Source organism: Chroicocephalus ridibundus, chromosome 1 (genome assembly GCF_963924245.1).
Source record: "Chroicocephalus ridibundus chromosome 1, bChrRid1.1, whole genome shotgun sequence".
Taxonomy (NCBI): domain Eukaryota; kingdom Metazoa; phylum Chordata; class Aves; order Charadriiformes; family Laridae; genus Chroicocephalus; species Chroicocephalus ridibundus.
This window is the reverse complement of record NC_086284.1, coordinates 180,525,934-180,782,299: the sequence shown is the minus strand read 5'-3', so window position 1 is coordinate 180,782,299 and position 256,366 is coordinate 180,525,934. Positions and strand designations below refer to the sequence as shown.

Here is a 256,366-nt window from a genome sequence, read left to right as displayed (position 1 = left end):
AACGTTGACCAACAATCAATGACCTCATCACGGTTTCATAAACTGACCAGGAACAGGACTGTTGTCCCTCAAATTAAACGACTCCTTTTTTTCTCAAGCCTTCAGTCTTGGTGTGATGAAGAAATACAGCCTAGTTAAACTAATACCACCTCAGATGAGCCTGCCGTGACTCTGGACCAGCAGTATATCAAGACTCTGTACTTCTCAGACATGAGAATACCAAACTTGTGGGGAATTCCCTTCACTGGCACACACATTTTAAGCAACCAGACATTCACTTTCTTGCCTGGTGTAAGGTATTGGGAAGGAGCCACTTTGGTTGTAGGTGGCACTGCAAGTCTGGTATTAACAACTGATCAAAGATTTCCCTGTCACTTATCAAGTTGGTCTCAAACTAGGGATCAGACTTCAACATTTAGTGCAAAAAAAAATGGAATTCTACGATTTTGCATGATATGGAGGAGCACAAGCTGACAGAATGAGGGCAGCAGGTGAGACTAGATATCCTGCAAACTCCGAAGAAGAGAAGGAGGAAAAATCTGAACTTTCAGGTTTAATGCAAAAAACTGACTTAAGGATTAATTTAAGGACTATTACGAGCTCCATATAGGCACCCAGCTCCAAAGCACAGATCTTCAAAAGCCCATGCTCATCTTTTTTTTTCACCAAACTGCGAGGATACAAAACTCTGTGGACATGCCAGGGTCCAGCACAGGGATGCAGATTCCCCGGGGGCATGTGTCACACAAGAGATGAGGCAAAGGGCAGCAAAGCCAGAGCCACTTTGCAGAGCTAGCTTAGGCTGTTCCAGGGCTTACACACTGGGCTGTAAGAGCTGCTTAGAAAGAGGCACCACAAGGCTTTAAAGGCCATTCCCGAGTCCCCTAAGAAGGGACATTCCCAGAAAGATTGCAAAGGGCTTAAAATGAATGGACGCCAGGTAAATATGCAGTGGTTGCTGTTGTCTAGTTAAGGTTAAAGTCACCTTCATTTCCCACTATCAGTTTAATTTTCCATTTGCTAACTGCGTTGTGAACCAGGGAGAACAGCTATGGGAGCAGTGTCTATAAAGACACCACTGTTCCCTGTACTTTACTACAGCAATTTAATGTTTTCCAGGAATTAGAGATAGGAAAGTGGATAAAAAAAATCAGCTTCATTGTACTCTGTCGGCACATATTCCTGCTGGCACCACTTCTGTTCTTCCCTGTCTTGGTAGCGCTAAATCCCTTCCTTTCAAATAAGTAACTGTAGCTGCATTCCTGTCCTCCTCTGTCCCGCCCAGGCAGTCACATGCACAGCAAATGCTCTGAGTGTAGGGTATGGATTTTCCTACCTTTGGCATACAGGCAGGTTAGGGAAGTTTGTTCCACGCCTGGCCCCCCAGGTCGCATCCTGTGTTCTCTCCTAGGAAACCCATGCTGTCACTGGAGGCTTAGGCATGGGCATTATTCACATGTTCACTCCAGAAGTAGTTTGGAGCTTTTCTAATGCTAGTCTGAGACATTTGCCTATGTTGTTTTTTTTTTAGCTTACAGTAAATACGGATGAATGAGAACAGGAAAAACTTCCTGAGGGGGCAGGAATTTCAAGTCAGAAACTTATGGACCCTTTTAAGTACAACTGCAGAAAAAACTACAACACAGATGTCAAATATCTTCAATCTGCCCTGATGAAGGTGGAGGAAGAAGAGGGGGGAGGCAGTCCAAACCATCACTGCCCTGTTAGGAATTTCTTTGTGAGGTCCAAAGCGATCAAAGAGTTTTGCTAATTCTTCTCATTTTGGCAAGCCACAAATTTTCCAAGGCTACTGTTTGTGGTCCCTTTTGAATGGTATCACCTTTTCACTCAAAAAAAAATATCCCTTGAGGCAAAGTCCATAATGTGGCTAGTAGTTCCGCTTCTGGTTTCAGTGAACCTCTGGTGAACCTGACAAATCTCTGTGTGGGAAAGCTGACAGTGAGGTTGAACCACGAGAGAAAAGTTCTTTAACTCAAACCTTTCCTGAGTTTCCAGGACCTGAAATTCTTGCAAACCAGCTTGACATGTGATAAATAGCCAAATACAGTTCAAACAACACCCAAAAACCTGCCTGCTGCCCTGTGCCATATCTGCCTTGATACAGCTCTTGGCGGCACTGCCAGCCCATGCTATTTTACAAACGTTTACTGTCCACCATCAGAAACTAATTATGACACTGAACGTAAAGCAAAAAACCACAAAGAAGGATATGAAAACTATTTATCAATTAGAAGGCCAAAAATAAAAGTGAATTTTCCATATCTTTTGTTGCAACTGCGTTTTCGGGATTATGGCAGCAGACAATAAAAGCAAGAGAATGATGCATTGTAAGTGGAGAGTCTGTTCTGAAATGACTGATGTTCCCTGACATGAGGGGCACGGTATGGGCAGGGAGACAGACTGCTGGCGGGTCTACTTTTGAATGCAGAGGGAAAGCTATTTTGAAGGAAAAAGACAAAGGGAAGGGCAAAAGCTAAACATATTCTCCCCTCCCTGATTTAGATTCACATTCTGTTTCCACTTATGCTCTATTTTCTTTACAATTTCTTCAGCTACAGCATTCAGATAATGTCGAACACATTTTATGCAACATTAATAACAATTTAAACACCAACTTACCCAAAATAAGAAGTTGAAGATGAACATGGAGTACTTCATGCAGCTGCTTACACCCGCCATTTTCAACAAGCTGAGGCAAAAATGAGCACTGCAAAAGAAGCTTTGCTAGGAGTTTGACCTTGATATAAAAGTTGTTCCTCTGTCTTCAGAAAACCTCTCAGACCACATCAAATACACTGTGCTCTGCTACGAAAAGCAAAAAACGTGGTCAGGGCATCAACAGTTATTTAAATAGTTCCTATACCACAGGTAAATATTAACCAGAGCACTGGGGAAGCACTACCAAGTGTTATCATTGAGTCTCCAGACTCATATTGTGCCTTTGCGATTTATACGTTTCTGTAGTCCTGTTAGTCTTGTCCTACGCCTCGAAAGTAAATACATAATGCAGCAACAGTCATAGTTTCAGGAGAAAGGGAGGTGAGAATAAAAACATTTTACAGACCTGCTTTAAAAGATGGAAAGGACTGCATTTCTTAGTGCTTTTGAGTTACAGGGTTTACTCTTTCATTGCCCACTATTGCCAACATTCATTCGGTCGTGTTCACCCCCCTGCTGCAACCGTTCAACTGGAATAACGGAATGGGTCTGCGTTATCCTTGCAGAGGAGGGGTAAGGAATCTGCCGCCATTTTCTCCCTCTTGGTGCCTGCTTCAGATCCTTTTCCTCTTCCTCACCAAATCTGGACCCCGGGAACCTGAGCATTGTGCTGCACAAATTGTCCTGCTGTGCAGGTTTCCAGAAGCCTCGTGAGCCCCACAGCACAGCAGTCACGGTCCTGGCGTCAGATTCAGGATACCTCTCCACAACAGGAGCCAGATTCATCCCGGAAGACAAGGCAATAAACCTGTTTCATTAGTTTTGTTTTATGTCTTGTTTGTTTTCTTTTGTGCTCCACAAATGAGGAATCCTGAGGGGGAAATAAAGGTATAATTCCTCTGTTTTTTCTATCAGCCCATTTTGTGGAGAAGCCCCGTATACCAGTCCTTGGAGGGATGAGGGTCAGACACAGGTTCTCCTGGGTTAGTCATAAAAAAGGAAGCTTTATTTTGCAGGTGAGCACAAAGGATTTAAATAAGAGAGCTTAAGGACATGCCAGACTGAACTGATTTATGAAGCCTCCTTGTCCCAAGCCTGTTTTTCAGACGTCACTGTCAGTTCACATTCTTCAATTCGGCTGTCTGTATTTGAAAAAAAAATGGAAAGTGTTAGTATATAACACACCTGTAGATGGTGACAAAAAGATGTAACTTAAAGCGTGGCTTTTATAGGATCCACCAAAAAAAAAAAATCTACATTGAAACCAGCTTCCTCTGGGTGCTCTCTAAACCAGCTTTTAATGAAGGTGTGATGTTGTAATCTCTCCATTCACTTCCACTAATTGTATTTAAACAGACACAACCACTCCCGCTTTTATGAGTGTTTCTATACCTGCCTTTGACTTTCTGGGCTCTTTTCTGGAGTAATCTTCTGTTTTCTAACTCTAGGAGATGGGCTGTCTGACTAGCTTATTTCGCAATATCCACCCTGAATCTGAGAATGTTCCTAAAAATAATTGCGCTCATGAAATACAGATTTTGTAAGGATTGGGAGAAACAACTGTGTGGTATGGTTTAGATCTAAAGCACTCAACAAATAAGTAAGTTGAGAAATGTGGGTGTCGTTATGGAGGGATGCCATAGCCACAGATGAATCATGAGAAAAGTTTAAAGGGCCATATAAAATTGTATGAAAAGGGCCATGAAGGGTAATAAGAGGATCACAGATGACACAGAATTAGAGAGATAAGTCTGCAATCAGACCATGCAATTGCAGTAAAATAAGTCTATTATAAGCAGAGTTCAGAAACAGCATTTTGTACCAAAAACTACACAGCTATATATCTTCACGGGCAGTAGATACTTATTAAAGAAGGCTTGAGCTGTAGCACTGTTGTCTGTGGGATGCTTAGCCCAGGCATTCAGTCAGTCAGAGATGTCCAAGGGAAACGGTTCTTGGGAAGGGATAGTGTAAGAAGTGAGTGAGAGCATTCACACGCTGGCCCTTCATAAAAGGCCAGTGTGCGAGGACCTTGCATACTCAAGGCTCCCTCTTCGCCTCCTTTCTTTCCTTCACAGCACTCTTGGATTTGGGGCAGGTGAGGGTCTGTGCCCGCAATGCCCTGGAATGACTCCCGGAGTGGCACACAGTCCCGGGGTGTTGGAGGACCCAAGGCCTGTCTGGGGACAGAGAGATCCACAGCATCTCTGGACCCTTCCCAGCCTCCAGCCTCAGGAGGTATAAGCACAGCTGAGTTTCTCGTTCAGTCTAGGAAATTTAAACAGCTGAAGATAGATATGATTTAGATCCGAAACCTGTTTTCATTACAATTTTATACTTACGGCTATGGATGCTGAAGAAATTTGCCAGAACTTCTGGGATTTTTTTTTTTCCTTTTTTAAAAAAATATGCCTATTGAACATTAGCCACAAGCAAGTTCTGTTAAGATCCCAGTTCTTCCTAAACCTTGAAGAATCTACCTGCATTTTATATGTTTACTGATCTCTTTGGAAAAAGCAAAAGTAGACTTTCCTAGAACCTGATAGAAGCTCCTTTTCTAAGATGATAAATAGAAAATAATATTAAAGTTAAATACATTTGCTAGTGGGTTTCCAACATGTTAAATATGGCTGCGGAATAGAAACTCCTTATCTGAATCTACTGTAATTCCTACGTGTTTCATATCTATATTTAATGGTATCCAAAGTAAAACTATGTCATCTAAGATTAAAAGCAAACAAGCAGTTTCCATTAAGTGACAGATTCTCAGGTTAAATCTTCTATATGAGCTGATGAATTCTTATTTCCTGGCTACGCAGTGCTTTTTCATATGTTTTGGAGCAGAGGAAAGCCACAATTATGGCACAGATTACGTTTGCAGTTGTACCTACAAGTATGAAGGTCATGCAGATAATTGCAGAGGCTTATGAATCACAGTAATGGCATGAGAAATTTTGCTGCTATTTGTCTGCATATGAAATTGCTCCCATTACCCCTCCAATAACTGTTTAGACAGTCAGCTATGCCCTACCAATAACAGCCTGTGCTACGAACTGCTCAAAAGCTTCACCCGGTAAAGAAGCTGCAAAACTCCATTCACTTACTGTGCCTCCTTACAGATTAGGAGGTTTATCAGGGCACGGCGTGGGTGCAGCGTGGGGTGGGAGCCTCTGATGCAGCACAGACAGCTCCCCACCACAACAGGGGACCTATGACATCATGCTGACTTTGCCCACTGTGTCACACAAGAAACCAGTGAGGGAGAGGCACATTTTGGCAGAAGAAAATGCCAGTCCACCTGTAATGAACCTGGAGTAAAGCATCTCCCCTTTGACCCCTCCCAAACAGCTGCAGTTGGTTTTATAATACTTTTCTCTTCCTTCTCCTCTGAGCATTTTCTCACTGGGAGTGTTTTTCTTCTTTTTTTACAACCTCCATTTCCCCTTGTGAGGTGCCTCCCCGTGGTCAGGCGGTGACCAAAGCCCCATATCAGATGATTCACTGTATACCCAGTCACAAGTTCCTGTCTGGACTTGAAAAACTGGTTTGTCCTGGGTAGCAGTGAGTTCTTTGAACAGTGGGATGTGGATAGTGGATAATAAAAGTTAATTTGCCATTGAATTTCTGCTAAGGGCGGTGATAAACGCACAACAGAGAAGACGAAGACGGGTAAGAGCTACATTCAGCATGGAGCTTGCAACCTCAAAGAGATCGGCGGATCACTGGATCTGCTGAATCAGTAGGCACAGCCTATATAAGCTGTGCAGAGACAGATCTTGCACTGTCACAGTATTCATCCTTCAGCCAAAGGGATACTTCACCTCTTGCAACCTCACGTGTTACCTTGAGGTCTCTACTCAATACAAGTTTCTGTATTTCATGATTAAACTGTCTAAACAGAAGTGCGAAGTATAAGACCTTTTTCATGCTTTCACGAGTTGCTCACCCTTCATGCCAGGGGAAAAAAATGCTATGCACCATCAGCCTTGAGAGCATTTTGGCACTCACCTAAATGGGGAATGCTGCCTAAAGAAGACATGTTTGCAGTCCAAACACCTTCAAACCAGTAGGAAATGGGAACTACTGTTTTTGTCCTTGAAGGTATTTGCAGCGCTGGGTGTGACTGAGATCGCAGTCAGTCTGATACACTTCATGTCTTGGGTTCAGCCTTAGCAAATATATCTTACTGCAGTACCTTAATAGCTAGAAACACTTCACTTGTAAAACTGAAGTATACTCCCTTTTCTGACTCTTATCAAAATGCTACAGTGTCCTAACAGATCTTATTTATGGAGAATTAATTTGTGTTGGAATGTACGTGGCACTGCCATGGCTGCTGAGTTTATACTCAGCTCCCAGAGCCAAAGCCTTCTTTCATGATGACTATGTTCCTCTGCACTCCAGCCAATAAAAATGTAAACTTTTATACAAAAGATACAGCCCAACACATGAGCTGATGAGCAACCCAGCTTGGAAGAGGCAGTGGCCTGACCATCAAAACAAACCTTGATATCCCAGCCATGTCTATACACTCAGGAGCAGGCAAATCCTGCTGTGTCCCATGCCAGCCCCAGCTCTGGGCTGGGAAATGCACAGCTGGACTAACCAGGTGCTCTCCCCTCTTCACGAGGCCTGGAGAAAGGCAGCGCGGATCTATAATACCCCTCATCCCAGAATAAGCGCTTGGAGGTGGACCCCTGTGGCCACGGCGAGTGTGTCGGCCATTGGGGTGTTGGTCAGGGGTGCATCACGTCCTCCTTCTGACCATACTTTTCACATTAGCACTGGAAATCTAGTCCCCGAGGAAGGAGTTTAAATGGGGATATGTCTCCACAAAAGGATCCTGTTCTGACAAAAGAGTTTCATCAGAAAATCCCCAGACAGCTCTGTGCTGAACTCCTGTCCAGGCACTCCATGGACTGGCGCCAACATCACTCATATGTTCCTGCTTTAGCAAGGTCTAGTGTCTCGAACACTCTCACTTCCCCTAAAGCAACAACTCTTCCACCAGAAAGCAAACCTCGTGCAGCAGGTCTGCCTGTGATCTGCTCTCCCTCCCAAAGGATGCAGCCTCCTCTTCCCGTACACCACCAGTTTTCTTCTAAGCCTTTCATCTGAAAACTCTCTGAAATATATATTTGATATTTGGCTCATATTAAAACAAAAGACGATCTTAAGTACAAATAAACTCACGTACCTAATCCACGTATTTCTCTTTTCACCTTCCCTGCCTCCCCAGACCTTTTCATTTACTGCTAGCCTTCTTGGCTGTTTTACATCCTTTTTGCTCATTTCTGTACTTCATGAACTAAGCTGTTCTTTTATGTCAGGGCTTATGTCAGGGATTTCCTATTTCCCAGCGCCTGGTCAGGATTCATTTAAACTACGTGTCTCTGAGTTTAAAATATTTTGTTGGTTTCAAAATGAATTCGTCGTGGATTAACATGGTAATCGGTGTCAGTAAGGGTTTCACTATCTAGCCTGTAAGTATAATACTAAGCTTAACTTCATTTAAAAAATGCTTGCTAAAGAGCCCATACTGAATATGATTCTTGTAGGTTTGTATTATGTAGGCAGCACTCAATGTATGGGAGCTGTTACTAACATTAGAGGTGGTATTTTTGACCCCTGCCATTTTCAGCATATCTGCAAACTGTCTGTGCCACAAAGTACAGATTGCTGTGAAGAAAGATGCCTTAAAAATACAGAGAACAGCCTTCGCCTATGACAAATCAAAAAGCTTCAGATGCATCTTTAGAATATCGCCTTCTTTTTCAAGCAAGGGGGAGCTGATGGGGGAGTTTTTCTCCTGGAAAAGAACATGCATATTTCATATTCAGGTCTAAACACCAGGAACTTGATTCTGATTTTGTTTATGTCCATGTAAATCAGAAGAAGCTTATAAGGCAAGTCACTGTCAGTACAGATTAGAAATGATACATCTAACCTTCCTCCCTGCCCTAATTTTTCCAAGGGAAAAAGAATAAACCTGCCAGAAAAATGTGACACTTTCTGAATCTTCCCTGCTGCCCTCCAGCCGTGGGTGGGAAGTGTCCCAAATGATATGAGACCCAGACAGGTATATAGTTATTTTGAGATGCAAAAATCAGATACTTATATGTTAGAAAATGGGAACTAGGTTATTCTGTTGTTGTTTTATAGACATCAGTTATGTAACTATAATTATACTATTGCCTATAAAGATGCTTTCTTAATGCCTTATATAAAAACTCCACATAATATGGGCAGGCAGGCAGGCAATGTGGTCACCAGTGATGTTTAGAATTAGTACATGGGAAGTACATAACATCTGTCATGAAATTTAGCTCCAAAAATGCAGATTTTATATTTATTTTGACAAGTGTATTTCTTCTATTTCAGGATAACATGACACTCAATCCCCACTTTCACTGAGGCATACCTCTGTTTGGCAAAGTAAGTAAACACATACAAAAATTAAGAAACAAATGTAAGTAAGCAAGCTTTAGCTTTCAACATTATTAATTCCTTAAGTCTCATTCAGGGTAAAACATCCATGCTCTGAAAGTTGAATGGGAGCTTCTTTATTTTTCTGTGGTTGCCGTAGACAAACCGATACTACCAAAATAAGGCTACACAGCAAGTGAGCTACAGGCTTCACAACCCGCTGAAACTCAGAGATCCTCTGGGACTACTCTACCACATATGTATAGTCTTTTCACAGTCTAGAGAGGAGTTTCCATCAGTCCTCATCTGCTCACTGACCTTCACAATCCCACTGCCATTAAACTTTGCTGCTCTGCAGCGCTCTGTGGACACTGGGGTCTTTTCTGATTCAGATAGTTGTATTGCTTTTTCAGTTTAATCCTCTCACACAAAAACCTTTCATTTCTGCCCCTGAGTGCAGTTTTTTAAATAGCTTGAATATGAAAATTCTATCATTTGCAGACTATAAACATTTGCTGAAAAAACTCGTATTTTCATTCCCACTCATCTTTGTCCCACAAGTGCTATTCATTTATCCCCTCTATATATAAAAAGACTCTTTTCTTTCCAAATGTTTTTTCTGTAGCTGAAAGGACAGGAAGAGAACTGAAGAGTATTACTGAAAACTTTATAGTAACTACCAAATATCAGAGTTAGCGGCTTTACCTACTGGCAATGATCCAGATTTATAACTTGCACATGTGCAATTCACATTTGTACTAAAAACTAATTTCCTACTGAAGCCGTTGAAGAAAGATGCCGTAAAGAGCCCGGTTCTCAGAAAAACTAAGAAGCCCATGCTGAGGGACTGTCGGCCTCCCAAGACTGTAATCAGAGCTGAGAGTGCTGAACTGCTTTCAGAGGAATCTCAGTACCATCCAGCGCTAAGCTCCAAATGTTAACCACTACTGTAAAAATAGTTCCCCTTTTTTCAGCTTTCACAAGTTTTCTGGGATTACCTCTCTCTGAACAGACAAGCACATGGAGCTAGGATACTCTTGGCTGTTGCATAAAGGTGATTCGCTTCAACACTACGAGAAGTGTCCAAACCCTTCCTTTACTGATGTAGAAAGAAAGAAGACGCACACCAGAACAAAGCCGGGGCTTTTTTATCTACAGAAGTTCTTCTAAGAACTAAGACCAGCTCAGCCTTTTGGAGGCCATGATGTGCTTCCTCACTTGCTCTCTAATCCCCTTGACTCATTCTGTGTCAAACAGTACGATATCATAAGGGATGAGCTTCCGAAGACAAACCTATGATTCCCACCATCCATGAAGGATTTCAAAGCTCTGCACACAGTTTATCTTGCAGACGACTCCGAAACTTTAAAAACCTCCTCTGCAGAGCCAAGGAAGACAATCTTTATAGAACTACTCTGCCTCAGAATATCTGCCCTGGGTGGATAGCTGGAATGGCAGAGGCTTCTGTTAACCTTACAGTTAAAGAACTAATGCAACATCTCAAGCCAAAATTAAGTTAGTAAACTTCCGATTTTATGTTATCAGGGTTGCTATGGGAAATACTTGCCCCTGCAAAAGCATTTGGCCACGCCAAAGCCAAATCTTGAGCAACTGTGTTTACATCCATAGCATGAGCCAGAGGCACTTTCAGAAAGTGTAAACTGAAATCAATGCAAATGATGAAATTCTAGTTTTAATTTAAAATAGAATCTACACAATAAATAACTTTTAAAACAGAGGTGGGAATGCCAAAAGAGGAAGAGTGAAAACTTCATGGCTAAAAGTGAAACAGGATCGTTTTAATGTCATGCCTCCTTGGAGAACAATCGCTGTAGTTCTTAACTGTTAAGATAATAAAAGACACTTTTCCATTAAGCTGTAAGCTCCCCATCAGCATATGGTTAGGCTTTGTGTCTTCTCTTTGCTAAACCATTTACTATCTCAAAGTGAAGAATTTCTTCCTTTGTCATGTCCGTAGATGAGATTAACAAGCACACACACTTTATACACTTCATTAATCCTTGTGATGATTCATGCGCATGGGGGTCATACTCTAATCCAAGTCAGACCTCTCAAAATACTTGACCTCCAGATGGTTGTGCTGACTGCTGTAGCTAAGAGCAGAGTTTGGACTCATCATCTTTCTTTCCATAGCACCATAGTACAGATTAAATGTATTCAAACTGTCCTTATAAAAGACATGCTTAACAGTGTGTTGACTATACATAAAAAAGGTCGTTTGGGCAAGGATTTTGATGAGTCTGAGATTTAGTTCAAAGTCTGGCACCATTGCACTTCGTTCTTGAAAGAGTCTTTGGGTCCTAAAAATAAGGCATAACCACAGTGCTGCAAACAATAAGCTTATTGTCAAAAGGTGTCGTATGAAGTGGGAGCATCCTCCGGGATGCATGCTGCTGGTCGCACAGGACTGCGCTCCAGGGTGCCTGAGACCTCTGGAAGGGGTACCAATGAAATACTACAACCAAACAGAAATGTTGCAAAAGAAGAATAACCGTGAATCTAATCACTATTTATCTATGTTTGGGTTCAGCTCCATACTTGGTTTTTAAGGCTTGTAGCTCTTTCCAAGGAGTCGAATTTATTCCCAGATCTGAATGGCTTCCTCTCCTGTCCTTTCTCCCCATCACACAGAAATCAGATCTCTGTTTGCATCCGAGTACTGCTATTTTGATTTATTTAGTCTTACCACTGCACTAGTCCAAATTTATTCTATGACAGCCACCCAGAATTCCCTGACATGAAGATATTTCTTTCCCAGAATTTATAAATAGGATTCCTTTCACTTAATTGCAGTCACTTTAAAGGTAAGTCTGTAATTTAAGTTAGTTTTCTAACCTGAAGGAGATCCTTCCCAAGTATATAAAACAGGTGAGATGGCTTATTGTTGGTGAGTATTTATCTCTCTTTTCCGACTATAGAGAGAATTTAAAGGATTAGCTCAGATTATGTGCCAGATTTAGGAAGCTAATATTAAAGGAAATAGATATTACTCGAAGATCTTTCTATCCGTGTAAGAAATTAAATGTTGCGCACTGCACACAGCATACGATAAAACAAAGTCTACTGGTTTTACCCAGAGGTAAGATGTATAGCTATTTTCCAGCCTGTTGGATTACTCAGAAAATGTTTATTCATCCCATTAGGTCTGTGAATCATATGCATAAAGGAGCAGATTCTTACCTGGTGTAAATGGGAATAACTTCACTGAGTTCAAAATTGGGCTCAATAGCAGAAAGAACATACCACAGGCCATTAACTCCTCCTGAGACTATTGAAAAGGAATTCATCAGATCAGAATAGATGTAGGAAGTTTAATATCTTCCACAATGATCTGTCTGATTTATTTCTTCATAAAGCCTGTCAACGATGGCAAAAAAGAAAAAAAATTCACAAAGGTCAAAAGCTGTTCTTTCAAACCCCATCTGCATTGCAGTTTCAATAGATGTTGCTGTTAAATGTGGTGGATTCTACTTCACTTGAAGCATTTAAATTAAATCTGAATACCTTTCTGAAAAGATATGCTATAGATCAAAGAAATGCATTGAGCCTGGAGCAAAAATGAATGAGTGGGTTTCTATGGGCTGTATTACATTAGAGTTCAGAATAGACGATCTTAATGCTCTCTCCTCACCTGAACATATGAATCCAGTCTCATTTAGCTAGACAGTACTTCACTGCCATAGGTATGCTGATTTCATGAACGATAAAAATACATCTAATTTAAGAAACTGGCCTTTGAGCTCAGTGAGCACTCCTGAGTCACATAACCTAGCCTCTTGTTATTGCAGACATCATATTATAGCCTTTTTTTCAACTTCCATTTTAGCAGTTTGTTTTCTTCACTTCCTCTACTCCTGTTGCTATACTGGTGAGGAAAGTTCTTCTAATTTCCATTCTGAATTTGTACGTGAACAGTTTACATTTATACAGTTTATTTCTGTCCTTTCTGACAATCTCATTTTCTAGTTTAAATAGTGATTTTCTTTCCATAACACCTTTATGAACTGAAAGACTGCTTTGCTGCAAAGATGCCACATTCTTCTGCTTTCTCCTCGCAAGATGCTTGCCATTCCCCTGCTGAACCTAACCACATCTCTCTGCGCCTGTTTCATTTGAGTTCATCATTCCTGAGTAATGGAGCCTCACGTAAGACATGAAGTTCCAGATGAGGTTTGAAAAATAGCCATCCCTCTTTCTACAGGTAATTTCTCTCCTGCCCATATTTGTCTTCTTGGCTGTATCACACCGTTAGTGCATACTTATCCTGGTAAATAATATGCCCAAGTTCCAATCCTCAGTTGATTTTACCTGATTAATTTCTGGTTTACAACAAAAGGTTTTTTCTTACCCCTGCCCAAGCTAAATAGTTGACCTTACGTTTTGTAGAAACCTAGCCCACTCTAATCCCCCAGTCCTCAGGCCATTCACTTTTTCTGTATATCTTGAGCGTTCATATCTTGAACGTCTCTGAAACCTCATGAGTGCTCCCCTATTCTTCATGCTGCAGTGAAACGGTTAAAAAAAAAACGGTCCCAACTCTGCTCCTTTACTGCTCCTGTTCTGCTCCTTTATAAACTAACTTCCTTTAACGCCAGCATCTTCCCTTTCAATGCTACCTGATGAGATCTCTATTTTAAGCATCTCCTTACCCACCATAGAGTGCTTCCATTGATCTACATCTTCACTGGTTTAACAGATAACCCCAACGAGGCATCCCACGAAATGTTTTACAGAGATGGGATAGAGAAGGGCTCCTGCATTTCTGCTTTTCCATTGTCTGTAGAAGTGATTGTCTTATCAACAAGTGGTTGTCTTTTCACGTCTTTCAGGACAAGGCCAGTGATGGTGATTTTCTGAATATTAGGTGAAGAGAAGCAGAAGACTTAGGGTCAAAGTAAATCTCAGCCTTGAATGAGGGGGAGGAATCCCCACTATCAGGGGATGGTGCATTGTGAAGAGGTACGAAACTAGGGTGTGCAAACATCATCTACTTCTCCTAGGCCCCTGTGGAGATAAGAAAGCAGAATCCATGTGACTAGTAAGAAAATAAGGTTAGTTCTGTATTAGTTGACTGGCTAGGACAATAAACTAACCGTGGATCAGTTTTGGGATTCAACTACCATGGGTGTTTATGCATATTGATTTGAACTGGTTCTTCAATATGTGTCAGAAACAGAAGATCGCTGAGCTTCCACCTTTAAGTATTCACTTCTGTCCACCACACTGTCTTTCAGTTTGTTCCAGCAAGAATCTTGCTTTTCAGAGAGGTGGGTGAATCTTCCTTTACATCCAACAAGACTGTTTGCCTTCCACCCCCCTACACTGCATCCTCCTCTCACATCCCTTTTTCAGAGACACAGCTTTTCTGTGTATTTTTCCTCTTCTTCTCCAGATTGTAGCTGCCAGATGTCTCCATTCTTCCTCCTGTCTTTTGTGAAGCTGGCTATTCTCTCCAAATTCCTTCTTTCCCACCTTCTCTCCCTTCCTGTTCTTCATTTCACAGCACAGAAAACTCATCCCTTAGTTACCCCTGTGCCTTTCAGTTGATTCTCTGTTCCTTTACATTCTTCTTATAGACATACTTCCCCGGGTCAACTTATCTGAAAAAACATCCTTGAGATTGCCTTGTGCAGTAGGTATCTGCAAAATCTGAGTTTTCTGTGAAGGCTTTTCTTTACCATATCTTCTATATCCATTTGTACTCTTGCACCAGTTGATTCTACTTTCTATTGATCTCTCCTTGGAGCTCTGATATACTTAATGCATGTACAGCTCTAATCAGATATACATACTAAGTTAGTGCATAATATGAAGTGTCTTCTCTAACTAGCTCTACTACAATTCTTTGGGTTTCTTCTCCTAGTAGTCTCCTAGTCATCATTGTCTTCTCCAAGTAGTTCCTGCTTTTAAGGATAAAAATAAATTAAGTTTTGAAGAAAAGGAGCTATATAAAGTTAGTGTTTCACTACTTTCTATTTGCTCTTGCAATAACTTAATTTTGATTCCTGGAATGTAACATCTGGCTGAGATCTCTCAGCATCAAACTAGACTTTCATAACCAACTATTGTGTTTCCAGGCAATGTGTCTCCCAAATTATGACAACATACCAGTACAAACATAAAATGTGTTTATGAGTCTTCAACCGCTGTGGAGGATGTGAGATCATTGTGCTGAACACTTAACCACATTAGGCTTGCTTGGGTGAGATTGCAGATTTCATGAGAAAAATTAAAGGTAGTTCAATAGCAAACCGAGTGTCCTCTGTGCACAAAGGAATCCCCTACATTCACCAAATTGGCATAACTACGCTGGCACCAGCTCTGGTTATAGAAAGTCTTTTGGGGCACAGCCAAGCAATAGCGACCCTGACTGCTGGAATACTGCAGCACTCAAAGCAGGCTTCTGCAACCCTGACACTTCTCCAAGCCAATCGCTCTGCTCCAGCATCAGGAGTTGGGGAGAGAACAGCAAAACAGAAACAGGGCAGAGAATTGATGACAGAAAATACCAGGGAAGGTGGTGGGCAATCAAGAAAGATGGGGGCTATACATGGACTGCGCTACACAGTAAGTTATTAACAACAGAGATCAGAGACAAATTAAAATGCTCCTGAGCTTCTTCATAGTTGGGGCAATAAAGCACAGCTTTAGATACACATTCACACCCCTCAGTTTGTGAGTCAAGGTTAAGCAAAAGAAAGCGTAGTTTGAAACTGCACCCAGCCGTTCTCCTCCCTTATTCTGTTAATAAATAATTTTCGTAGATAACAATAATGGGTATGTGGAACTCATGTAACGATGGAGACTTCACTCACATTTACATTACACATTAGCTACAAACACACCTTGAGAGATGATAAGAACGTGTGTGTGATGATGTGTAACTGTTGGTGCCTGGTACATTACTGATTAAGGTAAAATACGGTGTGTGCAGTTAACGCACAAATTTGCTGAAGAAAGAGGAAGGAAAAGGAACACTGCAGCAAACAAAACGTTCTTCTACTAAACCCTGCCTCTTTCAGCATGTGCCCAGCTTCTTTACTAGGGTGCAACTGATACAGCGTATTTTAGCAAGTTTTAGTAAGATAATACTGTCCCGGAAATTATAAACTAAACATAGGTTTATCGTAATGCTTTACACCTTCCCCACCTTTTAATTCATTTCTTGGAGGCTTTTTGTCCGTTGATTATTTCTTACTCCTCTGTGTGTAAATAACGTCTCCCTGCTGCTGGCAGCAGTCTTTACGTTACTTCAGACTTTGGCCCCGAAAGTCTCCCGCACCTGTGCTATTTCAGAGCCCTGCTGAACCCCCAGCGACCAGCTCCGTGCCCAGAACTTTGCCTGGAAAAGTTCATTGCTCCCCGGGCTGCTTGGGCAGCCAGGCACAATAAACCCCGCTCCTTGCTCAGATCCCCCTCCCCCCCGCCCAGCCACATAAAAATAGCGAATAATTGATGTAGTAAATATTTGTATTTCATAAGCAAGGAAATAACCCTTACAGGTTAAGAATGCCCAGAAAGATTTGGTGGAGTAAATTGTTTTCTGTTAAAATAAATTACAGTACAACTGCAAAAAAACCCCCCAACATTCTCTGTATTTTGAGATCTTAGGCAAGGATTACTTAGCTTGTATTTTCTCCACTTTTATGACAAAACTATTGTGCCAATGTTAATTAGATTTGCCTAACAACACATAAAAGTAACCCCAAGCAGAACTGGAAAAAAAATTCAATTTTTTACTTAACTTCACTTCTGTGGTAAGAGGAATTTTATTGAAAACTTTAGCACTGCAAAATCGCACACACAAATAGACTGTACTTTGTAAAAGTCACAATCATTCATAAAATGTAGTACACAAGATTGTTGGAAGGAGCTAAGAGAAAGACCTTTCTATTCCAAAACAAATTTACGAAGTCAGAAATGAAACAAAGATGAGTGGAAGGTAAGAGAAAGCAGAACAGAAAGCATTAATTATTTTGTGTAGGGACAAAAAATGTAACAAAAGAAGGGAAATGAGAAGAAGCATTTTGTCAGGAAAGCCATCATATGAGCTTTTAGATGCAGTTTTTCAGAGGAATTGGCCGGAAAGGGACTTCTGTGTCCATAACTCCCAAGTCAGAGGTGAATGTGGCAACCACTGTTTTAACCTTATTCTTCTGGGACAACATTTGTAAATAGAGACAAGAGAGAGACACATCCAGGGCCAAAGCAAGATGAGGAAAAACATATGAGAAACTATAAATCAGCTTCTTCGGAAAAAGCAGAAAATAGCTAAACTCCTTCCACCTTCTCAGGTAGTACTGTAGTTCAGACTCAAATAGCAGGAACATAAATTGCTAGCTGTCACTGTCACAGTTGTTTAAATGACAGTAGCAAATGCCTCACAGAATATATGTGTATATATACACACACATATATACACATATATCTATACACATAAAACCTAGCTGAGGTTTTCTCAAAAGCTGCAAATGTTACGTACTGATATGAAAAGAAAAATGCAGCAGAATGCCAATGAAAACCCCAGATGCTGTGAGATTATCTCGCAGCATGGTGGATGGATACAGCTGGAAGGAAATAATGCCACATTTACATATGCAAAATATTTTCAAACATTCATCCCCAACCCAGCAATGGCAGGGATTAATGTGTACTGTGGTGGAGGCAGGGATATCCGGAAAGCTGCCTGGCTAAGACTGGATGCGTCAGTGACAAAAGCAGAGTGAGATCCCCTTTAGAAGGGACAAAGATCTCACACGCAGACACACAACCCTGTCCTCTTTGGGACGTGTCCATTTAGTAGCCTTCCACCTTACTGAATGAGTGTTATCTTTCAGTCTGGAATTTAAAATAAAGAGGCGCAAAGGAAGGTCCCTCACAGTCTTTACTCCATCACAATTGATGGGGGATGATAACCACTACTGTGTGTGATTCTGCTACGGTAGCCCAAGGAGACAACCCCTGCCTAGGCACAAGGCAGTATGCAGTATCACTGTTACCTGGTCGCAGCAAATTAAAGAGACGACTGTAAACCAGGCTCCCAGACAATCGACAGTCTCCTGAGACAGACATGGTAAAGTTACATGGTCACTGGATGATTTTTGTTAGGAGGACGCAAAACACCTGAGCGCCCACGGGAGTGCGCAGCCACCTACTAACACTGAGAAGCAGGTGGTTTCTTGCTTCCTTCTTTGTCTGCCCTCTTGGTTGTCTCAAAGGATGCAACCTGTAGGCTTCCTTGCAGAGATACTGGGCACCTCACCTTGTTGGGGTGGACAAAGCTTCTCCCTCAACAGGAGGGGGTCAGCTAACAGCACAGGGTCAAGGTCAAAAACCCTCAGGGGGAAACACGGACTCTTACCTTTGTCAGTTATTCTCTATCTTCACACATACGCTCAAGACACCAGATGCTCAGTCAGGGATGCCTATGAGCACTTTAGAGCATCATTTCAATAAAGCATAATTACTATTGTAAACAATTTATTTTCAATTATTTCCCGATGCACGACTATCAGCAGATCTTCTGCCCTTGGGCAAGAGCCCAGGTCCTGCTACCACCGACCAAAGACCTGTGCCGGAGCCTGCAGCCTTTGTTCCCCGGCTCGCAATACTGCAAGGTGGCAGAAGATGGCAGAAGGAAGCCCTGAAATGGCTTCCCACCAGCCCAAGTAGGAAAGCCCTGCACGGAGCCGCTCGGTGCAGAGGAAGAAGTAGCCATATCTGACCTCCACGTGAGGGTGGCTTTTCATGTTGGCGTTTTGGAGTGTTTTCTTTGCCTTGGTGTGTTAGGTTTCTTTGACATCAGAAGTACTGGAGAATAGCTGAACACTCTGTGGGAACATAAAACATTTAATCCCGTAACTGGGTGTAAATTTCTCTTTTCGCCCTGTTATTTCGTACTGCTTTTGTAGCCACGGCTATTGCTGAGATCCGATTCTGCTCTTTTGTGGCAACCTTTGGAGAGTCACGTTCCATAGGACAGCAATCCTGTGAATTCTCAAAAAGGGATGAAACACGAGATTTGGAGCTCTTGTTCAGCTTATTTTGTATGTTTTAGCCTGATGCTTTGCTTAATAAGATCTTCCTGCACTTTCTCCTTGGAAGGGTTAATTTGCAAGCTGGTCCCACCGTGCCATCAGGAAGAAGAAGCAACAGCACAGTGCCCGTGCCAGTCCCGCTCGCCTTCATTCAGCATTAAGCTAGCTGTCAAAGGCAATGCTCCTTCTTTTTGAGTGAAACTTTGGTGAAATCACAAAATCCTTTCATCCACATGGAACGTTAAAGAGAGGTTATTAGATTTTGACAAAGCCTGCAAGGCTGAAGACAGAAACATTATTTGATCCTTGAACGTCTGTTGCTATCTCTCTAGCTTCCTCACTTGATCAAATATCTAAAAATCAGAGTCAGCAGCTAACCTAACCTGTTCTGGAACAGATTCTAAAGGCAACAGCTGAGTGAGCTGTGACCACAGCTACATCTCCCAAGGTACCTGGAGGTCCCACAGCGGAGCTATTGCACAGTGGATTGAATAGGAAACTCCCATTCTCCCACTTTTTCCACTCCTTCCTACCTCCCCACTTCAATCTACCTGGAAAGCCCAATACTCAGAATGGCTCCCTCCATCACTGCTTTTCTAGCGAGCTCCTCTTAGCACCTTTCATCCTCCATATACAGCAGGGCAAGGAGCCAGGGGCTTTCACTGGGTGTCTCCCACCAGGCTGCTACTCCTGGCGTGTCCGCCGCCTGCAGCTCCCCAGCTGATGGCAAGGACAGGCAGCCCCTGCCCCCAGGGCTCTTTGTGGAGCTCTGCATCATGCCAAACGGACACACACTCATAACAGATGTAAGAATTGAAAACAGTGGTCAGTAAGAATTGAAAATAGAGGTTCTCGCACTTAGCTACACTAAGGCCAGGTCTTTTTGCAGCGTCAGAGAGGTGTTAACCTGACTGCACAGACCAAGACAAAGCCCACTGTGGTTTTTTAATTCATCTATTTTGTTGAAGATGGGGCAGCAAGTGGCTACTCGCATTTTTACAGGAACTGAACCTCTTTAATGTGCCTGTCCTCTCTCCCAGGCCCAGGCAACCAAAACAGGAACTGTGTTGCCTTGGTGTCCCATCAAAGGCTGGTCTAAGGACAGCACCACGAAGCGGCTCTCCCACGGCGAGCCCACTCCGCTCACTGTCCACTGACGCTCTCGCCCTTGCTTGCACTGGCCTGACAAAGTGTGGTACAAATTGAAGTTGTTTGGGCTGTTAAATAAGACCAGCTGTGTTAATTTTATCTCCACTCAAAACAAAGCAAAACAAACACACACAGAAAGGGTTTGACAAGGGGAAAGAGAAGAAGGAAATCAAGAGGGAAATAAATAAGGTTTTCTAAGCTTCTAAGAGGGTATTAAAATAATGCAGATTAAAGAGCAAACAAAAGCTCTGAAGCAAGCTGACGGTGTCCTTTTAAGTGAACATGTGTGGGTTTATACATTCACATATGCCCTACAGGTGCACTTGCCAGTTATCCAACCAGACTGTATAAAAAGTATGCGTGATTTTCCCTCCTTTCCCTCCACCCCACCAGACGTGTTTACTATAAAAGAAGCTGAACAAATTAGGTCTCTTCCTAATAAAAACTGTTAATAATTATTTCAAGTATACAAAGACGTGCTGCTTTTCTTTTTCTCTTAAGCCAAAACAATCGGTAAGATGTTCTGTTTATTACTCTCAGCACTTCAGCCATCACCCTGGTTTTTAGACATTGGCTAGAAATTTAGTAGGAAAAAGGAATCGCCTCCATCTCTTCAAATAATTTCCTTGGGTTTTGGCCTTGGTTTCTCAGCAGAAATCGGTGAGAGTGTTGTTGATACTCTTTGATGGAGTATGAGATGGGTCCTGGAGCAAGTCTGAAAGCCAGCTCATCCCAGTGTCCCACATCAGAGACCAAGTCTGACACTCTGGGATTAAAGGAGTGAGCAAAAAAGTGCACAGAAGCCCTTACTGCCCCTCCCCTCTTGAGGCTGGCATGTCCATCAAGAATGATGGTGGGGTGGGGGGGGGAAGAGGGAAGTACAGAAAAACTGAACCATGGCATGCTGGTGGGACTTCATCCATCCTGGCTGCAAAGCTGGTGGTTTTGATAAGAATGACATGTCCCTCAAGTGTTTCCTGGTCTATCAGTCTGGTAACTCCCATCAAGACTCTCATTTCTCACCAGGTAGAAAAGCACAGGATTATCTCATTGCGAAAATTAAAGAAGCCACATAAAGCTGCTTTAAGAATACCCAAGGCCTTGTCATATATCCACACTATTTTATATTGAATCCATAGAAGACTGGGCCCATTGTGCATCCAGCAGATTATCACATTTTGGGATGGGTCTTGTCACTGCACTGAAAGTATTGTCCTTTTTCATAAAACTCACAAGTTCTACTGTGTCCAGTATTGCCAGTAACCCCTATCAGTACCTGGGATATCTGGAGCTGAGTCAATTGGCTGTGCACCCAGTGCACAACCTATTGTAGAAGTGAGAAAAACATAACAAAATTAAGTAAACTATGCTTTTATTAAGCAAAGAAAGGAAGAATTGGTTTTGGTGATGCCCATGACTTTTCCAGCTGCCTAGACAGCAGGAGGAGAGATCCAAACAGGTAGGGAGATTTCTTTAAAGATCTTAGATCTATCCCATTTTTAGGTGCCCTTCTCCTAAAAATTTATCTCTGCAAATGATTCCCACATCTCTCACTATCTCTTTTTTCTGTATGAAATTCTCGTTCTAACACTTCACTTCCACGTCTCTGACAATTAGTAATGGCAAAACCTATATTTTCTGTCCATCTTCCCCTATTTTTCCACTGCTCTCAACCTCACACTTTCTCCAGCCCATGATAAAGGAACATTTTCAATTCTGCTTCCTCATTCAGTCATTGTACGATCCAAGCCCATTTGCCTCCTCCTACATAATAGCTCACAGATTCATCCTTTCTCTCAGCAGCCAACTAAGGCTCATAGCAGGATCCCATCATTTTGCACTTCGTCTGTAATAATCTGGTCTCCAGCCATGTTCCAGCACTAATGCTGCCTTCACTTCCATTCAAAACACCAAGATTAGAACCACGTTCCTGGCTCATTGCTTTGGCTGCATCACTACTCTCCTTGTGTCCTTCCAGTGGCTTTGCATTTTTGAACAAAGGCATCTTATCTTTGCCTTTAAGATCCTTCATGTTTAGCCTCACCCTATCTCTCAAACATATTGTCCCATCAAACTGTCAGCCCCTGCCCGTGATCTGACAAAGATGACAGCCTTGATCACTATGTCTGCTTCATCCACCACTATGCTTTCATCTGTCTGTCCCCTATGCTTAAGGAAAACTACTATGGAGAATTCTTAATTTAACCTCCCCTATAGTCTTCTCCATCTGGGGACAGAGAAATAAATTCCATACCTCCCATCCTGCACTGGCCAAGCAAATACAAAGCTGTGATTTCAACATACCTGCTAAGCCCTGATCACTTTATCCTTGTCTTATCCTTTCATCTGACTCCCAGAGTTCATCCACCATGACTGACGTGGAGAGGAGTTGCATCCTTTGCTATCTGCCTCTGACCTGCACACCACACGGGAACCCTTGCTGCTTATAGAATTCGTAGTAGTAACCATGAGGAATCTCTCTTTGGAATTCTTACTAAGGAACCAAATCACCTTGTTTTTGTAAGGATAGAGGGCCAGGTCCATGCAAGGTATTAGGTGCCTAACTTAATGTTTAGGTGCCTAACTTAATATTTAGGTGCCTAACTCCCCATGGAAAGCGGTAGCAAGATAGGTACCTTATAGAAACTAGACACCCTCCTCCCCCCAGCTCTGCAGGTATCTTGCTGAGGCCTCAAGCCTACTAATGGCTGCAGCAGAGGCCATGGGTGGTTAGCACTGCCGATGCCCAACTACAGAGCAAGGGTTTCTGTATAACTGCATCTCTTCCCAGCAAGGGAAGCTCAGTTTCTGGGACTATGCTGTGTTAGTCTCAGACTGTCCTGCTTCTTCATCTGCTTTCTCTGCCTTACACAGAGTTATCCTTTCTCTTCTCATTTCTTTTTCTGCCAGTCAGTGAATGTCACCTCTAGAGGTGGGCCTGTGCAAACCTCATGAAGTTCAACAAGGCCAAGTGCAAGGTCCTGCACCTGGGTCATGGCAATCCCAGGCACAAAGGCAGGCTGGGCGGAGAATGGCTTGAGAGCAGCCCTGAGGAGAAGGACTTGGGGGTGCTGGTGGACGAGAAGCTCAACATGAGCAGGCAATGCGCACTTGCAGCCCGGAAAGCCAACTGCATCCTGGGCTGCATCAAAAGAAGCGTGGCCAGTAGGTCGAGGGAGGTGATTCTGCCGCTCTACTCCACTCTGGTGAGACCCCACCTGGAGTACTGTGTCCAGCTCTGGAGCCCTCAGCACAAGAAGGACATGGACCTGTTGGAACGGGTCCAGTGGAGGGCCACAAAGATGATCAGAGGGCTGGAACACCTATGCTATGAGGACAGGCTGAGAGAGTCGGGGTTGTTCAGCCTGGAGAAGAGAAGGCTCCGAGGAGACCTTATAGCAGCTTCAAGTACCTAAAGGGGGCCTACAGGAAGGACGGGGGGGACTCTTTATCAGGGAATGTTACAATAGGACATGGGGCAATGACCTCAAATTGAAAGAGGGTAGATTTAGACTGGATATCGTGAAAAAATTCTTTATTGTTAAGGGTAGTGAGGCACTGGAACAGGTTGCCCAGGGAAGCTGTCAATGCTCCATCCCTGGAGGTGTTCAAGGCCAGGCTGGATGGGGCTTTGAGCAGCCTGGTCTAGTGGGAGGTGTCCCTGTCCACGGCAGGGGGGTTGGAACTAGATGATCTTTAAAGTCCCTTCCAACCCGAACCATTCTGTGATTCTGTGATAATGGCAGTATTCTATAGCCAGAGTAGGATTCCTGCTTTGCACTAGCGACATGGTGGCCAGCTCCAGCTCAGCTTGTCACTCGTAAGGTCTTGCTCCCTTGACCTAGTTACATGTTATGAAAGAACTGCTTCATGCCCTCTGCGTATGAGCTTTTCCATTAGGTTGCTCAGCTGCCACAATCAGGACCTGCCTTTAAGGTAATGACCTGGTCACAGACTCTAGCATTGCAATGATTAATTTTACTGAACAAAGGTGTTTATACCCAGCTATCATTATCATTCTGCTTGCTTAGGTCTTGGGAACCTCTTTAGGCTGTTGGCCTGATGCACTCCAGGAGGGGTTATAGCACTGGTTTGCTCAGGACTTTGAGACAGCTAATGGATATTAATGGCTAGCCTCATTGTTGTATAATTGCAGAATATGGCGAGGCTGTTATACTCAAGTAGTTTTGGCCACTTCTCCTTCTTTCACAGCAGCCAAAATCTTGTACCTGAACTGTTTTGCCTAACAAAACTGTGGTCTTTCTGGCCATTTTTCATTTGCTGCTTCCACTACTATGAATTCTTGGCAATGAACCGTAGTGTAACAAGAGTTATGATATGGAGTTTAATGACAGAGTATGGAAGAGGTTTTAACTTTATTAACTCTTAGCCACCAAAGTGGAATGGTGTTATATTTGGATTTTTTATTCTTTTGATGTTTCTAGAAGTCCCACTGAAACACTGCTGACTAAAGTTCAGTCACTCATAAAACTTTATAGATCACTAAAATTTCTATTTATCCAGCTCTGAGGGAGATGTAGGTTACACTATTTTAGATGTTACTAACTTTTATTCCTTAAGGACCAATAAAAATCAGGCCCGAATTAAATCCCAGAGATTTAGTTTAGAGGTTAATTTTTCCAGTGGACAGCCTGGAAAATTAAATTTTGTCCCAAAGAAATCACATTCATTTATGTTTAATTTCATGTCCCTGCATGCAGAACATGGATCAAAAGTCAAGTAGACAGGAACCCTTGCGGCTTTGGTAAGTTCGTTCCCCATCCCTTACAGGAGGTGATACTTTTTAGTCTAAAATGCTAAGTTTAGTTCACTTCCCATTTCACTGGGCCTTGTGCCCTGACTGCTCACAGTGAGCACACACAAGCTTACTCTGCTCCCATTCTGGATGAACCAAGTCCCTGAAAATCAAAACCTTTGAAATTTCTGGGTTATGAGTATTGTTTGACTATACGTGCAAACTGTGTTGTGCTGTTATGGCAAAAAGACCTGTCATGTGTCTTGAGGGTTCTTTGGACAACCCAACCAAGGTTTTTCAGCAGCACGTCCTGAGGATGAAAATCTGCCTCACAGGGATCCGTCATAAGACAGTGAATTGAAGAACTGAATCATTGCGACGTCTCTTCCACTATGTTGTGGCTATTTGCCTTTTTTGCTCCTTATCCATAATTATACATCTGTTCGCTTGCTGCTGTTTCCCAGTACTGCTCCAGTATACTGGCTTCCATATCTATGCAGACCTGCCCCAGGGTAGCACTTAAGCACATGCGTGACCTTCAGCATGTGAACTGCCTCAGGAGACTTTAGCTTGTGCTTAACTGTAATGAGTTTTTCTGATCAGGGTATTTAAATATTGAAGTGCTGGCAAATATTCAGATAGGAGCATCAGGTAATTTTCTTCAGGCTCCCTTCGACCCAGTAGAAGTTTTGCAGGGTAGTTATTTTTAGGTGCCGTTTGTACGTAAAGCTGAAAAGCAACAATGCTTTTCCCATGCTAAATCGTCTTCCTGGTCAGTGTGCTCCTTTGCTGTTTCAGGCTTCAGTGATGACTAAAATCATAGAGAAATCTTCAGCTACTCTGAGGTCAAAAAGATCTCCACTGGCATCTCTAACATTTTAACATGCCCTGTTGCTGCTGCTCTTCTCTGTAGAAAGTTTTTAAAAGCTTTGCATAGTAAATGCGTGATTCACATGCAGTCCATAACTCACCAGTTTCAAAGGATCTGCTTTTCTGTCCAAGAGCTGCATAAATACATCATGTTTTTCCTATTTTATAGGATTACTTTAGAACAAACACATTGTGTTATGATCGGTAATTAAATCAATAAATCTCTGAAACAATTCACAGCTTTCTGATTTATTTGAATGGTCAGTGCAACATCTCATGTTCACATTGTGCTCTTTGAAAATTATAAATGGCTATGTTGACAAGTTAATTTTTTCCATGCCATCTCTTTCTCACTTCCTAATGAGACTGAAGACTGCATATAGCTCAACTATTTTTCATAATGTACTTTCTGGAGCACTTAGCACTTATGTTTTATATCAACTTTTATTTCCAGTAATGAATTAGCACTTCAGCCCAGAAACCCCTCTGACAAGAGCCTAAATGTACATGTATTTTCCCAGGTTTCACAAAGAACACATGCAAATACACACACAATGTACACGTGTGTTCGTCAAGGAGAGGAAGGAGGGCGTATCAAAACATTTGGATCTTCAGTTCAGACAAGCATGCAGAAGTTTGGATGTTTGTTCAAAGTCTATCCAAATGTATCTGAATCTTTTGGCTCCAGAAACCAATCGGAAATCTTGCAAGGTCAAACTTTCTCATGAGATTACCTCTAATACCTCTTCAGTTTCAGTCTGGCCAGTAAAAATACCACAAAATACTCTCTTGTCCACTTCTTCTCCCCGCTGCAAATGGAAAAGATGAGGAATGTGAAAATTAAGCAATTAATCAAATTTTTTCCAACCCTCAGGAAAAGGCTTGGTTCAGTTCAAGTTTTTTTCGCAAGGTTTCAGGTTTGCTCTTGTTTTATGCAAACTTGTTCACGGAGCCCAAGTCCGTATGAGAATTGCACTCGTTCTCGTGGTCAGAACTGCTCCTGTAAACTTTAATGGACTTAATAACAGGTCCATAGTCTCTCAGTCTCAGAGTACAGTGTTTACTAGGGTTTCTATCCTTACTTGAAACCACATTCCCACTTTATTCCCACTTCCTGCTATTATGGGGTACTTTTTTCAACAACTCTCCTCATAAGTAAAGAAAGCACTGCTCTATAAATCTATTTTAACTGTGCAGAGGCCTACCCAAACCTATACATCGCACAAATTATACTGGGCTAATGTGGGATTTAATGCGATGCAGAGGTATTATTGTGCAGGAATTTTGCATCTCAATGTACCATGCGTGGTTTTTCCCCAGTGATGATTCCCTGAAACATTATCCTCTGCTGAGAAGACATTCCAAGAACACTTTTGCCCTCATCCTGATCCTGCAAAGATCTTCTTCAGAATAGGTGACTTCCTGAAATTCTTTTCATTTCCTAAAGCCTAGGTCTCATGCAGATAATGAAAAGTTTTAGATTATTTATCAAACAACATTTCATAAAATCACTGAACTGTTACCTCAAACTTGCCTGTAAACAAACCACACTGTTTGTAATAAACAGAATAAAATAAAATATATATTATCATGCAAATACCATTCACTGCTTGTATCTGAGGAAGGTTTTGAATAGCTTCTGATTATCACAGAGTAAGTGGTAGCCCCAAATGGAAAGATTCCAGATGGAAATTCCGCTTTCTCCTTCTTCATTATCCTTTACACTGGTAAGTCAAATGTCAAGGAAATTATTGCAAAATTAAGTTTTTGCCAAAATGCTCTGTAACCAAAATAGAATAAACACACTCTTTTTGACCACTTCACAAGAAAGGAAATTAGAGGCATGAAATTGCACAACTTATATTACTGGATTATTTGTTTTTTCTCTGTAAAGGAGTTCATGATATGATAGATGAAAGGTCTGAAATAGCTAAAGAAAAAATAATACAGTTGCAAGTACAGATTTATATTTTTTCTTTGCTTCAACAAATGTGAGAATGCCAAGTTTTCATTTCTGAAGGTGTCCATGTAGCAGTATGTAAAACATAACTAGTTTTTCTTTTAAATTTTAATGCCATCTCTGTTTAATTTCCCACTTGGACGAAAAGGGAATTATAAAGGGTTGTACGTTTGCCAGTCATCTTGCTTTGTTCTGAACACCATTGTTAACTTTGGAGTTTGATGATTCAGTTCTTTATAGTCCTCTATACATCTCATAGACAAACATACACACGCTGTAACAAAGAAAGAAATAAAAAGGACTTATCCCAACAAGAAGCCTTCACTTTTCCAAGAGGTCAATGAAACAGAAGGTGTTTTGGACACTCATGATGCAATTAAAATGACTCATTGTATTGAAGTCATTGGCTGGCATGAGGCAAATAACTTTACTGTGATTAGTCCCACTTGCATTTCATTTCAGCTCCCGAATTTCAGCTGCACTGAATTATTCCTCGTTAGACAAGGGAATAAAGTTATGGAAAAAAAAAAGGAAGGATAATGTTATTTCAGCAGTCTAGAGACATGTCCATCATTTGTTTTAAAAGTTACATAGATACGTTTATTCGACATTTTCAAAGGCTTGAGTTTATTTCTTAATGCCGTGCTTACTTGTCTTCAGCATTTTTCCTCTGTTCCCAAATTACCACTAAATGGCAATATTCAGTGAGACTTAAATTGAAGTCAGAAAGACCAATGAGACCACTAAAATGTGTGCTCCACATACAAAACAATTCAAGCTTACTCCTTCATGTTCCACATTTAATGGGGTGGATTTTAGATATTTTGGACTATGTTTATGCTAGTGAAAAGGTTACAGTCAGGACATTGTGTGAATGATTTCCCAGGAATCTCTGTTAAAATATAATTGTTAAAACACTTTCCAGTTTTGACAAGAGACAATTAATACTCTCCTAGATAAGGTACAATACAGGGGTTAGCAAAGGGCAGAGACTTTTCCCAGGAGCAGCATGGACAAGGTTGTCCTCTTCTGAGAAGGAAACGCATTTAGAAATCACAAGGTCTGCCATGGCACTTGTCCCTGAGATTGAGATCTGTCCCATTTTCTCTACTATAGGGATCAACTGTCCATATGCAGGGCCAGGAGCCAATGTGTCTGCTGGGGATGCAATGGTCAATGCAGCTGAAGATGGAACTTGGGTGAGTTGCCATGAAGAAAGGCAGATCTTGAACAACTGCATTCTTCACCAAGATATATCTGAATTGGACGTGTTTGGAAGAGTAATCGCAGGTCCTTTACATGTCATTTGTTTGACAGATGAGCTACATATCTTTCCTCATGCACAAGAAAACAAATTCAGTCATATCAGATGACTCTTGAACTGATGGAAATAGGATTTCTCGCATATGAAAAATAAATTTGATAGTAGCTTTATACTTAGAACTAAATGTCATCTGCACAGATGAGAATGCAATTACATAAGACAGCAAGTAAGAAGCTGAATTCCTCATGAGATTTTTTTTTTTATCCTGAAGACTGGCATAACCTCTCTGTTATGTTGTGTTAAGCAGTTATAAAATTCTTCTTCCAGTAGTTTGCACATTCCTTGGCCACAACAAAATAATTCTTTTTCTCTCTTTCTTATTTTTCTTTAGGAGAATTTAATCATTATGAGTGCTGCCAGATTTGTAGCACTGGAAAAGGAAGACCTCAGATTTACAGAAGGTAAGCCAGTGAGTGTCAAGAATGGAAATATATTCATGATGTACTTCCACTTTTCAGCTTTACAAGGAAAAATGGTCTCTGTGACATTCTGTTTTTCACACTTTCTTTGTTAAGAGCTCCTACTATGCTCTAAATGCACCTTTCTATGTGTATGAGTGTGTGACAGAGTAGATGATGTAACCTTTATGTACCCTTTTCATAGGGTTTCCTTTTCTTTCTTCAGTCAGAATGAGGAAAGAGTAGAGGAGGTGTCTCCCAAAACCAATGGCTCTCCCTGTACCTGGTGTTCAGGAGGTTGCACCAAAATCAAAAGCTTGCAGGTAGAGAAATCATGGGAATTCAACATTGGTTCCTGGGTCAGCTTGCAGGCAGGCCTTCTGCCACCAGAAGACATCCTGTCTTTTCTTCCCTGGAACTTCCCTTCCTAGGAACCTGTACCACAAAGGTGGGAGGCAACTCTATGACCCGTGACAATCTCAGCATCCATCGGCTACTAAGGGTTTAAACGATGGCCAAGATGGATCAACTACCAGTCCTTATTTCACGCTCATCTATCCTTAAACCAGGTGCATAGAAGTACAGGCATGAGAGGGTTGGAGCTGGACAGAAAGGACAAGACAGCAGAGAAGACACACTTGTCTCTGTACCTGCAGTACAGCATGCATGGCAACCTGGATATTACACTGGGAACCATACCGGATTGCATCAGGAATGCTGAAATTTCCATGATGGGAACAAAATACGCAAATTTAGGAACTGGACTAAAGCCAGTTACATATTTCATGGGGTAATGTCAATGATAAATTACTAAATTTGGTAACTAGATTTTACAGAAGTATGAATCTTGTATGTGTCCAGAAGAGAAGATTTAAAGTGAAATGAGATACACTGTGGTAGGAAAGAATTCCAAATGGCTGCCACTAGTAAAAACACAGTTCGAATCTGTTGTCTAAGCAGAAACATGCCGTTTGCCAGGGTATAAATAGAGTTGGTGAAGTTCTGTGTCAACAAAAGGGCAAAAATGGTTTAAGGTAAGTTAATAGAAAGGCCATAGTTCAGTGCCAATCATTTCAAATCAGCCTCTTCTGACTGCATATCAAATATATGCAGACTGCTCTGGTTTCAAGCTTACTGGTTTGGGATTTTCCAGTGCTCTGTGCTGCTTGATCAGGAACACATGAGACCATAGAAGTGTCAAAGGATATCATTGGCAATATCCCAGTAGCAAATCTTTCCTCTTTTCTTGCACGGTCCATTTAATTGAACACTCATATCAGTGGCAGATTCATTGCAAAACACATTTTTCATTTTTATGCCCTTTTTATGAAAGCTGTAAAGTTATATGCTTAAAAGACTTTGGCTAAAAAGATTATGTGAAAACGGATAACATTTACTTTTCCTAAGCTTGGGGTGGAGTAAGCGGTTCACATTGTGAATATCCCTGAATATGATGCATTTTTATTAACATTTCTATTTACAAGCTATTACCAGATGTTTGATTTAAAAAGCATTTTTGAAACATTAAATTCAAAATACCTGCTATCCTTATGCATCTGAGGGGGTCCAACTATTCATAGAAGATACGTCTGGGAATACTGTAAAAAGGCTGGCCGATGAGCTGTTTTTCCTTGTTTTTACCTTTCTATGCCAACCTAAGAATATCTTAAGTATGTTACAGAAGCTTTCTGCCCACCAATGGGTGTTCAGAATTCTGGCACTATCTGAAATGGCCCAAGCTGACAAAAAAATCAGGGCCAGACCTGAGTCCCCATTTTTTATGGAAGAAAAATTCCCATTGACGTCAATGGGAGTTTTGCCTGACTACAAAATAAAGAAATTGGCCCCAAATGATATCTCCAAAGGGGGCTTTGCTCACGGCACACAGCTGTATCTCATGAGCCAGATCTCCAGGATTCCATTATTCTTCTCCTGTCCGTTAGTAAACTTACTAAGCGAGCCAAAGTAAGAATAATACCTCTGCTCTGGGAAGTGAGGTTAAAATGTGCGCCGCACGTTCTGCATGTACACGGACAGCTTACAGTCATGTCATTGTTCTCAGAAGGAAAGCTATAGTAACAGGCCACCATGCTTGCTACAGTAAAACAAAGGGAATTCACAACAGGGTCATCAAAGAGATATAGCACCATAAAAGTTAGCAATGAAAGGACCTCTGGTTACGTCCAAAAAGACTTACGCCCCTGAAAAGGGTTTGTTTTGGGTTTTTTTCAAATCAGTTCATTTTATCGAGTGACTTCTTGATATAATATACAGGAAGAGTTCTCTGAAAGTAAAGATCAAGAGCCCAGGACTCCCATCCTTCAGGAAATTGTCCAGATCTCCCTCTTTTTCTCTGGCCCAATGAATCTTGGCTCCTTTTTTTTGCATTTACTTTGACAAAATGGACTAAGATCACTTCCGTATGGTCCTCCACAGCCAAGGATTAAGGCATTCTAGTGGGAGATCTGAATTTGTATGTCCTTAATATGAAGAAGGCCTGAATCCAGATTTCCTACACCTCCAGGCTGAAGGCTCACACCATTAGTTTATTATATAGAGGAGGATGGGGAGGGTGCCTTTATGCTCTAGCTTTATAATGAATGTGGCACCCACAGTCAAATTTTGTGAGGAATGCCTTTGTCAGTACATTTTTGAGTAGGCCCTGCTCTACAGATGAAGCCTCTCGATGTGCTTTGGTGAGGAGGTGTCTAAGTTCTGAACCCCAGCTGAGCTTATGCACAACATCTGTCCAAGGCTACCTAGTTTACTGGGGCAGCCTTCTCCCATATGCTCCATTTTTGTCCCTCCCATTCCTGACCTATGCACCAATGCGGAGTACCAAATGGTTCTCAGCAGCAGCCCAACAACAAAATTCACAGAGGGGTCCTTTGTCACCAGTAAAGCCATGAAATCTTGGTCTTTCTGTTGCCACTACACATTGGCAGATAGGATGGGAAGAAAACCAAGTGATTGAGCCCATGTATATATATATACTGTCTGTTTAACAAATTTTGCTCCACAAATGGGAAGTGCTACACCACCATGCAGTGCGGTGACTGTCACATGAGGTTGTCTTTTCCAATACCCCCCTGACACAGATCCTATAATGCAACACAGGTTCTGGACTATGCAATCTGCACACTGGTGTTTCAGTGAGCAAAGCACTGATTGCAGGTTATGGAGAATGCAGCCTGGCTGAGCAATGAGACTGCTGAGTAATAGCCTACATTTTTCTTTCTGATCTTCACTTCTTCTGGCATCACCAGTTAGAATACTATTAAAATAAAATTATGTGTGAAAAGTATGAAAGGAATGGAAAGGCAAGAATTCTTTTCAAAGGTCATTGAAAATTCACCTTGAAAATGCGGGGGCTTAAATATGTGCGCATCCGAAATAGCTGATCACTGTGAGTCAGAAATCCTGTAAGGAGCAGAACCTTAGCAATCCCTATTTATGTCCCTTTACTGTCTGAAGTGGTCAGTGTTGATATTTGCTGGACTGTTCTCAAGTTGTATGTGATAAAGGTGCAACATGCTCGCTGCACGGTCCATCCACATGCCAGTCAGCTATCTGGGAGCTAGCACTTTGAAGGCCTTTGACTCTCCTTTTTTGTGATCCAGGTATGTCATTATGGATTAATGCCAGGTACTTCATTCATTTCAGCAGCTGAATGGGCACTGCCACAGTAATGCTAGCATCTTCCAGGTCAGGAAATGGGCCATATTGGCCCAGTCCAAAGAGGAAACACACACCTCCCACATAAATATGTTCATCATTACTGTCAGGCCATCCTTGTAGAGAAGCCCAATAAGACTCTCTGGTGTATCAGCCATTGCTCCCAGTTTTATGCCATCAGCAAACACAGTGAGGGTACACTCTCACCCATCATCCACATCTTTAATGAAGATGTTAAACTCTTTTCCTCATAGAGTGAAAACACCTTGCAGTTTTTCAAACTGTGACCTGCTTTTCATGATACTGATGAGTTCTCAACAAGGGCACAGATTTCAAATTAGTTGCTAGTTACAGCTAGGTATCTGCCAAAGAGAAAAAGCAATTAGTACATAGAGTTATGTTTTGAAAATTGATGCAGAAATTTCCCTGACATTGAAATGAACATCAGAAGTGCTGCCAGGTAACGTGATCAAATTGGTCTCCTAAAGCTGAAGTAACAACACGTGTTTCACCTTCACCAGGCTTCTTTCACAACATGCTTCTATCGGGAAAAAAACTCTTGTCAGCCTTCTGGAGTCAGTGAGCCTATACTGCAGCAGGCCTGGGTGACAGCCAGAAAACGATTGTCTTCAGAGGACTGTGGGTAATGCCTTGCTAATTAACTATAATGGTAACCTGGTAATGGTTAATAGTGGGTTAGGCATTGCTTTCCTGTGTGTCAGATGCTATCCGTTCAAGGAGAAAAATATTTGTAAGGTGATTTCACTTATGGTTTCAACATATTCTAAATGAACAATCTTTGTTCTCCCACAAATGGTATTGTGTTGCATAACACAGTTGACAAGGTTTCATAAATCCTTTTCCAAGTTCAGTTTAATTGCAGTTCAATATTCTTTTGTTTCTATTAACCCAGGTAAATAAATAGAGTGAGCTGGCAATTTTGAACTGTGATCTATGGCATGGTCCCCAATGTACTGGCACACACGGAATTCTTGCAGATCACAAATCTGCAAGAAACATGTTTCTGTCTTCCAACAAAATGTCATCAAACCTCCGAAGGAATCCATATTTATACTTTGCATGGTGTGCTACAGCTTCACATTAGAAGCAGGCAGACTCTATAGTAGCAGGCTTGAAACAGAGGGCGAGGGAAGATGCCTCCTTTGAATCTTGCTCTTTCCAAGTACTAGAATTGCAACCTATTAAGCTAATTTATTGTATGATGAAAGCAATTATCTCTTTTTTCTCATTCTTCTCCTTTTCCACAGAATTCCTTTGTTATTTGTTATAAAATGATTTTCTATGCTTTTCCTCCACTACCTAATACCCTAGTTCTCTGCTAATACGACAATTTCACAATTCACTTTCTCTCTCTGTGGTGAAAATCTCTATACTGGCAAAGATGCACCATAAAATTTAACAGATTTTGGTGAGATCCTCTATCAAAGAAACTTTAAAAAAGCTAAGCTGTTACAGCATAAACAACTTCTTAAAATATACAAAGCAAAGACTGAGGCTAAGAGGTCACTTTTTATACTAGTTGTCCTATGTTAATCTATTCTGGAATCTGTTCTGTTTAACACATTTACACAGGAACTGGATGAACAAGAAGGCAGCAATACTTGCATATCATATAAAATAAACCAGAGTAGCCATAATCAAGATAAACGCAAAGAATTGCAGAAGAATTTCAGAACATTCTAGGGCTAAGAGAGAAAATGGAATTTGAAGTTTACTATTGACAAGCGTAAAGCAATGCACACAGGAAAAAGTACCTTATGGTTCATTCATTTATTAATTCTCACTGTTAAGGAAACCAGTTCTGGAGTGATGACGAATAATTACCTACAGAAATATTGTAATGCTCAGTAGTGATCCAAGAGACAGCTAGAATGTTAGAAAATATCAGGAAGGTAACTGAGAACAAAATACATCAATATGATCCATGCAGTACATATGTGTTGAACACAACATGCAGTTCTGGTTCCCAGAGGGTATAATAGAAATAGAGAAAATATAAAGAAAAGTATCAGAGTGATCAGATTGAAACAGTTCCCATACGTGGGCAGATTAGGAATAGCAGGATGGTCTTAACCTTGGACAAGAATCCGGAAGCCTCAGAGGAGAGTATGATGGGCAGGGTTAAAGGGGTACATTAATTCACTGGCCTAGAAAAATGCATAGAAGACATCACTAACAGCTACAAAAAGTAATGATCAGGGGTAACCCTCTGGCACATGGAGACTGTAATCTGCTGACTACCGGAAGCTGGGAGAGTATAACGAGGAAAGATAATACTTGCCTTGGTCTTGCATTATTCTTTAAGTATGTTGTCTCAGGCATCATTCATTGATGGTACTAAGCTAGATGGTCTGGCCTTATGGGGTAGTTTATCTGTTCTGAGGATCTCCTTAGGTGAGATTCACTTCACCTCCCTTTGGATAAGGGTTTCTAAAGTGAAGAAACCTACACCTGAAGTTGTCACCAACAGCTCTCATTATGTAGAGAATCGGGCATTTTTAGGACATGATTCATCCAAACTAGTTTAGACATCTACCTCGGAATGAGATGAATCATACTCTACAAATGTTTGTTTCTCTCCATTGACTACAAAGGGAGCCAAAAGTGATTATTGTAGGTGTTGTAGATGAATTTCGCCCACTTTATCTATTCTTTTTCTCCGCTACTATCACAATAAAACTGGTGAGGGGTGCAGCAGAGCAGAAACAAGGCCAATTAAGCACTGTAGGTGCACATTCATGACAGGCACCCGAACCACATTCTGAACTATGATTTCCAGGGATTCATCAGAGAGGCAAATGGGTCGTGTGGCCGTTCAGATCTTCTTGTGGTTTAACCCTGGTAGGCAGCTAAGCACCACGCAGCTGCTCACTGACACCCCCACAGTGGGATGGGTGGGAGAAACAGAAGGGTAAGAGTGAGAAAACCTGTGGGTTGAGATAGAGACAGTTTAATTATTTGAAAAAATGGAGGGGGAAAAATTGACAACCAAGGAAAACAAGTGACGCAAAAGAAAACAATTGCTCACCACCAACCGACTGATACAACAAGTAACACAACCTGCACAAACATTGTCAACACGCAGGCAAAGAGCTGTCACTACATTTTACCATGCACCTTGAAATGTAAACAACCAAACATCCCAAGTGCTAGGCTGACCTCTGTTTTAACCAGAACACTCCACTAAAACCATTGTGGTTCTGCTTAAAAAAACAACAATAAGATCAGGTACACAGAATTTCCACCTTCAGCGGTGGTTCAAATTTCTCTCGCGCCTGAGTTAAAGGCAAAAAGGATGTGCTGTTTCTTCTGGATTGGCTTAAAAAATGAAAAATAAATATTTTTCATGGAGTCTTACAGGGGTTTTGGCCTTCCCAAATCACACTGCATCTGGAATTCTCCACCCTTTTGTTTGGGTGGGAGACCCAAATGGAACTAGCTAGCACAACCTTTGGCATCCCCAAAGCTTTGGCAATCTGTTTAGGCTAAATAGGTCAACAGGGTGGAGATAGCCCCTAAAGCTTCAAACTCTTCTTGAAAGTTAAAACATCACATAGGTTAAGCTCAGGTCTCATGAAGCATAAGAAAAACCTGGTTTGCCAATGTCCAAAGAGGTCAGCGACCCTGAATTGGAGAGAGATGGGGGAAAGACCTTGCCTGTTGCAGCCCCAAAACAAACTTTAAACGGAGGAATTAGGAACGATAAGGAGAGTGTTCTGGACTGTTGTGTTGGCTGCACCACTAGAGGCAGGGATTCTGAGGCAAAGGCAGAAGAGGTGTGGCTGAGCCCTGTAGACATGTATGATGTGACTCCAATGTTTATGGAAAGAGAACCACAGCCAAATATTTGGAACTTGGTGAGCATTCTCAGCTGCAAATAGCAGTTATTTCAACAAGCAAATGGGTTTCATACTAGACTTTCTGGACCTTAGCTTTCTCCCTAGGCGCCTCTGTGCCCTGTCTTACTTCCTCATTCAGACTCTTCTTCCACCACCTACACTTTGTAAAAAACATGCCACAAATGCTTTCAATATATGAAAACTGAGAAATTTCCAGATGCAAGGGAGTAGGAGCACACCAGATAACCTACTCCTTCCTCCATCTTTAATATTATTCTTATGTTAATCCTATGAGAAAAAAATAATTTTAATGCAAACTACAATTTCGGTATTTACATGCTACAAGGTAATGATAATCCAATCACCATCTTATGCCATTAAAATGGTACCTGAGGATAAATGACATCTGAGTAAACTTGCATCTGTAGTGTCATTCATGTCAAACACCTGAGTTTCTCTTGAAGTCCAATGAATAGGATGAGGACTATAAGGCCACTCCCCAGATTTGCTCACACCAAGGCATGTCATATCAGTGACATCACAAAAATTCTTTGTACATACACGAAATCTTTGTTCATCAGACATCAAGTGTGGCTACATGATATTTTAGTTTTGCAGAGTTTCTTAAAAACTGCAACATCCAGATAGTCAAGTAGAAAGCTATTTTAACAAAGGAGACACACAGTCAAATTTAAATATTTCTGTTTTAAATCATTAGCACAAGGGAAAGCATAGATCACAGGCATCTGTCTACATATAAATGCAAGTGTGTGTTTGTTTGAGAATACATATGGATTGTAAAAAGGAATAATTATGGGAGGGTCAGTTTGTTTTAAAATGCGACAGGGCTGGATATTCGTAGGGAATTCGAGATGTCCACAGTGACTATAGAATGGAGAAACTGACATTGCTGGTATTGTTATATACTTTCTAATCATCCAACATAAACACTTTCTTTTTTTATTTTAAAGTCTCTGGAGCTTTTTGTCTAGAATCCTGCTAAGTTTATACACTATCAGACTTAACTTTCTTCATCGCGGTTCATTCATGGTTTCAGTGCTGTCACATGTACAGAATTCCAAATTGTCTGCATATATTTATATAAATGGATTTACATTTTTAAACTAGCAGTATGAGCTTGCATACCCCTAAATTATGTGAAAAATCCCAGCACATAAATAGCTGTCTGAGTACATATGTCTAGAAGTCCCAGTAGAGCATGCGAAGTGGTTAACCTACCAATATATAGGAACATACCAATTTTGTGTACTGAATACATTTGCACTAAGAGTTAGATGTTCCACTCCAGCTGGTCTATATTTGGAGATGGTGGAGAAAAGGGCTGCAAAAAAGCTGATTGTAAGTCCTTAATCTCAGGAGATCTGTATTTAGAAGAAGGTCTTTTAATTTTTCCACCGAATGAAGAGCCTTAGCAAACATACCTCAGTGTCAGACTGCTCCACTGTCCACATATGGCTTTCATTGGCTTTCACTTATTTCAAAGGTGAAAACGTGACCAATGCACAAGATACTTCCATACTGCTATGATCTTTCTGCAGGCAGAGGATTCCCTTGCAGTAGGAAAACCTATGCTGGTTGCTGCGGTTATTTTAAATTCACTTTACACCACATAAGCAGATGAAGGATTTAGCCAAGCCTGTTCTAAGTAAAGCATTCCATACATCTGAAAAAGTTGCCCTGGATGCCATACTTCAGTACAAAGACCTTGATTTTCTTTTTACAGGATTTGACTTTCATCGGGATAAAAGCTACAATTTTATTCAATCTTCTCGTATACATGCTAACATATTTAGTCTAACACCTCTATTACAATTCTGTATTTAAAGGCTTTGTCAACACTTCTATTATAAATGTTGGTTTTCAGAGGTATGAAGCTCAGCCAGAAAAATTCGGTAAGTATAGCATTTGTCTTGCATAACTGTATGTTAGGAGCCTATTCACCTTATAATAACTTCCAAGATAATCCATTTGGAGCATTTTGAATACCAGAGTGAACTGAGGTTAGATGTTATTAGGAGAGACAGAGATGGATTCTCATCTGGCATAAGCCATTCCAAAAGCTACACTCATTTAAATTACCAAAGGAGATGATATTTAGTCTATTAAAAAAAATAGAAAATTTAATCGAGTCTTTGTACAATATATTGTGATGAGATTTAAAAAAAAAATGCAATTCAGGGGATGTACTCCCCAACACTGAATCATACTGCAAGGGAAGAATCTCTGGCATCAGCAAGCATATTAATGGATGTAGCTCTTACTTTTAACTACATGCAAGACATAGATGGTGTGTTGTGTGGCTTGACAGGAGAGATGCCTGTTTCCAGTCACCGGGTCTGGTGCAGGATTTCACAGTCTTCCATTACAGAACTGGAAAAGAATTAATTCCCTGAGTGGAATAGACAGGAAAACCTGCTGCCTTCATGAAAATGCAAGAGAACTGAGCATTCAAAAGATTTCAACGAAATACAAGGATTAGCTTCTTTTGCTGGGAACATCCAGGCCAATTTGGTCATTAGAGCAATGACTGATTTTTCTAAACTTTTTCAAAGATATTTTCAATACTATAACCAACACAACTGTTATTGTTCTTCCATTCTAGGCACTGCCATCAGAAATGGGCATCTTTAAAACGTAAATCTGAAGTCACTGAAGGGTTACTTAGCATTTTAGGTACTGGGCAAAGCATTAGCGCAGTCCATAGGCCTGGTTTTTACTCCATGTAAAACAGGCCACCGTAAGAAATGCAGTTTTTCTGAGGTCTCTCTAAGCAGATGTTGGACAGACCCCAAGCAGATTTGGGAAGAGCCCAGTTCTGCTCCAGTCTCTGCCCCTACATTGCTGGGTGTCCTTTGAAGTTCCTGCTTGCCACTTCTCCAACCAGAAAATCTGATATTGATCTCAGAAAGGCCATGAAGCCAATGAAGTTATAACCAGTGCATAACAGGCCACCATGCACAATCAGCGCGTGATTACTTAGTAATTATCATGTTTATTAGGATATCAAGACCTGGATCAGTACTACCACAGGCTCTTTAACAGTCCTTGGATTACGTGATCATCACATATTTACCTTGTTCTAGCAAGGTACCCCTAAGGATGAAAGGGAATTGCGGGGGAGTAGCCGGCGTGGGGCTGCCCACTTCAGGACAACCCAGGAGCTGCAGGCAACCCATGCACAGGCCAGGCGGTGGCCATCTGGTGGGTGCAGGCCCGGAGACCCCAAGGCAGTGACGACGACAGCACTGCCAACCCCTGTCAATCACTGGAGACAGCGAGGGATGGCGGCAGGGCTGGAGTCCATCCAGACAGCCCCACTTGGCTCTGCGGGGCCTGGACTGGGCACAGGGCTGCTGGCAACACGGCTGTGGTCAGACCTGGGGTCCCAGTCTGTGCCTGCTCTGAGCTCCTGGACCCACAGGTGGAGCTGGGGGTCCTGGCTGACTGCTGGGGGACAGGAACACCTGTGTTACTGAATCCCCTTCATGCCAGACAGCTCCCGTTCATTAATCCCCATCTTAAAAGCTGCTGGCTTCTTGCCTGCACTATCGGACTAGGAGGGTTGTTCCACAATCTTGCACTTCTGGTGGCTAAAATATTTCTTCTCATTCCCATTTCGATTTCAATACACGGTGCACTTACCATGACATTCCCTTTCAGTCTTCTTCTTGAGAATTTATTTTAAATTCTCTCACAGAGTCTCTTGACTCCCCATCAATGAAGCATCCCTCCTCCACTTCAGAGCAGCTGGCTTCCCTGAACACAGGTGAGTGCAGTTGCTCAGCCGGCGCCAAGGATTGCCTCCCTCCTCCTCTCTCAGAAATATCTCACCTCACACGTCCTACAGTCACTTGTGCCTCTTTAAACTTCTGCATTATGGGGCGGTCCTGTGATCAGCTAGCCTTCCTGATTCTTCTCAGCCTTACGTTGGCACATACACATCTTTTGACGTGTCTTTGGCTAATGAATCCCTGGCTTATTTCAAAAACATTTGCGCATCTTCCTTGTAACATTTGCCCATTTCTATCTAGCATTACAATTCTCAAAATAATCCAATGCTTCTCTTATGATAGTCTTATCCTGCTGGGTATTGGCAATATCTCTTCACTTTATGGCATTGTGAAACCTCATGATCATCCTCCAGATTTTTGTACCACTTTCAATAGTGAAAATACTAAATAAAATCCATCCCCAAATGTGCTGCATTGTTCTCTTCTCAGCGCAATGCACTACTGGTGGTCTTACAATTACCAAAAGCATTTGGTAATGGGAAAGTAATGTCCCCAACACAATGCGTAGTAAAATTATTTCTACATTAATGTTAAAGGGAACACTCTCAACATGTAAAACTGATCTTCAAGATCTGTTCGCAGTATAATTTTCTTAATTTCTTCCCCAGATTGAATATCTGCTGTCTTCTATGCATGCTCCTTTTCTCATTGTTTACAGCATTCTGCATCTAAACATGTACAATGCCTGCCCAGTGCATTGAACTTACTTTCTTCTCTGAATACTGCATACCCTTCAACAGGTATTTCTCAGTTCATTATGCCTCTTTTTTTCTCTATAATACTTAAATTCATGTAGTGCATCAGTTGTTCAGATTCCTCCACTTTCTATTTGAGGTTCTTTACCTTACTTCTTTCAGTCTTTACCTGCTTCAATTGTTTCTTTCTGACTTCATTCAATTGTCAGCTAGGTTGCATGATTTTAGCTGCAGGACGTACTTGACTGTGACTCTATTAATTATCAATACTTTCTTTTTATTCCTCTCAGTGTCCTTTTGGTTTACAATAACTTCCTACCCCTTGACTGCATTTTTGCTACCCTTTACCTAATTTCACTGTTGCTGTGAAATAAAACAAGATTTGGAGATTACCCGAATGTCTCAACCTTCTCTAACAACATTACACTAGTGATACATGGTTACGATGCTAAAAGCAGTGATATTTTCAGGAGAAGATTGCATGAATGCTCTACAGAATGGAACTGGGAAGGAACCTGTGCCAAGCACCTCATAAACACCATGATACAACTGTGAGATGTCTACGTTGGATAGAGAATACATCCTACTAGGAAAAGAGGGTGAGCTTTGCCACATAGGTATACAGATACTGTACTTTTAACATGGCTGGAATTCCCAAGAAAATCAGTGGAAATTTCCAGCCAATAAGAAAGGCTCCTAGCTCCTTTTCCTGAAGAAAACTTAAGAATGATTTGGTAATGGGTAAATGTTATTAAAATATTCATTCTTAGTATTATTTTCTTTCCCCTAGTAAAGTAAAAGTTATAATTACTTGGTGAGAAAACATAGCCGTGAATTGCTAGTTGTTGTTGGCATGACACCCAAGCAGCACAACATTTTTTCCCACCTACTGTGTAGGATAGCTGGAGAGTCCCTGAAAATTAACGACCTACTCAAAACCAGATATTTGGACAATATTTTGTGAAGGCTGGAACAGTCTTTACTGCTAATATTGAGGGATGAGCAGCTATGCAGAACCAAGAGAACTCCAGGAAAGACTATGTAAGTGTAAGAATCAATCCTCTCCATCTTTCCTCATCCCCGACACAGAGGAGTCAGTCATTGACTCCTGACTTCTAATGTGAGCTACTAAACTCCAGTCTAAAGCTAATATTTTAGTAAAATGAAACATACTTATAAACAAATTTCTGGTAAAAGGTGGTGAAAAAGAAGTTTAAAGTGTGTTTTTTATTTTACTTGCCTGCCTTTGTGCATTTTTCTCTTAACGTATGCAGAATCTTTTTTTTTCCTCCCCCTCCCCCCCCAGTTCCAAGAGTAAGAAATGATACTTAACAAGGCATCAAGAATTTTTTCTTCTGGCAGAAGCACGTTCAGGGACTTGTGCTGATTAAAGCACAACATACGAATATTGCACAACAGTATTAGCCTGTCCATCATTCTGTTGTATGAATAGAATAACTGGACTCTCTCAGTTACAATACTCTTCACAGGAACTGAGCAGACAGCTTTCTCTAAAAAGAGAGTGACACAAAGGAGCTGCCTTTTTTCTAGAGAAATTGTTGCATCATTACATCACTGCATTAAACATTTACTGAAAAACTGCTTTAGACAGTATTGATCATGGAAAAGGACTTCATTGGAAATTGAAGTACGCAGGTCTCATATTCTGTTAAAAATACTTCAGATTCGGTGTAATGGAGGGGTCTTCGTTTACTTGTTACACCCTTTTAGACCCGCAAAGCTGTAAATTACTATATTGGTTACTAGGAAGAGGGGACTCAGGCCCAAAATTTAAATACAGGGGCATGTGTGCGAGTATGCGCAATCTGCAATGTTTTCATATTTTCTGAAATCTAATGAGTTCAGATAGTTATGGAATCGGGAAACAAATTATCAGTCTGTTTTGTATCAAGAAGACAATTGTATCAAGAAGACACGTTTGGAGCCCAATGCTGAGTAATAAACCACCCATGCAGTTTCCATTTTTGACTTCTTGCTTTTGGGACATGTGTGAAATAAGCTGCAGATGACAGTCAAATGCACAGACTTTGGTAGCTTCTTTCCAATGAATATATTTTCCTGGACACTGGCTGTTCTGAATTTTTACAGTGTGAAAGTAAAAAGAAACAGTTGTGCAGTTTAACTGAGGTTTCATTTGAAGGAATTGCATGATGGATTCATTACTGAGATGGCAAGTACAGCTCAATCTAGTCAATATGGAATTTCCTTTTTCCATTCTCTAGATATAACAGGATACAACAGGCAGCGAAATAGGCACTTAGTCACTGGTTTTTTACAAATCTTTTTAATTCCCTTATTGCCCAATCTTGCAGTTGTTGTGAACTTGCCAACATTTCTCTTGCCATAATTCCTGCAAAAGCAGGCCCTTAAATGTGAAATATAATTAAAATGACCTTTAGCTGCCTTCCATGGATTGCCATCCATAAAACTAGGAATCAAAAAAAAAGTATTAATAAAAATAATGTGAAATTTGTTTAAAGACACCAACTAATAGGCTAACTACATGTGCTAACTGTGGGCCTGATTCATGACACCATTACATCATTTTATTCCCCACAAGAGTTACGACAGCAAGAAATTGCCATTAACAGAATGGGCTTTCCTATATCCAACACATGCCTTAAGTACTGCAGGAATTAAGTTTTGACTACATTCTGAATGGTTTTCAGAATTCAGGTCTAAGTTCCCAAGAAAAAGTAGAGGCAATGAAATCTGCAGTAAGAGGCTTAACTCTGGCTGCATAGAGATAATTATACCAAACTAATTAAGAGCCTTGGAGTTATCTTTTTAGTGGCTGAAAATCTACTGTACGTAGTCAGGTCCACACACCTGTGCCCTAAGAATGGATATCTGTCTCACCTTTTCACCACTCTGAAGAAATCCCACATTTTTTACTTGGCCGCCTTCTGTGTGTTGCTTTATGAGAGTTTCATGGCTGACCAGAACGTCCTCTAACTTTATACCTTCTCCAAAGAGAGTTTCCATGCCTTTATATTTCAGAGACATGCTTCTTCATTCACACCCTCTCTTCCAAGCTAAGACTACTAAGATTTTTGTCTTATAAAAGCCTACCTTATGTACACCTACCTTATAAATATATATTTGGATGAACTCCAAGTACTCTTATGCAATAATACACACTGATGATGAATAATAGGATGAAAGGGAATTATAAACAGGAAAAGGCTGCAAAATGACTATGGAGCAATTTTCTATTGATCATTTTGCATCCTTTTCTAATACTGTGGCAACAGATTACATCAAAGCCAACCATGACAAAAAGGCAGTTATTTTTTCCAAGTAAAACCAGCAGAATTTGACTGGTAACATTCAAAGGCTGAGAAATATCAATGGTATTGTACAAAATTAATCCATTTTTTATCATGAAAAAAACAGTCATCCCTTGAAGTTATTGGGAAATTGGTACTTGATCCACAATGAAATATAATTATAAAAACATTAGGTAATATAGACTTTCATTAGTGATGTCAGCAACATCTAGATACTGACTTCCTAATTAAGCCTCCAGATCAGTTTCTTTGGTAGTGTATCAAGGCTTTCCTCCTTGATCATTTGACTATCTTTTAAAACACCGTGTCTGCTCTGATGATGAAACAAATAGGGAAAAGAAGCCTCACACACAAAAAACAAGCCCTCATCTCTGGTTCTCACGGATTGCTCCCCCTTTCATACCTCTTTGTGCTGTACTGTAGCTCCTCAGGAACTGTCTTTGTGTTAGTCCACTTCGTGGTCAACTAAAATCTATTCATTCAAATCTGTACAAACACATTGCTTTTATCATTTATTCCTTTCACATCAATGATAATGATTAGTAAGGTTTTCATTGGGCTTGCAAAAGTATCAATACATTCTGTAAATCAAAGGCAGTATTCAATTGTTTATGTACTTTTTAGGACATTCTTCTTGCTAATGGCAAGTTTTTATATGTTTGATTCTAAAGACAGATAACATATGTGAGGGTTCAGGTGTGTTTTGCACACTCCAAATATGTTCTGAAAAACAGCAGTATGGAATTTTTTCCCCTTTCACTTGCCTGCAGCCTCCTTTTCTCAATCTCTTGCCTTCACACATTTTTTCTTAGTGCTGTAATTTAAATATAAAATGAGTTTACCATTCACCTAGGCTAATCAGATCTGACTACATATGAATGATATTTGGGATTATGCCCTGCATGAGGACATTCACTGCCTCCCTGAGGACATAATTTTACTGTTGAGGTTTACGATCAGGAAGACTAATCAGTCTTGTGATGCACACTTCAGGATTTCATTATTATGAGATTATTTTTTTTTCTCCGAGTGTTGAAAGAAACTGGAAATACAACTCACTGTTTTATATCCATGTGATGGATAATTTCATATTTGCTTTTCCTTACTCTACTTTAGGGACCAGAACTGTGTTCTAAGCAAAGAAAGAAGAAAATTTTTAAAGATTATATGCAGTGTATAAAGCGCTCTAGCCTTTGTAATTGCTTGTGTAACTCGTACAATTGCTTGTATGAGTTAAGAGCATAGGCCCACAAAGCTTCACAATGGTAGCTTAGAAAAATCTTCAGTTGTATGTGAAATGTGACAATCTCTTGCCTGGATACTCTCTCAGGTGAACTACACTGAGAAATACTTGAAGAACCAAATTCTTTTCAAGATCCCGAAGTCTGCAGATTTCATCCACGCAGCAGTCAGATACAGTTTTGGAAAAAGGAAGCAAACAGCTTGTATTTTCTTCCCATGTCTTGTAGACTCTGAAAACGGGCATGGGAGTTAAATGGTGGTTGGTCTTGTTTTATTTGCCGAACACATTTATTTTCCTTTGTTATCATGACTCCAAGCATCAGTGTCCTCTTCCTCCATCTTGCCCAATGAAAAATATAACTATTGCAAAAGGTCTTGTGGGTAAATGGTCTGAAATGACAGTACAATCTCATATCCTAGGATTTTAATGGCTTTTAAGCATAGAAAGACCCCAGGGCAGCAAAGCCCTGAAGTTCATGCTGTATTTTAACCAAACGTCTGTTATCACTGCTTAGCACAGTACATAACTATGCACTGAAACCTCATATTGGACTGGTTCCTAGCAGTGATATGGTGTACATGCTTCAAGTGCAGTCTGCTTACATGCTTTGCTGAACCTTGTTTACTTATCTTTGGGGGAAATAAAATAAAATTTCAGTATACCACCTGAAGCATCACTGGCAAATAAAAATAAGATATTTAGCATTTATGAGAACGGCGGTATCTACTCAGGGAACAGAATGTACAGAAAGGCTGAAAGATTATTATTAATTCACTTGCATTAGCTTAGCAGGTAGATGCCTTAGCCATGGACCATGACTGTAGAACATGGAGCAGAAAGACAGTCTCTCCTCCAAAATCCTTACTCCAAAAGAATGAGAAAAGCGATAGGAAGGCAACGGGCTAGGAAATATTTCAGATGTAGATAAGAAGTTAAACAAATCTCTGTCTGCTAGGCAGTTACGGTTGCACCCCAGCAGTCTACCCACTGATATGTGGCTTCCTTTCTTGATTAACTATTAAAATATTGATAGTCAGCACTATACAAGACTTAAATAAATTCATTACAATCATAAGGGAAATCATCAGAGAGGAAGAAACCATAGTGAATATCGACTTACTGGGTAATTTTTGCTTTTTTCATGAATATTTCAGGAACTTCCATAACATTTTCAGCATTTGATCATTTTCATTTAAGCTTCCTTTGCTCTGTAGTCTCAAGTGGAAAAATCTGAAGTTGCACTTTACTTCTAATCAGGTAAGTAATCTAGAACTACTTTTGTTTTCAGTATTTTTAAGGGTGAGTCAACATCAGGTTTCTTGTATGAAAAGTTACAGAAGTTGCCTATAGAACTTGTACTCTTTACTATAAAAATAACTGAGTGGAAAAAAAATTGTTTGCTACTGGGCCTGTTAATACAAGTTGAGTTCAGTGGCAGAAAGCAAACGGCTAAAATTGACTTGTTCAAGATTTTAAATGAAGTATTTACAATAGAAAAATAGCACTCTTTGTTAGTTCCAGGAATAATAACAAAAGTTTTCTTCATACACATGTTTAATTACAAACTGGAATCTTATTTTTAAAAAATATTAAAAACTGGAGACATCCCTTTTTGAATTATCTCCGTGTTTATGTTATTAAACACAGCTTGACAGGTTTTTCTTTGATACATATCATTTACAAACACTGCACAGCAGCTCCACACTCCTTGTTTTAAAATGTTTTATAGTTTTATAGCTCATACTCACAAAGTTATGCCAGTAGAAGTGGCTTTCACAAAAAAATCCTCCCTGGACTTAGCATAAAAGTCAGTTAAAGGCAGAAGAGCTCAATGGTTCTTTAACCCTCCTCCCTCACATTTATGTATTTAAAGACATTGAATAAGCAAATGTTCCTCACTTGAAGAATGTTGTTGCATAAAAATGATGTGCAACAGGTCTCCTATTTTGGCCCTTGCTGAGATCTGCAGTTTGTGGTGTCACGTCCAACTGCTCTGTTTGATACAGAGTGTGATTCATGTGCATGTAAACATGAAGTTTGAAAATACCAGGGCTTATTCTGAAATGTTCAATTGGATTTTGCTTCAGTAAGAAAGACGGAGAAAAAAAATAAAGACTATAGAGAGCTGGCACAAGAAGAACTGCATATACAAAACTACAAGTATAATTGAAAGGACAGATTCAAGCTCTTTCGAGCAGCAAAGCAGTTTAATCTGGTAGAGTCTTCATCACATAATGGCAACTAGCTCAAAATACTCATTCGGTCCTAAGGATTATGGTAGAGGAAATGATTCAGGGCCAAGGGATCTTAGAGTGAGCGAGATCTTATCACCATTAGTGCATATTATCCTCAATAAGAACAACAGGATTTAGCCAAATACAAAGAATTTCTCACAATGTTTTCTTAGCAAAATGTGGTATTTTTGAAAGAGAAAAAAAAAAAGAGAGAGAAAGCTTTGTATACACAGACAGTTCTGGAGATAGCAATCCCCATCCCAACCTCAACTTTTAAAGTACATGGAAAGATGGAACAGAGAGGCTGACAGAAAAAATTTATGAGCTCAAACAGGAAGGTGAACAAAGCAGCGCAAGAAAAGCAAGGCAATTTCCACTGACTGATCACCATAGTCTAATTAGAGCAGCAGCATTGTATCCAGTTCCCTCACCTAACAGCCACTGAGCCATAACGACATAAAAGAAATCACCGAGAGGGAAGGAAAGCAATGTGCAGTGGAAAGTTCCATGAAGTGTTCCTGCTGCAGATGGCTTACAGGGATGCTCAGAAATGAATGCTTCGTGTGTATTTTGCCATAAATACATCCCTTGTGAGATTTGCATTAGAGTCAAGGATATCTGCGTTGAATGACTTTGACAGTAATAAACTGTTTAGTAATTTTATATTTAACATGGAAAATTATTTCCAAAGTACTTTTTGGACACCAACTCAAAAGTATAGCCAGTTTTTGAACTGTGTGAACGACACATAACTCTCACAGTGCGTAACGCCAGTAAAACTGCTATTCTGAAGTTAAGTCTTTGTTGTGACTGTTCTCCATTTTAATTGCACAGGAAGGTTGGGTTGTTTTTCCAGAATCTATTGCTTGGAACAAGAGATAATGAGTCTCCCAATCATGCATTACATTTCAGTAAGTGAAGGGCCTAACCCATGTCATGTGTTATAGCTCCAGTTTGGTGTCCAAAAGGACACTGCATTTTATTTGTCTAACCTTGTCACTGTCATTCATGGTGACAGGAAGCGACACATTTAGGGAGAAGCATACAGATGCTGAACCATGGACACCGACACTACAGTGTCATTTGGCTGACAGTAAGCTGGTTCGTTAGCTGTGCCTCCTTGTCCAGTGTGAAACACAAGCCCTTCATTGCTGACTTCTGTGTGAACAGTCTTTTTTCTCCAGATGCCCTTTTAATGGTTATTTCCCCCTTTTTTTGTGTAACCCATGGTGTCTTTTGTTTGAGTTGGCGCTGCTCACCTAGGAAAAACGTTGGGTTTAGGCACAGATCATGCAAGTTGCTGTATATGGCATCAGTTGTAGGGAGCAGTAGGACATCCCCTGCCTTACTGTTTACCGTCTCTGTACCCTTGGGAGTAGTTGGGGCAGTGGGAAACATCTGGGCAGAGAAACATCACCTTGTTTCCTCTGCCAGCAAGGAGACCTGCAAACTCTCAATGGCTCTACCACTGCTATCTGGCTCAGCTCACGTCCACTTCCCTTTGGAGCAACAAACAGCAAAGGTGTCTACAATTCTGGGGCACTCTGGGCAACATGGCAAAAGGTATTCCAAGCCAACACTTGTCTTGTTATGCTCTTAATTACATTTTGGCTTCCTCTCGTTTTCCATTTCATCTGTCTTCATAGCCTTTCATTTGTGATTATTTTTGGACACTGGTTTAAGTGTGCCTCCCTATACAGAGCTAGCCTATAGCTACAGTTCATGAAGGAAGAAGTGGAGTTCAGATAGCAGCAGCTTGATACGTCTTCAAGTTGCAGAGTTATACAGTACAAGAGCTTTTACAATGGTGTTAAATATATAGGATTTAATTATGAAGGCAAGATTTCTCTTTCTATGTGCCATATGTTTCTTGCTATTCTGGCCTTAACATTAGTTCTTAGTAACTTACTATGTTTTTTTCAATTCACATTAATTTATTTAATTTAATTAATTTACTGTACTGAATTAATTTACTGTACCTATTTGTTAAGAACCTACTAATTTCATTATTGAGGTTTATTATTCACAGTACTAGAAATTTACCAATAAACAAGATCTTAATCTTGGCGCTTTGTAATGGGGGTAACTGTATGGAGACTTACACACATCGATACTGATTTTTTAATTATGTATGCAGAGATACATAAAAACATAGCCGTGTATGTCCTCCATATATATATACACACAAAAGACATTGATAAATATATATATATTGTTAATTGGTACATAAAGACAGCAACAATTTCTTACTTAATTGATAGGTTAAAAAAAAAAGAAAGAGAAGCTCTGTCCACAGGGATCCTCACTTTGTCACTGGTAGGGTCAATTTCTAACAAAGCCAAGAAAAATCCCTCTGTATCTAAGGTGGTATTTTATTTATCACACCTACTTGCAGTTAACCTTCCACTTATTATGGGAATAACATGTAAAAGCAGGGTCAAACCATCTATACAGGCTGATCTTTATCGCTTGGTAAATAAACGAGTTGTTTAATATGACTAAATACAAGGACAGAGATACCTAGGAATGAAGACAGAAAGTCAAACTCAGAAGAATGGGGATACTACGCTAAACCACAGCATCACTGGAAAACTTGTCAAAATTTTTATTATTAACTAATGTCTGTTTCCTATATGGTATAGACAGAGAATATAACTCTTGAATGGAGGGATGTGTAACAGTGACAGGAGTGGCAATTTCTTAGTAACATGGTATTAATGAGATCATTGCTGAAACACACTGCTGTACGCACTTCTAAAGGGATCCTGATGGCAGAGACTCGTAAAGGAGCTACAAGAATAGGTAGTGGTTTGGGAATAACTCTTTTGCAGCAAAAGAGGTGACAGAAGCTCTATTCATTTCATTAATTAAGAAAGTGATTGGACCATGTTCTACAACTAGCCATGTGGGGAAGAGATTTTTGATAACAAAATGATTTTTAGCACAGCAGAGGAAAGCATAAAAGACCCAAAGGTTGTTTTTAAAACAGTGAATGGTGTTCTCTAGCCATCTAGTATACTGATAGACAGAAATCAGGTCTCTGATAACCCCTATTTCCAGGTGATGAGTTCTCACCTCATAACAAGATTTTATATTTTCTCTATTGCATCTTTTTGCAATGCTTTGCAGTTCTTACTGTGGAATCTCACGTCTAGTTCCCCAGTCCTCAAGGTGATGCAGCTCTTTTCATTGGCTATACTGAACCTTTTCTCAGTTATCTGTTTCCCAATACAGTACTATCAGTAAGTTTCAATCCCACTTCTTTTAAGACTGTCAATGAAAAGATTTCTCCTAATACAGCTTCTTAAGGATCAGTCCTAACTACCTACCTACCCCCCAGCCTCATGGCTCCTCTTTCTATATTGCCCTAAATCATCTAACATGGTCATCTCCCAGTTGCACTCTTAAATTCCACTTTCTCCAAGCAAGTAAGTAGTTTTCTTTTCAGCAGCATAATGAATGCATTGTAGAAGGACAGGCAGAATATACCCCCTTCATTTCCTTTCTCTAGAAAATGAAGTCATCCTATTTAAATGAAAAGAAAAAAAAAGGGAAAAAAAAAAAAAGAACAGATCAAGTTAGTTTGGCATATCCTGCTTTGGTAAACCAATATTCCACTTCCCTTTTACCTGTAGTTCTAATGTTCTTTCCCTTGAAAATGTGTTTTTAAACTGCAAGTATTACTGAGCCAGACTCACAAGTCTGCAGTTGCATACGGCATTTTCCTCTCCTTATACAAACACATGCAAAACGCTTGTCTTCACATCTAGTACTGTCACTAAGTCAGTAAGCTTGATTTAAAATAGCTGCTATTAGACCTGTATTTTGGTGCAAATTCTGAAAGAGGACGGTCACTATTGAGTCTGTTACCCTTTTGGTAAAATCACCTGTAATTTTGTTTTTAATTCTGTTACAGTTCTTTCCATTATTTCATTCCCATTTATACCTCGTTTTTCTCCCGTAGCTAGTATTAGTCAACTTACTGAAAAGCAGAGCAGATTATTCTTTCTTTTTGTGTCAATGGCTCTGGTTTCTTTAACCTCTTTACCATTCAGCTACTTACTTTAGGTCTTTAGCTTCTGTCTTCATCCCTAGGTATCTCGGTCCTTGTGTTTAGTGCATCAACACAGTGATGAATTGCTGCAGAGTAATCAACCTATAGTTTGCCAGCTACCTCTCTGTGGCCATCTATGCACATGCGGTGGTAAATGCAAGGCAGCTGATTACTTTCAGAGAGGTTTGAGCTGATGTGTTTTTGCATGATTGAGGTGTGTTTACAGATAATTTCTGTGCGTCAGCTGACAGGTGGTCACTTGTAAAGCTGTTGCTATTCATCAAAGGCGTGTACCTGTACCTGTAACTTGGCAAACTCTGGCCTTTTGAAATCCTAAATCCACTTACAGGTCTGAAACTCTGCATCCTTCTAATTGAACTTTGAATTGCCCAGTCTAAGGTTATTTTATATAATGTCTTCCTTAAATGCAGACTGCTCCAACTACTTAAAAGCTTATAAGCCTTTACAGTGCCCTCCAGTTGTGTCAGAAATTGTTGGTGAAGAAACGTATATGCTGTAACAGCATGGAGATTTAACTCTATCTTCAGAATGGTATTTCCTAAAATATTTATGCCAAATAAGTCTGTTATAATGATATATTCCCAGCAATAGTTCTTTGTCTAGTATTAGCAACGAACCAGATTACTTGAGTAAGCAATTATATTTTTCCGCAAGTAAGAGTGGGAAAAAACATGATTCCCTGCACTTTTATTTAAAACTGTGGGAAATATGAAAAAAACCCACCTCAGGCTGTTGGGGAGATGGTTGACTTACATTCAGTTTTCTAAACATTTTGACCCCAGCAGCGTTCAGGAGGTATCACATTGCACTGAATAAAGCAGTATGTGCACAACCCATACTCCAGCCTAGAAGCTGCCTCCTTTCAGCAATTATTCTCTTTTGTCACCTTTGCATGCTCATGTGTGAAGTCTGTGGAAATCAAAACACGTAAGTTTTGGACTAAAATTCCTGTCTCTTAATGTGGTCCCTTAATGCGATCTCTCTCCACCTTTCATTTAAGTGAAGTGGTTTCAGCCCAGAAGCTGACCCAACTTTCTCTGCTTTTTGACTGTGGAAGGTAAAGCACATATTTTAGGCTGTAACTTTTAAGCATAACCTTGATACTGACTCCTGTTTTTTTCCAGAACTAAAAGGGCTTTCAAGAAAATTAACTATAAAATTTTATTACTTGCCTCCCAGTTATTGACTAATACTCTCCCCAGGCATATGTTTTTTTGTACTTTGACAGAACTACCTACCTGAGTGAAACCATGGCCCTTTTGACGTCAAAGGCAAAACTCAATTTCATGACTGGATTTTACCCTCTGGGGTATATTTTCAAACTATACATTTCAACAGTATAAAATGTCCTGTAAGCCCCATGCCAACCCCACCAGCACCACACATAGCAGGACATTTTTGCATTGGCATGAACAATCCTGGCACCTCCCTTCCTGTGGTCTTGCTTTTTCTGTACACATCTAAATGTACCCAGACATTTAGATTTAGATTTTGGGAGAAAATGTTATTTATATATCTATCTACATAACATCTATACCACTGCTGGTGCAATATAAATAACACTGTTAATAAATAACAATAAAATTACACTTGTTTTGGTTTTTACATTGAGTTTATGTTAACCCCAACCAACACTGTATTGATTTTACATTTCTTAAATGTTTTTCTATTTTAAAGTCTGCTAAGTGCGGGCCTCTATTATAGCAGAGAGGTTCTTGATCCACATCATAATGGGTATATTCTCAACACCGGTAGCCTTTCTGGCAGACCCACCAGAGTACTCATGATACATTTACCATAGTGTGCTGAGTAATACACATTTAGAATCTGCTTTTCTCCATTACATTTCATATCACTCTAAAAACCACCAGAAAATACACACCATGAGCAGAGTATTTCTTATGGACATTGTATTGTTTCTATAATGCAAATTTTTCTTGCTTCTTTACCCTGTTAGGCTGATGGATTCTTTTTGATCAGAATCCACTCCTGAATTGACTGAATGGAGACCCATAAAGAGAGCCCAGAGAATCAGGGATGGTGGACCAATGCTCTTTCTCCAGTCTTTTTTTGATAGAATCCTTCTACTTGTAAACAGCTATGCACATTTTATGAAAAAATGTTTTTATGCAACCAGAATGATTATATTTTCATAAATGTAAGTTGAATCACAGATAACCATGCTTCTCTAAGAAAATCAGCTTTTGAAAATTATTCCAAAATAACCTTCTTTGGTAGAAGACCTGCATAGAACTAGAAGTGAATCACAGGCACAAGAGCTTTTGGCATAGGCAGAGCATACTTACAGGAACAGAGGTGAAAGGGCTACTTGGCTTTTGAGAAGACTTGTCACTTGCAAGCATATACAATTCTCACCAGAGCTGGATAATAGAAAGATTTATTTAATATACAATCCATGTTTCTTATGTATAAAAATATTTTCTTTCATCATAGATCACCTTGTCTGATCATGAATATATGGAAAAGTTTAGATGCAAAACGTAAAAACTGAAACTGAAGTTCAAAATTACCCAGCCCTTTATAACAAACAAACAAACAAAAATTATACATGGGATTTAAACAGATGTCTTCCATGTGTAGGCTGCTCGTATTTTCCCACTCACTGTAGCGTTTCTGTATACAGCTATACTGTGTGATATACCATTTTAAAATGCCAGAGAACTGTCATACACTACACTTGTTTTCATTGGGTGAACAACTTACGCCAGAGCTCCTTGATCAAACACCATGCAACAGTCACACAAAATTCTATTAAACAGAAAAGAAAAAACTTTGCTATCAATCAACACTCACACTTATTGTAAATATTATCTTCTTAGCTAACTGATCTGCTTCCTCTCTGATTATTAGATTTGTATCTACTGACTTTATTGACATAATAGCCTTTGCTTAACTTTATTTCTATAAGCCCCATAGAACCATTACTAAAAAGTGCTTATGACTAGATTTACTCATAATTGTGCAAAACTGCAGAGTTGTTTACTAATTCTGATCAGACTTATTTTTTTCAACCCTGTGAAAGAAAATAGAATTACACGGAAATTGCCAAGAGACTAACTTACCATCCCCAAACTTTTATAACTGGTGAGAAAATGTAGTCAGGAAAGATCTCATTTTCATTATTTGCTCTCACAGGATATTTGCAGCATTGGCAGTTTACACAACACATTTTTTTTTTCCTCTATAAACTGAGCTCTTTTATTTTTTGAATTGTTGAGGCTCAGCAAACGTGGAACACAGTGATATCAGTTTTATTCACTTTTCAGATTAAAACTGTTCTTGAAAATCCCTTCCCAATTCTATGGTTCGTGAAGCACAAACTGCCCCACCACGTGAGCTGCGCGTTCATGTACACCTGACCTACTCCAGTTTCCTGGCCTATCTTCACAGCTCAAAGAGAATTGCAGAAGATAAGTTCTGATACAGTCGAGTGGCTACAGGGTACTGAAAGCAACATTAAATAAATGAACTATTGTTAGCTATCAGCTTGACTCTCTGCCAACCAGCTAAATGAATCACTTTGAAAAATTAAACAAAAAGAGGTTTAATTTGACATGACTGTTGTTTGACTTTCCGCTTTTTTGTTTTAGTAGGGACCCAATGCTGATGCCACGCCAGCCAGAGAATAAGCACCACACATCTGTCCATTGCCAACCCATAACTAATGCATTAAATCCTTTTATTTTTCACTTCTATTGTTTGCTATTAGAAATGTGTAGTGGGGACCCATAAGTCTGCAGTAAAGCCCCTGGATATTTCGCAATTAAAACTTCTCTATCCTCTTAAAATGTTTAGCTGTTTTTCTTTGCTCTTTATGTAGTAAATAAGCCTGGAGGGATACTGAATACAGATAGCTAAACAATTTCAGTTCTTTTAGCAGTTTATATGTGCCCTTCAGTCTCTTGGAAAAGGCAAAGGGCAGGGGAGGCAGGGTTGTTGCAATAAAATGTTTTATACAGTGAATTTGGCTTAGTTGTATAAAACGTTAATGTTGGAGTAAATCATCAGTTTGGCAAGTAAAGTTAGCAAGAGGCCTGCTGCCTGACCATTTACAGTTTTGTGTTTCTTCTCTTCACTAGGTTTCTTTTCCTTATTGCTACTTACAATAAACACTCTGGGCCAAATTTTCTACCCTGTTACAGCATGCAACCACATTGGCATTATTTCGATAACACTGGTGTAACCAAGGCAGAAGAATTTGCTCTTCACATTTATAGGCTGCTTTTCATCTGAGGGTATCAAAGAACAAGCCTGACCAAAATCAAGTTCCAAGATCTAAACACTCCCAAGCTTCGGGAAAGTACAGAGCCAGCCTTTGCAGCCAGATACATTTCTGATCCATATTTATGCACTTCTGCCTTGAACCAAGAGGTGCAAATTATTTACAACACTCCCTACACAGAACGGGAACCTGAAGGGAACATTGAGAATTATTAAAACCTGTGGTTTGTTTCAAAATCAATTTCTCATTTAGAGACATAATTGTGGTTCTAGAGGGCATAAACCTAAAACAGTTCTGAATATTTTATTTTCTGCTTAGTGCAAACCCAATTGCACCAAGTTTTGCCTGAAAGAAAAAAAAATATCTAAGGAACTTGAAAACTTAGTTCAAGTTGGCTGCAGAAATAATTAAACAAAATAAACTGTTACCATGATACGCGTTATTTCATGTGATCTAGTCACAACAGCAGAAAAACATTTCAGTTTCTTAAGCTAATCAAACAATTCAGTCAATGCAATATATTCCCTGCAGTATTCAGAAACTGAAAAGTGAAAAATACAAAATTTTCATCACTATAGAAATGAGAAATAATTAATTTTTTAAGAAGAACCTGCAGTAGAGGTCATTTGTATTGAGTACAAGTGGTGTCCACTACAAGAATTTCTTTAAGCATGCCCTTGCCTGCTTCTGGACCGTGGCTCTGCCAGATGCAGAACTCACCTGGGCAGACGGCGGGGCTGCTGCAAAGACACCACGGCCTGTTTCAACTTGTGGTCATGGAAATAAGAAGCATGGCTCTTCTTCCCTCCCTGCAGAAGAAGCAAGAGAAGGTCAGTGAAGCTTCTTAGGACTTTGTTCAAGAGCAGACACTAAACCCACAATTTTTCAAGCTACTAGTACTTATTTTATAAAAAGAAAATTGTATAGATGAACATAGGCTAGAGAATGACTTGGTAGAAGTAAATCTTGAACTGAATTAATTGCCTTTAATTTTTCTCATTGATTTCTAAATGTGTGGGGAGGGGGAGAAAAAAATAATTAAATAGAAAATACACAGCTGGGAAATTGAAATACTCCAATCTTAGCATGGGACATCACCCCCTCTCTACACAGAACTCAGTTATGGGGCAGATGTAGATGAGAGCAAAACATTTCTAAATGCTCTAAGTCTCCTTATGTTGTCCTAAAATATGACCAGAATGCTAATGGAGGAGAGTCAGACTCTGCTTCATGGACCTCCCACTGAGTTCGTGCTTCATGCACTACACAAAAATAAAAGTATTGCATGTAGGGCTGAAATTAACTTTTCCTTTTCTTCCCTCAAAATGAGGAGACACTATGCATGATGCTGCTGTGGGCCTGAGAATCCAATTCCCCCAGCTGCTGTCAACACCACTGGCCGGACCGGGAGAAGCAGTGCAACTATCAACAGCATCTTCTCTGCCATCAGTGTTGCAAGTTGGGTAGTCCTTCCAGCAAAAGGATTTCTATCTGCCTAGATCACCCCTCTGAGCTGCTGAAAAGCTGCATCAGAGCTGACTTCTCCGGCACAAGGTTTTACGGAAATCCATCTGAGGAATCCTCTTGACAGAACGACCTCCACATTTAAGTGAATTTTCATTTTGGGTTAGAAATAAATGGATGGCAAACAGTGTAAATATCAGACATGCTCCTCTCTCAGAATGAGTGACTAAACCCAAGCCACCTATCTATCTGCAGTCTTTCCTGTGCCTCAGATATCTGTTCCTTTACAACTTGCATTTTACAGGCTCAAATTATTCAATGAATATTTACCAACAGGTAACATCTACTTCTTTATTTTCTTTGGGCAACAGTTTTATAAAATTAATCTGAGCTGTAAGCTCTTAAACCCCAAATTAGCTACTTTCATGTTTTCTAGTGTTTAGCATCTTGAGAGCAACCAAAAATGCTCCTGGGGAGATTCCAACTGGACACAGGAAGAAAATTTTTCACAATGAGAGCAATCAGCCATTGGAATAATCTCCCAAGGGAAGTGGTGGATCCCCCATCATTGGACACTTTTAAGATTCATATGGACAGGGTGCTGGGCCATCTTGACTAGACCATGCTTTTGCCAAGAAAGGTTGGACCAGATGATCCTTGAGGTCCCTTTCAACCTGGGATTCTACGATTCTAAAAAAAAGGTCAGTAATCACTGTTTAATGCTTTAATGCTCTTGACAGACTAACTGTAGGTTCTCTGTTTTGAAAGGAGGGAGAGATTTATAAGAAGCTTTAGAAGCAAGAATAGTATTTGCAAGTTACTGAATGTAACACTTTTTCCATTTTAGTGTATCCATATAATTTTGAATAGTAGTAATATAATTGTTACTTGAAGTTTCCCCTGAGAAAATACAGAACTATTGTATTCACCTTTTAGAACATTTCTTCTAACAAAAGAAATATGTGTACACAGCTTCTAGGTCAACATTCTTCAGAAGAAAAGTCTCTGTGTATTTTTGTAACAACTGCCCTTTCTTTCCATTTCACTCCCGCTACAAATCTCAGATTAGTATGTGCTAAAAAGTAGGGATTTTGTGGTGTTTGAGATTAGATTTGCAAAACGTAATTAACATGCACAGAAACACATATGTTACAATCTACTAACTTACACCTTACTTCACAAAAGCAATAATGAGACCTTAACAAAATCACACCAAAGAAACAAAAAACGCCTAAACCCTTTGTTCGGAGTAACTGGGCCCTAAGAATAAGGAAAGAAGAAAAAAGTTACATTTGAGATCTGTACAGGCCATCATGAACCTATAAGTTTTGTCTACTCAACAGTGAAAAAGAGACAACACATGCCGTAGTATGGAGTATGAAGAAGACTAAAAGAGTCATCTAAAGTCATCTTTTCCTCAGGTGCTCCATGCAAAAGCCCACTTGAACGCAGGCACTAGCATTCTCTAAAGACTTTGTGCTGTATCCAGGAAAGACACACGCATTTAAAGCAGGACTGAAGTTGGAACTGAGGTCCTGAGACCAGAACTGGGATCCAAGTAAGGCCCATCAGCTGTTGCCTAACCTTGAAGTTGCTTAAATTCGCACAGTGTACATATATATATATATATATATATATATATATATATTTGATTCAGTGCTTTCTCTGACATTGCAGTCAGGATCCAGAAAACATGTGTTCCACTAGCTTAAAATCTCTGAGTAACAACATTCGGAGAGACATTTAACACATGTTCACAGAACCGGACTTTCTAGAGGCAGCTGTTGTGAGCCACCAAGTTGGTTTTTTTTAATACCCCGAAAGTGGGAGCACCCCGTTTTACAGATGATCTCACAGCATTTACCCAGAAAATGAGAAATGCAAATTCAACAGCTTAAGGACATATTTTGAGAGGACTCAAATTCTACCTCTGGAGCTGCTGGCTGTTGGAGCGGAGGCTATCATTCATAAAAGATCAGTTGTGATGCAGCAATTTACAGCAGAGAGTATTTTTCTGAATGGTGGAAATACAGACCACTTGCTAACCAGATGGGGTATTCTGGGTGCTGGTGTTTGCTCCTGAGGCTGGAATAGCAACAAAAATCAAGAATCATCACTGTGAGGTGTGTGTCCTAAATAGGAGGTACAGAAACAGGTTTCTTCTTGGCCTTTCTGGATAAATGGATTTTGAATGCTTTTCTGGATGGTGTCACAACTTCAACAGTATAGGCACGGTGTAATTTAAAGGCATCTTTTGGGATGCCCTTGGTTTTATGGGACTCCTGAATATCAGTAAGTGCCCCTGCCACATCACATCATATCTCAATGTGGAACAACACAGTCTGCACAATCACTACCCTGGCACCCTGGGAGAATGAAACCGAAGTACATAGCCTCAGTGTGTTATGGCCAAGCCCATGATGTGATCTTCAAGAGACCAAGACTGCAATGTTCACTTCAGAGTCCACTTGCCTGCATCCAGATTTGCCTCTCAAGCCAATGACAGCGATCCCAGCTCTTCCAAGTTCTCAGATTGTTAGTCCTCAAGCTGTTAGTCTAAGTAGTGAAGTAGATGGCTGTCGCACTATCAGCAAATGTGTAATCAAAGTAACACACTGAAATTTGAGGATGTCCCATGAAAAGGATTCTAGACCAGGCATCCAAAGTTAGAAGGACACAGCTTTTGAAGCTGTAAGTCAAATTTGTTCCCTCAGCAGAGAAACGAGATTCTCAATGTGTCCTTCTGGCCCTCTGTAGGAAGTCCCCTGTAGAGGCATCTTGCAGCTGGTTTTGGTTCATCCTCTCTCCCCATGCTCAGCAGAGCTAACACCAGCACTTAGCACAGGATGTGGGATCCAGTCTAGGGGCGTGGTGCCTAATTTTTAAACAGCCTTTAGTATGACTAGTCCTTAGGCTCTGAACTGGACAAATTGCCCAACTCTTATGAAAGTACAAGTGTTTTGTAACTTTCTGTGTTCAAAAGACACTCTTTAAATAACAGTCTGGGAATAAATTCTATGCTCTCCTTTTCTAGGCTCAACCTGGTAGTGTCTACAGTAGTCTGTGAGGGTTCTCGCACAAAAAGCACTGCAAACTGTTAGTCAGGAACCTATCTAATGCTTAAACTAAGGGAACCATGTCCTCACAGAGTGTTTAACTGAAATCGATTTAAAAATTTAAGTCAAATCAATGCAACTTGCTTCTGCAGGCAAAGATCAGGGCATGCTGCCCTGCATTTATTCTGCATATGCAGACTCCTCCAAAGGGAGCACAGGGCATAAATTCCCAGGTTTGAGAACAGTCTATTCCATATAATCCTGAATTAACTTGCAAAAAGGCCAGCCTGTGTTGGTTAATGCCATTCTGGCTACGGGTTTAGTACACACTGTTCCCTCTAATACTCTCATTGCTCCACATTCTTACTCCACTCAAGCACTGTGCATGCCCACTTTTGCTGCAACATTCATATTTCACTTATCATGCAAAATTCCTCATGGCATCACCAGCAGACCTACCAGGAGATCTAAGGACATTACAGCCCTTATACACAGCTTGAAAAAAGGCAGCTTGGTTTATTGCTCTGTCCCTTGCAAAATCTTTCCACTTAAAGCCACTACATGCCAGACAGCATGAGCTTCTAAAAACCAAGAGTAGGGATGCTAAAAGAGGAGGGAAGTCAACTAAGGTAGGTACAGCAAAGGTTGCCTGTCTTCTTCTATGCATCACCAGTTATCTACGCTTGCATGAGCTGAAACACAAATTTTAAGAAAGATGAGTATTTAGAAATACAGAATCTGGTTGCTTTTTAACTGAAACTTAACTCATGTTTCATGTGTGGAATTAGAAGACCTTCATAAAACCTCTTGTCTGGCCTTGGATGATTCTGAGGTATTTTTGTTGGGCCCCAAACTCTATAAACTAGCCACTACTAACAGCTTCCTTCTGTGAGAGGCTCTGTTTCAAACTACAGCAAAACTCAAAGGTTAAGTCCAAAATAAACAGTTCCTGTAAAAGTAAATTGATAAATAGCTCCTCTGTAATCACATAATTAGTGGTACAATGTGTTAACCGCTTTTGTGAAAGCAATTTAAATGCTCACCATTCACATTGTCAAAAATATCATTGACCCAGTTGCTTAAAAACAATTGATGAAACAAATGCTGGTCTTTACTGTGGTTATTAATGCTGGGGCAGATCTTGCTGTGTGCAGACAGCAACAGACCCTCCGTCGGTATGCATCCACACTCTGTTTTTTTATTCTTTCCTAAGAAAATCTGGAGGTTAGGGCAGGGTGGCAAGGATCCACATCTGACCTACTAACTTATCCCCGGTCATTGAATCCATTAGCCAAACTTCCTACATACTGAGCATCAGTAGCTGTGAGGAAAAATGGTACCTCAATGAATTCAAAACATTTGATACCTAAAGCATTAGTAATACCATCATACTTCATAGAACATGAGATGCCCACAGTCAAGTGATTCTCTCCCTAAAGGCTTCCACATCAGTGTACACCTGAAAAAATTATAGGGATAGACTCTTACATTTGCAAACCAAGTAAAACAAAAGGGATTTTAAGGAAATTTTCCACCCCTCATTGGGAAACAGAGATCAAGATGATTAGATCTGAGTTTGATTAGGTCTAAATTAATGTTGGAATTCAGTCAATAGAAGCAAATACCCTCATTTTAACTTTATCCAAGATCATCACCATGACTGCAAAATTTCTGCAGCCTGCAAAATATTTTATCTTTATAAAAGGTCTAGTCCGTATGTGTGAAAAGAGTTTTCCACTTTTCCACTTGCCTGCTGTTGAGCTGGTAATTACAGAATAACATTTCTCAATATGTAGAGCATTCCTTGGGATACGGACTAACTTTGCTGGGGAACCTCTCCTAAAGAGGCTGAGCTGCTATTATTAAAAATTAAAGCTCTAACTCTTGCCCCTGTGAAAGGTGCGCCTGCAAAAAATGAAGCAATTGGTTCAGAAAGGTCTGCCTCCAACTTCTACTCTCAGGCATGCACCAAATCCACTGATTACAAGAGGTGCTGATGCAAATACTGCTCACTATTTCATTACTGATGCATGTACAAAGGAAAAGGTATGTTAGTAGGTATCCTTACCCCAGTGTTTCTGAGGGTAAGCAGTAAAAAAATAAGGTAATAAGAATAGAATAGAATATATATATATATATATATGTACGTATGTGTGTATGTATGTATGTATAAAAGCGTCTGACCTTAAAAGCTCATGGAAAAGCAATGAGTTTGATTGATTTCATTTTGAAAGTGGGCTCAGCTTTTAAAAGACCGAGAAGTACTGTTACAGGAAGATGTAATGATTTTACAATAACAGCAGATACCTAAATAGCAACAAACCACTGCACACAAAATGCCTGACTTGCTAGTAAACATATGTGCAGCCCATGCCTATCCTTCTAAATTTTCAATTTTCAGTTCCTTGCCTCCTGGGCTTAAAAGAAGATTCTTTACCAATAAACTAATAAATCTGCCTTCATATATTACTTCCATTCAATTGCCATTTACCAATAGTTTGTCCCAGATGAGCTGCTCCCAAGCTTTTACACCAGTGCACCTAGTTTCAGGACCACAACCCCACTTCTGACCTCCCATGAATGCTGCAGCTCCCCTGTCCGGGAAACACTGACTTTGATTGTAGGACTCACAGGAGAAAGAACAGAGATGTCACCACCTTCAGAAATAAATGTACAGTCAATATACCTTTCACTATGAATTCTCAGTATAAATACAGAGCTCTCTCACACTCAATCACATACACAGGTACACAAATGTCCATTCAGGCAAGCTATAAACTAATGAAGATATCTTTCCGATACCCTGGACAAAGAAAAAGGAAAAAAGACAAGCTTACATTGCTACAGATATTTCTATTTTTATATACTTAGGAAGAACTTTGATACTTCAGTAATGGGCCAGTTCCTAGATGGACTGTGCAAACAATTGTGCAAAGAATCATATCCAGGGTAACAGCATCAGGGTTTGACGTATACATAAAGCAGTATTCTGGCACACGCAGCTCCTATGATAGACTTGGAAGCAGACAAACCAATTTTCAAGGAAATAGCGAGCCAACGGTATTAAATAATGGGCATGGTGTTGAAGCCAGTCATTCAGTTCCCACTAGTTCAAATGTTCTTCCATACTGACAGGGCTTGGAACCCAAGTTGTACTGAAGAATGCCATTTAGCATCAGTGATGAAAATCATGAAAATTAAGATTGGAGCTGTAAAATCAACTGGAAAAACGTGATGTGAGATCGGGGTTGCCAGTGTTATTTGTTGTGGAAAATACCTAGAGAGTGACTTTGTCTATGAAATGGACACCATACATACTGTTACCAGAAAGACATAATAGAATAAAATAGCTCTAGATCAACAGGAACCACTAAGAAAGCCGAAATCTGGATTCTAGGAATTCAACCCTTAGATGAGTTCCATTCTACAATTATTCTTGTTCAAAACAACTCCTTTTCTGCAAGTCCATACTACTAAAAAGAACAATCACTTCAAAAGACCGTCACCTGATTGCTGGCTGTTAGCTCCCCTCATGGATCGCACAGTGCAAACACAGTAATTTCTGCCCAACCTAGAGAAACACAGTTTAGCACAGATTTAGGAACGGATGCTAAAGGCAGAACCAACATACTCTTACATCAAGCCAGTAATATTTCTGCTCGTTTGCTTTCCACTCCTTTGCTCACTTTGAGTGTATACCTCCTTTTAGAAAAACAGAATCAGAATCTATTCAATGCTCATAGTTTTGCACTTATAGCAGAAAACGAAAGTTAAATCCTTCCATGACACAGCTGCAAAGAACAGAGTAGGAGAAAACTTCAGCGTGTGGAGGGAGGCATGGGGGGAAGGGGAGGCAATAGACTTTCATTGCGTTGTTCCGGACATGCAGGAAGAAAGACAAGATGCAAGGGATGTGGTTTATTTTGGCTGCAGCTTTATTAACTCAACTCCTCTGGGAACTACCATCAATAACTTGTACAGTACAGGTCGTCATTCTTTCCGTAATCATTCCCACCTGCTGGAGAGCTGCAGTTGGCCTCCTTTCTCCCATCACTCCTCCCCTCCTCCCCTGCCCCACCCCCCCACCCCCCTACCCGCCTCCACAGCTGGTCACCAGCTCGCTACTGACCACCATATCCCCTAAAAAAAGGTAAAGGGGCTGGAAGAGGCAATTATCTCCTTGCTGTTACAGACTTTAGCAATTCCTGCTCCCCCTCTGATTCTCACCTTTCTCTAAGTCCTCCTCCAGCTCCAGTTTATCAGACATTCAGATCTTCATGGAACAAATACCTGTATTGCACATCTGCCATACGGCAGATGACTTTCTCCACCCCTCTACCCTGTTTCCCAGAGTTAACAGTTCACATTCACTGCTAAGCATAAAGTCATTATCAAACCCTGTGTATACAGGCCTAGCAAAGTGCCGCAAATAGAAATAGAAGTCACCTATCCAGAATGCTGATTATCACGACATTTAAGATTGCTGTAATAATATTTACTTAGATCACTATTTGAAATACCATTTTAAATAGCAAAGGAGGTTGTTTTTTACACTGGTCAGAGAAAATGAGAAGCAGAGAGCAATCTAATTTCCATGGTTTTATATATGCATCAGATGATCTGTTGGCCTCACATTCTTGACTTCATCCCCCAGCTCTAAGAATGGGCAGCAAAGTCAGAGGAACGAGGGACTGGAATGAGAGGGACAATGTGTTCCATAAGGGCCAAGACTGTATGGAAGTGGGGATGCGCCTATTGACTGTCTGCAGACGCAATCAATCCATCGGGTTGCTCACACATGAAGTTGACATGAAACATGTGTCTGCGTGTATACCTGCTCCCCACCTGCCCTGGCCGGAAGACGGGCCCTATGTGTGCAAATCACGTGTGGATGAACAAATGCAGCAAGCATTACACTCCCATTAAAAGCCTGTCCTTTAAGAAAATAGCAAATGCATAATCAAAAAAAAAAAGCATGCACAGAAAAGGTTTTCCGATACAACGTCAGCCATTTATCAAGCAAAAGGCACAAAAGTGTCTATGGAAAAATCCATCTGGTATTCCAGTGGTATGACCACTGCATCTTAAAAAGCAATCAGTCTATTTTTATACTTCTGTTCCTCTAAGATTTTTTTTTTATTTGTTTTGGCAATGTATCTACATTTTCTACGAATTATCAGTGAACATAGGAAAGGCTTTCTAGGATCTTCAGTGCAAAAAATGTGTTTGGAAATACTTATATTTCTTAAGCTATTAAAATGCAGTTGTATGCAGTAGCTATGCTATCACAGCCATGTCATTTTAGATAATTATCTCCCTTCTGCAAACAACGGCTAATGCAGACCCACTGACCCTTCCCCCTTCTGAACTGATTCTCTTTTCTCCTTTTTTATTGCTTCAGTAACCAAATTAAAATCGTTAAAAGCTATACCAGTTGTAGAAGGGGTGTAAGACCAGAAATGGGTCTGCTTCCATTGACTTCAGAGAAAATGGGTCATTGGTATGGATGATGCTGACTCCGGGAATACAAAACTAGGAAGACTCTGCATTTCTGTTTTGGTATTTATTTATTTTTTCACACCCAATTAATAAGTAAAGTCAACTGCATAAAGGAAAAATGCGTCTATAAAAATGGAACACATTTTCATCTGGCTTTTTTATTTTCTGAATGAATTCCCTTGAAAATGAAGTATATAATTGAAACAGAAATTATATATTTATTGCTCATAAAAATCTATCATGCGCAAGATGTTGAATGTTGAACTACTTAGAGAAATTTACTCCTTTGCATTTTTCACAAGAAGTTCCATTATGGGAACTGATGGATCTGTTCTGGAATCGGGGACATTTGTCTCCGTTCCTGAATGCAGAATGGAAATATGGTATTCTATCATTTTGCTGCACTTGGTCCAGGTCCATTCATTTTTTTTCCTAATGTTTTGGAAACATACAGACATGAAAACCAATGTCTGCCTGGCCCAGCAGGAGACAGTAAAATACTTCACAAACACCAGATGGGATTTTAACAATGTTTGTAAAATATAAAATGCTCGAAGCGTTTGCTGCAAACCTAAAACTGAACATGTTTCATCTCATTATAAGCCTTTTTTTCACCTAGTGAATTCCTCTACATTTTCTGTTAGAAGAATGACACTACCAGACCTCTGATGTTTAAAAGGAAACCCCAATCAGAAACTAATATTCATGCTTGGGTGAGGTCACCAATGTAAATCCTATGTAATCATTACAATGTGATTGCATGGTCTCGGTGCTGGGAAAAAACATAATGATATTTTTTGTTTCAGTTCTTCTATTAAATAACTAAGGCATTTGTGGGTTTTAAGATATTGTATTATGTTTATGTTTCTAACCATCAGGTAACACTTTAAAAGTAAAAAAAGCAGACTGCCTATCTGTCATCACATTGAAAGAAATAATAATGAGTCCCTACTCCTCCAGGATTAGGAATGCTGCCGAATGGAAAATTTTAAGAAATCTACTTTTGCCACAAGGTACAAAATGATTTAAACTGAAATTGTTTGGGGGACGTGAGCCAGCTTCACTGAATTTCTTATTAAAAAGGGAAACATTTCAAAAGTATTGAGAGGAGTTATTTAGATGATTTTCTAACTCATTTTCTATTTGGTCAGTTTTCCTCTCAAAACTTTAATGTCAAAATGTAAGGCAGAAATAGCTGAAATAATACACCTTAAAAACTGAATTATGTATTCAGAAACAATCAAAAAGAACAATTCATGTCAAAGCAATAGTTAAGTTCACAACCATTCTGAAATTCCAACATATTGCCTTGACAAGGGATGAGCAGAATCATCAAAATCTTAAAAGTTTTCCCAGGAAGGAAAATAATTTTAAACTATATGAAACAATTAAGTTAATTTACATGCAATATAATATAATTCTCTAGAAGGAAACTCTGTCTATATACAACCAGCCTTGTAGCCTACTTCGTCTTTTAAATCCAAACAGTATTTGAATTAACTGAATATTTTAAAGTATATGCTACAGGAGTATTCTTATTTCCCTTACTAAACATTCCTGCTTGTAGGGTACCTGCACTTTCCCAAACAAAGGATACACGAGTCTCATATAATTTGATAGTTTTCTGCCTCCATCAGACAAAGCAGTTATTCCAAGGCTAGATCTGTAGCCAGCATTAACAGGCATTAGGTATGTGCTTTCCCGATCCAGGAGCCCTGGTCTCCCCGATTTGGTAAGCTGCAAAGTCAAACTTCATGGTTTCCTTTTGACAGCAGTCTCTTGTATTCCCAGCAGCACGGTGATCTGGGTTTAACAAAAGGACTCTCTTCTCGGCGTGCACTGCAGCACTCTCAGGGGAAGTGACAGCCAGTGACTCCAGAAAGCCTGGAGTTCCTCCTTCTCACTTCCCAGCTGAATGCAGATGGGACAGTGGCATGGGCATTGCTTTAGAAGGCGAGCGGTCAGGGCCTGACCTCTGAGTGCAAATCCGAGGTCGGTTTTGGATGGGGGAGGCATTCCAAACTCCTGCAACCCAGCAGAACTCAGGTGGGAGAAGAGGGCCTTTTTACCCACCCTGGGGGCACTTCTGCATGGGCCTGGGGGCAACTTCAAGGGCAATCAGGGTCACACTAAAGGAATTTTAGGCCGCACCAGATGTAGCTAATGGTGGAAAACAGCTTTTTTGGCTGCTTCTACAGGAATTAGGTACCTCATTTCAATGCAGTTTCAGCAATCTTCAACTTCAGCTTAGGGAGCTAAGTGGTGGTAATGCAAAATAGCTTAGTTTAGAAAGCTTTAATTCCAGAAATGCCTATTGACATCTGAAGGTACTTAGTAAAGTGTGGCAGTCTAGATATTTTTGCATCAGGTTTACCAGATTCTCTCAGTTGCAATTTATTTTTATCATTTAATTTTAAAGAGGCGTCAAAGGAATTGTGGCCCCCTAGAATATGCCCCTTTTAGTTGTGACTCTTGGATGACTTTATGCACAAAAGTGCAGGGTGTCGATTGAAGTAAAGCCACAAATGAGTTATGCATGGTCATCTTTAAATCAGAAGAGTATTATGTGCCTTTAAGTTTCCTTATCTGTTTGCATTGTAGGCCAGATTTTCATAAGGTGAAGCCTGATAGTCATATATTTTATGAGCCTAACTTTTGCACCAGCAAGTGCCGCAGTTGCATCCTCAAATGTAGCTTTATTTCAAGAAAACAGACGGATATTTGGGTGACTGAGGGACCAGTGAGGTCTTACTGAATTCCGTGTGAACCTTTCCACCATCTTCAGTGGGATTTATGTTCACAGTAGAATCATATTTTAATTAAGAAATGAAAGATTTATGTAGATAGTTGCATAAATAAACAGCAGAAGGATGGAGTCAGATATGTCATGACCTCTGGCTTGCTTTGTGAAAATCCCACACTGAAGGTCATCCAAGGAAGAATGATTTCAGAACAGCCACTGCTGGTATAATTTTTTTTGTTATGCTTTTTGTGAAGTTGCTTGTTCTATTAATTTAGTAGCTGATATTACTCTAGCTACTGAAATGCTATGAATTATTAATTGGTAATTTTTATTCTCTTCTCTTGTGGTGTATTATTGCACTTCCTGAGGGTTTTATGTGAAGTGCAGTTGTGCTTTTTGGCTAAATATTTTTAAAACAGTAACACTGTCAGGATAAAGAAAAGCAAAAATAAATTCTACTCATGAAAATTTTATTTTGGTTAAGTAATGTATATGCATCGCCTACACATTTGGCTGCATCCATTTACAGACAAAATCTGCCTTCATAGAAATTTATGTGCAGAAACAAGGGACAAACTTTAGAAGCTGGAACACTTCAGCAGAGATCTTTTTACAAGGGTCCTATAATTTGCATTACTCAGTTCCACATGTGGCACCCCCTTGAAACCTACAGCAATTGTGAGTGCGTACAGTCACAGAAAAATTGGGTCCTACATATTCCATAGTGAGAAAGATATAAACAGTGTCCTGAAGGAATTCACAGAATAAAACCTATCTCCCTATGCAGTTGTGTACTAAAATACTCCTCTGTAAAAATGTGGTCCTTCAGGATTTTTATTTCTGAGTGACCTCATAGATTTTGTATCAATTCTATTCAGTTTACAAGTTAAAATATGCTTGTGCATCCTTTTGTAAATGCCAACCCTCCAAACTAGGCCTGAAATGTAAAAGTCAAGATAGGTTTTCTCAATTTTATACTCATCAACATCACCAGTAAAAGATGTTCCGCAGCTGGAGCTCCACTAGAAATGCTATTGTGCAAGACTGACAACAAACCAAATCAGCCTCACTAAATTTGTTGGCTCTCCAGAAAGCGAAAAGCAGCTGAAACATACTGGCAAGGGCTATGCCCCCTTTGGAACAGCACCATGTGCTCCAGCTCCTGTCTGCCTACTGCTCACACAACTGCTGAAGGACAGACAGGCTGCAGGCTGCTTATTTAGCCCTGCCTGGTGGTGCAGCAGTTTGTATGTGGGCCTGCACTGGCTTGTTTTCTGTTTGGTTTTATGCTTCAGGGTTCCTTGCTTGCTTGAGCACCTCATGAACCCTGAAGGAGCCTGTAACTATAGACCATGAGCCCTGTGGCCCTCTGGGCTACATGAGAACTACTGTCTAGGAACGACACTCCTCTGTAGAGTCAGCACAGCAAGCTGGCAGAGCTCAGCACACAGTGGAAGCAAACAATAGGAGGAAAAACATGTTATTTTTAGTGGGCAGTTTTAGTTTATTCACAGTAATTGTCCTCAGAGTTGCCTACAAGGTGAGGAGCAGTCTCTGAATTTCAGTGGGAAATGGGAAGCTGTATCTCCCTTCACCTCCTTTGAAAACAGGTATCTGTATATTAGTTTTGATGCTGCAAGAAAAAAAAAGTCAGATTGAGAGAAATATTTTTTTCCAATTTCTTCTTGGCCATAGAACAAAAGTGTCAATTATTTGTGCTAGTGTGTGTATGTGTCCAGATGCTGCTTTTCAAGTAACACATCCTACCCAAGCTCCACATTATGGCTTCATCCATATCTACTTGCCTACTGCCTTCAGCTGCACCAGGTTCTCAGTCCTGTCTTCCCTTTCTCATCCAACAGAGAAGTCTATGAGGTTGAATTAGTCCTGAATTATATTGCTTTTAATGTACCCAAATGCCCTTTCTGCATTTCAAAATTTACATCTGGAAACAATAATAAAGCCACTTTGCCTATAAGTAACTTTATCCATGCTACTTACAACTTAAAGAACATTTTCTTTGTATTTCTATTTAAATAATTTGACGAAGAGATGTCTCAGATGCTGGCTGATTCTCCTTGTCTTGGGTAAAGGGTGCAGTGCACCCTTTCAACCTCCAAATGTGAACTTTCTGTCTCTTCTGAAAAAAAAAAAAAAAGGTTTCCCTTTGAAGTTGCTGAGGCAAGCCAGTGGTGTTGGTTCACGCGCCTGCTTCCATAAAACCTATTATTCATAAATTGGAACACCTACTTGATGACTGTAAAGGCACAAGCTACAGGCTGGGATTCAGCACATTTCAGCAAACATTCTTCCATGTTATTATTACAGCAGACAAACATAATGTGTAGAAGAAATTCTTTTAAAAGAATTTATGCTTGTAAAGCAGATACGCCTAATATAAAATGAAGTTAGAAAAAAAAATAGATTTCATAGAATATACACTGTATTTTAATGAACAGTGCATGCTTCTCCCAGGATTTTTTAGGCAGCATATGGAAGACTTTTTTCTCTTGCATTTTGTGACAGGACCAAATAGGCTAAAACTCAGATAGAACTAAGACTAGGGTAATCTTATTCATATTTTCTTAAAAATCCAGGCATTCGTATCAACAGCATAATCTGTTCGCCAGTATATTGAAAATGTGATAGAAAACAAAAAGCACTTATAAATCCACACCTGTCCATGGCCTAAAGAACTGAGAAAATCACACTGGACACTGGAGTGAGGGAAGAGAAGGAAGTATTCACTTCACTAAGTTTAGCCTTCAAAGACCAGACTTGCTAGGCTACTTTCACTGTTGCTAGAAGGAGATAAGCTGTACCAGGGGGGAAAAATCAAGAATGCCTAATTATGGCTTCTGCTCTGAACCTTCTTCTAAAGAAGTCTCTCTCTCTTGTGAATATTGTATGTTTCCCTGCTTTCCTCTGGCACTGTAAACTTTTCGTTCATATAACCTATGTACTGCTGGTCAGTACTTTGGGGAAGGATGGAGAGTTCACATGCATCCACCCTCTCTCCCACGCAGTGAATAGTTATGTCAAGCAGCTCTGTTGTAACTGTTGGTGACAACACAGAAGAGTTAAAAACATTCTCTTACTTTAATATAGCCTGTGGAGCCTTCCCTTATTGTACACATGTCAGAGACTATCACCTGAGCCCTCACTCTAAGATAGGATTCCTTTTTAAATGAGCTGTATGTGGGTTTCCACAGCTTTATTAATAGATATCAGTTGGTATAGGGGACATGCAGCCATTTTGCTTAATGCCTGGGGAGCTTCCTAATCTGCAGCCTCATGCTCTGCAGCTTCCTAATCTGAAGCCTCATGCAAGTCCTCTTGCAAAGGCCTGCTGGTATGTTCAGAAAGTTCAGAAAGTGGATCCAGGCCCCTCTCTTTACACAGGTAGAATGCCGTTTTCTACTGTGGAATATTAAAGACCTTTCAGGATAAACACAGGATTAAAGGCTATATTATACAAACTCTTTTTCATAAATTTAACCTTTCTCACATTTGGGACAGAAACACAGAACGATGTATTCTAGAAGGAGCTTACAGAGGTTATCTGTTCAACTTCCAGCTCAAGGACCAACTTCAGATCAGGTTGCTCAAGACCTTATCCAGTTGAGATCCGAAAAGAAATCAAAGGATCTTGAACTACATTATGCCCCAGGGTCTGGGGACGGCTAAAAAGAGAAAGATGACTTCTTAGTTTTCTGTTGAGTTTTACACAAGAGTTAGGATTGGTTAGACCGCATCCTCGCTTCTCCACTACCCCCATCTCTTTCAGTATCTGAAATCACAGAAAGTAAAAACTTGTTTCTGCCTAGTATTTTCTTTTCTGGTCCGTCTGATGCTCTTTCACCACAGAACTATTATTACTTCAGAGTGTCCGGGCATTTCAAACACAAGTTTTATATTACTGTTTATTTTAAAGGCTAGATTAAATCTGTTTTATTAGCCACTTGATTATATTTCTGCCTCAAAGAACTTTTAAACTGTTTAAAATAAGCTGCAACTCGTGTTCTCAATTCTATTGTCTGGAGTGCCTGCTGACTGTCCTGAAGAAGGGCTCAGAGCAAGGCCAGCAGCCAGCAGAGGGAGCCCATGCTTTTAGCTTGGTCTTGGCTTACAGAAATCGGTGAGCAACGCAAAAAAGGCAACATTAAGTGTACAGCTTCCGTACAGATAAACTCAAGTCTTGATAACAGGTGGTAGCCAACTTACTTTTTAATTCAAACAGAAGTATCTATCTCTTGGGTGTGCGTGCTTTTGGCAAAACAATAAATAAAATCCACACCTTCCAGTAATAAGCAGTAAAAAAATTATTTGATGTGAATACACAAATGCATGGGAATCCATTCAACTTCTTCACAGATCAACTTGTAGATACGGTTGGAATCTTTTAATTAACCCTTGGCCTCGTATGCCTCTTTGTCACTGTTTTTTCAAAAGTCAAAATAACATTTTCATCTACTGCTTCATCTTCAGTTCAACCACTGCTTTAGGCTCCAGACTTGTAAACAAATACATACATTTATTTTGTCCATATGAAGAGTCCCAAAGAAGTTGTGCAACATATAAGAAATACATTTATAACACATAACTGTGCAACGTACAAGAAATACATTTATAATATATAACTGTGACTTTTCCAAAACTGTGACTAGTTTGTCCTTTTAATATCTTACTGAAATGTAATTGTTTTTGTTTTTTTTCAAATAGCTCTGTCATAACTCATGTTAATTACTCTTTGTGTGAAAGCGTTAATAAAAGGTACCATATTTTTCATCTGTTATGGGTATGTTTTTACGGAAATTCCTCTGAACAGTTGCAAGTCACCTGAACACAAGTCTAAACTTTTTAGGTTTTACTCTGGTGAGGTACTGAGATAGAAATGGGAGGAATGGCCTTGCATGCTAAATGCAATGGAACTACCACAAAAGCCTCTATTATTTGGACAGACCACAGTAAATAATAAGCTGCATTTGAGAAACATCTATGTACCTGATAATACATTTTCTTTGTATCTATCAACCTACAGCAAGAGTTGAAATAATTTAGTCTCACCAGATTACTCTGAACTTCTGCACCTCAAAATAATTTAGTAATAAAATTAACTTAATGATTAATTTGATGCTGTGTCTCAAATACATACTCTCAAGAAATATAACGTAAGAGTTCTCACTGCGTGGAAAAAGGTTCTCTTAAAAAATGCAGAGGGAAAAACTTCGCTGATATACTGCCGGACAACTGTAAAACTGGACGAAATTCTAAACATGAAAGCTCCAAAGTAAAATATACCATAAACAATCTTCTTTGATCATCACAGTAAATCTGAATTTATGATTTAAAAATAGCTTACCTAGTCTAACTTTTGAAACTGTTTTTAGGTTGTTCTCAATTGGTTATCTAGTTGTCCAAAGTTAGGACCACAAAAACTTCCACTGTCTCAAAATTATCAGTTACATCTTGAAAATGTAAATAAATAGAAATACCCTATTCTGAAGATTTCTGAGCACAAATGAACATTACTAAAGAGTAGTATCTGATTTGACTCAAATTTGCTTGTGAATAATATGCTCCTGGCCTAAAAAAAGTTGAATACAATACTAATGTATACATACGTATACATAACAGAATGCATAATCTGACAATTTATCCTAAAACTCTGACATTGTATGGAAGGGGCAGATTTTTCTCTCTGATACAAATGGGTCAAGCTGCAAGTTGTTGAGAGGACAGAAGTCTGAAGTAAAATAAGAGGACAGCTGAATTCTGCACGGCCACCCATGAGCAGCACAACATCCCTTTTTCTCTCCCCAAATAATTTCAATTGCGTTAAGTTCCCATGTTCAAAGAAATGCTCCCTAAAATCATCAGCCAACAGACCTGACACTTGTGACTTCTTTTCATAATAACATTTGCTAAAATTCTGCATTCATCATCATTATTATTAAGTGCATTAAGTGTGTATTTGTTCTACAGATGATGTGTTCCCTGAAAAGGAAAACCTATAATGGAAATGAAAGTCAAAAAGTACAAATACATTGCTTTTGACTTGGAGCTTTTGAAACCCATTCCAACTGGTCAAACTTTAAAGTCATTATTTTTCAATACAATGCATTGCTTTCTCCTTTTGTCATTTTCTTTCTCTTTGTGTATTTTAAATTCCATCTGTTTTTACCATAGCTCACAGAAATATTTCAGAGAAAAATCAAACTTGACCAAATGCTGCTTTCTATGCTATTGCTGCTTCTGACAGATTCCAAGTGGCATTAGACCAAAATGATTAGCATTGATTTGCTTTCAATCTTCTGTTTCACCTATCTCAGGGGCTTATACATTGAGCCAAATGCAGACCAAAAAAATGTACACAAACAGAATATACTAGGCCTGGGCTTTGTATATTAGTGCTTGTTTGCCAAAGTTTTCTCTTTCTTGCATATAACTTTTCAGGGCCCTGCTCTACTCTAGCAGCAACTCTAATCATAATCAATGCAAGGATACTTTTGCCTAGCAACCTTGATTTAACTATCCACAAATACATAATTAATATAGGTGCTTTGAACCACCTTCTGGAGGAGTCTATTACTCTTAATCAGCTTCAGAGAGATGCCTGGGAGATTAAATTTGGGTGGTACGAACACTCTCTCCTCATCTCCTACTGTCTCCGTTAATTACTAAAGAAAAGTAGCCAAACCCTCAGAGGCCTGCATTATTAACAGGAATAAATATACTGGCTTCCGTGAAACTGTACTGATTTTGTATTGCTGATAATCTTGCCTTTTCAGCTACTACAACAAAATGAACTTTACTGTGGATTTACAAGAGTTTAACAGATCTGAACCAAGCCTATAAACTATGAAGTTAAACTTCTTTCAGACATTCTTTTAAAAAGCAAGTCCTGCAGCAATCATGAGTTTGGAAATTTCAGTGCTAATGACAGCAATTGGAAGGACATTCAAACCATCCTGCACCAGCAACCGTATTAGCCTTGTCAGAGGCTCTGAGGTTCCCTGTGTGATGTCAATGGACAGAGATAAGAGCTCTCTTAGCTTGGAGCCAGGGGAGAGCAAGTGCCGTCTGCAGGTAACTCTGTCTTCAGTGATGACAGATGAAGCTGAACGATTCAAACACCCTGCTCCCCACTTTTGTAAAGAAGTTACAGGTCATGGGTCTATGCTGACACTCTGTTAAGGTGAGGTTTATAAATATAAAACTCTTTCAAATAAGTTGCTTGCCTCAAAGGCAAACACATCCCAAAATAAACATGCGTGCCCTAAAGTCAGCTAAGCAGCCTTGCCAAGGAACAGAAGAGCAACCCAATGCGTGTTAAAAAACATGTTAACGTTATATAAAGCCCCGATTCTGACGTTCAGTCCAGAAATATATCTCTATATCTTTCAAAAACATTTAACGCAAATAGACAGCAATTCACAGACTATTAACACTATCAGGGCACTGTTTGTAGAAGAAATGGCATAGAAACTTCAGAGTTCTGTATTTCAACTGGTTGAGTTTTTTGCAGGTACCATGACTTCTCGTCTCTTTCTCTTGCAAGTTTTTTGTGGTCCACCTTCCCTCCTCTTCTCTGTTAATGATCTCCCTATCATTCCCTGCTCTAAACTTCCTATTAGTTCTGAGTGTCCCCATTGTCTTTTTTCAAATACAAGGGCTCCTCCAACCCACACGCTTTCATCTTCCTATAAATATCTGTGCTGCAATCATTCTTCCTGGCTTTGCTCCACACTTCCCTGAATAATGCTCCTTTTATCTTAAGCTCCTCGGCAGCTTTAGGCACTGAGTCCCACTTTTCCTTCCCACGGCTTCATCAAGGGCAAATCGTGCCTGACAAATCATAGAAATGAGAAGGTCACAACATCAATAGACAAGGGCGGAGCAACTGACATCATTTACCTGGACCTGAGCAAAGCCTTTGACACTGTCCCGCATGACATCCTGGTCTCCAAGCTGATAAAATATGGGTTTGATGGATGGACAATTCAGTGGATAAAGACAGCTGCACCCAAAGAGTGGCTGTCAATGGGTCCATGTCCAAGTGGAGGCCAGTGACAAGTGGAGGCCAGTGACAAGTGGAGTCCCTCAAAGATCAGTACATCAGTACTTAACATCTTCGTCAGTGACATGGATGGTGGCATTGAGTGCACCCTCAGCAAGTTTGCCGATGACACCAAGCTGTGTGGGGCGGCTGACAAGCTGGAGGGAAGGGATGCCATCCAAAGGGACTGTGACAGGCTGGAGAGGTGGGCCCATGCCAACCCCATGAAGTTCAACAAAACCAAGTGCAGGTCTTGGGTCAGGGCAACTCCAAGCACTGATATAAGCTGGGCAGTGACTGGCTTGAGAGCAGCCCTGAAGAAAAGGACTTGGGGGTGCTGGTGGACAAGAGGCTCAACGTGAGCCATCAGTGTGCACTAGCAGCCCAGAAAGCCAATTGTATCCTGGGCTGCATCAAGAGAAGCATGGACAGCAGGTCGAGGGAGGTGATTCTCCCCCTCTACTCCACTCTGGTGAGACCCCACCTGGAGTACTGTGTCCAGCAGGGGCCCTGCATCATTGCCAGCAGTACAGAAGAAACAGCATTTCTTCTACATCTTTGTAAGCATTCTGCATTACCTGTGTCACTGGCAGGCTCTGGTGGAAGCTTTGTGCATGTGATGAAGGTCACAGACCTACATTTCGCTCCTTGCCTCCCTTTGTGTCATTTTGCATTACCAAAGGTGGGACAGCTTCAACTTCAAAGAGTTAACAGACGCAGGTAATGTATCGTGCCAGTTTATCACTGTGGTGCAAAGTGAGGATGAAGCATGTGAGCCACGGAAACATGGTCACTTCAACATCTGGTCTGATTAAGTATGTACTAAAAAGGTTTGTTGATTAATTTTGCACTGGGCAATATGCAAACAGTTTTCAAAAACTTCCTGAAAAATGAAGTCCTATAAGGCATTTCCTGTTTGATTTGTCCAAAGTCCCAGTCAAGAATAGGAAAAGCTATCACAATGATAGAGATGTTTGAAATGTTTTGGTTTTACTCATTAATGAAAAATTCTTGACTTCTGTCTCCACACAGAAATCTGCTTTTTCTGTGCTTACACCTCAGAAGCCAAATACACAGAGACAGAAATAAAGATACAGACCTCTCCCCCCCTTCTAGAGAGGAATTTACAGGAAAACAAGGTATTACACCACATCTAAAGCCTTCCTGCAATTTGTCACAATTAGGTGCTTCTTTCTTAGATACACTTCTTCCTTTTGCATGGCAGCTGATCCCAAAATGACTAAAACTATTACAACCACCACAAAAAAGAAAAAGAAGAAGAAGAAAAAAATTATTGTGACCTCCTTCAAACAACTACAAAACAATGTAATCACTCATTATACAGTATCATGCAAATACACTTCAAAAACCACAGGAGCCCCAGGGTGTTTGCCACACAGACACAGCGAGAGAAGGAAGGATGAAAAGAATTGGACAGAATTTCTGTATGAGCTGCTAAATTAAGAAATGCCTCTATGCATGCACATGGTATGTATCAACTCTTGTCTTTTACCCAGAGAAGAATGCAGATCACCACAGCACGTAGAGGACACAGAAATATATCATGCATCTCCACACACATGCATATTCAAAGGTTTTATGTTTTACAAGTGTTAAGGAAAAAAAACCCTGCAACCCTCTATGAACTGGAGTTAACTTCCTCACAGATGTGGAAATATTGACTTTCCATGGGAGTGCTGAACTTGTGTTGCATTAAGTGAACAATATTTTGGAGACCTTCCTCAAAGTCCCCCTGACAGGCACCACAGAATGCAGCACTTTCTGGACTTACTACTGTGCTATAATGCACAATATTGCATTTTTAAATTTGTATCTCTGACACCTTCTATTATACGGAACAAGAAGCTATTATTTTTTTGAGGTGAAAAAGTAGAGTCCCAGGACTGTGCAATTCAGGAAACAGTCAAAGGGATTCATCCATCACAACATATCCTTCCAAAATTCACATCCATCTTCCAGTCCTTTCTGAGAAAGACTTGAGCCCACTTGCCATTTGGGTTCAAACCTACTATGTGTTTTTCTGTGCATGTCAAAAGAGGACAAATCATTTCGGAGACCTGTTGCAATGATCTACTGACTATCAGAAGGCGCAGTTAAGACTATAATATAAACACCTGACTAGGAGGCGGCTATAGTCGGTTTGACCTGCCTGGCTGCCACACTCCTATCTGTCACAGTTCTTAAGAAACTGTATCGTAGCTGTTGATATGATTCTTTAGGGCTACATGTGAGACAAGCTTTGAATAGGCAGTTACATTTAGCTTGTAAAAAAAGACTGATGAGCCAGAAAGATAACTCTTGTCTCTTTTCAGCTATTAATTGTTCTGTTAAAAGGTATTACTCCTTATCTAATGCCTTACTATTCTTCATGTACCTTTAGCCATAGCTTACATGTTCTTCTCTTTCTTCTTTTGGATTTATGTGAGACATATAAGGATAAGGTAACAGACCAGTAAATTTTAGAGTTAAAAAGCATCACTTGAAGTATTTTTTAGAGCACATAGTTCCTATGTTGGTGAAATATCCACTTAATGCTTTTGCAGCCCGGCTGCAATCCCCTAAATGATGTCACATCCACCTCAACTCAAAATAAGAGAAGGTTCTCTTCATATAGGTTATTTCCACACCTTTTCCCTAACACATGGATTTTATTTCCTAAACAGAGAATTACTGTAATGGTCAGCTTTCATTCCCTCCAAACAAACATTCAGTGTATCTGCATCCTACGTATTTACATTTTTTTCTTGTTTCTTTTCCCAGATGCCTAGCTATTAAAATCTGCCTGGGTAATCCTGACTTTCCCACTAATGTTGCATGCTTTATTATCAGATATTTTCAGACTAAAAATGATGTTCGTGTGAGCATTTGCTTCAAAATTATATGGATAAGTCAACTGTCACTGTATGAATTGTAACAGTAATAATAATACTGTTTTTCTATTTCTGTCCCTTCTTCCCATCAACAACTTGACTATTGAACATTATTTCATGTGAACCCAAGTAGATCTTACCTGTCAAATGTTTGATCTTGGTCCTACCATCACACTAACTACCAAACTGTTGAGAGAAGAGGGCAGCTAGGTGGCAGTATGCCAAATAAAAGAATGAATATAAAAAGACTAAAGATGCATAACACAGAATGCCTTAAATAGCATGAAAACCTGGACAAAAACAAGTTGATGTCACATAATCCATAATATTATTGGGATTGACAGGCTGCAGCCATGTGGTAAATTGGGCCAGGGTAATTAAAACTCCTGTTATTTCTTCCTGGTTCTAGGAGTGACTCTGACATCCTACGTTTTGGGTACCACCATTTATCACTATGTAAAACAGAAATAGTGCTATCTGCCTTGGTCTGAAGGACACTGCATGGCTTAATAAAGTAATGTAAACACATGTGTTAGCTTAGGATCCTCAGTAAAACATGATGCAAATGAACATGTACTGATAGGTAAATATGCAATCAAATGAATACAGTATATAAATAACCTTCAGCTGTATCTATAAAAAACCTATACAGTGACAAATCTTAAAAGACATGCACCATTCTCCAGGGTTAGACAGAATAAAAGGACAAATTAGGTGTCCTGTAAAGACAAAAGGATCCTTCTGTATAGACCACTGGGCAGTTGCAGTACTGCTCTACAGTAGCACAGCCTAAGGGCTAGCGGAGCTTCACACTTGCCTAATGAACCCTTTCAATCTAATGACTTGGACACATCCAATGAAGAATTTCTTCCCCAATGGATGGGAAAAGAAATCCCACCCTGCACAAAAGCTTTATTTTCTCCACAGCCTAACCAGACAGTTGTATTGCCTTCTAGGAACTTACCCTTCATCCATAGACAGGGAAGGAAAAAACAAGCTACCTGCAACTGTAAACTTGCCGTTGCTGCTGTGCTTTTAACTTTGGTGCTGTATTGGACTAGCCTTAATATTTAAGCACTAACTGCTACCTTTGCTAGTGCAGGATCTGTTAACATTTCTGCTTTAAACTCCATTTTTGCTGGAATGACTGATCATTTCAGGATCTAGCATAAATTTCCATTGCTAAATGCTTTAGACACACTTTTTTTAAAAATCAATTCATCCAGCTTCCAAAACAGAAAGAGTGATAATTTGGATACCTGATTTTGGCTTAATAAAGTGATGTTAAATATATCTGATTTTTAAAATCAGATTTCACATAAAGTCTAGAATCTGTCATGCTATAAGTAGAGATCTAAAAGACGCCAGTTAAATATCCATCTGCTGTGCATTCTTGACATATGGACTGGTATGCTTTTTGTGTGCTAACAATACAGAATGTATTGTTTTGTTTATTCATACATAACATTCCATGAAGATATCTTTTGTACTGATAAACCTTAGGCTCGAGGGTCGTCACATTATATATCATGTTCAGAAGACGGGTTTTTTTGCCTGAGTATCAGGAAGACAGGAAGAGATTTGAGAGAGCACTCTCCTGAGATCCCTAAGGGGTTTGTTTACTACCTTGACGAAAGCTGAAGACCACTGATGGCTGCACCATGGATGTCACTCCAAGTGACATTATGCTGCGATGTCGGAACCTGCAGGAAATCTTACCGTCCCAATGGCCTTCTGGAACAGTAACAGCACCTCCCAGAGACGTTACCAAACCGACAGATGTTTTTCCTTTTCTCTTTATGGAGAACCAGAGACCTATGAGAAACATGAAAAGGAAATAACTGCACAGCCTAATTTAAATGTACAAAGGTAAGAATTATCCATATCCATTCCTATCAAATCCTTCTTTTAATCTTCAAGCCACTCTTTTTTCAAAAAATCTTCAAGTAAAATTGAATAGAAGTGCATTAAATATTTCAAAGAAAGTCATTAGCTGAACAAATGTATTCATGCAAAATAAACAACAGTCAAAGGAGGATTTTTACAGCTAAACCCTCACTACTATTAAAGTCTAACTTCAGATATCTTATGCAAGCTGATCAAATCCTCAACAGAAAATGAACAAACAGTATACACTTTGCTTTCTAAAACAAACAAAATATGTGTGTAATGGCCTCAGGTTATATAAATACTATTTCACTACAGTTATGAAAAATATTTACTTATTTGTTAACTACAACTATTCTGATGTCTTTTGGCAGTGTACACTAAGAACTCTTAATATCATGTGGTACAGACAGACAATAGCGGAATAGTAGAATATTTCTAATAGTAGAAACTATTTCACCCTAGAAGAAAGTATTCACAATTTATCAAGCCTCTAGCACGCACCTATTCCGCACAGTATGAAACTTCTTAAAAACCATGAAATTCAGTGATGAAAGTATTGCTGCTTCGCAGTAATATCAGACATGGGTAAGCACAGTCAGAGGGTTTTGGGGGAACAGGTCTCCTGGACGGGTATCATGATACATAATGAAAACTCCATTTCCTGTAGAGTTTTTCTTCTCAGCCATTTCATCCGGACAATTTAACCATTGTTTTTATTAGTTTAGGATAAGGTGATGCTTGGGGAAAAGCTTTCCAGCAGCCCCATAGGCCTAGATTCACAAAACATTCTGGCCTGTCTAACCAGCCGGGCTGCAGATTCCTTTCTTATTATTTTAAATAAAGCACTTGAGCTCCGGTGCAAGGTCCTTCTGCAGCTCAGATTACATCAAATGCTGGTCCAGAGGTGAGAAGAGGGATTACAAACTGGGTAGAATATAAAAGCACGTATATTTGCCGGGCCCTTTCATTAGGCTCTCGTTCCAGAATTAATTGTAGATTCAAAGACAGGGCACCAGAAAACCTTTAACATAAACGCTCTCCGACGCATACCCAGCAGCCTGACCAACCGTTTAGTCACCAGCCCAAAGAGGAATTGGGCCGGGAATGGGTTATTAAGCTGGTAGGTAGGTCGCCTCAAGCCTGGAGCTTGTGGTCGACTTTTCTTTCGCACTGAACACCGATTTGGATGGGGAAAATAATAAATAAATAAATTGCCATCCTCACCTTTGCCTCAGCAATGGCTTTGGTACACTCAAAGGCAGCGAGGAGCGGCGTGAAGGCCGCTTTCCACGCAACCCGAGGAGTGGAAACCTCTGGCCCGAGGCTGCCTGGGGGGTAGGGGAAGCTTCCCTTGAGGGGAAGGGAAGGCTCCGCCGCCCTCCCCCGCCGCCTTCCAGAAACCTCCGCCGCGCGCGCCCCGTTGCCCTGAGGGGAGATCACCGCCATGAGGCGAGGTGCGGCGGCCGCGGGCCCGGCGGGCGGGCGGGAGAGGCGGGAGGCGGGGGTCCCCCCGCCTCCCGCCTCTCCCGCCCGCCCGCCGGGCCCGCGGCCGCCCCCGCCCGCCCGCTCCGTACGGCGGCGCGGGCAGGGCCCGCCGCGCTACGGCGGGCAAGGCTGGGGCGGCGTCAGCGGGCGCGCAGTGCCGGCTCCAGGGCTTTTAAAGCAGCGTGTAAGCTGAGATGCTACCACAGACAGCGGCGCGGCGGCGGCGGCCGCAGCAGCTCCCCGAGCCCAGACGGGCGCCCGCTTTTCCCCCCCGCCGCGCCGCGGGGCATGAGAGCGGCCGCCCCGCGGCTCTAGGTAACCCCCCATGGCGACGCCGCCGCGCTCTGCCCGCGTCTTCCTCTTCTTCCTCCTCCTCCTCTTCATCCTGCCGGGGCTGCGGCGGGGGGCGTGGGGCGGCGGGCAGCGCCCGCGGGGCTGCCCGGCGCCGTGCCGCTGCGAGCAGGAGGGCATGCTCGTCCGCGCCGACTGCTCCGACCTGGGGCTCACGGCCGTGCCCGCCAACCTCAGCCTCTTCACCTCCTACCTGTAAGTGTGGGCAGCCGGGGAAGGGGCTGGGGGAGGGGGCGAGGGGGACACCGGCGGCGGCGGGGCGGCCGGTCGGGGAGAGCCCGGGGCCGGGCCCCGGCGGTGACAGGAGGCGCGGCGGGGTCGGGTGCGTTTGCCGCGGCGCTGCCGGTAGAAAAATGCCCGACTTCAAATAAGTTTCTAATCGCTTTTTAATCAGCGGGCGGGCTGTAAAACGTTTATAGGTATCTCGCTATCTCGGTGCCGGGTCCGGCGCCTGGAGGATCGCTGTGTGATGTGCCGTTCAGAGGGTAATTAAAAGCGATTGCAACAGCAGAAACCCGATTAGATCCGCAGGGACGTTATCTTCACCTTTGCTTCCCGGGACAGGGCTTTGAACTGCGGTTGCTGCTGATTTAATCTTTAACAGATCTCCCCTCGGGTTGGGGAAAGGCGATAAATAAAGGGAGCTGGCGGGCAGCGGCGGGGCAGCGGTGCGGTGCCCGGGCGGACAGGTGGCTGTGTGTGTGTGTGTGTGTGTGTGTGTGTGTGTGTGTGTGAGCCCGCCCGAGACCCCCCCCTCCGCCCGGGCATCCCCACCGGGAAACTCCTCGGGACAGGGACGGCGAGAACGGAGAAACTCTGTATTAACCTAAACAAAAAAACCACCACCGCCCCAAACCGTGGGGAAACTTTTTCTTTGTTTCCTTATTTTTGGCAGAAGGGTCATCGTTTAGCGTCTCTTCGGTTTGTGTCTTGAAAATGTTGGTGCGCTAAAAGCGTCGGTTTAGTGCCCTCCTTACCGATTTCATATGGTTCTTTGTGATTGCGGGTCCAGTAGCTTGTTAATTTAATACCTACCGTCCACATCCATCATACAGTGTGACAGTTTCTGAATGTGTTTGTCCATCAGTATATTTTGACATGCTGTTGACATGCTGGCTACTATGGTTACTGTAAAGATGCTTTTACGGAATTGTGTGTCTGGGGCACTAAAGTGATAATTGTGAACTCACTTCTCTGTTCATACCATACTTGAAAGGACATAAAATGTACGTTGAATCTGAGAAAGTAGATGAAACTAAGCTAGAAATGGCCTTTCTAAGAGAAGTATAAACATGATAACATAGTCAAGGTAGAAATGAAGTGCAACCAATACGATCCAAGTACTAAGTATATGTTAGGAGAAGGCTTAGTTTAGTGAAAATAGGATTGGTTTGGAAAGAGGATGTGCAGCTGAAAAACTTTTCTAAACATTATGCATGTAAATACTCTTTTGAAATTTATCTTAATAGGGTCAGTTTTAGCTTATTTATCATAAACATTTCAAAGTCAAAGCTATTAGTAATGTTAAGAGATGGGAGTCAGCATTACTGAATGACCATTTACAGTAGAGCAGAACTTTGACTACGTAATTGAGATACGAATTACTATACGTAATTGAGATACAAAGACATACAAAGTCTGCCGCTGGTTTCAAAAGTAGCAGGTCAGGATTTTGGGTGTACTAGAGACACAATGTTTTCTGGTGCTTTGGAAAGCCATAAGCAGAAAGATAGTTAATGAAGGTATAAAGACATACTTAAGCTGTACCAACCCTCTGTCAAGAAGTAGATGCCGTAAATTTATGGTTGCTTAGAGGAATACTAAAACTGGAAATTTTAGCGTTTCCAGTGCTAGAGAATGCACTGTTTTACTGTTTTATGAAGAAAAAGAGAACATAAACATGCACGATGATGTCAAAATACCACTGCTGGGGTCTTCCGTTGCAAAGATACATACCTGCAGTAATCTGCTTCCTGGTAGGGTTGTGATCTGCTCTGCACTTTTGTTTTTAAATCCTCTTGTCCTTCAGCAGAGGAATGTCTTTTTCCAGTCAAGAATTCCGTGCTGTTCAGTAGTGTACACCCTGAAGTAAATAAACCCCACTGTGGGACAGGCAGACTTTTAAATGTCCAAGGCTGCATACAGTAAAAAAGACATGCAGTATAACAGTCTGGTTCATACACATAGGCAGCTACACTTACCCTTTTCCAAATTTACCAGGCTGTTATCCTTCGATTGATTAATTATTGCCTAATTATGCAGAGTTGTAGCTCCTGCCTGCCTTCTGTAAAGAACTGTCAGGTCTAATTTTCTATAGATGGCTAAGCAATGGCAAATTGTAAAACATGCCTGCTTGTTATAGAGATGTTTGCCTCCCTGAGCTTGGTAGAGGCCAACCAGATGCTCCTTGATTTTTATTTTTTTGGGTTTTGTTTTCCACACAAAAAACAGAAATGTCTTTTTGCGCTGTGACAATTTTTACTTCAGATCAAAGCAGGAGATTGAAACTACATACTGGCATTACCTCTCTTTCCAGGAAAAAACCCCATCTTCAGCTGATTCTGTTCTTGCACAGTAGACATATCTGGCCAAAAGCAATCTGCAGTACTACCTTGTGTTAAGATTGGGCTTTTAAAGTTTTTTTTCTATATTTTTGTCATTTTTATCTTATCTAGACACTCGCAAAGAAAAAAAAGGTAAATGTTTTCTTTGTGTGCACTGGAATTTGTGTGAAAAGCAGAAATATTGAGGCCATTATAGTTTATTTTATGTTGGGACAAATATGTACAGAACATGATATCTTGTAGTGACTGAATTTTTACATGTTTTTCATGATGGTGCTCTTGCAGCAGAGCTAAATGTAGTCTACAGATGGACCTGCTACACCTTTCTGCATTCTCATTTATATTCCCAGGCAGCAATTCTTGCCTCCCATCAAAAATCTTTTTATTTATGATTATGTGTTTGCTGCCATGAATTGTTAGACTTTTTAGGAGCAGACAAGGAGAATCCAGGAGTTTCTTTCCATGCCTTTTTCTTCATTTACTTTTAGGCTAAATAATGTACTCAGTGTATTTAATGCAATTCCTTTTGACATAAATGTGAATTCCATGTGTTGATGAAGGGCAGCACTGAGTCTCTGTTTCAAATTAAGAACATGTCACTTTCCTATCAGTACCTAGTAAAAAGAAGAAGCCAGAATCTACAGGTCTTTTGCACATGGGACCCTCATTAATTCTCAAATCAAGCCTGTGAGTTAGTGAAATATTGTTACCATTTACTGTGATGTGGAAAACTGAGGCAAAGAAGGGCTTGCTCAAAGTTAGAGGTAAAGTTTATGACAAAGCTGGTAATTAAAGCCAGAATGCCTTATTCTAACTCCATTCTTCAACCACAGGCTCACCCTACTTCTCCTAAATAATTACTCATTAAAAACAATGTAAAATCTGGCAACTCTCGTTCAAGAATATTTAGTATGATGAGTATATAAAAAAATCCGTTTCCATATCTCATATGATGACGCTATAGAAGATAGCTCTTAAAGATTTTGAGGGTCTCTGTTACATGCCTGGATAGCACAGAAAAGTAAATTCGTTATATATGCCAGGGCTGTCTTAACAGTTCAGATGCTGTCTTCTTTGTGATCAAAAACTCTCAGTGATAAACTTAGTGGAATATTTTAAGTGGAATATTAAGTGGAATATTTTCATAATGTTACCATCTTAGACTGACATAGACATGCATGCATACATGTATAAATGTTGCAGCGTGTGGTATGTTGCCTTTTACATTACAGTTTACTTAATGAGTTACTTTGGGATATGTGTTATTTACATTAAAATTTTTAATTTTTAGTATATTGTAAATTTGCGTAGTAACATTTGGGAAAATCCGATTCATAATTTTTAATTCTTCCCAGAAATAATTAAGAAAAAAATTTTTTTCAAAACTATGATAACATTGATAGTATTACAGTAAAACCTATGAAGAAGAAATCAATGCATATTTTAAGGTTCCTAACATATTAGTCTTCAAATCAGTTTTGGTCTTCTGCTTCATTCATTGCCATTATATTCTATTTGATGATAAATATCCCTGTAGAACACAGTCAAAACTGTGTAGGCTATCTGAAAATGTTTAACACTACTAAACAGAAAAAAAAATGACAAAAAATTTGGGAGAAAAAAAATTGTTTACTTTTTGAAGGTTAAAAAGTATATGCCCAGAAATTAGTTACACTTCTGAAATATAAAAGATAGTTGTTTCTGTGTCAGGAACACCCAAAAACATTAAGATCAACCCTTTGGGGTAAATTTGCACAGGTTTAGTTATGCTGATCTCAGTGAAAACTCAAGTCTCGTCTGCATCTTCATCTAAGGTATCTTGGGATTGACCATAGTTTTTCACAGAGATCAAACAGCAAGGTATCTTCTTATGAAGAAGTAAGCTTTACAAAGTCTCTTAAAACTTCCAGATCCCTTGACAAGATTTAGGTGTTAGGTAGTTAGTAAAATGTTTGCCTTTTCTTAGAAAGTACTTCTTTACATAGCTACAAACTTTATAAACCATTTTTGCACCTTTGGAGTTGTAAATAAATTGAACGTTTGCTGTGTGGTTGTTAATAATCTGAGTCTTGTCCCAGTTGAGGATGAAGGCGAATCCAGGTTCTAGATTTAGAATTTAGTGTTAAATCCCCCTTTTGAAAAGAAAACAGGGCATTTCCTCTCTAATCATGGCAATAGTAGGTATGCAAAGGTAAAATGTACTTATAGGTACATAAAAACTAAAGAAGTAACAAAATATTTAAAGTTCATATTTGACAGTTTTCAAGTGATTTGCTTTAAATTTCAAAACATAATATGTCAACTCAAAGTTAGTTTCTTTGTGAAAAACTTGGATTAAAAATGTGTTTAAGAAGAGAATGTCACCCTTCCAACTTGAGAATACAGTGCTAAGAATAACTCTTTACATTGCTTCCTAAAGAGCCTTGTGCTGCTCAGAAGGGGGAAAAAAGGCACTCACACACTACCTCTCTCCTTTGTGGCGTTTTCTCGGTAGAAACGCTGCGTAAATTGACAGGGAAAAGGAAGCTGTCTTCAAGCTGGTAGAATATAAGGAGCTGGCAGGGTGAAGGCACCTTCAATTTGGTTTGGTATCTGAAGTGCATAGGACAATTGGCCGGGCAGAGGGAGCCTGACTCCAGCTGAGAACGCGTGCACTGGGCTGACCTTCCCAGTTAGCATGCCAGCGGAGATTAGGCTTTCCTCAAGTGCTCCCTTGTTAACCCAGTCTTTTCTCCAATGTCATTTGTCTTTCAAATGCTTAAAATTGCTACCAATTTTGCAGCAGTCCAGATTGCTCTCTTTTATTCTGTTTGCTGGCCAAGATAATATTTCATCTGCACTGCTTTCTGAATTCTCTATTGGTTATTTAAATGGTCTTGATTAATAAAATTTATGATATTTTCCCTGACTTCCTTCCTTGAACTGTCCAACAGATCTGATTCTTTTCCCAGTAAAAATCATGGTAAATAAGGTGTGGTTCCTTTGGCTTCAAGTAAACTGACTGACGGCAGAACATGATGTGGTGTTTTTGACATACCAAAACAGCTTTAGACTTCAGTTAGGAAAAAAATACCCTAACGTCTTTAAAAAAAATGAGTTGTGATCAAAGCATGCTTACTTCTCAGAGATTTAGCAATTCATGTGGCAAATCCTTATGCTACATGCTCCGTACTGTTTACCAAGAAGGCCTGAGAAACTTCTGTACAATTTTACTGATCAGATGTGAGAACTCTAATGCCTGGAGAATTATAAAAGAAAGAAATGGAGTTGCAGAGAGGTAGGGCCTGAAGTGATGTTACTGTTACTTGTTGAATAAGTGCTACCCTCCTCTCTCTTGGAATCAAGGTTTAAATGACAATCACACAAAACTAAGACAATGAACAGCTTTGACTATAGATAACAGTAAATCATGGTACCCCCTGTTTTTAGTGCTTGCCAAGAAGCAAGCTTTTTTTTTTTTTCTAAAAGCCTAGGGACAACAGCTTGGAATTTTTGAATTAGAGACCTTGCTTGGAATGAGTGTTAAAGCAGCAGCACCCAAGTAGAAATACCATCCTGGAGTGTCTTTGCTATTTGGACGAAAAACACCGAGAGGTGTGATCACTCAAGCTGAGACAGCACAAGCCAGCTAGTGTTATACTAGGCACCAGCAATACCTGGAACTCCAAGCAGAAATGAAATGGGATACTAGTGCAGATCCCCAGGAGCTGGTACGGTATGTCCCCAGCTTGATAAGGCCTTTGCTAAAGCAGTGCATTCTATATGACCTCCCAGTTTTATTATTTTGCTGTGTTTTACTAAGTTTTAGCTATGAGGTTTTGGTTTTTGGGGGTAGTGGCCACAGCACTAATGTCCGTCCCAGAAAGGACAAGTTGTATTTTCATGGCTAGAAACGGCTGCAAAGAATAATGATTCTGAAGTGTAGTGTTATCCAACAGTGATAATTATAATAATCAGCCACTCCCAAATTAAGATTTTATTGGTAACAAATGGGCTCTTAGTTTGGACCCAATTGTATGATTTGGCTCCAGTCCTGCAAATACTTATCCAGATACTTAATTTTAGTGTCAGGAATGGTTCCACTGAAATCACATGTGCAAATGTTAGTCGGATCAAGGCCTTGAATAATTCTAAAACAATTATCCCCCTCTCCCAATTATCAACTGATTTGTGTGGAATAGTTTTACTAAGATGTTCTGCTACAACGTCTCATTACACAGCCTAAAGCATTATGTATATCATAAATCGTTTAAAGGCCTTTCTTTCCAAATTTTTCAAAATCCTATGTAAAATGAATATTTAGTTTAGTCTGGAATGCACTGTCTTTCAATAGCATTAAGTTATGTAATTGCAATTAAGTAATTTTAAGGACACATTTTTGATAAAAAATTGCTAAAACTTTTTTGCATTACAGTATAAAAGTATAATCCTTTTGTACTAGAGATGTAATATTGTGCGTGTGGAGATATGTGTGTATAGATAGGCTTTGGGCAAATTAAAAAAATTATCTGTCAGCCTAAAGCAGTACGAACAACTACAGCTCCCAACACACAAAATCTCTCCCCTCTTTTGCAGACACTTGAATAAATGCTTTCTTTTTATTGAGAGTAACCATGCTTACTAACGTTACCAAGCTTACACATTAAATACTTAAATAATGCATAAGTATTTGCTGGACTGGGACTTATTTCGTATAATGATTGTGTATAACTTAACCCTTTAGTCTTATCATTTTTTTGTGCTTGTGTCACACAACTTTTCCCATGAAAAGTGTAAAATAATTTGATGCTGGTATTTATGAAGGGGAGGTAGGTAGAAAAGTCAAGGCGGTATTTAGTACTACTACTACTACTCTATTTTCTTCAGGTTTTTTGCTGTTAGTTCCTTTACCAAACACTTCAGTCTGCTTTGCTTATGGATGGTATAGATGCAGCACTGGTATTACACAGAAATAAAGCTTCCCTAGCCCTTGTTTCTGCAGCAGTAGCCATCTTACGATGCCAGTTATACCATGTCTTCTGGATTCTGTGATAGCATAAATGCTAGTGTAAGTGAATGAAAGAGCAGATGTGAGATGATGTCAGCATTAAGGGAAGTGTAACCACTAATTTGGCATTCACTGAGTTTGTAAATGAGTCTCTCTGTACCCTGAGGGGAGAAGTAGGTCATAGCTGGCAAAGGAAGCAAGTAAGATAAGACAAAATTCTCTCTCACCCTTCACTGAAAGTTACCTGTTCTGAACCACCTTGATGAGTAACTTGCCTTTGGGTCTTTCATCCTTGATCAGTTTGGCATGGAGGCTGCCTCAGAAATTAGATCTTTCTCCAGTTGGTCTCGCGCATGATGAAGTTGCAATTATGTTTGTGGTGGGGGGCGGACCAAGTTGTCCAGTGTCCACAAATGAGATTAAATCCTTACGAAGGCACAGAAACCAAAGTTTCTTAAACAACCTGGTTCACAGATTGCCATTTTGGAAGCATGAGAAAGGGGCAGGAGCTGCTTCTGGGAATAGGGAGTATGATCAGATAGCTGTAGCTGGGATCTAGGTAGCGAGACCTTTGAGTTCTGCTCCTGGATACAGTAATGAAGTAGTTTACAAATTTAAGCAAATCATGCAACTTCTGTAGTCTTACTCTATATATGTGATGGCTGGCACAACTACCTACAGTTGAGTTTTAGCTTATTTGGTAGTGGCTTATAGATGCTGGAGATCTGTAGATTAAAAACACTTAATGAGGTGCTAATTAGGAGTATGGCATGGTAAAATAAGGTGAAATCCCAAAGGATTTTCTTCTCTTCATAAGGATGTGTGTCTGCCTTTCAGTTTTCTTCATGGCTGTCTATATGGGCTGAACTCAGAGATATGTAAGATTCTTTTTGGAACAAGTGAAGTCTATGCAGGCCTCTGAAAGCAATATTTGACCTGCTGACAGCAAAATACAGGATCCATATGCTTGGTGCAATATGGAAGTATTGCCTGCACCCGTGCTGAAGTTATGCAAAGACAGGGATTTGGAAAAGGGCCAAAAGAAGTGCAGGTTCAACCTTGTGACCTGACAAGGGTCCCAGGGAGTAAATTCCAGTCCTACAGTGTCCCTGCATAAAGCCTCACTATATTGACTTTAACCTGCTATGGGCACACACAACTACAGGAAGACGAACAGAGAAACAAAAAAGTGCATTGTGAAGAAAGAGAAGGCAGATAGCTTGGGAATCCGTCTGTATTGGTGCTATAGAGTAGTAAAATGTGTCTCTCATCAGGCAGCTCAACCAATTTTAAACCCTCAGGAGAAGTGGCAGTAATGCAAATCACAGTTTACATTTGTGCCATGTGTCTGCAGTAAGACTTTGTAGGGTACAGTTACCTTGGCATAGTTATGAGAAACGTTTGTGACTAACTGGCCCTAGTGGAGATAGGTCTAAGTATATAGTTGGGGTAAAGAGTAAGGGTGTGCAGTACTGCTGCTGGGTGTTTGTAAAAATTGGGTGTGGGGCACTGTGGAAGAGTAATTGGTAGCAGAATAAGGGGTTCACATGGTGTTATTTAGGCCTATTACTGAAAAAGGACAATGTGGAAGCTCATGATCTGAGAATAGCATCTGAGAAGGCTGTAAGTTCCTCAGCATATGGAGGCTTTGTGCTGCCTCTTACTGGTTGCCTAAGCATGTGTAGAGGAGTGTGAACTGCCGAGTGCCAGAACTTTACTTCTTTCTGGCCAAGACAGAAGATGTGAAAAGAAAGGGCAGGACAAGCATCTTGGAATATCCTACCTGCCTGAAGGCCAGAGACAGTACGGAACATAGCTGAACACATTCTTGAAATCTTGAAGTACATGTTTTTAGAATAAAACAAATGCTTTCTGAATACTGATAAGGCGAAAAACTTTCATCTGGAATAGAAAAAGCCATTGTGAAGAAGCAGATACATGTGGAGGAATATTGTAGCAAAAGTATTTCTTAGGTTACTTGGATGGAGTGTTTAAAATAAATCATTATAGGGAATGGAGAAAAAAGACCCAGTGCCAGATTCATCTCTACATGTCATTCCATGTGTGTAATTTAATAGACTTATGCCAAGAAAGACTTCAGGTAGCTTTTGCTCTGCTTATACTAATGGAACTAACTTAATTCTTTGGAATTGGTACTGCTTGAATAAATTTAATTTGAAAAATTTAAAGATTTTGGAAAAGCATTAATTAATATAATTACAATGAAGCATTCACTTCATTTTCAATATGCCAACTCTTGACAGAAAAGCTTCTACTATGCCATTACTGTGCATGGTGTCTGTCTTTTTGAAATAAATATAAATCAACTTCTTTTTTTTTTTGCAAAAAATGATTTCAGGCATACAGCCAAGTGATCATTATTACCTTGTTTGTGTCAGGGTGTAGACTCTGGCAGGAGAGTTGTATTGTGTTGTGTCAGGGAGCTGTGGTCAGCTGTACAGACTTCCCAGCAGTTTGAGGAAGGAGGGATTTTCGTTTGTTTTTCACTTTTGTTGTTGTTGACAACATTCAGTGAAAAGAGCAACAGATTTTTTTTTTTTGGAGGATGCTTATACAGCCCTGTTTTCCTGTTTTTCATTCCATTTATCATAGACAGAAAGAACCATCATACCAAATAGAGTTATCAAAATCACATTTCTGTACATATTGGTGCCTCAGCTGTTCTGCCTTCAATGGCTGTCTCTGGTCAATCTGTGAAGAATCCCATAAACCTGAAGCCAGATGTGGTCTGTTTTCTCCATTTATCATCAATCATGGATATAGCATCTTGCAGTCATGTACCTCTATGTTCTTGCCTGTCTGACTATAGAGGAGTGCTGTAAGAGCATCAGATTTCACAAGGAATTTGTAATATCCAGATTCACTGCATGGTATTATTTACCGTGTTGCATCTCTGTGTGGGAAGTGTATAGGGAAACGCTGCATGGTCTCAACATGCTGCTAGTTTAATCTATACTGATAAGGGTTTGTGAAAACTAATTATGAGCCAATTTGGTTCCCAGTGAAGCTAGAACTGAAACTCCTTTTGATGATATGGATTGAGCTCCTGATAAGTCACAGTTAGTTTTATTGTAGAGGGTTCTGTTGGGTCACGGTGAGCCTAATCTAAGGAAATTACTCACTCTTTGTCCAAATATGACCATATGTTGAGTACACAAACAGATTTGTTTTTCATATTTGGTGAATGAATAATTACCTAAGTACACAATGATAGTAATTAATTGTAAATGATATTCATTAGTGGTTTTGATTATCTCAGCATGGAGACCTTCCATTAAAGTGTTCACAGCTTTTATAAGGCAGCATTACGGTGATTGTTCAGTAAATATGTACTGATCAAGATTAGACCAAATGAAAACAAGCAATCCATGTATCATCATGTAACAATGTGAATTTGGTAAATGGATGGACGCCCTAGCCACAGGAGAATAATAACAGAAAGATGTAAAGGAAGAAAAAATACCTTAGCAGCAAAGCATTATGTCCATATTCCGTCAGCTACACTACTAGCATTAAAGATAAATGAAATACACATCTAGCTGTACCAGTGTGAAACAAAATCAGACATGAAATAAGCCTTCTGTTTGTTCTCTATGTATAAAATGGTATTGTTTATCAGAAACAATTCCACCGATTAAAACATTTGGTAATCTAACAGTTATTAGCAGGTTTAGACATTAATCTGAGTGTTCCTCTGTTCTATCAAGTCTGTTCACAATGAAATGCCTTGGAACAGCACTAGCCAAAGTGACTCTTTGGAAGATGGGTCTAAAGAGCTGACAAAGCAACTCATATGTTTGTATACTGTTTAACTCATGGAGCAGCTCCTGGCTTATTAGGCAAACTGGAGTCTTCAAACAGTGTTAGAGGCAAAGGCCTGAGTCAGTCCACTTGGGTGCAATTAGAGCAGACCTGTTGCTACTGCAGTGACCTTGGCTGTACTTTGGGAACGCACGGTTCAAGACTATGTAAGCTGACCTGAAAGAAACAGCCCAGGGCTGCACCACGTGGGAAGGATGACACAGAATAAAGGGAACTCAGAATTTTGCTTTATGAACTACGGCACCATTATTGATGAGGATAAAATATGAAGTGGAATTTCTCAGCAGTTACAGTATGAAAAAGAGGCTTTGAAGTTGCATACTGAGATGATTCTACAGTGCTACTTCAGAGCATATAATTCCTGAGTAAGTATTTTAATGATACTATATATGCAAGTTTTTCACTTCTAGTTAAAAAAGGCAGTTTTTGAATATTTTTGTCAAGTGTCAGGGCAAGTATAAAGAAATAACTGCGCACAGAGATTGATCTCAGTGCACAGGGGTTTAAACATGGACAGAAAAAAACCCAGTAACATTCAGATATCTGTCTTTCCTTTTGCATCATCATCCATCAGAATAGATAATAACAGCTCATGTAAAATCAAGAGTTTTATTTCCTATTAATATTTTTTTATTTCTTTCATATTCATAAAATCATGTTGACAGGGTTGTCTCTGACTGCCAGATTTAGTAAAAATATGTAAGTAAATGTTCTGATAGGTGAGATGATGGTTATGTTTACTGCTGGCATGAGATCATAAACTAACTTTAGAATTGTTGTAGAGCACTCAGGGCACAAATGCCATTAACATAATATATTCAGTATTAATATATTAACATAAGACACAATATTGATGGATAAAAATTCAAACTAGGCAAAAGAAAGTACACGTTAGACCATGAAATAATCTTTTCAAACATACGACATGGCATAGACCTGCAATTTTCTTTAAATAAATAAATAAATAACACTTAAGCTTCCCACTGTAGAGAAGCAAGTTTGAGATGTCACCATGTAGGTATATACATGAGGCTGAGTGATATTAAAGTGAATAAAAGGTTGATTTGAGTACAAGTTCTGTACCTCATGCTACTCTTTCAGTGTTTCACAAAGCACGTGATGCTGTTAACTTTGAATGGTACTGATTAAGAAGAATTCAGTAAGGGATACTGGAGCAGAGTTTATGCTATTTCTAAAATCCAGGCCTGACGGGTGGCTAGAGGTACTTTTTGTCATTTTAAAATATTTTCCTGTGTACGTTACTTAGGACAGCAACGCAGCTCACAAAGAAATGTCTAAGGCTGCTTTTTAGAAAAGCACAGATCGTGGGAACTGTTCCACTAATCAGAACTGTTGGGCAAAGAATGTCAGTGTCCTTCTCTGGCTTCTGAGGAGGTTTGCCGTGTACTATTGTCTGCCTCCTCCTGAGAGGGCTACTTAGAGGCAAGTGAGCCACATTCGAACTGATCCACAGCTGGGTCAGTGAAGCGCTGTTCCCCAGTTCTATGAAAAACAATGAAGATCTATCAGAACTATCAATTTAGTTCAGTAGTGGAAATCATTGGCTTTTCTTAGATCTTAAAAAACTTAGATCTATGTTCTTAAACTTTCACATTTAGAAGACCTGACAATATTAACTACAAGCTTTGCTAGTTCTGGATATAGGTGTCTGGTAAAATGATTGGATTTATTATACATATTAAGTTTTCTGGAGACATAAACAAATGCAAGCTAATGCAAATGTGTGCATCTTGAGGCTAATGATTTCAGCTGCAGTGCTTCTTTATAGTGTAAAACCTCCATACACTCATTAAGTCTTACCCTTAAAGTGTAAAATATATTAAGATGTAGAAATCAGTGTGTGTTTTTCTCAGTATCTGAATCTCTCATTCTGTCAAAGTGGAAATACTTTTGAAGTTCTGTTACACATTAATTTTTCCTTGGATACCAAGGTATCCTATATTCATGGGAGTTTGGCAGTTACATACTTTTGGATACAGCTGCAGACCTAGCTGTTTTGTGTTTGGAAGGAAAGAGGGGTCATGGTGTGACTGCTGTGACATCAGGCAATCCAACTGTGGGAAGTATTACCTCCATATCATCTACTCAGTGCCTGGTGCCTTCCCAGTAAGTCTGCGTTTGCTATCTGCATCTCTAGGTGCCTATACAGCTTTTAAGACCTCTATTCTTACCATCTTTAAGCTATTAAAGTAGGAAAGAGATGCCTTGCATGGGAAAACAAAGCTTTTTTAAGCTTCTTGTCTTACTATTCCAATATAGGAAGAAGTTTTTCATAAGATTTTTCTAGCTATTGAGTCTGAATTACATTTCTCACTTTTTAAGACACTAAGATAAGATGAGGAGGATTATTTCATTTCTAAGTTGCAGTTGGTAGAACACATACAGATATTGTATGTGGCTGTATACATGCTGGGAAAAAGGTTCTGGCAAATATTTGGGCCTCAGAATATTTATTTTTACATTAATGTTTGTATCCTGTGTCATTTAAATGTGCCTGGCAGTCACTTTGGAAATCTGCACACCTCTACAACTACATTGATTAACAACACGAGTGTGACTACAAGTGTAGAGGCAGTAGAGAATAAGACAGCTGGCTAAATCTGATCCTCAGATCACTGACTAGATTTCTGTCATGTTCCTAGGTCTGTCCTCTTTGTGGAAGGAGTTATTGTCAAATAAATCTGAAAATTGAGTGGTCTTGTTATCACAGTGAACTATGTAAGCTCGGATAAAATAGAATTGAACTACTGAATAGTCTACAAATTATAAAGCAATTAAAATAGGGAAAATCAGAGATGAGTTATTAAGCAACCTGTATTCTGAAGGGCAAAATAAGAATTTGCAGAATGGATCAGACCTAGGTGATTATATCTCATTCTATCAGCAGCCATGCCTGTTTTTACAGATACAAATAGCATGCTTTTTAAAGTATTAAATAATGATAGCTTTATGATTACAGGAATCTATTATGAAGAGGATTGTTTCTCATTTTGAAGACAAGATATATGCATAGTCTAACCATTGTATTCATCTTATCTCCAAAAAGATCAGTTGTAATCTTTTTTTGTATGCTCTTATGGTTTTTTAAATTCCTTTTAATTAGAGTTCTCAAAATAAATAGTGAATGTTCAGGGAATACAAAATTATTTTTTTTTTCAATTCTTTGCTTACCAAAATAAATAAAAAAACCCAGAGTAATCCAAAATCAGTGCAATTGCAGAAGCCAATTTTGAAAGCCAATTTTGTTCTTTGCTATAATGACTGTGCCTGAAAGGACAACAGAATGAGGATGTAGTGGGCTCGTTGGGTTCAGTCCAAAGATTGTACTTGAGGGTAAGTAAGTCACGAAATCTTATAACATTGATAGTTTAGTGAAAAAGATGAGAAAGAGGGCAGGAAAAGCCTGATTTATATGCTTTATTTTCTGTTATCTTTTATCTATACACTTTCTCGTCTGGTCCCGTCAGCGCAGAAATCTCCTCATACAAAAGCGTAAGAAACCAAAACGGACTTTTTCTCTGAGCTGTGAAAAGTAACAGATTAAGGACTTGCTAAATCTGTGAGGAAAAACAGTTTAGGAGAAGTAGACCACCAAAAGTGGACTTCCAAGGTGCCAGCATGCGTACTGACTCCTGACACTCCCAGCTCAAGAACAATTCCCGATTTCACTTAGCAGGGCAGAGCACTGGGGAAAGAACTCACTTCCTCTGCAGCTGAATTCTTTGAATAGGAGCTGTTTGTCCTTGCTAGTTAAGTTTCTGAATTCACAGAATTGGAAGATGGTGCTCAGAATTTTCGCGAAGATTGGATTTGGAATAGGAAACTCAGAAAAAATGTGTTTCCGTGTTAAGAGTCCCTCTGCAACAGAGACAGTTTAAGATGTTCGTGTTGGCTTTCTCCCCTTCAAAGCCAGTTGTTCTCACCCTCCTGCTCTAGGTTTCATCTCTGTCGGCTCTGCTGACTCAGCTGTTTGTTGGGCTGTGCTTCTAAGCAGATCTGTGAATAATCCGGTTTAAAAAGAAACATATTTCTCGTCTTTGAAAAATACGTATCTCATTTCACTGATCTGTGTTAGAATGTAGCCAAGAAACAGCCAAACCAGCGCAGCTGAAGGGACAGGGACAACTGGTTGAGAGTATAGTGAGCGACTGAAGGGGAGTGGAAAACTTTTCAAGTATTCTTGTACCATTGCAGGTTCCAATACAAAAATGAACATACAGAAAACCATAGGGATGGGATTTTCTTATATTTGATTTAGTTGTAGTGATGTGCTGATTATCAAAACTCTTTTGCCTTGATTAATTTGGTATAGTTGATAAAGACAGCATTTTGTAAAAATTCCATTGGAGGTGCTTATAATAGGCACAATAAAAATTCTTCAGACTATTCCAGATGAGTCTACAATTCAGCAAAACTGAGCAGGTAAACATTTGCAGACAACTTGAGTTCATTTGCAGTGGTTGAATTTAGTAGTCAACTGAGAAAAAAAATTTCACCCAGACATAGTTCTATAAAAGCAATCGCCCAGAGCAGCAGTTCTTCAATTTGTGAGTCAAATAAGTATGAAGTTTATACACTAAATAATTTCAAAATAATGACTGGGTAAAAAACTTTTATAAAATGGGGAAAAAAATATTACCTCCACTTCGTATTAAAGTACCCACAGGTAAAACATTTTGTCTGCTTAATGGCAAACTTTACCCGAGATAAAGATATCCTTAGCCTATAGACCACATGAGAGAGTGAAAGAAGACTTATCAGACATGAGCTTACAGTTGGAAATGCCACCTTACCCTGAAATAGCTATGAAATATATTGTCCAGAGCAGAACTTCAACAAATTAATAGCAAAAAGACTCTAATAATTATTATTAACCCTATGGAGAGCACTATGGCATGTGTGTGTATACTTGACATCTTTCTGCAAGAATAATTCCGTTCCTTCAGACACTGTGGCACTATTATGATGCAATAACAGGCAAAAAGCATTGTAAGAAGTGATTACAGCATCCAAATTCAAATATATTTTCTGTTTTTACCTTATTCCATATGCAGAAAGAGAATATTCTCTTTTGCCTCCTTGCTTGCTTTGAAAATCAAGCCAAACTCTGCATCAGCAACCAATGCTGAACAAATAAAACAGATAAAAATATGGCAGTCACATTTAATAAATTATCATCTCATATATCACTTTACAAAACAAACCCCAGAAGATGGATATGTTTGTGTCTCTAAAAAACTCGAACCATTCTCCAATTTTATGTTTCGCTTTTCTAAAATTCAGGAATGTAGGAAATGGTACACTTAGGGCACTGAAGAAAATGTACCTTTATAACTATGAATCATCTCATTGTGTGTCTGTTACAGTAGCCAGAAGATGCACTTGTACATGAGACGTACAACATGGCAATCTTGATCAGAACTTTTCTTTTTACTAAGATTTGTGTTTTAACATTTTCAAGGCAGTTCTGTGTTTCTTGATTACCAAATAGCAAATCCCCCAAATTTGTTTTATAGTGACATTCTCTATATATAACATTGTAAGGAATTATATTAAACATATAACAAGATAAGTAGAATTGTATTTTAAAACTTTGCTCGTCCCACATAGTGTTTAAGCCAAAGAACACTGTTATATATACTTCTGTAAAAAGTGTTTTTTAAAATTGACTTTATTTGTTTTACAGTTTAGAAAACTCTGCAGGTAGCCTTAAGAGCCTGTTCAATTCATTATCATTAAATCAACAACCAGAGCTTCTTTCTGCCATTCCCTGGCAGGATTAATGGATTTTGGCATGATTTGTGCATTTAGCAGTGAAAGCTCTTGCTGGGTAAGCTAGCAAGCTTGACTAATTCTCAGTTGTGCTAACTTCATAAACCTATTTTAAGGTTTTAACTTTGACTAAAGATTAAGGTAATGTCTTCGTGCTGCTACCTTTGAATATATGATACTTTAATACGATTATGTTTAATAAGTGTAAATAAAATATCGAATATCTGTTGTATGCTACACATGTGAAAATAGGTATGCAATGGATATTTTACAACATCCTATAAACTGTCGGTTTTGATGGTTTAAAATGAGATTGCACAAAAAAATAGATGTATTAATATAAAAACACCTACATATATTTAAATGCTTGAAATACTAAATGATACACAGAATTAGTAAACTCCACAACAGGAACAGATTATTTGTATTTCCAAACAATTTATACTTGAATCAGAAAAGTGAGCAATTATGATTTGATTTGATTTGATTTAAAGCTGGCTTGCTCAGAAAAGCCATTTTAACCTGTAAAGTGTTCGAGTTACTGTTGGATTTTTCACCTTTCCAGACAACCCTAGAATCAGTATTCAGAAAAGCCTAAAGAAAGGAGAAAAGAGAGGAAAAAATATTTTCAGCCTGTCTGACAAGACTACATAAAAAGCTCATGATCAAAGGGTCTTAAATACACGTTACTGGTGTGACAAACAACATTTTTGTCCTTTTATTAGATTTATTTTTCTTCTGAAAACTGCAGTGGCCAGTGTATAGTTTGTGAAAGAAAGCTGGCAGGGTTGTATTCTTTGATTCCTAATTAACACCTTCAGTCTCAAAAGAGAACTAACAGAAATACCATAAAATGTTGCAGCTGCATTGTTATTCCGCTTGGTTGGTTTGTTAAAAGTCGGCTGGGCATTGGCAGCTGCAATAAAGGAAAAGCTCAATGGATGTTTTGTATTGTGCCCACTGAAGTGAAAGAAGGCAACCATTTTATTTTCAAATGGGCAGCTGCATAGTGATGTTTAAATGGAGCTAAATGTGAGATTTACTGTTAATTTATAGTAATTGGTTATAAATAAAGTAGCAGTATAGCTTGGCTTTCATCTGTTAAAGCCATAGAACACAAATTGAAGGGAAATGAGTTATGAAGGGTAAAGAGGGAATAGTAAAATACTGGAGTGATAGAAAATGCTACTTAAAGCAGTTACTTAGAAGCAGTAATGGTATTCAGTTTTGCAGTGTAATGCAGCAGCCACCTTGGAAGCAAGGAGCCAAGCCATTCTTTAGATCGTGCTTTGAGAAGTAAAGGTAGATGTTGCTTTGTCCCACTGTAGTGAAAACCAAAATTTTAATGCTGAGATCAGAACTAAGTGCGAGTCTGCCTGGAGAGCATAGGTTTGTATTTTTGGTAGTAGAATAAAGGAGGCATTTAACTCTGGTCAGATAAATCTCACTCACATTCAAAAAATGCAATTAGGGAAATATGTAAATCTAGATGTTTCATCAAATGCTAGCTAAGGGGTTACCAGTTCTTTCCTTGCACAATGACTGAACTAAAGAACTTCAGTGTCTGTGTAAGAACCATTGTCCCAGCCCCAGAGCCCGTTGGAAACAGAGTCCAGACTGGCCGTGGGAAATACCTACATATTTGACACAGGCCCCATTTCTGAGAGAAAAGGGGGTGGAATAGAAAGTATGGAGATTTTACTGTTGCATTCTAATCAGCCATGATCTGCCTAATTTGCTTTGATCAGGAAGATAAACTAATTTTCCTATAGGCTGGATAAAAGTAATTAGCAATCCAATGCTTTCATGTTTTTGAAAAGGGTAAAGAAAAGAAGAGCAGAAATTGTAATGGTGGGAGCAAAGTACCCCTTTTCGGCTCATCTGAAAGCACTGTTGGTTGAAAATAGGATGGTGCCACAGGAGAGAGGCCCTGATTAAGGTGCCTTTATGGGCTGGGATGTCATTATACACCATGATCTATAATGCTACGCAGCTAAATGTTTCTGAAGGTTAATTTCACATGGGTTTTAGTATATTTAGGTTCTGTTCTCTTTTATGGAAAAAACGTATCCCATGTCAACAGTATGTCTGCCATTCTCCGAGGATGCTGTTTGATTTCCCGGGGCTTTTTAGTATCTTTCTCCACAACTGCGTTAGAATAATTTGGTGGTTAATTAAGGCTGGGTCGGCTGCTACCATAAGGCTTTAAGGTGAGGGTTTCTAAGTCCACATAGTGAATCAAAAACGCCAAAGCCAAATTACTGGCTATCTCCGTCTCCTGATTCTGTTAGGTAACACCTGTGTGGTTCGGTGGGCCTGAGCTGTGACTGTTGGCCTGACACAGGCACTACGATGTAGTGTGCCTCCGCTAAGTTTTCTGGAAGCTTTCGCTCCTCTTCTCCTTGGTTTTGGCCATTCCATTTAAGTATAAATCAAGATGCCTTGAAAGATTCTCTAAAAACCCCTTAATATGCAGACATAGTGAAATGCCAGGACACAGAACTGCTGCCTGTTCCCAGGCAAACAGTACTCATTCAGGTAATCTTACTGAAGTCTGTAGGCTGCAGAACTCCCCATTTTTAATCTCTGTCTTTAAAATTAAGATTATTTTAAAAATATTTATTAGGCATCTTAACTAGTATTAAACTAAGAAGCTTTCAAAGAATATGTGTTCCTGTAATTTTTTATGCTTGACTGCTGTCGATCAGCAGTCTGGTGCTCTGTCAGTAACATGCCTGTTATCATAAGCAAACTTGTCTAAATTGTCCATCATACATGATTTAGAAGAAATTACTGGACTGCATTGTTTAGCTTTTAGCTATCTCACTTTAGCAAGCTTGATTTACAAAGGTATAGAAAGTATTTCGGGGGGGCATTAGGGGCCTAAAACACCCATTCCTTGTGGAGGCCAGACAGACCTTCCATAACATTAGGGCCTCACATTTGTACATACTTTTGTGCTATGCAATAATAATGCAGAGAAGAATCATGTAACCTTAGGCTGTACTAAATGCAGGTTAAGGATTACATCTTCCCCAAGGTCTCCCCATCTTTTGTATGAATTGAGTCGTTCAGCAGGCAGTTTCAGCCAGCCTCCTTAATAATTCTGTCCACCTACCTCTTTGTATTTTGCAAGTTGTATTTAAAAAGTCAGATAAGCATAAGGACTCTGTTTATCATTTGTGTTACGGTTGTATTGCAGACCACAGCCATAATTGGGATTGTGGATCCACTCTGTCAGGAACAGTTAAAATACAGAGGCAGGCTCTATAAAAGCTTTCATAGGAAAAAAAACCTCAGCTATTTGTGATGAATGGGAAAACCATTTTATGGTGTGGATAGAGAAACAGGGGCATATGTTCTATCTCAAAGACACTCCTATTAAAAAAATAATATCCTTTAAAGACTGAGTTTGGAAAATTAATTTCCCCTGCCAGCAAGATGCATTGAATAGTATTTTTGGGGAAAAAAAATATGTTCCTGTATGATAGCACTCTTAAACTGAAGTAGATAACAGATTTTTCAGTTGTCTTTCTACATCCTAAAATATGTTGGCATTGTGAACATCTGCAGGATTTGCATTCCAACCCATGTGATGTCAGCTGCAAAAGCTATGTTAGATTGAATGTGAGAACATGGTCACAAAAATAAAAATTGATGGAAGAGTTATAAAGAAATGTAGAAGCATTCATTGAAATACCACTGAGAGCTGCGGTTAGCCTGGGAATATTTATTGGTTTTACATAAGGAGACAGCACCACCTCATAGATAAAGCATTGATCTGAGATTCAGACTTATATTTTATTTAATTCCCTTATTGCATTGCTTAGTGCCACAGCAAAATTAGTTCGTCTCCCACGCTACAGTCTCCTCAACTCCTAAATAATAGTTAACTATTTCTTTATGTTGTTCTTTGAAAAGTATTGCATAATTGAATATTGCTGTACAAAAAGTGCAGGACGGAAAAGGCAGCAAGCACGTTATTCCTTAGGCACAGAAAATTCTTCCCTCACTCCCCACCAGTACACATCCTTCTTGGATATGGGTTGGCAGAAGTTGCTTCCCTGGCACTCCCAAGAGAAGAGATAGCAATTTTGTCTCAGACCTTTGAATTACATCACATTTTCTGCAGGATGTGAGCTAGAGTGCAGATTCCCACAGCTGTTATTCACAAACCTGAGGAAGGACAGGGGATTGCTTTTATCCCTCTTTTCAAGTTGCACAGAAATTAGTTTCCTAAATCCTTGGAGTTTTTCAGAATGAAAACCATGAGGAAATCGGAGGATCTGTGACTCTTACAGGAGGAAAACACTGACCAACATTATGAAAGTTGTCCTTCTTCGATAGTGTTGTGTTCATTACAAGACCGAGGGTTTTTAAAATAACTTTCTCCTGGTAATACGGAAATAGACAACTCTCAAAATTGTGCAGAAAAATATTTTTACAAGGAATACTTCACACTTTTGTGATGTCAGTCATTTCTAGTCCCAAAGGATTCAGCACACATACGACGTCATATCTGCGTAGAATTTTTTAGGAAGATGTCTGTGAGCTCTGCCCTTGTTCTAAGCCATCTGGAAACCATCAACAAAGCACTGAGCCTGACCTTACCTGAGCACTAACCTTACCAAAAAGGATCGTTTTTATCTAGAGACACCTAAGAATCTGCATGGGAGAGAAACCTGCTCCATCTCATTGAACCTAGAGGAGTCTGCAAGATAGAAACTCACGTGAAGCTGGGCTCCCTGAGCTCTACTTTCATGAAACACATCCTGTGTTACAGAGGAGAACGATTTCGAAAGTCTTTTAAGTGTTGTTACAGCCTAACTTGCATTCACTTTCGTTAGGGTTTTACTAATTTTTATTAAATCATCCTTACGAAGTATTCTGTATTTCTAGGAAGACTTACCTATTTATATTTTTATAAAAGAAAGCCCAACAATCAAGTCACAAGTCTTAACATATACTGACAAATGTAAAGACAACTTCTTACTTTCCCACATAAAGCAAACTAGTTTCTTTCATTAAAAGAAGAGCTTGAGTAAGCAACCAGGCATTACAGTATGCTTCAGATGTCAGAAAACTTAAGTTTTGTTGGTGCAGAGAAGGAATCAAGGAAGCAGATTTCTTAATCTAATTTTCTTGTACCACCACTAGTATAAATATTGTGCATACATTTTATCTTGTAATTTAGTTGCTCCTGAAGTCAGATGAACTGGTATTCCGCTCCAGATTCACATGCTGATCGAAAATGCAGCTGCCTAGAGTAAGCATTGTCTCACTCCCCTAACAGTCAGTGTAGTCCTAGTCATTGCAGAGCATTGACCAAAAAAAGTCACTTATCTGAAGATGAGAGAAATCTTTCTAGATTAAACTGACTACACTAGGAGCCCAGAAGCCTATTTCACATGCAGACAGCAAACTTTGTGGTGTTAGGAGCTGAATCCCGGTCTCCGAGGTCAATGCAATTGCCTGAGCATAGGTATCTATCTAGTGCACTCGATTTGCCTTAGGGTATCTTAGCTGGCCTTCAGCTGTCCCTTCAAAAGGCAACAGGTCATGCCATAGGTCATAATGTTATATTTGCCAGGCCCATGGTGGGTGTCTCAGGTAACTGAGGATGTTTCGAATGACTCTAGATGCCTGTGTTTAGCAAACTAAATTGAATCTCCATTCTTTAATGCAGCTGGAGCTTCATTTAAATGCTCACAAATATGTACCTTACGCCATTTAAGGTACTCCAGGTTATCTGAGGTGTCTCCATGGGGTACATGTGATATGGCCTTTACAGGGTGTGCATCCCCTACTGTATGGAGAGTGTTGGTTGGAAGCCAGGTGGGATACCCTAAGTCACCTCAAGAACTGACCCACAGATAAAAAAATCTGGCCTAGTTTACTTTTAATCAGGCAAGAGACACATGGCATAGTTCCCCTGGAAATCTTCAAGACATATGCAGAACTGCAGTATTATTAACACAGTAACTTGAGGTGGGGGGGGAGGGGGCAGGTTTGGAGTAGAAAAAGCCTTCTGTTTAAACTTGTGTGATTGGCTTCATGTTACTTTTACAGTGAGTTGGGCTGAGTGTGGATGATCTGTTATGCCATGTCCAAGCTGCAGAGAGTTTTCACATTTAAATTGTGAGGTCTCTTCCATTGATAGCAAAAAATGGGTGGGACATGTTCGCACAGGTGGACAATAAGGCAAACAAAAGAAGCAGGTGCAAGGTGTGGCCTTCAGCCGTAGTTCATGTGATTTCACATATATAAATCCTTGACTAAGCCGCTCCCTTTCAACAGTACTATAGGGAAGGATAATCTTTGTGTATCCATGTGAGGGATGTCAGGTGAACTTCACAGATCCCCAGGCTGGGTGTTCTTGATGTTCACAGTAAATTGTCCAGTATGGTGAAAAGGTTGATTTCTTCAAACAATGAGATCTATCTGTACTGGGAAAATTTGACAGGGGTCTGATTTTATTTTTTTTTAATATTAAAAAATTTGCCTAGCATTGCATCATTGGCACCTCAGATTTTGCCTGGAGCCTCCTGTGTATGATCTTGTTCTGTTTTTCTTCTTTTCTGTGATGCATAAACATTTTGACATGATTATTTCAACAATAATAATAACGAAATGCCTCGTGCCTGTCACAATAGCTCATATCTTGGCTTGGGTATAACTTACTGGATGCAAAATGCAAAAAAAAAAAAAAATTAGAAAGGAGAGAACACAAACATTGATAGGATGTAAGAACAGCCTAGAAGAAGAATTTGTGTATGTAAGGGACAGAGGCTGCTCTATTTGGAGAATGATAAATTAATACAGTATTGTCCTAAAATACAAACACAAGGCAGTATGTAACATATTATAAATTGTTAAGCCTTGTAAATACGTAACGTTTTTATAAAATATCGTAAAGTAAAAATGTTGAATTTTTACAAAGTTCTTGTCTTTACTTTCAATATAAAACAAAAAGTCTTCTGAAGTCTACTTAAGGGAAATTTTAGACTGTTTCTTTAGATAAAGCAATCAGATTGTGCTTTAATCAGTTTCATTGTTGAATTAGAAGAAACATACCTTCCACTCTTAAAATAGTAACATAATTGTAAAGTTGTCAGTCTAGAGTTCCTATTTGAACTGATTGCACTTGATAAAAATAACAAGCCATGACAAATAGCGGGGCTAGGTTTCAGTAATTCACTGAAGAATGTCTCTACCAAGTCTTTGTGGCAAAATGTCTTGTTTGCAGGACAAATGCAGAGTTGAAATAACAACCCATGAATACCACTGGTGAAATGGCTATGTACACAAGGTGAATGCTAAAGTTTTCCCTTCTGAATGGACCTTTTAATCCAGGCATTATCTAGCCTCTGAAAAAGTCTTCAGTGGCCTTACGTACAGATTAATGGGAAAAGCTGAGACTCAGAGTTGGGCTATTTGCAGAAACAGTTTTCAAGATTTACTGATGGTTGACAAATGCCATTTAAGCTTTCAAAGCCATCAATATGCTATTGAAAGGGATTTAGAGGGAAATCCTCCCACTATAGAAGATGAAGACTTTGAAGGATCTTGGTGGAAGCCCTTGGTCTCCCCACCCCTTCAAACCTTTCACTGGCTTCCTTCAGCATATAGAGCCCTGAAACGCGTGGCTATGGGAAAGGGGGGGGAGGTCCCTTTCAAAGGCGTTTGTATATAACTGAATGTGCCAATCTGCTTTTGTTCAGGCATGAGAACTGAATAGAAGTGTTTCCAGAAAAAGTCTCTTGTGCTCATGGTCAGCTTTTCAATAGGCTTTCTGCTAATAGATTTTTAATATGGGAGCTGGAAATGGCGAAATACAAGTTTGAAAATTTTATTGAATTCAAAAATTGCCCAGAGGAGGCTCTCTGCCCTATAGCAGTTGTTAACGATGCTACAATTTCCTTCTCTAACACTGGTTTTTGAAGAAAAGTAACCTCATACATTATACATGTGACAAGACAAATCACCTGAGCTTTAATTATTTCAAATAATGCCCTGTATTTTTTCTGCAGACTTTTTAAAACCTGTTTCTATATTCTTTCTTTTCTCTGGTTATTTAAAAGCTCATTTTCAAATGACATGCCTTTATTAAAAAATGTCCATTATGGGATTAGGTTAGAAAAAAAGACACCTTAGATGATCATGTTTTTGTTAAAGGGGTTTTAATTTAGGATCAGGATGGGTTGAAGTCCTCGCTTTTTCCTGTGCTGTGCTGAATCTGCAGGATTCAAGATGAAAATTCTGAGGAGTTTAATATAAGTGCACAAAGGAAAAAGTGGCAGAACCCACTGGACAGTTCTGGAGAAAGGATCTCTCTGGAATCTCTGGTGGATCGTGCAGGGATATACCGGGGCTTTATTCAGGAAGTTCCGAATGGGTTTGTGTTTTTCAGTCAGAACTGATGCCCACAAAATCTCCTTTGTGGTCCTTTTAATAGCAACATGTCTATCCGTGTAGAGCCATGCGGTGCCATCTTCAGTTTGATGCAACTATGCAAAAGTTGAGATCCACATGCCAAGACCATGACTGAGAGGGTCGTCCTTCACCTCTGTAATCTTCCACCACTTTCCATGTGAGACGGGAGAATGAAGCCAGCCTGTGGGCTGAGGTAGTCCGTTTATACCCTGCGTGTGGTGTGAAGAGCAGCACCAGTCTGGATCCCACCAACTCCAGACTCCTCAAGAAGGGACAGCAGGGGTGACTGGATTCTGCAGAGTGTGGAAAATAGGGTAACACCTCTCAGCAGAAGACCTTCTTCTTCTTCTTAGTGAGTGCCTTGACTTTATTTCTGTCCTATATTTCATTTCTACCTGCACTACTTTCAAGCTGGCATCCATTTTGTCACCATTTGGGGGAGGAGTGCAGCAATAGCAGTATGTGGCAGGTACTGTCTTGTGCACTCTTGTGCAAGGCAAGACCAGTGGTCATCAGCAGTTGCTGTTGTGTAGGAGGTGGGTGTGGCTGTGTTCATTTGTGCTACTTGTTAATCACACGACAAATTGAGCCTATAAGAGAACTCCCAGAGTTTCTAAGCCTTCTAATTCCAAAATGTTGATTCATCTTTGCCCAGAAGGAAACATCACAATGCAGATTAATATGAGTAACCCTTCTGATTTCCTGATGGAGCTGACTGGAAAACTGAACTTCATGTGACAGAAAAATTGAGCAAAGGCTATAGAAAAGAGAGGGTGAGGAAGGAAAAATGAGCAGAATCCGCACATCGTTTTAGAAGCTGAACACCCAGAACGAAAATTAAGTACCCAGATCGTTGGAGCAGGAACGACAAACTAACAGAAAATAATGAAGGGCTTTAACAGTGAACAATACAGAAGTAGTAATAATAATAATAAACTGAAATAAACCACTTCCTTAGATTTTTGTAACCTCCACACTTGAAAAAAAAGGTGTAAGGGTGATTCCGTCAGCAGAAAATCATACTTTCATCTCCTTAGTGATGCAAACCAACGTCATCCCTCCTTTAACTCGACAGATTTTAGAAACGATAAAAGGGCCGGAAAAAATATGTAGAAATCTTCCCAGTAAACCCAGCAGTACTACATTCACTACTCCAGGCAAAACGATGTGCTGTTGCATGACTTCCACAACTGTGAAATACTGCCTATTGGGTAGAACCTGGCATTAGGCACTCGGAGGCCTGGTATGACGTCCTCCTCCCATGGGAGTCAATGGGAGTTTTGCTACCAGCATCAGTAGAGCCAGGTGTTTACCCCCAGGCACTGTTGTAGCGCTGACATTGACTTGCTGTGTTATAAGTTTTAAGACATGTAAATAATAGGGTGGCTGATTCTTTACAGCATTTTTATAGCATTTGGAATAGCTAAAGAAAAGAGATCTTGGAAAGTTCATTTCATGTGCAAAAAAAAAGCAGAGAAGACAGGTGCAGTATAGGGGACATGCTTATTTCACAGATGCGTGCAGGTGGAATAGAGTTGGCTGCAACACTTTACATTTGTTAAAGGTTTGGTTTGGGTACTGATGTTTTGTAATATTGTTCAATATTGTCTCCAGGAAGACCCAAAACTGATATTCGAAACCTGAAACTGAGACACAGCAGTGGACTTGACTGAACGTCACCAGTTAATTGCTTGCCCTGAAGAGATTTTCTGTTGGTCATCTTAACAATCACGAGAAGTGGTGGGTCACTGGCCTCAAAATGAGGTTGCCAAACAGTGGACTATGTAAACACTATGAATAAAAGGAAGGAAACAGGGATCATTTATTGTGGATCAGAGTCTGCTGCCTCTACTCATACTAAATATTAGCTTATCCTCTGAACAGCACAGCTGATCTCAGTAGAAACAAGTCCTGAATATTTTGCCTCTATGTATAAATTGTACGGTTTTGATCCCAGTAATTTAAGTTACTGGAAAGGGAAATAATTTATCCAAAGAGATGACACTTTTATATTAGAAGGAGCACAACCCTTTTGCCTGAAGATTGTGCTGGTATAACCACATGAAGAATACATGCCAGCCCAGTCCAACACGAGGCCTCTACCGGAGACTTCTCTTTGGTAGAGTAAGTTAGCACATCTCAGCCCTGCTCCTTGACCTGAATTGTTTCAAGCTAGTTCAGGTTTTTTAGTATTCTGTCTCTTTGAAGGGCAGCTGTTCCGTTACAAGCAAACAAAATGCGTGGAGACCAGGTGTACAGGATGTCAGTATAAGATTGAGGACCTTGGTTTTATGTATATTCAGACTATTTTATACCAGCCCATGTGAAGGTATCTCATGATGAAAGTGAATTTTGAACACTTAAGCAAAAAAAAATGTACCTGATGGTGAAATACAGTGGTTTTAAGTCTCTTATCTTTGTGAGAATCAAGCTATACATATTTCCTGGCACTTACTATTGCAGAAGTTTGGGTGTTCAAGCTGTCAGTGAAAAATTTGACAGCTCTGTCATTCCTCTGAGCTCCGTAGGAGGTGTTGGAAGAGGCCGTCAGCCAGCCAGGAGCTGGCAGATCTGGAGGCCCATTGTATTTCAATTAACAAGTTCTGTCAGACAAAAAGAGATCTGCACGCAAGAAAAAAATCCACAACTTGTATATCTGAAGAAGATTTACAATATTTACATCCTAGGTATAGGATCACCGGGCATTTCTAAGCCAACACTGCCAACTGAAGAAAATAGTTCTGCTTCACGCTCCTTGTTGGTTTCCCCTCTATGCTTTAGCTTGTGGTGCCATAAACAGCAACACAAGTCAGGGAACTGACTTGGATTAAAACCTTTTTTTTTTCCTGATGGATTTGTTTAACCTGGACCAGTTGCCAGCTCTGGTTCAACAGCATCCTCAAAAGGATGTGCTGTTGGGTGAGGGGGAGGGGGCAGTGGAGATCAGGAATCATTCTTTTGGTAGCAATGTTGTATGAAACTGAGTGTGCTGGTAATATGACATCAGTTGGGTTGTCCACACAATAAAGAGAAGATTCTGTAAATAATTATTTCAACAAAGCAACAACACAAAAACAATCAAATTAGTAATTCAGAGCAGAACTCTAGTACTTGTGATATAGTGTAGCATCATTTTCTACGCTGAAACTCTTCAATTATTCTTCAACAACACAAGGTCCAACTAAACTACAATAAAAGCAGAAGTGACAGTGCTGTGTTAAAACAAGTCCAATCATTCAGCACCAGTGCATAGGAAAATGGGAACCTATAGAATAAGAGTAGTGAAGAAGCTAACCAGAATTTTACTGAAAACTCCTCTAAGATAAAAAGATCAGTTGGAATCAAAGAGGTGGACTCTTGTCTTTGCTGAATGATATTTTTGCCATTTCCTTTACCAAGTCAGAATTTCACCTAATCTAGAGTATGTGTATTTTGCAGTGAAGCAGTTTGGGAATACCAAGTTTACATATATGACAACTGCTACATTCCATCACACAAAGTAGCATTGTGCAGAGACCCTGCATTTTGAAATTAGTACAGTCACAGCAGCATCCTGCTGTACCTGAGATCATTAGCCATTTTGAGGGCACCTAACATGGTAATGTAACTTCCAGCTCTGGACCCAGCTCACTCATCTGTACCTGGGGTTACCTTGGACTGTGCAATATAGGATATATATTTCCTGCTGTAAATGCAGTTGTGTTGTGCACAGATTTCCAGATACTGCAACTCCGTCACTGTTAGAATGTGTTTGTAGCAGATGCTTTCAAAGCTGATTGCTTTTTAATTCTTCAAATCCATGCTGTGGAATTGAGTTGAGGCAAATTAAGACCAGCAAAATGACTAATTTATAGTGTATCTTGTTATGACTGAAATCAGGCTAATCCTGATTCATTTCCACCCTCAGGAGCTTCACTGAAGTGGTATTGGATATTTTGGTCAATGAGTTTTAAAATTGGTTTGTGCAACATGTAACCTATGCTGTGCATAATTTCCAGTGGGTATTCAGCCCAACGGGCTGTGTGGCCCATAACACTTGGTTTAGGAAAGTTGTACTTTATGACTTTAGGCTTGTATTTTGAGTCTTGGTCTGCACTTTTAGATATATTTTGAATTAGTTTCTCCTGTAGTCAAGGTGTAGTATGCTAATAAGCAAACTATGCTGTGCTTTTTGTAGATACTGTACTCTCATATAAATAACCAGAATTTAGGAACAGCTTCACTGAATTCAGAGGGATAAAATTGTAGACCTAGAATTAGAAGGAAATTGAAATCCCATTTTCTAAAATGGGTGAATGTGTCCATTCATTCAGAAAAAAAATTTGTTTTCCTGTATTTCTGTCATTTTTATAACAAATAGTTGTAAAAATAAGTAACTTCTAGAGTTGCAGAAAACATTCTGAAACTAAGACAGACCAAGGAATTTTTGGTCACTTCTAATACATATCTTTTCTCAATTTAACTGTACTGTTCTTCATGAAAAATAAGATAATCAGTACCTGAAAAACACAGGTAATGATGAAAAACATTCTAGTAGTTGTCTTCATAAATTATGGTAAAAACTGATATATTTTCCTGTTGCGTATTTTTTCAGTATATGAACAATATGAATTATGTATGCAGTACTTGTATAATCTATTTGAATTAGTGTAGCAGAAACAAGTAATAACTCACAACGTAAAACAATACTAATACAATCTGTGGGCATGGGAGGAAGAGGAATTACGTTCAGTTGTCTTTTAATTGGTTCTGCTGGCTTCTGTATTATAAAATATTCCTTTAGTTATTTAAGCTTTAAAATATGTGAGTTAAGTACAGTAAATGATTGACATGTTGGAATGTTTTTGTAACTTACCCTGGTAATTATTACTTAGCAAACTGAGTCTTCAGTGCCAAAAGAACAGCCATGAATCAGCTTTGAAAGTAAATGGATAATTTCATCTGGGGAGCATTGTGAATTTGATATACAAAAAAAGCAGAGAGCCAGAATCTTTGTACCTAGAATGAAATGTCAGGTACTTGTCAGATTAATTCGGCACTGTGTGCGTTTGATCTGATCTTTGATCTTTACTTTCTTTTTGACCCTAATTGTTTGCTCTGCCCTGCTCCCTCTGCTGGAGTCTTGGATAAACTGAATGGCAAAATTGTTTCCTGAAAAGATTAATCATGCATGTACTGTTTGCTTTACAAATGTTCTACAGTCAAGATTTAAGTAAGTCTTTGATGGCTGTTTATATGACAGAATTGCCTACTATGTTCAGGAATAATGTATGCTGTTTAAAATGACAGTGTTACAGAGCTTCTGCAGTGATAAGCCAAATTTTGCTGTCTGTGACGTTAGAGGAACCCACTGACAGGTGTTGGGAGTGCAGAATTTTGGCCCAACCATTTTGTTAGTTTGTGTTGAATCCAGATGTGGCCTGTCAGTTTGGTTTGCCAGGTTCTGATGTTTAATAGCCACACAATGGGTTATTGGCCAAGACACAACAGTAGAGAAGAGGTATAGACAGAGCCCTCCTGATCTTGCTGGATCACCTTTGAGGCTTCCATAAGTTCAAGGTGCCTGATCCTTCCCATAGATGTCTATTTACAATTGCAGTGGTTATCATCTCTTCTGTAAGCAAAATGCACTGCTGGAATAAGCATGACTGGTATGCCAAGGAAGGGAAGGATGGTGCGAGGAGGACAGTGGGAGTACAGTCCATTTACTGGCATAAAGCTCTTCATGAGGTGCACAGGCACATGTACTCTCACTGCAGGGTCTGTTCTCATGCAACCACGTCATTTGCTTTTTGTAAGATGTGTTTTAATAAAAAGGTGTTGGGTCTCTGGAAACAATGAACTTCAATGTCAAGTAACAGAAATTTTCTGTAAAAATGAGTAACAAGCAATCATGGTTTAGCCTTGCATCACTTCTGTGTTAATTTTTAAAAGCATAGAATGGGACCAATTGCTGATAATTTGCTATTACACATAATATTGCATGGGATAATGAATTACTGTGAATTCTTTGATAGAGAGATTACCTGCTCCATGTAAGATCTATTGTAACTCTCCCTCTTTACTGCTTCTTCCTGCAAATCTACCACATTTTTTCCAGAAGGCTTTTCCTAATACAAAGATGTACTGCTTCAAATGTGAATCATTTAGTGGAAATCCACATCTTAATCATAGTTTACTACAGAGTCCTTCAAAGAACCACAGATGAAGTTGGAAGCTAGTTGTGAGGAGAAATGCTATGATTTAATTGTCAGGAAGCGCTTACAATGCTTATTTATACATGCTCATACTCTGCCTTGTGCTGCTCTGCATGGGTGTATTAAACACGCAAATACATGACTACCAATTTTCATGTTGATTTTGGAATATAATGTCATCTAGGACCGTTAAAATGAAAATATGGTCATTGTTTTCTGAGGCTATTGACAGCTTATGCATCATCATTTGGAAAACTGGTATAAATGCCATGGGGTGGACAGTGTGATTTAATGAAAAGGGCACTGGACAAATCATCATCAGTGTTTGGTTCCTCTGTGGCGTCTAACCTGCTGTTTGACTGTGAGCATGTCACTTTGCCATTAGGTGTCTTAGTTTCCCTTCTGTAAAATGATGGTAGTTATTATTCTATTTATTTATTGAGACCTTGAATGAAAACATGCTATAGGAATTTATTTGTAAAAAATAGGAAGTACTACTACTATTACAGTGATGGCAGATAGATTTATCTACTTCAAGTAGCTGTAGCAGATGAAGTTATTTTTAATATCCATAGTGAAGCACTTGCATTAGTAGCATTAGTAGCATTTGCACTTAATAGCTGGCATATTCTTCCATTGTACAGTGGAGCTAGTAAACTATTCTGCCAGCAGTAAAAACAAGACTGCTGTGTTAAAAAGATAGGCATAGCAAGAGGACAGCACTAGTAGTTCTCATCCCTTTTCATTATTTTGTATTGCTGCATATAAGATAGTGTCAAATTTTGCTGTAAATGAATTAAGGAAATTGTCTTAGTTCAGCTGGTAAGAACTCAGGGAGTACATTCAGTCTATTCAGTATTTTTATGAGTGCCTTGTCTTTTGAAGACTTCCATAAAAATAATCAGTAATACATCTTGTTGTGCTAAGGCAGGCCTAGAGGAAACATAATTAATAATCCTAATAATAAGTCTTGATAATTTTCTAAAAATCAAACATATTGCAACTGTTAAAAAAAAGATAGGCTACAAAATTAAAATTGTCTTGTTGTATAAGCCCTGCAATGGGTAGACAAGTTTGTACCATTCAGTATAATTGAAGTTTACCATAGTAGTAGATTACCAGGTTGGTGAAAGCCCATGGAAACCTTGCGTGTATCCCAAGACAGATTTGGGTTCTTGTCTAAAAGACCTAAATATAATGTGGAAAACTGATCTTCCAAGATGAATAGTCACTGAAACAACTCTTGTAATAATGGCTAATAACAGGTTAGTAACTTGGCCTCCAGACTCATCTGTTACATGTTAAGAACTAGTTCACTTAACTTGTTTTACTTGCTTTTGGGAATTCATTGTGAGCTACTCACTTTTAAGATGGTAACTGGATATTTTTTCAGCATGTATATCCATGGACGACAAAACTGGGGGAAAAAAAGACCTGATGTATTTGCCTTCTTGGACTCAGTTTTGCAAATGCTCAGAATTTACCCATCTAGTCACCAAGAAAAAACAGATGCATGCTACAGTTCACAGTATTTTCTGATCTTCAAAGATTTCATCACAGGTTGGATTCCCTTTGCAAGTCACCAGAGACACAGCGTGGTGATCGATTGGCACAGAGTATAATTAAGATATCATTATAGTGAGCCATGTTGCCAATGCAGTCATTGAAGTAAAACTTTTTATCTTTTGAAAAGATAAAAGTTTTGTTTGCTGGTATGTTGCTTTTATAGTGAGCAGTTGGAAACAGGCTGCAGGAGTACTGATGGGAGAACAGACGATGTGTTCATCTGACTGTTCAAAATAACCTATCGCCTTTCCAGTACAGTACGTCAGCTCATGGTGCAGGTACTTTTTATAAAGGTAGATCTGGTACTTTTGTTTAGAGTAGGAGCATTTTAAAACTCAGCATGTACTCTTACAATGCCACTCCTACTGATATCAGTGGGGTTTGCGTGTGCTTTGGTGGTGTGATATAGGACTAGTTCTGTTACACTAACTTATTTAAAGATTTTCAGTATTCTAATAATTGTAAGTTTTTAATCACTGTAGCTTGTAAGAGTCTACCAAGTTTAACAAGAAATGTTTGCAGTTTCAGCTGGTTTGGTTCTGAGTATACATGCACAGGCACACAAATAAAATATAATCGGAACCATTCCACTGGGGATAGCTAAAGATCTAGTGCCTTGATCTTAGTATTTTTCAGCATTACACTACAAATGCTGACCTGCAAGCCATCTTTCATCTCCTTCTCTTTTCTAGAGAGAGCAAATTGCTGATTTTGACAGGCTAACACTGAAAGGAGAAATTAGAAAACCTGTTTGATGCCCTTTTTGGAAGGAAAACATTGCAGGTGCCAGACATGAGACATACCCATTACAGTTGTTTCTGGTTTTCATAGTAATAATATGTAAGCCTACAATTTACCAACTAGCTCTTTCTGGCTATTAGCTGTGCTTGATCTAGCTAATGGCCATAAATCTCACCCTAGCTATGTCTTCTTGGCAATATGGTTTAACGGCTGGCCAGTTTGTTGAGAACCTCCCGTATTTGTCTCTGGAGCACTGTGAGGAATTTCTTCTCAGCAGCCCAAACTTTGCGGTATTGCTCACATGAGACCCAGTGACTGATCGCATTGCACTAACTCTTTTTCTTTGTCTCACTTCTCCAAACATCCCCCGAGAAGTAGCTCTGGGTGATGGGACTTCTCTGGTAAGTCCCTTAGTTACTCAGTGAACAAAAATTGGATGAAAAGCGTCTCCATGGTGATTCTGACCCAAAAGAGTATTCTGAATTTAAAAACTGTTAGCGCAGATGAACTACTGCTTTGCTCGTGTAAGCAATGTGAGGATTTTAGGGAGAAATAATGTTGCCTATTTAGCCAATTGGTACAGTTGGAAGAAGTAGAGGTTTTTGATTTTTGTGCCTGAAAGTTTCTCAGTTTTTCCATCCGTATCAGCTAAACTCTCCCTACAGTAGCTTTCCTTATATTCTTAAACCCTTATAGTTACAACAATACAACAATAACACATAGCCAACACAGACTGGAATGGCCTGTGTATTACTTACTAGCCTGTGAAAAACTAGTTTAGTTTGGGAAGACATTATTGAACAAATTTGGAAATAATTTCTGTTACCTCCACCATCACTGCAGGTATTTAAAAGATGTGTAGGCATGACATTTAGGGACATAGTTTAGTGGTGGACTTGGTAGAGTGAGGTTAACCGTTGGACTTGATGGTCTTAAGGGTCTTTTCCAACCTAAATGATTCTATGAGTCTATGAAATATGCATAGGTAACGTTTAGTAGTTCTGTTGCACAAAAACATCTTCCTACTTTATGTTCCAAGAAGAAAATAATCTGGAAAAAAAGGAACCTATCTAAAATAACGAGATTATTTAACTGGTAGGTTAAAAAGAGCTGGCAGTTGCTGCAGCATACACTGGGAAAAAGAAGAGGTTTTCCTCCATCGTATGATGTGGAGCACATACTTTACCACATGAGTCGAGTCCAAAAAGGAGACTAGGACATTGGAGTTCACTTTTGGTAAATCCACCTCTATTTGGTAAATAGAGCTCTGATTTAAAGATGTTTTTAAGAAAAGTGGATGTATTGTTGATTTTCTCATTGTGGATCAAAGAATGTGATGAAAGCCACCATCTCTTATTCCGATCCTCTTAAGATATTAGGGTCTGGTCTGTAGATTTCTTGTGACTGGTGTCGTCCTGTGGGTGATACAAGCAGACAAGTATTGCTTACTACTAATAGAAATTAATATGCTAGAAAAACAGGCTTCAGGTTTCCCTGGTCAGCCAGAGCACTGGTTAATGCTGGTTTTCTAGAATCCCCTAAATATATATCTGTCTGAAGGTGAATCACTCCCATCTACCACCAAGGCTGGCTTTTTAAGTCTAAAATGTGATTTGTTGTGTTTACAAAAACGCATTAAGACAAGTGTTGAAAATCTCATGATCAAAATGATACTGTTAAAATACTGGGTTTATCTTAATATTCAGTAGTGTATGATTCACTACCTGGATGAGTTTTTCTTTTGCCAAATAAATCAATGTTTTTGTTCCTTTGCCAGAATAAATCCTTTGAGCCTTTATCAAAGTGAAAGGATAATAACGTGCTAAACAGTATGGAAGAATTAGGTGATAAAGTATTACAGTAAAGAATGAAGTTAATAAGTACACAGTTCTCAAATTATACCTTGATTTTGAAGTGAATGCAGAAACCTTACCCAACAGTGATTTGATAATTGTTGTAAAGTATTAACACATTTCCTTTACTTCAAAATCTCTACGTGAAGTATGTTTTTAAATTATACATTTTAAAATTCAGCAAAAGATCAAACAACAAAATTAACTATTTTGACTAAAAGCATATATTCTGTAATGTGAAACAGACTGTGAGTAATAAGAACTAGCTGGAATAGGAATAGGATGTCTACCCACCGAAGTACAGATAACTTATTTACCTTGTAAGCTCTCAACAGCTGGAAGAAATAAAGTTATCGAAATACTACCCAAAGTAGCTGGAAAGTATAAATATATGTATATATATCTATATATATGTTTAAATAATGGGGAGTTTTAAATTATCACAAAACGTTTGCATGAAATACTCAGGTCTGATATTTTTATTTTAGCAGTCTACAGGAATTTTGATATAGTTGTGTAGTCATATCTTTCACATAGAATTTTATAATGCAGTCTGTTTACAGTTTTTATACTTAATGCAAAGCAGTTATAATGATGCTGTGGGCCATGGGGAAGACAATGGAAAACAATGAAAAAACATGTTAAAAATAAAAAGGTATTATATGAAATTTAGTCTAAAACATAGCTTGAATGAGGTCTGACAGAGCTGATATGGCTGGTTGTTTCCTGTGCCAGGAACTACCGTGGAACCCCACCAGGAAGTGTGCTACAGAGCAGGATCACATTACACCCTTGTTTTATGGTTCATTTCACTTATTTAATGCAATTTGAGAACCTGCAAAAAAAGAGCACTCTAAAAAGGGGATGTTTATTATTTGAAAATATGTCATTTCTTTGACTGAAGTAAGTTGGGGTTGGGGGACACCTGATGTGCCTAATGTAAGGCAACGCAAATCAGTACCACCATGCAGCAGGTTGTATGCAAAAGCAAAATGTTTCCATATTCGTGAAATGTAAAGAATGATGCAGCTATACACTGTACGCTTTTGCTTGTCTACTTCAGTAAACCAAGTGTGCTACGGTGCTACAACAACAACAAAAACCGTAGTAGTTGCCCTTTACTACTCCAAGTAAATTTTAATACAGTACAGCGGTTTATTAAAATTATGTAGACTAAAAGGATTGTTTAGTGTTCCAGCTGATTTATAGAGCATGATAAAACATTCCAAAATATTTGGAAGCAAGGAACATGCTACAGCCTGTATTTGGTTTGACAAAGCTGTGTTCATAGGAAAGAAGAATGTTCAATGTGCTAACTAGATAATGATTCATCAATTCTGGCAGAGGAACTAATTTTTGTTAATGTAGTACTTAAAAATGTGTGGAATGAACAGCTGGATACCACAGTTGTGGCATGCCATGTTAAGTCTCTGTCTGTTTTCCCCTACAGTGATCTCAGTATGAACAACATTACTAAACTGCCCTCAAACCCTGTGCACAATCTCCGCTTCCTGGAAGAGCTGTAAGTATCATTGTATCCTTGATGGGCATAGTCAGCACTAGACACATTCCTGTGTTTGTCTCTCATACTTACTGTGGGAACCAGATAAAACAGTGCAGGAAAGCTGTCAGCCTGACACTTTTGGCACATGCGGAAACACTTAGCTGAAAAAAAACCAATTGCTCGTGATTCTGGAAATGAACTTATAAAAGAGTTACCGTGAGGCTACAACTTCTCTAAGCAGAGACAGAGCCAAACAAATTAAAATTTTTAAACAAGGGCTGTTTAAAAGAGCTGGATTGCTTTTTGGAAATAGTTAAGCAGCAGGATATTAAAAGTTTGAATACTGGCTCATGTTTATTAAAATCGCAAGTAAAGCTATAATCAAAACCAAAACCTGCTGCCTCGTTCTCCCTATGTCAAGGACAATTGAGCCCACATTTCATTGTATTGAGGCTTCTTGTCCTAATCACTTTTAATTACTGTTTCCTTGCTCTTAAATTTAGCATCCCTGAAGGCTGACTGTAAAATGCAGAATCCTGCAGAAAGCTTAGTTACGCTATCTAGTATGTTCACTGAGGGGAGAAAGTACACTGCGAAAACTAGCTAATCAAGCACAACATCAAAAGAGGAATGCTGGTTTGAAGTGATGGTGACTAACCAAAAGTGAAAAGTATTGTGCATTCATGAGACCTGGATTTGGCAGTGACCCTAGTTATAATGGCCTAAGCTTAAAAGAAAATTTAAGTTCCTGAGGAGTGATGGAGGCTCTGTAACTGATGTACCATAGATCTGGTGGGGAAAAGCTGGCACCTGCATTTGCATGAGTACCTCTGAAAGTTGATTAAAAGAATTGTCTAGGCATCCAGCCTCTTATGAAATGGGATTTATAAGCTTTTAAAAGTGAAAGCCTCCTTTTTTTATAGCAAGTTTAGCTGCTAACACACCATAAAACCCACGTAAGATATGCAAAGTCATGGTGCTGCCCTTCTTGCAAAGTCACAGTCTATTTTAAGCTATGAAATATGTACAATCCTCCACTATTTAGATGGGTATTGCACTGACAACTTTTGGTGTCCTTCCTAATGCTCATTTGAATTTTGCCACCTGGTCTTTCCAGCTGGCATCTATGAAAAAAAAAAAGAAATTAAAACAATTTTGGTAACACTAACTTGGAACAATACTCTTTTTGCAAGCAGATTTTCCTTTCATGTCTTATTTTTGTTAATGTCAGCATTTCTATTTTAAAAGCATTATTTCTTTTCATTCTCTCTCCTCCTTTACTTATTTCTTTTCTTTGGTTATCATTATCTGTATTGCTCTTGGTGGAACTTTCAAATAACATACAGATATGGACATAACAATGAGAGGTGTCGCACACCAAGAGTTAACAGAATCAAGTGCGTATGAAGTGAATCATGCCACAAAGACCTTGCTTGTGGATTTTTGCATCATGTTCATGTTTGCTTGTCCAGTCTCCTGTTAATTGTAATAACGCTACTAAAATCTTCCAACCCAAAGATTTCAGTCATTAAAGAAAAGAAGAAAAACAAAAGTTTGGGCTTTTCATGGAAGGAAGTTCTAATGCATTAATCCAAGTTACCTTCACTCTTTCATTTTACGGTCCAAAGTTAGAGGACCCAAATAGTGAGACTTCTGTCGCTGCTTAAGAAACCGTTTAGCAGTCTAATTCATCTTCCTGATGAAGACCTTTGAAAGTGTACTGACCTTATTCTTGTCTCAGGCCTACTTTTTCCACTGGAAATATTAAACCATTATCCTTACACCCTTCTGTTCCAGATTAAGTAATTCCAGTCATTCATTGCTGGTAGTACCAGAAAAATATTTAGTTAGTTGTGGTTTACATACATGCAGTCAGCTCCTCCATTTGTTTCACACAAGACAATAATTTCCGTATCTTATTTATTCTGATGCTGTTTTGTGAAACCCCTCCATTTGGTATTCACTTTTCAAATAAACATAGAAAACTGAAGTCTTCAAAGAGTTGAGGCAACTGATTACCCCTTCTTGGTGCAAATTCACACCCATTGTGCTGAGAGAGTCTTCGGTGTTCAGAGGCATGTATTACAATTCAGTCTAGTATTACGTAGAAAAAGTATAGACGATGGAAAGGGATTTGGCTATTCAATTTTGAAGTAGGGGATAACAGCCATCGTAGTTCCCATGCTTCCCTTATGCTCACTTCTGAGCAGTGGTTGTACGTTTGAAAAATATTTTGCCCATCCAGGCATTGCCACATGATTTTTATTCCCAGTTTACCTGGGAATTCTGTGTTTTGTTTATGTAGCTCAGTTAAAAGGGACTGTTGCAAAATATAACTTTGGCCCATAATGCAGACATTGTAAAAATAAGGTTTTATGAGATCTTTAGACCAAAGCAATGTTTCCATGAAATTAAAATGCATCTTAGAAATGTCTCTCCGCTCTTTGAAATACAACAACAGCAGGATCTTAAAATGCATTTTTTAGGGTTTTTTAGTGTTGAAAAAAGTATTACTAATCCCTTTATTAGAGGGCTGGTTCAAAAATCTGATAAAAGCAAACAGTTGATCCTCTGAGTTTTAGCTTAGATGTTATGTCCTAGATGCCTGGTTTGGCAATACTGGTGAGTCATTACCCCAAAAGAACTGAGAATTTATTAAGACAGTTAAACCAATTGTTTTGACTCCAAAGCAAGGATGTATGAGCCAGGTCTGCTCAGCCAGTTCTGACCTTCTAGGCTGAATCTGATCCAGTCTTCCAGACAAGGTTAGACACCTCTGCAAGCAGCATTCTTGCAATCCTGATGATCATGCCTGGTATTTATCCTTAACCAAAGACTTTGATCACTGTCACTGAAATACAACATATTGAAAGTATGCTGTATTTTCGAGGTGCGTGTTCCTCTAAAAATTTTGGAAAACATTGTGGTACTTTGAAAACTGAACTGTTCTAGCTCCTAAAATGTTTGGTTTTGTGCAAGATCTTGTATTTGTGAAAATGATGGCCTTTCAGGTGTAATTTTCTCTTAAAGTGCATATGATGGAACTCCCACCAAGAAAGAAATATGCTTCGGCTGCTTGATTATCAGCAAGTTGCTCTGCATGAACTTGTACAACACCATTAAGTCAAATTCTTCATTATAAATTCAAAATAACTGCAGATATTTATCAGTATGACTGAGTCCAAGACTTGATCTCATGTGGAGTATTCCTATACATATGCCATTCTACAATATGTGTGGAATGCCCATATTAATAGAGCAGTAAGTTAGAGTAGAGCATGAAAAAAAGATTTTTTAAGAAGTGTAAAGAATTACCTAGGGTGTGACTCTTAAGAGTTTAAGAGGCAACTGCATCTGAGTGTAGACATATCATTTTGTGATTACTAACACTTCAAAGCAGTGCCTGAAACTGTTTTATTTTATAAATTAATGTCTCTATGAAGAGTGAGGAAGAAAGCCAATAGTAATTTAAAACTATTTGAATCAGACCTAACTACAAATATCTCCAACTAGATATATCTCCACACACACATACATATGTATATGCATAAATATATGCACACACACCCACGCATGCACATATATAAGGCTTTTATTTTAATTTTAAGCACAGGAACATTCTACAGATAAGCAAAAGTCCAAGTGATTTTTAGTACATTGCTATTTTTCAGCAATTTAAAACAGGTGTTTTAGTAAATCAGAAACAAAGGACTGCTTTATTACAGTTATTTTACCTACAGAGTAAGGCAGTTCAAAATAACTTGCATTTCACAAAATGAAGCATTAATTCATTAATTGCAAGGTGCAAGAAAGCTTACTGACACCTGTGTTATTTCTTAAAATAACCTTGAAGGGAATTAAATATATGTACAAAGTTTTGGAGATTGATCACAGTATTATTACAGCAGTTACTCATGCAGAAGTGCCTTTAAAAGTGCATTTTACTGCAATACTGAAGCGCAGAATTACAGATACAATACAAAACAGACATATGTGAATCTCCCCATGATTTGTGTGGAAATCCCTTTACACTGCAGAAGTGGTCGAGAGGCCACTGTATACATGAAAATGAAGTCCTAAATTACCAGGCACAATCCATTACCATCTGTTCTTATTTACTGTTTTCCCTTTACTTCTCTCTCTGTTTGCTCTTTTTTCTTACAAAGAGGTTTTCAAAGCTGTTAATGGGAATTAGGTGTTCTTTTCCCCACTGACTTTGACCAGTGGGACTGAGCTCTCTGGTCATTTACATCTTTGAAAAATGAGAGCATTAGCTCCTGGGGTCTTGCACAGTCTTTATTTTTGTGCTGGTGCAGGCACGTTGTGGCTAGCATTGAAAACGGATTCTGTACTTTTTACTATTCTGTAAGTTAGTAGAAAACATAAAAGTGCTGAAACCATAGTCCAAAACTTTTTGGAGAAAGTGGGGGAATCTTGTAATTTACTTCAAAGGTCTTTGGACAGAATGCTTAAATACTAAAATCTTTTCCAAAGATTAATCTGCATAGATTTAAAAACCTCCAAGGCAAAAAACTACAAATATCTGCAACTGACATTCGCAACAAAAGTAAAAATAGCATATCATCTAGTGGTCTCAAATTGTCCACACATGCTTCCTTACGATGTCACTTAAATACCAGTTTCACAGTTCTTGCACAGCAGGTTTTAGTGGAGCTGTTCCTGGTGGAAATTGGCTTATGCCACCTCTGTCAGCTACAGTTCCAAGAACTTTCACTGCTAAATGATTTACAATCCCATAGGTAATTTCAGAGCTGTGCAGCATAAGTTGTGAATTCAATTTCCTCACATAAATTGTGAATTTGGTTTCTTCACTTCATACACGCATACATGTAGAGGCGATCTGTTCAGACTATGCCACTGTGTTCGATACGTGGTGTTTGTCAGTGAGAAGTACCTGCCAGCAGCCAGGCAAGTGGCCCATGGCACATTGTAGATTCTGTTGCCATAAGAGAGACTTTGTTGATAACTCAGGGCTGGGACTCCCCAACTTTGCTTTAATACAGCCAGGGAGGCACTCAAAGTCCTGACAGAGGGAATTGCAACGGTCATCTTTAAATTAACCATATGTTGGTAAAAACAGTGAGAAGATGTCTATCTAGTTAATCATTTGGAAGCAATTATGGTACATTTCTCCCCTAGCTTTTGCATACACAGTTAGTTTGATTTACTAGAAAAGAACAAACCCAAACACAGAAGATTCCTACTGTATGAGATAACAGCTTGTAACCTTCACGCTCACAAAATAAGGGCCCTGATGTTCTGGAGCTGTCACTGCCTTTGTTGCTATCCCTTTGATGCCACCAAAGCGAGTAACAACAAAGAACTCTGACATGTGGATGTGTCAGCCTGGCACCCTCCAAACTGCCCTTTTTGCTGTCTTACCAAGAATGACAAGATGGGGAACAAAAAAAAAAAGAGAGAAACAACAGAGCAAATGCCCTTACTAAATTAGAGCTGCTTGCATTGCTTGTTGAATAGCTTGTGCTGACAGACAATTATTCTGGAAATGTTAATGCAAATTGCACAGAGCAACCTTGACACTCGAACTGCTGTGCATCTGTGGTGTAAAGGCGAAGAAGGGGAGAAGATGGGGGAAGGAAGAAGATAAAAGAGAAGTGAAAATAGTAAGATACGCATGCTCGTGGAAAAACTAAATGTTCTAGGTTGAAGTCCAAGTGCTGCTGCGTTGCTCTTACTGAGGGCATGTTGAAGTTTATTTTTGGCTTGTAGTTTGTAAATGCTTTCTGGAACTTGTAATTTATTATCCAGCAATACTCCTTAGGAACTAGTTTAGAATATCAAAAAAAAGTCATAGGAAGAGCTTTTTGTGTTTTGCGATCAATACAGATAGTGAAATTATACTTAATTAAACTATGGTGAAACGGTTCTTTATTAAATGTGCTGTATATCTGTAGATCCTGAGGCAGGATTTTAATTTGAGTCTTACACATTCTGTGTGTACTGCAGTAGCAAGTAGGCAGAAATAATTTCTTTTTTTGTCAGTGGAAGTTCAGCCTGTTTGTAGAGTTCTTGATTTCAGTGCAGTGAATACTTCTGTTACCTACGCTGTTCAATTTTCCACTTGCGAAGGATTACGGGTAATGAATTCAGCCGATATCACATTTGTACCTAATAGGTTTACAAGCACAGTAAAACCAACTTCTTCTCTCTAAGTTGTTTTTTTGAATTTCCAAACAGCGTTAGCAGTAATTTCTCCAGTAGTTCTTTGGTATTGCTTCATTGTACCACTCAAAGCACAGTAGTAACCTCAAAACTTGGATTTACACAATTTCTGTCCTTTGCCTATCACACAGGAATGACAAAACAGTTAACACATTTTTCATTATTGATAATTTGATCATAGTGTGTTGTACTGCAGTACACTTCATCCAGTTCCTGTTATTAATGATTATTATTATTATTAGTTCTTACCCTTTCTGGTGATACTGGCACTACTGGGATAAAACCGAAACAAAAACCAGCATCAGAAGTGTAAATGACACTTGGAAGACCCAGCCTAGGAAATGTAAAGTATATGATCCACCATTTGTTGCTCCATCTTACTGTAACATTTAAACACTGCAAAAAAGAATTTTAACAAATTTAAGATTGATCTGTGAGTAGTGGTTTGGTGATAGCATTCTTCAAACACAGAAGTGAAGTTATGTCTCTTATCGGTTGTATCCTTGGGATCTGCTGCTGGGAATCAGCACAGGTATTCCTGGATGATGTTGGAGCACCTCCGGACAGTTGGCCTGGCTGCAATCAGAAGGCAGGTACCTGGCTGGCTGTTCAGCAGAAGGGTCTTGGTGGAGCCCTGTAGAAAGGCTTCTGCAGCGCCGAGAGCAAAACAGCTTGTCTCAGTGCCGGCCATGGACAGCTTCACGAAAGCAGAGATCAGTTGTCTTTAGCAGTTATTGGATCACACTCATGCCAGGTGCAGAAAGAGTCTCTGCCTTTTATAAGTGGAGAAAGAAACAGTACGTTTTAGACCACATCCTTAACTGACAAAAATCTATGATCTGTTTTATCAAAGCCAGCTCAAGATCAAATACACACTGATTTCATTCCAACTGCTTGAGCTCAGTTGGAGTTATTCCAGTTTACACCCTATGAGAATTTGGCACATGCATTTTAAAAGGCAATTAGGCCCTCAAGCAAGAACAGACTGTGTTATACTTGAATTTCTAACTAAACTATAAGTAGTAATAAATATAATATACAGCACGATTATGACTTGCACACTCCCCTCCCCTTTTTTAAAGAAAGGAGAATATCTTTACATTTTCTTCTTTGATCTCTCTGAGCATCAGATTTTTTAATATATCATTTGACCCACATTTCTTTTTATATTACTATAATGATTACAGTTTTAATTAATGTGACAGATTGAAATATAAAAAGATAATTAAAATACCGAGTAACATTTAAATTCCTAGTCTAACAAAGTAATTCCTCAAAAACATTTTGAAAGATATATGTTGATATCCTCCATTAATTAACTAATAATTAACACAGTAATTAATCACCCATTAATTTGTACATTTCTATTGCATTGGCCCAAGCATAATCACTAATAAATGGCAAATTAATCTCTTCTCTCAAAATTTTAGTTGACTTTGGATAAGTGCTTGATGAGTATCCATATGGTCAAAGCCTTTTTGATGTAAGAAGCAGGAACATTTCATGTTACTTACTTATAGATGTATATGTAAACTGAAGAAAGTTATAGTCATAGAAATATAGAAATTATATATTGGCTATATATTTATATAGTTGGACTAAATATATGCGTAGTCGGGTGCTTATGTATCTTTGATTATGTTTGACAGGAAACAAAATTGAAGCAAAAGATTCAAGGTTGGTAATTCTTCCTTGAACAGAGGCAATTTTTTCTAACCAGAACAAGTTGTTTTAAGAAAAGATTTGGAAATTTATGTTTTCCTGTTATACATCCATGTTGTTCCTCCACAAACAGCCATTTCCTGTTTTAGAAATGGAGATAATAGTTTTAAGATTGGTACTAGTGTTATTGGTACAGCTCCTCAGCGAAGAGATAAGTTACTGGCAAATACGATACTGAGGCAGGATGCAAATGAGAATCCTGTTTCTCCTTGTGTCAGCACAAATTTTTCCACAGACATCAATGAGACTAAGATTTCACCACGGATCTTTATCAGTTATTCAGAACAATTATGGCAGTTGGAAAGGCAGATCAGGCTTTTAAGAAAGAAGTTTCAAATTACAAAAGAGAATTTCTTATCTGTACCCAAGATATAATAGACACAATTCACGATTGCATGAATTTGAATGGAATTTTCTACATGGCATACTAGAGTTTTAGCACCAGATTCAGGAAGTTTAATACCACGTAGCAACAGAACTGTCCCAACTGTTGGCATTTTTTCACTGTCTCAGGCCTTCTGTACTTTCCATTTCTATTCATAAAAGCAAAGATTTTTTTTCACCAGTCTTTAGGTTCTTCTGAATAATTCCTTTTCAATTTTCTGTCTGGAGTGTTTGTTAATTGTAATGAAACACCTGTTTTACAAAAAACAGGAAAATATAAAACTGATATAAAAAATATATTTATGTTAACCTACTCATCTGTAAATATACATATATATATATAACCAAATTCATGATAGCATACTCTTAGCACGTGCTGTCTTTGCTGTCATTCCTTGAATAAAATCAGCAAACCAGTTAGTGAACAGAAGTAAAATTCAGAGTCAAAGGGACTTCGAGGCAAGACAGTAGTTTACAGAATTATTTTTTTAGAAATCCCTCAGTATCTACACAGTTGAAGGATGATTTCAGGCTGCACTCACAATTACAATATGCATAGGATATTGCAGTACATGTGGAGTGATTAAATATAATGCAACACAAATGATGCAATGATATATAACCTAATCTGTATTAAAGGGCATGCACTGGCACTAGTCTAGAAATATTGAGTCAGTCTGGTATTGCTATTACAGTTTACTGACGTAATAATGAGAGTCCAATATATTTATCATAAATTTGAGTGTAATGAAGTTCCACTTATCTGTGTCTGAAACAGAATTACAACAGATTTCACTGGATTTTCACTTAATAGTGGAGCTTCACTCGTTTAACACTGCTTTTTTCTGTCATATGTTGAGCCACACCAAGATCCAGAGTGCCATGTATTCTCCTACATTTCAGCACTTCGCAAGATTTGATCAGTAACTAGTTCCAGAAAATTCCATTGTGCTAATCCTGTTAGAACACAGCATGAATATTAATTAATGTAAACATATGCTTTTTCCCAAGGAGACTGTTATCTTCCTTTCATGTCCTTCCTATAGGTTTGACACTAGATTTTGAAATGCACTTTACAGGTGCTTGTTCAGCATTTGCTGCCTAGATCTTACTCAAGCAAAGAAGCAGCCACTACCCATATCATATTGTCACTGTTTGCTGCAGACATTTGGGAGTAGCTGGGTTAGATTTGCCACAGCTTCTTTCCATGGTTAGTGGAGAGATGCTTTCTTTATTAAATGCCACAGTTTGTTAGCTGTAGAGAGAAGTCTGTAGTGAGAGTTCCATCCCAGCAGGTAATGAGGAGACGCTTGGTACCAGGCAAAGGTTGTCCTGATGTAAAAAACAACATCCACGCACAAAGCAGTTTTGAGTTGGCAAAGAAAAATCATTGTACTAAAAACATAAAGAACACAGTTGACTGTGCTCAGTCACAACTTCATGTTTATTTGCTTCTTTCTGAGGAATTAAGTGTTTCTTTTCAGACATGAGCAACAATGGAAAGAAGACAAAGAAAAGTTTCTGATAATTTTCAGAGCTTTCTGTGGGTGTCTCATTAGTTGCGTTGTCTTTGGGAATGTTCTTCTGACTTGGTGACCGCCATTTGTCAGAACTGTGACACTGCAGGAGAGGTCAGAATACGCCAAAGGAGTAAACAGATGGCGAACGCTCAAAGGGGAGCCCGGACACACCTGAACTTCTTCGGGTTCGTGGGCCGTGAACCTGACCTGCAGCACTGCAGGTATTCCAGCAGTGAGCAGAGATTGCCACCTGGGCTGAACTGTGTTGAAAGATATTTTATAAATTGCTGCCATTTGAAAGGATGGAGGCAACATGCTTTTCTCTCGGCTCATTTATTTTACATCTTTTAGAAAGAAACATGCAGTAGTATAAAAACGTAGCCTATGTAAAAGCCAAACATATCCTGGTATCTTGACTCCAACAGTGGCAGGTAGCAGGTACTGAGGGAAGCATGTGGTAACGCTTCCCCATAAACATTTCCAGCCTCCATCAATTTGCAAGATTATATGAAGCAGCGTAAGTAAAGTCAAGTTCTAGAATAATACAGCTTCAAAAATCCAAAGCTCCAAAATCAGTAATGCTGTGTACTTTTGGTTACTTTTTCATTAAAAAGATGTGATACATTTGAGCCTGAATGTACTTAATGAGATATTTCTAAAGTAATGTCAGAAATGCTGGAAATAAAAGAAACAACTTTTAAAAACTGCAAATCGAAGTTGTTCAGACAATAGAGGCCAACCATTTGGTTATGCAAGTGCTATAAACAAGCTAGTTCATTCCTGCTCTCGGAAATCATTAACTAAATGCTGAACTATAGGGACAGATAATATGTCCATCCTCATCTGTTCAGGGAATGCAGTATTTACCCATCCGGACTAAAAACACTACCCAAAGTCCATCCAAAGTTCAGTAAAATACTGGGCAGCTTCCCTCAAACAGTTTAGAGTAATGGAAAACACAGTCCCTGAAGTGAAGAAGCATAAACCCTGATAGATACTTGGTAGGTACTGTAGTGTCAACAAGGGGATTAATTTTCACCTATGCGAAGACTGAGAATAGAAACACAGTAATAGCAGGAAAAACCCACAAGGAAGGCATTAAAATGATCAGGAACAAATAAGCCAAACTTAATGAGCTTTGCAGCATGCCTTAAAGAACTAGTGTGCTAACTTTCATCCAAGAATATTGAAAGAATTAGATAACAATCCCAGTGAATCATTTTTGCTGATTTTTACCAAATGCCACAATCCTGGGGAATTCCAAAGGGCTGGGAAGATGCTACTCTTGTGCCAGTGTTCAGAAGTGGTCTCGTGGAGAGCCTTGGGAATAAATAGGTGGTTTGCCTGAAGTCGGTTCCACAGAAAATCATGAAAAGTGCATCATGAAAAAGAATTTAATATGGTGACTGAAGGTCAGACAACATCATTACATAGAAAATAATTATTGCCTGATGTCTACCTTTTCTGACATTGTTAGTTCGTTTGGTGAGAGAACTACACGGACATGCATGTATTTTGGCATTTGTGATACATTTGATGTAGCCCTCTACTGAAATATGTAGGGCCCTACATCATGAGTGTGATCTTCTGCTGCATAAGCAGAGGAGTATCATATAAGATAGTATTAATCGCTGTCTGCAAAATTAGTGATAGCTCTTTCCAAACTGAAAAATATTCAAAGCAGAAATTCACAAATGACCTGAGGTTTGAAAAAGGCATCAGTAGTAAATGCAGAAGCTGTGTCTACCGAAAAGAAGATTAACACATGGTGTCATCTGTCTAAAGTGTTTGTACAAGGCATTTAATAATTAAGAAGTTGTGATCTAAAAGGAAAAGAAGCAGAATATAAAACAAGGGTTGGAACCTGAAGAGGAAAAAAATACATCTCAGTTTAACAGTGCATGTAACTATCAGTCAGAACAGCTCAGGAACATGGCTCAGCATCCCTTGCTTACAACTGTCTGTCAGCTTTGGATATTCCTCTCAAAGGTGTTGCAGCTGGGGCCATGTGGAGACGTCATGCTCTGAGGGTGGTATATTGTGGGTGGACAGATGATCCAAATGGACCTTACAGTCAGAATGACAACAGCTTACTCTGAAAAAAATCTTCTCCTGAAGACAGTTCGACAGAAAAGCTGGCCACAAAAAGAAACAGGGAAAAAAGTTACGTGGAAAAGTTTTAGCCATCAGAGACTAGCTCAAATACAGCCCAGTGCAGTACAGTCACACTAAAACCATCCTGACTGTCAGTGAGATGTGTAGCATGTATTGGTGCGTCTCTGTGTTTAGGTATTTCTTTCTAAATATATTAGATATACATTTCATAAAAATGCCTTTAAAATTATGACAGTCTGTTTTCAAAAAATGATTTTCTCAGCCCATTTTAAGAAGAGTATTCCAGTTCAAACAGGCGGTATGAATGTGTAGTGTGTTTGGCAGTTTGCACTGCAACAATTAGGAAAGTTGCAGCAACACAGCCACTCTCAAGAAGGGATGGTGGCCTGACAGAGCACCTCAGGCCATCACCTTGAGTCTTCAGACATATGGGTTTAGTCCTCTGCTCTTTATCAATCTTAATGTATGACACTCAAAGCAACAACTTATAGCTGTAAGTGAAAATCTCAATACCTGTACCTAGTTTTTTTCCAGTAAAGTTTTGCAGACTCCTCACATTACGGTTCATGCCAGGCTTCTGTCCAGACTCATGTCCAGTCATGTCATTAAAATAGCAGAGCAATAGGGTGCTGTGGGAGTGAAGCAGTCTTTAGTCTTTCAAAAAAAATTATATTATAAACTGAGATGAGTATTAGATAGGTCCTGAACCCCTACTAGTCAGCGATCCATAAATGGCATTTACTTTCAGGGACCCAGTTTGGTGTGCCTAACCTAGCACACACCTCCTTGATCCAGCAACAACCCAGAAGTCATTGCCATTTTTCTTCAGAGTGAAAGCTGAAGCTGGAGAAGCCCCTTACGCATCTGAAAAATCAAGGCTCAGCCTGTGAGCGCCTCACCTCAGAGCAAAAGTGAGCCAGGTTTGGTTCACTTATCTGCCTGCAGGAATTCAGGTGCACATACCCAATTCTCAGATGTCTGAGCATCAGACTCCAGTGTACTCCAAGGTGAGACAAGCTCAGCAGCTCTGTCTGAAGCTGAGTGCTTCTGCAGAGCACAATTAAATTAATTTAACAGAGCGAGAAGGAGCCACTTGCTCAGAGTTACAGGTCACATCGCTCAGCAGGTGTGTGTGTAGAGGGAAGAGCCTTTTCCACAATTTGAAAATACCTGAAAAGTCTTTGGAGCTGGGATCTGGAATCATGTTTTCTTTCTTTATGCCCCAATTTTTATTTTTATTTTTATTTTCTGTATGAAAGAGATTCTAAAGAGAAGGTGTGCTCAGGACCCTGTAGTTAGCTTGGGGCCACTAAACTCCAAAGGAAGACAACATTTAAGGGCCAGTCACTGCTGGATCTTTGGGACTTTGGGTGCAGTAATAAGCCCCCGGCCTTTTCCATGAACAGCACTGGCAACTCTGGTGCCTACTTCAGTGCTGTATGTTCCTCTCTGGCAGCTTGGTCTGGGTCTAGTCCTGTGGACTTTCCTAAGCGGCCAAATCAAATGTCAACTCTGTTATCAAATCATCTGGTCTATGGTAACTGTCTGCAATTTTGGTGTGCAGTATCTTAGCTGATGGGAAATATCAGTTACACTCGGCTTAACTTGGTCTGCAGATAAAAGAGGGTTGCATCGTATCAATCCACATTTGTTGCCAGCTAAGAGCAAACACTATGGCTCTACTGACACGGAGTAACTTGATGGGGAATCTGACCCCTACCAGTCAGTTTTCCAGCTAGGGTACAGGTATTACAGCACATTCATGCTGAACTGAGATGTCAGGAGGCTGAACACAAGATATTTTGGAGTTGCACTGATGGGGAACATAGAAATGCCTTTATTTCATATCAAATGCATGATCTCTTTCATAGACACAAATATTACAGAATGCATTCTATTTTTGGCAGAGTAACACACTCTACAGAGGTATTTGCTATGCTTACCTAGGTCTGTAAAATACTTTTAGGCATTCTGAGAAGGGAGATGCAATAGAAGTAGGGAAAAAAAGCCTTACAGATTTTAGCAAATTCACTTTATGCTAACCTATTACACATCTGCTCACAGGGAAAACTATGATTCCACCAGTACAGCAGTTTTACATATAGTTATTTTTAAATGAACTGTGATTGTAACTATGTAGATATGTTTTGATATTAGTGCAAATGAGTTAAATATGCGTAGACATCATACATGCACAATTCTAAAAGTGCATGCCTGTAAATCCAATTATTCTAATTGTTGCCAGTGTATCTGTATTTTAATTGCTGAGATTGCTCTAATCCTTAAAAAGAGCAATATAAAGAATTAGATGTGCATTCTAAACCATAAGCTCAGTTTGCAGTGAAATTGCATTTTCGTCTCTGCAATCCAGCTGTCAGTAAATCAACTGTACAGTTAAGGGCTTCTCTTTTTTTTTGCTTTTAAAAGTGTATTAATGACAAAACAAGGCTCTTAAACTACTGCCTCTGGCATCAGCCGCTCAAACATAGCTGTATTGCACTTTTTAAAAACCAAATTAATTCCACATGAAGAGAAAAAGTATTCACTCTCTTTCTTTCCCTTTTTCAAACTTTGCAGACGTCTTGCAGGAAATGGCTTGACATACATTCCTAAGGGAGCATTTGCTGGCCTTTTCAATCTTAAAGTGCTGTAAGTAAACTGTGTGTTGTTTGATATATTTCTGATTTCCTAAATGCTCCAGGGAACTAATTAACCAGTGAAGTTTTGATCAAGTAAATTACATATTTTGATCAGCTCATTTTGAACAACTCAACTGAAGTGAAGATACATATGAACATCATTAAATCTTTGTTTTTTCATATAGAAAATATCCTAAACACAAAAGTTGGAAAACTTTAATGGCATTCTAAAAACAACTTGCTCATCAAGTAGATGTCTCTGTACAATATCAAAGGTAAAAATTGGTCCAGTTAATAGCTTCTTTAATTGTCTCAAAAGTTCCGATTTCAAGTCTAAAGCTCTTAGTGGACTTTTCATGATCACACAAAACTGGGGGTAAATTGCCTTTTCCTTTTCTTGAGACGTGGGGGGGAAAACCGTTATTGTACAACACTATGTTCTTTAAAATGCAATTTGTATTTTGTATCTTTTTCATTGTGATTTAATTACAGTAAGCTAAATTATAAAAAATATTACAAACCCTGTATTATTTGGAGTAGTAAGACGGTATATATAGTTACTAAAATTATTAGCAGGCTGCATCTCATAATATTTATACTAGAGGGGATCTTTGCCTATGTAAAGTTCACAGAAACCGTATTATTAGCAAGAACGCCAGCTTCCTAGGCAGCATCAAACCAAGCCAGATGCTACTGTAAGAGTATTCAAAGCTCTACTGAAAAAATACCTAAGTGGGAAAGAAGTATGAAGAGTTTCCCACTCCATCTACTCTTAAGTTGGCCAGCTGTAGCTCTTTTTGGCCTAAGGAGATTTAGGCCTGCCAAAAATTATTTCATTTACAATGTCCCATTGAGTATGCCTCATTTTGAAGGCAGCGTGTACTACTTCAGTTTTACCCACGTAGAATCCTTTTATATATGTGGGACTTTGTCCAAACAAGGACGTTAGGCCATATTCAAAGGGAAGAAAATATTATTTTGGAATGAAAAGTGATATTTCAATCTTCGCAAGCTTAATGATGTGATATTTCAGAAAAGAGATTTGTCAGGTCATTGCTAGCAGCCTTCTGTTGGAGAAAATTTATTTCATTGAGAAAAATTCAGCAGTTTTTACAGAGATAAAATTTTATTCGAACCAAATCATAAACTCATACAGTTAAAAGTTCTGTTTGCCATAGTAACATTTTCCTGAGTAAGGATTTCAAGAGTCAGTCAAGAGCTTTATGAGAGTAAGGAACTGAAGCACTTCCGAAGGAAAACAAAATCAGTACATGAGGATGACCATTTCAGAATCACTGGACGCAATTAGGAGCTCGAGTCCTGTTGAAAGCAAATGGGATTCATTCTTTTAACTTCCTCAGCTGCTTTGAAAATCATGTTCAAAGCTCATGTGTAGCTGCTAACAAAGCTAATATGCTACAGGTATTTGCTTTGAAGAGAACTGGCATTCGGCAGGGGCGGGGGAACAGAGTATTTGTGCAGCTTTGCTTTGTTTGTAATCTTGAAGTAGAACCAGTACAAAGGAGGTAAGCTTGGAAGAAGATGTAAATCGAAAGAAATTGTCTTTACTGTGTTGATTCTGGGTTTTTTGCTACTCACAATGTAGGATGCTGCAGAATAACCAACTACGCCAAGTTCCTACTGAAGCACTCCAGAATTTGCGCAGCCTGCAGTCTCTGTGAGTATACTTGATAAATCAGCTTGTATCCTTGCATGAACAATAATGTATGATTACCTATTAATTACCTGTTAATATCACTTAATAATGTGCTGAATCAACTTTTTCTTTTAACTCTCTTTGAGCTGCTTTTCAAGAGAATTGTACTCTCAATTAAACTTCAGAAGTGACTGATTTCATTCCAGTAATTTCATGACACCAGCAGCTTCTTTGCAGCATTATAAACTGGTTCACCGTCTGAGAAGACACTCCTTGCTCTGCAATGCTTTCTGTCTGTCAAGAGTAATATGGTCCCTTGAGCACTGGTCTTTCCCATGGTTTCTTAAGATTCTTTACAGGGGAAAAGAAAGAATCCCAAATGACTCCCTTGGTTTTTTTCATTTGGTGTAATTTTTTTCTTTTTAAGCAGTATGGAAAACACTATTAACTCATGAAACTAGAGGATGTTTAATTATATTCTGTGCTTCAGGCAGGTCTCCGTATTTATAGTTCTGGACTGTGCCGTGCTGACTCAGTCCACGAGTTTCAGTTTTAACAGAACTCCTGCCAGAACTGCTAGACCAGGAGTGAGGATTGGCTGCTTCGTGGTATGAATGAAATTATTTTGATGTGCTTCTGCCCCATAACATAAGGATGGTTGTACCAGGTCGTGCTAAAAGCTGACCTAGCTCAGTGTCCAGTTCTCAATGGCAGTTGCCAAAGGAAAACTAGAAGGTCTGGCAAAGAATACAGTAATACTCCTTTGGTAATCTGTCCTGGCTGCCAGAGGTTTGCATTCAGGGGCTCGCTGAGCCTATTGTGGCTTCTTTGAATGTAATAGCTCTTATAGAATTTTCTTCTAAGAGTCTGTACGATTGCTTTTTGAGCCAATGCAACAATCATGATTTTTTGTGGCAGAATAGCTGCTGATCAGCTAGCCCTGTGTAAGCATGGTGAAGTACCTCCTGTTATTTACTTGGAACCTCCCACCACATTTGATGTTCCCTAAGCGCAGCATCAGGAGAAAATGGAAACAGCAGTTTTGCTATGCCAGCTCTTACAGACCTCTGTTGTATCTCCATCAGTCATGTTTTTCAGACATAGCCTGTTAGAATTGTTTCTCATGTGGGAGCTATTCCCTTCCTCTGGTCATCCTTGTCACTCTTACTGAACATTTTTTCAGTTCTCGTATATTTGATTTGAGAGGAGTCAAGAGGGAACAGACCTGCACAGCCCGTTTAAAGTGTTTGCACACCATGGATATATAGAGGAGAATTATGTATGCCTTTTTGTTCGCTTTCCTACTAACTCCCCAAACTTCAGTTTGCTTAATTTTTTTAACCTTTACTGAACACTGAGCTGTTATTTTCGTACTTACTACAACTGCAGATCTCTTCCTAGCATGTTAGTAGCTCCTCAAGAGTTTGTCATGTAAAGTTTGAATTGCTTTTTCCCTAAGTGCCTCACCTCACTAAGACACCTATCTAATACTGAAATTCATCTGCCATATTCTTGTTCAGTCAATTGAGTATCTTGAGTTCCTTCTGCTGCACTTGCAGTTCACGTTTTGCAACCACGAGGCCACGCCTGCTGTCTCAATGCAGGACGCAGAAAATAGAATATGTTTTTGAATTATCCACAGAATTCCACGGTCACCTGATACAAAAAGATGACTAAATTTTCTGAAGTATCTCATGATTTTGAATGCGCAGCATAAAATATCTATATAATTGAAGATAAAAAGTCAGGTTCTTTGGAGAGAGTAAGATGTCATCTGACTCTTCTCTGTGGTTTGGTTGACCACCTTATATTTTCACAGAATTATTTTGAAATAAAATTGTTTTCCTAAAAAGTTCCGAGATCCGAATGTGGAAGTCGATCTGGAAGTTCAAACAACTATCACAAAAAGTGTTGCTACAGTGTGTGGTCATCACCAGTGTCACTAGTAAAAGTCAAACAGTGACAAGGATACAGTGAGCATCTATACCAAGCTATCCAGTCTGGCTAGAGTTAAGATTGGTTGAGAAATGTACTGTGTTGAACATGCTCTCTTCCTTTTTTGTGTATAAAGAAGTTCCACCAGAACATTAACATCTTTTGCATACATTCAGTTCAGCCAAAATCTGAAGAACAGAATTAATGAAATGAATTGATTTCCAGCAAAGCTATGTCATCTGTGTATAACTTACCACTACACAGACACACATTATACTGTATTAATTCCCAGGTTCTTAAGTCCGTCTTGAACAACACGTACCTCCTTAATATACAACGCATTCGTTAATGTTTCTAAAGGTGAAACAGCCCTAAGAATTAATTATCTTATAATTGTTATTTGGTCAGTGACTTTTTTCTTTATTGACCAGACACAGACTGAAATATCTCAGGCATATACTTTTGAGGTTACGGTTCTTTCCTTTGATCTTTGAAAAAGTCATGAGAAAATGCTGGTCTAGTGACTATATTAGATTTTCTTTCTGCTAAACAAACAAAAAAAAAAATCTTGCTGAGATCACATCACTCTATACACAATCTGGACCAAAACACGATAAGCCAAGCAAACAAGAGTTCCTTTGTTACTCTGAAAGAGACTGTTGAATTTTCAGTGCAGTTTCTAAACAAAATGACAGTCTCACTCAGGCTTTGTTGCAAATATTTTTTTCCTTGGGCGAAGAAGTTGAAGACGTAAACCAAACATAGTTTGTGCAGTCTGTGTAAAGAACTGATATTTTGTGACAGAATTAAAACCGAAGAAGAATAGGAGTGGTCAGTAGAAACCTTTAGACAGCTGTGTAGCAGACCCAAGATGGAATGATATGGGTTTGTACAGAAAAGCTACTATCACCTGAAAGACGATCACCAGCAAAAGAGACCTCTTTGAGGAAAAGAAAACTATTATTCTTTTGTTTGCTTAAACTGGGTTGTGCCTGTCAGATAAAGGTGTGCACAGATTCAATTTCTTGTTTCATACAGTCTAGGAATGTTCTGTTCACAAGGTGGTTCTTGCATTGGTTTCTGATTTACAATAGGAATTATTTCTTGAAACCTTTGAAATAGCAGGGGTCTTTTCAAGAGTGTAAATAAGAGGTTAAAAGCCTTCACAAAGGCAGTTCCTATAAGATAGCAACTTCATGTATTTATTATGTTTAACTATGCAAGTGGCACGATTTCTGGAAGCCTCATTAACGCTTTGCTTTAGGTTAGCATAGATGCAAAAAACTGAAAAGTGCTGACAGGACTCAAATCTCTGCTTTTTGTGGTTTTACTCAAGAAGGGCAGTCATGTAGAGGGGCAAGCCGTACTAACTGCCTTGCTACCTTAATCAATGTAAAGAGTACTACGTTAAAATCATTTTTATATAAGCATACATATATAACTGTGTATGCACAAATTGTACATGCACAATATATGGGGGTATATATATGCACACACAAGTTTTCCATGTTCACTCGTAATGCAAGTTCACCACAAATTTTTGCACAGAAAGGTATTTCTGAATGATAGGCTCTCCTTATTATCTAGTTCCAGGCTCAAAAATGAGAGTATACGTATAAATATTGACAGATACTTTAACTCATGTTAAATGGCCTGTGTCGCACAGAACAAGAACTGATGTATTGCAGGAACGAGCAACAATTTCTTCCACCTTCCTTGTCCAAGTTGTAATATTGTTAGCATGCGGAATGGCTTGACAGGTTTGCGTGTCTTAAGGCTTGGCCGACGACAGCTGACATTATTCAATAAATATGATAAAATGATAAGTGGAAAAAAAAAAACCAAACCAGAAAACCCTACGATTTGAGAATTTCATCTTCAACAGCAAAAACCTGTGAGAAAACCTTTGTACTGTTTCCTCAAAACAAGCAATGTTTTTTTCTGTCACTTAAGCAAAAAATAAGATTAAACAACATTAAAATCTTCTCTAATTTTATAAAAGTCTTTGTAGTTCAATAGTCAACAACAGTGACGTGCTACATTGATTAATAAATGAGTTCAGCTACCAGAGCTTGTACAGTGATTGCGTAGGACTCCAGTTCCCTTTGTGACAGGAGGATTTAAGGAAGTAACCAGAACATGTTGATTGCAAGATGTGGTTTTGATCCTCAAGTTCTGCAGAAGCATATCTTCAACTTATTATATGGGCTATAATTTTCCTCTGAAATCTAGTGTGAGTACAAAATATCTGAATTAACAGTCCTGAGAATTCAAATAGCGTTTATTTCTGTTAAGCCAAAAAGAGTAAAATATGTTCGCAGGTACCGTGATTGAAAGGGAGGAACACACAATCACTTCTGTGTTACAATTTAGATCTTGGCAGCAGAGTTTGAAGCGTCACTTGAATGTTGTCTTCCCTGTTACCTTGAGCAAATGTATTTCTTCAGAACCAACGACAAGCAGATGGTCTCTGGATTTTGTTTCCCACAGCATCAATACCTCCATTTTGCTTTTAAATCAAGAAGCGTTTCAGTGATTTGGAGTATACCTGTATAGTCCAAAAACTTTTCACATATGTATATTGATTTGTTTTTCAAATATTGCTGTTAATTAGCAGCTTGTTTTCTGTCCATTTTTTTCATTTAATGCATGTATTTAAGTAGGTGGGTTTTTTCTCTAGTATAATTGTCATGTCATTTCTAATGACATCCCTGATGTACCAGAATTGGCATATAATTTAAATATTTTTGAACAAGCAGGGATTGGCAAAGCAGGCAATGACATACCAATAATTTTTTTTCCCTGAACGTGTTATCAAAAATTTTCTGTTACTAGCAACCGATAAGTTGCAGATCTCCATTTGCGCATGTTGATAAATAAAGGAGAAAAGCGTTATTGGCGTTGCTGATGGAAAAGCAAAGCTTCTGCTGTTGTTTTATTGGTACTATTGTAGTACGACCCTTCGCAGTGAATACTACAGATGAAACTTCGTTCCCTGTTCATTTGCTTGTTGACATCATTGTTAATGAGCAGCTTTTACTGCTGCGTTGTCAGACACAGAAATAGTCAAAATCGAGAACAGATCGGGTGCTGTTTCACTGCCCGTGCCAAACAAGTCATGAAGGGAATTTAAAAGCAAGCATTATTTACTGTATCACCTGCTTTCTTTCCTGTAAAATTTAAGAGGCCCTTTAAAAAGAGATGTTTTATAGTAGAAAATAGGGCAGAATACAACAAAGCCCATCTTCCAAACTGCTGGAAACAGTTGATAGAGGGGAAAAAATAAACGCACCTTTTCTCCCTTGACAGCCTGCAAAGTTGGAATTTAGTGAAGCAAATTAATTTGACTTTACGAGTAACAAGATAAGAAAATAGTATCAATTAAATTTGTTTCAAATTTCCCAACAGACTTTTTAAATTGCCTAAATTTTATTTTTAAGGTATTTCAGTATTTGTGGAGCACCTGATGGTGATACCAAGTTTAACATAAGAGATTATCTAGAAATCATTTTGGATGTTCTTAATAATTGCCTGTCTGGAACAGGTCAGCAAATGGATTTTTCATCTTCTCCTCACTCCTCCAAATATTTGGCATTTCAGGAGAAGTTTCCATTCTTAATCCAAACAAAGAGTTGAAGATTTTGAGGGCAGAGTTCTGAAATGCTTCCAGTTCAGGCTTGAAATGAAAAAGCCTTTTTTTCAGAAATGTTAACTTCAAGCGATTTTTTTTTTCCATTTTGATGCTTGTGTTAATAATCCTGATTTTTAGTTAAAAGATTTCATCAAGCTTGATGAAATCACATTCTCTCAAGAGAACTGTTTTCATGAAAAGGCAGGAGCTTTAGGTGTGGTTTTCCATGTTACACCCCATGATAATGAAGCCTACAGAACTATCCTTCTGAGGAAACCAGGTACCTCAACAGGTACCCACAAACTCCCTGAGGAGGAATTTCCCACAGCTTAAAATCAAGCATGTGTCTCTACACATTTGCAAAGATGTCTCAAAACTCACCATTGCAATCTTCTCATTTTATTGCATGTCTTAACCATCTGAGCTACTAGGGCCCTGGGGCATAGTAGATAACAGAAGAGTAATTGAGATGTGTAGCACTAGTACAATACCAGACCCCCGCTCTCAGTCACAGACACTTTTCTAGCTTAATAAATGACTGGGAGGAAGATAGAGGTGCAAGGTTCCCTAAAATGCATGTGCTACTATTTTATTTGTGTGCAGTCCCTAACTCAACCAGCTGTGGGACCAGTTGCTTTCAAAGTCGGGTGAAAATTGGCTGAACCAGATCAGCAGTTACAGACCACGGAGTGACATTTTCTTTCATCCAGTAGAAGCTACTGGGCATCTGACTCTTTTCTGAGCAATTTTTTTTATCATGTTTGCAAGGGACAGAAAAATTTCTCAACCTCAGAACTACTAGCCAAAAATCATCCTGCATGGCTGAAGCCCACCAGGACATATGCCACGTGTGGGAGGAGGACAAGGACCCGCTGTTGGAGTGGTTAGCAGCGTGGTGGCTCACACTAGATTTCCGAGGAGATCCTCCTGGACACCGTACAGTGGCAGACTGTGGCTACAGCCAGCCTAGCAAAGCAAACAGTGCTTCAGAGTGCTCTCAGGCACTGGCCATGACCGTCTGTCCTGCTGCACTGTTAACAGGGTCCTTGGCACACTTTTGACCTGTGCCAATTAACATTTCTCTGAACTTTTCGCCGGGGCCATCTGGCAGTTCTCACGCCCCTGGGACCGTCCCCAGTCGGTGCTCTGCATACAGCCATCTCATTTGGGAGGCTAGGAGAGGTCACTGGCATAGCGCGGGCCACTGTGAGCCAGCTGGCTGCGGGACCCGGGAGCGTTCCCAGCCACACCAAATGTGCTGGTCTAGCCGTGGACTCCTGATCTGAGTGTGCAGCCAGATTCCTAGGACAACCCAACAACTCCTGCTGGCCCCCACTTTTTCCCGCCGGCAGGGATTGAGGGTAACTGGTATCAGAGCCAATCTATCTTTGTATAAAAACAGCATTTCAGCTGGCTTTATGCAAGGGGCTAGCAACCTGGCCCACCGTCTTGAATGGAGGTTTACCAGAACACCTGAGCAGCATGTTTGGCTATGAAGAGAAACACTAAGAATTGAAACTCCCAGAGCTGCAGAGACCTCCCCATGTGAAACTGAGCAGTGGGACAGAAACAAATGCTCCTAAACCGCGACTTGTGACTTTTCTTTTTTGGTCTTGCTGCTGCCACACAGGGTTTTCTGTATCAGTCCGGTAGAAGCCCATACAAGGGCAGAGCTGAAAGTGAGCTGTGGGAACTGCTGCACTGGTGTGTTGTAATTAAGCATTTACAATAGCCCTAGCATTTTCCCCTGTGGACTGAAGGGGATATCCTGTGTAAAGGGGCCATGTTTGAAAAGCATGGCTCACAATAGACAGCTATATTTTCATTACATCCACTTTTCAGAGCCAGTTTTGATGTTACTTGCCATTACTTAAATGGGGCTTTAGCCCAACTCCTGTGAAGAAACGCGATTGAAGATGATGGGGCTGGCAGGTGACCGCCTCCTGCCCATTACGCCCGCTCCACACGGGCCCCCTCCCCAACCTCTTTCCATCATTGCTCCACACCTTGTGGAGTAGCTTGGCTGCGGCTCTCTGCATAACAGAGACAGGTCTGGAGAGGAGCAAGGCGGTAGGAAAGGGAGGAGAGCACGCTTTCGTTAATCTGCCGTGTGTGCTCACTTCTCTGCCTCCCCTGCCTGTTACATAGAGCCCCAATTCATTTAGTTATACCTTTCCTATTTCAATCTTAAATGTCAGAAGAAATATTTTGTCCTTGACTTCTGTGCCTGTTTTGGTGGCTCTGCTCTTCTCCGGTCCCTTTGTTGTATTCAGGCCCTCATCCATTCCAAGGAGGGGCAATCCTTGTAGTAGCTGCTTATTTCAGAGGGGAGAATGACCTGGGAGAAATCGCCCTCCTGATCCCATATCTAGCGTTTGATTTAGCCCTGAATGAATGAGCAAGACACACCAACAAGACATTGAGGAATTTCTTGATCACAAGGTACATCCAGGTTGTACCTGGGCTTGCTCTTGACAGAAGACTCAGAAAGAGGAAAAAAACATATATTCCGTTATAAATCTACCAATGGCATAAAACTAGGTATCCAGTCATACTGAACTGATAAAAAAATGCAAATCACGTACTTTTCAAACATCTACCTTCACCCATTCCAGAGTACAAATAAATGAGTCCTTTTTACAATTCTGTATGAATAATATCTTTTCATAATTTATGCACATGGTTGTAGCATTCAGAGTATGCCACAGGAAACACCAGTGGGATACAGGCCACATAGCTCAAGCATTTACTTTGAAAGGTTTGGACATTTTAAGTGAGCTCATGGTGAATTTCATACTGGCTGCTTTATTTACATGCTGCCTATCAGAAGAGATCAAGGATTTCTGTTTCTCTAAATTGGCTCTCTCTGGAATATAATAGCAGCTTTCAAACTCACCACATGTTATCTATATATTTTCAATTATAAACAGGGTCATGTTTGTGAGTTAATGGGTTTAGTTCTGGAAGTGCCAAAACTTTCATCAACACATGTGAAACAATTGGCTGAAAACAGTGATTTTGATCAATGCTTTATACATCAGTGTGCATTACCTACAGTATGACAGGAAACATAACCACTGCTGAAACCTTTTAATATCTGCAAGAGGGAAAACGGTACTTGGAAATTTTAAAAAGATTAGATAACAAAAGAGCACTTGAGGCAGTACTTCTTACGAGCACTTACAGGATATGTAATCCAGTTATAGGACCTGCGGCACAAGTCTTCATAGCTTCTTGGTTTATTCCAAAGTTTATTTAAACAATAATGCAACTACCTAGAATGTCATTTATATTACGGCAGTCCTGTTTTTCCGTCTATGCTGTGTATTTTGTTTACATAGCCAGTGGTGGGTTTATATATGGAAACTACAGCTATAAACAAAATCAGTTACTTGATTTGCCACCGAATATCGGTCAGGTAAAAATCCTGGTCCTGCTGATGACAGGGGAAACATTGCCATTTCAGCCACAGGGTCACACATAAACAACTGGCTGTTGGCTTTGCCATGCAGCCGGGCATCCTGTGAGTAACCCCTGTGGAGCCAGTGTGGGTGTCAGAGCTGCCGAGGCAAGGTTCCTATTGAACAAGATCTTAGCTGTAATACAGTAACACGTTTAGGTTGAATAAAGCCTCCATTCTTTAATCAGTGTAACTGTCAAACTAAGGCAACTGTAACTTCTTAGTTTACATACCAGCATCACCCAGGGAAGAAATGTACTTCTGACTGAACACAAAGAAACCTCATCTACTCATTCAAATTATACCTTATTTGAAAGCACAGGCGTAGCAGGGTTGTTGCCCGGGGAATGGGGGAGGTACAGCATGAGTATTTCTAAACATTTCCAGCCTCACCCATTTGTTGACAGACCCTTGAGTTATTTTGGAAGCTCTGTCTCTGCTGTCTGCCATGTCAGTTATTATTTTGAAAATTTAATTGTACAAGGGCTTTGACACTGAACTTTATAAATTTGTTCCGACTGACCTTGTCTCAGTTATTTGCCAGCCTGGCACAGAGCCTTAGCAATCATTATTCGTTCTCGTGCAGTAGGTAGGAGCAGCATGGAGCAGGAGATAGAACGGACCTGACATTTTGCATGACTGTAAATGAAGAAGCAGCTTTAAATAAAGAGATTAGTATGCCCGCCACAAAGAGTATTGGATTTCTCTCAAACAGACCGAATTTAGGTTGTACAGACTTACTTCTTTGTACCCTGGGTGTGTCTGTTTGTTCTGTAATGTTTTCAAACATCTATTTAAATTTATTTCTGTTTCACCATTCACTTAATTACTTCTCTGTACAGACATCTTCAAGAAAAGTTTTAGAGCGTGGCTTTCATGTTCCGAACAAGGTACACGTCACTACAACACATTAAAAGCAGAAAAAGTGTATCAGAATACAGATCACCAGCTGGATGTTTCACGAAGTTTCAGAAAGCTGAAGCACGCTTTTAAATATTTCCCTGAAAGCATCACAATGGGAAAGCAAAACAGCAAAAGCAAAAGCCAATGAATGTATGACATAATATTTGTAGCGCTACATCTGCAAAAGTTTTGGTAGATTTAATCCTTATTTACACAAGTGTGAGAGCAAGATATCACCTGCAGACTTTGAAAAGGTACCATGTGCAGTTGAGCTCCCTCTGTTGGCTCTGCGGCAACTGAAGTGTGTTTAATAACTTTTTTTTCAAAATAAATACATCGCATTAGTAATACTGATCTCGATTTAAAAAAAAAAAACCACAACAAAATACAAACAAATATTTTGCTCCACTACTAAAAAATGTGAACTTCAGTGCTCATTAGAGTCATTGGAATAAACAATACGTAAGAAAAGGTAAAACGGGAACAGAGATTTAGAAGTGAGTTTTGTTTTTGGCTCCTAGAATGGGTGTCTAGCATATGGAAATCCAAATCATCCTGCAGCTCAGTGATTTATAGGTTCTGAAAGACAATCTCTGTCTGAATTTCTTATACTATTTTATTCCAGACTTTCAAATAATTGGGAAAGGAAACAAATTCATACCCGGTTTGTAGAGAGACTGTGCTCACGAATTATCAGTGCGTGCTCTCACTGAGTCAGTGTCTCCAAAGGAGAGCTGTCTGCGGAAACCCAGCTGACAAAGGGACCTGTAAATGAAAAATGGATGTGGCAACTCACGTCCATCCTTTGGTGTTATGTTCTTGGTCATAACTTCTGATATCCATTGTGTAAGTCCACTGTTCTTTTCTCCGAGTCAATTTTCTCTATTTCTTTTTCTCCTAGACGTCTGGACGCCAACCACATCAACTATGTGCCCCCCAACTGCTTCAATGGCTTGATCTCCCTTAGACACCTGTGGCTAGATGATAATTCTTTGACAGAAATTCCCGTCCAAGCTTTTAGAAGTTTACCAGCACTTCAGGCAATGACATTGGCACTGAATAAAATTCATTACATACCAGACTATGCTTTTGGAAACCTCTCTAGTTTGGTAGTTCTGTAAGTTTTATCAATTGGTTTTTAGCCACAATCTCTGCTTCTTTGCAGGGCTTTGACCATTTTGTGATAAATGACTTGAAGATGCAATGTTTAATTTAGACATTGCTTGAGACAACCTTTAATAATTACATGTTCCCCTAGTACTTCCTCAGTTGGCAAATGATAGGTAAAGAGGTCTGTACATGGTTTAATTAAACGTCTGTTGTATCTTACATTCTTGATATTAAACTGAAATCTCGGGGCTATAAATCTGCAGTTTCCCTTCTACAGTTGCACTAGGCTTGTGATATTCCTTTACCAAGTGGTCAATTCCATTTGTCGCAGAAATATTTTTGTGTTAAAGATAAATTTTCTGGCTTGTATATGTGCTACAGAACAAAATTTTAAAAAATTATCTTGGATAAAAGGATTTTTTACATCTTCCTACACTTAAACTAGCATTTGTTAAATTACTTGTTTTGATCTAGCTTGAAATTTTCCATCTCCAGTAAAGAACTGCATAAGGAAACTAAAAAAATCACCCTATCTGGTCAGCAAAACAAACAGGAAGAGATGAATTGTGTGCCCTCTAAGACTCTAAGGCAGCTTGTACTGAATGAGGGAAGATTAGAAAAAGGAAATGATCTAAAAGCTTTCTGGGTGACTTGGAAATGCCATCAAGTGGAAAAAGTAGGCATTTCCCTTCATAGAAAGTATATGTAGTTTTGTATTTTGTTATTTTTGCATACCAGTTCAACTGAATGAAACATGCGTAGCTCTCACCAAAATCTGGAAGGAGTACTATGGAGCGTGGTTTCAGGTTTTTATCTTCTGGGAATGTACCAAGTGGAAAAAATTCTAGACTGGCTGCAGAATCTTAGGAGGAGAACTGAGGTGGAGAAGTTATTTCAGGATACTTTGGAAAATGTTAGCATTATTAAAGAAAGAATAATATATTCAAGTTTTACAAGCTGTCTGAAACCATAGTCTGTAAGACACTTGGCATATTTTAGCATATTCTAGCCCCAGCTTGAGCACTGAACCTGGCATATGCCAGGGTTCTCTACTGACAGTTATAATCGCCATCTCTGCCTAGTGCTTAATGTATTCATATAAGCATATAAGGCACCAAAAATGGAGGGCAACAGCCACCTTGTGTCACAAAATATTTACTTTCTGTTTACACTAAGCATCAATCCCATTCAAGTTAAAGAGTGGATGGACTTGTCATTTGACTGAGCTTCTAGACTTAACTCAGTAATGCCAAACACAAAAGACTGTCTTGAACACCATGCTCTAGATCCCTTCCAGAAATACAGTGGTAAGAGGACGGTTAAGAGATGCAGGAGAAGAGTATTTCTTTTCATGCCCTGATCGCTTCTCCTCGGTTAGGTTTCCTTATTTTAAATCTGTCTTGCTCATTTCTAATCTTCTGGGCTTCACATTGATTAATAATTGAATCATTCCTTGTGATCTACAACATCTGACATATTTGCCGCATCAAAATCTTTGTGTGTGGTTCTGCTTTCTTTTGCTTGCTACTCTATTCAGTCTGGCAGATTTTCAACTCGGTGCAAAAACGCACGGTCAGTTGGAGCAGGTTTGAAGCTCTGTCATGACAAAGATCAAACATAATTGGAATTTGAAGGTGCACTCTTCACGCTAACTAAAGCATTAAAGGTCAGTGTAGTCATTAATAAAACAAGTTGATTAGATTTCTTCCTAGGAAAGAAAAACTCACAGAACATTTGCATTTTGCCATCAGAATCCCTGCCTTTTATGAACAGGTAGATTCAATTTCTGTAGGTTCTGCAGAATATTCAAAGAGCCTCTGATCTTTAACATTATTTTCAGAGCAGAATGAAGCATTGAAGGGGGAGTATTTGGCAACCCCTCGTTCACAGCCTTTATTTTCTTTTGAAGTGCTACTCCTGTAGTTTCCCTCCGCTATAAGGGTAGAGTGTCAAGAATAAAATAAAAGGAAAAATCTGGGGAAAAGGCATCCTTTTAAAAAAACAACCTGAAGTGGCTCCAAGTTGTATCTACTCAACATTAGTAAGCTTCACATAGCGTGGGGGTTTTCCATGTTGGTCTAAAAGACATAGAAATAGGCAGCACTCTGAGCCTCCATGCAGGGCAATTGGTTGAAATATATAACAAAATTACTTTCAATTGCTAAACATTTGAGAAAGTAGTTGTTGATTTTTATAGTTTCAAAGGAGGGCAAGTTGCAGCACTTTTAAGATTGGTTACTTTACTCATCTCGGTGAAGCTATGACTCTTTTGTCCTATTGCTTTGTGTCTTCTTTCATTCTGCAAGCCTAATGCCCCTTTCCTGTCTGCTGTATTATCCGTCTCCTCACCTGCTCCTGTTCTGTGCTATACCCTCTAACACCCTCTGTATATAAATCTTCCAAATATACACCCCACACAGAGTTTTTAAGGCAACCTTTTGATTAACCGCCACTGAGAATATGTCTACAATTTTGCAGTACTTGATATGCAAACCCCAACCTGGAACCACCAATGCAGGTGGTTTTAAAACAAATCTCTTTTATGACACCAAATGGAAGCTTGCATGGGTGGGGAGATATTGGGAAAAAGCTAGGAGGGTGGCAGAGGTGCCTCCTACACATGCTTTTGCAAGAGCATGACTTGCATGTAATCAGTGCATGCCAGAAAATAAGTTTCTTGTGATTTAACCATCAAAATGTTTTGCTTAAGTCCACTGTGTGCAGTGTGCTTTCCTGACTGTGTGCTTAATGTTCCCCTGCAGACATCTCCATAACAATAGAATCTACTCCCTGGGAAAGAAATGCTTTGATGGGCTCCACAGCCTAGAGACTTTGTGAGTTGACCTCTTGTTTGTTTCCTTTTTTTTTCAGTGTTTTCATTAATATTCTGAAAGAATAAAAATAGCCTAAAAGCCAAATGTGGGTTTTGGCTTGCCTAATCGCTACAGGATCTAAGTGATGGTTTACAATGACTCTATGAAGCAAATCCTATTTTTGACTATAAAATTAGTTTGCCTTTTTAATAAGCATTGTCCAATTGATAAATTGTCTGAAGGACAGTTGAAAACTGTACTGAGCATTGAAAAAGAAGTGGCTATTCATGAACAGTTACGTTTGCATAGTTTAGTACTATTTATTTGTCTTGTTTAATCAGAAAAGCTAATAGCTAGATTGGGAAATTTTCACAAGGAAAAGCTTTAATGGTAAGAAACTATCTTGCCATAGAGGAGGGTTATAAAATCAGATGGTTTTATTTTTTTATCCCTGGAAAAAGCAAAAGTGCCAGATAGCCAAATTATGCCTGTGTTTTACGAGGAGGGGAAGAGCGGTGTTTCAGTTTTATCCAAGTTTTTGTCTTTAAAGAGCTCTGCTGAAGAATAACACTGGTAAAGATTGAAATTTCGTCAAGTTTTCCCCATAGTTCTGTTCAGACCAATGGAGTTTTCTAAGAAAAAATAATTCTACAGAAGAACGTCAAACAGGAACGCAGTGCTGATGGTTAGCGCAAAGCATTTCGCTACACAGTTAATGGAATAAAGATGTTGTCTGCTGGAGTAGACCACAGACCCCCAAAAATGCTACAGGGACAGTAAAACTTTGCATATCCTTCCCCTTGGCATCTGCCAGAATCAGCTGCATTGTTTTCAGAGGTTTTAAATATTCTACTCAACCCGGACAGAGGCTGAAAGGCCTGTTTATGAGGAACAAATAGACAAAGTTTCAGATATGAATAATGCTAGTCTAAAGGTGACTATTTGCTTTCTCATCCACAGAACTATGTACTGTCCACTTTCATGTTTCATTAAGATCATAAAGCAAGAAGTTTTGGGCTTTTTTTTTATCACTAGTGTTGATTACATTGGTCCCTTGGCACTGAATTGCAATTTTACAATTTTGACTCTTAGCCGCCTGTGAGTTGAGAGGAAGTCCCTTAGTGTAGCACCGGAAAGGGGGATGGGAAAAGGAGAAGGAAAATGTAAAAATGTAATCATTTGTTTTGTTTTTTTAAGTGAGATTCACATGGCACTTGGTCAAAAATGGGGAAAAACAGAACAATGGAATAAGTAATTGCAAACCCCGTCCCAGCCACCTGGCATGAGAGAGATGGAAACACAGAGGATAGTCATGAACCTGGGAACCAGTGTAGGTGCAGCCACTTCGCTGCAATAGGAGAATGTAGCACTCGCCTCAAGCATAGTAATTGCATACTGTGTAGACTGTTTCCAGATAGTTTCAAGATAATCTAAAGAGATCTCGGTATAAATGATGGACGCCAGCTTTAAGATCATTTGTTTGCATCGATGCATAGGTCTGGAAATCACATATCACTGGAGGGCAAAACCAAAACATACATGCCTGTAATCTCTTTTTGTCAATAAGCAGGAGAGAGAGATTTACAAGCAGGAAGGAAAGCCTTGTTGAGTTCAGACAGCAGTTTCCTGCCTGCATTACTTCAGCCTGATACTATTTCAATTTCAATCTATTGTAAACTGTGATTTGTGTTTTGCCTGTTCAGAAAGGCTTTTGCTCAAGTTTTTCAGGCTATGTTCTTCACAAAGCAGTGCAAGAGAGCATCACAGTAAACTGACATACCTCAATTTTAGTTTCAGGTGTCTCCTGAATGCTAAAGGATGCGCATGTCATGTTGAGGGCAGAAGTGGGCTTATAGTCCGTTCAGCCTACCAGAATAAAGTCTAATTACCACTGTGGCATTAGCAGTTCTTAAAGCAGAGGTCACTACCCTAGTTAAACAACCATTTTTACAATTTGCATGCTTGGAAACATTCTCCATATGAACACTGACAAATCTTAAAATTAACAACACAGTTAATGGTAACGTTGAACTTATTGTATGCTTTCCCACCTGTGTTAGGGTTTCCCCCAATCATTTTTACCCTCCAAACTCCAGTATCTCTTATCTTTACCACTTAACCATTGTGAAAAATCTCTTCAGAGATTTTTTCATCAGTAAAAATAAAAGAAAGACTAATACAACGAGACAGTAAGACAGAGGCAAATGCAACCTTTATAGTGAGATGTATTAGCTAGGTAAAATGCAGTTCACCATACAAAGTTGTTGAATATTCTGTTTGAAAGATTTTTTTTTTCCTGTTAATACTTTGAAGTAATGAAAAGGATGGCCAATTTACAAAACAGCAAATTACTTACAGGTATCTGAATCCACTTATGTTTTCTTTATTGCAGAATAGCTAAGATATAACTAAAAATAGGATGCTGATAAAAAATGGGAATGATAATGTGCCTTAAATAGAATTTGTTGGAAAACATCCATACACTTTTGAGGATTTCCTGGCTTTTGGCTGTATGTATTTATTCAATGCATGGGAGATGATATTTCATTACAAATGCCAACAATTATATGTTATCCATTATGCAGTGCATAACCTAAATAATAAAATCTATTTTCACACAGAGATTTAAATTACAACAGTCTGGACGAGTTCCCCACTGCTATCAGGACACTAACAAACCTAAAAGAACTGTAAGTACGGAGCTCATATGAGGAAGGAGGATGTTTTGTCTAGTGTGTGATTATTTTTTTTAATGCTGGTGATTTTATCAGTAATCCTTAAAAACTGATATCCTAGGAAAAACTACTAAACATGCCAACATGCATAAAAGATCATTTTCAATATTCAGTTTAGAGCATTCAAGTTCTGACAACTTTTACTTTTGTACTGCGTTGTGCAGTGAGTTTTTCCAGGAACTTCATCCTTGGAATACCTTAAATAGTAAATACAATTAATTCACTTTGAGTCCTAAACACAGTTGGATTTTGCAAACAATCCAATTTATCACAGTCTTCTAGTCTAAGAAGAAGGTGTGGCACCCTTATTAGTCCATCAAGTTTAAATGTCTTCCTTCTTCCTTCCCTTCCCCCCATTAAATTAAAGCAGTTTCTTTTCAATATGAATAGTCCTTTCTAATGCTGTAAATAAAACACTTCTGGATACACAGACATAGTTTGCATTAAAAAAAATCAACGATGAAAAGAAACCAGCCACGTTTATTGTAAGAAACAGCTGAATTATAAAAACATGGATGACGTTATATTCACACATTGTACACACAATGTGTGAATGTACATCAGTGCATCTGTTCAGAATTCTTTCCATTTGAATTATTTACCATGTTACTGGTACCATCAGCATTTTTTTTTGAAAAAAACAGGTAATCATATAGTAGTTGGACATGGTTGTACCCCTGCTACATCACAAACAGATCTTAAAAGCCGCTTTACAGAATCACAGAATCTTCATGGTTGGAAAGGACCCTTAAGATCATCAAGTCCAACCAAACAACCTACAATCTGTGCCCGTCAGAGCATGCCCTGAAGTGCCAAATCTAGACGTTTCTTAAATAGCTCTAGGGATGGTACGTCTAGGTGCAGAAGCAGATCATTGACTACTTCCTCCTGGATTATGGGTGGGCTGTTCTGCTCTCCATCCTTACCTTCCAGCTCAGGAGGCTGAGCACCCTGGGCATATCTGGTCTGACTATTGAAGACGGAGGCAAAGAAGGCATTAAGTATCTCAGCCTTCTCCTTGTCATTGGTTGCAACTTTCCCCCCCGCATCCAGTAAGGGATGGAGATTCTCCCCGGATTTCTTTTTGTTGATGTATTTAGAAAAGCTTTTTTTGTTGTCCTTAATGTTAGTGGCCAAGTTGAGCTCCAGCTGGGCTTTTGCCTTCCTAATTTTCTCTCTGTATAACCTGACGAGATCTCTGTACTCCTCCTGAGTTGCCTGTCCCTTCTTCCAAAGGCGGTAAAGCCTCCTTTTATTCCTAAGTCCCATCAGAAGTTCCTTATTCATCCAGACTGGCCATTTTCCCCGCCCTTTAGACTTGCGACACTTGGGGACAGCCTGCTCCTGGGCCTTTAAGATTTCATTCTTGAAGAGCGTCCAGCCTTCCTGGACCTCTTTGCCCATCAGGACTGTCTCCCAAGGGACTCTCTCAACCAATGTCCTGAACAAGTCAAAGTCTGCCCTCCGGAAGTCCAAGGTGGAGGTTTTGCTAACCCCTCTCCTTACATCACTACGAATTGAAAACTTGACCATTTCATGATCACTAAACCCAAGACGACCTCCGACCACCACATCTCCCACTAGTCCTTCTCTGTTTGTGAGCAATAGGTCTAGCGAGGCACCTCCCCTGGTAGGCTCACCTACCAGTTGTGTCAGGAAGTTATCTTCCATGCACTCGAGGAACCTCCTAGCCTGCCTGCTCTCTGCTGTGTTATATTTCCAGCAGATACCCAGCAGGTTGAAGTCCCCAACCAGAACAAGGGCTGGCGATTGCAAGACTTCAGCCAGCTGCTTATAAAATACTTCATCTGTCTCCTCATCCTGGCCAGGTGGTCTGTAGCATACTCCCAGCACAACATCTCCCTTATTTGCCTTCCCCTTCAACCTTACCCATAAACACTTGACTTTATCATCACTGGAATCTATCTCTATACAATCAAAACACTCCCTAAAGTACAGAGCCACGCCCCCACCTCTCCTCCCTTGCCTATCCCTTCTGAAGAGCTTATAGCCTTTCATCGCAGCATTCCAGTCGTGACAGTCATCCCACCACGTTTCCGTGATGGCAACTACATCATAGCGGTCCTGCTGCACAATGGCTTCCAGCTCATCCCGTTTGTTGCCCGTGCTACGTGCATTCGTGTAGATGCACTTGGGCTGGGCTACTGATCTCACCCCCATCCTTGGCCCTTTATCCCTAGGCTCATTACTAGTGGGCCTGGTTTTATCCCCTTCCCCCTTCGATACCAGTTTAAAGCCCTGTCCATGAGCCTTGCTAACTCTAAGTAGCTACCTGGGATTTTTTCCAAAGCAGGGATCCCCAGGTAGTGTTGACTCCAGCTCAGCACCTCCAGTGCTGGCAAAGAGTGCTGCTCTGGAGGAGGGAATGAGGCTATGAGTTTCTCTGCCCTACTGTTGTCTGTCGGCTAAAATAATTGGTATGAAATCCAGCGGCCTCAAAGGACTGCCTTTTTGCTGACCTCCAGAGCCAGTAGCTAGGCATGGGTAACCCAGGTTTGCAGGAAATGCACCTTGCCCAGTCCAGCAAACTGCCTGATGTGCCTACTGGCCCTGTAGGACTTCACTTCTTGGTATCAAAGTATTTGTTTCAGATAAGCTCCTAGGTGCAAGGAATTTTGGAGGGTGAAATTGCAACCTGACATCCCAAATCCAGCACAGACCATGAGACCATGTGCTTCAGTGCTTGCTTTGGGCACTGGAAGCCGATCTTATAAGCACAAGGTGTCTCCCACGAGGTTGTGCATGCCCTGCCGTTCTCACCCAAGTGGGAGCCCAGACCCACAAAGGTTCAGCTCATTGCAGGGCCACTTTAGTAAGGGTATTTCTGGGTGGGACCTCATTTCGCTCAGAATTTGTGCCTGGGCAGAAAACACAGAATATGGCTTTTTGGCTACAGCTTGGAGGCATCCAAGGCAGCCAGTGAGAGCTGGAGATTTCCTGGCAAGTGACCAGTGAGTCAGGGCCATATGTGTTTGATGCTACAGGCACACCGTTGTCCCAGATGCTCCACACTTCAAGGTTTCAGCTGTAGGAGTAGGTATCTCTCCAAAGTAAGTAGGTATAGCTGTTACCCAAAGTTAATGTATACATAATGTTTTCCAGACTGGATTTTGAAGATTCCTATAGAAGCGTTTTTCCCAATGTGGCCTTAATATAGTCTTTTTATCCAGGGATGAAGACAGATTTTACTGCTCTTTTGCTCAGTATGTGAACTGACAGCCTATAAAGTGCCTTCGGTTGGGACAGGGTGTATCACTTGGGTACAGTGCCCCACGACACAGGCTGCACCTGTAAGCATACTCTCTTCTGACCGGCTCAGAAGTGCTTCAGACTTTTCTGTGCATAAATGCACTGGAGTCTGCTCTTGACCGATGATGGGGCTGGTCCCTCACTCCAACTCAAGTCAGAACAGTGATGAGGGGCCAGATGCTGCCCTGGGAAGTAGTCATGCCATTTCTTCCAGCTTTTCTGCCATGCAAGGAATCCCATTCATTACAGCCACAAAACCAGTTTGTTTATGGTTTCTAGATTAAATGGGATCCTCATATTACTTAGAGTCTGCATCTGCATGGATGCAGTTTCTATTGCGTGCAAAAGAACCTGGGATTTAGAGCCTTGCTCTGTAGCTCATCAGCAGTAGCACAATGCCTAAACAAGGAAAACCAATAGTGTGGGACCTGTTCAAGTAATGGCCAAGCGTACTTGCATCAGTGAACAATTTGAGGCTTTCTAAATGCATAAATTTAATCTGGGAAGCCTTTTTCATACCCGACTGAACTAATGGGAGTTTCCCACACAAATCATCATTGTTCTTTTGAAATCTTAGTTGTTTCTTTTGTTTTTCACAATGGAGAATTACTCATATGAATAAAATCCAGTAATTAATGATGAGACAAAGATTTGGCCCTCTATCCAGCAGGCACAACTACACTGGATAGTTTGTTCATGTCCACATTTAAAATATTTCAACAAAAAGGTGGTTGTGTGAGGCTCAATATATTACAATATAATGTATAAAGTCATTTACTTGATAAACTTGTGCAATCCATTATTATCCCAGCAAAAGAAATAGTTGCGGTTTAACAAGTATGGGGGGAAATATATATACTATTTTATTGTTATTTATTTTTATTATTATTATTTAACTATAAATGTTATTGATTCATATCTGTGTGTGTATTTATATCATATACATATACACATAGATTCTTAGATACATGACATACAGCTACAAAGCACTTTCCAACCGAGGGCATCTGAATTTCAAAATACCATTTTGTAGTTTACTTCATCTGAACAGTTTGTTCATTTAGAAAAGTGCAGAATTCCAGCTATTTCATTGCTTTTATTTTCTTTTGCTTTTTTCAGTTCTGTCTTATTCCAGAAAGCAAGGTCATACGTTTACATACAGACACTTTTCTTATTACAACAAAAAATTGTTGTGCATTGTGAATACAGATTGTGCCTTCACTTTTTTTTTTTCCTTACTGTATAAACCATTTTTCCTTTTGTAGGGGATTTCATAGCAATAACATCAAGTCAATACCTGAGCGTGCATTTGTGGGTAATCCATCACTTATTACAATGTAAGTGATAATAGCCTTTTCAATGACTCTTCTTGATAAAGAACGTGGAACTAAGTATCGTATTTGTGGCTAGTTGTCAAGTAGGTCTTCTTGTGAGTATACTGTGTAGCACGTCATTATACAAGCAAACAAGATCATATCTTTCCAACTTCGTGGAAAGAATGGCAGTTTGCATGCCCTGTTGAAGGGAAGCAAGTAGTGGTCGCTGGCCTTTGACCTTTCATTCGAACTATTTTAAGTCTGTTAACATTACTGGCAATGTAGAAGCTAGCAAAAATTACTCTTGATGGATTCCAGTTCCCATTGCCTTACCTGAGAATGCATGTAATGGGCACACCTCAAAATAAGAAACTGCAAAATAAATGTAAGAAAAATAGTGATTCACCTTGAACAATATTATTCTATGAGCAAAAGCAGCATGGCTTCAAAAGTGCAAGGGAACCTCTTCTGAGTACGTGAAGTTATGACTTACTCACCTGATACCTTAAATTTGTCTCGGGTCATAACAAAGTTCTTCATATTTGGATTTCTATCTTTGCAAACCTGGGAGGAAGAGGGAATATTTTGTTGACTGGCTTCTGTCTTTAAAACCAAGAAAACAATGACTACTTGAATATTCAAGATGTGAAATGTGGTTGATGGATATAGATTAGTGGCTGAGAAAAGCCCAGAGGTGCACCTCTGCTACAACTGGAGGTGCACAGTCTGTGATTCATTGTAGAGAGTTTACTCATTTGCTTAGAGTATACTCATGTAATATATTTGCAATATTTTAAAATACTTTTCATAAAATGTCTTTTTATCCAATTTTTGCAGACATTTTTATGATAACCCTATCCAGCTCGTTGGAAAATCTGCTTTTCAACACTTACCAGAACTGAGAACTCTGTATGTGTTTACATTTTTATTTTAATTGATTTTATATATCACAATATTAGAGTTATCCCACACTTCCCTCACCACAATTGTACTGACACGATGTTTTTAAATTCTAGGACTTTAAATGGTGCTTCACAGATAACAGAGTTTCCTGATCTCACAGGGACTACAAGTCTGGAGAGTTTGTAAGTGCTAGAGAAGTATTTTTTCTTTGTTTTATTTTTTTTGCATAACTGACTTATTCTAAAGATTGACCTAAAAAAATATTTGTTTTGCAATCTTTAAACTATAGTCTTTTTTTGTCTTTTTTTTTTTTAATAAATACTTTCAACAGGACACTCACAGGAGCACAGATCACCTCTCTCCCCAAATCAGCTTGTGACCAGTTACCTAATCTACAAGTGCTGTACGTTTCAGTAAGATTATTAACATTATGTTAATGCAAGAGATTAATGGAAAAAATTAAGTCATTATGATTTCAAAATTACCCAATTACTGCTATTTCTGTGTATTACATTACTTCGTAGGAATTCAGCTCAGGGAGCGGGCCCCTGTGTTACTCAAGAAGTTCACAACCCACTTATCAGTCAGGATTTCCCATACGTTGCTGAAAAAGATAATTACTTTGCATATTTTTAGGAAAGAGTAAAATGGTTCTTGATTTTGTTTAAAAAAACAACAGAACTACCTTATTTTCATTCATTCTCCTCCTACAATAGTCTGGGGTTTTTTTTCCCTCGCTGAGGCAGATAATTCAGTGAAGTAAATGGAAAATATGACTGAGTAGGGAGTGCAGTTTGAGTGCTTGTTATGCTTCTCTTTTAGTTTCTTTTCCAACCAGACATAAGTAGCTGACTGAAATTTTAATAGACTATTGCTTGGCATAGTTGGGGCATAGTTTTTATACTAAATATCCAACATTATTTAAGCTTGGAAATTTCCTTGGAGTTTGCTTAATCACTAACGAAAGTAATCATTCTGTCTGCTTCTTTGAGAATGAGCCAACAGCACTTTCCTCTATGTATTACATCACTAAGAATGTATTTGGTATTAGTTCTCTGGCCAACATTGAAATAGTACTAATTCTAACACGTTATTGGAATACCAGCATGGATGTCATGAACATTTACAGAAAAAATTAAGTTTTAGTTGATGGACTCATTGTAATCATTTCCAGAATGATAAAAGACAGAAACAGAGTCTGTTGCCAAAAGAAAGTCTGCACACAGACTTAAGTTTAAATATGTCCTGTATTGTTCAAAAACAATAAATTATCTCAAAACAGAAGGCAAATAAATACTATAGTAATTAATAATTTGTACAGTTCATAGTAGAATAGGACTGTCCATGGAAAATTCACATATTTTATTATATATTATTAAAGAGGATACTTAAAAGGATGGGGAAACAATTTAACAGCAATTTCATGTATGCAGAGTTGCTCTTCCCCCTTTTCCATCAGATTGGAATGAGCCTGCCAAGCCCACATTTGGGTTTGTACATCATTTCTGCCTGTGCTATGAAGTATAATGGTGTGCTGAGCCCCACAAGTTACTTGGAGACCATGACCTTGAAGGGGCTTCCTGGCTTAGATATATGCACACACACTACAAGCGCTAACACTGCTTTGAAAGGCAATTTGTGCATCCTGCCTACCCATCAATACTTCCAAATGCGGATTAATGGACACAAAGGCTTCCTGGGTGTCTGCACACCTGCAGTAAAGGTGTATGTGAGAGCACGGTCCCAGCAGGCCTCGAGAGACAACCCTCAGCACAGTTGGGTACGCACCTCCTCACAGGAACCAAAGCCACTTGCCCTCTGTTGCTGCCAAGAGCCTCGTGTATTAACAAAGTGGGGAAGAAAATCCTTAAAAATAAACAAGAGGGGAGAAGGGTTTTGGTTTTGGGGTGGGTGTGAAGAGGGAGTGTCAGTATGCACAAAATTCAAGTTGATAACATACTTCTAAGAAGACCTAAGTCGCAAGTCTGCTTATGACAAAATAGCCACCGTCCACCAGACATACCAAACATCTTTTACCTTGGCCTAAAAGCCTCTAGCTCACTTGAATTCTCCTCTGTCACGTCTGAGTACCTGTGAAAAATACAAAAACAAAGGCCACAATCTTCCCTGTTGTAACAAAAAATATACGTATATTGATAGTAGCCTTTGTGCGTAGTAAAAGCAGAGTGGAATATTTTAAAAACACACACGGTCATTACTTGCACCACTTCCACAGATCAAATGTAGAATATTCTAAATGTCCCTGTTGGAATAGTAACAGTGAAAATAAAATTTTACCAAGGAAGTAAGTGGGTGGAGGTCAACCAGTTTTGAAGGATTTGAAATAAGACTGAAAAGAGATTACTCTTTTATGTGATAACATTGGATATCTGTGGAAAAGGATATTTTTCCTAATGATCGGCGTAAACTTTTGTTTCTATATTCTTTTCCCTAGTAAATTTCCCATTCAGTTTTCCCAGAGCAAGATGTATATATATATAGGATGAGACTGTTGGGTGGTGGGGGCGGGTGTTTGGTTCCTTTTTTTTTCCCTCCAATTTCTGCAAATTGCCTGGGCTTGGTTTTGATTAGTTATATTATACTATAAATCAGTCCAGATGTTTCAGTTATTCTGTAATTTGTTGAGTTTTGGCTCAAGTCTTTTTAAGGTTTTTTTCCTCCATGTAGTGATTGATTTCAAAGTTAGTTCCAATTTTTTTTAACCACTTCCCTCAGTTATAAGATATAACAGTCTAAGGATCAGAGGCAATACTGCTTAATTAAAAGCGTAGAATGGAAAGCTGATTACAGTTCATTGTGATTATATACCAGAAAAATACAGGATCTTCTCTGAAAAAATATGAGCATATATATTTAGTAGATTATTTTAAGTGGTTTAAATATTTGTCAGAATTTAAACATGATGAATATGAAGTCTGTGATGCAAATCCAATATTCCCTATGAGCAGATGGCCAATATCATTACTCTAAAACACTCAGAAGAAGTCTTCACTTCAGGGAGGAAATCTTCAGACAATGCAAGGAATTTGCAAACGTGGGATATGGAGTTAATACATCATGCCTTTTCTCCTCCTTTCTCCTCAGTTAGAAATCAAAATCTGACAGATGAGAGATGGGAACTGAGTTTACACATTTCTATTCTTCTGTAAGTGGGGATAAGAATACGTTATTTTAAATTGAGCATGAAGGTAGACAATGAAAAATCTTTCTCTTTTAATGTGACTTTGATGTTAATCTTTTTTTGTGTATTACAGGGATCTGTCTTACAACCTGCTGGAAGATTTACCCTGTTTTACTGCATGTAAAAAACTCCAAAAAATGTAAGTATCAAACTATCCTGAAAAGAGGCATTTATGTACAAATTTGTTTGAGCATCATTAACGTTGTTATTGCTGGCCGATTTGACATATCCCAAATACATACCCTTACACTATATTGAAGTGGATCTAAAACAATCTAAAACATGCCGAAGTGTCCTCCAAGTGCCTTTTGAAACTGATGAGATTCTTATTGCTATTTCAGTGACTTACATCATAATGAAATCGGTGAAATCAAAGCAGACACATTTCGGCAGCTGGCTGCCCTTCGGTCTCTGTGAGTACAGCCCTAACAGCCGTTTACCCGGGTTCTCAAAAACATGAGGTATACACTGTCTGCTCACTGTCTGCCCCAAAACATGCTTGTTTCTGGTTTTCTTTGATCTTTCACCCATTAGGTCATAACTGTGAAAGCAGAACAAACAGTGTGAAGTTCAGCATCTGCAGCAATGAATTCAAAGATATAAACTTACAGCTATAAAAGCTGTTACTTCTAAACATTCGCAGTTGGACTAGATGATCATTGTGGGTCCCTTCCAACTGAACTATTCTATTTTATTCTATTCTATGCTCTATTGAGAGAGATACTGAGCCAGAGCTAGTGTCTGTTGGCAGGTTCATGTAATAATCAGCTCTAGAGAGCGTGAAATCTTTTTATAGAGAACAGTGTCTTTAAGAAATAGATTCTAATCATGTGTCGGTTTGTAGTTTTCACACAGACGCATATGCTAGCAGAGTAATTTTGTCAAGAAATTACTCGTGGGTGTCAGCCTTTGCAGGATCAAGCCTATACATTTTTTTAAGAGTTCCTTTCAGTTTTTTGATTTTTCAGGGGTGGTGAAGATTGAGATTAGGAAGTTAAGCCTATTGACAATAGATTTGCTGTTCTTAGTCACACCATGAAGATCTCTTAGAAGTAGTCCACGTACCCCGCACTTCTTTCTGCTGCCGTGAGAAGCTGGCAGACTGAAAATAACCGTGTTAGACTGCAGAAGGCATTAAGACGTTCTACAGAAAGTTGTCAGTTTAATAGCTAACATCATTAACTGACTAACATAATTAAAAAACTGAAAAAATATTTTGGACTGTGACGTATGCAGAAACTTATTGAAAATATTTGCATGTAATTAATACCTTTTTTATATTTAGGCCTCCTAATCAAGTGTATGAAAACTTCCATATTCACTCAGTGGGTATGTAATTTTCCACTCACTTTTCTTGTAGGGATTTAGCTTGGAACAAAATTAAAATTATTCACCCCAATGCCTTCTCCTCTTTACCATCTCTGATCAAACTGTAAGTATTTGTATATCTTCTACATTCAAATTTTCACATTTTTCTTGCAAGAGCCTACAAAAAATTTAACAACTTAGCGCCCCGCTCAACAGAAATCGAGGCTTTCTCTATTCTGATCCTCTGGTCTGTTGAATCCATATTTTAATGCCTGCTTTCTTGTAGTTCAGTATTATGTCAAAGCTGCATATAACACTGTGTAATCAGAATGATTTGGGGTCTGTGAAGCATATCAGTGTATCTGCCTTTCTTCATTCAGTTTGCTAGCAGTTCAGTCTTTTAGTAGTGGAGAATATCTCCTGTTGTGTATCAGGACTAAGGAACTGGATTCAAAATTTAATAAGAAACATTTTCCAGTAGGCATCTTTATTTCATCGTTCCTCATTTCATGGAATAGTTTTTCTTCTTCAGTAACTTCAGCCAGAGTAGTTAGTGGTCAAAACATCAGCAGTCCAATTTTGCAGGCCTTGTTCACAAGCACTTCTCAGTCCTTACTAACTTATTCCTGTTTCCCACTGTCATTGTAATGCCTCTTCAAGGTGAATCCCTGAGGAACTGGGTGTATGGAAAAGACGTGAAAGAAAATTTCTCTGGAGTCATCCTGCTCCATGGTTGTCACAAAGATACACTGCTGGGCATCTGCTCACAGATAATCCGGTAGCTGCTGGGAAACCCAAATTTGGAAAGGGGTATTCATTTCTGTTGATGTGCAAAGCCTTCCTTCTGAATGGTGTACTGAAAAATGTCCATAAAGAGAATATTGCCTATGGCATCCCTTCTTGGGGGCCCTCCTCAGGACTTTCCTACAGAAGAAAGGGTGAAGGAACATCATGCTACCAGCAATAAATTGTAGCATTGATCAACAGCACAGAATGGTCAGGGAGGGCTAAAGAAAAAGCCCTTTAACACACACACAGCAACACAGCGTACTAGTGTTTCCTGAAACACAAGTCTGTAACCCTGGTCTGACTGCAGACAGTGGGTTTTTTTGCTATTGCAATAGGACCAGTATTTTACCTTTTGTATATAACTGTGTTGTGAACAGCAGGAAGCACATGTGCACACGAACAAACACACTAAACCAGAAAAGGTAGAAGACCAGTCCATCAGCATACCTCTATGTCTAGCCCCTTAGGTTTCAGTAGATAGTCCAAGAGACAGGAACTTTGCTGTTAACCCTTGGGCATAAAAGCATTTCAGCAGCATCAGACTGCCCTTCTTCCTCCTTCTTGACTGTTGACCATCTTAAGTATTGCAGTGTAGGTAACTGTGAAGAGGACCGAAAAGCCTTATCAAGTAAATGTAAGAGAGAGGAGAAAAACAGAGAATAGAATACCTCTGGACTTCCCCCTCTTTGATTACTTTACCATTGCGCCTTGATCACAGTCACTTTTTCGTTCAGTGATTTTACTTTCCCTGTTACGTATCCATGCTCTGTGCTGTCTTTCTTCAGCTCCTCAGACAAACCTCAGCTTAGAATTGTCACCTTCATCTGCTCCAGCCCAGACCTGTCCTACCCTGAAACACATGTTTTCCCTCGGAGCTTTAAGGGCAGCCATGCCCTCTAGCATCCCACTGAGTCTTTTAAACTGTGGGAAGCTGTTCTGGTACTGGCTCCCTTTAATTCAAAAAATCTAATGAACAGATTTTAAATTCATTTGCTAGTCTCAAAACGGGCACTATGAATATTTGGAGTCAAAATTTGGCAACAGAGATTTAGCTAACTGCTAGGTATTACTTTTAGCTTTCTGTTGGACACATAAGTGCATACTCCCAAATAGTGCTGCAGCTTTGCCCTGCTGACTGGGGCCTCTGTTTAATGCAGGCATTTTTGATTGAGTCAGAAAAGTCTAACCTGTTTATCCAACCTGACACTTTTAGTGCGAGAAGAAAAAAAATGAAAGCCCATAAGCTGATTTTTATTTGCTGTTATGCAGGGATGTGTCATCCAACCTTTTGTCTTCTTTTCCTGTGACGGGGCTACATGGTTTAACGCATTTAAAATTAACAGGAAATCATGCTCTACAAAGTTTGATATCATCTGAAAATTTTCCAGAACTCAAGTGAGTATATCATTAAAACTAATAAGCCACATTTGTGTTCATGTGCAATGGAAGATGTGTCAGTGGGTAACGCATGTTATTTCGTATTGTCAGTCTTTGATCTGTGCTATTAAAACTAAAGCAAATATGATAAAAATGATAGACTTCTTTTATTATGCTCACTTTTAACTGAAGAAACTATGAACGGTTTTGAAATATTAACCCCAGTACTTGCTTAATACGAGCCACATCTGCTTCCTGGTGATATGTTTCAAAAGCTGTTAAAACAATACTGCTAGCAGCTTAGTGATATGTCCTTCTTCTACTGGACTGTGCTTATAGAACTTCCATTATATTTAACAAGAACACAGAAAATGCCAAGGGAAGAATATACTCATGAAGTTCCAAAATATTTGGCCTCTTTTGTTTGAACATGTTTTTTCTGTAATCTTTGATTAAGATTCAGATAATACTTTGCCATTATTACTAAAACATTTTGATGCTAGAAATTTTCTGCTGGATGCTCTGTAATACAGGAAGGAAATGTTCTCTAGAGATCGTTTGCAGCTCTGCCAGTCACTGGAAGACCATAGGGAAATCACAGTAAAGAGAGTTGTGCCTCTGACTTCAGGGTATTTGGGAGTGTCCCCTAATGCTCCCTTGGTTTTTATGTTTTAATTAGAGGATGACAAGTGCAACATATTTTTTTTCCATGTTTTACTGTAAAAGGCTTGATATCATAAAATTTGGAACAATCAAACAGTGTGCACATAGTTACAGAATCACAGAATTGTTGAGGTTGGAAGGGACCTCTGGAGGTCATCTTATCCAACCCCCCTGCTCAAGCAGGGTCACCTGGAGCTGGTTGCTCAGGACCACATCCAGACAGCTTTTGAATATCTCCAAGGATGGAGAATCCATCCTTATGTCCTCCCTAGATTTGCCATTTGCACTGGAAAAGCCTCATGAGTATTAGCAGGCAGACAACTCAAGGAGACATTACCACTAGTGAAAAGGACTGGAGTGTTTGGAGTTATCGATAAGGGATTCATGAGTAGAAGTGGGGAGATGATTAGGCCTCTGTGTACAGCACTGGAGGAATCCACGCTAGAACTCTTCTATGATGGCGTATTAATATAAACAGAGAAGTGCTGCAGAAAATGGTTCCAAGGTTAGGAACTGTCTTAAAAGACTTAATAAACCCAATATTTGTAGTTTGTCACAGAGGCGATTGGGCAGTGACTTCATCACAGTGTATGAAACTATAACATAAACACTCAAAGTACTAGAGGCCCTATGCCTCTCTTACACTAGAGACCTTCAGGTGAGTCTCAGAGGTCAAGAAGCAAGTACCATAAGAAATCGTGAATGGATGAGGCTGAACTTCTGACATAGCTTTTCTTCTCTCAACTAACTTTGCCCACATGTTGAAGCAGGTGACAATTCTAAAATACCTGAAGGTTCTTTGAAAGAATGTAAACACAAGAAAATGGACTCCTCCAACCTAGCCTATATAGTGATGTACATACCATGGCCTGGAGGCATAAGAGGTGCTGCAGTAGTCCTAGAATAATCCACTATTCAACTGAATTATATACAATTAAGATTTTTTAATTCTTTTATCAAAATTATACTTGATATGATTTTTCCACCAGTAAAATTACGTACATTGCCCAAATGCAACTACAGTGTATTTACTCTGGGTGAGTAGTTAACAAGGATGTGTCAGGCAGTAGCTTAAGTCTTAAAAAAATGTATAAAAAGTATTATTAATATATCTAGAGTTGTTTAACATCTGCGAGAACAAATTACATCCAGTCAGGAGAGAATGGGGTAAAATCCTGACCTGGAGTCTGCAGGGCTTTTACCATGAATCAGAATGAGGCCAGGACTTCACACAGGATCACTGCACAGACAGTGCATGAAGCACCAAACTTGAACAGAGATCTGAAAGAAAATGAAATTTCAGCCTTTGTAATTGTTGGAACTAGACAGTGGTTACAACATTAAAGACAAATTCCTGTATAAAAGCTTCCTGCTCATCTAAATGGGTCATTGCTGTTCAATACACAGACACATCAAAGAGCTGAGCATCATCTGCCCCACCTTCAGCAATGGCACGAGAAGGCTCTACAGAGCCGAGCCCAGCCTGCTATGGCAAGCTATGAGGAAGTAAATTCAGGCTGCCAGCCACTCCTTCCTTCTTTATCTGATGCTTTGATTCAACGCTGTAAAGAACTCATTGATTTGCTCCATCCATCATAACTGTGCCTTCCCATTCACCGTCAACCGCACACCTTTGTGAGGTGGAAAACGACCTTGTGTTCTCTGCTGCTTAATCTAAAAACAGAAAATAAAGGCATTCCTTGCTGCAGGAAAAAAATTATCAAGGGTACAGATATCATCAGTAAGATAAGCAGTATATAAAAATAAGTTTAGCCTGTGTTTCTAAAAGAGTTTAATTTGACAAAGTCCAAATCTAATCACCCACATCAAATAAGCAGCAGCCATAAAAAGCACTGCTTCCAGCACTGGGTGGCTGAGAGTTGCTGCCTTTTTTTTCTTTCTTTTTGTTAAAAGTAGCTTTTGCGAGAAAGAAATTCCTCTGTCACCAAGAAGGGCTGATACTAATTTCTCTGCATTGCAAAGTATATTTTGTCCTCTGTGTTCTGGGTCCCAGTCCAATTATACCTTGCACAGAGATTCAGGAGCATTCAGCAATTTGAGGCCTATATGTATATCCTAATATAAAAAAAACAAAACAAAACTGTTCAAGTTTAACAAAGGATGTTAGACAGACCTGCAGAGAGGATAAGAAATGGGAATCTTGGTCTTTAAAGATAATTTACTTCATCAAAGCAGCAGACCAGCACAATGTGAGAGGTCCACATTTCCAGTGCATGACAGGCCAGCAGGCTGGTAGAAGTCCAACAGCATTTGGAAATCTGTCATTATTAAGCACACAGAGCTGTTTGAATAACCAAAGACATTTCTGTTAGTCTCTTGAGCCTAAAATGTTCACTAGCTGTTCATTTCCCCAGCTGTATTAATGTATTCAAAAAGGTCTGAAGCCACAAGTTGCAGTGATCACCTTGCAAAACTGTCAGTGTTTCTTTTGAAAAGTTGTTGTTGTTGTTGTTAGTAGGATTTTTTTCAGAAAAGGGGCATTTCTAGTTGGGGTTTGGGATTGGGTTTAGCCCAAGTGACTGACTATGGGTTTAATAATAATTTGTTTAAGGGCTTCTGGGAAATGTGTTCATAAATGTTTAATTGAGATAATCTCCTTATTTTAAAAGATGGCAAGCACAGAAACGAGTTAGAAATTAAGTATTTAAATCTGCTGGCATGAGGTTGCTTGATAGTTAGATCTTGGTTACCTTGAACTTTTATTGGAGTACCTTAAAAATACTTTATGTGGCTTTTTCTATTGGGTACAAGGGTACAGGTTATTATTGCTAATTCCCAACAGAAATGGAAGTATATAGAATCTAAGTGCCCCAAAACGCACTCATTTAAAAATCACTTTAGAGCTTAGGGTTCCATTTGTTCCCCTTTGTACCAGGCTTTTAGCTAGCGCACAAATTTAAGTCCTGTTGGCACTGGGCCTGATTCAGACTGATTTCTTTGCAGATTTCCCAGGGGGCTAGAGGTTGCTTGGAATGCTCATTATGTTAATTTACATGATTAACCTGTTGAAAGTAATCTGATAGGAGGATATAGTTCCATTTTATTCCTTTTAAGTTAAGTCAGAATAACTTTTAAGCACCTCTTTATCTTTGAATTTTTTGGTTTATTGGGCTTTTGGAATTAAGGTGAGTTGTTAGGTTTTACTAAGTACTATTGGCAAACCGTGCAAATTAAATATCTCTGCTTCCAAAGCATAAAGGACATTTAAGCAATGGAATTAGTAATTTACAGAACTTGAATATATGTTGTTCTTCCATGCTACCCCAGAATTTGCACATCCCCAACAGAATTAAATTCAAAACATACCGGAAATGAGCAGTTTTCTGACAAAAGACAACCTCCTTTTTGCCATCTTACTGTGAAAACAGTTGGATGTGTGGAAGAGTTCTCATTCTCGCCAGATTGGAGAAATTCCATTTGGGAAGTATTGTTTTGGTTTTGCCTCTTAGGCAGGTAGATGCAGGTGTCATCTTTGGATCTGCTTTTTTTGAAAGAAACCATTAAGAAGGTAACATGGAGAAACATGTTAGTTACACTGTAAAAGCATAAAACAGAAATACAGCTCTTAGAGTAACATTCACTCGACTGCAAGGACATATCTCCCACTTTCATATATCCCAGGAAATGCATAAGAAAACTTCATTGTGCCTTTACTAAAACTAGCCTAGACATCGTCTGAGTTTCTGATGTGGAATTTTATTTGTGAGTCCTCGTTTTGTATTATCATGACTGACCTTTACCCATAGGTATTTTAACGTTCAGTGATGGTTATTTAAACAAGTTCCTTTATGCTAACTGCAGCAGAGCAGTGCAATCCATTAACCCTGGTGCGAAACCAGTATCATGGCATGCTTCCTTATTCTTCTGCAGGGTCATGGAAATGCCTTACGCTTATCAGTGCTGTGCCTTTGGAGCTTGTGAGAGCCACTACAAAATCTCCAGCCAATGGAACAAAGATGAGAATAGCAGCATTGATGATTTGCACAGGAAGGATGCTGGGTTGTTACAAATTCAAGGTAATTGGCATCTTTGGCTTTTAAATATACCTGAAGGCTGTGAGCAGTCTGTGATGTTAAATCCAATACTCTTTTACAGTCACAGAGGCAGCCTCTCCCTCTCTCTTGCACGACAGTATGTTATTCAAGCATTCCTGTGCTTAGCAAACTCATTTTTGCAGGTTTGCCTTTCAAAAATCTCACTCGCTCATCTTTCTGTCCAAATAATAACTTAATAATATGGGAAGTGAAATCTTCCCTTTATTTCAGAGACAGGGAAGTGGTGCTGGTATGTAACGCCATACAAAAGGAGGCCAGCAAAGATCCAGTTTCTTGCCAGCCTTGGAAGCAGCAATACATCCTTGGCTCTCCTGCTGTCCACATGCTTCAGGATGAGTCACAGACCTTATGTGGCTACTCTGGCATAGCTGCCGATGTTTTTTCCTGGCACGTCCCGGACACCAGAGAATGCATCTGCTCTCCAGGACAGAAGGCTACTGTATTTTTCTTCCCCTTCAGCACAAAGTCTGTTACTTGACCTGTTACCTGTTATGCAGGTGCACACATACATGTTATACCATCCTGGTGCTTTCTGTGCTCTCTCCGCCCCTGCAAACCAGTAGGTCTCAGAGTTCAGGGCTAGCCCCAGCAAGAACAGAGTGAAGTGGTAGAGTGATGACGTAAGAAACACAGAAAAACTTGGCTTAATTCACCTGTCAGCCTCACCTCTGTGCCTGGCAAGATCACAGAACAGCTGCTCCTAGGAGCTATGCTAAGGCACATGGAGGACAGGGAGGTGATTTGAGGCAGCCAGCATGGCTTCACCGACGGTAAATCCTGCCTGACCAACGTAATGGCCTTCTATGATGGAGTGACTACATCAGCGACAAGGGAAGAGCTATGGATGTCGTCTATCTGGACTTCTGTAAGGCCTTTCACATGGTCCGCCATAACATCCTTCTCTCCAAATTGGAGAGAGATGGATTTGATGGGTGGCCTGTTCGATGGATGAGGAATTGGTTGGATCGTTCCACTGAGGGTAGTGGTCAACAGCTCAACGTCCAGATGGAGATCAATGACAAGTGGTGTCCCTCAGGGGTCTGTATTGGGACCAGTACTGTTTAATATCTTCATCAACGACATAGACAGTGGGATTTGGTGCACCCTCAGCAAGTTTGCAGATGACACCAAGCTGAGTGGTGTGGTTGACATGCCCGAGGGACGAGTTGCCATCGGGAGGGACCTGGACAGGCTTGAGAAATGGGCCCATGTGAATCTCATGAGCTTCAACAAGGCCAAATGCAGGGTTCTGCACCTGGGTCGGGGCAACCCCGATTATCAATACAGGCTGGGGGATGAAGGGATTGAGAGCAGCCCTGCCGAGAAGGACTTGGGGGTACTGGTGTATGAAAAGCTGGACATGAGCCAACAATGTGCACTTGCAGCCCAGAAAGACAACCATACCCTGGGCTGTATCAAAAGAAGCGTGGCCAGCAGGTCAAGGGAGGTGATTCTCCCCCTCTCTTCCACTCTCGTGAGACCCCACCTGGAGTACTGTGTCCAGCTATGGAGCCCTCAGCACAGGAAAGACCTGTTGGAGTGGGTCCAGAAGAGGGCCACAAAAATGATCAGAGGAACGGAGCACCTGTCCTGTGAAGACGAGAGAGCTGGGGTTGCTCAGCCTGGAGAAGAGAAGGTTCTGGGGAGACCTTATTGCGGCCTTTCAGTACTTAAAGGGGGACTATAGGAAAGACGGGGACAAACTTTTTAGCAGGGCCTGTTGCGATAGGACAAGGTGTAATGGCTTTAAACTAAAAGAAGGAAGATTCAGACTAGATATGAGGAAGACATTTTTTACAATAAGGGTGGTGAAACATTGGAACAGGTTGCCCAGAGAGGTGGTAGGTGCCCCATCCCTGGAAACATTCAAGGTCAGGTTGGATGGCGCTCTGAGCAACCTGATGTCTCTGCTCATTGCAGGGGGGTTGGACTCATGACCTTTAAAGGTGCCTTCCAACCCAAACTATTCTATGATTCTATGATTTTTTTCTATGAATTCTTAGTAGCCTGGCACAACAGCAGAATTCATATTTTAAAATCCTTCCTTGCAGTTGTCACACTGCAAATTACGTAATGGAGAATGTACCTGTAAGTGATTATTTTCAAAGAAGTGGTGGTGCCAACTTTTTAAAGAATCCTGAGTACAATAATTCAAAACCTAGTAGACATACGTCTGCTTCTGCTCACAGTTTGGCAGGCAAAGGGACAAGTCCAGGCCTTTAATGCCACAGGTGTTTTTGCAATTTGTACTAAAAGAAGTTCTCCTTAAAATTGCAGTATCAAATCTGTGTATTTTCTCCCCCACAGATGAGCGTGACTTTGAAGATTTTTTTCTTGACTTCGAAGAAGATTTGAAAGCTCATCATTCAGTGCAATGCTCACCTTCTCCAGGTAGGAAACTGCCAGACAGATGGGAATCCAAGCACAGTATTACCAGATAGTCTAGATGCAGAACAAACTCTGAATCTGATACTAGGACAGTAACATGATGTTTTGCAATAATTTGATGAGATTAATACAAGTACAGTGCGCAATAATATAAAATTTTACATTGAAGTCCAGCAAACTATTCAGCTACTAAATTCATTTAGGAGTGTGGCAAAAGTTTTACCCAGTCCTCAGGCGGATCCTCACTCCGGGCCCCTTTTCACACGAATTGATCCCCGTATCAAGGGAATGAGAGAGCAAAGACTGTGTTCTACCAATACACAGATGATAAAGGGGAGCAGAATCTTTGCTCGCTCAGTCTTTTGCAAAGCTAAAAGTAATTCTTTTGAACGTCACTGAATTATTTTACACTTTAGCTTCTTGAACAGCATACAAGTTATTCAATGTGTAGGAAATACCAAACACTACTGTACTGATGTACGCAGTCCATCGCAAAGGACGCCCAGCACTGTCATTTTCTTTATAGAATAGTGCATCCCTGGCTTCACAGTGTGGCAGAAAGGAAAAAGAAATAGACTGATTGAATTGCAAAGCTACAGGCCATCAATGCCACTGAAAGTTTCCTTAAAGGCAAGGAAAGAAATATGTCTTTGGGAGGTCGCGTCTAGCTTTAGCAGCCATGGTCATAAGTTTTGCTTGCTTGATTCAGCAAACATTTTCCCTAGCCGTTCTTTCATTGTGAAACACAAACAAAAAAAACCAAGTGACAACTAGTACTTCAACACTCATTCCAAGACAAGATTCTTATTTGTAACAGCAAATAATAATAGATTTTTAAAAGTTATGTAAAGAGGAATAGAAAAGGCAGGAAGCTAAAGAATTTAGAACCATTTGACCATGTTCTCCTGTGGCCTAAATATAACTACTGAGTTCACAAAAACGTGGCTGTCTTCAAAGTAAGTTATCACCAGACCCAAGAGAAAATTTAGATTCCTTGTTGATCTTTCAAATGTTATCTTAGAAAAACTTTCAAACTGACACAATAGATGCTTATGCCTACTTGATGGCAACAGCTGTAGTGATATGGAGTGCATTTCAGCTGTGGGGTTTGTGTCTTCATGGAGAAGCACAGACCACTGCGAAGGACTTGCTTTGAGAGAGCGTAGCTAGCTTGTACCAAGATAAATAATGTTTCTTAGACTGCAGAGCATTCAGCTTCAACCACACAGCATGTGCACCTCAGTTGTATGAGAATACACTGCAGGCTTCAATCATAATGACCTGACTTCACCCACAGGTCATCAGAAGCCCCTCCAAAAAGGCAGCACTTCCAAATGCAAAGACAGCCTCAGTTTTCTTGGACCGTGTTACAAGGTAGCCAAAGTGCATCTGCCCATGTTCATTACAACACACTGCACCAGGACTCATTGGCAACCTATCCTAGTTTAATGAGATGTACCTTTTTCAGCTTTTTTCACACACTGATAAACATCACAGCATTTCTTGAAACTACAGACTGGACATTCACATTGCACTTGGACTGCTAGGCAGGAAAAGAAACCCATAGACTATTCGGGTTGAGGGACAAAAACTCATGTGCACCAGTAACGCCACATGCATATGAGCAGCATGTTATCAAGGTCTTGGATTACTCCAAAGGAAGACCAAATTTCGAGCTCCCCTTTGGGACTGAAAGTCACTGCTTGGCTGTGCTGAGAACCTGCAAGGAGCATGAAATTTCGTGTCTTAGAAAGCACAAAATTGTTTTTTCATTTACATGGGTTTCTCTTGTCCTTTTTATTTTGTCATTTCAGGTCCCTTCAAACCATGTGACCATCTGTTTGGTAGCTGGCTGATCAGAATTGGAGTGTGGACCATAGTGGGTTTGACCTTTATTTGCAATGGACTGGTGTCTGCTACAGTTTTCCGATCTCCGTTGTATATGTCCTCCATAAAACTTTTGATCGGTTTAATAGCTATTGTGAATGCCTTGATGGGTCTGGCCAGCGGAGTACTGGCTAGTGTGGATGCATCAACTTTTGGTAGCTTTGCTCAGTACGGAGCACAGTGGGAAAGTGGAACTGGTTGCCAAATAACTGGCCTTCTTTCCATTTTTGCTTCAGAGGCTTCCATTTTCCTGCTGACCCTAGCTGCACTTGAACGTGCATTCTCTGTAAAGCATGCTACAAAGTTTGAAACAAAATACTCCGTTGCTAGTGTAAAAATTGCCATTTTCTTTTGCTTTGTGTTGGCACTAATCATTGCAGTGATACCGCTCCTCACTGGGAGTGAGTATGGGGTTTCTCCACTTTGTTTACCACTACCATTTGGGGAACCCACTGCCATGGGCTACATGGTCGCGCTGGTGTTGCTGAACTCCCTTTGCTTCTTGGTAATGACTATTGCTTACACAAAGCTCTACTGTAGTTTAGAAAAGGGAGAACTGGACAACATTTGGGATTGCTCTATGGTCAAACATATAGCCTTGCTACTTTTTACTAATTGCATTCTTTATTGCCCTGTCGCCTTCTTATCTTTTTCTTCCTTACTAAACCTCACTTTTATCAGCCCAGAAGTGATTAAGTCAATACTGCTAGTGATTGTCCCACTGCCTGCCTGTCTAAACCCACTCCTTTATATACTTTTCAATCCACACTTTAAGGAGGACTTGGGAAGTCTGCGAAAGCAAACTTTGTTATGGAGGAGATCAAAACATGCTAGTCTGATCTCTGTGAATTCAGAAGACATAGAAAAACAATCTTGTGACTCAACACAAGCATTGGTAACCTTCACAAGTGCCAGCATATCATATGACATGCCTGCCAGCAACTCACTAATGCCATCGTCTTATCAAATGACAGAAAGCTGCAACCTTTCATCGGTCGCGTTTGTTCCATGTCACTAGTTTCAGTGGCAGTACAGAAAATATCTATGTTTACAAATTTTTTAATCCTGAAAGTAAGTATGGGTGTGTGTATACAAGCTAGAGAGTGCCTCTGAATTATTGTTACACACGTCAGAAAACAGACAGTGACAAAATTTGCAGCAGGCTGAATATCCAATACTTGAGCCTTCTCAGCCTGCTTCCGAAACGCTGAGATGAAGAGAGAAACTGAAAGCTGCTGCAGTTTGTGCAGCTGTATCAGCTGCTCTCTTTCGAAGTAGCACCACTCAGAAAGGGCATCAGTTGGTCAAGTGCAAAAATGCCATGTTAAATTGGTAAGCTTTTTTTTCAAAGCGTCACCTGGTACAGTTTGTTTTCAGGGGTTGGGGTTTTTTCCCATTTATTGTAATTTGGTTTTAATAATAGTTTTTCAGTGCCATGATTGTTTCTATAAGCATCTGTGTATGGCCCTCATTCAGCAAGGTATCTAAATGGAAGAGTAGTCCTGGTGAAGTTCTGAAAGTTTCTGCAGAATAGACTTTGATGAAGTTCCATGTTTGATAAAGCTGATTTAATAGTTTAACTGGCAATGGGTTTGGTTTTTAGAAGTCATTTGTTTTGACAAAGCATTTTTAATTGTCAGATAAATCTACAGAATTAACATGGTGTGAAAGAAGTTGATCAAGATGCTGCTAAGCACTTAAAATGTAATTGTAAATGGTAAGCCATTGTCACATGGATATTTTTCTGGTGAGGTTCTGCACGGTTTGGTCCTGAATTGCTACCATGCCAGTAGAATTACTCCCAGAATTACTGCTGATAAAATTGGCAGATGACTCATAGAATATGAGGGTGGAAAATACTACACAGAAAGTCATTAGTACAGAAAGACTGGCATGCTGAGGGCAACTAAAGGACACTGAAGACGGCTCACGTAGAAACATTCATTTAAGGTCATTTGTCTAGGAACAAAAACTGTAGTCCTGCTCATGGCATGATCTCAGTCCTGTGAAACAGTGATTCTAGAAAGCCTCTAGTTCATGGTCACTAGTCCACTGAAGATTTAGAGGCCACTGTGTCCTCTTAGCTAAGGATAGCCAAAATCCTTAGCGAAGGCAATAACAAGTAGGAGTGAAGAGTTTGTTCTTAGCGCTGTTGCAAGCACTACTGGGATATTTCAAACAGTTCTTGCATTCACATGCTGAAAAGAAAGTAATGAAATTGAAAAAGATATGAATATCATAAAGCGGCTTAAGAAAGAAGTGATTTGATCCCACTTTATAAGTAGCTACTTCTGGGAAACAGAAGTTTGAGAGCAGAGGACCACTCAGTCAAGAGGAGAAGAGGCTGGTAAGATGGACTGGAAGTTGGCATTAGGGATGTGCAGCATACAAATAAAGGTCCAAACTGTTGACAGTGATGTTTATTAGTGAGTGGAATTATCTGGCACCAAAAAGTCTAAATTCAAATTGGATATTTTGCCAAAAAAAGTTTTGGAGCAGCTATTGGAATTCAGGGACTTCTGATGGCTTTAGTTTAGGAAAAGGTGAGATTAGATTAACACAGAATTCCTCTCTGGCTTTAAATGTGTTAATAATACTTTGCTGACTCAAGGCATGTATGTTTACACATCAGAAGCATCCCAGTTAGAGAGAAGAGATTTCAGGTCTTTGCCAAGTCTACTGTCAAAATATCTCAGACAGCAGAGTCACCTTCACTTCCCTAGAATATCAGTCTTTTACCTTGGCCAAGCCATCAGGGAATATTCCAGTATTCTTTTCCCAGAGCTGGCACCTTTCGCTCAATTGAGCTGATCATTTAAGACACAAAAGTGCAAAAATTTACTTTCTTTAGTTGTTAAAAATAGCTCCCTGAGGAGTAACATTTAACAGCCCAGTACTCACTGCTCAGTTAATGGCCGCTCAACCTCCAGGTGAATGAGACTAATTTTTTAACATTACCAAGGTTAGGCTAGCCCAGTAATTAAGGTAATCAGTTACAGATGATCTCTGTTGTTCATCAGTTACTGAATCTACAACTTCCTGGGACTCAAGGGATGGATTTTCACAATGAAGAATTTGTTGCCAACAATGGATATGCCTTGATTTTCTTGTCCATTCGCACTGGCATATTTTCAGTCTTGCAATTACAGATGGCATCAGTTGACTTTGGCTGACATGTGCATCCTTCAGGAAAAAAAAAAAATGAACCGATGCCGAAATTATGTATGATAAAGTCAGCTGGGTACTTATCTTAATCCTTTATCTCTTGTGGCTTTTGAAGCAGTGCAGCATACAGCTGGGGAACGATGCCTGAAACCACTTTGGATTAAACAGAGGATCAGTCAACCATTGCACAATACCTATTACCATGTTTACTTAGCTTTAATTCAACTGGGGTCCATCTGTGCTGCACTGCTTAATGTCAGTGAAATTCCTTTCGGCTCGCTATATTTAAGAAGTTTGTAAAGTGATTTGAGAAGCAAAATAATGTTATAATTCTAAAGACTAGTCAAAGAAAGCTTCTTTTATCGGAACTTTTTTAGCTTGCAGAAAGTCCTAAAGGCTTTGTGTCTTATTTTTATAAGCATGTTTGAAATATTTTGATCAGATATTTTAAACTTGAAATTGTTAAAATTCATTTAATAGATTTTTAAAGTAAAATGTGTAAATATAGAACTGTATTTATTATTACAGTGAAATGCAACCACAGTAAAGGACATAAGATTAAGCCCTGTACAGTTTCATATTGATATTTGCTATATTTTCTGCTCATATATATTACTAAATTCGTTATCTGTAAATAATATAATGTAAATGTGTAGTGATTGTAAATAGGTGACATGCTTCCTTTTCTATCAGTGTTCCAAACATATATAAGTTGTAATAAAATGTGACTACACAGTAAAGAGCACTTAATCAGGACCTAACACCTCACAAAATCGCGTGCATCCTCAATTAATCCTTCCCAATTTACTGTAATACTTCCACTAACCTCCCCAGATGTCCGAAATTCTTGGCAAAGTATAAATTACAAGTCGCGTGCTCTCATTAGGTGCCCAGGGAGCAAAAAAATGAAAAATAGTGTTTCCTTTCAACACAGACTAAGTCTTTTTACCAAAACTTCACTCCCAGACCCTTGTGAACACATCCCGCTCCCCATGCGTGCTGTCCCCATCTCAGTGACAACCTCTCACATTTGCCACATGCAAAACCGTCACCTCCAGCCGTGTGACGAGGGCGTGTGTCAGGTCAGGCGATGAACACGCGTGAGTTACCAGCAGGCTTCAGACCATATTGGACCACATGAGAGGTGAGGTTCTGCTGCACCAGACTGCTGCTTCTGGTGAGACAACAAATTCTCCCGCATGCTTCCTTATTTTCTCTCCAATCCCTAGTGTGGCGGATGAAGCAGGTCAGGGGATTTCCAAACAGCTGGAAAAGTTCATCTGATAACGCAGCAGAGAGGCAGTAGCACCATCACGTACAAAATGCATAGGATGCAGATGTTAAGGGCAAATGAAAGGTGTGGCCCAAAACATGGGACTTTGCTCAGGCTGCAGTAGAAGTTACAGCTCACAGAATGACAGGGACTGGAAGGGACCTCTGGAGATCATCTAGTCCAATTCCCCTGCCAGAGCAGCGTCACCTAGAGCAGGTTGCACAGGAGCGCGTCCAGCGGGTTTTGAATGTCTCCAGAGAAGAAGACTCCACCACCTCTCTGGGCGGTTCCAGTGCTCTGCCACCCTCAAAGTGAAGAAGTTTTTTCCTCATGTTGAGATGGAATTTCCCATGTTCCAGCTTGTGCCCATTGCCCCTTGTCCTGTCACCAGGCACCACTGAAAAGAGTCTGGCCCCATCCTCTTGCCACCCGCCCTTTAGATATTTATAAGCACTGGTGAGATCCCCTCTCAGTCTTCTCCTCTCCAGGCTCAGCCTTTCTTGTAAGAGAGATGCTCCAGTTGCTCAGTTGCATTAAAGACCGGCAGAGCTAAATACAGTCATATCGTCATCGAGGCATCGAGGAAAGGTGAGGCAGTGGGTGCGCACTTGTTAGGAGGGACCGCAGCACAGGACAGTTACATGTGCTTGGTTTCCCAGAGATTGTGATTCGTAGGTCATTTCTGGGAAGTACAAGAAAGAAAAAGGTAAAATACCAATGAAGTAAGAACTCTAAAAAAACCAATCATTTCGTCAGGGATTCACTCCATACGGTAAGTAACAAATTACAAAGATTTAAAAAAAAAAAAAGAAAGTAAAACATTCCTAGATGTAAACTGATTTTAGCAGGGAGTGTGCAGGTTCTCATCGTTGATAAGGAAGCTGGAGTGGATGGGCTCATTTCAGCCAGAAGGGCCAGTGGAGAAGTAATTTTGGTGGGTGAGTTTCAGAGTCCTCTTACTGAGGTGGGACAGAACCAGCCGTGAATGGGGATGAGAAAGGCATTAGTTATCTGTAGGAGGAAAAAACCAGAAGCGTGAGAAAGCGTAAGGGAGTGCATAAGCCAGAGAGGAGAGAGGGCTTCAAGAGACAGGATGCAAAGAGGGGAAGAGTTTAATGGGATATTAGGAAGGGTGGTGGAGTTTTGTGAAGGATGAAGAGCTCAGAGTGGATAGAAAAGGCTGGAAGCGGTGTGATGGCTGAGGGGATTGAAACGGTAAGAAAACAGGCAGCGAAGATGCTTTCACAGGCACTTATTTGCACCAGACAGCGTAAGCAGTGTTATAGCTGGGGGCCATAGGGGAGAAGAATGAAATTGTGTTAGGAGGGAAATACTACGGCTTGAACATAGAAGGGAAAGCGAGTAACTGCAAAGAATGGGCTGGTTAGTGAAAGCCTCGGTGCAGAAGGGAAAAAGAGGCATCCATGGTTCTACATCTTGGTACATGGAAGAAAGATTTTTATTAATTTATGTACCAAATAGTGAGCAGTAGTGCTTTGGTGCATCTTTGGTGTTCTGGGAAATGTACTGTCACACATAACTACAGGTGACTTCTCCCTTAGAGCACTCACAGCAGAGACATGAGGTGTTTTCCGCAATAACAACTGAGGAGAGTTCCCTGCCCGCTCACGCCATGGGTTATTTAGGCAGAGCAGACAGAGCGCACCACCTGCTCACTCCGCCAGCACTCTAGATACGTTACTGAGTTTTATCTGGGAACTCGGTCCTCAGGGAAGTTGCACATGAATGGCCAAGGAAAATGAGGTAGTCGGAGATACAAGCAAAAGCCATAAACACGGGACCACCTGTAAGAAAAATGGATGGGGATAAAGGCCAAGCCTTGGCAGACATCAGCAGAGAAGCACGGAGAATGATGCTGGAGGAAAAATGCTACATCAGCCGGGCATGCGGCTTCAGACCTTGTTCCCAAAAGCAGGGAGAACATCCCTGGGCAATCTGGTGGTCATACTTGATATCGAGTTGAGACCAACCACTTGCACAGTCCTTGCTGTTGCCGCTGCTCCATGTTTGCTTTCTGCCATAGAAGCCTACATATACTAGACAGCAAGAAAGCTGCTGCACACAAACGTTCAAGCTGCCTCCTAGCCATATTACCTGTAATAGGAATTCCAGCTTTACAGTGTTGGGCACCACTTATTCCCTTTGACTGTTTTATGAAACACTGGAACAATAACCTGATAATCAGATGTTTTTCTGCCATCGGTTTAGGTTGCTATATGAAAGTTCAGGCCTTGCAGAAAACCTCGTTGCTCAGTGACTTAAGAAAGGCTCAAATAATTAAAAATGTTTGGAGCAAAATTAGCATTCTTCCTTCAGGAAAGCACTGGAAGACAAGGATGTGGAGAAAGAAGAGTAAGAACATGAACAGGGGAAAGCTAACAATAGAAGACCAGAACTAGGATCACAGTGGCAACAACTACAGTGTTAGAAAATCCTTTCCAGATCCATGAGGCACAGTAACTGTGCAGATGCTCAGGTGCTGCAGGAGAACACGGCTGTCAAACTCCCAACGGATCTGCACTCCTTCCACCAGCCAGGCATGGACCAGCATCTCCAACTGCAATAAGCAGCTCATGTTCTCTTTCAAGAGCGTGTGCCAGTCAAGGGGCAAATCTGTCATTGTCCATCAACGGTATTGTAAAAAAAAAAAAAAAAGGTATTATTGTATGTTATCTAAACGAAGCCTAGGAAATGGATTCAGCTCTGTCTTTGCTTGAACAGAGTCCCAGCTACATGAGATTAGAAATTTTAAAGAAAAATGCAAATTTACCTGTGCTAATAAATAAAATAGAAGAAATTCCAAGTGTTATACCTAACACTTGGAAACGTAGTGGAAAGAAAAGGCAGCATCAACATTATGAACATCTTGTTCACATAACGAGAATCACAGATTTGTGCTCCAGTGACTCTGGAGACATAGGAAATATGAGTATGTTTCCTCCATAAAACAATTTGTTGTGGCATTGTCAAAATTATCTAAGGATCCGATCTCAGTCATAGGAAAAAACAAACATTAAGAATATTCCTCTTGAGAGCTGGCCCACAGCCAGGATTTCTAAAAAGCTCAGTCACAGACAAAGAGTCCACTCAAAATCCCTATTTAATCTTTTCACAGGTGGCAACATTTTCCACTTGTCAAGCAAAAAATACGCTTCATTAACAGGGGAAAAAACTGTCCATCTGTGAATCTCAAGACTTCCACTAAGTATTATGGATGCATATACCAAGAGTCTTCTCCAACTGGCCTTAAAAGTCTCAGGACTCCAAAAGTAATACTTGAAGGAAGTTTCAAACATCTCCTTTTTCGTCTGGTGTCATTCTTGATATGTAATCATTGTTTTGACAGGTGTCTGCAGTTATTAATTTGGTTTCATGCATAACAACAGCTTCTCAGGACTATCTATAGATGTCCCTGCAGTTATTATCAGCATTTACAGTTTATGAACTGACCTTTTCCTGGAGGAAGGAGCTCTCCTGGCCTTCTAAGAAAAAAGTGAATGGGGAGATTGTTCTACCAGAAACAGGGGCTTCGTCTCCTGTAGGAAGTACCACAGCCTTCTGTGAAATCCTCTTAGGCCTCTTTTCTGGTTAACTATGAAAATGAACCCCAGAAAGCTTTGTGTGGCCAGGGGATGAATTCTAGGATATGAAATCAGTCTGAAGTCTGCAACGTTAAAAAAAATGCCTCAGCCCTTCTCTCCCTGAACATTGTCCTCAGTCAGCAAACAAAAGAAGAGCCAAGGTCATTGTTCCAGGGAAGTACGTAGAAGAGATGATTGATGAAAATACATCTAAACCATAGCAAAGTAGTCAAGTGGAAGAGCCAGACATCAGCATCTTAATCCATGAAGTGGGAAAATAGTTAATTGAATGCCCTACTGTGAATGCAAAATGTGGGAAGTTTTGCTTTATTTGATATATACTTGTCCCAGATTACAGACAATCCTCCATATTGGATTTTCCTGTGATGGGGTCTTTGCTGGGTTTTTTTCTTGTTTGGTTTGGTTTGGGGCTTTTTGTAGGTTTAGGCAACCAGCAATATTCTGGATTTGGTGCGATTTCAGTGTATTCCTCAATACACAAATGTAACTACATACAAATTTTATACACAGATTTCTCTGAGCTGACTATTCCTCAAGGAAACCGGCCATTGCTTGCCTCTAGGGTAGCCACAGCTCTACATGTTTGCTCTTTTCTTTGGTGATGACGTGATATATTTGAGACTTGTTAAATTCAATGTCATAGGTGAGCAGGGTGCAAGCCCATTTGTAGAATGGAATGAGGCAGAAAGCCATTTCCTAAAAACAGAGTTTATATACTTACCTCAGGTTTCACCTACAGCTGCTTGGAAATTGTAGGAACCTTGAAAAAAACAATAAAACATAAAATTTTCCACTGGACTTGTCTCCATTTTGCAAACAAATTTAACATCTCCAGCCCGTGGAATGTCGAGAGGCTTGAGATGCTCCAGCTGCCGGAATGCTCATCCCTTATGTTCACACTTGAAGATCTCAAATCCATCACACTTGGTCCTACCCAACACACAAGACAATATAGCCAGCCAAAGTTTGCAAGACCTACCCTGCAAGAAAACATCTCAGTTCACAACTCTCAGGAACAGTCTTTAATCTAGCAATTTGCCAACTTAATATTTTAAAAGGCAAAAGTAGGACTACATTTGTGTGAGTCCATTTAATGTCATTCAACTTCAGTATGAATCTCTTACGGCCAGGCCCTCGTTCTCCCCACCTTGGTCGGGGTTTAGGCACTTCGTTTACAGGACAGTCTAACTCCCCTGACAACTAAAGTCAATCGGAGTTTCCTGTTGGAGAACAGGAATCCCTGCGTGCCCCGTGTGCACAGAAACTCCTCTTCATATTTTAAAATGCCCTGATGTGGTGAACTACCCTGAGTGTGTAAGCCCGGTGAGGAGGGGCCATCCTCAGAGAGTGAGGATACCTTTTTGGCACTATCCCATTCATTTACTGCACACTCCAAAATGCTGTCGCTCCGTTACCTTCCTGCTCGTACAAAATCTGCTTCTCTGGGTGACGCTGGTACTTCCTCACTGCCGGCTCTACCTGCTTCTCTGGACCTCTCTTGGGTAAGTAATAGCCAAGGTTTAGATTCCAGAAAGCTTTGCAGTTTTGGGGACGTGCGTTCTTGCTTGCGTTTATCCCAGTGAAGAGCACTCTATATCACCTCCTCGTGTCAAGTAACCTTCTTCCCAAACTACAGAATAATGGTACGAATTGCTAGAGCTGTTGATGGTATACGCTGTAAGTCTTGGTGTCCTGCACACACGGAAACGGTACTGTCATCCAGTTGGATTAGGCCCATGCAGAGGCAGTGACAGGAATTGCCCGATCCTACACTTAAACAGGCATCAGTGATAAGAGCTTGTACAGAACTGAAATACAGGTCGAAGTAAATTACCCATATTCATTATTTAGTTCTACCGCTGAATACTGCATTTCTACCTACAAGAATTGACAGGCCTTCCCTTGAAAAACATTCTCTCTCCTTTTCCCATACTCTTGATGCAATTCTTTTCACAACATTGCCAATGTACGTATGCCTTTCCAGGTCTTCAAGCACTTTTTCCCTCCTCGGAGGGTTTTACAGCAGTAAGAAATCCATTTTGTGAGCCATGGGTGAACTGTTCTCAGTATCGATCTCTCTCCACTTTTGTTATTATCTGCGTTAGGAGAGCACTTCGGAGCTTTGGTCATGGACCAGCGTCCCACTGCTCTAAGCGCTGCATAAATACAAAAGGGAAAAGGCTGCTTGGAAGCTCTCAGGGCTAAACACTGAATGAAAATATGCGTAAATAGAAAGAGAGAAAATGGGTAAGAAAGCCCACAGGCCTTTCCAGTGTGGAATTCAGAGACTTTGCAAGGACCTTCTGCATTTCAGTGGATTTCAGCAAGTTTTTATTTCCATACCAGAATTCCGTTTTGCACAGTGGAACTTCTCACATTCCTAGGCAGTGAACTGCAGCATAGTCCTAAAAACTGTTGCTTTGTGGTAGAATGAAGCATTTCTCATCAAATCTGGGACCTCATAAATGATACACTTGGTCTGATTTTTGGATTTTTTCTAAGAAGGTAAATAAGTGACAAACAATAGAGCCATTGTCCACTAAGTACCATTCTTACACCAAGAGCTTTTCATAATGACAGCAGCATCATAAAAGTGCTTTGATCTACAAAGGATCAAATATCTTTGTTTTCTATTAACATAACTTTCTTTCCCAATGGAGCACAGAGCATTCCTGATAATGGCACTCTATTAGGATAATTAGAAAAAGATTGTTCGGCTCTATTTCCCGCTTAGAGCTCCCTGGCAAATTTCTCCTGTCGTGTCATTCAGATTTTCTACCCCAAATACCTCTGTCATAAGGAAAAAATTTAAAAGTTTCACATTTTATAGCTCAGAAGTTTAGGCTGCCAATGTGATGTTAACCAGCCATTAACAGATTCTGAAGAAGGACCCAGACTGAAAATTAAGCCACCACCTTTTAAAAAACCAATAATTTTTGTTTAATGTGAGCAAGAATTTCGATAACTATGTCATAGATCTTGTAATAAGGTAGCAGGAATGTGCCCTGGGTTTATTTGCAAGGGAGGGATGAGAAAGCATTACAGGAAAAGCTTGCCCTGAGGGATTCGTGGGTGTACTATGACCAGAAGCAGACTTCGTACGACAGATGACAGACGGAAGAAGACACTTGCTAAGAGAGTATTCCCAGACATCCTATTGGAGGCCTGGATTTCTTACTTTGTCTTCCCGTGCGATACTCAGGCTTTTGCCTCTTCCATCGGCGATGTAGATGTGAGGCCAGCCGGAGAAAGTCGGTCTTTTTTCACCAGGCACCTAGTGCCACCATGTGCCCAAGTGTGCCTCACTGCTGTTGTGAAACACTTCTTTTCAGTTTCTGGTTCAGTGAGTCATCCCTCTTCTGGAAGGCTCAGAAGGACAATTTGAGGAAAGTCCCTGTGTGGATTTGGGGAATTCTGGTGGAAAGGATGCTCCCAGGCACTCCCATGGTGGTGGTGGTGGAGACAGACATAACACTGGCAGTGGGATCCCTTGGCCTTCAATAGTTTCCCATCTGAAACACAGTGTCCTTGATCAGCAAGACAGATAGTTGCCAGTCATGGCAAAACACTCTGAACTGCAGAAAGGAAATAATCAATGAAGACATCATAGGATCATGGAAACAGAATGGTTTGGGTTGGAAGGGACCTTAAACAAGTCCCTCATCTAGTTCCTACCCCCGGCCATGGGCAGGGACACCTCCCACTAGACCAGGCTGCTCAAAGCCCCATCCAGCCTGGCCTTGAACACCTCCAGGGATGGGGCATCCACAACTTCTCTGGGCAACCTGTTCCAGTGCCTCACCACCCTCACAGGAGAGAATTTCTTCCTAATATCTAACCTAAATCTCCCCTCTTCCAGTTTAAAACCATTACCCCTCGTCCTATCACTACACTCCCTGATAAAGAGTCCCTCCCAATCTCTCCTGTAGGTCCCCTTTAAGTACTGAAAGGCTGCTATAAGGTCTCCCTGGAGCCTTCTCTTCTCCAGGCTGAACTCTCTCAGCCTGTCTTCATAAGAGAGGTGCTGCAACCCTCTGATCATCTTCATGGCCCTCCTCTAGACCTGCTCCTACAGGTCTATGTCCTTCTTATATTGGCCCCAGAGCTGGACGCAGTACTCCAGGTGGGGTCTCACGAGAGCAGAGTGGAATATCAGCTTTGTCAACTGATAAAACTGATCAAAATGCTCCAGCCTTATAAGAGAAAAGGATCTCATCAGCCACACTGAGGAAAACGATGGCAGGAAAGCCAAAGGCACAGAAAACAGGCCCCAACTAAGCAGATCTGGGAAAATGAGGACTAGGAAATCATGCACACAGGACTCTCATGTCCATACAGAAACGTAGTCAGGAAATCAAGGCAACTTAGCCGTATTGGGACTTACTTTTGTTCATATCTATGCATTTATTATTCTGTAAGAAGCACGTGTTCCTGTTTGCTTCAGCTATCTAAAAAGGTAAGCTTTAAACCCAAAGTATCTGGGAGTCTGGAGATGGGACAGGGATGTCCTGAATATGTTGAAGTGTTACAGTTCCCAATTCCAAAATTTTAAGGCAGGAGGGACATTAGAAAGTGTGCTGGAGAAGCCAAGAAAATGGTCAATACTGCAGCCCACGTTGACAACAGTCTCCCAGCCCATGTGTGCAACCCAAATACTGCAGCCCAGCAAGTGTGCAGGTGAGCACATTACAGCAGGGATGTACGATGAGACTTGTGCTCCTCAGAAGCAAAAACATCCTGGAATGTACCACAGTCTGCACACACTTCACTGCTCAGACAGGGGTCTTCACTGCCATCCCCACCACAGTTTCTATAAGCCATGTGGAAAAATAATCACTTTATTAGGAAACCATCCCCTCTCTCACCCTGCATAACTGTTTACATACTTGTCATTTAATCACTACAGCTCTGAGAAGGTTGACATTTCATCCTGGCTCAGGGGACCTGAAGGAAAGGAGATGTGAGCTGCACTGGAGGGCTTCAGCTGGAAGAGCACTCGGGCAGTGCCAGCGGCCCAGCTGCTGCCTCTTGCTGCCTCCGGCAAAAGGCATCAGGATCCCATCTTTGGCAGTCTGGGGACTCAGGACTTCCAGGATCCCAGCTCCATCCAGCAAAAAGCCAGGAGGCTCTGGTCGGTGTGCTTGGCTCTATGAGCTCCTCTGGCTCTCGAGTACCAGCACATAACCTGACTCATGCCTCTAGCTGCAGTGGCTACATCTGTACCGTGAATTAAACAACCTGGGGATGTTCTCCGCCCTCAGTCATAATCCAGGTCTACACACTTACACTCCCTCCAGTCCCTCTTTCCGTCAAAATAGAGTGGTCTTCTCCATAATACATGTTGGGAAGAGTGTCTGGTCCACGTTAATTCACCATACAATACCTGTGACAGATGCCGCGTGGGCCAAAGCCATGCCAGGGAGCCTGATAACAGCACGCTGAATTGTTAGCCTGTGCTCTAGTCCGTATCTTGCCCAATCACACTAATACAACCAATGTTTCTGGAGTTTCTGGCACAAATCAGACAGTTCAGATGGACAAGGGGCCAGGGTTTCGGCTTAGCATCCTACCAGTGTGTCCAGCAAAGCTGGAAGTGCTAAATCCCAGGCAAGTAGGTGGATTTCTGACTTTGATTAGAGACTTTCCAGCCCACTCCATTGTCCAATTGCCTGAGATCTAGCAAACACAAAAACTGATTTTGGATAAGGCCCAGTAGCCCATCAGCGGCTCCTTTGTGACTGGCTTAGGGCTTCTTAACTCCAAGTTTCTACGGACCATATCTCCATTTTCCTTATCTCCATACTCTCCATTTGCCCCAGTTATGATTTAGGACTTGCACTACGCCAGAAAGCAGAGTGTGTACAATACAGGGAGCGAGGTCGGATCCTGGCACTGTGCCTCTGTGTTCTCCACGCATCTACACGTTGGGTGAGAGAAGGCCAGGCTGAAACAGTTTTCATTACTCCATTTCAACGAACACTTTTCATAACTTAAAGCCTCTGGACTGCTTAGTAGAACTGGACAGAAAAAAAGGCAGAAAGATATACAAACATAATAATCAAGCCTAACCTTTGATCTATGTTGATCTGATAAAGCCCTGGCACAGGGCCTTCAAAAACAACTCAACATAGCACTCTGGAAGGATTATGCTGAACAAGTGATAAAAGCACAGGCTTTACGTTCATTGGCACTTTACAGTCGCTGACCCATTTACGTGCTGAATTCAGACAAAAACATTGACTTTTTGCCTCACAGATGAATTCCAGTGGTCATTTTCCGACCTCCCATCATGCAATGATAAGTCCACTTACATTATTGATGGTGGGATACCTTTCTCTCTCCGTGCGATTCTCCAGACAACCCGTCAGATTATACTGGGGCTTTACAATCAGAAAACGTGTGGCAACAGGAATTCCTACTTACCGACTCAAAACTGCTCCACTCAGAGTTGGTGCACAAGTGTCACATGCGAGTACCCCCCCAGACATTGCTCAGCTGGAGCAAACAGGCCCAGGATAAAAACAAGGAGCAGAAGCTCGGTGCAGTCTAAACAAGATGGTTGCCCACAGTTCAGTCTTTGGCTTTATCTAAGCCTCCCACATTTGTCTCCTGACAATTTAGCAGAAAATATGCCATGGGTTGCTGGCTGAAAAATGTTTTAAGGGCAAGACGCCCTTTTTTCTGTATTCAGGGAGGAGGAGTGAAAGAAAAGAGAGCAAAGAAAGAAAAGAATGAAAGGAAGGAAGGAAGGAAGGAAGGAAAGAAGGAAGGAAGGAAGGAAGGAAGGAAGGAAGGAAGGAAGGAAGGAAGGAAGGAAGGAAGGAAGGAAGGAAGGAAGGAAGGAAGGAAGGAAGGAAGGAAGGAAGGAAGGAAGGAAGGAAGGAAGGAAGAGCCTAACCCTTTCCCAGAGAGAATTACTGTCACCAAGACATGCTTGCTTTTATGATATTGTCCAACTTCCACTTAAAGAATATATGCGTCTACACAATATTCTTCCAGTTAGTGCCTTGTCTAGTCAGCAATGATTTTATCATATATTTTTGCTGCAGGGAGTACAGCAACACACCGCGAAAACCTTTGGTTTCAGATCAGCAGGGAATGAACGCACCATGAAGACCAACAATATCCTCCTTACAATAAAAGCACAGTATCTTCTCTAAATAGGGTAAGTTGGTGGCCAGGGAATGCTAAACGCTGTTGTGACTGACTGCTCCCAGTGTTGCACGTGTATCTCAAACCCCTCACCCACACACTGGAGTTTACCACAGCTTTCTGAGCCCATACTGGGGGCTCCTCCCAAAGACTCACTCCGATTCTTTAATTAGTGCCTCAGAGTACCCAGGTACATCTGCCCATTACCCTCTACTGGAAACTTTGGTTTCCGAGGCAAAGAGGTGTCCGTGCTGCCCACACGGTACTGGAGCATGCATCTGACACAGAATCTGGTCTTGCTATACACCATCTGCGTCCATCATCAAACCTTCAGCATCCCCTGCGCTGGGGTCTTTAGGTGTAGCCTCAGCTATCTCAAGACAACTTTTGTGAAGATAATTTTTTAAACCACTGAGTTTGTCCTCTGTGTAGGCAGATTTTTAAGCTGGCCTGCCATTTTACAGGAATGATGGTATCATACCTCTAATCACACTGTTTAGAGCCACTGCCCTTTGGAAAACATGCTTCAGTCTTGTTGGTCTATCCAGGGTGAAGTAAGGAATGTACCGCCACTCTTTCCTGCTATCCCAACAAAAGACGAGACAAAGTTTGGCTTCTCTTGATGGTGCAGGGATCGGAACAGCACAAGTCTTGGTGGTGACCTTCTACAAAAATCTACCTAACTGCTCCTGGCAGAAAAAGGTACATTACCATCTCTTCTAGAAGAGCGAGAAAGTTCACAGAAGACTTCGTAAGGAGAAGGAAGCCTCAGGAAGGAATGGTGAAAGCTGATGGGAAAGGCAGATGTGATTACAGAGGGCAGGGACTGAAAAATATGGGCTGTTCCTACATCACATCATCAGAACCAAAACTTCCTAATGCAGGGTTGTGAGGGCAGTTCTTCTGCCTTCCTACTCATGCTGTATTAACTCTGGTCAATTCAAGAGAAAACATCATTGCTCTCAAGACCTGTACTTCGAAGTACCCAACCATTGTTCCTCAGCCACGTGGTTTTCTCAAACTGACCAGAAAAGGGACTGACCAAACCACAAGAGTCACAAACGAGAGCCAGATTGACAGTTGTCATGAAAATAAAAAGCAGATACAGAAATCAGGGAGGATTATCATCTCAAAGAGCAAATGTTCCTTACAGATCACTTGTGGCCATCATGCGCTGTGGGAGAGGTGAGAAATTAATTCAAAATCATTCCCTTTCTCAAAGATGCAGAGGTTTCCCCAGCTCAGACTCTTTGAGGCAAGTCCCTTACACAACACATCACTGCATTTTCTATGCTATTTTCTGCCAGATCAGGCCCTGCTGTCTGCACTGAGAGGCTTCCTCCCGTTTACTCTTTATCAGCCTTTTACTGGGCCAGGATACGGTCACTTGTGCCAGTACCCCAGGTGCAGAACCGCAAACTTTATGATTGGATTTTATGCTCCCATTAACAGAGAGCAAACATACACACAGGTTTTACGAGGTTAAGTTTCAGTTACAAGCCATACTCTGCTTTATTATCTGCTGCTCAGGTGGGACAACAACAAATAGTAGTACGCAATAAAAAGGAAAAGTAGCAGTTAACGTCTATATCCAAATTTTGATCTTGGGTTCCTCGCAAACATTAAGTCACCTTACAGATAAGGATAAGCTAACACCCCTGCTCTGTTCTTCAGAGCAACAGATATCCCTTGGCATGAAATACTGACCGACTCGGGAAAACAGCCCCTTTCTGCTCTCACCTCGTTCCTCACCACTCCCTAAAACCAATGGTTGGGTGACCCCCAGTCTCGGGTGAAACAGCAGGACGTGTAAGGACATCTGCAGGCTGCGGTGGAGATCCCTCAGGTAAGACACAGCTCCATATCCTTCTATGCACTATAACTGCCTCACTAACCTACTTGGAATTTCTAAAGGATTTGAAAGATGCTGAAAAATTTTGAAGTCAATGCTGCTACGTCTTTGTTTGTACTCTATCCAAGCTAATGAGGAGCATCGCCACATCTACAATTACACTCTCGCTACAGAATAGAGATATAACTTGTATATCTTAGATGAAGTAGGTAGAGATATTCAACTAACAGTGTTTTCATTAGATACAAAACCCACAAATTCATTACCTTGTCACCAAACACAACCAAGACACAGATGCTGACATTCAACTCACTTGGAAACTATCTTTGTAATCTATCAGATGTGAAGACGTGACATAGCATCTAGCAAAATTATTCAAATTATTTCCTTTTGATATTCCCAGCACCAAGGAACTAAATTACTTTACCAGCCAGATGCTGAAAGGTAAGCTAGGTTTTAAGAAACAACTGACAAGGAAACTCCATGAACATAAAAGGGCTTGCTTACATGCAGTTTGTTAAAAACTCTGTATTCCTAAAACAATGTAGATACCATGCAGTCTCCCCGTCTGGCCAAAATCAGCATCGGTGAAACAGCCTGTGGTTTTCTGTGGATACATAAATGGTGTCCTTCAAACCAAGAGGATGGAGTTCAGTTTGTTCCACGAGAGTTCAGGAAAAAAAAAAAAGACAAAACCAAAGCACAGAAAGCTGTCTAGCAGAGATGTGATCAGAGTCAGTCAATGTAAAACCTGCAAAGGGAAAACGGAACTGTAATTGGTTTGAGTAGCTGAGCATCACTTGGGAACCTTATATTTGAAATCCAAAGAAATATTACTAGTGGGGAGAAATTACATTATTGATCAGATTGTGTTTCCATGTTCATACGGAAGAAATCTGCTCATAATCCCAAAATGCTGATCAAATGACCGATGCACGCAACCCTCAGCTGAATTGTTCCATGGTGTAAATTTGGGTGATCAGACTTCTCATTTATTCGCATAAAACAGAAACTTTGTCGTCCTGTAATTCTAAATGACATTTCATGAGACACAGACTCAAATTACCTGTAAGGAGGAGGGGGCTTAGCCAAGGTCTGACCAGTTTAAGGACAGATGCAGGTCTGTGGGCGTTCTGGAGCCTCTGGGACACGAACCCATCACGCAAACCCACCACAGATCTAGTGATGGGCAAGTTGGGAATTAGTTTTTTTCTTCTATCAGAAAATTCATCTAAGTCCATCCTATTAAACACTCTACTTGATAAATATAATCTATTTTGATGATTTCCAAAATCTTGACGTGGTCTTTTTTTATGGACCAAAGGAAAAACAAAACCAGGCAATGCCCAAAGTTGTTAGAAAAGAGCAGAAGAACTGACAGAGGGCCAGACCAAGTGGTTCTCAGGAACAGCTTCTGCAAGGAAGAGATTTTTTTTGTTTTGTGATTATTTTCCTCCTTCAGTGATGATTTACCTGCTTCCAACGGGCAGCTCTCTGTGATTGCTGCCTGTTTATGGCACGTGTTTTCTATTGCTCCTCCTCACTAAAGGCCGGAGTCTTTGATATTCCCCTCTGCATGAAGGGCTCCTCCATTTCAATCATCGTGTCAGTATCTCAGAGAGCAGAATTTCTCTAGAGACTTGCAGTTTCCAGATTTTGAAGAGTACAGCTGTGATAGCAACTGCGGTGGCAATTAAGACTTCATGTATCTTAAGGCCGCATCAGGACCATGAATTGTTTCCTCAAACATGTTACAAATGAATTTTCTTTGATCAAGGAAATTTCAACTCATCCATACATTGCTATCCATACATTACTAGGATGAACGTGCTCACAGTCATTAACTCTACTGGGATAATCGCACCTCTGCAATGACATCATGGTTTGCAATTTTAAAACAGCCCAGCTCAAGCAAGGAGCTTCTGAAAAAGCTCAAGTGGAAGAAGGAAGTCTACAGTAAGTGGAAGAAGGGACTGACCCCTTGGGAGGAGTACAAGAATGCTGCCAGAGCCGTGCAGGGATGAAACAAGGAAAGCCAAGGCCGCCTTGGAATTAAACCTGGCCAGGGATGTCAAGCTCAACAGGAAGGGCTTCTACAAGTATATTGGAAGCAAAAGGAAGACCAGAGAAGTTGTGGGCCCACTGTTGAATGAAACAGGAGCCATGGTGACGGAGAATGCGGAGAAGGCGGAGTTACTGAATGCCTTCTTTGCTTCAGTCTTCACTGCTCGGCCCAGCCCTCAGGAGTCCCAGGCATTGGGGGAAGTAACGGGGAAAGAAGAAGACTTCCCTTGGGTTGAGGAGGATCGAGTGAGGGATCAATTACATATTCACAGGTCCATGGGCCCTGATGGGATGCACCTGAGAGTGCTGAGAGAGCTGGGGGAAGTCATTGCTGGGCCGCTCTCCATCATCTTTGAAAGGTCCTGGAGAACAGGCGAGGTGCCTGAGGACTGGAGGAAAGCCAGTGTCACTCCAGTCTTCAAAAAGGGCAAGAAGGAGGAGCTGGGGAACTACAGGCCGGTCAGCCTCACCTCCACCCCTGGAAAGATGATGGGCGTCATCTCAAGGCATGTGGAGGAAAAGAAAGCTATCAGAACTACTCAACATGGATTCACCAAGGGGAAATCATGTCTGACAAATCTGATAGCCTTCTATGATGTCATGACTGGATGGACAGATGAGGGGAAGGCAGTAGATGTGGTCTACCTTGACTTAAGCAAGGCGTTTGACACGGTCTCCCACAGCATCCTCATAGGGAAGCTTAGGAAGAGTGGGCTTGATGAATGGACAGTAAGGTGGATAGATAACTGGTTGAAAGACAGAGCTCAGAGGGTAGTGATTAGGGGCACAGAGTCTAGTTGGAGGTCAGTGACGAGTGGTGTTCCCCAGGGGTCAGTACTGGGTCCAGTCCTCTTCAATATATTCATCAATGACCTGAATGAGGGGATAGAGTGCACCCTCAGCAAGTTCACCGATGACACAAAGCTGGGGAGGGGGTGGCCGACACACCGGAAGGCTGTGCCGCCATACAGAGAGACCTGGGCAGGCTGGAGATCTGGGCAAAGAGGAACCATATGAAATTCAATAAGGGCAAGTGTAGGGTGCTGCACCTGGGGAGGAGTAACCCCATGCACCAGTACAGGTTGGGGGCTGACCTGCTGGAGAGCAGCTCAGCTGAAAGAGACCTGGGAGTCCTGGTGGACAACAGGATGACCATGAGCCAGCAATGTGCCCTCGTGGCCAAGAAGGCCAATGGCATCCTGGGCTGCATCCAGAAGAGTGTGGCCAGCAGGTCGAGGGAGGTCATCCTCCCCCTCTACTCTGCCTTGGTGAGGCCGCACCTGGAGTACTGTGTCCAGTTCTGGGCTCCCCGGTTCAAGAGGGACAGGGAACTGGTGGAGGTGGTGCAGCAAAGGGCTACCAAGATGATTAGGGGACTGGATCACCTCTCTTATGAAGAAAGGCTGAGGGATTTGGGTCTCTTCAGTCTGGAAAGAAGACGGCTGAGGGGGGATCTTATCAATACTTATAAATACTTAAAGGGGGGGTGTCAGGAGGATGGGGCCAGGCTCTTTTCAGTGGTGCCCGGGGACAGGACAAGGGGTAACGGGCACAAACTTGAGCATAGGAAGTTCTACCTAAACGTGAGGAGGAACTTCTTTACTTTGAGGGTGGCAGAGCACTGGCACAGGCTGCCCAGAAAGGTGGTGGAGTCTCCAACTCTGGAGACATTCAAAACCCACCTGGAGGCGTTCCTGTGCAACCTGCTCTAGGTGACCCTGCTGTGGCAGGGGGTTGGACTAGATGATCTCCAGAGGTCCCTTCCAACCCTATGATTCTATGATTCTAAGAGTGCTCCAAGTCCAATCACTTCTGCTTGTCTCAGGAAGGCTTCCTCTGACACTTGCTACACACCTAGAGTTTGGGGTGAGGGGGTGAAGGGGGAGTGTTCAATTTGCTACAGTTAGTAAGCAAAATATAGATGTGGATCTGTTCTTAAAAAAAAAAAATGGACGCTAGGTAGTTCATAATTTTTCTCAGATAAATACAGATTATGCCATCAGCAACAGGTGGCATGGAAATTCCAGCAAGTTTTGTCTGGCATGGATAGTCTTTCCAGCATTAAGGGCTGAAGAACAGGCAAAAGTTTCAGGCTATTTTGACATCTATTTACAGAGATTTGGCCATGATACTGATCAAATGCTGGAGTAAAAGGTTATCATCAGCAGATGAAGACCTGGCAGAAGGAGGAAGAAATGGCAGCAGGGACGACCTCTGCTATTTCTCATTGGATTTGTTTCTCACCACATAGTTGTTGTTCAGACCCTTAGGACTGTAAAACAATGATTAATCCTTCAGAGGATTTTAATCCCGGGCCCTAGGTGACAATTACAGAGAATCTTCAAGGCTGGGTAAGATTTTTGGTGACACTTACAGTAAAAGCCTGGAGAGGGGGAAAAAAAAAAGGAGCTAATGCTTCCTGATTAGACAGAAATGCACACAGTCCTTCATTATCTACGCAACCACAAGCTTGTTTATCATGGAATTGGTTCCAAGCATCCATCTGGATGTGGAATACACACAGGGCAGTACCACAGAGCAATGAATGTACCAAGGTTTGAGCCGTACTGTGCTCCTCAGGAAAGCTGGAGGATGTGGGAGTTTTCACTGCCCCTTTGCACTTAGCTCCTCTGAAGATGATGTGAATTTCTAATGTTTGGTGGGATATTGCCACTTTAAGAAGTTAGCTACTCCTTTGAGTAGTAGCTAATGAGCACTGAGGGCAGCACCAGCACAGGCGCACAAGGAATATGCCTGAAGGACTTTGAGAGCAAGCCAGTTCTCCACCCGACTCTCGCAGGCCTGAGGCAGGGTCTCAACCACCTGCTGGGCAAGATCAACAAGCATCCTTAGTCTTCTCAATTTAAACCGTTAATTTTTTGTTTCTGCCCATCACCTAGTGTGATTGTTTTCAGCCTACCTCGCTGTCTGCTCATCCAGTCCCTACTTCATCAGCGTCTCTATGAGGATGGCATCCCACTTCCCATGGCTACTGCCCATGGAAGAGCTCTGCATCTTCCCCGCACATACTCCTGCAAGTCTGGTTTCCTCACAGGCACCTGACATGGTATGAGATTGACCACATCACCGTGGCTGTTAAGTGGGTTGCCAGATATGAGAGAAATTGGGTATGAAATCTTTAGTATCAAATACCAGCATCCACTTATGTCTGCGTGTACTGGTCAGGTTCTGATGCACCGCTCTAACACCTCTTGTAGTCTCAATATAAATCAGTACTCCAAAAAATAAAGGTAGCAGGCTCTTAATTGTCAGCATGGATGTAATGTTTCAATTGGGTAAAAAGCCCTATTCTATATGTGATTATATTCTTGGTATCTTTGCAGGTTTATATAACCCAACCAGGAAAAACTGTCAATAAATTAATGAGTTAAGCCAAGGCTTTGTTTTCCCTCCCTTCACTCCTCGCTCGAGGCTTGTAATCTGGATAGAAAAGATAAAAAAGCTCGTCTCTGTCTTCACAGTATGTCCTAGAAGTGTGAAAAGGGTAAGATAAAGCAGTTCAAGCATCTACCATCAAAGCACAGAATGCAATTCATATGGGAACGGCATTAACTCAGCACTACGAGCAGAAATAAAAACCAACCGGGTACAATTATATGACCAACGACTGCAATTCAGAAGCCTGGATGCTGCTGCAAAACAACTTGCTAGATGGGGAGGCCAGCAGCTAGGAGTTAAAGCGTCCTACTGGCATCCAATGTGGGTTTAAGAACTAGCGCTTATAAGACAGACAAATACTTTTTACCAAGGCCTGTAGTGACAGGACAAGGGGCGATGGTTTTAAACTGCAAGATGGTAAGTTTAGATTGGACATAAGGAAGAAATTCTTTACTCTGAGCGCGGTGAGACACTGGCACGGGTTGCCCAGGGAAGTTGTGGCTGCCCCATCCCGGGGAGCGTTCAAGGCCAGGCTGGGCAAGGCTTTGAACAACCTGAGCTAGTGAAAGATGTCCCTGCCCACAGGGACGTCACTCTACTCAGCTAACCATGGATTTGCATCAGATCAGAGCCCATTCCCTTTCTGCACCACAGATACCAATGCCAAACGTTCAGAGATGATAAGCCCACGGCACAGTCACGCAGAACGACTGTATTCAACACCAGCGTAGCCATCTCCGCGTCTCCCAGTACCAGCCCAGTGCTTCAGAACACCACTAATAGTATAAATGTTAGTGATGGAAATCCTGCTTGTGGGTGGGTCTGCTTTAACAGCTGAAGGCTGCTTAGCTTTCAGACTCTGATGAGTTGAAACCTTGGAGAAAAATGTCTTTTTTGGTGAATCCCAGAGAAAAGTAAGGGCTGGCAAGCAGCATCAAGCTCAGAGCAAAGCCAGTGGTTCAGAGGCACCTCAAAACAGTGAAACAGAGAAGAGGTGGAGATAACTCAAAGCCTGATACTGCTTTGCTCTAAGAAAAACTGAAGAGTGGAATTGAAGCTATGAGGAACCTTAGAACGTGCACTGCTTAAAAAAAATAAGCTGTCACGAAGGACGCCTGAAGTTAAAAGAGTAGGTGCTCCCTGTATTCTTTACAAGAACGTAACTCCTGGTGGGACCTTTCTTCCTGTTTTTTCATTTGACTTACTCACTGCTCCCTTTTGCCTTTCCCCTCGCAAAAATTTAGGAAATTTGCAGATGAACTGGAGAATCACATTCAGTAAAGGGAAAGGGACACGGCAGTGTTCTGCCTCACAGGCTGCAGTAAGAGCAGTCGGAGGCTTTTCTCATTTTTACACTTTGGGTAACAGGAGGCACAAGGGCCCCCAAACACAAGAAGCATGAAAGTGAAATTAATGAAAGTAAAATTAATATAATTCAATGAAAACGAGTTATTTCTAGGAGCACAGAAAAGAGCGGTTTGTATGTCACAGTGCAAGAGCCCTTTTTTCTCACTTACAGATGGTCAAGTAGGCCCCCGGTCCAACCCCTACCATTCTGTGATTCTGCAGTGACCTCTAATTGTAAGAATGTAGGAGCACCAGCTCTCCGCCGTGTTCAGGAGAGCACCAAGACTTGCAGGAGGGAGCAGGGCAGCGTAAAACAGCTAAAGCTAATAGCAGTTAATAAAGCCGGACAGTCTGTCACGCTTCTTGCAAGACTACGGGGCTCTTCTGAAGAGCTTCCTGCTGAGCAGCAGACCAAGAGGTGCCCAGCTGATGTCCACAGCACACCGACGGCGGACTGTTGTTACAGTACCGCCCGAATTCACCCACTGCTCTTGTCTAATCAAAACAGTCTTTCCCATTTTGTGTCTCCGTGTTCTCAGCTTCCCGTACAGCTGCGTCGCATCTCTTAGTTTGCCAGCCTCTTCAGACCTCTCTTAAAAGGTTCACCACCCTGTTGCTATCGAGATCAGGTAAACCTGCTCACTCATTCCTTTCAGGAAACATTCCTGTGACACTTAAAATTCCTGTATCTTTTTTGAGTTTTGTATATAAACACAAAATACACATTACAAGTTTTCAAATCTTTCACCTGAAACAGGGCTTGGGGAACATGAAAAGGAACCCACAGGCTTTTAAGAGTTGCCAATTCGCAATAAATATCGCTATATAAAATGCAATTTACCAGTGGGTCTAGGAGAATGAATAGGCTCATATTTGTATCCAGTGAAAAGAGGATGTGTCTTGCAGAAAAATAGGACTTCGTGTCCCAAAACTTAAAATTATAGGAAAAGACAAGTCTCAGTTACCTCAGAAAGGTTACGACTACCTTAAGCCTTTCTACCTAAACAATTCTTTAAAACTTTTTGGCTTGCCTCACGTTATAGTTTCCCTCTGCACTTACTTTCCAACACGCCTTCCCCTTGTACTTGTGGAGAACATACCTGTAACAAAGCTAGGTTAAAATTGAACTTTTGTGAAAACTAAACAGCGTGCCATCCCGTAAATCGATCATTATCTTGATAAGCACTAAAGAGATTAATAGTGAGATGATCTTCATGTAGTTCTTCTTTGAACGTACTAAACAAAACAAACAATATTCTCCGCTTATTTTTCTTCCTAATAAACACAGCTGAATGTTTTGTTCACATTGTTGTGTCTTTGCAAAAGCCAGGAAATGAAAAATACTGCAGTAGGAGGAGTTCGGTGCAGTACTATTAAAGACCTAGACTTTGCTTCCAGAAAGACTTAAACTAAAGGCCAATAATCAGATCGCTATTCATAAAGTAGCCCTTCTGAGCATAGAACAAGTAGCAGCCTAGTTTTATGTTAAAAATGACTGTGCTTTCCCGCTAACGTTATTTTTCCTCTTAATCAGTTTGCATTTTGCTTGATTGACTGCATTATCCTTTCTTCCCAGTTATTCACCGTTATTGCCCGTAATCTTAAATTTATTTCCAGTAGAACTGAGTCCTCAGGAAAGATCACTAATGTAAAAGACTTACATGTAAAATTAACTTAATACCCTTGCTTAAGTTTTATTCTTCCTGGTGATGACGTGATGAAGTTTTGCAAATGACAAAACCCCCACCTTGTTTGTTTCTTGGATACCACCTTTGTAACCACCAGAATACCAGGGCATGGGAAGGATGCAACGCCAACTGCAGGCCTGTGGAAGCTCCAGATCCTTCCTGGCAGTTCTACATTTCCCAGCAGCGCGCTTTGTTTCTCGCTTGCTGAAAAAAAGAAGCACGTGGGCTGCTCTAAAGAAGACACAGCTTCCTTGTACTTCATTCCAGCTCCTAAATGAACAATTCCCGTTATGATTAGCTACTTTCACAGACCATCAAGCCAAGCAACATCGGGTCAAAAGGCCACATATAAAGTGGGAGTATTTTAATTAAAACAATATGGATTTAAGGCCAATGGAAGACAGAACATTATGGGGTTTTTGTTCCCCCTCCCCTTATCTCCAAGTATATGAGAAGCCATTAAGGCAGAGCACCTATGATTAATCCCTGATGAAAATTTAAAGCTTAAGATCTCCTTAGAAAGAGACACTAGACCTTTTATTATAAGGCAAGAAAGGTAACGAAGTAACAGTCCTAAGTATAAGACAAGCCTAAGCTAGGGAATGTATAAAGCAGCATTAAAAGTGCTGTAACCCTTGACAGTGTTAAGATTTTCTATTTTTAACAGCAGACTAGGTAAAATGGTGTCACACTAGAATAAATACCGCAGGTGTTTAAGTGTCACTGCAGAAAATTATCAACTGTTTATCAACAAGGTTTTAAAGACAATTTTTGAAAGAGTATTTGAGCAGCATAGGTAAGCCAGCATTTACCATACTTGAAGTGTTTTACTAAAAGAATTAAATACTGCACTTTCACTGTCTACGCCTTTTTCATTCTGAGCTGCGCCACAGAAGAAGCTTGAAGAAATCAGGATAGCACTCTAGTACCAGGAAGAATGGGTTTGAGCCAGCTTTTGTAGTATTTTATAATTCATGCTTAAATACAAGTTTATTTAAGGTGCAAAATCGCCCTCCATTGCCCTAGGTGAAAACTAGCATTTCCCACTTTTCTCTCCTTTAAGATAGCTGCTTCATGCAAGTAAGGGTTTTGAAAGTTACTAGAAGGAAAGGCAGGGGAAGTTGTATGTCCCAAACCATTTTGCTTCATTCTCAAAGATGAGGACGACTCCTTCACTGTCTTCATAGCATCTTCATAAGTCACCTATGTGAAAGGTGCTACAGCTCTCTTTTGATATGATTTGTCACAGACGGAAAAACAGGTGGAAAGCCACCCTGATGTGAACAGCCCCATCACTGGTTCCATGGGCTCACTGTGTCTCTCTGCAATGTACATGCAGAGACTTGGAAAGGGGACCTCATTTCATTACAGGTGAAAAGGACAAATTATGAAGTATAGTTTCTGTTACCAAACTGGTACTGTTGACAGGAACAGCTGTTATGGGATAAACAGCTGTGCATGTAAGGCAAGAGGAGGAAAGAAAGCCTATTTTCCTATGCAGTTACTCTACATCCACAACAGGCAGCTCAAAATAACAAAAGACAACAGATTTTTTTTTTTTTTTAAAAGGTCAGCTTGTATTGAAAATATCTCTGTAAAAACACCTGTAATACTACAAGGTAGTACCAATACAAAACAGATCAATATTAACTTTCTTTAAACTGTTAAACTTTATTATAAATTAAAATTTCTTTACAAAAAATTGCACATAATTGACCACTCTTATGTTCTGATGCACTGGCATTTGCAATAGTTTCTTTAATCTTCAAGTTTAATAGTCTCTGCCGTGAGTCCAATGCAGAAAAGGGCAGTAAGCAACCCTCTTAGTGCCTTCAAGTGCAAGAAGCATACTTGTGGCCACGGCAGTTACACTTTCCTTAAGAGCGGCTGCTTTTGTTTTAAATCCTGTAATGAAAAAGTCTCAAAAAAGGTTTAAAAAAGGAAAACCCCAAAATGGACTACTTGCTTTTTACTGTAAACACAGCCCAGTAAATTAATCCCAAACACAGATCTCTCAGGCATCAGCGAGAGTGTCAAGTGAATCAGGAACAGCAAAACAAAGAAAACAGAAAATAAAAAGAAAACATAAAAAAATAATGTCTGTCATTTTGATTAACTATACTTACGTACATGACGTTATGAGAATCTGGCAGGGCCCAGAAGCAAGGCCAGACAGGGAGTTCATTTTTCCAGAGGAGGGTCACGTTAATTGTTTCCAGGTTCAAGGAGAGCAGATTGGAGACTTGATATGCTCAGCAATACTCATCTGCCTTACACAGACCTTAGGCACGGGTCAGCCTGAAGAATCATTCAACTGATTTTGGCATTTAATAGGACTTATGGCTGACCGTACCCAGCGTTCAGTGATTCTTGCTTTCTGTTCTGTAAGTGTTTAAATTTAAAAGCTCATCTAGGCTGACTCCAACCTCTTGGCACTTGGAAACTAGTTTTCTCAGGTTATCAGTTTTACCTCCTCCTGATGCTTCAAACAAGAGTTGCTGTAAGAGATGGGGAAGCAGATATAAGATTTAGCCAGAGCTTGAGCATCACCACATCTATGGATATGGGATATGCAGAAAATTTAAATGAAACCTCAAACTGAATCATAAGGAGAAAACATTACATCTTTCCACAGTGTTGCACATAGAGGTAACTTCTGAACGGCTCTCTGATATAAATGATGGACCTGTAAAATAAAAACAAGTATTAAAAGTCAGCACAACTTTGTGCACTCAAGAGATCTGAAGCACAAAAATCTCTTGCAATAATTTCTAGAATCTGTTATTAAAAAAAAAAAACGTTTTGAAGTCAAGCATTAAATTGCTACTAGAAGCAAAGGCAAGTTTATGTCTGACCTTAATTCTGACCCTTGTATGCACATGATTAATTACATGAGGACATTCTATTTTTCTTCACAAGATTCTTGCCTCATTCATTGCACAGGATGGAACACAGTCAGGGAATGAAGCAGCTTACTGAATATTTCTCTTTCACCACTCAATATGTAGTCTCAAGGTCTTGCTTATTGCATACCATCCCAACCCTGCAATGAAAATAACTGGTTCATAGGCTTTTTTCCTTCAGCATCTATCTGTGCTTTAACAATCAGTATGTGTCTTTGCAACTGTCTAAAAAGAAAAAAATGGGTTTACCATTTTATGGTTGGAAGTAGAGGAGCAAAATGTTTAATTCAAGTATTTACACAAGTCTCCTTCAACCACTGGTATCTATAGCACCAACTTTTATCAGAGAGTCATTAGGGTAGGTATTTGTTGACATTTTAAATACTCATATCCATTTTTATGTTCTTTTAGCAAACCTTTACATGACCTCTGAAGGGAATAAATGACGAGTTCTCCAGGAACAGGAAATCCAGAATCTGAATCACAATTCAATTTTAAAACAGTAACTTGCTTACTAGAAAATCCAGTTATCTGGAACAGCCACTGATTTGCATAAACAGTCGTAAATGCTCACTACATTCCAAAGCGCCCCCCCCCAAAAAAGAAACCCAAAACACCCAACTGCACTTTGTGTGCCTACTTAAGATATTTTACTCCACACCATATAGTTAGTCATGTGGTTGCAGAAGAAAAACACAAGATTTCTTCTGGGTGTAATCCAACTACAGTGTTTTACATATGCCTTCATTCTCATTGGCTCATTTTCTTTAAGGACCCTCTTTTTGATTCTTTTGAAATGTATTTTTCTAACCAAATAAAGCAGGGATCTCTTAAGTCACCAGCCTCACTATAGGCAGTGCCTTAAAGTGTAGTCCATCTAATACAATGACTGAAGCAGGGATCTGTGACTAATTACAGATTACACCAAACCATCAATACGGAGACAGAATTAAGGTTGAATAGGCAACCATGCCTTTGATATCTCCCGACTTTGAACTATTTGATCTTACAAACCAAATAACTGGCTGCTTAGGGGGTGTTCTTTTAAAACATTCTAGGAGACAGTAAAAAAGGAAAGCGAAGATTTCATATGTGAGTCTAACAATAGCCATGCCACCCATTATGAATCAGTTAAAGCTTTAATACTGTTTCAAAGAAAGACTTATCAGAAAAGAAGGACGTTGAGAATCAGCCACTACAAGAATGACCCAAAACAAGATACAGCAGAGAAGCAGCTCAGAAACACCACAGGCAAGTGGTGTCAAACACAGGGCCCCATGAACCCCCCCAACACACAGCATCTTTCCACTGGTAGAAGAATATTTTGAAGGCGGCAGCAACAATACCAAGAAGATCCATTCTGTTTGAACTGAAAAGTGACTTAGTTGCTGTGCCAAAACCCTCTTGGTATTTGTATAAAGGGTGATAAAAATATTTCCCTCGCCAAAGTACCAATGAGTGAACTTGTTGTTTTTGGAGAAAGAGAGCTGATGTCTTTCGTGGGGTCGGGAACTCAAACTCTCTACATACTTTGCCTTGGCAGACCCATCCTTCCAACTACTTGTAAAGATAGTTGTTAGCACCTTCCAGCACAACAATCCTTCCTTCCCTCTACTGTAACTGCTAGCAATCTCTTCCACGTCAAAAAAAAAAAAAAGTGGGAGAAGAATACAGCCCTCCCACCCCCAGTAAGGGAAAGATACACAAACAGAATGCACAAGTACTAATGATATAATCCATTCTACCTTGATTGCCAAATATTTCTCACACTGGAGGCAAATGTTTTGGCATTTATACATAGAATATTTCAACTACCTAGAAATCTTTGGTTTAAGAGATGACTATTGCTTTGAATAAAGCTATGCTATGAAAAGTTTTACAGCATTTTTTAATTACTCATTTTAGTATGTTGACTTACTTCTCTTTGTCCCATTAGAAAGCACTCGGCAGCAATGGCTCTGAGGAAAAGAAATATATGAATATTTTTATTCTTGAATGATTTTAAATGCCACTAGTGGCAGAATACTGACTGTGGAATGGAATTACAAGTTCCTTGAGAAGAAACCGACTAACTTCCAATGATGTTATTCTACAGTGACAAGATAAAAATAGCCATTTTTTAAAAGCAACCTTACATGAGCAAGACATTTCAGTGGTTCCCCATTATGAACAAACACTGAAGAAAAAGATCAGTTCAGCATCACTGGATAATGTAGATTACTGCTATTGTGATATATAAAGGGGAGGGTAGAGAGGAGGAGACAGAAGTCAATAGTTGAATTAAAAAGGCAACTTGTAAATACATCATTCATATTTATCTGCATAATATCCATTCACATAAGTTTCCCCAAGAGGGAATTTCATTTCTCATTTTACACAAGTGACAGTACCTCTGTCTGTTGTAACAAACAGTTACTGCTTAAATAATAAGCTAATGAAAGAGAGACTTCCAGTATAAGCCCAACTGGAAGGACGTTTTGGATTTACCTTTGTGATGTAAACCTTATAAACAAAAGCAATATCTATGAAAACAGATGTATGACTGTTGCATTACATTTTCCAGATGGCCAGGCATGTTGGGATATTATATGTAAACATCTTGGCTTGCAGTTTCAGAATTTGAACATTGCTCTCCTCCCAGTATCGCAGCAGCAGTCTGTAAAAGACGTTCATGAGAAAGGAACGCTGCTGTAATCACTGGGAACAAAAAAGCAATCCAAAGATACAAACACATTACACGAAATACATTACACCTAATCTAAGCCGAGTTGCAAGTAGGAAAAAAAACCCGGACCACCATATACAATATTGACTGAACATGCTCTCAGAACAAAAAGTTAAGATATACTTTCAGAGAATAACTAGAGTGTGAAATCAGAGAGAAAATATGATCTTGGCACATGACAAGATCCATTTTTAGCATGCACAAAGTAACTGTATATTTGACAGGAGGCTAATTAGTTTTATAGTCCTGTGGCGAGGAGGGGCTGTTCAGTCAGTTCTGCTCACCCATTTCATGTAGTATCAACATTGTCTAAGGGAGCTGCAAGTTCCATCTAGACAGAATCGCAACTTGGTTTAAAATGCATTCACCTTTGTGTGCCAAAGGCAGGTGTGTCATACTCTCCCCACACTCCCAACCACACACACTTATTTCAAGTCTTGCTTTGAATTCTTTGGGGTCACTGTTGATGATGACCAGTAAGTGCTTGGGGACTTTTCAAAATCATTCAATCAAATGTTCATGAATTCACTGCAGCTGAATATGGTAAAACATGGACCCTAATCCTGAGAGAGTACAGTTTAAAATACTGTTCAAGTAAGAATCAATGTGATGCTTACATTAAGTGTTTGTTTCCCCATAAGTTTCTTCCCAAAAATAAGAATGGCTTATCTTTGCTAATGTTGTTAAGCCTTGTTGTTAACATGAAGTTAAGCCTTAAGGCAGCACTGTTATACACTGGTGTATCCATTTTTATTGGTTCTATGCTGGAACTATACATTTCATAGATCATTAAGTAACAAGACTTTAATGGATATCTGACATTTCTCTACAGACTTGAAGTTTTGATCATTTGTACACATCATGTACAATACAGAGTTAATTCCTGTATAATTATAACCTTTCTGTAGACAGAACAGAACCCTGTCAAATAAAAGAAAAATTGAGATGTCAGAAGGCGCAATATGCCTCAAGCAACATGCAATAATGGAGCAAGCATAGTAGAAAGCAAATCATGCATGTCTTGCTCAAAAAACAGTAGTTATGTTAACTAACTGTTTGTCTTGATTACCAGTATTTTTACATACCTCAGTGCAAGTCCAGGATTAGCAGGCATGGTAGAACAAAACCGTTCCAAAGTTTTGGAATGTTGAGATTTTGGAATGCAGCTCAAATAAAAAAGAATTACCTGTAGAATTTGAATTATAAACATTAATCCACTTTATAGCTGTCTAATTTTGCTAAGAATAATGGAATGAAACTATGAACATGACTAAAGTGAGTTACCAACTACAAACCTCATCCTTCAAGAGTACAGAAATCAATTTGTGTAATAAAAAGTTAGTGTCAAGTTGCTAACACCACATATTTCAGTCCTTCTAGCCTGCATTTAGCGAGTAAAGAGAAATGCACCGGATGTTAGCAAAACGGGACCCAGGATTTCTATAAGCTTTATTCTGTCTGTAAGTGTTCAACTTGTTTTTACTCCTACTTTTACTTTATTTTTTCTGTTTCTCAACCACTGTAATTTCCATGATTAAAACTGACAGCTTACAGACTCTTTCCTTCTATCAGTGTTACAGCTCTGCAGACCCCTCTTGCTCAACCATCTCTTCCCTTCCTTACGCATTTTCTCTAGGAAAGAACAGTTCGTCATTAACAGCTGTATTCACAGTATTAAAGCATGCCATAAAGTTTCTCTTTGCCTTACACAGCCTTTATTGAAGAGGTCGCTGCTAGACAGTCTTCTGCTCACAACACTACTCTCCTCTGACACTCGTTTCTTTTTCTACTAATTCCTAGCTCTCAGTGTTCACATACTACTGGTGCTGTATTTGAACAAGTAAATTACAGGTACCTGCTAAAAGGTCATCATTGGTCTCTTTGTTTAGTTAAAACCGTCCACAGACACATTTTTACCTTATTATGAAACTCATAATTGGTCCAATAATCAGCAGTACTAAAAGGAATTGGATATCGTGTGGGGACTGTAACCAGACATCTGTTCACTAGGTCAGTAAAAAGCTTGAATTCTTGAACTTTGTTGTTGGATCCAACAACTTTGCTATTGATAAAAACAAGGTAACTGTAAAAAAAAAAGAGAAAGAAAGATGGTTCTGGTAGCCTTCACTTAATAGTTTTGAGATTAATTTACTATCCTTCCTTAAGAACTTACTCCAGCCAGATGTTCTGGACAGTTTCCTGCTGCATCACTGCCCCCAGAGCTGCTTCATAAGCATCCAGTGCTTCACCAACACTTGCGTGAAGAGACTGGCACAAACTGTTTATATTAAAAGTTAAGAAGTGTTGTATATCATAAACAATGCATGTTCTTACATATTAAGAGTAAAAAAAACAGTGAAGAACTTCCCATTTGAGATGCAAGAAAAAGGTGTTTTCAGTTTAGCAACATTACGGACTAATGTATCAGTCAACTTATTAAAATGGGTAAGGCTCAACTGCAGATAATAAGGAATAATACAGAAACCATGCAGTTTAAAATGCAACTCTTAAATAGAAATGAAATATTATGAATTGTCTTCTACTCTTGTAAAGTACCCTTTTACTAATCCTCATAATAGGGATGCTCTGACTGCTACAGAAGGGAGACAAGTCTTGAACTTCCATTTGGAAAGCTCCAGAATAAATTTCAAAGCCGGATTAAAACCACTTGAGAAATGGTTATCAGACTGTGGCAACAGAACGAATGCTCTGAAACAAGTATCAGTGGGGATCAAGTCAGGAAAAAAAAAAATACAACTGACAAGAACAGCCAAAAATCCCCTTCATTTTGTTCCACAGCCCCTCAAACATATGATCAGACCAACATATAGGACCTCACCAAAGACAGAAGTAGACACGTTTTTTGACCCAGATTCAGTGAATGATCTGTATTTCAAAGCGTAAAGTAACAGTAGAAGAAAAGGTAAGACTTTTGGTAAGTTGTAAGAAGAAAAAAACCTCATGAAAAGGAAGACTGCAGAAACACAAAATAACATAGGGCTGATGTTGCTACCCTGCTATAGAACCATCATGACTACGGTCCCATAATCAGAGTGCCTGATTCTGCTCCTGCTTTCCCCAAGCACTATAAACTAAATCACCAATTTGCTACTCTCTATTGAAGTGTGTGTATACATATGTGCACACATATACAGTGATCCTTCCAAGTAAAATATTGTTTCTTGAGCTTTGAGGCTTTGCTTGTTTCAATCTAACTATTTTCACTTGGTGAAAGTGAACTTTTATGTCTTTTGTTCTCTGTACCTGAAAAAAGGAAACCCACATAGATAGGCCCAAATACTTAGGCACTTAATGTAGCAAAACTCAACCACAGAAACACTCAATTACTAGCTCTGAAAGTAATTTAGGCACTTATTTCAAGAACACTAGTTTCCCTCTTAGAAGCAGGTACTAAAATGCAGGAGCAACTGAGCTTAAATTAAGGTCCCTAATGACTAGACTAAACAGTGACCTTAAGTGTCTTCCTAACAGTGTTTGTACAGTGCAAGTACCAAACTTAGAAGATACTGCTTCGCAAGTTCAGTTAACAAGCAATTTGTTTAAATTGCTATTAATGGACAATATCAAAAGAAAACATTAAGATAACTTAATATAAACATTATGTAAAGATTTTCTTGAAAACCATACGTTTTACCTGCTTATAAGCTGTCCACCAATTAAAAGCTATAAGCAACAGTGCTGAAGGAGTTCTGAGGAGTCCTCACTCAGTATGTGAAGCATTCTCATCTTTGCCCCTTTACTTATCTGAAAAGCCAAACAGCTACTTGTGAAGATTGACAGATCCAGACCATGAAGTGGTAAGCTTCCTAAAAAGCTTAAGTCAACATCTCAGTAACCACAGTTCTACCAGTATGAGTTACAGATGGCTAATTCTTTGGTGCTTGCCAATCCTGGATATTACTGCTACCAAAAGCAACAAAAAAAATAAATGTATACATCACGTATACATGACAAAGATCTGTCACCTTTGCAGTCTCTTGCAGAGGAAAGGGTCACTTTGCTGTATTACTTGCCTACAGAGGGGCGCCTGTGGCTAGTTCCAACTGTTATAGCCTGTTGATAGCAGCTCCATAAATAGCTGAAACAGTGAGTCAAGGAAAGTGGGGAGAGCAAGGCTAAACAAAGTTCGGAGTGGGGGGAATGACTGTAAAATAAAAAGGAGACAACTGAAAGCCAGAAGAAAGAACACTACTAGCAGTAGCAACCTAAACCAAAAGTAAAACAAAAAAAAAATCATTTTTGTGAGTTGAACACACCTGTTACTGTTCCCACAGGGCAGAATTTCTGAAAGATTTCTCAAGTGGAGAGTTTAAGTTGATGTGCAATTCAGTTCCATAAAATTGTCTCTGTTGTGCAGCAGGCAGGTAGGTTCTCTAAGGCCTGGCAGATCGTTTATTCAAAGAACCCAAAGTGATATACCCTTCGGCAAGTAATGAACATTCTGCTTTTGAAAATGCAATTTACAGACCCAATAGCTGTTTCTCGGAAATACTTTAGAAAGTCTCACCAGTAGATCTGCCACAGATATGGGATTTGCTGGTTGACAACATCATCTGTAAGCTGTTCTTTATAGAGAGGTGATGTAAATTCAATTGGCATTGGAAAATTCAAGAGATATCTACATGAGAAAAAAGTAGTAGCAAATGAGAATATCCCTCTACATGGAAGAGTCCTATGTGGATGTAACATTTAGTTCCAAAACGCAGTTCACAGGACATATTAAAAAAAGATGTACTTTTCCTAGATTTTTGTTTAACTCCAGATACAGTTTATACAGAAAGCATTACATGGAAATATAGAAATAGTTCATACAGAAAGCATTTACTCCTTCATTACGTACCAAGTTAAATGTTCCTTTGTATCTCAGACTTCCCACCCAGAAATACCAACATCAAGTAAGGTACCATCATCTACCTACATTCAGCTAAGCAGCATTGCAGTACTGTAAACAGTAACACGAAAAAATGTACGCATGAATGAAATTTAACACCTAACTTGGAGATAAAAGCATCTCAAAGCCTCATCTGCATAAACTTTAGCACATAAGGTCTTCCTTTGAAGGCCTTCAGAGGCACCTACTTTGACTATAGGGAACTTGCATATCTCAGAACTTTGATAAGTCTCTCAAATAGTTGCCAAAATTCAACTGAAAATCAGCAGGCTAAATACAAACCTGTGTCTTTTCAGCAATCATAGTTTGCTGATTAATAGCATGCTGGACCTCTGGATTGAGGTCTTTTGCAAGTATTTTAGGTATGCAATTTTAGGCTCCTAGCTTTGGAAAAAAGACACACACACAACCAACTTTGGCATACACATGACTGACTTCCATCCCCCAAATCCAAACATTAAACTTGTTGGCTGCTTCATCTTTAAATGCTTGTGGATTTACCATTTAGTGTATATGCACAAACAACAAGTATAACCTTTATAAAGTATCAAATCATAATTCACTGAAGTTTTAGCAAAACATGCCAAGCTAAAAATAGAGGAGTTTGAAAGTTCCTGACTGCCTTGTTTTTCAAGAAAATGACAATATTACCAAAATTTAAAATATTCTAAGTGTACCTTAAGAGATCCATAGGACTCTGCTGTTGACATGTATTCTCAAAGAAAGCTGCCACAAAATCTTGCAATAGTGGAAGAATACTGCTTGACCTTTCCTGTTTTGAGGATTTTATTTTTTTTAAAACAAAAAATAAAATAAAATCAGACATCAACCTGAAAATGACAAGAACAATTTAAGCGCAATAAATAACAAGTGGTGTGTTTATCTGTGCAATGCTCCATTGTCATAATTTTCTCAAGAATGAGATCTAACTGTCTCAGGCAGCAGGAAAAAGCTGAAAACTTATTATAGGGTTTACTGTTAAAGTCTGTTCTTGTGTAAGGATATTAACACTGAATTAGAACAAGCCAAACTATACATTCATGATTTTATATAATTCCTTTAATTATCTTTAATCATGTCACTAATCTTGCCAATTATATTTTTTTCCTCTTGATATAAAGGAGAACTAGACATTACAAAAATATCATGAATTTCATTTCATGATTATTTCAAAAATATCAAGAATATCAATTTCATAAGTGTTTGAAACAACACAGAAACCCCAAACCTTAAAAAGTCAGCAGACCAACAAAATGAGTTTTGGAGTAGAGTATTACCTGTGAAACAAGGAATTTACACAACTGATAAAAAATTTCTGCATTCTGAGGATTCTTCTCAAATGCTCCAATCCACACTTTGTAGGCATTGTCACTCTGCTCCATCTGCAAATACAAGGCGGCCAAACTCTCCAAGAGCTGACAGTTGTTAGGGCAGAGCTCCAATAAAGATCTACAGAGTTCTGTAGCAGACTCCCACCTTAAAGACAAGTAAAGGTAAGTTTTCAAAAAAGCACAGTTGAGTACTCCAATTAAAAGTGTTTTGAAACAACTTACCTTTCAAGAAGTTTCAGCAAAGCTATCATGTTTCTGTAGAGAGGAAAGCAGGTAGCTATTCTTTTTTCAGCCTCAAGGTTTTCATCAGTACATGTTTTGACAGCATCTTCAAAAGTATAAAATCAAGTCTTTAGACCTCAAGGAATGTCAAAGTTATTTGAAGCCTTAACATAATAAAAAGTCTCATTTAACATAATGAAAATACGTTAAGTGTGGAAAAATATTTCTGAGGGGGCTACTTTCACAAATTATTTAAAAGAAAGGAGGACTGTCATCTTTGGAAAAGGTTTCTTAACACTTAGCACCACAGCACAAAGACAAAAGCCCGTCAGAAGTTTCACCTCCCGTTCATCTAAAATACCAATGAAGTACTAAAGCCACTTTACAGGTAGCAGTGTATCACTATATTGAAAACTACATTCCAGGATTTCCAGCATAGCTGCTGAAAGCTATTGAAACAAAAGCTAATATAGGATATTATTTTTCTTCTCAGCATAATAAAACGTTACTTGATAATGAGCACCCTGTTATCATGGCTAGACTACCTTCACTCCCACAGCTGGGCTACTCAATCTATCCTTGAGTATTTCCACACTACGTTACCATCTGCAGCACAGATATATTCCCAGTGTCAATTCAACGTTACTGCTGGCTAACATGCTAAGTACTGACATTTATACAATGCTATTATAAAGTCTACCTCTGGCAGCACCACAAGTCAAGAATTCAGTTTCTTCTAGTATCTTCATTTTACATCTTTAAAAAAAAACGATTCCCTTTACTTAACTTTGAATGAAGACAGACACATGCATTGCTCTGCCTCTAAGGAAACACAATAATCTTCTAGGAAAGTAGTTTTCCAATAGACACATCCCACTGAGGGGAGGTAGGGTAAGAGAGAATGACAACAGAAGTTTTGCTTTATGCTCATATAAACCCAAGAAAACTAGCAATGTCACACTGTCACAAGCCACTGGTCTTTATCTTGATAGAATATCATAGTTCAGAGAAAAAGCTATGGCTTTGAGCCACCGATGAAAAACCTCAATGTGTGCATTAAGTACCTGAGAACATGGACTTCCCTCACTACTCTGTTCAAATCAAGATGAAATACTCACTGGATTAATCCCAATGGCTTAACACAGTCACCAGCACCATTGCACTGCCTTGAAATTCCGAAAGTTAGAAAGTATTTCTTGATTTACAAGCAAGCAATGCATTATGTAGATTACCTCTTTAATCTTACCTTCAAACATAGCTAGCAGCACATCAGGATCAGTCTTCACATCTTGAACTGTTTGCCATGGTATTAAAAATGGCTCTTTGTTCATGATCCTTGAAGGACCGGCATTAGCTGGATCATAGAACTTGCCTGGGAGAATGCCGAATTCAGTTAGATGTATGTAAGCCAGCCAAGCCAAGCAACGGTCACTTACAGTAAGGCGTTCTGATATTATCTTTTCATTTGCTGATTTTAAAGCATTCTGTAAAGGTTAAAAGAAATACAGTGTATTTCAACCATAAAATCTTTAAGGTCTGGGAATGAGACAAGGAAACAGGTTTAATATTTTCAAATCTTTTCTACAAGAGAGACAGGAACTAATTCTTTACATCAATCATGGCTATATTTGGCTTATGTGACTGTATTCAAATCATATGCATAATTTCTAATAACAAGTTTAGAAAAACTGTAGAAGATTGTTATTTTGAAGAGTGAACAGAAATAGACTTTGAAAACATGCATCTCCCAAAGTACTTTCTACTTTTCTGCTTAATTCTTGGACAATTAGTTCCTGTTGGATACAAATAATACATTAGCTCTAGAGACAACTCATCTACAAGTTGGATTCAGCTTGCTACGTCCTACTGAGTTTTGTGGGTTTGTTTGTTTGTTGGGTTTTGGGGAAGATTTTTTTATTAAGTTTAGTTGTACAGCTACTAAATTACAGCTATCCAAGTCTACTGAAAGCACCACCATCTCTAGGCATATTGTTTATAAAAGTGTTGGAAATGTTACTGCGAACAAGGATACAGCTTCGAATTTTCCTGCCAGTCATATGCAAAAACTAGAATAATCCAGTTAAACTGGCAGATCCCAAATAAAGTCCTTAGAGCATGCAACTAGACAAAGTCTAAACACAATTGCTCCTAAACAAGAACAGACTCTCCTGGCTAGCAACATACTAACTTTTCTCTGGATAAATGGAGTACAATCAGAGAATGTACTTCCAAGGGAATGAAAGCACTTGCAAATTTAGACAAAATTCAGCAGGACACTTGTCCTGTAATAGGCAAAAACCTGAAGTTTCAAAGCCATTTAACTTATTCACCATTCAAAATACATACTTACTTGAAAATTTGCTCCCAAATTTTCAGAGACACACATTGCTACTTACTCTGAAGTAGCATTTACTTAGAAATTATCTTCTCTCAAATATGGCTAAATAATCTCTCCCAAAGATATTCTTTTCAACTACACCTTTCCAATTAATATGAAAAGCGTTTGGTTTTGTGATGATGGGAAGGTAAGGGAAACCAACATGTTATTGCCCCATAAACACTGGATTTCCATGTCAATTTGACACAAACTGAGTTTTTTTCCTCCCTCTGTTCTTTTTGCTCATTCAGTCAAACATTCAGCATTACATTTGTCAGTACTGCTGTCTTTAGAATAGCTTTTGGAGGAAGTCAACACAGCATTACACTTTTCTATTTAAACTGGAGCCAGAAAAACGCATGACAGCCTTAAACCACACAATTGAGAAAAGTGTTTTAGGGTGTAGCGAGCAACAGGTGCCACCTGCTGGTAGGCATGAAAAAACTTGCAACTAAAGCTACAGCAGCTCCCACTTTTAGTAGGAGCTGATTTCAGCTTTCAATTTCTCACCTTCGTGCACCACTTCTATTGACGGTAACAGTGACTTAAATACTTTCTACAGTCACAATAAAAGCCTGAGATAACTGCATGACTCTGCAGTTCATAGGATCAATAACGTCCAATTTAAGAGTCTCCAAATTTTGGAGCAGAGCAATACTATTAAATAACATCATACTACGTTCTTCCCAAGAACTACTGGTTGGAACATTTCTGTAGCAATAAATATTTGAGCACCTGAGGCAATCCATTACTCACAGGCAGAAAAACATTCATGGCTTCTATTACTTCACTGCAGAAAAGTGTTCTAGGGCTTACCAGGAATCAAGAAGTAAAGCAATTCCTTGGGAATTATTTGAGATGTAGTGGTCCAGGCTATTAGCTACACAAGCAAAGCAAAACAGGTAACAAAAACCCCAAAGGTATATCCAAATTTTATAACAGCACTATATCTCAAAACAGAAGCCTCTAGAAGAATTCCTTCAGCAAATAAAGGAAGGAACAGTTCTTCTAGATTTGACACTATCGGAGTCACAGGCATTATAAAGGTGAAGGTATGAAGACAGTTCCTGGGGTGGTAACTTGGAAGTTACCTGCAGCACAACAAGAGCATTCTGCTGTCTTCCTGTAAACAGGCTTAACTGAACTCTGTACAAGAGAGTCTCCAGCAGCTGAAAGGACACAAGATTTGGATTTTCTTCTCCATCTGTCACCTCCATTAGGAACTGTAGCATCCTCCCACATACATAGTCTTTTCCATCAAAGGAATTCTCCAAATTCAAAAACTAGAGAGAAATAATTCATATTACTAATAATAATCAGATTATTAATAAAGCTTCTAAGTCAAAGTCACAAACTTCACATAATGTCTTACACCACCTTATGAACCATATTGCCCTACCTCACACTGAATTTTCACATTAAACCTCAAAAATATTGTTTAAAGATCAAGTAGTCAAAGTTAAAATTTGCAAACTTAAGTAACAAAAAATAAGAAATGCAACAGCCAGGTTGTGTGGAGCTTTGAGCAACCTGGTCTAGTGGGAGGTGTCCCTGCCAACTCTAACTATACTATGATTCTATCTTGATTTTAAACACCTTTTATTACCTGAGGAAGGGTGATGATTTCTACAAATATCCTACAAACAGAACTTTGAATCACTTCATTTTCTGAGGAACTTTTGAGTTTTCAGAAGGCTATAGTGCTTTTCATTTCGCAGTTCCCCTGTCATACATACTGGTTTTCCACAGTAGAAAGTTAACACGAACATTTCACATACACTTTGGTTTTTTTTACTTACTGTCCACCAGATTTGATAAGAGGGAGCATATTCCACTGCTGTTTCACACATTTCCTGTATCTCCTCCTTGGTTCCTCTTTTTGAGAAGAGTCTGAGGTAATGACACCAAATTTCAGGATTTTCTTTGTTGTTCTCAAGGGCTCGGGCCAAAACATTTAAAGTAGAATCTAAACACTCAGACGATGAGCTGTAAAAATGAAAAAATTAAAAAGGCATTCACATCAACTGCGATAGTATCATGACTTACATGATATCAAACATGAAAATAGATGCTTATATGATTAGAATCGGAGTGACTGTCAGTTTTTTTTTTTATTTTAAACATGTGCTGTCCTTTACTATGAAAGTTTCAAAGTTTCAGTAACTCTTCACCCTTCAGAAGTTATTGTTAGGTGCAATTACCATGGTGGATGGAAGAAATATTGTTTCTAGGAGGAGTGCCAATTCAAATAAGAGTCTAGTTTAATTGAAAATGGATAGGATTCACCTGTAAGCAGAAGTCTCAAGCTGCAATCATATAAAGGCATTTACATAACACAGACTTAAAAACTTAAGTGGAAATTTCAAAGGCTTAGTAAAGTAAGTTTGAATATTTTTGTTACAATTTAATTTACTTTCTACAGTCTTCAAATACAAGCCTTTATTTCAGGTTTCTATGCATGTCACACAGGTTTTCTTTGCCTCTAAATCATTAAAAAAAATTTTACTTTTTGAGATAACCATCATGAGATGATACCAGCAAAGTAATACAAGATTAGCTCAAATAACTGACTATATTTCAAACCACAGAGCTGAGCTTTAATTCATAAACAAGCTTCCATGAAACCACAGAAAGCTTCCAAGGTCACACTTATTCTGAAAACATCTTCAGAAATTACTTTGCATAGACATTTATGAGAGGAAAAACAGATGTCCCAAAATAAAATTAACGCAGTTAACCATGTATAAGTCTGAAGCCTTCACAACCCCTTCTGTCACCACTGCCACCTACTAAACCAGTCTCTTCAGAATACTGAGGTTGGGGGGCAGGTAGGGAATGGGGGAGGTGGCTGTTTTAAGAAAAGGATGCATTGTCTTGCATTAGGTTTTCTCCCTTCTTTTCTTGGTATTTTTCCAAGTATGCTTATATTTAAAAAGTGTGCTCTCCTCACCCCACCACTTGCTGGTAGTATTTTGAGTACTGGCCTTTCCAATTTTATCCCTTCTAGTGTTCAGGAAGCCATTGATACAGATAAACCAATCTTTTCCTACATTTTCCTCCCTGCTGCAGCTGCTTAAGCCAGTACCTAATCAATCTCTAGCATGAAACCATCATGACAAAATTCCTACTGAAACTGCCAATAAAAAGGTGGTACCCTGCAGAATAATTTAAAGGAACATAAACCAGATAAACTTAGAAATCCAAAAAGTTAAAAAAATGACAAAATAAGAAATTAAGTGCTCAACTGCATAATTTGTACAGGGATAAAACCATGTAGCAGAACTGTTCTTATAACAAAGCTTTCCGATGAAAGCAATTTTAAACACTATTCCAACCATTCACTCCATAGAGGAGAAATGGATTTGAGTTCATTGGTCCACTACTTTATCACTGGAAGTACCACATTCCACTGCAATCTTTGGAATACATTAGGTTGTGCACTTTTCAAACAACAGCAATTATTTCTCCCACACTACTTTCCATCAAATTCCATTTGGAATCAGAACCTGCCTAAAGGTAAAACATCACTGCCATTTATTACTCACATACTATACTGCATACAACAGGAAATCTAATCTACTTTTTAACCTGCTTTTAAGTCGCATTGTTGAAGAAAGTTCTTAAACATCAGAAAGGAAACTTGATCACAGCAACATGCGTAAAGCACAAAATCAAATCTAAAATGTAGCAGACTTACCCTTCATTTTGATTCAAGTATTTGTATGCAAGTTTAATCCAAAGCTGTACATCACAGGGATTTTCCTGAACACTTGCCTCCAAGTTGGAAATGTCATCGGTCTCACTTGTAAAATATCGAACATCATCTGGAGTCACCACAGCATCAAGAGCTGGAACTCTTTTTTTATGTTCTGTGGGATGGGCTGCAAATAAAAATAAAATAAGAAGAAATATATTTCTTTTCAAAACAGAAGTGACCTGCAAGATTAGAACTCACAAGGGGTGGCATTTATGTATTTCAAGTATAGCCATTGACCAGAGCAAAATATGGTTATTTCAACATCCTCTTAAACTTAGAGCTGTGTAGTCTGTAGAAAACTGGTTGTATTTCAAATGCAAAGGCAAGAAATAAATAGCAGTAAAAGGCTGCTTTTATCAACAGACACCAATTAAGGTAGTTCATTAGGCAGCATTAGGAAATAAACACATTGACAAAGCAAAATTTATCTCAACTCTAAATCTCTAAGAATTCTTTTTACAGCATTTGCTAAACAAATCCTAAAGCTCCTACTTGCATGAGTCACACATTAAACACTGTTGGGTTACTGATGCTTTAGCAAGCTTGCCTCTCAAATGCCATTTAACAGCAGCTTTTTTTAACTCCTGACCTCAACACCAAACACTAATTCTGTACAAATTTAGGATAACTGAGCACAAAGTTTTACTACCTCTAGTTCTGTGAAGGAAAAATAAAAATTAAAAAAAGTAACCCACCCTAATGGTCTATGGGCAAAGTTGAAACATTCTAGGGAAACAGTTCCTTACATTCCTTTTAAGAACAGGTAAGTAGAAATTCCACTTCAACTTCCAGTCACACATTATACTAGATAGCTTTTTTCCTTACATACAACAAATTAAGGTCAAACTTTACCCAAAAGTTTATGCAAAATAAAGTTCGCATACAGGAAATACAAAGTTAAGAGAGATATTAAAAGCACTGATTTTCTTAAGAACCACTTCAAAAATTAGGTGTTGGGAAGAGGCTGGTAGGTATTTCCCCCCCCGCACCGAGTACTTTTTTTTTAATGGATGCCACAATCCAGCTTACCGTATTTAATAGGTCCAACGAACTGTTCCTCTTCACTGCTGCTACTATCTAACAGAGGTTTTCTCCAGTACTTCGGTCTCCATTTCCTTTTATCTTTCCATGTTGTAAACGGAGGTGCTGTAAACAAGCAAAGTAGTAGAAATTCTTTTACTTTTCTATATTCAAGATTAAGTCCTCTTTGCTTATAAAGATTTTAGATAAAAACATTCTGTGAGTGCAATACAAGTGTATAAGTTTCAACACTACTTATTTAAAAATCAATTGCGCTCGAGTACGTAAGTCACTTTTTCCAAGTTGGACTCCAAAACTACTATATTACCGCCTTAAAACAAACTCTGCTGCCTTTAATGTACCATAAGCTGAATACATAATACTGATATAAATAAATCAAGAAACAACAACAAAAAATATTCTTGGTCTACGAAAAATCATCCAGGTACTTATGTAATTTTAAAAGTTTATATTGTATTTAATCTACCAAAGTTACTTACTGTGACTTTTACTCTCATTGACGTTGCTGGCCAGAAGAACGGCCATCTGATCCACTGACATACGGTCTCTGTTTATACCAAAAAGTTTTTCAACATATTTTTCTGGAACAAGAATATTTGTATCTTAGGTAAACACATAAATGAAAATGGATAGGTAACTTAAGAGCAATTTAGCACAACTTATGCTGAATTCACAAAATATAACTGCTTCGAGAGGTATAGTAATTTAACATACTAGAACAAAGAAATGAAAAACTGAAAGAGTTCTGTTCGGCAACTTGCCTATATGGCCACAGCATTATTATAAAATTCTAGCTCTGCTGAAACAGACCAGTCCAGTAGTTACAAAAAGTCTGGAAGGAGAGGGGGAAAGACTATGCCCATCACTCCCCAATCCCCTAAATCCTAGCAATATATATTTTTTTTTTTTTTTGACTGAAGTGTTCCACAGATTAATGACTTTTTCTTTCTGTAAAGACACCAAGGTAACTACCCACTTCAAGGACTGAATTGGACAACTCCAGAAACCAATTTTTTCGTATAGCTGTATCTTATACATTGCTTTACATCAAAGTCCTCGCACCCAGAGCTTTCGATGAAAGCCATTCCCTTCAGAAATGAATCTTTGGATATAAAAGTGAACAAAAATATATAAAAAGTGAACAAAAGACTTTAAAACCTGTGGCAGTGCTGATTTCTTCATCAGTGCTTTTTTCTGAACAGCCAATCAGTTCTAAGTTGTAAGACAGAATATCCTGAAACAGCTGCTTACGGCTAAGAGTGCAATCTTTCATGTGCTGCCTAAAACAAACAGATAAGCAATTAATATATTTATCACAGCAGCAATTTAATGAGGCTTATAACTAGAAAGTTGGTTTTGATACACACTAGGGTGAGGCATAAAGAAAATGATACCCACAGAAAACACTACAGTCTGCTTTGAAATTTCTGCTAAATATATCTGGGTCTTCTCTCTAAGCTAAAGCCTGCATCAGTAACTTAACCCTAGTCTTCATTATTTCACTAAAGCATTACTCTTTAAAATAAACCTCTACACACTTGTTTCACACTAACACAAAAACACTGTATTTAGAACTTTCTCGTTCAAACAAGGTAGTTTTAAGAAGTAGATATCACTTTGTATTTAAAAGATTCAAACTATGGTTTGATGGTAGCAGCTAAAAGCTGATCCAAAAAGCCACCTGCCACTGAAAAGGGCAAAAGAGAGATAAAGTTCACTCCTATTATATTTTTCCAGTAGTTAGAAGTTTCCAAATTGAGTTTACTCCTGACCAATTCATACCCACTTATACTTGTAACAACTTTTTAAATAGACTGTGCAACGCTGTTTAACAAACTATTTTTAATATCATTTAACACCACGCTTCAAAGAAACAAACTCAGCCAGTATTTTCCCAGAAAACTAGGATTCCACTACCACAACAGTTTGTTTGGTTTTTTACATAATTACATAATATTTGGTATATGCTTTTTTTCCCCCGTTAGATACCTCTCTATTGTGCCTAACAGTATCAGCCACCACCTGAGGTTCCATGATGGTCTGAAGTTATACTGAAGCAATGAAGCAAGAGGAGTCCCATCTGAATTACAAGGAAACCAGCAGGTCAAATATTCTTTAACAGTGCATACTGCTTTTCTAAATTTACATCTAAAGAGCTTCCTTTCTTCATGGCTTTCCTGCCAACCAAGTATCTGCGATAGGGTATTAAAAGTAACTTTTCTAGAACTTGTGCATAGCATCATAAATGCAGACCTCTTAAAGAAATGAGAATCATGCATATTTCAGTCTTTGAGTCAGACATCTAGAAGAGAAGTTTAGTTTAAATGAACAAAATTAAGAAAGAACTCACCACTGACAGTCATCATCATTACATGTGCCTGTTAAATCAAAACGGCAGAAACACTGTTTTGGCTCAATCATATTGCTATACGTTACTGAACTGAGGTACAGTTTTTCCTTGGTTCGAAAATACGGACTAAACCTAAAACGAAACAATGAATTATTTTGACAAAGGTTCCAAGGTAAGACATCAGTTTTACTAAACAAAAAGTTAAAAAAAATATCACATTTTCTGTATTAAATCTCTTTATTTCCAAACCCCTACTACGAACCAAAGGCATTGCTGGCCAGTGAGTTAAGAGACAGGTGAAAGCAGTGGGAGAGGGGGGGAACAAAACAGTACTTCTCAATCTAAACAGATTCTGCTCTAGCATTCTCTTCCCCCTTGGGTGCAGAACTTCATTCATGTTAAAAGAGGAAGTGTAGTAATCATCCAGTAGAGAACGCAAACCACTGAAATCAAATTTCAGCTTAGTTCTAGAAAAAATGCACTCATGCTCTGGTCAGCGTAAGATCAACGTCAAATGGAAGTATAAAGAGAACCACTGAAGATTAACCTCAAAAAAACAATGAAAAAATCCCCATCAGATTTTAGAACATGTAAACAAACAAAAAACAGTCTGAGCTGAGCGGACAAATGCTTGTTTTAAATCTTTAGCTGAAGTTTGAATATGTCAATTTTGGGATTTCTAGCTCCTTAAGGAGTTGAAGCCATCACCTACTAGAAGATAAAATGAATACTTTATGATGCATACTCCATCTTTGGCTACTTAAGAATACAGAAATAAAAAGCCTGAAGCATACGGTAGGATTCAACTGCTCCAGTTTAAATTCCAAACTTTTGTTTTCTAAAAGTTAATGTGTAGGAACAAGTCTCTTTAGTCAAAAAACAGATGTGTCAAATTGATTACACTTGCAGGTGCCTATTTTAAGTCAAGATGCATCACTGTAGTCATGCTTCTTTCCACTGAGCAGGAATCTAAAAACAGGTGATTGGCTCAATCTTGACTCTCACAATGTAAATCCTAGCCAAGTTTGAAGACTGCATAAGCAAAATACACTCCTGTTAATTTTTTCCTGGAAAAAATCCTGTTTTCAAATGCTTAACTATTATTTTTTAATTTAGTTATACCAAACTATAGTACACAATACAATGTAAAAGCAGGAAACTGCACAAAAGCAAGGGATTCCGGCATACCAGAAAAAATAACTGAATCTTTAGGTTCCCTAAACTAGACAAAATTGTTTCAGGATAGTCAAGTTTCTCATTGCGATTTGTCTTTCTGTACATGCCTGGGTATTAAGGAAGAGCAGTGAAGAATACTTGAACAAGAACACATATACACAGTAGTCAAACAGCTGCTACAGTTTTCATACCTGTAGGATTTAAATACTAGGAGAGGACTATGATAGGGTCCAAATGGAAATGGTTTCACTTCAGTTTGTTTGTTTTGAGATGTAACAAAATCCATGTCCACTGAAATTTCCTAGGAAACAGATAAACAGCTATATAGCAAGTGCAATACCACCTAATAAAGAAAACCTTCATATTTAGTTTTAAAGCATTTACCTGACCACACAACAGATCTTCCTTAGGTACTATAAAGGAAGCACTTTTCACTAGGAGCTCTTTCAAGCTGTCAGCTTTAGCATAAAGCTTTTTCAGTTCATCAACATTCAACCCAAGGAACAGCTCAGGCTCCTCTGACGCCTTTTTAGAAAGTTTGTTTTTAGTTTCTTGTTTCGGAGTGTCCATGTGTTTAAGATTTGGTTTAGTGAAAGAATTAGATTCTCTGAAAGACCTCCTTCGTTCTCGGTTTGAATTAGACAGAACTTCATCATCAAAGTAGTTTTCTTCACTGTCCAAAGACAGCTTATCCTGTGTAAGATCATGAAGTGATGGCTGAGGTAACGCAAATTCAGACTCCTCTTCTGCCTGAGGTGCAATATTTGATTGTTCCTTGGTTTGGAGTGCACGGGCCTCCTTCAGTTTCTGAATCTTCAGAGCATATTCATACTCCAGTTGCTGTAGTCGTTTTTTCTCTAGTGCAATCAATTCTGCTGAATGCTTTTTTGGACTTGATGCAGGGGAGCTCTCCAACTTCAACATTTTGCTTGGCTGAAAAGAAAAAAAGTTCCCTTTATTTTCACATTTACTGATCTATCAACAGGATGTAAATGAAATACGGGCAAGATATTTAATTCAGAGTTTATAAAAATATATTTTAAACTCTTGCTAGAAAATTTCAAACAAACAGCAGGAAAACCACAAAGGAGTTTGCCACAACTCAACTGGCATATTTGCAGGTTTTTAAATAAAAATTAGCCTACATCATGTACAGGGCTTCAACAGAAGTTGTGGCTGCATTTAAAAGGTGAGCTATAAAACAAGCATACACAGAGGTGTTGGAGGGGTGAGGGAGAACACAAAGAAAAAATGTACAAAAATATTTTAGCCTTGTTTTTCTATATTTTGTTTTTCAAAACAAGATGATAAGATCCTCACTTCAGCATCCTTAATAGGTAATTTTAACAAGATCCCTGATGTCTACAGACAGTAAAGTATTTCCTTCACAGGCATATAGCTCCTCTTATTATTTATCTACTGGCACAAAAATATATCCCTGGTAGATAAATGCAGGCTTTGAACAGTTTTCTTTTTTAAATACCTAGTGGTTTTTCTGTTGAATTCTCAAAAATATAGGAAGCCAACAGGAAGATTCTTATAGTGCTTTTGAAATATTTTCCCATTTTCCTGAAATCCCATTTGAACTACATTTGCTAATCAAAATTGCTACTGCTTTTCAAGTACAGCATGGTTCAAAGGTATGCAACAGACTTACTCCAAGATGATCTTGCTCCAGTTTTCGTTTCCCAATTTCCTTACTTGCTACTGCTTTTGCTCGAGCAAGTTCTTCCCCGTATTTTAATGCCAGAGCTTTTTTTACTGTAACTCGTTGTTGAACTTTATGAATCTAAGAAAAAAAAAAAAGAAATACTACAGTAAGATGCAAGTTTTCAGATGTGACCACACAATGAAATATCATCAGAAAAGACATGGGAATTAGTTAATAATCAGTTCAAAGAAAGCCTACTGCCTCCAAAAATCAGGCTTCCCATTTCAAGATTTCCAGCTCTAGGAAACAGAAACATTTCAAAATTACTTGTTCCTGAAGCTTCTTGAGAAACATCTTATTAGCATTCAAGATCTTCTCTGTTGCTTGTAGCTGTTCAGCCAGCTTGTTAATCTTATTTTCAGCAATTCTAACATTCTCTCTCTTCTTGGCCTCTTGTTGCAACAAATGCTTCAAGACAGATTCATCCTTCATCAACAGAAGTCTAAGTAGAAAAAGCAGAAAAGTAATGTAACAAGTTTTTTTCCAAAATGAAGTTTCTCAGACCTATCGCTGTTCTTCTGAAACCTTAGTTATTTAAGAACACAGCTCTTTTTCATTTATCAACAAACAACATTCTAAGTTTCTCCAGGTAGTCTTAACATTCACAGGACATTAAATATTGGTAGTACATACAGCAGATTTCAGTATCCCAAGTTCAGCATGTCAGTATGAAAACATCCTAGTTATGAGAACAAGAGAAGGTAAGCAAGTGGTATATCTTTAATACTGTTTTTAACATTAAGACATCCCAAACACACATGTTCTTGCTTTCTGTTAAGGAACAACCAAATTCTTCCTTAGGGCACATACGCATATTAGCAGATTACAAGCCATAGTGTTATGGCACAGTATCAGAGTAATTAAGTGTAAGACCTATGCATTAAAGGAAGCAAGATAAAGATGTAGATAGATGGGTACGAATAAAGGCAGGGCAGAAGAATCTCCTTCAATTTATGTCTGACCAGGAACCAGGTTGTCCACAAGACCATGCAGAAATAGTCTAGTGGCAACAGAAGCAGAGAAGAATGCCAAGAACTTTTATTTTCTACAGTAACTTGGAAGAAGGGTGAGAAACAAGAGGCATGCTAGAAGAGGAGAGGCATACAGGAAAAGCTTCAAACAGCACACCTAGCCTGCAGGAACACTCATTCATTTATGCATATCAGATATATCCCATTGAAACATGCTACCTTCAAAGTGTACTGAGTAGTGAAAAGCACACTCATTTTTTGATCTTTCAGAGTTATTAGGTGGCACAGATGATGTTCTAGTCACTAAATGTAAACAGAGCTGAAAACAGCACAACAAACCATACTTAAAGAAGTTACCAAACACAACTCCTTTAGTATGGCAATAGAATTCAAGAGCGAATAGTTCAAGATAACAGAAAAACAATCGTTTGCTGTACTTTAATGCCACACATTTAAGAAGATTATTTACAATTTTAATCCTAAGCAAAAAAGATATAACATGACAGTGAAATACACACCTGTTTTTCTTAAGCTTCGCTTCTGCTTCTGTAACTTGTTTTGTCACTACTGCTATTCTCCCAATTCCATCAACTTCACCATCAGAATTTGCAGGGGACGAGCTGTTCTTCAGTGGATCAGACTTAATTAAGCGTTGCTTCTCACGACTAAAACAGAGAGATTAAAAGCAAGGATGTTCCTCAGCTTCAATATTAAATTCGCGGTGCACTTACAATAGCTTTAAAGTCTTCAAAAAAGTAGCAGGACAAGATTTCAAGTTAAAAGAAAAAGAACTTTCCACAACCGCAATCAACTACTGTAAGTCAGTTCAAACCGAAGGACTTTCTTCAGATTTCTATGTTGTCTTATTAAAAACTGAGGGGGGAAAAAACCCCCGAAGGTAATGGCAAGGTTTTCAAACTTGGATTTCCCTTCTGGTTAGAAAAATAGACTAGTAAAGGACTACAAAGAATATACATTTTACTTTAACAATGAAACTCAGTTGTACCTGGCAATCTCTTCTTTTAAGAGTCTATATTCTATCTTCTTATCTTCTGGTAGAGCCTCTGGAGTTCTCATTGGATCATTTTCTTTTTCTGATTTTGGAGGGGCTTTGATTTTTGAGGCCTGTACAATGAGGTTCAAATTAATGCTAGTCACACTAATTTAAAATACAGCCATTAATTACTATTTTTTAAGAGTCATTTCAGCACAACCTTAAAGCTGTTCAAGGCTAACCACATCTTCTAAGCCAATACTTTTTTGCTAGTAGTTAAATATGCACTGAATTTTAATTGAAAAAATGAAGCCAGAATTCCATCTTCAAGATGCCATCTTAACCAAAAAATAATTTTAATTAGGCTTGTGCAATCCAAATTTCAATGCAATGGTCCAGTCAGAAGTAATGTACTCTCTCTTACCCGTTTCTGATGTAATCCAGTACTTCTTGACCAAATTCTAAAGCTTAAATTCCATATACAAAGCAAATTCATCACAAAATAAATCTATTAAATGCTGATAACGCTTACCTCAACATTCCTCCTTGCTTCTTTTATCATAGATTCTAGTCCTCCAAATACACTGTTAGTTGAGTTAGATGGCTCTCCATCGGACTCACTATCATCTGAATCATTTAATGTAACTACAACAGATTTGTGTTTTGGAAGCTGTGGGGAGAATTAAAAGAGTTTCACAGCAAGAAGAAAAGCTAGAGACAGATACAACTAAGCACATACTTACTAGAAGAGAAAAAGGAGGTTGACTCTTTTTGTTAGCATGGCACACCAATTCGACATTATAAGAGAAAGAGAAAAAAATATCGTGCTTCTCCACTAAAAGACAGAGATACCATACCAATTCTTGATACTGTAACATGAAAGGTACTCCAACATTTTCAATGTATTCCCAAGTATCCACAGCATATTTACATCTGCGTGGTCGTACAAATCTCAAACCTTTGACTCCTATACTTCATGAATTACTTCAATTGTAATGAAAATTATGATCTGCCATTTGCAAGCAATTTTTTTTTAAGTAACTGAGAGGTAACAATAAATCAAATCTGCATTAGAAATGCTGCAGCACACATACCAAAACTCCCTCATCTTTCAGCCACACAGTTGTGATGCCTCTTGTCCCACAGTTATACTTAGCTGACCTTACAGTGAGCCGCTGAGGCAGTTAAATTGGTAGAACATCAACAGTACATAAAGAACATATGAAAAAAGATTCATCACTTTTTGTCAACATCACTAACTGAAACAGCTCACTGAAGATCAGATGACTGCCAGTTCCAGCACAAAGAAAGATGCAGAAAGAAGCAGATAATTTAGATTAACCTCAAATGCTCTGGAGTTACAGCTTGAAAAGAAGCAACTTAGTTCACATTTCCAGGACTGCTCTTCCCATCTCCTAGTGTAGGTCTGGACAATTACAGTTATACAATTAACCTTTATCTCAGGACAGGACCTCTTCGAAGCTCTAAGTGTCTTTTAAAGCACACAACCCACAACACCCCCTACTTTTTAAAGAGTGAAAAATACCCAATTTCTAATGTTTGTTTCTGATACTCTCTTTCTGGACAGTTCTTAGAATAAGGATCATATTTACTACTCCTGCATGTACTAGAGTTACATCACTTTGGCACCACCATAGCATAACTAGATGAAATTCCAGTTTATATTGGTGAAAGAAAACAAAGCAAGGCACTGGTCCTCTCCTCACAAATATTCTGATTGTAGCTCCATGGAAACCTAAATTAATCAGGCAAGGCACCCCACCCTTCTCCTCATTTTCAGATGCCAGATACACCTCTTCCCTATCACTAGCTCTTGGTATTGAAAGACCAAAGACGCCAGGCTGCTTTTAACTTCTACTGCAGGGGAACCACAGCCCCAGCTGTAACGGGAGATCTCTTTCCATGATGTTCTAAGACATTCTTTTCAATCTGTGATGAATAGATCCCTGAGTGTCCATGACTACTTTGAAAGAGGGTCACAAGGTGTCACTGAAAAAGCAAACCAGTATCTGCAGGCTATTTCACTATGCGGAGGTCCTCAACTCCACAGAAGAAATCCCAAGGTTTGTAAATAGAAAACCTCTTCTGAAATATGGTACAGCATACTCAAACATTCAAAAGCTACCGAGCCCCCAAAACTATGAAATTAGATTTCAAAACCTGAAGAATTTGCATTTGTGATTTTTTTAATTTCTGGATATATCCAAAAATGCTCACAGAAAAACTGTCAGTTAAGTTCAAAATAAAATTCTCATGAGTTCACTTTTTTTATGTTCTAGTGAGAAGTACCAAATACTACAAAAACTAAAAGAGTCATAAGCATTCAATACAAGTTGTTTCTAAAAGCTTAAACTAACAGGAGTAATTTATATTGTTTTCACAGAAGACAAATAGTCTTTTTCAGACTAGTCTCCTGTGAGACTTTTTTGGCGATACATGCACTTATTTTATGTAAAAATATTCTATATCCCTAGCTATTAAAAAATTAACAAATGCGAAATGCTTTGTTTCTATAATCACTTTTGTAAAAACGGCCCTAGCCAAGCTAGCTGATTCAAATACAAGGTATTAATCTGTCAGCTTTAACTAAGCTAACCATCATTAGCAACAGGCACTACATTTCAGTTTTTCTTAATGCTTACATAATGTACAGTTGATAAGAGACATTTATCAAGTTACTAAAACAAACCAACAGCTCCCCAGTAACATGTGGTCTCCCTCATTTACGCAACAGCAGTTAATGAAGTCTCAGGACAACAGAATATGTGGTAATTTAAGGTTTTTTTCAGAATAGGTTTAGTATTTAAGCATAGGAACCCTTAAAAATCTAAGTAAATGTGAAGCAACTATAGAAAGGATAGAACATGCCCAAATTGAACAATTACTCTAGTTATATCTAGAATTTCAAGTAGATTATGAAGATTGGTATAGAAAAAAAACCCAACACCTACATCCACTTAAGCTTAAGAGCACTATTTTCCTACAGAAAGGAAAGTAGGCCTTAGAATGACCAAAAAAGGAATATACAGGTCTCTACCATCTAAAGCTTTTTTTCCCACTATGGAATCAGGTGACTAAGTGATCATACAGTCTGTATTCATTGGCAAGCAAGCTGTTGGCCAGCTACAGCTAGACTTCATAGTGATACAATAGCCTCAAAGATACTATATATTCCTCCAAACTTTGTTAAAAAAAGTTTTAGAAACAACATCCACTGACAGAAACGCAGAGGTACGGACTCAACCACACTATTCATTAGAAAATCTGCATGGGAAAGAGCTACAACAAAGCAAGCTCTGTAAGATGTGGTGTTAAAATCATCACAAACCATCCACTATGTAGTGTTCACTCCCATAAACAGAACAGTAGACTATATGGGCTTCTAGTTTGGCATAACACAGGCAAATATGTTTTTATAACACATTTCCAACAATCCAAGGAGACTGCAGACATCACAAATCAAATGCTACCTGCACACAGCTCCCATGACCATTCAAATGGAGGTCGTTACAGAATATGTTTTGAGCTAATGTGATGAAGTCTGCTGCTGCCTGAAGGAGAATACTCTCTCCTGTCTCACACCCTCCCACAGACATGCCATCTGCCACCACTTTTGTGCTACCTCTCATGCTCACACACTGTTCACTGAAAAAATTCAACTCCCCCTAGAAGGAAAAGTACGTTTTCCCCCCCCAGGTTAGTTTTCTAAACAGTTTAGCACGTTAAATTTAAGGTAAGCAACAGGACTGATGCTCCAGACCCCAGTTTAAGAAAAGGGAGACACCATTTGGCCAGCAGCAGGAGAAAGAGCAAGATCACCTCTTTTTTGGCAACAAACTGATTAGATTGGCTCAGCTACCATTGAACAGCACCCTTTAGTCTGTGCTAATCTGGAAAATAAATTAATTGAACTACATTTACTGTTTCTTTTAGTTCAGATGAGTGCTGGCATGTTTTGATGCTCTCTTAAGCTGTAAATTCTTGTTTCAGTGTCAAATTCTTTCCAGAACAGCACATGGATTTTTGAAGTTACTAATAATTCAGATGTTTAATTGGAACTCCACCATTCTCTGCTGTCTCACTAAAAAACCTTAAGTCTTTTTGCTGTTCACTTGAACTGAGGACAACTTCAACTCATAGTCTTATTAACAGAAAGCACCAATATTTCCTTACTGTGATCACTGCTCGTGGAGGCCTCGGTACTCTAACAAACTTTGTGTTTTGTACCCGTGGCTGTGACACAGTATTAATACTGACAGCGGACAGATTGCTTCTTGGCACAGACTGCAAATTATCTGGAACAGGAGGGGAAGGTGGACCACTGTTACTTGAGGTTTCCTAACAAAAGAAAAAAAAATACAGTCATAAAAATACACACTATACACAGCTATTTTAAAAGACATAAGCATAAATGAGATTGTTCCATACATGACTTGGAATTGTAATTTAGGCAGACTATCCAAACACATTAGACAATGCAATTCTGCAATAATATAAAAAAAAAATCACAGAAGAGTATGACAGTTATTCATAGGTCAGCAGCACAAGATCTGGGACCTTTTAATGAGGTCAAAAACAATCTAATTTTTCAAAACCACAGATTTTGCTTCTCACTCAAAAAAACCCAAAACAATAAAAACCAGAACAGTTAACCTCTCCTAACTCCTTTTGCTAGAAGCTTGAAACAAAGGTGTCTTGTTTTCTAACTGATACCTGATAAATAACAAACATCTTTTGCAGAAAATAAAATCCCCATTCCCCTGAACATATGAAACTTTTAGTTTCATACTTCTTTCAGAAATAAAAGACAAGCTGTGATTTACGATTTAAAGGGTGTTCTGGGGTGGGTTTTGTTTTGGTTTCTTTGGGGTGGGGAGCAGGAGTAGAGGGTGATGAAAATTCAGAATTTCTTTGGTTTTTTTTAAGTCATCAGAAAGGCAGCATGAGAAAGCCTGTAATCCTCACTTAGCAGGTCATATTTAAGTTTTGGTCAAGATTGCCATCTAGAGGTTTACATTCAAAAACCAATACAGTACCTCAGATCTGAAAGCTCGTTTGTTGGCTAGAGACTTGAGTAATTCTTCTCTTAAGAGCATCTCCTCTTCCTCTTCCTCATCTGCAAATGGAGGTTTTGGTGGCTGTTCAGGCTCTTCAGGGGGAAGAGGTGGAAGAGGTGGAGGCGGCTCAAGAGAAACACAAGAAATACCCTCCACATAAAGTTGGCTCAAAGATGGTACAGGCTGAGATAAAACAGAAAACAAGGGTTTGAAACTTGAAAATTACTACTACTTTGTGATCATTTAACAGAGGTTGAGTCCTAAATTAATTCATGGTTTAAAACTAATTCAAACTGCAGTGGATTCAGACCACTGTCAAACGCTGTTACTAAACAGTGAGCAATTACTCAAAGAAGATAATGGAAACAACAAGGTTCCATTTGGATAGTCAAGTAGTACATATATACAAACTAAACATAAATGAGAATTCAGAACCACAGATAGTCTAGCTACAGAAGTATGGCTGACCAGATAGGTTCACACTGCTTGAAAAAACAGTCCTTAAACAGTTTTATGAATTTGTCTTGAATAACAAAATGACAATTTCCTTTAGTCAAAAAATCCAGAAGCTGTCATGACAGGGAATGGCAACTTTCTACTGCTTTACTAAGAAGGGTAAGAATCACACAGTGAAGAAAAGTGGTGGGGAAAAAACTAAACAAATTCAATTTCCATGCGGACTCTTAAGTGAGCAGACAGACAGCATATAGTCAAAATGCACAAAATTCGAAGGAAGGACTGATGAGCTACATTTTTGTGCTTCCCCCCCACCAGGTAACAAGTCAGAGGATAAGCATATCTACGTACATGGCCTAGAAATAAGAGGGAAAGTTGCCTTGCACTAACAATTCCAATTCATTATTTTTCCTCATGTGCTTCAGACAATTTTTGTTTTGTTATGAAACAGCATAACTCTAAATGAAGGGAAAATTTTGATTCAATAGGGAGACCTTCCATTAAACAGGAATTGGATCAGCAAAAAAATAGCTGAAATAAAAGTTTTTTAAAAAACAACCACAAGTCTATCAGATAGTTCAAGGGAATCACCAAACAGAATTGCATCAAAAACAGAATCTAAATTTAATCCTAACTTTAGCATTAGAAATAAGATACAAAATAAGAATTACCAACATTTTGAAGCGTACACTTCTTTCAAGGTTACTTACTGGAATTGGAGGTGGCAGTGGCAAGGAAATTGGTGGAACTGGAGGTGGGAAATATCCTATTGGACACTCAAAGAAAGGAGGCTGCACTGGAGAAGATGCTGTAGTTAAAAAAAAGTTATTGAGCATAAGAAACGTGGCAGGTAATTACTGAACACCAACTCATGCTGATACTTCAACTGATTTAACACAGCAGAAGGAGGAGATATATTTTTGCTATGTGCCAATTTGAAAGGTAACATCAGACACTGTATAGTGCATTTATTTTTTACATATATGTATATAAATAGAGTAGTTATCTGTCCTTCTTCTATTTTACATACAAAATGCAAGTACAGCCACACAGTACTACTACGGTAATGATTCAGACCTCATATTTGATTTAATTTGCAAGAATTTATCTTCAACTAGGTATCTCAGAGAGCCTCCTGACTAGTGGCTACCAAAAATGCAATACAAGTTGGGACAGAAGCAGACCAAATGCAGAGCTCATAGTGAATTCTGAAACATAAAACTAAAGCTTGAGATGCTTCATGAAGAGAATCTTCATGTAGCTTACACATCCAAAACAGCAGGTGCAGTATTTTAGCAAACTAACACATAAGGAAGCCTGACAAGAAAGGAGGGGAAAAAAAAGAGAGAGAGATGGAAGATGAAAAGCAAGAGAATAAAAGCGGCCAATAAAGTAATATACTTGATGAAGCTTTCTCAACACTCCACATGTTGAGATGGAACAAAGAAACCTGAATACCTTAAAATGCACCTCAACTCAGTCATTAAATTATTTAGGCCGGAAGAGATCTCTGGAAGGCATTTGCCCCAGCACAGGTGCTCAAAGCAGGGCAGCCCCCAAAGTCAGCTTGCTAAGGTCCTTGTCCAGTCAAAGTATATTTGAGGATGGAGATTCCACAACATTTCCAGTTAACCTGTTCTAGCATCTGACCATCCTCTGTGAAACTTTTCCCTTATATCCAACCAGAATTTATTTTGTTACAATTTAAGTGTCGCCCCTTGTCCTTCTGTCACACACTCCGCAGAAGTTTGGCTCTGTCCTCTCTGTAACTGTGACTAGGTGGTTGAAGACAGCAGCAAAAGCTTTCCTTAGCCGCCTCTTCTCAATGCAAACAGCTCTCCCAGTCTCTTTCCATAAATCAAGAGCTCCAGTCCCCAGTGAACTTTATGAAAAACAAGCCTGATAGTTTCCCTTAATCAAAAAGGTCATTTGCTAGATTCCTTCTAGTACATCACTATCTTTAAAGGCTGCAGTTTGCCTTTATCATCGAAAGCCACGCTGCTGACTCACATATGACTTAACATCCATTGGGAGCCACAGGCCCTTTTTTGCAAAGTTGCTGTCTATCCAGTCAATTCCCTGGGGCCCTTACTTTGTATTGCTTGGGAATGTAAAAGAATAAACTCTACAGTACTGCAGTGAGAACAGTATAACCTTGAGGACCTTCAAAACGCCATTACAGCAGAGATGAGAGGAAAGAGTCAGCATTAAAACAAGATAGAATTAGCCCACCTTAAAATGTTAGTTCCAAACTGCCACATCCCGAAAGAATGACTTTCCTTCTAAAATGATAGCTCATTTCCTACTTTTTAACTCTTATTACGACTCACCATATAAGAAAACTGAAAATAAGTCTTACCTGGAGAGTTAGTTTCACTATCTGTATCCATAGCAACTTCATCATAATTATCATACTGATATATGCCTCCTGCACTATCTGTAGACGGCTTATCCAAAGACCATCTCAAGTCCGTATCTGAAGACTAGAGACACAAATAAGTGTATTTTATTTAGCTATATGTTATTCTTTTAGAGCAAACCAATTAAAAGTAAATTTTAGAAACAGGCACTTACAATTTTGTCTTCTAATGGCTTTATAAATGCATTTACTTGGCTTGTACAAAAAGAGCAAACTGAAGGTTACTTTTTAATCAAATCCATAGCAGGTAGTGGCATGACAAATTAACAGGCAGTTTTAAAACTGCACCTTTTCAGGGAGGGGGAGGTGGTATCATGATAACACAGAAGCAATTTTTAAATACCTATTAGGTTATTATGTATCTGGGAAAGTGCCATGGTTCTATTTCTAAAACAGGGAAAGAGAATTAAATGCTTTATTATTTCTGTTAATCTGCCATGGCAGTTACTAAGAGTGCTTGAACTACCCTTGTTAGAAACAATACAAAATTGCATGAGAATCATCTTCACTATGACAAAGGTTGTGTGTTTAGGTAAAACATGTTCTGATTGTTCTAAAACTGATGTCTTGGGTAGAGAATCCTTTTATTGTCCCAGAAGGAGCCACATGCCCAGAGACTGTCAATTAACAAATCAGATTGTTCAAAGAATGCCAAACACTGCATGGGTGCCAACCCATGTTCAGTGAACAGTGAAAACATGCAGAACAGGTAGGTATGACTTCTTAGACTGCCCAATGCATATCTTTCAGGTGCATACAGCAGACATTTTAGTCGCTTTTAGAATTTCTACTGTTTACAATTAGAACACTTTTAGCCTCAATTTTCCACTGTTCTCCACATTTATTGTTATAAATGGGACTCTTCTATAACATGACCTCAAATAGGGAGTCCCAATTCCCTTAGTTGCAATTTCATTTCTCATTACAGCATCAGTAGCTCCAAGCCCTTGAAGCACCTAGCTGCAGCAGCTTGTACTTCCATGATGAAAGAATTAATGCTGAAGAAACGCTGAATTTCTTTTCTGTAAGGTACCAATGTTTTAGAGACACAACATTAGTGATTCAAGTGCCTTTTGCTAATCTCGAGATGACAGAATGAAGACAGCCTACAAGTGCAGCATGACAACTCCTGCACAAACTCTGTTCCTTCATAAATCTGACACAATTCCATCATCCTATGATGAGGCTGAAGCAATTATCTTTTGCTTCTCGGCATATTTTTCACCTTGACAAATTAAACAAATACTAGAAAGAAACCAAGCCTCAGAAAACATTTTGAAAGGAGAGGCCACTGAAGTTATATAGACCCAAAAACTTTGAAAACGTGGAGACAAAACTGCAATCTAAGAGAACAAAGCCAAGGAAATTTGATTGACTGTTTTGTGTTAGATTACAGACTACTCTTTGATCACAACATTCAAAAATCTTTAGGAGAAAAATGCTCTTCCACCAACTTGCAAATGTACAACTCGTACAAAACGGATGTTACCAAACCCAAAGGGAATGTCTGTCCAGCATGGGATTAAAACACTCTAAACACTGAAATACTTTGAGCTTTTCTCTTTTTTTTTTGATTTTTTGTTTGTTTGTTTGTTTTTTGTTTTTTTTTTTTTGTTTTTTTTTTTTTTTTTTTTTTTTTTTAAAGGAGGGGCAGGTTAGAAGGCACATAGAACCAGGAGGGACATAAAGACAGAAATTACTCATGAATCACAAATGTAACACCTGAACAACATATATAATAAATTTGTTACCCTGCTTCTTGATCTCCTCTTTCCTCCAACTAGCTTCATGAATCGATTATACTGCTCTTCTTGATTTGAGAGGTCCCTAATTTTTCTGATTTCTTCTTCTCTCTTTCTTCTCTCCTCCTCCTCTTCTTGTTTCCTCAGGTCTTCCTCTTTCTGACGCCTGTCCTGTTCCTTTTGCTGCTGCATCTTCTTTGATGTCTTTGTCTGTTGTTTCCTCAAAGCTTGCTTGGCTTTAAATAAATTAAAAAAAATTATTAACTCCACCTTACCTAAATAGTTCCCGCAATCTTAGATTCTTCAAGCGCTTTGAGTAGATGTATGGGGTTTTAGAAGCATTAAAGGCTCATTGCCCAATGCTTCACTTAACATACTATGTTTTTTATTTTAGAGGTCATGCCATTTGTAGCCATTTCAGTAGTATTAAACTTATTACCTGTAGCACTAGTTTTTTTTGTTGAGTGGGCTTTTGTATTGGCTTTGACTTTCTGTGTTACACTTTTCGTTTTTAACTTTTCCTTGCTTTCCTTCATCACCTGTTGTTCTTTTTGCTGCCATTTTTTACTGGCAGACTGAAGTGCAAGAAGCCTAAGTTGCAATTCAGACATCTCCTCCTCATCATCAAGCAGCTTCTTGAGAAGAAAAGAGAAGAAAGGATAAGACAAAAAGTCAAGAAACATCATTTAATAACTAAATCTTTTTTTAAAAAGTCTTTTGAAGTCTGTCCCAAATTTTTTACCAGGAGAAAGCTTAAAAAAATCCTACTGCGCTAGTGTCATTCCTTAAGAACGGACTGTTTCTATTACTGAAACACTTCTGGACTGCAATTTGGAAAAAGCCATCAGAGTATCATAATGCAATTATGCCTCATCTACGGAGAAATACCTTCTTACCTTTTCAGATGTAACATCTGAACTGCTAAGCTTTCGCACTGATGTTTGTTCTTTGTCCTCTGCACCTTCCAAAAGAAAAATACCGTATTTTTGAACAAGCCGTTTCCCACGAGACAGAGCTACGTTAAAATTATGTGCAGAATTTAATCCATACAGACATATTTTACCAGTACCATTGGTATACAGTGTAAAACACAATAGCAGTTGTATGTATAAAAGCACATTAACAAACATTAATATAAACTTGCCATGTCTGATGAAATCCGCATCATCATTACGCCATAAGCCTAAGGCAAGATTTGTCATTTTTTGGTAATTCTCTGTCTTAAGGTTGACACGTACTGCCCCAAGAAACAGAGAAAAACAGATCTGGAGACAAGGGGAAAAGATGACTTCTTGCCATCTGTTTTATGCTCCCATCTCGTATCAGCTGCTGTCCTAAGCATCTCAGATTCCAATGGAAGCTATTTTGAGTAACTGGTTAGTCTTTTGCAGAATTAAATATAAAGCCCAAAAGCTGCAGTAAGAACACACTTGCTCTATTTCATGCCAAAGGAAAATAGAAAAGAGTTATTCTATGGAAATGAATAACAAATAGTAATGCTTTCCTGATAAACATTAAGATGTTGAGATATTAATTTGCTAGACTGCCCAAAAGCCATATATCCATCTGATTATTAAATAGTGTATATATACATTAACATATTCTATTTTATATAGAATATACATGCTGTATATCATATACTATTAAATAATATAATTATTATAGCTAATAGCTATTAAAATAATTTTGCTTTCTTCAAAAAGGGATTCCTTCCCACAATTCAAATTGGCAGAAAAAAAGTTTGCATTCCATACAGCTTTTAGTCTTCCTAGCTTTTTACAGAGTCACATTCAAAAAAGCACTGTTTAAAATATACCAAGACCTTACAGCTAAAGAAAAATGGTATGTAGCAAATGCTGAAGGTCTTCCTTTTTGCACATGCATCTATTTTTTAAAAGCACACATACAAGAGGAAGAAAAATAACATCTAATACCCATACATATTATAAAAGAAAATTCAAAAGAGTTATTACACTAAGCAACGATCCTAACCATTCAGTCCACAGAATGGAAGTAGGGAGACACAGCTGGTACAGTAGTTTCAGTGATGCAGACAGACACATGCAGGGACATACTACACAACTAAAATGCTCTTTCAAACAAGAGGACAACAGAGGCAAAACAGACTAATGGGCAAGAAGGGAAGGAAAGCCTCTGTCAGAGCAGCTGAACCACAGAGAATGAATTCTGGAGACACAAACTTCCCTGAGTTTTAAGACAAGTTCTTCACCTTGAACAGGTCTAGAGAGCATCCAGTACACCATTTAAAAATAAATACAATGGGAAAACAAGTTTTGCTCATTTCCTAATATATGCATAACCAAGTAGTATACATTCACTTGATACACATGAATCCACAATAACTGAAATCAGCTGGGTTTTTTACTTCAGAAGCCTGTATTACATTGTCGCAAACAGTTACCCTCATACATAATCTGTCTGCTTTCAGATCATTTTTGTGTCTTACACTGACTGGTGTGCAAAAATTAAGATGCTCTTAACGTCCATGCTATAGAATCTATTTTCACTATCATATGAACTGTATTTTCAACATTAGTGCTTCTCAGTTTTGAAGTTGGATTTTTTTTTGAGACTGTTTTGCTTTTTAAATATCTCTTTTACTCCTGCCTTGCTATGCTGTCTTCTTGCACAGTACTGTTTTTTTCTTCTATAGTCAAGATCTGTGGTTTTTCCTTACGTCTCCCATTAAAAACTACACTACCTCTTAAAGAATACCAGAGCCTTTTTTTATTATGGGAAAAAATACTTAGAATTAGGTGATTTGGCTACCAATTATCAGTTTTCTCTTCCGATTTCTTTTTATAGGCTTTGTCTTCTAAATTCTCATCCTGAAGTTACGTAGATATCATTCTGACTTTCAGCGTTCTAGTCCTACCTTTCTTAATATTCCTACTAATTACTCACCTGTGTTCTTAATCCATCCACTTACTAATCAGTCTCTTCCCACTCAAATTGATAGTTTCCTCACACTGACAAATTAGCTAACATGAGATGACAAGTGATATCCACAAGCACACCCTCAACCACAGTGAACACTTATTAGAACTAGATGAAGCCTCAGAATAGGAAATTTAAACTAGCTGCCTTATTTTACTGCAGACTTAAAAGTAATCTCAAGGACTTTCACTACAGGTCAGCTGGACTCAGTAACTTGTTTCTCACTGACTGGTTCATGCATCTGTGCAATTATCCTCTTTGGCCTGCAGTCCAGAACTATCTGGGCAAGACACTTACTCTACCCTTTGGCTACATTTCTTCTACAAATCCTTTCTATTTCTTCACTATTCCTGAATAGCAATTATGACCAAAATAATTCTGGTGAAAATCTCATACGGGCTTGTTACACTGAAGAAAATACGTAACGAAGATGAAATGCAAAAAAAATGTCTCCAAATGTTATCTTTTCAGCTAAAAAAAAAAAAGAATAAATCACATTTTGCTTCTGCAAAAAGGAACAAGGGAAAATGAGAAAAATTTAAGTCAAAGCCAATGATTCCTACTGTGAACAGTAATTAAAACCTTCAAGACTTGTCCTCGTGCTTTTTGCCAAACTATCAGTTAGTCTAAGAAAACACATTAGTTAAAAACAAAAGCGAAAAAAACACTTCCATGCATGTTTATGTAATTCAAAGAATTACACAAAACAGGAATTACGTACATTAAATCTATAACTTAAAATGTTTAACATTTCAATTAAAATTAGTATTTTAATTAAAGTAAAAATTTCCCCAACGTCTAATAAATACGATAGATAACAGGAAGCAAGAATAACTTTACAAGCTAGAACAACTTTACAAAATTTTACCTTGGCCAGATTCTGCGACTTCAGACTTTTGCGATGACTGTTTCGCTCCTTCTTTGCCTTTTTTTAATCTGCTCCTCTCAGCTGGAGTAGGCAGTTTTTGTCTGAGAGGTTTCAGTTCAAATGCCTGAAAGGCTATAACCGGATTTTTCTCCTCAGGAGATACTTCTTTTATAGCATCTGTTGTAATACTGTCATTTTCTACAGTTATTTGGTCCTCAGTGTCCACTGTTTTATCATCATCTTGTTGTTCACTTTCTTCCCTGTTGCTCAAAGCCAGTCTTTCATCTTTATTAATGTGTTCAAGCTCTAATTGTATCTGCTTATACTTCAAGAGCAGATCCTCAAAGCTTTCTTCCACTGAGTTTTCATTTTTAGAAGAGTAGTTCTGCTTTCTAGATGGGGACCTTCCAAAAGTTTTGGCTGAATTACTGGTCAAGAAAACTAAGACAAGAACATGTATAACCTTAAAACAGTGGCAATATTATCACTGAAGACTGAATTATGACAAACAGAACTTAAGATCATTCCCATACATTTTATTTTAATTTTAACTTAAGGCTAGCTTGAAAAGTATCCCTTATAAATACAAGCAGCATACAAAAAATATATCCATTATTACATATTGACAGCTTAAATAAACATTTTCTCAAACCCACAATTTAAAATATCCTACTTATGACAAGAATTTCATGAATTGCCAAGAAGTCTTGTCTTTTCCTCACACCATCCTCCCAGAAATAACAGTTGTAATGCTGAGAAGGTTTCCTATCACAAAGAGTAAGTCAGACTTCCAAAGTTCATAACTCATGTATTCACTCCCCATCTGACATTCTGAAAAAGACAGGTTAAATTAGTTCTCACTTATTTTATCCTTTCATAAAACGCTAAGTCTAGTCACAGCACAATTACACACTGCAGTAATTGTAGCTCAACAAATGAACAATCAACAACCGAAGGGAATAAAAAAAAGTGGCTAAAGTCTTGCAATCAAAATATTTTAAAAAATGCTAAAAGGATTGGGAATTACTAATTACTCAGAAAAGGTTGTCTATGTATGCCCGAGGGATACACTTTCTTGACAACATGTTGCCCAAGGCAGGCAATGGAAATATTCTTAGGCAACTGTATCCAGAATAAAAGTTCTTGCTATTGGAGGTTCACTTTCTCGTACCTTAACCTGACACTTGGAAAACTAAACTATCCTGTAAAATAATCATGCTCGGGGATAAGTCTTTTAGGATACCAAGTCAGGTTTGACTCATTCGACTTTTCAGTATCAACCCCGCTGTGATAACAGCTGACTCACACCCAGTTACATGAAATGCTTTTTCATCAACGTCATCTGTTAAAACAATAAACGAAGTAAAACTAAAACAGGTGTCCTCTGAATACAGACATACTGAATCCAGAGGAATATAACTTTATATTTGTCTTCTGCTCACATCATGCATCAACAACTTGGATGTTTCGTTATGCTAACTTCTAAAGTAAGTATGAAGAATCTTGGTACATATCCCACAAAACCAACTTCTGTAATATCAGGAAATGTTTTGCTATACAATGCTTTCTTAAGCCTCAGCACAAAAAGCAGAAGCTAGTAAAGATGAGCTACATAAAGTCTGGAAGGTAAGCAAACAAACATAAATATGCTGAAAATATTCAGAGCTGTGTGCAGTATAATGCCAAATTATGTACTAAGCATATTTGCCATACTCACTTCCAGCACATTTCTACTTCCAAAAAGACAACTACATTAGTGATTTTGTGAGTCACGGGAACATCTGAAGTTAATTAAGTGATTTAACATCACTTATAAAAATAAGTCTAACTATTCTTTGATACTGAAATACTTCAACAGCTTCTGGAGTCATCTAGAGTTGGGTAACAAGACAAAGCTTTGTGATGTTTTTGGTGCTCAGGATAATGCAATTGCTAGAGCTCCCACAACAGTATTAATCAGAAATTCTGTGTTTCACTTATGTAGAAATTTTTTTTTATATGTAGCTCTACAGAGAGAACGCAAGACTACGTGGTATGCTATGAAAAGCAGACAGGCACATGTACATTAAAAACAACAGCTACTCTTCAATCAATGCAAGAGAAACTTCATCCTACAACCAAAAAGAGACCAACTAAAGAAACTGGGGGGTTAGAAGAAAGGAAAAAAAAAAAAAAAAAAAAAAAAAAAAAAGAGTACACTGTGAAGAGTTCAGAATTCAATGGAAAGAGAAAGTCACATTTTGGTCCCATATTTCAGTCTCAAAATTCCACAATTCTCCATGCAAGAATTTCTGCAGAATGACTATCCAACAGCTTCATGTTAAAGTTGCTAGGAATTAAAAGAGAAAAGCCTATTAAAGGCTAATACCCAAAGAGAAGTAACAAGAATTCTTATAGTGCTCCACTGCGCCGTCTACTTCATTTATACATATGCTTACTTCTACAGAGCATTGTGCAAAGTACTAATTCCAAGGATAAAAAAAAAAAAAAAAGACGTATCTCTTAACAGACACTTAAAACATTAAAGAAAAATAACAGAAGCCCAACTTCCTATTTTTCTGCTTTTGGTTTTATGGGGAAAATAAGGAAAGGTCGGCAAGGAGGGTTATTAACACACTTAAGTGACCTGCAGCTGAGATGCAGAAAAACACATTATATCATACTAATCATTGCTTAGTCTCATGTGCTTGACAAGTAGAACATCTGTGTTTAGATAACACAGACCTGTGACAGACTCAGAGGCACCCTATCAAACATGCTTGAGATTCCTGCCCTGCTGTGGGAAAGATCAAAGCACAGTGGTAAAGTACGCCTGTGTGAATCCCCGATATATAGGCAAAAGCAACACGTTCAAAAATTCTCTAGCAAGGATCGAGCTGCATGGTGCCTGCATTCCCATTTGTGTGCCTCTGCCCAGGTGCTACTTCAGAGACGCCTCAGTTTGCAAGGTTAACGAAAATAAATGTACTCTTTGCATCTCATCTGTGGTTTTGTGGTTGCTCCTGCGTCGGGCCTGTCAGCTCACAGTTTGAAAATAGAATTACCACTTTCTGAACACTTTTTTAATTAAAAGAGAGAAGGAGACTGTGTATCAGTAATAACAAGCACTGCAAGGTCTGTTTATGACGATCAGCACATTTGCCCTGCAAATAAATTACCCATTACACAGAAAGTAACCATCTTGTGGTACTCAAGAGCAACACTGCAAATTAAAAGACTAGGCTTAAATGGTAAGACACTAGAACCGTCTTACTGTGCGACCTTGGGCAAATCACATCTTCACTCACTGCATCTCAAGATAAGATCCTTTAAAGAAGACTTCTTATAAAGGCTTCAGTAATGTTGTACCTTTACCACATGAGATTAAATAAAAGCATCTTTTTATCACCAGTTTACATATCCCATTGACACACAAAAAAAAAATGATTAATGACATGGATAGATAATCTTGTATCTAAAATAACACAAGGATCCAATGAGTAGCTTTCAAAGCCTTAAGCCCTGGCACCAGTAGCAAAATTCCTGTTCCTGGGATCAACCAGCAGAGTCAAGCAAACAACGCACATCCTTTGACTATTGGTACAGAGGACAATAAAACACTGTAAGATCCTGGAGAATAGGTTTTAACCACTAGTTCTCTCACTCAGTGTTTTTTTACACTTGTCTACATTTTCAGTTAGGCAACAATGCAGTTACATCAAGTTTCAGTACCAGGCTGCACCTTAGTTACACTGGGCATCAGTTGTGTGGGTTTTTCTGCCCTACAGCAACCCTGGAAAATGAGAGGAGCTTTTCCCATCACTTTTGCAGTTCCTACTCCTAAAAGGAGGAAACATTAGAACTCTATTAAAAGGTCAGCTAACCATCCCTACAATCGATAGAGACCATTCTACAAGGAATGCTGGGTATGGCTTTATACAGAAATAGAGCTTTCCAAACTCCCACAAAAACCACATTCTGTGGTTCCTGTTCAACTTAGGTTTAGCTTTAAAGTTAGCTTTAACTAAGTGTAACAGCCTCTGAAGAGCTGGAAGCGAAAATGAAAAAACACTGGATCCTTCATTGCCCAATAAGGGAAATTAACAAGCTTCGGGTTTTAGTTTTACAACCGTGACACTTTAATTATACGCATTAAAACTGCCGCACAAAAGACTGACCCTGCTTCACAATACTTGCACTTCAGGCTAGAAAATCAGCCACCTGGGACGCAGTCGACTAAGGCTTTGTTTCAGGCTACACTTTTTCCCTACATTGGGCTGATCGGCTGGGTGGCAAGCCAGGTCACGGCACTAATGCGGCTTCCCAGCAGCCTCTCCTTGAGAAGCAGGCCCCGCTGTCCTGGCCAGCCCTTGGGACTGGAAGGGGAGCCTCCCTCCCCGTTACCCCGACGGGAGTCCTAGTGCCAGAACGGGAGGAAAAAGCGTCCCTTCCCAGGGACTTTCGGCCACGTAACCCGGCACTAACACACCCAGGCCCACCCCAGCAGCACGGCCGCCCCGCCTCCGCCCCCTCTCACGTCTCAAGGATACATTTTCGAGGCGAGGGCTCCCTCCAGCCCTGGCTGCTACTGAATCCGGCACCGCCTCCCCCTCCGGGCGGCCTCCCCGGAGGGTTGCCTCCCCGATCGCCGCCGCCGCCTCGGCTCCTACCCCAGCGCCCTCCGCCCCTGTAGGGCCGGCCTCGGAAGCGGAATCGGTCCAGCGCGTTGTGGCTGCGCTCCCAGAAAGAGAGCCGGGGGCCCGTCTCGGAGTGCGAGCCCGACGGCATCCGCGGCGCCGGCATGGGCGGCGGATGGGAGCGGAACGAGTCCTTGGGCCGGTATCCGCCGTGGCCGTGCAGGTGCCCCATCTCCGGCGGGGGCTGGTGCCGTGAGCGGGGGAAACGCCGGCCGGAGGAGGAGAGGGAGATGTCCCCGCGGAGGCCGGGAGGCGGCCTGCGCCTCGAGTAGGGCCTGCTGCTGACGAGGCCGCCGCCGGGCTCGGAGCCACCGCCACCGCCATAGGGCCCGAAGCTGTTGTTGTCATCGTCGCTGATCTCGCCGTCCTCCAGCTCCCCTTCTTCCTTCGGGGAGAGCCCGCTAGGATCCAGTGCCGCCACCGCCTCCCCGGGCGCGGCCGCCGCCTCCGCGGCCGCCATGGGGCCCAGGCCAACGGTTTCGGGCTGGCAGCGCCGCTCGGGCCCTTTCGTTTCCTGCGCAGGGCGGTGCCTCGCCTCCCCTCCCCTCCCCTCCCCTCCCCTCCCCTCCCCTCGCCCCGCCCCGCCAGAACTCTCGCGAGATCGCGCCCCGTCCGTTGCTGCACGGGAGGAGCGCGGGGTATCCTGGGTAATGAAGTTCGCAGCTGAGTGCGAGGGCGAGGCCGTGTACGGGGGGGGCGGGGAAAGCCGGTGGCTGAGCCAATAGCGGGGCGGTGGCGGGGAGCGGGCGCCAATGGGAGTTCGACTCGCCATGTTGGTAAAGGAGGCGAGTGGAAAGGTCGCCATCTTGTTGAAGGGAAGTGAGCTGCCTGGAGGAGGAGGGTGGTGGTGAAGCGATGGTGAGCGGCAGGATGGTGGCGGAGTGTCAGAGAGTGTATCACCACAAGAGTGTCAATGGCAGCTTCCCTCAGCACCGTCCGGAGCAGCGCAAACGACGGCGCTTCTGGAGCAGGGGTCCTCCTGGGCACTCATGTGACTGCTCGTTCCTTTAAGCCGCAGCCCTTTTCTCCGTTGGTGGGGCTCTTGTCCTGCCACCCCTCAAATGGTGCACAGGCTTCTAAAGAAGAAAAAGCAGTGGGTGTCCTGGCAGTGCCCAGCACCCTGGTGCGCATCCTTAACCCACCAGTTCCCTACCAGTAGCTGAACTGCTGGTAAAATTTTTAAGAGGGAGGTTTCTGGCAAACTCTCCTGACCTGTAATTGCTTTGAAGCTGAGGTTGGCCCCAATGTGACTCGTGACGGGAGTGAAAAGTAAAGCAGTGGCATAAGCTCCTTAAATCATTTGGTTTAAATTCACTTTTCTGAGTACTCTGGTGCTACCTTGTCTGTTCCAGGGATGCAGCCTCCTAGCAGGGTGTTGCCAGGCAAGCAGTCATGGCTTTCTTGGGTAGAAGGAGAAACCTTATTTTAAATAAAGCCTTTCAGCCTTTCTAAGTCAACTTGGTGTCTCCTGGAAAACTCACAAAACTTGATTTTTAAAACTTCTGGCACAGTCCCTGAGAGTTTCTTTGCTTGATCGTGCATGCTAAAAGTCTTTGCAGACTTGCCATGGTTCTAATACTTGGAAAAAGACTGTTGCCTTTTTGAGCTTTTCCTGAGGATGAATTATGAAGGGATTTTTTTCCATGAATAATGTGCTATGACAGCATGAGCACCAAAAATAAAATCCAGCATCATGTTACTATTTATTTTTCTTCTTTGCCTTTCTCTCTAGGTTTTCTTTAGATCCAACAAGAATAGGGGAATAAATAATGGATGTGCTTTGTAAAGTTCGAAATGTTATGCCAAACAAGCTTACTTTTCTTTTTGCAAAACACTTTGCATGCTCTTGTTTTGAACTAACTGGACAAACTACATGACTTATAACAGATACTGTTCCAATGACTTGACTTCATACAAAACTCAGGGTAAAGTAATGAAATGTGTATATCATGTACTAAATTTCTCTAATTTCTTCCACAGTGTGGGTTCTAGTAAGATAATTACAAGGAACTATGAAGCAAGGCAAAAGCCTGCTTCTTTTTTTTTACAGGTATCCATCATACTACAGTAGCGTGTTATTTGTGTCAGTTCTTCTATTCAAATAGATGTTACCCCTAGAAATCACACTTCATTGGTGGCTTATACTATTTTACATAACAACATCTGGAAGGGGCCTGCAGATATGACATAGGACCTACTGAAAACTTTCTGAACTCGCAGCTGGAGGTCAGGCAGGTTTCTTAAACAGTGCTAGCTGCCTTTGTCTGTGTCTGAAATCTGATCTACTGTAGTTAAAAAGAATTTTCAATATTGCTACACCTAAACTGCAGAAATTTCCCTCCCAGCAGATGTTTGTTTACTTGGGCATCTCAGAGCTTTTCATATATCTGGTTCCAGTTTCCTTTGTACAATTACCTTTATTTCTAAGGCTTTCACGCACCAGTAGGAAATTAGCATTTTTTAGAGTGGGAATGGAAATGTTTATAGAACTGTAAAGTATTGGCAAATAAGCAGCAGGTCTATGGGAAATTAACCTGATGTGGGTATTCCCACTCTATTGATCGTTACTGTGTGTTTGCCTACAGTTCATCCAACAAGTGTGCTGAATTTATTCAACAATGCTATATGATCTGTATTATAAATTTCTAGCTGAGATACTTAACCATCTGAAAAAGAAGATCCTGAGAATCTTCCACTGGTTTTGTGTATCCTATGGTATCATATGTCCCTTCTTTTATTTCAGTCATCTGATACTGCCTGCTTTTTTCTCTCGTCTAGGGTTATCAGGCAAGTAATTTTATGTCTAAATTTTCAGGAAGAGGTGGATTCATCAACTGTTTCCATCACTGTTAATAAACATGGAAATTGATGTGTTAAATTCTCTTCTGTAAAGAGAAGAAAATGGCATGTGTAAAAAGGAGGTGTTGATCTGATGGTTTTGGCATTACACATTTGAACAAAAAGCCATAAACATTTGAAAACTGTGAGGGAGCTGCCTTTCAAAGAGAAAACATTAAGAAACTTCCTTGCTTATGGCATGGGTGATAGATGAGGAATTTCTTTTGTGAGGTTTCATTGCAATTTGTAAATTTAAGACAAAATCCAAAGTAAAGTGATTTTATCTTAGCTGCAATTGACTTCATTTCTCTTTGAGATTTGGTATTGGTTTTGGAGCACAATTTTTTGTGTTAAATACTGAGTATGTTTTCAGTAAAATAAGGATTTAATAATTTAAAATATAGGAAAGCATACATCTTAATACTGGAGCACAGAATTTGATTTATTCTTTATCACATTCCCTGAATATTAGCTGCACCTCTAGACATGGGCAAAAAAAGCACTGGCGAAATAGCATGTTTGTGAAGATGTATTTGAATTACTGAAATTTGTGTACATGAGCAGTTAAGACTCACTGAATTAAAAGATATCTTCAAGATCTCTTCCTGCAACTCAGCTTGTGCAGTTGGTAACAAGTTCTGTATTTAAAGGTAAATAGCAAAGGTCACGGATGGTTACACAGCTTTAATGCAACTCATTTGCATATTTTACAAATGCGAACTACGACCATTACCGCAGCTATCCTAATCCTAGCAGTATTACTTCTCTTAAAGTTTTAAATATCCCTGATATAAATAATTACCATATTCTCATTTTCTCATAATACGGGTTTCAAACTCTTTATCCAGGGCTGAAAAACAATACTGCAGTTAGTGGTCTCAGTGATGTTTTTGATTTAAGTGACCTCATTTCTGGTCCACAAAACATTTAAAAAATCAAATTTTCAAAGTTTGAGGCAGAAAAATATTAGTATGTTTGCCATACAAATTAAATTAAATGACTACAAGTAAAGTGGAGTCTTGTTTTTCATAAGCACAGTCTGACCCTTAAGGACTAGGCCACATTTCAGAATATAAAAGATGTGCAGTATCTTTTGTTACTATAGTGTTTGGCTGAGGCTATTTATATGATTATTTCTGTTCCATTCCTGCTTTGTAAGTGTCAATTACAATTGCCTGACACCAACACGAGACTTAATCTAGCCAAGTTTAAACTTAATTCACTTTACATTAAGTTGAAACTTGTATTGATGTATTTTGTCTGGCTGGGATGGAGTTTCTTCATTGCAGCCGGAACAGTGCTGTGTTTCAGGTCATCTAAAACTGTAAATAACACACCAACGTTTTGGCTGTCGCTGAACCTTTCCTGCACGGCCTCAAGGCTTGCTCTTCTTCCACTCTGCCCGTGACCCCATGGGGTGGCAGGAGATGGGAAGGGGACGCAGCCAGGAGAGCTGTGTGTCCAAACCAGCCAAAAGGGATGTTCCACAGCATATAACCTCATGCTTGGCAATAAAAAACAGTAGAGGAAGAAGGAGGATGGTGAGGGACTTGTTCTCCAAGCTGACTGTTGCTCAAAGACTGGCTGGGCATCAGTCAGCTTGTGGGAGGTGGCGAGCAATTGCCTTTCCAATGCTTGGCGTTTTTAATTCTTTACCTCACCTGTTAACCAGGTTTTTATCTCAATCCGTGAGTTTGCTCACTTTTGTTCTTCCTGTTAACTCCCCCTGTCCCGCTGGTGGGGGGAAGGTGAGCGAGGAGCTTTGTGGGTGCTCAGCTGCTGGCAAGGGTCAACCCAGCACAGCTGGATACCTCAGCTACACGGGCAGCGTATACATGTGCTACTAGTTACTGCTTTTGCGTACTCACTGTTTTTTCCACCCAAACATCTGACAGGATGAACTGTAATAACTTTTATATGATTCTACAATAAACCTTTCTGGAACTAAGAAACTTCTGCGCCTTTTGTTTCCTTTTTGTTTGTTTGTTTTCTTCTTGGTATTCAAACGATTATAATTCTAAATACATTGGACTCTAAATAATGAGATCTTTTATTTTTTTTATTCAAGAAAACATGAAGCAGTTAAAAATTGAATTTGGGGAAGGGGTGAGGACAAAGTATGTGACTGAAGTGAGTCTTCATAGGTTCTGAAGGGGTCAAATTTTATGATGAAGACATTCAGAAATAGGCATTTTTTATGATGAAGGCACTACAGAAATAGTTGAACACTGTATAGATTGTATTTGCATTTATGAGAATTATGTTCAGTTAGTCCATAATTTGACGTGATGCAAGTCACACAATTTCACATCACTTTGTTTTTCTGTTTCTTAACTCATTTCTTCTGGGGCTTTTTCCATCTTTTTTTTTTTTTTTTCAACAGAAACTTGTGTGAAATCTTCCTAAGAAGAAAGAGGTTTATATCCAAGAAGGAACATCCAACTTCAAAATAAACATTAAGTGTAAACAAGTTCTTACTGAACACAGTTAATGCCTTCAAAAGACCCATGAAAGTAAAAAGAAGTAAAAATTAGAGGAGACAGTAAGATTAAGAAATAGAATAAAGAATCACATTCAAACAGAAGGCGGAGCTGTACAATGATACATCAAAATACTTGCCTCATCAAAAGCTTAAAATAAAATAATATTTCACCAAGAGATATATCTGAGCAGGTTACATTAAATGCCTTAAGGAATCTTCCCTTCATTGAGTTAAAAATACCAGATAAAAGTATGATATTATATGAGATAAGAGATGAAAATTAAATATTCTGAAGAGGAATATTTAGAAAAAATTTTCAAATCAAAAACTAGTCTGTAATCTTTACTTTGGTATTTATGCTGAGTTAATGCTAAAATATGAATCACTCACATTGATAAGCTCTCAGAGATTCACTCAGTGATGAGAAAAATCTTTTTTATGAGTGTTTAATTATTCAATGCCCATCAGTTACTGTTGAAGACTTCTTTAAAATCTGGAAGATGTTAAAATGTGATTTTAGATTTTCACCTCAGGTAATAATAGTGTTTGATGGAAGAGCTCGTTCTGTGACTTCAGTCTTTCCCAAAGTGTGTACAAGAAGCTTGTCGTGGTTTTGGCCAAATTGGCCAATGGCCAGCAACAGGTGCTCCCCCCCAGCCTCCCGTGCACGGAGAGGAGGAGGAGACATAAAGAGAGATTTACAAGTTTAGAAGAAACTAAACTACTTTAATGAAATATTAATAATAAAATAAAAAGGAAATAATGAAATAGATACAGTATATACAAAACCGTATTAAGCTCCCAGGATGATGTCACTGGCAGGCACTGGGGAAGTCCCAGGCTGGGCTCAGCAACAGGTGGGAACCGGCTTCCAGAGTTGGAGTCAGGAACACAGGGATCAGGATCAAAGGCAGATCAACAGGATCCTCCTCGGACGTCAGCCATTGAAGGAAGAGAGTTGACCCTCTGATCCCTCAGCTTTTATATTGAGCATGGGGCACATGGGATGGAATACCCCTGTTGGTCAATTTTTGGTCACCTGTCCTGGCCGCTCCTGGCCGCAGGTGGGACCCCTCTACGCTTTTCTGCTTCTGACCCTCCAATGGGGCAAATAACGAAATTAGCTGACCTTGGTTGTTATAGCAATAAGTATAAGCAAGAGCCTCTCTGCGTACCATTCCTTGGCACAAACTGTCTTATCACTCTGAATGAACCGCTTTAGACACAACATGCTGTTAATTTCAGAGAGTTAGAAGAGGCCTAGCTAAGAAGTAAAAATTACTGAACAGAAAGTTGGTTGTGTTTTACCTCAAACCAGAACAAAGCTTTTTTGTTTTGGAAGAGGCTTTATTTTTAGGAACATAAAATAATCACTGCAGATAACTTCAGATGGAACACGCTCACTCAGCCAGCAGCTACCTTCCTCCTGTTAGATGTTGCTAAAAAGAATGGCAGTTTCCTCTAAGGAACCTCAGTGCCCTTTGCTTTATCCCCTCAGTTTTACAGCTGAGGATGGTGTGTTGCTACTTGAGATTCATAGAATCATTAGGGTTGGAAGAGACCTTTAAGATCATCAAGTCCAGTTGTTAACCTAACACTGCCATGTTGCCACTAAACCATGTCCCTCAGCACCCCATCTACCTGTCTTTTAAATACCTCCAGGGATGGTGATTCCACCACTTCCCTGGGCAGCCTCTTCCAATGCTGGACAACGCTTCCAGTGTAGAAATTTTTCCTAATATCCAGTCTAAACCTCCCCTGGTGCAACTTGAGGCCATTTCCTCTTGTCCTATCGCTTGTTACTTGGGAGAAGAGACCGATCCCCACCTCGCTACGGAGTGCAGCAGACAAGCTGCAGCTGTTTTACGGCTCTGCTGCCAAAGACCAACACTGTCACATCTTGTCATCTGCTTTTGCCTCTAGGCTTGGGTGTCAAGCAGCTTTGCTTCTGGATTTCTTCTTCGCTTTCCACTTCTGTTCATTTCATGTCAAGGCACACGAGTCCCATCTGCAAGGCCAGGGCTACTGTGGTCGCAACAGTCTCTGCATTTCTTCATACACAGTTTTACTCTGCAGGGAATTATTTGAATAAGCACATACAGTACAAAGAACAGCAGGAATATGAATAAAACACCATCCAATTTCTTTTTACCTAGCGACCCTACATTTTCAAATGTTTTCAAACCAGCTCCACATGTTACAGTTATTGGGTTGTTTTGCTTTGGCTGCCTTTTTTGTTAATGTGTTTACTCAAATTACGAATAGTTTAAAATTGGCTGGGAAAGAGCTAAAACATTCTTTTCCACTTAAGGTGCATATTTCCCCCTTATAAGCCAGCATAAAGTCAAGTGTTAACCTGTTTTGAAGGGTGGCTGTACAGGTAGCAGTCATTTCAATCATTATTTGGTAAGAATCTGCAGCGTTATTCCCAATTTTGTTTAAATAATAGCTAATAAACCATTTTTAATGGCACTTGCCACCTCATACACGAGAGGTATAACAGTCCTGATTTTTTCACACTCTTGTCTTTGCTGACATAGCTTGCCTTTTCTGAGAATACTCAGAGGGGAGCGACAGCAACTGGAACAGCTGGCATTATATACCCAATATAACCAGTAATGATCCAAACCAGTCCTGTGGGAGCCAAAGGTATGCAAATGTGGCACTAATGAAATAGTGTCCCAAGGAAGTATGTATAGAAGATGATGTCAACTCACGGTTTTATGAGTTATCAAATGAACATCTAGTATCATTCTGAAAATTAATAGTTTTGGTACAATTACTGTGTCACACGTCGCATGTTGCGTTTGCTTTCAAGTAACAAATGTTCCCCAGGGGCATCCAGTGCCAGGTGGCGAGCAGGAGTTGAAGCTTCATGCACATCCACGTTGGATCAATTTGGATCAGTTCCCACGTATTGTCATTAGCGATAATCTTTGACAAGAAATTTCTGCCCTCTGGGCATTCCAGACTGGTCTTTTTACCGATGAATTACATACTATAGGAAGGGTGGTGACACATTCATTAGATTGACGAAGGATATGGAAACACACCCAATATTTTGAAACATCTACATCTTTAGTATAATGGTAGGCCAACTGAAGAAAGGTATTTTAATAGTTTATGTGATGAGATAAGGACTTTCGACTCTTAGAAGACAGGGCATCTTTATGGGTTCCATTCTGTTGATCTTGAGTTGTCTGTGTGTCACCTTGGTGTAGACCCAAGTCTCCAGATTCCCTAGAGTGGCATGTTCAGAGGCAGGTTCTGGAAGTGCCTCTTTTACCCATGAGTGAATAGTCCTCACACATTTCATTGCAACAATCCACCATAACATCATCAGTCATCTGTAGCTTGGATCAATGAGGTGGCTTAGGTGCGGTAACCATGCAGTACCCATATGGCTTTACCCATTACAACTTCGTATGGGGGTAGTGTGTGTTTTTTATTCATGGTGCTCTTGATGTATATCAGGGCTAATGGTAAAGCATTTGGCCATTTAAAGCCTTTTTTTTTCACAAATTTTGGCCAGTCTAGTTTTTAAAACAGAATTCTTCCTTTCAGCAGCTCCTCAGGGTAAATGCTGTTGGATTCCTAGGGCTTTACAGGCCAGCTGGACAACTTGGCCTGTGAAATGAGTACCCCGCTCGCTGTGTAGTACAAGGGTATTCCAAAATGAGGAAAGGCTGATGAGAGCATGTTCAAGACCCTGCTGGCCAGGAAGTCCCGCTCTCCTTGCTGATTCATCAGTTAAGGCATATTCTCATGTGATATCTTCATAAGGAAAAACATGAGTTTAGCGTTTTACTGTTGCTAAAAGAGAGGGTAATAACAATGTTTGCAGAAGAGCTTCAACGTAGCAGCTGTTTCGAATAGGAGTGCCAGATATTAAGAAGTTTAGTCGTTGTCAGAGTTGCCTACAGTTGTGCACAGCCCCAAAGGCATATCGGGAATCAGCGAAACACTGATTGCTCAGGGGCGGCTGAATGCTCTTGTGCAAGGACAGAGGCGCAAGTCAGTGCAACACGTTCTGCAATTTGTGCTGAAGAGATGGTTGGCAACGAATAAGCTTCTAGACCATTGGTGCAAGTACAGACAGCACACCCTGCAGCTGGATGCCCTGTGGAGCCATGGGGAAAGGACGAGGATCCATCTACAAAAAGGATTATGTCTGGCTTCTGTAGGGGAACACCTCTGAGGTCGTGGAGGGGTGCCAGGGGTTGTTCTGTGACAAAAAGACGGTCGCGGCGGTGGTCTCCATCAGAAGGAGCAGGATGGAATGCTGCAGGGTTAAGGACAGAGCAGCAAGAAAAAAAGTTGGCTGATGACAGGAATCGTTTTTGTTGGACAATATGTTTGTGCCAGTTGGAAATATGCTGTGTTTTCTCTTCTAAAAGGAGGGCTGTAACAGGGTGGGGAACGGCAACAGTTAGGGCATGATCCAGGACCAGAGTATTGGCGGGGGGGGGTGTTAAATCAAAAAAACAGCAGCAGTGACTTTCTGTGATTTTTTTTGTTTGGGTTTTGGTTTGTTTTTTCCACTGGATGTCTTTTCATACCAGCTGAAAAAGACATCCCATTGGACCTGGGCCACCAGGTTTCCTGAGTATTTATACTATTAAACATATCAACAAGGGAGCCAGACTTTCAAAAATGAATGTCTTATAAAAGTTATATTAAAAAAAAAGGGGTATGCATGTTACTTCTCAGCTGGTAGCTGTGAGAAGTGTTGGGATTGCAGTCCTGGAGAATTAAACTGATATGTAAAGAGGTGTGTCACGACCCTCAGTGCCAGGACAATTTTTTCATCTTTTCTTCCACCATTTTACTGTTATTCTTCAGCCTAATCTGAACTATGAATATGTATGAAAATTAAAGAATTTGAAATGTTTTGTCCAGCTCCAAACATCTTTTCTTCAGGAAAGCTCAGGAACCTTAACTCAGAAAGAAAACAGAAGTGGATGATATTCACAAAAGCCCAAATTTAAAGCACAGATGGCTAATATTGGGCTTTGTCTGTCCTCCTAAATAAGTGGGCTTGGGTCCAGTCCCTGGCCTCAAGGCCAAGTGGTGCTTAGGACTAGCCCACTCTCTAGGGACCTCCTGGAAACAACTAGTTGGA

At 39.6% G+C, this 256,366-nt stretch overlaps 3 protein-coding genes and 1 long non-coding RNA gene across 9 annotated transcripts in view; 1 reads left to right on the top strand and 3 right to left on the bottom strand.

Annotated features, from left to right (window-relative positions):
• TSPAN8 (tetraspanin 8) overlaps positions 1-3,068 on the bottom strand; it is a 14,775-nt gene extending 11,707 nt beyond the window's left edge. The window contains exon 1 of the mRNA XM_063322946.1: positions 2,641-3,068. Coding sequence (XP_063179016.1) covers positions 2,641-2,700 — 60 coding nt within the window. The 5' untranslated portion in view covers positions 2,701-3,068. The remainder of the gene's footprint in view (positions 1-2,640) is intronic.
• A 23,123-nt stretch (positions 3,069-26,191) lies between these two features.
• LOC134510088 (uncharacterized) lies at positions 26,192-83,831 on the bottom strand. The gene is made up of 5 exons (XR_010069498.1): positions 83,595-83,831; positions 82,107-82,295; positions 57,489-57,577; positions 54,832-54,906; positions 26,192-26,747 (listed from the first exon to the last, which is right to left on the bottom strand). It is a non-coding gene; the product is annotated as an uncharacterized LOC134510088 (long non-coding RNA).
• A 120-nt stretch (positions 83,832-83,951) lies between these two features.
• On the top strand, positions 83,952-179,686 carry LGR5 (leucine rich repeat containing G protein-coupled receptor 5). 2 transcript variants are annotated; one of them, XM_063322943.1, is made up of 18 exons: positions 83,952-84,401; positions 121,634-121,705; positions 136,210-136,281; positions 137,878-137,949; positions 148,759-148,974; positions 151,730-151,801; positions 154,402-154,470; positions 159,051-159,122; positions 159,939-160,010; positions 160,118-160,186; positions 160,336-160,407; positions 163,280-163,345; positions 163,548-163,619; positions 164,567-164,638; positions 166,573-166,698; positions 171,235-171,380; positions 173,727-173,810; positions 175,622-179,686. In XM_063322943.1, exons 1-18 carry the CDS (start codon positions 84,181-84,183, stop codon positions 176,710-176,712), a joined length of 2,736 nt encoding a protein of 911 aa, XP_063179013.1. In that variant the 5' UTR covers positions 83,952-84,180; the 3' UTR covers positions 176,713-179,686. The 2 variants fall into 2 exon arrangements, with proteins under 2 accessions (XP_063179013.1, XP_063179015.1); XM_063322945.1 differs by lacking the exon at positions 148,759-148,974.
• Positions 179,687-202,868: 23,182 nt separating this feature from the next.
• Positions 202,869-246,481, bottom strand: ZFC3H1 (zinc finger C3H1-type containing). Of its 5 annotated transcripts, none has more exons than XM_063322938.1 (35): positions 245,778-246,481; positions 241,249-241,668; positions 238,319-238,383; positions 237,862-238,057; positions 237,432-237,658; positions 235,621-235,744; positions 233,972-234,069; positions 232,785-232,988; positions 231,922-232,086; positions 228,260-228,397; positions 227,740-227,858; positions 227,252-227,398; positions 226,030-226,204; positions 225,709-225,840; positions 224,436-224,984; positions 224,243-224,352; positions 222,876-223,007; positions 221,684-221,805; positions 221,005-221,106; positions 220,514-220,630; positions 219,425-219,608; positions 217,527-217,713; positions 216,819-217,010; positions 214,597-214,834; positions 213,351-213,456; positions 213,075-213,273; positions 212,475-212,569; positions 211,414-211,524; positions 209,059-209,163; positions 208,803-208,968; positions 207,971-208,071; positions 206,715-206,816; positions 206,079-206,118; positions 203,881-203,943; positions 202,869-203,755 (listed from the first exon to the last, which is right to left on the bottom strand). In XM_063322938.1, the coding sequence occupies exons 1-35, from the start codon at positions 246,382-246,384 to the stop codon at positions 203,618-203,620; spliced, it is 5,976 nt and encodes a 1,991-aa protein (XP_063179008.1). In that variant the 5' UTR covers positions 246,385-246,481; the 3' UTR covers positions 202,869-203,617. The 5 variants fall into 5 exon arrangements, with proteins under 5 accessions (XP_063179008.1, XP_063179009.1, XP_063179010.1 ...); XM_063322939.1 differs by having other exon boundaries at positions 237,862-238,054; XM_063322940.1 differs by having other exon boundaries at positions 238,319-238,377.
• Between the last annotated feature and the right edge of the window lie 9,885 nt (positions 246,482-256,366).

What these genes read in the sequence shown, in the direction of transcription:
- LGR5 (XM_063322943.1), top strand. Translation starts at nt 84,181, where the DNA reads ATGGCGACGCCGCCGCGCTCTGCCCGCGTCTTCCTCTTCTTCCTCCTC. An exon ending in TTACCATCTCTGATCAAACT is followed by an intron (nt 164,639 to 166,572) that starts GTAAGTATTTGT and finishes GCTGTTATGCAG; the next exon opens with GGATGTGTCATCCAACCTTT. An exon ending in TGGGTTGTTACAAATTCAAG is followed by an intron (nt 171,381 to 173,726) that starts GTAATTGGCATC and finishes TCTCCCCCACAG; the next exon opens with ATGAGCGTGACTTTGAAGAT.
- ZFC3H1 (XM_063322938.1), bottom strand. Translation starts at nt 246,384, where the DNA reads ATGGCGGCCGCGGAGGCGGCGGCCGCGCCCGGGGAGGCGGTGGCGGCA. An exon ending in CTCCACGAGCAGTGATCACA is followed by an intron (nt 228,398 to 231,921) that starts GTAAGGAAATAT and finishes TTCTCCCCACAG; the next exon opens with CTTCCAAAACACAAATCTGT. An exon ending in ATTATGAGTTTCATAATAAG is followed by an intron (nt 208,072 to 208,802) that starts GTAAAAATGTGT and finishes CAAATTCTACAG; the next exon opens with GTAATTCTTTTTTATTTGAG.